Source organism: Pungitius pungitius, chromosome 8, assembly GCF_949316345.1.
Source record: "Pungitius pungitius chromosome 8, fPunPun2.1, whole genome shotgun sequence".
NCBI lineage: Eukaryota > Metazoa > Chordata > Actinopteri > Perciformes > Gasterosteidae > Pungitius > Pungitius pungitius.
In genome coordinates this window covers 2,948,841-3,176,318 of record NC_084907.1, presented here as the reverse complement: position 1 = coordinate 3,176,318, position 227,478 = coordinate 2,948,841, and the positions used below count along the sequence as shown (strand labels likewise).

At 45.7% G+C, this 227,478-nt stretch overlaps 25 protein-coding genes across 43 annotated transcripts; 16 read left to right on the top strand and 9 right to left on the bottom strand.

Moving 5' to 3' along the window:
• Positions 1-2,544: 2,544 nt before the first annotated feature.
• Positions 2,545-35,109, bottom strand: slmapa (sarcolemma associated protein a). Of its 9 annotated transcripts, XM_037489872.2 has the most exons (27): positions 34,667-35,109; positions 33,337-33,763; positions 23,573-23,720; positions 23,031-23,103; positions 18,219-18,255; positions 16,435-16,497; positions 16,075-16,170; positions 15,916-15,987; positions 15,693-15,833; positions 15,471-15,608; positions 14,694-14,862; positions 14,451-14,501; positions 13,378-13,512; positions 12,092-12,157; positions 11,019-11,078; positions 10,823-10,900; positions 10,626-10,706; positions 10,270-10,329; positions 9,978-10,103; positions 9,810-9,884; positions 9,615-9,715; positions 9,281-9,485; positions 9,072-9,189; positions 8,229-8,400; positions 7,942-8,076; positions 6,562-6,649; positions 2,545-4,216 (listed from the first exon to the last, which is right to left on the bottom strand). In XM_037489872.2, the coding sequence occupies exons 2-26, from the start codon at positions 33,532-33,534 to the stop codon at positions 6,566-6,568; spliced, it is 2,682 nt and encodes an 893-aa protein (XP_037345769.2). In that variant the 5' UTR covers positions 33,535-33,763; positions 34,667-35,109; the 3' UTR covers positions 2,545-4,216; positions 6,562-6,565. The 9 variants fall into 9 exon arrangements, with proteins under 9 accessions (XP_037345769.2, XP_037345767.2, XP_037345776.2 ...); XM_037489870.2 differs by lacking the exon at positions 6,562-6,649; XM_037489879.2 differs by lacking the exon at positions 13,378-13,512 and having other exon boundaries at positions 34,667-35,108.
• A 2,125-nt stretch (positions 35,110-37,234) lies between these two features.
• Positions 37,235-46,872, top strand: dennd6aa (DENN/MADD domain containing 6Aa). The gene is made up of 19 exons (XM_037489882.2): positions 37,235-37,691; positions 38,501-38,539; positions 38,758-38,800; positions 40,566-40,678; positions 40,813-40,893; positions 41,171-41,276; positions 41,444-41,523; positions 41,629-41,688; positions 41,769-41,824; positions 42,113-42,235; positions 42,488-42,583; positions 42,700-42,794; positions 43,060-43,125; positions 43,205-43,269; positions 43,392-43,481; positions 43,557-43,720; positions 43,827-43,929; positions 44,065-44,139; positions 44,635-46,872. The coding sequence occupies exons 1-19, from the start codon at positions 37,461-37,463 to the stop codon at positions 44,764-44,766; spliced, it is 1,818 nt and encodes a 605-aa protein (XP_037345779.1). The 5' UTR covers positions 37,235-37,460; the 3' UTR covers positions 44,767-46,872.
• Positions 46,873-47,011: 139 nt separating this feature from the next.
• Positions 47,012-53,542, bottom strand: LOC119229487 (uncharacterized). Of its 2 annotated transcripts, XM_037489885.2 has the most exons (7): positions 53,448-53,542; positions 52,877-53,118; positions 48,948-49,047; positions 48,430-48,506; positions 47,998-48,281; positions 47,477-47,610; positions 47,012-47,338 (listed from the first exon to the last, which is right to left on the bottom strand). In XM_037489885.2, coding segments are annotated over exons 1-7 (1,032 nt in total). In that variant the 5' UTR covers positions 53,450-53,542; the 3' UTR covers positions 47,012-47,145. The 2 variants fall into 2 exon arrangements, with proteins under 2 accessions (XP_037345782.2, XP_062419936.1); XM_062563952.1 differs by lacking the exon at positions 53,448-53,542 and having other exon boundaries at positions 52,877-53,119.
• Positions 53,543-54,809: 1,267 nt separating this feature from the next.
• Positions 54,810-56,760, top strand: LOC119229488 (ADP-ribosylation factor 4-like). The gene is made up of 6 exons (XM_037489886.2): positions 54,810-55,092; positions 55,235-55,315; positions 55,466-55,575; positions 55,677-55,748; positions 55,838-55,960; positions 56,278-56,760. The coding sequence occupies exons 1-6, from the start codon at positions 55,026-55,028 to the stop codon at positions 56,362-56,364; spliced, it is 540 nt and encodes a 179-aa protein (XP_037345783.1). The 5' UTR covers positions 54,810-55,025; the 3' UTR covers positions 56,365-56,760.
• Positions 56,761-57,286: 526 nt separating this feature from the next.
• Positions 57,287-65,876, bottom strand: appl1 (adaptor protein, phosphotyrosine interaction, PH domain and leucine zipper containing 1). Its single transcript, XM_037491280.2, has 22 exons — positions 65,715-65,876; positions 64,257-64,355; positions 64,104-64,163; positions 63,817-63,888; positions 63,583-63,670; positions 63,085-63,126; positions 62,927-62,985; positions 62,488-62,634; positions 62,239-62,321; positions 61,917-62,078; positions 61,607-61,795; positions 61,466-61,508; positions 61,309-61,365; positions 60,911-61,002; positions 60,634-60,810; positions 60,428-60,480; positions 59,993-60,167; positions 59,829-59,865; positions 59,568-59,708; positions 59,428-59,478; positions 59,249-59,338; positions 57,287-58,938 (listed from the first exon to the last, which is right to left on the bottom strand). Exons 1-22 carry the CDS (start codon positions 65,766-65,768, stop codon positions 58,786-58,788), a joined length of 2,124 nt encoding a protein of 707 aa, XP_037347177.2. The 5' UTR covers positions 65,769-65,876; the 3' UTR covers positions 57,287-58,785.
• A 408-nt stretch (positions 65,877-66,284) lies between these two features.
• On the bottom strand, positions 66,285-69,127 carry LOC119194119 (kelch-like protein 10). The gene is made up of 5 exons (XM_037448219.2): positions 68,883-69,127; positions 68,317-68,806; positions 67,306-67,917; positions 66,876-67,025; positions 66,285-66,651 (listed from the first exon to the last, which is right to left on the bottom strand). Exons 1-5 carry the CDS (start codon positions 69,077-69,079, stop codon positions 66,295-66,297), a joined length of 1,806 nt encoding a protein of 601 aa, XP_037304116.1. The 5' UTR covers positions 69,080-69,127; the 3' UTR covers positions 66,285-66,294.
• Positions 69,128-70,003: 876 nt separating this feature from the next.
• On the top strand, positions 70,004-86,348 carry il17rd (interleukin 17 receptor D). The gene is made up of 16 exons (XM_037448218.2): positions 70,004-70,201; positions 76,604-76,658; positions 78,885-79,007; positions 80,680-80,798; positions 80,883-81,003; positions 81,252-81,296; positions 81,785-81,936; positions 82,147-82,212; positions 82,343-82,397; positions 83,043-83,153; positions 83,334-83,518; positions 83,623-83,738; positions 83,899-84,153; positions 84,272-84,802; positions 84,903-85,168; positions 85,460-86,348. Exons 1-16 carry the CDS (start codon positions 70,082-70,084, stop codon positions 85,573-85,575), a joined length of 2,436 nt encoding a protein of 811 aa, XP_037304115.2. The 5' UTR covers positions 70,004-70,081; the 3' UTR covers positions 85,576-86,348.
• Positions 86,349-90,612: 4,264 nt separating this feature from the next.
• Positions 90,613-101,434, top strand: arhgef3 (Rho guanine nucleotide exchange factor (GEF) 3). 3 transcript variants are annotated; one of them, XM_037448224.2, is made up of 11 exons: positions 90,613-91,055; positions 92,571-92,630; positions 96,195-96,302; positions 96,750-97,034; positions 97,169-97,231; positions 97,318-97,414; positions 98,257-98,333; positions 98,441-98,698; positions 99,112-99,282; positions 99,393-99,582; positions 99,946-101,434. In XM_037448224.2, the coding sequence occupies exons 1-11, from the start codon at positions 91,023-91,025 to the stop codon at positions 100,581-100,583; spliced, it is 1,980 nt and encodes a 659-aa protein (XP_037304121.2). In that variant the 5' UTR covers positions 90,613-91,022; the 3' UTR covers positions 100,584-101,434. The 3 variants fall into 3 exon arrangements, with proteins under 3 accessions (XP_037304121.2, XP_037304118.2, XP_037304122.2); XM_037448221.2 differs by having other exon boundaries at positions 92,568-92,630; XM_037448225.2 differs by lacking the exons at positions 90,613-91,055; positions 92,571-92,630 and adding an exon at positions 93,872-94,434.
• Positions 101,435-102,288: 854 nt separating this feature from the next.
• Positions 102,289-123,218, top strand: tasora (transcription activation suppressor a). Of its 2 annotated transcripts, none has more exons than XM_037490611.2 (29): positions 102,289-102,755; positions 104,464-104,609; positions 105,392-105,484; positions 105,812-105,884; positions 106,012-106,103; positions 106,724-106,855; positions 107,173-107,303; positions 107,730-107,761; positions 107,859-107,964; positions 108,056-108,159; positions 108,419-108,522; positions 108,724-108,796; positions 108,947-109,021; positions 109,202-109,398; positions 109,485-109,763; positions 109,869-110,052; positions 110,305-110,433; positions 110,673-110,827; positions 110,986-111,178; positions 111,500-111,994; positions 112,385-113,706; positions 114,011-114,133; positions 114,564-114,723; positions 114,871-114,979; positions 115,269-115,447; positions 115,538-115,687; positions 115,883-116,678; positions 117,724-117,817; positions 121,648-123,218. In XM_037490611.2, exons 1-29 carry the CDS (start codon positions 102,467-102,469, stop codon positions 122,020-122,022), a joined length of 6,390 nt encoding a protein of 2,129 aa, XP_037346508.2. In that variant the 5' UTR covers positions 102,289-102,466; the 3' UTR covers positions 122,023-123,218. The 2 variants fall into 2 exon arrangements, with proteins under 2 accessions (XP_037346508.2, XP_037346507.2); XM_037490610.2 differs by having other exon boundaries at positions 120,670-121,780.
• A 1,285-nt stretch (positions 123,219-124,503) lies between these two features.
• ccdc66 (coiled-coil domain containing 66) lies at positions 124,504-132,437 on the bottom strand. The gene is made up of 21 exons (XM_062563893.1): positions 132,236-132,437; positions 131,462-131,520; positions 131,103-131,125; positions 130,741-130,962; positions 130,403-130,652; positions 130,164-130,290; positions 129,971-130,065; positions 129,802-129,851; positions 129,443-129,535; positions 129,003-129,140; positions 128,689-128,930; positions 128,282-128,366; positions 128,059-128,205; positions 127,896-127,971; positions 127,098-127,175; positions 126,688-126,955; positions 126,387-126,600; positions 126,226-126,278; positions 125,704-125,876; positions 125,436-125,560; positions 124,504-125,336 (listed from the first exon to the last, which is right to left on the bottom strand). Exons 1-21 carry the CDS (start codon positions 132,244-132,246, stop codon positions 125,256-125,258), a joined length of 2,610 nt encoding a protein of 869 aa, XP_062419877.1. The 5' UTR covers positions 132,247-132,437; the 3' UTR covers positions 124,504-125,255.
• Positions 132,438-133,277: 840 nt separating this feature from the next.
• ip6k1 (inositol hexakisphosphate kinase 1) lies at positions 133,278-148,104 on the top strand. The gene is made up of 9 exons (XM_037490130.2): positions 133,278-133,503; positions 140,308-140,541; positions 140,694-140,845; positions 140,966-141,092; positions 142,215-142,449; positions 142,602-142,783; positions 143,255-143,430; positions 143,551-143,784; positions 144,267-148,104. The coding sequence occupies exons 3-9, from the start codon at positions 140,723-140,725 to the stop codon at positions 144,825-144,827; spliced, it is 1,638 nt and encodes a 545-aa protein (XP_037346027.2). The 5' UTR covers positions 133,278-133,503; positions 140,308-140,541; positions 140,694-140,722; the 3' UTR covers positions 144,828-148,104.
• Positions 148,105-148,205: 101 nt separating this feature from the next.
• Positions 148,206-151,825, bottom strand: LOC119229603 (uncharacterized). Its single transcript, XM_062564010.1, has 5 exons — positions 151,044-151,825; positions 150,328-150,380; positions 150,128-150,262; positions 149,148-149,271; positions 148,206-149,052 (listed from the first exon to the last, which is right to left on the bottom strand). Exons 1-5 carry the CDS (start codon positions 151,283-151,285, stop codon positions 148,848-148,850), a joined length of 759 nt encoding a protein of 252 aa, XP_062419994.1. The 5' UTR covers positions 151,286-151,825; the 3' UTR covers positions 148,206-148,847.
• Positions 151,826-151,960: 135 nt separating this feature from the next.
• rps23 (ribosomal protein S23) lies at positions 151,961-154,009 on the bottom strand. The gene is made up of 4 exons (XM_037490768.2): positions 153,991-154,009; positions 152,747-152,906; positions 152,298-152,418; positions 151,961-152,145 (listed from the first exon to the last, which is right to left on the bottom strand). Exons 1-4 carry the CDS (start codon positions 153,992-153,994, stop codon positions 151,999-152,001), a joined length of 432 nt encoding a protein of 143 aa, XP_037346665.1. The 5' UTR covers positions 153,995-154,009; the 3' UTR covers positions 151,961-151,998.
• Positions 154,010-154,973: 964 nt separating this feature from the next.
• On the top strand, positions 154,974-160,225 carry atp6ap1la (ATPase H+ transporting accessory protein 1 like a). Its single transcript, XM_037490767.2, has 8 exons — positions 154,974-155,193; positions 157,422-157,444; positions 157,747-157,829; positions 158,135-158,203; positions 158,314-158,468; positions 158,715-158,765; positions 159,124-159,361; positions 159,591-160,225. The coding sequence occupies exons 1-8, from the start codon at positions 155,087-155,089 to the stop codon at positions 159,846-159,848; spliced, it is 984 nt and encodes a 327-aa protein (XP_037346664.1). The 5' UTR covers positions 154,974-155,086; the 3' UTR covers positions 159,849-160,225.
• Positions 160,226-160,370: 145 nt separating this feature from the next.
• On the top strand, positions 160,371-164,514 carry pde12 (phosphodiesterase 12). The gene is made up of 9 exons (XM_037490769.2): positions 160,371-160,484; positions 160,670-161,331; positions 161,525-161,952; positions 162,040-162,145; positions 162,264-162,408; positions 162,928-163,006; positions 163,105-163,227; positions 163,364-163,569; positions 163,875-164,514. Exons 2-9 carry the CDS (start codon positions 160,754-160,756, stop codon positions 163,992-163,994), a joined length of 1,785 nt encoding a protein of 594 aa, XP_037346666.2. The 5' UTR covers positions 160,371-160,484; positions 160,670-160,753; the 3' UTR covers positions 163,995-164,514.
• A 758-nt stretch (positions 164,515-165,272) lies between these two features.
• On the top strand, positions 165,273-170,044 carry gmppb (GDP-mannose pyrophosphorylase B). Its single transcript, XM_037491123.2, has 10 exons — positions 165,273-165,370; positions 166,381-166,560; positions 166,651-166,731; positions 166,838-166,886; positions 167,104-167,246; positions 167,333-167,491; positions 167,605-167,683; positions 168,218-168,345; positions 168,456-168,638; positions 169,199-170,044. The coding sequence occupies exons 2-10, from the start codon at positions 166,432-166,434 to the stop codon at positions 169,328-169,330; spliced, it is 1,083 nt and encodes a 360-aa protein (XP_037347020.2). The 5' UTR covers positions 165,273-165,370; positions 166,381-166,431; the 3' UTR covers positions 169,331-170,044.
• Positions 170,045-171,124: 1,080 nt separating this feature from the next.
• On the bottom strand, positions 171,125-173,719 carry LOC119230116 (nuclear factor 7, ovary-like). The gene is made up of 2 exons (XM_037491122.2): positions 173,643-173,719; positions 171,125-173,445 (listed from the first exon to the last, which is right to left on the bottom strand). Exon 2 carries the CDS (start codon positions 173,426-173,428, stop codon positions 172,025-172,027), a length of 1,404 nt encoding a protein of 467 aa, XP_037347019.2. The 5' UTR covers positions 173,429-173,445; positions 173,643-173,719; the 3' UTR covers positions 171,125-172,024.
• Positions 173,720-174,803: 1,084 nt separating this feature from the next.
• lmcd1 (LIM and cysteine-rich domains 1) lies at positions 174,804-184,033 on the top strand. Its single transcript, XM_037490745.2, has 8 exons — positions 174,804-175,158; positions 175,239-175,450; positions 179,584-179,669; positions 180,390-180,645; positions 181,416-181,565; positions 181,765-181,986; positions 182,558-182,776; positions 182,881-184,033. Exons 2-8 carry the CDS (start codon positions 175,442-175,444, stop codon positions 182,989-182,991), a joined length of 1,053 nt encoding a protein of 350 aa, XP_037346642.2. The 5' UTR covers positions 174,804-175,158; positions 175,239-175,441; the 3' UTR covers positions 182,992-184,033.
• Positions 184,034-185,237: 1,204 nt separating this feature from the next.
• LOC119229919 (monoacylglycerol lipase abhd6-A-like) lies at positions 185,238-190,705 on the top strand. Of its 2 annotated transcripts, none has more exons than XM_062564008.1 (9): positions 185,238-185,367; positions 186,220-186,335; positions 187,518-187,677; positions 187,797-187,910; positions 188,401-188,533; positions 188,659-188,816; positions 189,347-189,401; positions 189,851-189,951; positions 190,091-190,705. In XM_062564008.1, the coding sequence occupies exons 2-9, from the start codon at positions 186,232-186,234 to the stop codon at positions 190,268-190,270; spliced, it is 1,005 nt and encodes a 334-aa protein (XP_062419992.1). In that variant the 5' UTR covers positions 185,238-185,367; positions 186,220-186,231; the 3' UTR covers positions 190,271-190,705. The 2 variants fall into 2 exon arrangements, with proteins under 2 accessions (XP_062419992.1, XP_062419993.1); XM_062564009.1 differs by lacking the exon at positions 185,238-185,367 and adding an exon at positions 185,457-185,617.
• Positions 190,706-191,192: 487 nt separating this feature from the next.
• rpp14 (ribonuclease P/MRP 14 subunit) lies at positions 191,193-193,477 on the top strand. Its single transcript, XM_037491304.2, has 6 exons — positions 191,193-191,329; positions 192,176-192,321; positions 192,420-192,504; positions 192,834-192,910; positions 193,004-193,082; positions 193,340-193,477. The coding sequence occupies exons 2-6, from the start codon at positions 192,230-192,232 to the stop codon at positions 193,394-193,396; spliced, it is 390 nt and encodes a 129-aa protein (XP_037347201.1). The 5' UTR covers positions 191,193-191,329; positions 192,176-192,229; the 3' UTR covers positions 193,397-193,477.
• Positions 193,428-194,240, top strand: LOC119230215 (hydroxyacyl-thioester dehydratase type 2, mitochondrial-like). Its single transcript, XM_037491303.2, has one exon. It carries the CDS (start codon positions 193,428-193,430, stop codon positions 193,899-193,901), a length of 474 nt encoding a protein of 157 aa, XP_037347200.1. The 3' UTR covers positions 193,902-194,240.
• Positions 194,241-195,126: 886 nt separating this feature from the next.
• Positions 195,127-208,743, top strand: pxk (PX domain containing serine/threonine kinase). Of its 6 annotated transcripts, none has more exons than XM_062564002.1 (18): positions 195,127-195,399; positions 197,306-197,404; positions 198,249-198,435; positions 198,529-198,606; positions 198,810-198,883; positions 199,357-199,431; positions 199,677-199,781; positions 200,122-200,223; positions 200,315-200,476; positions 200,552-200,669; positions 200,772-200,850; positions 200,975-201,023; positions 201,143-201,220; positions 201,694-201,780; positions 201,882-201,945; positions 202,390-202,449; positions 203,163-203,191; positions 205,769-205,814. In XM_062564002.1, the coding sequence occupies exons 1-17, from the start codon at positions 195,298-195,300 to the stop codon at positions 203,177-203,179; spliced, it is 1,536 nt and encodes a 511-aa protein (XP_062419986.1). In that variant the 5' UTR covers positions 195,127-195,297; the 3' UTR covers positions 203,180-203,191; positions 205,769-205,814. The 6 variants fall into 6 exon arrangements, with proteins under 6 accessions (XP_062419986.1, XP_062419987.1, XP_037347192.2 ...); XM_062564003.1 differs by having other exon boundaries at positions 205,766-205,783; XM_037491295.2 differs by lacking the exon at positions 203,163-203,191 and having other exon boundaries at positions 201,885-201,945; positions 205,766-208,743.
• Positions 208,744-209,428: 685 nt separating this feature from the next.
• pdhb (pyruvate dehydrogenase E1 subunit beta) lies at positions 209,429-215,714 on the top strand. The gene is made up of 11 exons (XM_037491300.2): positions 209,429-209,547; positions 209,629-209,688; positions 212,382-212,489; positions 212,819-212,881; positions 212,958-212,993; positions 213,281-213,471; positions 213,623-213,717; positions 213,839-213,949; positions 214,195-214,286; positions 214,388-214,529; positions 214,818-215,714. The coding sequence occupies exons 1-11, from the start codon at positions 209,509-209,511 to the stop codon at positions 214,961-214,963; spliced, it is 1,083 nt and encodes a 360-aa protein (XP_037347197.2). The 5' UTR covers positions 209,429-209,508; the 3' UTR covers positions 214,964-215,714.
• Positions 215,715-215,873: 159 nt separating this feature from the next.
• LOC119230212 (uncharacterized) lies at positions 215,874-219,892 on the bottom strand. Its single transcript, XM_037491297.2, has 5 exons — positions 219,106-219,892; positions 218,787-218,957; positions 218,473-218,651; positions 218,138-218,378; positions 215,874-217,944 (listed from the first exon to the last, which is right to left on the bottom strand). Exons 1-5 carry the CDS (start codon positions 219,595-219,597, stop codon positions 217,447-217,449), a joined length of 1,581 nt encoding a protein of 526 aa, XP_037347194.2. The 5' UTR covers positions 219,598-219,892; the 3' UTR covers positions 215,874-217,446.
• A 446-nt stretch (positions 219,893-220,338) lies between these two features.
• On the top strand, positions 220,339-225,564 carry kctd6a (potassium channel tetramerization domain containing 6a). The gene is made up of 6 exons (XM_037491302.2): positions 220,339-220,520; positions 222,466-222,565; positions 223,012-223,181; positions 223,699-223,951; positions 224,474-224,632; positions 224,749-225,564. Exons 2-6 carry the CDS (start codon positions 222,563-222,565, stop codon positions 224,857-224,859), a joined length of 696 nt encoding a protein of 231 aa, XP_037347199.1. The 5' UTR covers positions 220,339-220,520; positions 222,466-222,562; the 3' UTR covers positions 224,860-225,564.
• Positions 225,565-227,478: the final 1,914 nt, after the last annotated feature.

Below are 227,478 nucleotides of genomic sequence, written 5' to 3'. Positions count from 1 at the left end.
TTATATAATATATATATATATAATGTGAGTTATATGTATATCAAGAAAGAGAAACATATATAAACCACAAGTATACTTTGATTAAATAATAAATTATCAATCATTGGATAGTTTCAACATCTTTTGAACTCAAAACTTCCACCGAGAGTCCTCAAACTAATCTTATAGTCTTCAGATTTCCGAGGGCGATGAATGCAGCATGAAGCCAACCTCACGAAGAAGAAGAGCAGATTCAACAAAACCAGGTTTATTATTGATCCTCCATAAATGCTCCCAGAAGGCTGGTTATCGACAGGCTCAGTGGACTCTGAGATCAATGTTGTTGTGAAGCAAGTTAATTTGGATAAGGTCATGAGATAAAGGCCCTAAAGGGAACCGGAATAACACCCTAATATGAAAGTAAAGCTAAATAAAGTGTGGGGATTAATGTTCGCCTAAGAGACCGTAACCAATAGTTACAATGTATTGGAAGTTGGCTCTTTTATCAAAGTACTCAACAAAACCTACGGTTGGGAACAAAAAAATAATAACAGAGGATAATAAAAGAGGAGCAAGGACCTCAAAAATAAAATAAAAGAGTAAGAATTTAAATTTGTGAATAAGTGTGTTTTCTCTTCGTGGAAAAGGAGTCGGAGTGAGGCATCTTCACATTCTGACATCTCCACTCTTGATTTAAACTCAGTGTTCAGAAGCTGCAGTCAAAATGTTTGTTTTTGATTTTTTGATGATTAATAATCAATGAACACTTTCATGTTTTCGGACTTCAACAGCGAACAAACTGAGATCGAGCTTTGCTTGCATTTCTCTATCTGCTGTTTAGACAGAACGACCGAGCCCTCCAGGACAAGCCTCAACACACACACACACACACACACACACACACACACACACACACACACACACACACACACACACACACACACACACACACACACACACACACACACACACACACACACACACACACTCCCGTGATGAATCAATAAAAGCGTCTGCAGGTAGAATCTGTGAACATTTCAGACTCAAGTATCTTCTGGTTTTTGAGTTTTTCCATGAATCATCGTTTGATGTTTGTGACTCAGATGTCTGCATCACTTTGAGAAACTTTAAATTTGTCATTTTTCCTTTGAACACTTTCAGGTTTGATTTCTGTTTAACAGCTCTTTTGTTCTGAGATTCAAAATATATATATATATATATATAAAATATATTTTAAACTGTTTAAGTGCAGTTTTTTTGTTGATTTATTCCCGTTGGGACATTTACACGTTATTCTTCTCATTGCTACTAATTACTCTCCATCTTAACGATTTAATCTTCATTGTCAAGTTAAAATATTCCAACAAAATCTGACCAAACAAAAAACTTGCCTGATGACTTTTCTAAAGTATATACATGTATATTTGCTGCAGATGTGTGTGCAGAGTTAATTCCCTCTATGTGTTGCAACCTTTGTCTCTATGATGACATCATGCTCCGGTTGAGTCATTGTCATGTGAACACACGTTCAGCTAATGTCAGTGTACACACACACACACGCATGTCCAGGCCTGTGATGTGTTCACTGAACTCACCGTATGACATCACACACTTAGTACATTTATTAAAGTGCTATAGTATAGTTTTGAGGTTATTGTACTTTCCTTGATAATTTCTACTTTGTACTTCTACTAAGTGTCCTCAGTTCTGTTTTGTGATGTCACTGTGACCTTTGACCCCGGTGCATCTTTGAGTCCAGGTGCCAAATTTAAACGAATTCCCTCCATGTGAGACACAACAACCCGAAAACATGGGCCGTCGCACACAAAGAAAGAAAAGTGGAATAAATGAAGTGGTTTTAATCTGGTGACCCTTTGGAGGGACGCCACCCTTAGGTTGAGAAACGTTGGACCAAACTACTAATGTTCACAAAGTAGCTCTTAAACATCAATGTATCAGTAGTCACACTTATGATATATCAGTACATACTGTGATGTACTACTACTTTGATTAGGATCAGCTTTGTTTTCAGTACTTCTACTGAAATCAATAAAATTAAGTCATTGAACGTCATTCTCCAAATCACCAAATACGATCGTTGAGTTCTCTCCAACTCTCTACTTTCCACAATACAAAATACTTTGATTGCACCGCTCTAACATTTTGAAGTTCATAGTACCTCTGCAAACGGTTAAAAAAAACTATAATTATATTTGATATATTACCATGTTCATAATAACGCAATCATTTTTATATTTAGGTATTTTGTACCCTGAAGAAGTACTTGTTTATAAATACGTGAATTTAAATTGAATGCGTAAATTCAGTCGAAACGTGGCATCAATCCTGATTTCAAAATAACAGCGTAGTGCTTTTCAAAATAATATCTAACGCATTTTTACATAGGTATGTTTTACCTGCTGGTCGACTTCTCACCTTTGTGTTAAGTAGTGAAAAAACAAATCTAAATGAATGAAACCCAAGCCTGAGGATGAAGATCAGTAGAACCTGGTTTTAAAAATCATTTATCAGCAGTTTGTGGATGAATGAAGGAGCCAGAAGGCGTTTTGGTGGGTCAGCTTGCTACAACTTTAATCCAAACATTGCTCTGCATATCCAACACATCATCATCATCCTCACCTCTACACAGCTCCCCCTCATACCTCTGAACAATTTTAACAAAATAAGTCTAGTAGCACATCATTCAATAACATTTTATTTTACAGTTCTCTCTGTGTAGTGTTTTTTTCATTCTCTTTAAACATCAGGAATATTTGTTCGTTGTCTTTATTTATTTATGTATCTTTAAACACGGAGACGAGACAAGAGTACACAAACGATGACAGACTGTTCAGAGTGTGTGCGCACACACACACACACACACGTGTGTGTTTCTAGATCTTCTGGAGAGAAGCTGATTCCTACTTCAGCCTCACTCTTTCACAATAAAAGAGCCGTAAAGAACATTAGAGACAAAAAGTCTTGAGGCCCAACAGACCGATGGAGCCTTAAAATGAGCCGATAGCAGACGGTGTTGGTGAAGCACCGATCATAAATTTGACATAATAATCTCAAACAAAAGGTCACTTACAGGTCCTGAGGTTTTGACCACCTTCTCCTTCAGCTGAGGACACGAGTAGAAAGATCAAAGCTCAGCAACAACTCACTGAGGATCACCATCAGCTTCTCTCCACTCCGAGGGACCTCCAAGTGTGTGTGTGTGTGTGTGTGTGTGTGTGTGTGCGTGCGGGTACACAAACACACACTGTGGTGTTTGTTAGTTACATCAGAGGCACTTTGAGCCTCTTTTTTGTGCCCTAAAAAGAACTAAAACGGAAAAAATCAGATTCATTTTGAATAATTTGGCTTCAAGTGTTGACCCCCCCCCACGAAAAACAATCAAACAGAAGAGCGCCGGTTAGCAGGACGTCCTGAACAGACGAACGGGACACTCTCCAGCAGACTGACGGATTCACTCTATACTTTACGTGGGTTCAGTTTTTAGTTTGAACTAAAACCCTCAACCATCACAGCTCTGACTGAGCGTCACTTCAAACTAATTCAATTTAATCTGACTTTGCCAAAATTTGCATCATCATCCAATTTATTTTTAATTGAAAGCTTCAGCCAACTAAAATCAAAAAGTGATTGAAGGTGACTATGCTTGTTGAGTGAAGGTAGAGCCGAGGCTGGAGACCGGCGTGCAGGCCGTGGACCATGTGACCGGGCCGAGGCTGCTGGAGAAGTGTTGCCTTCGCTGACCGTGGGGAAAAAGAGGCGCACGTGGCCTCCGGCGGGCGTTTTGTGTGGAAGCTCGTCCTGCTGGAGGACGCTTCGTTTAACCCACAAATCAGCAGGGAGACGGAAAACAAACTAAAATAAAAGCCCCCACCCCAGCTGAGAGAGCAGAGAAGAAAAAAACTCCCCAGGCCCACAGAGAAAAAAAACTCAACAAAAACAGAACGAACCAAGAAGCTTCTGAATCCTCTGTAGAAACCACAACCTTTATATTCCCTCTACAATTATGTACAATTCGACTTTATACAAGTAAAGCAGTGACGCTCTGCTCACAGCGCGCTCCGAGTGCACGCGTGTGCGTGCACGTGTGTGTGTGTGTGTGTGTGGGGGGGCTGTGTGGGTCCTAGGTGGAGCTGCTCTTTGAGAGGTTCGGGTAGAGGACGGCTGCCGTCACGGCGACCATCACTGCGATGACCGGCATCCAGGGGCTCCAACCGCTCTGGGGAGGGAGAGAGAGACGACAGCAGGTGAAACCACGTTAGTCTGCGGCATCTCGTCTGGACCTTCTGACACAAAGTGGATGAATAACAAGATTGAATCCAGAAGAGAGGAAAGAAGAATAAAAGAGGATGAAAGCCTCAAAAGATGATATTTCTCTCTTTCACTAATATAAAAGGTTCCTTTTACTGATTAGAGTAAAATAACTTTGTCCCCCCCCAGACAAAAAGATATATTTCTTACACCATCAGTCTAAAACTCATCATCTCCCCCCACTCACCAAAGACTGAACACTGATCACTACTGCACTCACTTTGGAATCTGTTTGCACTAAAAACTATGTAACATTTCACTAGTCTACGTTAGGCAGCTATTGTTTATTATGAAGCACTATTTAACGCTCACTCAATCTGTATTACCTAACTTATCATTGCCTTTTGTAAATTATGTTTATAGTTCCTGCTTATAGTCTACCTACATTTAAATGCACAAATCAACCTGTATAATATGTACACATTACCTCAACCAATCTGCATATCCCGTATTTATATACTACAGTTTGCCAACTTGTACCTATAAGATACTTATTATCTGTATATTTATACATACTACTATTGCACTTCTACGTGCTAAACTGCATTTTGTTGCTCTGTACTTGTACATGTGTAATGAAAAAAGTTTAATCTAAAAAACGGTCCCCCTTCTACTCCCTTCATAAAAAAAAAACAGTTTTTAGACCAGTTCTCTTTTAAAGTGGTGATATGCAGAGCTGCTGTTTATAGTAAACGATGTCTATAATAATAAAACGACATTGAATCACAGAAAATAAGTAAAAAATATTATCTTTTGGGGCTTCAGGAAAGAAGGAAATAAAAAATGGAAGCGTCAAAGTAATCAAGGCCGAGGAGCTTTACCTGAGTAGAAAAAATAAAACAGCAAAAAGTTAAACACGTTTCCCTTCACAGCAAAACGACTGGAAACACTGGAAAGAACCCAAAAATACAACAAGCAGCAAACACAACACGAAGGAGGTTGGAAAAAGGATGAAGAAACGGCAGTGAGTCCAGAGGACGACTTGAGCGGATGGACGAGTGAACAGATGGCACCTGAAGGCAGGTAAACAACAGTTTACAATGAGAACTGCGCTTGAGCAGCAGAAAACAAACAAATGATCCACGGACCAACTGGCAGGAGATGGAGGGACAAGATGCATCAAATAAAACGTTTTTAACCAAGTAGAGATGAATGAATGAAGGAGAACGATAAGCATCAAAGAGCCGATGGGACATGAAGGGGACACTCAGCTCTCTAAAGGGCAGACGCAGTTAGCTTCATGCTAAACGCTCACTTAGGCTTTTTAACTTTTTAACTTAATTGAGGTAAAAACCCCAAATCTAATTGGAATTGGAAGATTCTTCCCCCCCCCCCCCCCTCAGGAATCTAAATAAAACACTCTGCAGACCACTGATTGGTCCACTGGATCCAGGCTATTTTATCAAAAGGCAGCATTCAGTGTGTCGTTGGGGATGACTTTACGGCAGCTCCAAGCGACGTCGCTACGGCGACCAGCCAAGAACGCCAGCTTCATTGAGGCGGTACTACGAAGTGGAAACACCGCTCATGTAACTGGGCTGGATGTCTGAGCTTCCTCCTGAGCCGGGAATGAGGACTAATGCGTCCTGGAAGATAAAGAGACTTAAGAATGAGGCGTCCCTTTAAACGGAAGGCGTGTGTGTGTGTGTGTGTGTGTGTGTGTGTGCGCGTCCCTTTAGAAGAGCAGAGTTTAGAGTCAGCGCAGCAGAAGGACAGCGAGTGACGGCCATGCAGTTAGAGCGGCCCACACAGGAAGACAGACACAGATCACCGTGACAACGGCGATGATGATGATGATGATGCTGCTGCTCAGTCTTAAAGGGAAGTGTGGAAGGCGAAGAGAACGTCCCGCTGATCAGGATTCAGGGTTCGAAACGAACAGCAACGCAGCGTAATTAAACCCAACCCCACCCAGAAAAAGGATTTCCTTTCCTTTAAAAAATGTCAACTATACCTGCTATTGGTAAATAAACAAATATAAATATATTATATATAATAAAATAAAGATCACATTTAGTGTTTATTATGGGATTAGAATCTATTGTTTATTATTAATATTCTCATAATTTATTGATGATGTGATAAGTCAATATCTGGGTATGCGGGGAGATTTAAAAATAAATAAAATCAACACGAGCCCCTGAATTCATCACAGATGGACGTTGCTTTTCACCTCCGTCACCTTTCCTTCGACAGATAGACGCAAAATAAGAGACAGACGGAGAGACAGACGGGTGTCATGTCGGTGTGTACCTTTCTACCACAACTGGCCGAAACACCAGTACAGCAGAGCCAGGACAAGGCCAATGAATATGGCTTGGACAGGCTGCAGTATGGATGGCTAGAGGGAGGGGGGAGAGGGACAAGAAGATATCAAATCAAAAAAAAGATAGCAAATCAACCAAAACCAACATGGAGGATGGAGCTGCTACCGAAAGAGAGATGGTGGGGTGGGAAGGAGGGAGGGACAGAGAGAGAGAGAGAGAGAGAGAGAGAGGGGGGGGGGGGGGGGGCAGGTCTCTTATTGGCCGCTTCTACAAAGCAACACCGCCATTCAGCCGGCACATTCGCCACCACAGAAGAAGACGTCACATTTCCCCCGGTTGGATTCGTTAACTTTATACACCGGGACGTCTCAGCGGCACCCAGACGTTGACCCGTCAACCGGGGACACGGGTCAACGTTCAAAAAGCCGGGGGGGGGGGGGGCAATGTGAGGAAATAAGATATAAAAATGCTTCCTAAGCTCACACAAGCGCAGCGACAACAAAAAGCCAATTCATGTACTGCCTGGTGCAGATAAATAACGGACTTCAGGACTTAAAATGCACACAGCGTGCATTTTAAACACTGGATTTGTATAATATTCACAGCTGAAGCAGGAAGAAGGTCCATAAAAACCTAACAAAACATAAAACCCAAATAGATGAATCTAACCCGGGGGTTTGTTTTTCATGGAGTGAGCCGGAGGACCAATAGGAAGACAGAACCAGACGTCAATAAACAGGAACGACCCTTTTACACAACGTAGTCCTGGGAGCCTGAGGGACGAGGACTTTTAAACACCTTCTGCCCCGTCAACTAAAGACGGAAGAAGAGGAAGAGCTGAAGACGAGTAAAACCAGAGAAGAAGAGGATTTTTGTGTTTCTTGGAGTTTTCCCAGACTAACAGCTGCTATTGATCAGCTCAGGGTTGGAATGCAGAAGGGACAATGATGTGTTTATTGATCACTTCCATCATCCTGTTGGAGTTATTGACTCAACTCGGGTTTTTTTAAAGTTATGATGACTCAACGTCTCATTAAATCTTCATCGTTGGTGAGAGGGACTCATTAGTTTTGTCATTTTGTCCAGGATGAGCATGTGAGCGGCGAGGAGGGAGTGCTGGGCGGGTTAAAGCTAGAAAGTCCCACAATGCCACAGTGCCCACAAGCAGGTCTGGTGGCTTCTGCTGCATTAATCTCTACGCAAGAAAATAAATAAATCCAGAACTGTGGACAAAACAACATCATGAAAACATCTGGAGTTGAAGCTCATTAAACACTGGAATGAAGGCTACGACACAAGAAGTTCATGTGGTGTTGGGTAGTATTCAAAATAAGGAGTATGCGTGTGTGTGTGTGTGTGTACTCACAGAGCTGGTCTTGTCCTGCAGCAGCTTCAGGCTGCTCCTGCACTGCTCCAGCTCATGGTGGATGTTCAGCTTCTCCTTCTCTGTTCTCTCGTAGCGCTGACGGAGGTCCAACAGCTGGGACTGTGTGTCTTCATACTGCACAAGAACACACACACAAACACGGTTTCCCTTTGTGTAGATGTGTGTGTACCTCTCTATGAAGCGGGTGTGTGTACCTCTCTCTGCAGTGTGTGTGTGTGTGTACCTCTCTCTGCAGTGTGTGTGTGTGTGTGTGTGTGTGTGTGTACCTCTCTCTGCAGTGTGTGTGTGTGGGCCTGGGCCTGGTCCAGCTGGCTCTTCAGCTTGCTTGCATCCTGCAGGTGTTGATTCTCCAAAGACCCCAGTTTGTCCTGCAGAACCCCCTCCCTCTTCTCCAGAGACTGCAGACTGCAGCTGAGGACCAGACTCTGCTCCCTGGTGCTGCACACATATACACAAACACACATCTTACTGCAAATGTACAATATTCCTGTGGTTTATTTGATAATCTGACATCTGGGCAAATGGACTTTTTTTTTTTTTTGAGGAAGTTGCTATTACGACTGATACTAAGCAGTTTATTTAACAGCATGTGCAAGAATCAGGAGAGACTCCAACGTGCCTCATCTGCAGTTAATCATTTAAAGTAGTCGATGCTTTTTGGATGTTTGGAGAGAATCGCTGCCGGGGGCACTTTTGACTTTTTTGGAAACTAAAACACAGCTGCGGATGAAATCCTGCCGACAGCTCGGTCGGTCAGTCAGCTGTCGGCCTCTCGCCCCGTTCCGCTTCAATCAGCTGGACGCCACCTTCTTTTAGTGCCGAGTCTGAACTCTGTCATTTGCTGTCAGCTGTCCCAGGGTCAGGATTCGTCGACACAGATGTTTAGGTCACTTCTCAATTCTACATTTTCTGATGTGTATTTTATTGCCTTATAGAAAATATTTATTACAGGATAAAAGTTTTACAGCAGCTTTGAGATTCTGCCAGCAGGAGTTTAGCTTAGGAATCCATTCAGTCTTGATTCTCCTATTTTATGGGGCCTATTAGTTCTCCCTTCACTCTGGGTTTGTGTCAGAGACACGTTTCATGTAGCGTCTGGATGTGCATACCTGCTCAGCTCGTTCTCCAGGCGGTGCAGTTTGTCCGTCAGAGTTTCCCGCTCCCCTCTGAGGCCGTCACAGTCCTGCTGCAAACACACGCACCGCTGCTGCAACGTGGCGCACTCCGCTGGAGGAGAGGAGGAGGAGGCGCGGCCGCGGGTTAAAATCAGAGAGTCACGCGGGCCGCCGTGCACCTGCGTCCGGACGCGAGCGCTCACCCTGCAGCTGGTTGGCCGTGCTCCGCTGCTGCTGCTGCTGCGTGAAGGCCTCCTGCAGCCGGCTGATCTCCCGCTCGTACTTGGCGGCCGTGTCCCGCCAGCGCTCCAGCTCCGACCGCACGCCGCACAGGTCGGCCTGCAGGGCGGCGATCTCGCGATCGCGCTCAGCCGTGGCCGTCTCCATGGCGTGACGCAGGTTGAGGATCTGAGGGCGAGAAAAACGGAACCAATGACGTGGTGGGACTCCATGTGAACTGAAGCCGGTTCTTTAGAGGGGGGGTCAGTGAGGGGTCAGATGGTAACAGGCAGAAATAGAAATGACAGCGACTGGTACCTCCTCCTGGGCACTGTAGAGCTCCTCTCGGGTGGTGCAGATGGTGCTCTCCCTCTGCTCCCTCAGTGCCTCCATGTCAGCCTGCAGCTTCCCAAGTTGAGCTAAACACACACACACACACACACACACGTGTGAGACGGGAGTACGAGGATCCAGGGCTTGTGGTACACTGTGTGTTTGTGTGTATTCACTTACTCTGCAGGTACTGGATCTGTTTGGTCGACTCCTCAGTCTGCTGAGAGTTACTCCTCCTCTCCTCCTCCAGCAGAGCTGTCGTCACACACAATAAGCCATGTGGTGACACTAATTAAATGCCTAAGCCACATCACATCTGTTTGATCGGCATGATTTTGACCGGTTTACCTTGCAGCTCCAGACATCTCTGCTTGCCGGTGTTGGCTAAATCCTGGGCGTCCAGAAGCTCTCTGTGGAGGTGGTGGATGACCTGCTCCGTGTCTCCAGGCTCTAGACCGGCCCGATGCAACTCAGCTACACAGACACACACACAGTAATTCAACATGTATACAGTTTCTTAACAAAGAGCTCCCCCTAGTGGGCCGTGACGCAAACGACCATGTAGGTTAGATTTGTGTCGGCGGTCTGTTGGGGCAGCTCAGAGGGGAACTATGAAGCAGAGATGAGTTTCCATGGTTACCTTTGAGCAGAGCTACTCTGTTCTGGGGTTCGTTCAGCTCCTGGTCGTCCATGTTGCCGTCTGAAACATACAGATATTTATTCATGCCGTTTCCAATGCCAACTACATAAAAAAAATCTTTAAATTGTTTAAATTCCATTATTTTCTGGTCCTACAGAGATGACTTAACAATAACCATATTAGAAAAACAATTCCTTTGACTTTTTTGCTGTAAATTTAACAGATGTGGAAAACACACTATTTTAAACAGCAGGAACAGAAAGAGATACATTATCTTTAAAAACCTGAGGGGAAAAAACTCATAAACAGAAATACTTTTGATTCCGATGGGAGTCATTGTGTGTGTTTGTACCGACCTGACGTGTCGTCACTGCTGCGGTCTTTGCTGGGACTCAGAGTGTCTGACATGTCCGACTCTTTGGCATCCATCGGATTGCCTGAGGGAAAAATAATAATATAAAAAGATTCCCACAAGTGTGTTCATATTTGCACAAAAACATAAAATGTGTGTGGCTCCAGAATGTGCGTGTGTGTGGGTGTGTGTGCGTTCTACCTTTAAGGCGATCAGGGCTGGCCAAGATGTCGTCTTCTACTGCCGTCTGGTTGTTCTGTAGATGTGCGTCCATCACTTCTACAAAAATACACACACAGCAGTTTTGCAGCCTTTTGCTAATAAAATAATTGTTTTATTTGACGTCTGTTTGTTTGTTTCTTTGAGCTTTTAACTTGAAGTTCAGTTCAGCTCTTACCAGCGAAGTTGGCCAGTTGGTGGATAGAAGAACTCACGGTTTCTTTCAGCTGTTTGACCGCTGCAGGGAGGAGAAACAAAACAAAGAACATCAGCGATTAAACCGACTTTGATCGACGCGAAGCTGCCTCCAACTTCGTAGATGTCAAGTAGGTCAGCCGAAAACCTCGTCGGTACCGTGAATACAACGCGCAGCGATCACACACTCGTTTACACTCAGCAGCTGGACGAAGGCTCGGAAATGACGGAATGCTCGTTTTTAGACAATCTGCATCCGAAGAATCGGTTGCCGGTGGCAATAGCGGCTAAAAGACGGGAGGAGAAACAAAATAAGGAGACGACAGAAAAAAACACCAGAAGAAAAAGTGATCATCCGGAAAAAAAACACCAAAGCCCCAAAAGAAGAGTGACAAGTATCTTTAAGATCTTCTTGTTCACATTGAACACGTTTGAGTTTAAAAAGTGACGGATGGATACCAGGTGGCATGCTGGGAAAAATAAAAACCTAATTATGATAAAACATCGCGTGATTTACCTTTCCAAAGAAATTTTTTTTTACACTGTGTGCCAACAATAAGTTACTAACTTCAATTGGATGGAGTTCAAAATGAAAAGAAACACGGCATCAAGAGGTTAGGCCTGTAGATAGATGTTCTGTCACTGTGTCCTGGTAGTAATGTGTGACTCTCTTCTCGTCACATTTGGGAGATTCTCCCGGCACCGGTGAAAAACAACCAATCAGAGACTGCTCTTCTCTGATTGGTTGTCTGGTCTCTGCCTAATGAGGTACAGTCGGCATTTATTGACACTTTGATCAAACATGACCAAAGATACCAACTACTCTTAAGTCACATTGTCACAAGTACACGTTGGAAAATAGTCAAACATTTGATTTATCTCAAATGTATTGATCATTTTGTAGTGATAGTTGACTTAATATTTTTGTAGTTTTAATTTAGCATGTATTTTTTTCTTTTCTTTGCAGCAATGGGATCTTTGCTTCCATGTGACAGTGTGTGTGTGTGTGTGTGTGTGTGTGTGTCAGCAGCAGCAGGAATGTGCGATTGTACTCACGCGGACACTCAATCAACTGTTGCATTCTAGTCGAGTCTCCTCCGCTGTTGTTAACGTGACAGTTGTCTGATTGGAACACAGAGCGCTGACATTACTGAGACGACTATGAAGAGTGGAGCTCAGTATTCGTTCAGATTTAAATGATTCTGCTCATCAATGCCACAATGTGATTGAATAATATAATAATATTTCATAAGCTGGAATCGCCACTCTTTTATCACGTTAACAAGAGGAAATACTTGTTAAACTGAATTCATCCTTCCAAGAAAGTATTGGAGGTAAATGAGAAAATAAGACTCTGAGGTGTAACATGAATATAATAAGTGCAGAAGACCTCATTTTTTACTTTGTAGACTTAATGAGCAGAATAAAAAAAATCATCAAACCCAAATCTGTACAAAAGGAGGGTGCGGTGCAGCAAAAATCCAAAGACAGACGAGCGGGCAGAAAGTGAGGCGGAGCAAAGAGTAACAAAGAGGTCGAGGACTGCACAGTCGGATCGATGCTTCATCAAAATACAAAAACAGGCCGGGCAGAAAAATCAAAGACACCACAACAGCAGACAGGAAGTGGACATACAGGAAGTCTTGTGAAAGTGTAGAAGGGCTGAGAAAAGGATCATGGGAGTATATATGATGGCCATTCCAATGCTTAGAGGCCTGGGTTGACACTTTCGAGCACTTAAAATAAAAAAAAAACTTTAAAAATGCCGGGGATCCCTCCAATATATCACATTATGACACCCATGGAGGGACATGGTGAACAAAAGCCGTGGTGTGATTTGACATCCACAGCCTTTGAGCTTTAGGGATTTCTTCCGGTATGTTCCGTCCATCGGATGAAAAGAGCTCAGAGCTTCAAGAAAGCCTTTCATCCCCGTCCTTGTGCTTGTGGTTGGAACGTTTTACAAGGCTGTGATTTGATGTGAAAAGGTTACTATGGTAACGAACAACAACATGGAAAAAGATACAATTGGAGCCTCGGCTTACTCAGTCACACTCAACGTATTCAATTAAGGTTTGCTTGAGGTGAAAGGTCAACGGACCCCTAGAGTTGTATTGCAGTGATTCCGCTACCATTATAACAGGTGGGCGCTGCCCACCTCCCCAAAATGACCCCCCTGAAAAAGTGTGCAATAATTAATGTTATTTTTCCATGCACGTGCGTGGGAAAACACTCCATTAATTGATCTAGATTAGATTTTTTTCTGAACTGTGCGGAGATCTTGGACCCGCTGGAGTGAGATACACGAATCAAGACGTCCGCCACGGTCACAATCAAACTACCATCAACATCTTCATCTCCTCCAAAGGCACCGTCATCGGTGTCCGTGTCCTCGTCCTCCTCGTCCTCCTCGGGGCTCTCCTCTGGTTTGTCCTTCACAGGCTCCTCTAGCGGTCCATGGGAGACAGTGTCCTCATCTGTCGTGTGACCAGATCATATATATATATATATATATATATGTATATATACACATATGTATGTGTATGTCTACACGTACAGAATCAAACATGAATCCAAACGATAGCGAGTTCCTTCACCAAGCGGAGGAGTGAGCCAGCATATGTACTCCGTGTCCTCGTTCAACACCCAGGTAGTCAATCAGCGACCAGAAGCTTCGTTTCTTAACCCCCCCGCCCCGAGAAGAAAAACAAAACAAGCAGGGGACAATTTGGTAACCAGGGAAACGACCCAGATAATGCGAAAGCCCCCCCCCCCCCAGAGAGCGCTGCAGGTTCGACAGAGTTTCGCCGGGTCGGACCGATCCTTCTCTCACTCCTCGTTTAACACAACGGGACTTTGCTACTAAATCGTCTCGTTTGTAGACCGGAATGTTTGATTTCAATATTCTGGTTGTCAATCATCAAATGCAAATCACTAGCCACTATTGACGATTGGAATAGAATTGTATTTTGCATGCCAATAAAGCTCGTGATCCAACATCCAAAGTGATTTTTGGTGTTTTGAACGTTTGAATGTAGACGACTGATGATTCATTAACAGCGACCGACCGGCTGCAACAGTCAGCTGGGACGTGTTTGAGGTTCCTCAAATGTCCCGAGAGCTTCCGTGGACCGAACGTCAGAGAGACACCTCGACTTGAGACCTGGACACTGCGCGTCCCCCTCAACCACCAGAGGACACCCGAGAGTCAAGAGGCCACAACAGAAGGAGAAGAGTCCGGACTTCAGTGTGACGGACGAACAAAAAGAGCGACAGGAAGTCACATGGGCGGCATGCAGGTTAGTGTCATGCCTCATCGGTGCAGGAGGACCAAGGGAAGTTAGCGGCAGCAGACGGACAAACGGCGGCGGAGACAGCGAGCGTCCAGAGGCAGAGCGAAGACGTGTGCACTCACCCAGGCTGTTGTTTTCTTTTATGCTTTTCTCTTGTAGCTGTTCTAACCGCACTGTAAACAACAACAACAGCAGAGAGAAGCGTTGACTGACAGGAAGTCCCAGCTGAGCCCTGTGTAACCTGCTCACCCAGCAGTTGTTATGGTAACGCTTGTGTTAATGTTAAAGCGATTGGCGATTGATTGATGGTTTGCCAGGTGTCAGCATGTTAAATGAGTTAAGTGTGCGCGTGTGTGTGTGTGTACCCTGCAGGGCGGCCAGCCTCTCGTTGGTGAAGTCGTTGTCGGCCTGCAGAGCTTCGATGCTGGCCTGGAGAACCTGCTCCTTCTCCTCCATCTCCTCGATCCGCAGCTCCAACTCCCTCTTCTCCAACGCCCCCTGCTGGCTGAGCTCCTCCTGCCGGCCCTCTGCCGCCTGGAGGGGAGGTGATTAGGGAGGGAGAAGGCAAGGGAGGGAGAAAAAGTTGGGAAGAGGACAGGAATAAAAGAGTGGGTAGACAGAGAGGACAAAGTAATGACATCATTGAATTTACATAATTAAATCCAATATTAGGTCACAATTTTTTATTGGGAGCTTTAATAACTTAGTTAATTCAGCTTCAGTTTTTTTAATGTGACAATAAAAGAATGAATGATATTTCTCTTTTATAGCAATACTATGCCTTGATATATTTAGTGCCATGTCATTTGTTTGTGTAAAAAAAAAATATTTATATTCACCAAAACCGCAGAATTTAATTTATAATTAGAAACAGCCGTTAGACAATTATGAAATGTAAATATACCATATCAAGAGTTTCTAATGTTACATAAGTATTTGTAAACCTTTAACAAACAGTATGCAACACGTGATTAAACGCTACGAGTTAAGATTAACAAACATTATCAGATGCAACCTAACGGCCATCCAAATAACATGTATAAAAGATTTACACAACAATTATTAATCATTAGCAAAGTGCTACAAGTATCAGATCCATCTAAAGTTCACGGATAATAAAGTACTCATGAAATTATAGTAACCTTAATTTTGTCGGTGAGCTCTTTGATCTCGTTGACGGCGGCGTTGTACTTGTTGGCGAGCTCCCTCAGCTCCTCCTGGCCCCGCTCGGACATCTCCTTCAGGTGGGTGCACTCATCCTCCGTGTTACTGAGCGAGCGCTGAGGGCACCACACAAAGAGGGAGCAAATTAAACAATAATCCGGGGAAGGGACATTTAACGTGAGCTCGTGCTTGCGTCCTACCTCCACCTCCGACAGCTTCCTGACCACCTCGATCTTCTCCTGCAGGACCCTCCTCAGGGACTCCTTAGCCGTGGTCTCGTAGTTGTGTTTGTCCTCCTGCAGAGCCAGCAGCTCCTTACGGATCCCGTCCTCCGTCTGGGACTGTCAGAGAACACGCCCTTATTTCACGTCGATACGTTGAGTGAACAGTTATTCACCGGAGATACGCGGTTACCGTAGTTACCTTAGAGTGAGCCTGCAACTGACTGCCCATCACCTCCAGTCTGGAGAGCAGGCGGTCTTCGTCGATCAGAGCCTGGTGGAGGGGGCACGTTTTGTCCTTTAAGGCATGCAGCGATGAATACATGAATTCTCTTTATGGTATGATGGTGGTCTCTCCTACCTGCCAGCTGCTCTCGGAGGCCTCCTGAGTGTTGGCTAACAGACGCTGCAGGGTGGCCAGCTTCTGCTCCAACATCTGCTCCCTGTGTAAGGCCTCCTTGGTGGGAAAAGGAGAAGGAAGATCATCAACAACGATCAGTCATTAGCAGTGAAGCTAACAGGGTGATTAGTCTTAAATGAGTATTTATGGCAATTTTTTATATAATATAATGGGTAATGCTGGATGTTGTATAATGAGGTCAGTTGTCAATCAATGGAACAAAGACGCTCTGACACTACAACTGTGTTATTACATGAACGTTACTGCCTCATTATCAACAATGTGGTTCCACAGAATAACCAGTAGGTGTCAGTGTGTTACCTGCAGATACTGGGAGAGCTGGAACAGTTCCTGAGAATACATACTGGGAGTGTTGGCTGCAACCTGGAAAACACATAAACATATTGTTGTAAGCAGTACATTTCAGTGCTTGAATTGAAGACTAGAAGAAGCATTCCTGCACTCACGCATGCAAGTCAGAGGCTTAAAATACACTACAGGGTCCCATTTAAAAGCAACTGTCCAGCTGGTGGAGCAGTGAGCCAGGTGGATGAGGCAATCATGTGTCCATCTTAAAATAAGTCAACATACTAAAGATATCCCCAAAACTGGATTCTTTTCCCTTTACACCCAGAGGTGTCGGGATGTCTGGATGTCTTTGTTGTATGCTGCGCTGACCCAGACTCCATCTGTGTGCTGCACTCGAGAGTCAGACGACCCTCTGAACATTTAAGTGTAGTTCTCAAAAAATGTTGAACTGTGCAGGTGCAACATGACCCACTTGGGAGACAGCCACTGGTACACGTAGTCTAGTCCAAAAGAACCAGTCGCTCAATTTATTGAAGATGTTCCAACTCAAGTCTAAGTGATGCCTGTGTGAGTGTGTGTGTGAGAGAGTGAGTGAGAGATCCAGGAGGCACATGGATCCTGCTTTAACACTCTTAATTATGTTAGAGAAGTGGTACAAATCTAATCACAGCTCCTCCTGACACACACACACGTGTGTGTGTGTAACCATCAGCTTCAGCCTACATTCCTCAGACAGGTCACACTGAGAGGCCCCGTTGTTCTCACTGTTGCAGGGAAACGCAGAACGGGGCGAGGCGGCTAACAGAGAGCTAACATGCTACATGTGGGGAAGTAAAGTACGGGCTTTAATAAGGAGGCGGGCTCTGTGTCGTAGAGGTTTGTATAGCGGGGATTAATTGCAAATATCACAGTGTAGTGTGGCGCCATGTGTTTTGATGGACTGAATACGGGGCAGAAGCCGGCTCAGTCCGCTGCAGAATGATGATGTCATCTTTGTACAGTGAAAGCCGATTGGCTCACCTCACTAGATCATCATTTAAATAAAAACAACTGTATATTGACTGAATGAGGAAGTTACTTAACGTTGAGTTAGAACAATTTAGTAAAAACAAATACATTTTACATATATGTTTACATGCTGTTCAGCTAATTAGCTACACAGCCTGCAAACTGACGTTAAAGAGTCACTTTTCCTCGACGGAGGTTTCTTTGGTCACTGACGATACGCTGCAGCAGGAGACGTGTGGTCAGGGTGGGGGGAGATGAGAGGGAGGGGGAGGCTACAGAGTGTGTGACTCAGTAGTCTCCCTCTCTGCTACAGAACAATGACGTCACTGCTTTATGAGAGCCTCCACTGGCTGGGTAGTAATAAGGCATCCATCATTCTGATCAAATGAATGCAAAAATACTGAGCGCCATCGACACATTTTTAATCGTCTTAATTACATTAAGAGCAGATATGTAGTATATGTCACAGGCCAACAAAAAAGGGTATTTCATTGAACTACAAAGAAATAAGCGTGAACTGTGGGAAAAAGCAGAGGAATTACTTCCCTAGTGCAGCGGCTGACACCAGCAGCAATCCCTACATTCCTTCATCAGCTGACTACTCCCGAGTGTGTGTGTGTGTGTGTGTGTGCGTGTTTGTGCGCACTTGTGTGTGAAAACTACCCAACACACACATACTAACTTTGCTCAGTAATGGAGGAGCATGCACACGTTAAAATCACCAACAACTTGCACACAGGATAACAAAACACTCAGGCGCGCACACACGCGCACACACACTTTCTTACCTTGTCTACAGGAAGTGGTAACGGAGCCTGGATGACACTGAAAGAGAAGGAGAGAGGAGAAAACATGGTTGTCACCATAGAAACAGCCAGGAGAGAGGACACAGAGTAACCACGGCGACAGAGTGAGAAAAAAAAATAAGACTCTTAAAGGTCTTGTGACATTTGAAGCCCGTGTGCGATTGAAACCGTCATGGCAGCCCGTTGACGTGGTTACTCCACGTCACTCAGAAGGCTTCCCGCTTCCTTTGCTTAAAAATGATCAATTTGTTCTCATTCTGGATCCTTAATGCTTTGGAGGAGTGACAATGCCACTTTGTCATTGACTGGTCCGCCTTTTAAAATGGGTTTGTCCAACCTGTGAGTTAGGGCTGCGTTTTGTCAAGAAGTAACACGACCATAAGCCTAAACGCGCCTTTTGTGCTATATGAACACAGTTCTGCGATGAACCTTTGCATGTAATTAATCAAAAGGGTTTTTTGGATAAAAGATAGTGTCACAAAATCTAAATATGGTTAGCTCCCGTCTGTGTAAGATGAACGCGGGTCGGTCCAGCAGATGAACAACGCAGCGGCTCTCCACTCGCTGGATCCGCGTGGAAGCGTCTCCAACACCAAAACGCAGCCAGCCAAGCAGTGAGCTAAAAGTGCGACGGCAGAGCGGCATTAGGGTGTCACTCGCACAGAGCGGCACGAGGCCTCTGGTCAGCGCTGTGAATGACGTCAACAAACTTTAGATCCATCTTTAGATCACACACACGGAGCGGTAATTAACAAGACTGACATGAATCAGACAGACACATGAAGGGGAAACTACTCCACCGCAGTGTCACCCCTGCATGCACACACAACCCACTCAGCAGGACGAGGTCACACAGGTTTGCTTTAGTGTAAAAGATAATCCAGAAGTTCAGGAATCTCTGTTAATGTGTAACAAAGCAATCAGTAGGCGAGGTGGAAGCAGCTCCTCCAACATGCCACCGCCTTCTGTCATTTAAGTCCCAGTCATTTAAATGATGACTGATTCTACAGGAGGAAAGACAGCGAAACATGAAAAGACGGTCGCTTTAATATTTACACCACATTGTGCACCATTTATTGATGCTTGTTTGTACTTTCCCACACCGGACCACCTGGATAAAACCCAGAGTACACGACACAGGAAGCGTCCACGGTATTTAATCATGTTGTGTGTGTGGGAGGTCTTCTGCATGAGGACAAAAGGAAGATAAAAAAAATGTCATGGGAAAAAAGGGAACAAGTCAGCCGTCAAAAATATACAAAAAAATAAGGCAAAAAAAAATGTCGAAATATATTTAGAAAAGTCTCAATACAATATAAAAAATGTCATGCTCAAAAAAATGTGGTCAAAAAAAGTTTTTAAAAATTGTCAAAAACATACACTGGAAATAGTGGTTAGTTGAAAAATGTTTATAAAATATGGATTTAAAATATAAAAGGTGGATTTAAAAGTCAAAAATATAAAAGATCAAAAAAATGTCAAAACATGTTACGTCGAATAATGTAATGGAAAAAGAAGTTAAAAAATAGTCTGTCGAAAAATGTTTTTGAAAAAAACATGCACAAAAACGTTTGTATGTTATAAAATGTTTCGTTTTTTTAAACCGTAAAATATGTTACGTCAAAAAACTTTTTCAAAGAAGTCAAAGTATAAAGACACCAGATAAGCCATTTCTGTGATTATCTTTTCTTTTCAATAAGCGACTAAGCTCTTATGTCGCGCTCTTTCCTAAAGAGGACTCTTGTCAATGCATCCATTATACCGAGGCGTTTCAACAATTTATTTTTACCAAATTCATTCAATCACAGCGGACTGACTCGCTTTAATTTATCACCGTGGCAACCACTTTGCATAACGCTGACTTGTTCACCATGTCCGCCTGCAGCGGTTGTGTCACTCAAAAAGGTCCCCTCACAGCGAAGGTCACACGTTGGATATTTTCAACTTTGGTGATGATGTCACCTTTTATTTTTAACAGCATCCTTTTAATTTCACCAGCTCCGTTCATGAACGTCATTGTCGAGATTGTCAACCATTCTGATTATGAAGTGACATTTGTCTAAAATGTTCTTGTTCGGCGGGCGCCAGAACGACATTGTTAAGTTTAATTATGGCACCAAATTAAAATGTAAATCCAGATCTGTAATTTCCCTCCATCCATAGAGAAATCATCTAGTAGTTCAATTCAACGATATTGCCTCTTTTGTTTGTTTCAACGTCAGAATAAACAACCAGCAGAAGAATGGAGCGTTGCGCAGACATTGCATATTTTTGTTGGCAGAGGCCAAAGAGCCTCGGTTGTCCAGTTTGAGGTTTCACAATGCTTAAATATTCTTAAGAACTGGAAGTTCATTGCTTTTTAAAGATTGTGAAATTGCATAATTTTAACATTATATTAACATAAGCGACATACAATGGTCTTAAAATAACTATTATTTGAATAGTCTGACAGACTGTAGAAGGGAACTTGAGTTAAAGATTCCAGCATCAAACAAATTGGTTGTTTTGTCCGACTAAAGACCCGCCCCAAGATTTAAAGATGGTGAGATCTAAGAATAAAAACACAGACGGATTTCGTCTTGGAAGACTCCGTGGATCCTTTCTGACCTCTTTATAAAACAATGACTCCTTCAGGAGACCAAAGAAAAGGAGTAAAAGATGCTCTCGGCACAGCTGCTGCTGCTTCGGTCTCATGTTTACATCTGCAGACGGAACGCATGAACCCAACAGCCAACTGAGCACAACACACAAGCTGTGTGCGTCTGTGTGTGTGTGTGTGTGTGTGTGTTCCGGCCTTGTTACGATAGAACGCTCATCCCCCTTCTAATCCCAACAGCCTCGAGGCTCCATGACACCGAGTCTGTACGCTGATGCACGTCGCCGGAGCCTTAGAAGAGAAGAAGATCTCCCGGTGGAGGCCGTGGACCACGGAGACGTTACCTGTCAGCTCTTCTTCCTGTCTGCGTGTCAGGTGGTGATTTGTCACGGGACAAAGTTCACAGTTGGGCCCTCTCTGTCTCAGCTGCCCCTGTGAGAAAATGGATCCTTACTCCCCACTTAATTTTCCCTCAGAGTTTCAGACCCAGCGGCCGTTCTCGCTCTACTTTTCCACAGCGCGAGTGAAGTCGACCCATAACAAACTTTCTTTCCACCTCTAGCTCCTCCTCCGCAAAGCAGCTGATATTCTTTTAACTTGTAGCTCCACCCCCTCTGTGCTGCAGCTATGGTTCTTCCCCGTCTTCACGGTCCACGGGGACGCTGAAAGGGTGCGCTGGATAACTAACCTGGCGCTGCATGAGGGGGTGGGGTTATCAATCTACAAGCTGGCCTTCAAAAGCTCCAATCAGCACGGAGAGCAAAACGGTTCTGAGAGTGAAACACGGACTCTAAACCCTCGACTGTGTGTGTGTGTTTGTTTTTGAGGAAATATGTCAGGTGATAACAGGCTAACAAGGAAAACAAGAGAGAGCCATTGTCATGGACAAGGCAGGGATTGTAGATAAAAACATGCGGTTAAACCATGTTTTGCTTCTACATTTCAGTCACGTGTGTGGCTTCATGTTTCAGCAGATAGGAGAAGCTTGTTGTGGAGGAACTGGAAGAGTGAGACACATCATCCGAAGCACAGTTGTGATGTTTTAACTCAATTCTTTTTTTTTGTTGTGTTGTTCAGCATTAACAGCAATAATGTGACTCAACACGGGAGTCAGAGGCAGAAGGCTGCTGCTCGTCTCTGGCCACGCCCCATCTGTGATGTCACAGCAGGTGTTTCACAATAACTGGAATACACAACGCTATTTTAGACATAAAGTCTAAAGAAAAGGGAGGGCTAAAGGATGTATTTAAACTTATGAAAATATAATTATTGTACCAAATACTATTAAGTCACTAACTGGTCAAAACTATTATTTAGTTGAACATTTATTTTAATAACTTACTCTTATTGGCATTCTTGTCTATTTAGCAATAAAGTAAGTATTTTAGTTATTTCATTTTTAGTTATTTCATTGCTCATAAATATATTATTTTTTTATTGTATGTTGTGCTCATTCTTCTGTTGTAGTCTTTGAGCACACGTTCAGCAGCTGATGACACACGAGAACAACAAAGGCGTTTCTCAAACGTCTGAGCGGCGTTTAGGAAATCAAGGCCTGATTCTCCAGAGCTGACATCCGGGGCTTCACGCAGGTCAGCGTGCTCGTCCGTGTTTTCCAGACTAAAAGCAGGAGCCAGGCGGCAGATGGCAGCGCCCACCAACCAGCATCACATACACACACCGACACACCGACACACACACACACACACACACACACACCGATACATAGCACACACACACACACACACACACCCCCACACGGGACTCCCGAGTACAGTAGGAAGCTCCACGCTGGGTCAGCTGATGGTCTGCATACTTTTGTGGTACTACGTTTGTGAAAATAATGTCCTTCATTCTTCAACACTGGGCATGAAGTTGTGTAAACATCAAATGATGGTTTGAACTGACGGAAAAAAATATGTGGTGGATCACAAAGATAATAAAATGAACACACACAACATTTCCCCTAAACCTCATTAACCAAATGGCTGTCCTAATCAACAACTAGACTGACACTAATCACATCACTATGGGAGCAGAAGGCTGTGTGTGTGTGTGTGAGACAGCAGTAACAGCATTCTTGATAGCAACCAGAGATCCATTTTTACCAAAGAAAGCTCTTTCATTAAAGTTTTTTTTTGTGCCGAACCGCCAATCAAACCTTCAACACAAAGTATCAAACCAATGAGAATGCTTACTCGCTCCGTCGGCGTGCCTCCATCCCATCGGGTAGGAAGAGTTTGATTGTTGACACAATGCAGCCATGGGTGACTGGAAACACAAGACGCACAACCAGCACGTTAATGCACAGCGCGAAACCAGTACCGAGGCGGCATTACGTCATCGGATAAGGCTGAAATGGGTTTATTAAAAAGTGTAATTCTTGAATCGTACAAGGCGTAATGTTCGTACAAAGTAAACAATAAATCGAGAAATACAGTTGTATTAAAAGACTGTGCAGCAGGAATTTTAACTGATCCAGCCGCACATGGGTGGAGGTTAAATGCCCACTGGGACTGCAGAACGAATCATTAGTGGAGCTGAAGCGCTGACCCAGATGTCTGCTCTACGCAGTCTGTGACCTTAGCAAGCTGCGCCTTCAGGCCGCCTGAAAGGCTAGTCGGGTGCAATGATTTCAGGCTCGAATGTGAGCGTTTCACAGAGGCTGTTCCCCCTCATTCGGCATCTCTTAGCATACAACAAAAGGTCTCGGACAACAATTTGAATATTTTCTTTGTACCTTTGCGCGTGTTCTCAGTGACGTCGACGCCGAACTGAATGATGTCGCCGGAGAGGACCTCGCAGGGCGGACTCTCCTCCGAGCCGCGACTCAACCGCTGGCTGTTGATGAAGGTGCCGTTGCTGCTTTTAGTGTCCTGCAGGTAGAACTGACACACACGCAAACAAATCAATATCGTATTCAAGCAGTCTTCCAATCAGGAGAGAGAGAGAGAGACTATAAACAGTAATAATAATACCCTATTTTGGTGTAAGTAGAGGTTGTGTTCACTTGCATGGCGCATTCAAGCTCTATTACAAAGATGCAGATAAGGTTGTGATTGACAAGCTCAAATATTATCATGAAAGGTTTGGGGGTCAACGCAAATAAATGAACAAACACCAAGTACAGCAGAGGGTGATGGGAAGTTTCTTAGTTTTGAGGCTATTTGGTGGTCTACGGTTTTGATGGGACAGAGGTGGTCATCAAAGTGAGAGGTCTTCATCCTCTGTGAAGCATGGATATCCGGACCAGATGTCATCGACGTCCCTCTAACAGTTGTTGAGCATTTTATTCTTATTGACCGGAAACGACCGGCACCGACAGTTTGGGCCATGTACGTTGATATTATGTCTGGTACCGGGGGGGCTTTTATGACACATGATGCGCAAAAATATCCTCTACCCCCCCCTCGGGTTGTTTCCCTTACGCTGAGACAACGAGAGCAGAGCTTTTATCTGGGGAGGTTTTAGAAATAAAACATTCACAAACAAAATGCAGCATCAGCAAACAGATGTGAGAGTTCAGTTCACTATTTTATCCAGAGGCTCCACGGTAGTTCTACCACAAGGGAGTACGCAATAACACTGACAATAAAGCATTTTACATTTAAAAGCACTTCGACACATTAGTCACACAAAACCACAAAGACAACAAAAACATCAGAAAACCACAAGCAGCAAGAATCAACTCTTTCATTCACATATTCAGAAAAGTAACACTGAAATCAATTACATATTCACAGAAATTAGGTGTACACACACACACACACACACACAGACTAACACGATTACAAGGCAACAAGAATAAAAACAGAAACCTGAAGCATGAACACGCAGACACATTGAGGTATAAATGTCACTACAAACAAACACACAGTTTGCGATCTGATTGCCTGAGGCCTGTTTCTCAATCCACGAGGGTTCATCTTTCCCAAAACCAACATCGATCTACCAGAGAAAGAGAGTCAGACGAGACAGACTGAACACGGAGGAGAGAAAGGAGGGACTGAAAGACAAAGGAGATGAAGGAGAAGAAAGATGCCGAGACGGACTGTTGGACCGGTGTTCATCCAACTGCAGTGTGCAAAAAGGCACCGATTCATTCTCACTACCCCCCCTCCCCTCCCCCCTCTCGTGGTAACCTGGAGACAGGGAGGGACCTAACTATAGAGCTTTCCACCCAGCAACACACACAATATGCGTCATATACCTCAGATATGGCTCTCAAACCAGTCAGTCAGTCAGTCACACACGCACACACAGACACACACACCTGTGTGCAGCAGAGTGCTTGTTCAGTCCCTCGTCTGTATTCATTAAATCGTTTCACAGAGACGTGACACAGCTGATAAATCATATCCAAGAGACACGTGAGAACACTGAGGGCTTGTGCGCCTCGCTCAGTCCTCTGAATGCGACCGCTGTGTCAGCACAGCAGGGGTCTCCATGCAGAGGCTCCAGCTAAAAATCACACCAAAAAAAAAAAAAACTTCAGCCTGGACTCCGACAATACTTAAGCTGGCCACTATAAACAGGGCATTTATATGAAACTTAAGGTAAAAAAAACACAAAACAAAAGCATCATTCTTTCATAGTTTACAAAAGCCACATGTTTAATTCCTGCCAAGTTAATCCTACAACTTAATTCTTAAAAAGGAGTTTCCAGGTTCCCTCAGCTCATTGTTGTCTGCGTTGCCATGGCAGCCTGTAGGCCTGTGAAGGTTAGGGAAATCATCCCGGTTTCGTTTCGGTCAGATGAAATTAACAGCTGTAACGACGTTGCGAACCCGAGCGTCATTTCTCCACAGTTCATCACCTGCTTTAACACACCATCAGAAATAAAACTTCTATAGGGAACATGGCCGCGCTGAGGCTCTCTGCCCATGAGCTCAGTTTTTAAAAAGTGGCCCAACTTCACCTTCGAGGTTGTCAAACACTGAGAGCACTTCCTCCATTCATCAAAAGGAGCGGGAAACCAGTTGAAGCAGCTTCACTTGGTGCGTTGGACCAACAGGAGAAGGTCCACCTGTCTCCAAGCGTCCTTGAGTCTCATCCTGTTTAACTGCTACACCGTCCTTTCATTCACTTTCCCGTACTGCAGGGGACAAAAGAGCCTTTTTACCTTCCACTGAGCTCCGGAGAGGCTCTCGGTATCTTTCGGTCGGTTACAGCTGTGGTTTTATCTCAAACTAAGTATTTGAAGGGGAAAAAAAATACAAAAAAAAACACCAAAACTCTGCGCACGAATCGCTCAGGAAGTCCTGTTCGGTTTCCCCAAAACAAAAAAGGCAGATGAGGATATGAAGCAACCGTGATTCAGCACTACGCTGCAAAGTGACTGCTAACCGCTGCCTCAAACGCACGAGCGACGGTTCAAACGTTACTACCCAGGTGACTCCTGGTGTCCACACTGTGTGTGTGTGTGTGTGCGTCTGAGTGAGAGAGAGGTTTATCCGATCTCCCCCGATGAAACATAGACACAACAAAGCAGATCACAGACTGACTGACTGAGTGAGTGAGAGACTGACTCCCTCACAATGGATGACGGCTGAAATGCCAGTCATCCACTATGAGGGGGGGGGCCTGCCACATGCCAGCATCGCATCGCACCGCTAGCTACCGTCCCCAAAAAGAGGGGGACAACGCAGTCCTGTTTACTACACTTCAGTCGTCTTTTGTCCCTTAGCCAGGCAGCACTCAGCAACAGGAAGTACAGCAGGTCAAAGGTGAAGCAGGAAGTGGGTCAGTGAATTGTGACGGACGTTTACAACTATAAAACAACGTTTGACGCCGATCGTCTTTGTTTGAGTGGACTGTTTGGGTACGTTATTTATTCATGATAGAGGACCCCCCTCTGTTGCTCGCTTAGGATTCATCCTTTTCTTTCTCCTCATTAAGAGGGGGAGGGGGGGGGGATGTTCTTCCTGTTTCAATGACAGAACGACACGTGTACAGATAAGGCAAATTTGTGTCCGTCTCCATGTTTGACAGTTGGATGATTGAATTAAATAATGTATCCAGAGTCTGTCTGTCTGTGTGTGTTTCCACCTCCACAGTAATCCTGCAGCCATTAGTGATTAAGTTCAATCCCCACAAACAATTATGTAACAAGTGCAGTTCTCCTCCTGTACATTAGTGTATCCTAATGACTGATTGAAACAAAGTACTTCAACTTGCATTATCCTCTAAATGAAAATGTGCAATAACACATTAAAAAATTATAATTTTATCCTCTCAAAAAATTAATGGAAAGAAATCTGGATTAGGAGTGAATTCTTCTAAAGTGACGGATTTCCGACACCATTGACATTCCTGCATCACTTCCACCCACCAACAGCACATTTCTCTGGGAAACACTGCATCCCTTCATCTGAAAGCAGAGCAAACCATCAGCTGCACAGATAAACTTCACTTCATTTGACTGGTACTGTGAATATAATGACTTTACATTTTCATATAGCCACAACTAAATTAGGTAAGTTAGTCAACTTGGAAAGTTTGTCAAAAATAAAATCATGTTTACAAAAAGAAAAAAGCAAACAATGAGAGCAGGAATTGGGCAGTACTGTGAATGTAGAGCAATTGCTCAGACTGGAGGAACACCTGAAGTAGTAATGTAGTAAATTCAGTAATTTATTACTGAACAGACCAAAGAGCAACGGACCAACAAATCACAAGTCAAGAGTGGCGTTAATAATTAAATCAATGACAGCAGAAGTATGAGGCCGCTCCCTTTGTGAAGCTGGATGTCAAATGATTGGTCACAGCTGAGGCGTAAGATTCTCTCCATGTTTTGGTAAAATGATGATCAGTCACGCTGGAGGTAAGCTGGTCGTGACGGGAGCGATAAACCGGTTCCATTAACAAGGTTGTTAAGCAGACAAAAGCAAAGCAGAGGGAGGGGGGGAGAGAGCCAGAGAGTGAACTCCTTCCACACATGGAGCCTTTCAGGCAGCTTCTCTCTTCCATCTGTCTAAACGATGTATTTTTAGCATCCTGATCAGCAGCTCCATGTTGACTCTTCAAAGCAGGGATGTCCCGGGCCACATGCTTTCAAATAGAGAACCTGCTGACCGAGTCGGCTCCAATAATTCCATTTACCTACGTGTTAGTCAAACACTATTTCTGACATACTGAAATAACAGGGGGGGGGGCTCAGACCGGATGCAGGTAACAAACATCAGGGGGGCGGGGGCAGGCAGTGGGAGAGAAAGACAAATTAATTAGAGAGAGAAAGACCTTCCTTGAACGCAGGATAATTCAGCTGCAGTTGTGTTCATATTTTTAAAAGGTAAACAGAAACTCATGGACTCGCGTGCCTGGATTTGGCACCGCGTGTTCTGGTGGAGACGGAGGGCCGTTTGTGTCGACAGCGTCCTTCTTCCTGTCTGAGGAAGTGTTGAAAAGCTGAAGGCTCCGGAGGGGTTGCATCATCGGTGGGCAGACAAAATTCATCCCGGTCGACCGGTTCCTCTGACAAACTGCCTCCCGGCTGGATAATGTTCTCCATCCATCACACCTCGGTAGGTTCATCTTTCCTGAGCGTTGTCGCTCATTAGGCAGGAATGGAGCTCCACGTGATGGTTGGAGTGGAAGAGACACACGAGGTCAGAGTGAACAGGCCGACCCTCTGAAGCGCTTCCACCACGTCCTTCTGTGACCATAAGAACGCATCCGGAAGAAGGGAAAGGAAAGAAAAGCTTCTGCTGGAAGGAATATGTGAAACCCCTCCCTCTCGAGCAGTGACCTCTGACATCCTTGGTGACCTATTTCCACCTGTTCTAGTTGTACTTCTACTGCTGAAAAAAAACTGTCCAATCCTCCGCCAGCTACCGTAACGAGGCACACAAGGCTTGTGTATGGAAGTAGACATCGAAGCTTAGAGGGCATCACTGAATCCTACACAAAAGTAGGATGCTAATAACATTAGCCAACTTAACACAAGAGCGGTTTAATATTAGTTGTTATTCATTCATGGAATCCGTCACCAAGTCATATAGAGGGCTTTAAACAAATTGCAGAGCTGGGTAGTTTAGTTTATTAGATAATGAACTCTGTATGGTTTCATAAATAAACATTAACTTGACTGACATAACGCCCCCCGCAGTGTCTGGGTGCAGCGTTGCAATCACTGAACACACACGTGCACGATGGCAGAGCACAGTCGCCCCTCGTCCTGCCAACAGTGTCTTACTCCTTCGTCCCAGAGACATAAATAAACGTGCTGATCGCCTGATCGTGGATTGCCGTTCCTGCGCCGTGTCGGTATTCAGAATGACGCCATTATCATGTCGTGGAACACCGATGCCAGACAACACCCCCGTCCCCGTCCACAGGTACCGGCTAGATGTGTGTACTTTCAACCGTACCTACGCTGAGGTTGATTGTCTCATTTTGCTGCCAGTTAATGCAACATCGACCCGCCGTGTTTGACTAAATAAAGTAACGTCAGTAACGGTGGTCAGCGAGAATTTGTCAAAAAGTCCTGAGATGTCGTTAAGTGTTGGCGGCAAAACAAAAGAAAATGGATGCAAACCCTGGGATATCTGGCCTCACCTGAACAGTAATGTGATGACTCATCTGCTTAAGAGGGGGGGGTGTCGTAACAAGATGGCGACTGCCTGGTCTGACGGCAGCATGGATGCATTCAAGTCCTTGAGTATATTTACTTTGACTTTAAGTCAACACTGCCTCGTTATGAAGTCTGTTCCAACCTGGAGGAAATAACCACTAAATGAAAAAGGATTTATCCCCCAGGAATTCAAATGTTGACTAGATTTTATGTTATGAAACAGCAGGACAGAGCTGGAAAATGGGCCCACACTGATGGCTATGATGCTGGTTACTAATCTTCGTGATTATTATTGATGGCAAGCTCCTTTTTGTAAAATAATTGGTATCTGTCAGAGAAAACTTTGTTTTGCGGATAAAACTATTTCCAGATCATAAAATTAATATCCATTGCTTTGTGGCCATGCCCCCGGATCCCAGCTGCTAACCCCCCCCCCCCCCCCCCACACACACACACACACACACACACACACACACACATGTGCTGGCTGCTCCATACTAGATTTCAGCCAACGAGGCCTTCCACATATCAGAGTGACATTTTACACACTCCCACAGCAGTGCAAGACACAGCCTGTCGCTGCCATACAAGGAATGTTAAGGTGGGACGGATCATTGCAGATTTAATATTTACATTCTGCACCGACGTTCCAAAAGTACTTTGTTACGGTGCTTTTCTTATTTGCAACACATGCTTCTCTGTTCAGCTTCAATCTTGATGAAATATGTCAATAAATTATGAACCATACAAGTTCTTTGCACTAAAATTAGCATCAGAGTTGAATTAATATTTTAAGAGGATTGGTTTAAGCAAACAGCAGCTTATGTTGTCATTTAAAGGAACTGCTCAACTGTGCATAAATGAGCGTTATAAAAAAATATATTTAATAAACTAACACTACAATTATAAAATACCATGCTTTTACCATGATATTCCCTCCACACAGGTACCTACTTGCTGTACAGACCTTCGTAGACTTTGATTACAGTATGAATGACTAGTCCCCCGCCCCCTGCATTCTTCTCACTTTGTGATTCCTGGGCCGAGCTGCCGTGACGTCGGCCTGCGGAGCGATGCTTCAGACCCCGACGCATCGCGGGCCACAAGCAGGACGAGAGAAGACCGATTTAGCTGCGGCACCGATTCCTGCAGAGCTGCAACACTTCAGCTGAATGCGCGCTCACTAGCCGAGTATTTCACCTTTCAACTCTGAGCCAAGCTGCCGGTAGGAAACACACTCACCAGCCATTTGACAAGCGGCTTGGATTAATTGAGATTTTTATCATTTTTCTATAAAAGGATCTGTGTCTCGTAGTTTTCTTCACAACTACGTCCTCCAGAACATATAAATCTGTTCTGCTCACCTTCACAGAAAGTAATAATAACACAAATTATTGTTACTCAGTGTGGCCTACTGTGTTGGACCGTCTCAATGGTGTAGGATTTCCCTTCACTGTTCTCTCAGCTCCAGACCCACTGGGTCCTTCTCAATCGAACAATAATTAAAAATAAAAAGCTTGAAAGCTTTTTTTTTTTTTAAGCTCCGTAATTAGCCACTGCAGTTTATAGCAAACATTCCTCAAACATGAGCAAAGACAGCATGTGTTGGAGACTATTTTCAGGACCCTATTAAACCAAACAGGAGTTCTTTGCATCTAACGTCCAATAACAAGAAGGGGAAACAATTCCAATAACTAGCACTGTTATAGTGTTTGTCTTGTATTCAAGCAACATGAAAATACTTATTGTATTACAATCTGGGAACCATTTCTAAAAGTCAGGGAGAAAACTGGAAGTAAAATGACAAAGAACTGACATCTCATCCGTCCTCCGGTGGTTGAACTTTCTGATTGGCTGGATCTTTTGGTTTTCTAGCACGGTGGTTCCCTAACGGAGGTCCCAGGACTTCTAGGGTTCAGAGACAAGCGGCTGGGTCTGATCTAATTTTCCCATGATGGCTGCCGCTTGAACAAGAGCCTACTTCAGTATTTCCTCTTCGAGCCCTTCAGACTCATCCCAACCAGCTGTGCTGCTGTCAATTAGTTCATCCTTCCTTTGCGGTAGTCTGTGTCAAGGCAACGATCCCAGGGGGGAGGCTGCATGTAGTACATAGCATGTAGTTAATCAGTGTCGCAGGGCTCACTCCTAAGGAACATTTCAGTCTGGCAAAACAATAAAAACAGACCAAATATAAAAGCCATGATGTCATCATGTTGAGAATTTTTCCAGCAGCCTAAGTAGAGGCCGAGAAGTGAGCCTGTTCCAGCGATCTAAGAGACGGATCTTTGCGCACTTCTTCCCGTCTTAAGTAGACACGGTGGACTGTGCTCTGATGTACAGAAAGATAACATCAATAATAAAAGCAATGTGCCTAATCAATGAGCCGACACGTCGTTTCATTGGTCACACCCGTTTCTTTCCGCCACACACAGACATGACGGAGGTCAAACCTGCCGAATAAACGCCATCAGAAAGTGTCAACACCTGAAGTTAAACACGCGTTTCCATCAACATTTGACCTCATTCCACTTACTGGTATTCAGATCACAACGCGGAACGGTTCAGGTGAAAATAATGAGCTGGCGTTTCAATCCATCGGAGCAAAGTGAAACCGTACGCTGGTTTTTGACTTATCTTACAAACACAACAGCTGCTTCTACAAGAGGAACCTATGGTTTTGAAGTTTTGGTTAGTGTGTGCGTAAAAAGGGCAGAGGAAATTGCTCTTTTAAGCCATAAAAGCGTCAAACACGAATCAATGTTCAGAACCAGTTGATGGCTGAACTTCAAATGAGGCATTTCATAGTAAAAAGTATAAAAGCTTAGAGTCTGAAGAAGTTTACTAGCGGCTAAACTAATTTGTGTAAACAATCTTTCTCGTATCATCAGACTAGTTCTGGGTTATTTTATGGGCTCATTAGACAAAAGTACCAGCTCAGCCTTTATCTGAGCCATAAATTAAAAACTATTTATCCAGTTTGAATCCTTAGAGCTTGTCAATATACTGTATGTGCGTGTGCTTATATCACTTAAGCGAGGAAAGGATGATGCTACCGGTGTCATTATAAATAGCTTACGCTGTGTGTGTGTGTGTGTGTGTGTGTGTGTGTGTGGGGGGTATTTCAAGACATGCCACATAGTTGGTTAATCCCATAGTTGTTCAACCTGTTCCACAGAGAAACTGCAGACGCACTGAAGCTACACGAGGACAGATGCTACGTCGCACTGACCTGATCCATCTGATTTAATCTTAGTCCTGTGGAATTAAAAAGAAACAACAGTACGGCTTGTTAGCCGAGAGAAAGAAAGTGTAGTCCTGAACGGAGGACATTCCTCAGTAGATATGTGCAATTAATTTGTGTTTAAAACCAAGTCTCCCCCCCCCCCCATCAAGCTAATGAGCCAACAATCACAATGCAACAGGAATGAGGAAGAGTAGGGTGAGATTTTGGTTTGCTTTTTGAGCACTTAAGTAGCCGAAATGCGAAAAAGGATCTTTATAAAGATAATGATTTTGACCTTTCCCAGGAAAAAAACAACAACTTAAGTCTGATATTAAAACATGTTTTAGAAATTTTGGGCACAGAACAAAATGGGCCAATATTTGGAGAAAAAAATTAATCCAATAAACATTTTCTATACTTCTGTGAAAATGTATTGGGTCGCGAGTTGCTTCCGAGCGTTAAGATGTAAAACAGTACATGTGTGGCAGAGTCACTGGCAATTTAAATAACTTTTGGAGTTAATTTGAGGTGGTCCAACACGTTATCATAGAGGCTTGCTTACTTGCGACGCATGGGGAAAAATGTCTCAACTCTTCAATTATGACTTTTCGTCAGCGTAAAGCCTTAACCTCAATTCCTCTCAAACGCTAGAGAAAAAGAGCGGCCCTGTGAACAAAATGACAGGTTAATATCAATCATCTTCTCTTACCTTGCCGGTCTTGTGGTCAAACCACACCAGTGCATGATTTCTGGACAGCACCTTGCAGTCAAAGGTGGCGTTGTTCTGGGCTGGCCGGCACCGAGCCACCGACCTGCCGATCTTGACTGGCTCATCCAGGTACACATGGCGCTCCTGGAATGGGTGCGAGTTGGGTCGGCAGGCGAACACGGCCAGCGCCGAAGGCATTGACTTTGGCTTAAGAGTGTTACTCCAAGCGGACGCGAGGGGCAGGTTTTCTTGATCCAGAGTGGCAGTCTTGTGTTGCTAATCCCCAATGAATGAAGTAGAATATCCGTTGCCTGTGTGTATGCAGAGCTGTCAGTCCTTTAAGTTCTTAGGCACTAACTAATAAACATGGTCCACTGTGCACAGCCTGGGCTGCACCGCTTTCCCACCTCGATTCAACAAGACTCTCCTGTGTTTGAAACAAATCAAAATAAAAAACAAACCAACAGGTAGAAAAAAGACAAGACATTCCCCTCACTGACAGTGCACCAACACTACATAACACTAGTATATCGGACAGCAGACACTATGCACAGACCGGGGGGGGGGGGGGGGGGGGGGGGGGCATGTGTCCAGGACATGACTGAGTATAGCACTGACAGCCTGGAAAACAGCCTCCCACGTCCATCAAACTATTCCAGCATGTTTAACGTTAGTCCCCTTCCGGATGTCCAGGAGCTCACACAGGTGTGACTTCTAGTCGAACGGGTTATGAACCAGAAGAAACGATCCGTCGGGGGCAGTTAAGAATATCAATGCGCGCTTTCAGTGTTTAAGTCAGCAAGCTAAGGACGGACACACACACACACACACACGTTTATCACCGCGTCGTTTGTAATCTAATCGTCATTTACAGCCATAATCTGAGTGACGCTGTCGCCCCGGTACAGGGAGGGCGCGCGGCTAGCTACCTAGCCTCACCACTCCCTCTACAGAACACCTGTAAGGTCGCTAACGACACCTAGCAAGAGTCAACGCCGACCATAAAAACAAACATCCCCGAGTTGTTTAACGTCTGCGGCAAATGGGGACAACTAAAGCTGCTCGGTGTCCGCTACTCGTCTGAAATGTGTTAACGTTGGCGCAGACGCGACGGAACACTCAGCCGGGCTGAACGAGGGATTAGCAGGGCTTCTTGTGCAACTGAAATGCTAATTGGCTAGCTCGCTAACGAACGGGCAAAGCGCTAACTCTCGGCCAACGTTCTCTGGCGTTGAACCAGTAAGCTATGCTAGGCTAAGGAGTGCCGACAAAACTTATTAACCAGGTGCCCAAATGTGTTTTCCCCACCCGCCTCAACCAGTTCGCTTACCGGATGGAGGCGAAATGCCATCCCTGTCTCCTGGAGCGAATAAAAGCAGCAAGCTAGCCCGCCTTTTGGCTACATCGGAGTGTTAGCATGAAGAGGTGGTGAGCTACCGAGCAGCTAGCCGGCTAACTGACAGTCCGGGGCAGACGCGGAAAAATCAGGGGAGTTTCTTGAATGCGGGTCCTCCTGCATCACACAAGCTCCGGTTGTATTCCAGGAGGGGGGGGATACAAATTCTCCGTACAAGCCAAAGGTTGCGCGGTCGTCGTCCGTCGTGTATACCAAGACCGGCCGGGAGTTAGAGCCGCCGCCGCTTTCCTACAGTTTTGCGGGAAGAATCTATAAGAAGTTGTCCTCCTCCGCAAGTCCGAGCCGCCATACTGTAACTAAAGAGCAGACAGGCGCGGTGCGTTCAGGGACCGCGTTACATCAACTATGCGAACCGATGAGCTCATTTCATCGGTTGACTCGAGAAAAAAAATAGAAGAAATGAATAAATAAATAAATCAAAAACGTTGACTTTTCTGCCGCTCACGTTAATATAGTGAACTCCCTTTTGTGGTATGAAAAAAAGACACAAGAAGTTGACAATGATGAAGAAAAATACTCAACGTTAATGAGTCATAGAAATTTGAATTACTGAGTCAAGATCTCAAATGAAACAATTCCGTATACTGCATTAAAATGGATACAATACAATACTACAATATATGTACAATATAACATATAGTACATACGACCATGAACGTTTATTTAACCTATTTCTAAACATGTTTAGGTAATAGTTAATGTCCCAGGTTTTGTCAATGCATATAAAACAAAGTGGTTTGGAAAGTATTTTAATTGTGATGGTAAAAGATTAAATCATATGGAAGCCACGTCTTAATGAAAAATATGTCGCACAATATATATTGTAATAACTCCATTCACATCCACGTAATACAGAATGCACTGTTTAATCACAGACAGAAGGCCCAAGTCATGAACATATATGTTAACAAGTTAGATGTATGTTACAAATGTAAAAGCAATAGTTTAATATTACTGGAATATTTTTGTGATTTGTCAAAATGAACAAAAGTAAATTATACAGTTAAATTATCTTCTTCCAGCTGTGGTCACTAGATGGCAATAACACACAGCCTTTTGGAGGAGGGGCTGTTTTCTTGTGTGTTACATAAATTCATAATTACAAAGCCACGGTTTGTAGAGTTTAACTTTTTCCCATTTGAAAGTAAGTTTAAGTTATTATTATTATTTGGGAATTTGGGGCTCTGTGTTGCATCAAGAAAACACAGGAAGTGCACCTGTTATTACCTGTTGTAACCTTTTCCTATTTGTAATAGTATTACTTAAACCACCAAAAGAGAGGTTTGATCCGAGTGTCTTGATTTACAACCTGGGGCAGCAGGGTGGGGTGGCGTGACATGTCGGGAGATCAAATTCTGCTCATGGCTCTTGAAACATCCCCATGAACTGACAGCTGAGACCAAATCAATGCTGGATGAGACTGTGAGACATTTAAGTTTAGGAGGATAAAAACCCACACTGCTCATTTTGCTTCAATCCATTCACTTCTAACAAAGAGATAAAACCAATAATGAAGCGTTAATATTTCCAGTTTTGTGCTAAACAAGCTCTTCTCAAACGTTGTTATGCACAGATAAGCATAGTTCATACAGTGAGTTTCCTGTAGATTGATGGTTGCATTTGAAACAATTCCCACTCATATTGAAGTTGTTTAATAAAAGAGGAGTTTAGAAATGCAGATGGTTGCCTTAGTACCACCATTGAGAAAATATAGTTTCCACAATCTCTGCAGAGACCAGTACTATATACTAAGGGGTGAAATGGTGTTAACATCAATATAGGACATCATGGCAGCTGTGTGGGAGGCCGTGAGGGGTCACTGCAGGCTTCACTTTGGGATCAGCCTGATTATCAGTCTGTTCCAAATATACCAGAGCGAAGGACGAGCCAAGGGCTGAGCCACCAATACAGACTGGGAAGCTCAACCAGTGGTGTAATGTTAGACCATTCGGACTGTGCAGAATGCAGTTTGGCTGTAACGTGCAGGTCCTGGTTCTAGTATTGATCCTGGTCCTATTGTCCGTGCAGCCATGCTCAGCCCTCCTGCAGAGCGAGCCGAGGACCAGCTGTCAGCGCACCAACAGGATTTAACGCCATCCCACTGTGTTTAGCCTCTTTCACAGCGTCCAATTAAATAGGAAGCAGTTTGTTGGTAACAAGCTACTCACAGAAAGATCAACTCCATTATCACAACGATTTACAAATGTCTGTTTTATGTTTTGGAGTTTTTATGGTCTTGTTACTGTTGTTAAATGCTATATTTCAGTTTAACGGGAAACTCTTAGGACCTAAAAGGGATAATAGCAATGAGTTTTGGTGTTTGAAAAATAATCTCTAGATATATCACTGTGTGCTTTTATCAAACGTTATTATGATTCAGAAATCCGCAATTTGTACGTTGTGTAAAATTCTGATTGCAAACGTAGAACAGTGAACGTCTCATAACTTTAACCAAGGCTACTCCGAGTGGACGCGAACACAACTCAATTCCAGACGCGACCTTACGTGATGACGTTCATCTCTACGTCACACGTACGTTCGCTCCTCTGCTAAATGCTAGCTACTTTATGTAGCTCTGCTCGCCGTCTGTTGATGTAACCCGAGCGACTGACTCGAAATACCAGGCAACTTATTTAGGAGGACAAAAATAAAAAGAACCGGTAACATTCTCCGGAGTCTTCCGTGTGCGCGCGTCGGGCCCGCTGCCATGGCTCTTCAAGGCCCGGAGGAGCTCGGGGAGCAGGTCGAAGAGCCGGAGGATCTGGACGACCAGGACGCTAGCAGCATCTCCCCGGCCGAGGAGATAACTCTCCCCCCCGGGCCCGGTGGCGAGGACGAGCCGGAGGAGGCGCTCCTGCTGCCCTGGGACCGCTTCTCCACCTGGCTGCATTGCATCTGCGTGGTCGGCTTCGACCTGGAGCTGGGGCAGGCGGTGGAGGTGAGGCCGAACGATCCCGGATGGGGGGGGGCTGGAGAAGCGGGGTTAAATCCTCCACAGTGAAGCTAAAAAATGCTTAAGTTTGCAGTTATTGAAGGCTGCGGCTATTTCCTGGGCTGGATCACATATGGATCTCGATAAAGCCGTTTGTTTAGTTCCCCGTTTGTTTGTTGTTGTTTGGTCTAACACTGCTGACGTGTTTGTGTGTGTGTGTGTGTGTGTAGTCACACATGTGGAGGGTGTAGAAGAATATTCAAACTGTAGAACATCGATTTCATTACATTCCGATAGCTTATCAGCAGCGTTGTCTTTCCCTGGAGTTAGTCTGTACCAGCAGTATCAACTCAGCTGTTGCTTCCAATGGAGGAGGAACGTTACTGGAACTTGTCCAGACCCCAGTGACTTGAGCAAGGCATCTTGGATGAGGGGTGGAATCTGGGTTCAGTCTCCTGCAGGTCTTTGCCCCTTTCCGAGGATCAGAGCAACACGGAGACTTTAAAATGAAGTTTGTCCTCTTCACTTACTCAAGAGGTTAAAGTCGATTTTTTGAGATGCAAATAATCTACAATTTCGCTTGTAATTTCCTATATCTGATGAAAGAGTAAGATAACACAATAAACGTTATAGATCCGACCAGACATTAGAACCTTTTAGTAGTTTGAAGAACAAAATGTGGTAAATTGCAATTTTCATGTAACATCAAATTGCAATTTACCACATTTTGTTATGGACCGGTGGACAAAAAGGGCTTCTTTGTTTCACACAGTTTGTAGATGCGTGTTAATGGGCTTCGTTCATTTGTCTTCCAGGTTATTTATCCTCATCATTCCAAACTGTCCGAGAAAGAGGTAAGTCCCACCGACCACTTATACTGCGTTTTAATTTGACTGTTTATAACCTGCTGTTTGTGGTTAACGTCTTTATTTTGTTGATTATGATGATCATTTGTAACGTTTTCATGTTTGTTAACCCCTGATCTCCCACCGCTTCCCATGTGTCGGGTGAAAGAATCACTGAATCAACCTCAGACGACACAATAAACCAAACCCAATCTTCTCTCTTCCAGAAAACGAGCATCTGCTACCTCTCCTTCCCCGACTCCAACTCTGGTGAGTTCCTGTTTTTGGCCTTTTTTAAACAAATATTTTGCCTCTGATAAAACAACTGTCCATAGGCCGCGTCACGCTAGGAAGGAACAGCGTGTTCCTTCCACCGCTGTGCAGGGCAGCCGCGCACATTTTCAGACCATCTCTCCCTGAAGATGTTGGCAGGTCCAAACCTCGGGTGCCAAGCGGCCTCTTTAATGCTAAAACCATGACAGCAATACATGTTACTTGTGAAGGACTTCTCACTAGAGGAAATGCAACACAACGTAAAATACACCTTATGAAATATGATTATAAAAATAAGATTATACACATTTATAGCACGAGATGTAAAATAAAAGTTATAATAAAATATTTTAAAATTAGCATGCCAATTTGCATCATGGACATCAATAAACGCTGCAGCATCAAAATGTGTCCTTTCTCTTCTGAGCCGGTTTTATGATGGTCGATTACATTTCATTATTCCTTTTGCCTCCTGCGGTGTTGGAGGTTATAAATAAACCCCACAGAGCCCTGTCTTCATGCAGTCGGTCTACGGTTACCGATGACCTTTTAACCCTCGGCGGCCCGCGTCGTGTGTGATGTGTAGGGATTGTTTTGTACTCTATAGCTTAACGTAATATGTAAATCCTCAATGAGACGGCGTCCTTTGTGATCAAAGTCGTCGCTTTTTTAAAATTTAGTTCAGTTACAACTAATAGTCAATAGTTTTTGCGCGGTCGGGGACAATTTAAGGTCCTTATTGTGAGTGTCCGACTGAGAGTCTTAGGGATTAGTTCACACGCACACACACACACACACTTGTGTGGAATCTCTTGTGTGTTTTGCTGCAGGTGTGTGAGCCTCTGAGTCAGCAGGCAGTAGAGCGCTAAGCTCCTCTCAGGATGACAAAGGGATTGCTCACACGTCATTTTAGTTTGATTAATGAATTGAGCAAATAGCACTCAGAATGTCAAGAACCATTTAAAGTAAACACATTGTTTGAGTTACTTCATCCACACATCAAACACGTGAAAGTGAGGACGCAGCTCCTCCAAACTTCTTTTCCCTCCTGGGAGGACTAAGTACGTTCTGCATGTGTGTGTGTGTGTCCTATGAGGTGGAATGCTTGTGTGTGTGTGTGTGTGTGTGTGCTTTACTCTCATACAGGAGGTCACTCTGAGGTCAAAGGCCGGTCAATGACTCATCGCACCTTTCCTATTTCACGTTTTTTCTTATCTTGGTCCAGAAACCACGAAGACGGAGTCGAGTGCACATTTAAAAAACCAAACACAACTTTGACTTCATGAAATCCGTTCTGGTGAAATCAGCAACAGAACTTTAAGTGTTTAACGTAACACTACATGAATGATTATTCCGTTATTGTTTAAATGCTCTTCCCGTTTTATTACTGTCAATCGGCTTCATATATAACCCACAGATATTCTGCAGACTTGACCCACAATTCATAGCACCGTTACGTTAAACGTGCGCTTCCCAGTGGTTCTCGCAGCCGTTAAAGCCGCGCGTGTGTTCAGCCTGGTTCATTAAATCTACTCTGAAACAACTATGGATGGATGGATGGAAGGAAAGATTAAAACACAGCGACTTATTCGTCAGCCGTTTGATGTTTTGACAAAAACGAGTAAAACAGACGTTCAAATTCGGGAATAAAAACCCCATTCCGCAGAATGGTACGCGACAACAGATGCAGGTGCCTGAATAATGACGAGGCTTTTGTGTTTCCCATGGTAACAGCAGCTCATCACTCTGCTGTTGTTCACAGGTTGCCTTGGCGACACGCAGTTCTGCTTCCGCTTTCGTCAGGGCTCCAACAGGAAGTCGTCGCTCGGCTGCTTCCTGGAAACCACCGACAGGGATGCACCGCCGTGTCTGAAGGTTCGCGCACACACACACACACACACACACACACACACACACACACACACACACACACACACACACACACACACACACACACACACACACACTGTCTGGTTCAGTGATATAAAACTGAGTTGTGTGTGTTTCAGAGGGAACAGGGCCATTACTATGGTTACGTGTACTTCCGTCAGGTGAGGGACAAATCCCTGAAGAGAGGATACTTCCAGAAGGTCAGAACTTCAGCACACAAAACAAACACAACCCATTGATGTTGAACAAGACATTTTTCACTAGCATAGATAATATGATTATTTTATTATTGTTGTTAATGATGCCATTGTTCTTATCATTTTTATCTACGGTTTGTTTTGAGTTGACAGCATTCATTGAATAACAATTATAGTTTGAGTTTTGAGTGTACATTTTATTCACAAAATGGTTAATTGAATAATAATGATGATGATGATGATGGACGTGTGTACTGATAAACATCGTGTCTCTGTGTAGTCTCTGGTCCTCATCAGTAAGCGGCCCTACGTGACCTTCTTCCACTCGCTGCTGAAGATCATGGCTCCAGAATACTTTGAGAAACAGGAGCCCTGTCTGGAGGCCGGTCAGTGACGACCTCGATGACCTGTGTGTCTGTCCACCTGTCTGTCTGTCTGTCTGATGATGTCGAAGTGTAGCGAATAAACTGATCCTAGATCAACTCAGTGAAGCGCCACAGTTTTAATCCACACTCAGACTCTGATCGCTGTTATTTGTGTGTTTGATGGACAGCTTGTAATGACATAGACCGTTGGCCGGCGCCCCACCCTGGACGGATCCTGACGCTCCCCATTATGGGCGTGGTCATCAAGGTAAACGCGCGCGGCGTTTCTCTGTGGCTGCCAAAGGGCAGCGCCCTGCAGCCTCAGTGTTCTGAGATTTGAAAAGTGTGTGACTGTGCTGAACCTGCGCCACAGATCCGCATCCCGACCTGCTACGACAAACCCGGAACCTCCCAGCTGGTCCAGTCGGCCCAGGTGAGCACACGCACCGCCAGCGTTAATCCCACGCCACGTCGCGCATGTATTCACACGTGAGGGGCCTTTCTGCCTTCCAGAGTGACAGCCAGGTGTCCATCGTGCTCCCGACCATCCATGAAGTCGACCTCTTCAGGTGAGCCCAGCACCTTGTTTTTCCATCCACGAGGGTCTGCCACCCCCTGCTGCCCGCAGGCGATACTGCAGGACTTCTGTCCACTGCCCTTTCCATCTGCCTCGGACATCCTGTCGCATTTTAGTTCAAGCGGTCTGTCAGTACCTTTTATGGGGTGTGGCCTTCTTATGAATTGTATGTTTCAGGTCTTTTTCTAAACGCTAGTGAAAATCAACCAGCGACCCATAATGCCTTCTGGTAGTTAGGAGAACATATCCGCTCTAAACCTCCCTCCCTCCCTCCCTCCAGGTGTTTCTACCCGGTCTTCTTCCACATCCAGATGCTGTGGGAGCTGGTGCTGCTGGGGGAGGCACTGGTCGTCATGGCGCCCTCACCAGCAGAGTCGTCGGATACTGTGCTGGCGTTGGTCAGGTGAGTGGCAGGAGGGTTAGTGGGGGGCGGGTTAACGTCAAATTCAATGTGTCTTCAAGTCTCTCTCTCTCTCTCTCTCTCTCTCTCTCTCTCTCTCTCTCTCTCTCTCTCTCTCTCTCTCTCTCTCTCTCTCTCTCTCTCTCTCTCTCTCTCTCTCTCTCTCTCTCTCTCTCTCTCTCTCTCTCTCTCTCTCTCTCTCTCTCTCTCTCTCTCTCTCTCTCTCTCTCTCTCTCTCTCTCTTTCCCTGGGCAGCTGCATCTCCCCCCTGCGTTACTGCAGTGACTTCCGGCCGTACTTCACCATCCACGACAGCGAGTTTAAGGAGTACACCACCAGGACTCAGGCTCCGTGAGTAAACACGAGCATGTCGCCGCCTTTCGAAAGTCACCGCGTTTCATGCGTATTCCTGTATTTTGGCGGGAGTTGGTGACGGGCGTCGCCGTCTGTTCTCTGTGCTCCTCCAGGCCGTCGGTCATCCTGGGAGTGACCAATCCCTTCTTTGCTAAAACCCTGCAGCACTGGCCGCACATCATCCGCATCGGAGACATGAAGCAAGCAGGTGGGTGATCGCGTGGGACGTTGAGGAAAGTGTCCATTTATGTGTTTAGAAATGAAATAAACTTTAAAAAAAAAGCCTTTTTGGTTCAACGTCACAAAGTTAAAAAGACATCTGCATGAATGCAGAAACATCTGATGTAATAATACCACACTGGGAGGCATTTTAAGGCTTTTCCCTTTTTTACTGTTAAACTGATGTACAGATTCAGTTCAGCCACCAGGTGACCTATTGACCTTTTCCCTTTCCGTGTGTCTGCCCCTCTCAGGTGAAATGGCCAAGCAGATGAAAGTCAAGAAACTGAAAAACCTCAAAACCCTGGACTCTAAACCCGGTAAAGGCCTCACACGCTCTGTTCATGTGAAGCTCCTGCTGCACATCCTCCTGTTGACTGTTGATCTGTGTGCGTGCAGGTGTGTACACGGCATACAAGCCGTATCTCAACAAGGATGAAGAAATCATCAAACAGCTTCAGAAGGTCTCAATTAGTTTTATTGATTTTTCTGCTACAACATGTGGAAATGTGAAAGCAGTTTGATAATGGAGTTACACTTTTATATTATATATATATATATATTATTGCATTTGTTTGTTTTCCAGGGCGTCCAACAGAAGAGACCCTCTGCAGCCCAGAATGCAATTCTCCGACGCTACTTTCTAGAACTGACGCAGAGCTTCATGATCCCGCTGGTATGAACGGATGATTTCTATCTAGTTCTCTAGACACACACACATATCACTGATTTGTGTGTGTGTGTGTTACAGGAGCGCTACGTGGCCAGTCTGATGCCTCTGCAGAAGTCCATCAGTCCCTGGAAGAGTCCTCCCCAGCTGCGACCGTTCCTCCAGCAGGACTTCATGAAGACGCTGGAGAAGGCCGGACCTCAGCTCACGTCCAGACTGAAGGGGGACTGGATCGGACTCTACAGGTAAACGCACGCGGAACAAACCCGTCTGCAGACAAACGGAGGAAGAGAGCGGCACACTGACCGTCCTCCTCGTCTCTGTCTTTCTATTCTTCTCCGCGTCCGAAAGGCATTTCCTCAAGTCCGCCAACTTCGACGGCTGGTTCCGCAACAGGAGGAGAGAGATGACCCAGAAGCTGGAGGCGCTGCACCTGGAGGCGCTGTGTGAGGAGGTGAGGAGATGAACAATGAACAGCACTCGCTCACTTATAGAAGCCCAAATATCAAAGAGAAGTGTGCAGTTTAACCACGATCGATGTAGACGAGGGAAGTTGGTCTTCATCCAGGATCTTCCCCCGTCTCTGCAGGACCTGCAGGAGCGAGTCCAGCTGCACTCGGAGGTGGAGACGGTCGATCTGGTCCTGAAGCTCAAAGATAAACTGGTACAAACTTGTGTTTTTCTCTATACATTTTACTGCCATGTCAAACTATAGCAGCTCTTACAACTGCTGCTCCATGTAAAACTGTACTGGTACCAGAACCTATACTGGTAAGCAAAGTCCTCCTAGTAGTACTAAAGTATTCAATCACTTTAGAGAAATAATGCGCAGGAACTTCTTTTTCTCAAACTAAATTTGCACAATATAATGCCTTTTGATCTGGGGACTTATAGTACTAATATGCTACTACTTCCATCGATACTATATACTAAGCTGCTGCCAAGTTCCCATTTTTTTTTGCCTCTATCATTACTACTGAAAATACTGTTATACCTACTATTACTGCCACTAGTATTATAAGAGTTGATATCTGAGGTCATGTCAGAGTTAATATCTTTAGTATTATAAGAGTTGATATCTTTAGTATTATAAGAGTTGATATAAGTTAATATCTGCCATCATATCAGAGTTGATATGTGTTTATGTGCCGGGTTGCAGGCCCAGGCGGAGAGGGAGCAGCTGCCGGTGCGTCCAGGGACTGTGGTCAAACTGAGGGCCCACATCGAGGCCGTGATCCTGGCCTTACCGGAGGACCTGCAGGGCATCCTCCACAAGCCCTCCACTCCCTGACCTTTAACCCTCCCGCCCAGTCTGCAACTCTTACCCCAGTCAGAGCTTGTTTTAAAGTTTGGGGGGGTAGTGGGTCCCCTCCCAGTTTACTCCCAAGTGGAGGGACCTCCTCTGTTTGTTTTTTTCTCAGGCTGGACCCCGGTTTGAGGACCTCCTCCAGTCTGACATGGAAAGCACACAACGCATTTCCTTTCCCCCAAAAATTCATCCGACGTTTGATTTCTGACTGCAACGATGACTGTAGCAGCTCGTGGGATCCGGAGCCGACGCGTAGCTCTCTTCGATGGCGTTGAAACTCCTCTTACTTAGTTTTGGTTTTTTTTTTTTTGTTGTTATGAAGAAACGAAAGGAGCGCTTGGTTTGTCCCAGCTTTGCTCCTTCGCTGTAGATGAGCTTCCTCTGGACCTTTGTGCAAGAGAAGGATTTGTCATCGCAGGAAGATGAATCCCCGGCTGACCTTTGACCTTAAATATAATTATTTTTTTAGGGGGTTTTTATGGTTATTTTTAAAAGAAGTGCACTTCATCACTAACTGGACCATTGTGCCCTTGAAACAAACACACCCACACACACACCTTTATGCAAACACACTGAGCCGAGCAGAGCCAAGCAGTGCTTTATGATACATGTAAGTAGTACATAAAAACACACACAGCATTAAGCACCAGCACCCTGTAACAACTGTCCTGATGTGACCTCTCTGGTCCCTGGCGCTCCTCAGCCAATCGCATCGCTGCATTCATGTCACGAGGCCTCCGGTGTGAGGAAAGATCTCCTTAGAGAGTCCAAGGCGTTGAGCAAAAAATCAAAAGAATCGTGTCCTTTTTAAAAACAAAATTATAATTTAAGCAATGGGAAGACAATAATGTAACTGATCATTTATTTAAATTGTTAAAACTGTTTTAGGCCACACAAATTTTGGAGTTAAAACATTCCAAATAATTTGTTGAAAGTCAATTAATTGAGAATACATAAAACAATAAAACCATTAATAATTAAAGCAATAAGGTTTTTTAATTTATTTCAGTTATTTGTATTTTCAGGGTTTAAAGGACATTAACTTAGTTAATAAAGTAGTTTGTGATGACAAAGCGGCAGTTTTCTGTTAATTGGTCTCTTCAGACATAGGGATTGAGTGTTTCTCTTTTTCATTTAACACATGTTGTATAAATGCTTGTTGTAATAATTGTAAAGAAATATAACATAAATGTGTGCTGTTTGGATAAACCTCTGACATCTGGTTGTCGCAGGCAACTGAGTTTTATATTTTGTAAATCAACTTATTTTAACAATTTTACATTTTTTGTACATAAAGGAGTGAAGACAGACATGATGTACAATAATAGTTTTGCTACTGCAACTTATGTCTTTTGAATACAGAGCTGTAAATGACTCATAAAATGACGATTTACCTCTCTTAGAAAGTTAGTTGACAGTGTAAAAATAAGTTTTAGCATTGATGAAGACAATTACAATGTAATTAAGGGTCCTCGCGCATACTGTGGTAGCACAGAATTCAACAAAAGCATAAATTATGATGAAAAGGTTCAGCTGATGTCATGTAAGGAACGTCGTTTATGCCCAAACCCTGTGAAATGAGACAAACCCGAGATATTTGTGTTTTCTCTCTGCACAGATAGCAGTGTATAAATACTCGTGTTATGTATCAAAGTGTACTCAATGAAATAAAAGTAGGCATACGCAGAATGCCTCGGAAATATATATATTTTTTTCTTATTTTGGATCAAAATGGATGAATTCTATTTGAATTTTATTTTGAACATTTAATCTGAAGCAAACTGTTAAGATGTCATCTTTGCATTAAAATCATCAGACGCTACAAAGTCCGATAACACGAGGATGTTTTCATACAACCGTAACCACTGCGAAGCCCTGCGACCTGATGGCGGTTTTCTCCACAGTAACAGAAAATGATCAGCGTTATTAACTCTATTGTAACTTGTTTGCTTTGTTATTTTCGACAATAAACAGAAAGTGTAGATGTAAGTATCCTTGTTAGCACCAGTGGATCTGTGAGGGGGGGGGCGGGGTTAATATGTTGGTTGTATGACTGTTGTATTCAAAGTGCAACGTGTGTAACGCTCTCCATCACATCACGAGTCTTACATGAAACGTACAAGCAGCAACCAAAACGCCTCAGTCGTCTTTATTGTTTTATGATCAAATGCAGTGAATACATGTTAAAGGAGAACATCAGTTGAATTAAAGAAGCATCGTTGTGCTCCATTAATGAGCGAGTTCTTCATGATACATAATAATGCCACCACGCGCTTCAATGGGTAATTCATGATTAGTAGGCTAGTGATTAATATGAATTATTCATTATCCACCGAAGGAGGAAGCTCCTGGCGTGTTTCATTAAAGCGGTTCTCTCTCCCTCTCCCCCCCGTTGGAAAACCTCCCGGCCTTCCTCCCCCCCTTCGGGCGATGTTTACGAAGCAAGCTGCTGATTGGCCGCCTCGCCTGCAGCTCATAATTGTCCTCCAATAGGGTCCGTCCTCTGGGCGAGTAGCTGATGTAGGACCAGGAGAGGGCGGAGCCTCGGTAGGGCCTAAAAGAACACCATCATATCCTCAGTGACACCATGACAAGTCAATAAAGGAAACATGTCAGCTGGCTAGTGAGCGAGCATTGAATATGCGTTTCCATGGCGACACATACACACACACACACACACAGAAACACTTACAAGTAGATGCCGCCCATCATGTAGTTGAAGACTTCTTTGTAGCTGAGAGGATAATCCCAAACCTGGACGTCTGTCAACTGACCGTCAAAACCTGGGAAGTCAATCACAGGCTCACCGGACCAGACATAGTTTACCTGAAACGCATGCACACACACACACACACACACCATTAAGAATAAAGATGGGTGCAGACACAATCCAACAGTTGGTTTCTTTCATTGTTCTGTATGTTTAAGAGTCTTTTAATGTCCCTTTTTGCGGATATGACAGGATTGTTATGGATGAAGCAACGAGTTTGTCCCGTATGATTATTATGGTTGTTTTATAGATTTTTTGCTGAGACAAAGGTAATACTAAAAGAATCTCCTCCACGGTGGTTTGTGGAATAATAATAATTTCTTTTTTTTTGCAGTGAGACACATTTAAAACACAAACTTAAATTAAAACTTAATAAATAAATTCCACAAAGCGCCTCGTCGGCCTGGCTACGGAAGGGGCAGAAGGTGTCTCTTGGTTCTCACTTCTGCAGGCAGCATCTTCCTGATGCTGAAGTTGGAGCCACTGAACACCTGGGCCACTTGCAACCCGGAGTCCACGGTGAAGCAGACTCTGGTCCAGATGTCCGGGGCGGGGTTCGCCCAGAAAGGAATTTTAGGGCGGAGGTCCAGTGGGTTGTAACTGTATCTTGGAAAGGACATCCAATACACACTATCACTGCCGAAAAAGGTCAGAGGACTTCTGGATGGACTCAGAGTGAAGAGCAAGGAGGCGGAATCGGCCAGGTAGCGCAGACACACGGACACACCTGCAGGAGTCCCACGGTCAGGGTTCATCAATCATCCAGCAGTGGTTACAGACCAAAATAAATAGTGCACACAATAGAAGTAGAACGAGGTCCCTCACAAACAGGCGTGCAAATGAAATAATCAAAAAGCTTGTGTGAAGGAGCTCACCCCCGGTCACCGGGGCTGTGGTCCAGGCCCCGGTGCTGGTGTGGTAAGGGCGGCTGGTGGTGTGGTAAGGGCGGCTGGTGGTGTGGTAAGGGCGGCTGGTGGTGTGGTAAGGGCGACTGGTGGTGTGGTAAGGGCGACTGGTGGTGTGGTAAGGGCGGCTGGTGGTGTGGTAAGGGCGACTGGTGGTGTGGTAAGGGCGACTGGTGGTGTGGTAAGGGCGGCTGGTGGTGTGGTAAGGGCGACTGGTGGTGTGGTAAGGGCGGCTGGTGGTGTGGTAAGGGCGGCTGGTGGTGTGGTAAGGGCGGCTGGTGGTGTGGTAAGGGCGACTGGTGGTGTGGTAAGGGCGACTGGTGGTGTGGTAAGGGCGGCTGGTGGTGTGGTAAGGGCGACTGGTGGTGTGGTAAGGGCGACTGGTGGTGTGGTAAGGGCGGCTGGTGGTGTGGTAAGGGCGACTGGTGGTGTGGTAAGGGCGACTGGTGGTGTGGTAAGGGCGGCTGGTGGTGTGGTAAGGGCAGCTGCTGGTGGCGATGGGGGGATGATAATGAGGCAGAGAGAAGGATACTCCTCCATAATTAGACAAAGTCAACATCTTTCCGTTCAGATTGAGTCCAGGTGATTCTACGGGAAAAGAAACAACACAAAGAGCAGAATTCTATTAAAGCTCCTTTTTCACCGATTCAGTAAAGGATGCGTTATCTCAAGTTCCCGTTATTGCAGATGTTCTGGGGGGGTTGTGGCCGTCTCGCTGATGTTATTTTGCATGCATTTCTCCATCGGCATCATGTTTTAGTCCACATACAATGTATTTTCAAGGCAAAAACACTAAATATTGATTTACATGTATATAAAAGGTTCAGTACGCATCCAGGTCACTAAATAAATACAAACTGCTCATTCTATTCAAAAGAAAAAGAAAAGTGGTTATGGTTATTTTACAGGTACTTTGAACGAGTGTTTATGCTTTGGAAGTTCTTAAATAAGGTTGATATGTGTTTGGATGATGTTTTGCTTATGTTTTGTTGACATGTCTAGTGTTTTCGATTTCATATTTCGTTTTTTAGACTAATGCTAATTGTAAATTTTGGATATTGTTCAGCAGCTAGCTAAATACGTGTCTGAGAAAAAATTGAGAAATGATGACATTATTTGCATGCCTGTTGAAGATCGTCTTTCGGTTACATATACATACATAACTCAAGCTGCATAAAAACGCTGTGGGAACCCAATACCCACTCACCATATGAGCAAGTGACCGTGGTGTGAAGTTTTTAAGACGCACACTCAGACGAGAGCACCTGTGCTCAAGGGGAGGGTAAAGATCCCAACAGGAGGCATTCTGCAGCCGCCCTACCCCAGGTAGAATGGGCCCGGACAGCCGAAGTGTGGGCTGGTCGACCGATTCATACGCAAGTGTGATGGCCTCAACCATTCACTTGCTATGGCTCTGTTATTACACCTGGTCCGACGTCAGGAATGGAGGACAGGGTGCCACAAAGGAAGAGATAAGCCTAGACAGTAGACGGGGATAACCCTGTGGAAAAACGCAGTACTGAACCGACAAGGCAGTTGGCTGGGTCAGCAGTCGTTCCCACACCAAGTGGCACCATCTACCGGCATACGCCCTCCTAGTGGCGGGGGCTCTGGAGTGGAAGGTGGTCTCCACGACCTCGGTCGGGAGACCGGACCTTAAAGGGCGGGCCCCCTCAAGGGCCACGCCCATAGCTTCCAAAGCTCGGGGCGGGGGTGAACAATGGACCCCGACGCCTGAGACAGCAGGGCCGACTTGATGGGGATCTCCAACGAGGGACCTGCGAGGAGCGACATTAGGTCCGCAAACCATACTTGGGCCGGCCAGAACGGGGCGACTAATAGTAGGCTGACGCCGTCCTGACGGACCCTCTCCAGAATCCCTGGGAGCAGGGCAACCGGGGGGAAAGCGTACAGGCGCATGCTTCGTGGCCATGCCTGTACCATAGCATCCAACCCGAGAGGGGCGGGGTGCGTGAGGGAGAACCACCGAGGACAATGAGCTGTCTCTCTGGAGGCAAATAATTCCACTTCGGCACAGCCGAAGTGTCTCCAAAGGAACTCCACCGCCTCTGGCTGGAGTCTCCAGTCCCTGGGCCTCGGCCCCTGCCTTGACAGGGTGTCTGCCCCCTGGTTTAAGACACCCGGGATATAAGCCGCTCTTAACAAGCGGAGTTTTCCGACGGACCACAGGAGGATCTGGCGTGCTATCTTGCACAGCGGCCGTGAGCGCAGGCCCCCCGGATGGTTGATGTAAGAGACCACCGATGTGTTGTCTGACCGGACAAGCACATGCTGGTCCGTCAGGGCTGGACGGAAGTGTTTCAGAGCCTGAAAGACCGCCAGCGTCTCCAGCTGGTTTATGTGCCAGGACTGGGTATGATGCTGCCACAGCCCCGAGGCTGAGTGACCACTCATGATCGCACCCCAGCCCGTGAGGGAAGCGTCTGTCGTGAGAGTAACCCGACGACAGATCGCCCCTAAAACAGGCCCTTGGGCTAAGAACCAAGGGTCCCTCCATATGACCAGGGCCCTCAGGCAGCGCCGAGTGACTTTGATCAGACGGTGCTGGTTTCACCTCGAGAGAACCCCTTGGTCTTGAGCCACCACTGCAACGGTCTCAAGTGTAACAGGCTGCAAGGGATCACATTGGATGCTGCTGCTAGAAGACCTAGCAGTCTCTGAAACTGTTTCACAGTGAGTGGCTGGCCTAGCCTAGCCTGCTGAACTGCAGAGAGGATCGAAACTACTCGAGCGGGAGACAGGTGTGCACGCATCGTGATCGAATCTCAAATAACGCCCAGGAAGGTGGTCCTACGTGCTGGGGACAGCACGCTTTTCCTGGTGTTGAGTCTTAGCCCCAGACGGTTGATGTGAACGAGCACAACATATCAATGTTGGGCCGCCAGGCGTTTAGAGGGCGTTAAAATCAACCAGTGGTCTAAGTAGTTCAAAATACGGATGCCCTGGAGACGCAATGGCGCCAGAGCCGCATCCACGCATTTGGTGAACGTACGGGGTGAGAGGGCTAGGCCGAAAGGAAGGACCATGTATTGGTAAGCTTTATCCCCAAAAGCGAACCTCAGGTATTTCCTGTGTCGAGGGAGGAATGGGAATATCGAAGTAGGCGTCCTGGAGGTCCCCCGTAACACGACGAGGGGGTGCGCTCAGCGCGACGCTCTCCTGCTGCGCCAGGTGGTGCGAGCTCGTCGACGGCCGGGGCCGGACGTGGCGTCGTCGGGGAAGGAAGGAATTGAGCGCCTCCGCCTGCCACCTCTCCGCGTGGAGTTTATCCGCAACGGCCCCAATGGCACCTCCGAAGAGGGTTTCCGGGGAAAGAGGGGCATCCAGGAGGACGGATTTGTCCTTCTCCTTTAGGCTACAGTGGCTCAGTCAAAGGTGCCGCTTCGTAGCCACCATGGCTCCGGAGTTAGCTCCGTCCCCTCGGCCACGTCGACCAGCAGCTCTTCCTGATATGCCTGGATAAGCGCCATCATATGCAGGCAGGAAGCCGCTTGCCCCGCCGACGAGTAAGCCACCAGAGCCAAGGTAGTCCTCGAAGGCTTGGTGGGCAGCACCGGTGTCCTCAGCGACACGGCCGCAGGGGAAACATGGCCCGCCAGGGCCCCCTCCGTGGCCGGCATACTCCCGTAGCCATGTCGCCTAGCCTCACCTAAAGACGAGTACAATGCCGTACGCGGGTTGTACACGCGGGAGGACACCAGCCTACTCCAGGACGCCGACACCTCAGTGTGGACGTCTGGGAAGAACGGTAAGCACCAGCGCGGAGGAACTCTACGGGAAGGTAAAAACAACTCCTGCAGTCTACAGGGAGCAGACGGCTGCTGTTTCCCCGCCGGCCAGCTGATATGCAATCTGTCAGCGGCTCGGGTGAGGACCTCCAGCAGTTCTTTGGCGGCAGCGGGGGAATGAGTCGCCTCAGCGTCAGCCTCCGCTGCCTCTACGCTCACCACGTCCAGCTCCTCGGAGCCGGAAGAACGTGAGAGCAGCGTCTCGTCCGGGGTGAAGGAGGCCGCGGAGCGTGCCTCCGACGCCGGAAACAAGCGCCTGGGTCCCGTGGTGCTCCGCAGAAAGAGCACTTTTGGTTCTTTTAAAGGTATTTGGTCATATTGGTTGTTGTTGGTTGCATTTATATGTAGTTAGTATTTACAATTTGTTCCTAATAGATGTTGTTTTTATAATATATGTTGTTTCTATATCTGGAGTTTGTAACAAAAAAAAATCCCCCTGGGATTGTTGTATGTTATACTTTTGTATGCTTCCGTCATTGTATTCATCGTTTTATTGTTAATCAACAAACCACCTCCATCTCCCACACTTTTGAAAAGCTTGCCATGCCCCTGTGTGCAGGAGATGAATGCCGTAACATGAAATGTCCCCAAAAGTCATGAAAACCAACCTGTCGTCTGCCTCGTCGTTGGCCATGCCACTGCTGGCCACGTCACAACCGCTGTCACAAAGGTAAAGGAGAGCCACAGGAGCCTCATTGTCTTCATCCTGGTCCTGGCACTCGTGCTCGTCCGGAGTGTCTCGTGTGTCCTTTCTGGGTTTTGTCCCTCTGGACTGGAGCACGTTTCACTTCCTGCTGCGATAAGTTTCGTTTCTGCTGAAACTCTGGAGGGAGGAGCCTGTGAAAGAAACCTTCTCCCGACCAGGTGAGGTTCACAGGCTCAGTTACCACAGCGACTGACCCTGAGCTTTAGTTACCTCTCTCTCTGAAACAGACCACCCAGAGTTTCCCTCATCTCAGGGTGAACAAACTAAACCCCCTGAAGTGCCCACTTGTATTCTTCTTTAGCACTTTGAATCGTTGAAATGATCGTTGAAATGATCTACACACAATAAATAAAGTAAAGACATAACACTTTCATGTACTCTCTATCACTTTTTATACACTGTATAATATGACATTTGGATTACTTATTTTTTAAATGCAATTCTATTCTATTTTTTGACAGTAGGTGACTTACATTAAGACGTATCTCAGGTCTTCCTCATGACTGCTTTAGACTTGCTACAGAATAATATTGAATGGACTTTTGGGATTAAACCTCTGTCTGTGATACCCAAACACAAGTGGCAGCTTCTCCCTGCATGCTGAATAATGGTTTTATGACTTATATATGTCCCAGAGGCAAATATTATACTTTGTACTTTTGTACATATGTCTCTTTACAGATAAGAATAAACATGGTGAAATCTTGTGAAATCGCTGATCCACGTGGAGGAAACCAGTGTGACGGACCACGTGATGACGTCTCACTCTGTCGGGTTTCTTTGAACCACAAACACACGTGCGACAGACAGGTCATTTGTCCTTAGAATTTGTCCTCAGTACAACAATCTCAATGTATAATAAAACGCAACAATTCAGTGAAAAGGGGAAATGGAACCGAGAACAATCTTTTGTGTACTTCTCTTTTTGCTGACAGGAACAAAACACAATATGAAACCAGAACTACGATTGGACAGGATATTAACATCTTGCTGTGTCAATAAATCTCAGTTGCTTAAAAAGTCTGCTGGATTGGGGCATAAAGCGTGTGATAATAATGAGACATCATCATCACAACTGATTTCATGCTTATTGGGTTGTTATTTTATGAACCTTTGTCTGCTTGCTCTTTGCGTGTTGACTGTTTTAGGTTTGGCTGGAAGGGTCATGTGTGCAATTTATAATGTGGTTGATAAAGAAAGAAAAGAGGAAAAACACAGACACACCTTTTGAAAACAGGGTTGTCAGTTCTGCCAACATCAACAGGCGGAGGAGTCAGAGCAACACTTCCTGTTGGACTGCAGGAAGCACAGTCTTTCTTTCAAAATAAAACCTAAACTAAAGTTTGTTTCAGAACAAAACTAAGTTCAGTATTTAATTGGAAATAAACTGACTCTTTTACTTACATTACATCTATATTTAACATTTTTAACATTCATTATATATATATATATATATATATATATAATATATATTTTTAACATTCATTATATATATATATATATATATATATATATAATGAATGTTAAAAATGTTAAATATAGATATATATTATATTTAACATTTTTAACATTCATTATATATATATATATATATACCAGTCAAACAACTTATTTTGAAAAAAGGGGTAAACGTAAAAGTAAGAGGAGTTCATATTTATAAATATAACATAATATAGTGAAGATGAGCAGAGATTTCCTCAAATGTATTAGTTTAATTCTAATATTCTATAGTCTTTAATCACTTTTTAGACAACAATGGAGCTCTGTGGTAGAGAAGATTCAAAGTGCTTTATTTTGAAGGCTCGCCTGTCAGCGGAAGTGGGGTTTTCCGGTGCGTTGTCATGGCAGCCGTGTTGCATCCGTTGCTCACGACTGCGCTGCCACCGTGTACCGAGCTGACAGCAGCCGGGATGACATCGTGGAAAGCACGCGCGCACGCTCACACACGCACACACCGCTGCTCTATAAAAGCCAGACACAGACACACACATAAACACACTCAGCGACACACACGGGGACACGACCAGTTGTTGCTTAAATCTTTGTGAACAATGGGCGTCATCATCTCACGCATCTTCTCCAGGTTCATCTCCAAGACACCGGTCAGGATTTTAATGGGTGAGTTCATTCGTATTATTACTATTATTGTTAATGTTCATTCTATTATTATTATGAATTATATGAAAAAGTTTGGTGAGCATTTCCCATTATTTATTGCCATTGTGTGTGTGTGTGTGTGTGTGTGTGTGTGTCGCTGCAGTGGGTCTGGATGCAGCAGGTAAAACCACTCTGCTGTACAGACTGAAGCTCGCTGAGGTCGTCACCACCATCCCGACGCTCGGTCAGTGTTCACGTCCAAGAACGAGTTAAATGACGATACACAAAATAATACGACATGAAATCACTCAATAAAGTGTGTGTGTGCGTGTGCGTGTGTGTGTGTGTGTGTGTGTGTGTGTGTGTGTGCTTGTGTGCGTGTGTGTGTGTACAGGTTTTAATGTGGAGACAGTGGAGTACAAGAACATCAGTTTCACAGTTTGGGATGTCGGAGGTCAGACCATCATCAGACCTCTGTGGAGACACTACTTTACCAACACGCAGGTACTACTACTAGTACTACTACTACCACCACCACTACTGCTCTCATGACAAGTATTTTACTGAAGGGAGTGATTCTGTCCGACCTTCTGCTCCGTCTCCAGGGTCTGATTTTCGTGGTCGACAGCAACGACCCCGAGCGGATCAAAGAAGCCGCCGACGAGCTTCACCGGATGGTAAACTGCGACTGTGGCGGCAGTAGGAAATAATAATGACGTCAGAGCAGGACGTCACTGATTGGTTGATGTCTGGTCTCATGTGGCAGCTGGAGGAGGACGAGCTGAGGGGCGTGGCCATACTTGTGTTCGCCAACAAGCAGGATTTGCCCAGAGCCATGTCCGTGAGTGACGTCACGGAGGCTCTGCGCCTATCAGGAGTCTCGCAGCCGGTAGGTGTCCGCGCCGTGTGCTGGATGTGCAAATTTCCCACCATGCAACGCGGAAGTGTCCTAAAACGTGCGTTCGCTCTGGGTGACCAGCAGGGGGCGACTCCTCTGGTGCCATAGAAGTCTATGAGAAAGTGACTTGTCTCTTAGATTTATTTCCTCAGCAAACATTGTAAACATGGGCTTAGGTCTTCAATGCGCTCAGTTACCAACGTTTAAAGATCCCATTTTTAAGAAACCAGTCCCAGGGAAAAGATTACGGAATCTAAACTGTCTCTAGCTACAGGACAACTCACCTCGCTGTCTTTTGTCCCCCGCAGTGGTCGGTCCAGGCGTCCTGTGCCGTCAGCGGGACGGGTCTGGTCGAGGGTCTGGACTGGCTCTCGGACCGGATCCTGGCGCCGTGATCACTTCCTGTGGAGCCTGGAGAAGCCATGTGGGCCCCCCCCGGACTCGAGGTCGGACTCCTTCACCTGCTGCTCGGTCCTCCCACCTGGCTCCTCACAGCAGGAGTTAAATGTCATGACGGGGGAACCGGACCCGGAGAGCTCAGTGCACGGAACAAACGTCCCCACGATGTGTCGCTTATGAAATTATCTTTAAACTTAGATCCATAAAACGACGCTGCGGATTCATTTAGAGCTTTAAAAGGGAACAAAAATGTTTCTATTGAGTGGGAGAAATCTCTGGTGATGTTTGGAACAAGCATGTTTTCATTAGTTTAATCCTTATTTTACAGCAGATGTTTATATTCAGTTCATCTGTCTGCTGATTTTACACTTGCAATAAATGTATATATTTAAATAAACTGTATTTTTTATAAAACTTCACGTTTTCATGCTGATTTTTTACTTGTTGCTATTGCAAATTTAAAATTGATATGTTCACTTAATTTAGTTATTTTGTTTATATTTATTACAAAATATTATATTATTTAAATTTCGGATCGGACCGATCTGTACCAACCCTTCGTAACAATATTTTCCAAATTTCCCATCATCACAATGGCTAAAATGATCAGATTACCTCAGACAATGCCTCACAACACAAAGCATTCATATTTGATTATGTCGCAGCTTGGTGATATACAGTATGTATATAGTTTATAGGGTAAATAGAAATAAAAAGGCTGTGGTATTGGGGGCCTTTGTGTGGACTGTAAATGAATCTCAATGTGAAGAGAGGTTTGGGCTCCTTCTGAATGTCTCTGCTTAGAGATACAAGAAAACATTGTGAACTCACTTTTAATAGAAATACTGAAACATGCCGAGTCAGCTGGCTGTGAGTAACATGTAGGTTTGATTTAATCAGCAGACTGACTCGGGCGGGTGGAGTTAGTGCTTTTATTTATCACAGAAAAGATTTTTTTTATTTCCACTTATGACAAACAATTATCACTGCGTCAGTAAATTGTAGCTCCACTTCTCCCTAAAATACAAATTCATTATTAACCGTTGATGTATGCTTTAAGAAACATCCCCACAGGGGGCTGTGACCTCTGACCTTTAACATCCTGACCTCTTCTCCTATGTATAAAAGTCAGATTAATGGAAAAAGCTGTGAACTGAGGAACTGAGGCAGATGAGGATCAGATGATCAAAATTCATTATTAAAGTGAATTAATGTCAAATAATCAGAAAAGTTTTCAAAAATAAAGAGTCAACAAGGCCAAAGTGAAGAGATCATTGATCCGATTTGTGCTTTTGTTTATCGTAATGGACTAAGAAAGTATAGGATATAAAATATGATTATAGCTATTATTATCATTATTAATGAGCACTACTTGCATGCAGCTATTTATTTTGTAGGAGGGAGAAGTTGCAGATTTGTGGAACCTTCAAAATCAGATCTTTTTATTCTGGATTTTCCTTCCTGATATAACACACACACACACACACACACGCACAAACACAGACAGACAAACACACACAAACACACTTTGCATACAAATGGCATGAGACGCCGGACGGAGAACAAATGTCCGATAATTTCCCCAACAAATCTGCAACAAAGAAACGCTGGGGGGGGGGGATTTCAGAAGTTGACTTTTGTTTTGTACGCGAGGTCATTTCTGTGTTTATATCATTTTTTTCCATTAATACTTTCATACGAAGTATTTGATCATTTGGTTTGAAGAGTATTACCAACACATCCTAAAAAGATATACACACACATTTATATATTTAAACCGAATTCAGCCCATTTGTAACCTGCATATCATCCAGATGTAATTCATCCGCTTAGGTAAACGTCAATGAACCGTAATAATCAGCCGGCAGAGACCACAGAAAAAGAATGACATAACTCTGATGTAGTCATGACGACCGATCTCATCGTTTTACAGAATAAAGACTGAGGGAAAGATGATAAAGATCCGATGATGCATCCAGGAGGCTTGTTGTTTTTTTTTTTTAAATGATAAGAAACATCAGGAAGTACTTTTCAAAATTAGACTCCCTCTTCCTCTGTTGGTGCCTTCTGAATGTGGCTTTGTCTCCGTCAGATGTTCTTTATTCAGCACTCGCTGCTCTCCTCCCTCGTTGCCCGTAAGCTCTTTCTATAAAACAAAACATTAAAAACAAAACACAAACTTGCAGATTAAAACTATACCTCGGTCCTCTTCTGGAGGGACGGTATAAAAAGCAGCTTTTTTTTTTGTTTTCCCCAGGAAAGTCTGTGACGTTTCCACACTGCCCTCCTCCTCATATAGCGAGGGTGCGTTTAGTTTATCCTCCGCTCACAGAGTCCAGCCGGAGAGGGAGCGCATGTTTTTCAGCCCGGGCCTCCTCTGATTCCTGAGCAGGGACCAGCTGGGACTCGCCGGGCCGTCAGGCCTCAGACTCCCCCCTCTTCTTCCCCTCCTCGCCCGCATCGCTGTCCTCCGAATGGCTGTTGCTAAGCACCAGCACCTGTCCGTCGGCGGCGGGTTGGTTGCCGGGGCGACTCGAGGCGGCGATCAGGCGGCTCTGCTCCTCCAGATCCTCAAGACAAAAAAACAAATAAATAAAGTTTGTTTGAGTAGAAACTCTCTAGAACTCCTGCATTCAAACCCCAGTCAATGTCAATTAAAGATGATAATAATCAAGACTTTTGTGCAATAATGTGAATTTAATTGTTTTATTAATGATGCTTCTTGTCCTGTAACAAAAAGTATTTTTCTGAGACTTCATACAATCCGCCCCCTTGTGGTCACTGGGGAGAATGCCGGTTTAAGACACTTCCTCATTGGCTTCACTTGGACCCTGATTTCAGTAGCGTGACCAGGGAACGGCTAAAAGGGTCAAAGGTCACCTTCTCGATCTGCTTCTGTTTGCTCAGTTCCTCCTGCTGTTTCTCTTTAGCCTTGTCGTGCTCCTTCCTCTTCTCCACGGCCTTACGGTCCTACACAACAACGAGACGACACGGATCAACCCCCCCCCCCCACAGAGAGGACACCAGCTGTCAAAACGCTGTTAAAGTCACCGTCTCACCATCTTGGAGTGGAAGGCGATCTGCTTGGCCAGGCCGACGCTGTCGCAGATCTGAAGAAGACACACGCAGGGTGAGACAGAGGGACCCAGGCGGAGAGTTGGTGGACAAGTGGGACGGACGCAGGGACAGACGGACGCACCTTCTCTCCGTCGTTGTTGGACTCAAAGATGTAGCAGACGGCCCGGGCGTCGCCCTGCCCGCCCGCCGGCTGCAGGACGAAACCGAACAGCCTCCGGTTGTCCTGGTGGGACGAACACTGAGACACACAGGTGAGGGGGAACTGGTGGTCCGAGGGGGGGGTGGGGGGGAGGGGGCACAAGGGGAAGGAAAGATTAGGGTTAGAAACGTGTCAGAAGCTAAAACCTCGTGAGCAGAGGACTGCGAGCGGAGATCAACTCACCCGGAGTCGAGTGACTTGTGTTTGAGGATCAATGAGTCTGAAACGAAGCAACAAATCAGACTTTTAAAAATGACAATTTCAGTTTTAACAGTAACAGTCTTTTTTTGATAAAGAGAGCAGCGTCTAGAGGACTGAAAAGACTTCAGAGGACATCTGAATCCTACTTGAGGCAGTCGCAGGTGACCAGCAGGTGCGACTCGGTCATCCTGAAGATGTTGTGGATGGCTCTGGCTGCCAGGATCTGCCTCATGGTCTCAGGGATGACGTCTGTGGACTCGGCGGTCCTCACCTCCATGGAGCCCAGGAAGCGAACGATGAAGAGCTGGTGGAGGATCGAGTCTGGACGACACGTATGTGGATTCAAAACGTGTTTAAAACATCTCATCCTCTGGGTGGGAGACACGGATCATGAGACCCAGACCACCAGGTAGTTTGGTTCTTATGAAACAAAAAACTCGTTTTGACACCTGACAGATATGAATAATCACACTGCCCCCCTGTGGCTGCTGAGGGGAATAACACACACTTAAACGTTTTCATTCTTCAAAGAAAAGACAACTGTATGAAGTATTTAACGTGAGCCAGAAGGACGTCGGTACCTTCACTGTCTTCTGATGTGCTGTCTCCCGACTCTCCAAATGGATTACTCCTTCTGTGGACACACACACACACACACACCTTTCACAAAAGTCTAGTGTGTGTAAGAACAACAGTGTTTTTGTGCCGCATATTGTTTGTGTTTTCTATGACAAAAACAACAGCTTGAAAAGAACAAGGGGAGACATGAAGTAGCACACACACACACCTGCCGGACTGGGCCGTCTTGCTCTGTCCGGAGTTCTCCTCGCTGACGGGCGATATGATGTCAAACTGGATGGGCGTGTCCGGGGCAACCAGGGCATCCAATGAGAGCACAGACAGAGCCGGCGACGGCTCGGAGCCCACAGAGCTGATGCTGCTCGCTCGGCCCGCACGCCCTTTACTGGGAGGGGGGGGGGTTAGGCGGGGGGGTGTTACTGGTGGAGGTCCACTTGTCCCACAGACGTCTGATTGACCACCAAGACACACACACACACACACACCTGCTGGGCCTCATGCTCTCGTGTCTCTGCTGGAAGGACGGCGACGGCGTCACGGCCTCGAGAGCGGATTGGTTCACTCGGGCTGCGAGCTCCTGCCAACGGGACGACCAGCAGGAAACAATGTCACATGAACAACATTTTTTAGCGTGTAGCTATTATTTGATTGATCTCGGATGAATCTCCTCTCGTTGGCCATCCGCTCGCTGTGTGAATGCAGTTTGATCTCAAATGTTTAAACATATTCACTCGTTAAAGCCAGTTTTCACTGGTCGTTATGTTGTTCTTCAATCAAATCGACAGATCACCGGCGTGAGGCCAGGACGACGTCACATGACCACGACCCAGTGAATCGCAAAATTACAACGACTGAGTGCCAACGAGGGAGGCGGGACACGGACCTCTGCGTTCTCACTCAGGTAGATCCTTTTGGAGATGTTGTTGATGGTGGCGATCCACTGGAGGAGGGGGAAGCGGCAGAGGAGACGGCGTGAGGGGACCACAAAAGAGCAAGTCACATGACACAAAACCCCCCCACCACCTTTTGTCAGTTTTTACCTCCTCGCAGTCCTTCCTGCTCTCCGACTGCAGCGTCACCACTCTGCCCAGAACGCACAAGACGGGAGCAAAGATTTGAGTGAGGCGCCATTGACACTCGGGCGCCTGGGACCAAGAAACGTTTGAATAAAGCCGCCTCACTTCTTGCCGTCGAAGGACGTGACCTGGAAGCAGAAGCGCCGGTCGTCGCAGTCCACCGCCATGACGGAGCTGTTGTCCAGGTCGGTGACCAGGCCGCCCGCCACCTCGCCGCGGCCCTGCTGCATCAGGTTCCCGCCCTGCGTGAAGAAGTACTGGCGCTCCCAGGACGAGGACACCAGCCCCGTCTTACTGAGGGGACACCGGGGAGGGGACACCCAAGGAGAGACCAGATGAACGTAGAAGCCCTCGTTTTAATTAATGATTCAATGTTGAATTAATCACAGTGGCTTAAACGGTGCGGGTTTCCTACCTGCGGATGTGCAGGTAGCCCTGTTTCCTGGTCAGGTTGCGGGAGACCGGCGAGTGGGCGGGGTCAGGGTCACACGGCGCGTACAGTTGGTCACATGATCTCTCCATGTCCTGGATGGTCTCCTGCATCTGCCCGACCTCCTCTTCCATCTCCCGACGCACGCTACACACACACACACACACACAGACACACACACACACACACACGTGCCACACGGTCACCTTCCACGTGATGTTTGTATCCATTTGCAATTTAAACTGAGTAACAAAAAGAAAAAGAACAAATGGAGAGGTGGGGTTTGGGGGGGGGGCGGGGTTCTTACTTCTGGACACTGGTTCCCATGGTTCCCAGGAAGTCCTCCCACTGCTGGGTGAGGTTTTCTGAACCCAGCTTAAAGAAACTGATCTGCAGAGAAGAAGAAGAAGCATCAGCAGGTTTGAAAAGAACCCTGACGAGAAAAGTGTTAAGAAATAAAACTATTTATTTCTCTTGATTTATTTCTTTTTAATGTTGTCAGACACCGGCGTGAGGCTTAGCTTTAAGTGGACGTACATAGTGTGTGTGTGTGTACCTGCGCCTGCATATAGCCCAGCAGCGGCTCCAGCAGAGCCGTCTTCTTCTTGTACTGCAGCGTGTTCAGCGAGCAGAAGTAGTGCATCATGGTCTGGTGGTGTTTCTTGCGGGAGGTGTAAACGTCCTCCACGGCCTCCGCCCGCAACTGCAGCACACGACACTCTCTTCTTATGACCACATCACGCACGTCTAGTCGAGATAGTCGTACCGTGAATTGTTCACGTGACTGGTGGGTGCTATGAGGTGGTCAGCAATGAAGTTAAAAATATAAAAATACCTAAATCCTGCCAACCGTCCAAAAAATTAATGCCTGAATGCTCATGAGCAACCGTTGAAACCAAAAAAAAAACGGTTGCCAATGGTAACCGGGGAACCTTTACCGGCGAGCCCTGCTTTAGGAAACTTAAATGGATGTTTTAGTTGTTAGCGTTTCTGACCTTGTCGTTGTCCCTCTTCTTGGACAGGCGGCTGTATCGGTTGATGGCGACGTCGTGGTCTGCATACAACAAAGGGTCAGCATCTTTGTTTGTTACTTTTCAAAATGCTACATAAAACCCATTAACTCGCAACGGACGATCCCTGAGGAGAAACTTACCATCACTGGATATTTGGAAGACTTCTTTCAGAGTGAGGATCTCTGGAGAGAGACGAAAGAAGAACTGTAAGTAACCGTGCAAAACCCCCTTGAGACCAATTAAGGTCCATTTCATACTGAAGGCAACAGTGTGCAGTGCGGTTTGGCCACATCATGCTGTATTGAAAAAGACTTGAAACTAGAGATTGAGACCATAAACTCAGGTTTATAATGTTTACTGAGGTAATAAATCAAGAGAGAAGTAGAGTCACTTTCTCTTAATCTTGTATGGGACCAAAGAGTCGCCCCTTGGTGGGATTCATTCATGCCTCATTTAAACACAACGATGGTCGTGTGTGCAAAGCCAGGTCCATCAAAAAAGCATTTTCACAGTTTGGCATAGAGGAACTCCGACCTAAACTCCTTCCAACAACTGGAACGTTGACTACCAGACCGGATCCGACAACATCAGCTGGATACATGTGACAGATCATCAGTGCACTGCTTTGTGTTTCCTACCCTTCAGGTCTCTCTCTTTAAACTGAGTGATCGGAAACATCATGGCATCTGCAAGCTGGGTGGACAAGACGGCATGGCAGGAACTCAACTACGAGAGAGAGAGAGAGAGAGAGAGAGAGAGAGAGAGGTTGTGACGTCAAACATCCTGTCACCTGGTCTTCCTGTCATGGCACATCCAAAAGTAACAAAACAGCAGCAAACGGGGTCCTGCTGCGTTTTGTATTCTCGGCTCACCTCATCGATGACTTTTGCAAACTGCTGCAGGGTGGAGCTCATCACCTCGTCATCGCCCCCTAGAGGAAAACGCTGTGGAAGACAGCAACAGCACAAGCAGTAAATGAATGCTGGTAAATGTTGACCCGAGGTAATCGCTAGGGAATAGGGCTAGTGCCATAAGGCGGGTGGCTAGTGCCATAAGGCGGGTGGCTGGGGTTTAATAGCTCGTGGGAAGTACCGGGCAGGGCGTGTAGGGCTGGTGTCTAGTATCATGGGCTCGGTCGCTGGTTGTCGACTCGGCCTACCTGTTTGTCGTACTCTTTCAGCAGTCTGGAGGTCAGGTGTGTCGCAGCACTGAGCTCATTCTGACAGAGAAAACAGATACGACGCGTAAACGTCCTCCGTTAGTCCCGTCTGCAGCGAGTGGCCCTGCACCGGAGAATCGTGTGTCTTCTTACCTGTGCGTCATAAATCCTCTGCATGGCCTCATAGAGCTGTGTGCAGTAGTTGGACATCACTGTCGTGTCCTCCTCAAACACTCCCAGCAGAGAGCGCGTCTACAAAACAACGCTCAGCATCAATCCTCTGTGCGTTCCATAAAACCGCAGCGCCCAAATGATCCCAACCTCACACCTATATATGGAAATCCACACCTGCTGCAGAACCACACAGTGCAATACTGTTCCTCGGGTGGATCTCAACTGTACTACTAGCTGAGATCTGTTGAATGCTACATTGTTACGTTGTAACATGAAAACAAGAACATACAATTGTGATAATTAGGTCAATTCTAAACACATTAATGAACAAATAGTGAATAATCAAGGGTTGTGTTGGGAGATAAATAAGTAGACATATAGATACATAGCTACATTAATCAGAGGATTATTATTGGTGTTCAGTCATCCCACACCTCTCATATATCCCAACGCGCTTCCTGCACAAATGCTCTCCTCCTTCCTGCAGGCTCTCTCACGCCTCTCAAAGGAAGTCAGACTCATCAGACTGCCACGTTCACAAGTTAAGTTTTCTACAGTAGTATAGTCTAGTATAGTACAGTTCTCGGATGTATCGGCACTCATAGACTTCCGAGTGGCCACATTTACTGAGCATTTTCCCCAATAGATCCTGTGGCACAGGGACCTCGTTTCTGTCTCCTCTCATTTTATTACTTATTTTATTATTATCTGCACTTGCAAATGGCTTAGGAAGTTCTAGGGATCAATACAATCGTCATCCATAATAATATATCATATTTGTTGATAATATTTTATATTATTAAACTGCAAGTAACTAAAATGTATTAAATCTAAGTTGAAACAGTTGCTGAAATGTAGAAAGAAGGATGGAGAACAGACCAGTAACCACTGGATATCAAACAGAGAGACAGAGATTAAAAGTGGAACATTCTTTGTTTACACCGAAAAAACAACAACATCCAAACTCAGGTGCATCACCCTGGTGGTCACGCCCCCGACGTGTGACGCGCGGACGGGTCTCAGCCGCAGCTTTTTGCTTTTTTGTGTGAACGTCACACATCTGGGCGTGTGACGTTCACGGCGGGGGGGGGGGCGGGGGGGGCGGCTAGCTCAGAGGCTAAGGAAGTGGTCGGCTACCTATCAATTGCACGAGTGCATTCCTGTGTGAAGCCTCCACCTGACATTCTGCCCCCACCCCTCCAACCAGCTGATCGGTACAGCAGGCGAAGCACAGCTGGTCCGTTGAAGCCGTCCGCCTGTCCGCTTTGATTAGCGGGCCATTAGGGGGGTTAGCCGCCTGCTGGAACTTGTCATCTCCCCGCTGGTTGTTGGCAAACACCGCGGCGCCTCTATACAAAGACCGCGGCGCCTAGCCCTGCGAGTGGCTACCGTTAGCATGCTAGCTGAAGCCTCCGGGGGCAACGGAGGGCTCGTTACCTGAGGGCTGTCCTCCAGCGTCTCCTCTATCGGCAGCTTCTCTATTCCGGGCATGGCTTCGGTTGGTAATCGGTGCGAATGGACGGACAAAACGCACAACAAATCGCTCCCGACAACTCCCACTCAGGATTCCTTGGCTAAACGAATTCACAACACCCCGAAGACGGCTCCTCCCGGTTCAACGGGTACCGCCCTCCAGCTGGATTGTGATTGGATAGAAAGGAAATGTATCAATTTGGATTGGTTCATTGTTTAAAGGGGAAACGGCGCCATTTTGGCTCTGACCAGGATCGCCCATTCGCCATACCCGTGTACACCTTTGAGCCATAATGGCCTCGAGATGCTTAGTTTGTGTGAGAGGCTTGTACAGACTACCCATGCGACCAATTTTTTAATATTCATTCATTCATTGTTGGGTAAAATATTTTAGACATTAAAATATAAATAAATAGTGTATATATATATATATTGTTGTAATAATTGGATTTTATGTAATAAAAACATCTTGTGAAATGCAAATTAGATCCTTTTCAATTTATTTGACGATGAGCATCATGACATGTGTCCAGTCTCGGTTGGATTACGTGGATCCACCCGCTGCTTCCACCACAGTGGGCATCGTAGGGGAACCACAATGGAACAGGTCCTCCATCACGCCGTGGAGTCCGTGCAGCACGCAGCAGCTCTGGCCGCTGCGGGGCGTCTCCATGTCAGAGGCACGTAACCACATGCCAACATCGTCGTCATAGCGCTCCACGGTTAACATCGCGGCAGTGCCTCCAAATCCTCCAACCACAATGAGCTGCTCCTCCATCACCTCAAGCCCGAAGAAGCTGCGGGCACAGCACATGGACGGTGCGTTTCTCCACCGGTCGGTGTCAGGGTTGTAGGTCTCGACAGTGCGCAGATGGATGCTCCCGCTACTGGTGCCGCCTATCTGGAAGAGAAACAGGTGAACGAAGAGATGAGACAGGAAATAAAATATTCGTTAGAAGTACAGTTCGGTTTTGTCTGGGTGGAGCTCAATACGGTGGACGCTCGTCACATTAGGTTGAAGTAATAAAGAAACCAGTGCTAAGTAGAATACCAATATGGTTAAATATAAAATGAGTCAGTCTCCATTGTGCAACCAATAATAATGCACACATTGACCACACTCACCGCATAGATGAGGTCTTTGTAGGCAGCGATCCCCAGACCCCTCCGGGAGCTCCTCATGTTGGGGATCACGGTCCACTGGTTGGTGTTCGGGTCGTAGCGTTCGGCCAAGGTGAGGCTCCGAGTCCCGTTGTAACCTCCGCAAACGTACACCTGCACTGGCGAGTTTTAAGACACTTAATATGGATTCCGTTACAGATGGAAGCAGAAAAAATGCTTTTAAATGTGATCACCCACGTTCTATATTCTAATGGCCTATTAACTTAATGACATTCAACCTGCTTCCTTACACATTTGTATCGTTATTGGCAAACGTGGCAAAACGTTCTCACTCTCAACTCGTCAAGCATCGACGCTTGGTCAGCTTTAGACTATCGTTATGTTCCCCTCTACTGTCCGTCTCCACTCATTACTCCGTCTCTCCTTCACCCACCTTGCCCCTGAGAGTCGCGGCACTGGCGCTACTCCTCTTCGTATGCATTGGTGCCACCATGGTCCACTGGTCCGTTTCGGGTGTGTAGCGCTCAACGCTGTTGTGGTATAAGTCATCGCTAAAGCCTCCGAGGGCGTAAATGCACCCGTTCTGCACGGCGACGCAGACGTGGTCGCGGCAGCAGTTCATGGGCATCACCGGGTGCCACGTGCGGTTGACGAGGTCGAACTTCATCGCGGTGTTCAGTTGGATTCCTCTGTTTCTGCCGCCGATCACGTACATGAAGCCGCCGAGGAGGGCGGCGCCGTGGTGATTGCGGCGGATCTCCCCGGCTCTTATCGGGACCCAGCAGTCGGCCCGGGCGTCGTAGGCGTCCAGGCCGGTGGCGGCGTTTCGGGCGTTCTTGCCCCCTGTGACCAGTAAGATGGAGGAGGGCAGGCGTGGGCGGCTTAGCCGGTCACTGTAATCGGGTTTTGAGGATTTGCAACGAAGGTCCATGAACTTGGCCACTGCGGCGTCGATGATGGAAACGCATTTGGCGCTGTCCTTTATCAGAGCGTTCTCCTTCACAACGTCCTGGAGGTAGATGGCGGTCATCAAGCCAAGCCGCACCTTGACACATGCGAAGGGCAAGGAAGTTATATATCGGTCAGATATCGATCTTGCGTCTCACGTGCGATGCGAACGCAGTTGGACGATAACCCTGCACGAACGAGTGCTAAAAAACCCAGAAATGAGTGTGCATCTTTGCTCTTCTGGTTCAGAGCGAATGCCATTTACAAAAGAGAAAAGATGATGAAGCTTGGATACCTCTACGGTGGAGAAAACATGACGAGAACCTTGGTTTTAATGGGTTTGTGCTTGAATGACTGAAATAAGGTCTCTAACACAAGCTTAATAAATGTTTATTTCCCATTGGCTTTTTTTCGAGGGGAACCAGGTCAATGCTAACTTTCAGGTTGGTCTACAAAGGTCCACTACACCAACGGTTCGACGGGATCGTGTGGTTACCTCAGACAGTAGCTCAAAGATTTGACCCCTTCTTTGGTCTGGCTGGTGGGAGATCCAGTGCAGGATGGTCTCAAACACCGTGCTTTCTCGCCTCACATTGAGGTGGTCGTGTTCAATGATGGCCGACAGCTGCTGCACGGAGAGCTCCAAGATCTCCTGCGAGACAGCGATGATCTCATCAAAGTGTTGCAGGATGAAGAGGAAGACCTTGTGTGTCAGCCTGGGCAAGTGGTAGAAGTGCATCAGCCTCCAGATGCCAATGCAGTTCGACAAGCACAGCTGGTCCTCCAGGAAGAAGCAGCATCTCTGAACAATCCCAGAGACCAAGAACTGGTCTGCTGCTGCTAAAAGCTCCAACACGTTGTCCTCCGTCACATCAACATTTTGAGTGTAGGCGTAATCAATGATGAGGCGCATCATCGCGGGCGACACCCCGGGGATAATGTACGACTTCTTTTTTGGGTTGGCCCAGGCACCGGTGAAGAGAGCGCTGTGGGATCAGGACTTAGAGGGTTAGAGAAACACTACGTAACATTTGTACCTTTTAGACCTGACGTTGTACTCACCAGAAGTACTCGCTGCAGCTGCACAGGATGATCTTGTGCGCGTTGAACCTGTCGCCCTCGACCTTGATCACCACGTCGCACAGTTCCGTCCTTTGGAGGAGTTCATTCACAGCCGAGGAGGCCATCTTACGCACCATTTTCTCCGCTTTGTCTCTGTCAAAATTCGATTTGGCGGAAGATGTTCCTTCTTCGCCCATATCTTTCTTCTCTCTGCTTAACTGTGGGTACTCAGGAGCTTTCTGACAGGTTTGGTTCTCCTCAGACAGCTGTAAAGGGTCGGAGTTGCTCACGTCCACGTTCTAAATTCTTTTATTGTGACATCACAGAATCTGGAACTATGACACTGTTACACAAGCTCAGCTAATTTGCATAATACAATGACCTCACTTTTACACTCTACAAACAGGCAAGGAGTCCTGATAGCTACAGGAAGAGAAACTACTTATCAACCAAAAAGACACAAAAAACAGATTTATTTAGGAAGATGCGGCTAATCTGATCTTTATCACCACTTGTGAAAGTATTCTTCTTCCTTTGTTTGCTTCTGAAATGTTTGTCTGGTTTTATTATCGTTTATGGATGAGTTAAAGTACCACATTTGACTATGATATAGTATAAAGTTCAAGTAATGTGTCAAAAGTACAGTAACCAATAGTTGATGAACTGAGTTAGCCTAATTTCCTGCACAGCTGGACAGCGGTTTAAACTCTACTTGTGGTAAAAAGAAAATCTTCCAACGCTGATTTAGAAAGTCAACTTTCTAACTTTGACGATATGTTATTATTATTATTTTAAATTCTTTTTTGATCTGTATTTGCTTTTTTCCTATTGTGTATGAGCTTCCCTACTAAAACATATTCTACTTAAAAGCAATAACACAATGTAAAAAATACTCAATACTCAAGATCCAAGAATAAAAACTAAATTAAATCAAAGTTACAGGTACAGTGCTAATTAAGCCTTTTTACTAAATTACCTTCCGCCGGTTTAACCCTCAAACCCTCTCCGACGAAGTGAGGACCGGATCAAATATTACTCCACCAGGTCCTCACAAAGATGGATAACACACCACGCGCGTCCACCCGGCCACACACCCACCCACACAAACACACACACACACCCGTGCGCGCGCACACACCGGCGCGCCTCCCTGCGCCTCCTCTCGCTCCCTCTCAGAGTCGCGCAGCCTTGCGGGAGGAATGGCGGCGCCTCGGAGCTCCCTCACCACTCTCTGCGGGTTGTTCGCGCTGCTTTGCTCCTCTGCCGGATCCACGACCCCCGGCACCAGGAGGGCGAACCAGGAGCGGTGCGGCTACCAGGTAAAGAGGCCCAACTGCCGCTAGAAAGCGACTCGTTTGCGGAGTTGTTTCAGACGTTTGAGGCTCGTCGGCGCTTCGTCTCAACGGTCCAAGAAGAAGAAGAAGAAGAAGTTCGGAGCCGTTTTGCGTCTGGTTGTGTTTTCTTTCGCAGTTTGAGTGCGTTGCTTGCTGAGGTGTTTTGGAGGTGTAACTTGTTGAAACCATCGTGAGTCAAGAGGCTGTTTTTTGTTAAAGGCTGCGTCGGTTACCTTTCTCACCTGTGCGGTTCGTCCCAATTTGCGCGTGACGTCGCGGACCAAACTCCCTTCAGAAAGTGAGAATTTAAAAATCACTCGCTCATGTGTAAGATTCACAGATCGCAGAAAGTGGACTTGAAGCCTTTTTCAAAATGAGTGTGGTGTCCTGCCTGGTTCGGCATGCACGGTGTCTGCCGCAGAGGACTTGACTCTGCTAAACATTTAATAACTGGTTTGAACTCACGTTACGACCTGATCTTTAGTGCTGGATCTATGCTCAGTGGAAAAGTGACTCTCAAACCTCGTGTTTGTGTGTTTCATTGGCGTTTGGAAAGTCGACTTGTTTTAAGTAAGATAAGAAGTCAGAGAGAGACCTGCTATTCTCCTCTTCACTCCAAACTCTTATAAAGAAAATGCTCATTAGACATTTCCTGCTTAGTCTTGTTGCCATTTTCTGTGTTTGGTTACTTTCTTCATACAAGCCGTGTAAAAAAAAAATAATTGTTGGTTATTCTTGCAGGCCGACAAAATCAGAAAGCCAAGAGGAAAGTATTGTTGAACGGCTTCTTGGTGTTGAATTACAAATAGTTCACATGGATATAAAACCACAGCGGCAGAGTTTTGTGGCCCAGTTGAATCACAGGTCGTAAAGTTGATGTCCTTCCTTTTGTGTGTTCTGTTAGAAAACATCCTGAAAACAGGAATATGCGAGCTGATGCACCACAGGAGCTTTGTTCCTGGCGATGATTGCACCACGGTCAGCACATTTTACCACAGTTTACCACTATTTACCACCGTTTACCACCGTTCAGCCCTTGACTTGAACTCAAAATGTGTGCAGTTTGAAAACGAATGCAGACTGACCAAATCAATTGGTCAGATTTCTTACTGCTTTGTTGTTATTTTTGGTTAAAAATCTCCAAAACGTGAATTTTCCCCAAACTTCAGAGGCTCAGGATGATACATTTGATGTCGCTGCCAATAGCTAAAGTGACAGATTGCTGTGGTTACCCTTAAATATATTTTTCAAGCTGTGTTCTGAGCACATGTTGATTTCAGAATATTCATTGCCCAATTTGATTATTACCTTTTTGATAATACTAATTCATTAATTGGACACGCACCTATTTACCTGTTCATCAATATCAAATAGTCCATGTTCACCTTTGTTGATCGGCCCGAGTGGGCGATTGTTGATCTGCTCCTGGATCGACGTATCTTTTTAGAGATAAAGTGAAGTGGGAAAGAAATTTAAAGAAAGTGATATGGTTTCCCTCTTCATTTTAACGATGAGGAAAGTATCTGATATGTGCACGTGTTTTAATTTACCTGTGTTGATAGATGAACCCTACCTGTGTGTGTGTGTGTGTGTGTGTGTGTGATCCTGGTTTCCTCTCTTTGGCTTTGAAGTGTTTTTTTACAGGAAGCCTTCACACTGTTTACTCTGCTGAAACATTCCTTCTCACAGCCCCCAAACACACACACAAAACACCACACACGCACACCCCGTCTCTGTGTGCCCCCCCCACCCCCCCCCCGCTTCCCCTCTCTTTTTAGAAACGCACACATCAAAGGCTGCTGGAGGGGGGGGACCTGCTGTTCTACAGGTGTGATGTTATTAGATCTGTGTGTGTGTGTGTGTGTGTTAGAGACCCATAAAAGCTCTGCTAGTTTTATGTGTTCAGGTTTCAAAAAGGGCCCGGAGTGTGTACATGTATATATTTTATTTTAATTGACTTAAGAAAACAATGCCAAAAAGACCTTTTAGAGCAATGCATTTTACAAGGAACATTTTGAGGCCACTTATTTCCTTTTGTCAAATACTCAGAATATTTTTATTTTGTTCTCTGACCCAGTTTAGTTCATTAGTTTTAGCACATGGGTAAAAGCATACAGCAACACCCTCATTTAAGCCTTGACTTTAGGCCTTACAATGTAGCCCAATCCTGTAGAAATGAGTTTCCTTAACAAAATCACATATATAAAGCAAACACGTTTAAACAAATGCATTAAAATGAACAGATAACTTTCAGTCTATGGCAATTCACAAATATGTCGGGCCCTCCGGAGCCAACAAGCCGAACCAGGCTGAACTTTGACCTCATCAGGAGACTTCTGGCGGTTTGCTTTGGGACGTGAACATCGTATTTCCACTCCACTTTCTCTGTGATCCAGGTGCTCCAGGAGACGAGATGTTTGTTTGGCTCTTAGAACCCTCCCTGTTGATAATCTACCTGTCGTTGTTTTACCGTCTGATGAAGCTTCAAACTTCTGGATCTACGACTCAAACGTCAGCCAGAATTCCCTCAGAGCCCTGAATCCGGTCCTCCTTCTCCTTTTGGATCCGTAAATCAGGTTCCTGCTGAAGGCCGGAATCAGAGATGATTTAGGTCTCGGCCTAAACACATCTGCTGAAGCCATCACAGCTGTCTCAGCGGAGGAAGACGGACCGGCAAATCGTTCAGCCTTCCGTCCGCTCTGGATTCTTCATCTGCTGCTTTCTCTCTAAAAGGGGGTTTAACTCTGGGAGGAAGAATATTTAGATGCAGCCTGTTTGCCCCGACCCCAAAGAGGACAGATGTTTGGAGTCTCTCCGTGTTTCTGTCCACGTTTGTTGCTTTGAGGAATGCTTGGTGGTTCTGAGTGGTTTGTCCTTTTTTTGTCCTAAGTCAGGGTCACATGGGACACTTGCAAGCGTCAACTGCTGTGTCTTGTTTAGTGCGTTTTGGGCAACTAGTGCATGAAAAAGAGGTTTATTTGCAGGACAAAGTGCCTCTTAAACCTCAATACTTTTTAACACAAGCCTGAAATGTTTCTATCAAAACAGCTGATCAAGCTCATAACAGTTTCTAACTCAGGTCGTAATTTGTGCCAGACTTGTGCTGCTTTTGATCTAGACAAAGTTCCAGCTGAGGGAGCGTGTAACATTTGGGAATTGTTGCTTCTTTTGATCATTTGATTGAAGTTATGTTTCTCAAAGTGGAGTCAAAAGACTACCATAGTACTAAAATGACTGCAGTCATAGCAGAGACTCTTAATTAGCCCACTTTTCTTCGTTCTAAAATGTATGTTATGTAAATATCAGCAGCCTATTGGAGGCTGTAGCTGCGGGTCACATGACTACGTTCTCCGTATTTTTTTTTCTTCACATTCACGCTGCTTCCTCGGGACCAATGTGGGTTCGTGCCCGCTCAGAGACCGTCTGGATTTGTCCCGGTCCGGTCTGTGTGACGAGGCAGAGACTCCCCCAGCAGGAGAGGAGCAGCTCCTCCTGGGAGGAAGGGAGGGGCGAGGGGGTGGGGTGTCATTGAGGAGCAGTCATGCAGGAGGAGGAAGCTGCAGGTTTTGTTAATCTGGTGGGAAATCTCTGGTTGGCTGCCCCCAAACACACACACACACACACACACACAGAGTTTCCATTATAGCATCTAACTTTTGTTTCTAGCTTTCCCCCCCCCCCCTCGACTTGTTCCTTTGCTGGAGCTTCAGAGCCGAGATCACATGTGATTGTTATTCGATTTTATTTTTTGTTACGGACTCCCCATCTCTCTCTCTCTCTTGATGCGTGCGATTTAGAGACCTCCTTGGCGCAAAAGGGGCGGAGCTAATCTACAACGCTAGAGCGATGAGAACAAACCACCTGGTTGCAGCATAGCAGACACGAGTGAAACACACACACACACACACACACACCAATATATGCAGCCATGTTGTCCCATATGGTAGTGTTTGTAGCCATGTGTGTGTGTGTGTGTGACAGGAAGACATTAAGAGGTTGGGGTTTCTTTGCTCTGAGGTTTTTGCATGAACAAGACCCTCATCAACCACGCACACATGCTGCGTGACGGTTGTGTCCTTTATGGCGCTTTAACTGAATTTAAAAGGATGAAAAAAATGCTAGTTTGACCAAGAAGGTCTTCCTGTGAACGTCTTCATGTAATACTTGTAATGCAACGACATAACTAGTTTGTACCACCCGTCGTCCCTGAATAATGCCACTCTGACAGTAATTCAAAAGCGTCACCATGATACGACGTTCTGCTGATTCTTTGGAAATGGATTGGATAACGGGCTGATGTGACAAAGTTCGGCCCGATGCGATTCAATGATTCAGTTCAGGGGCCCACGATCAATGGGAGAAGACACCAAATGTCTGTTACGTTTACTCCAATTAGGATAGGAAGCATATTTGATTATTGAATCCATGGATCCATATTTTCACCTGTGATCCGCTTTGCACTCAGGTCCTTGCATAAAAAGGACGCTCAAAGCTCCTGGTTCCCTAAAACGAGTCCCTCTAGCCGTTTGTACCTCGCCTCATGAGCAGTTTGTTGATTAGAGGTTGTGTGTGTGTGTGTGTGTGAGAGTCCGTGTCCCCTGTTCCACATCTGGAACTGGTCCGGTCGCCCCAAACAAAACGAGGGCGAGGAGAAGTCTGCTACGTGAACCTTGAATGCTGTAATTGAAGAAGTTAATCAGATGCCTCCATCTCTTCCTCCTCACTTCCTTCCTCCTCTGCAGACCTCGCTGATTGCTGCTCCCATCATCCTTCACTTCCCCCTCTCCTAATCCTCGTTTTGCTGCATCCTTGCTTCTTTGAGGTCTCCCTTGTATCCTCTCCTTCTTCCCTGTTTCCTTGCCTCCAGCAATGTGATTAATCTCTGCTGATGTGCAGCTAGAAGAGCCTGCAATTAGCTGCCTGATTACCACAAGAACGTGTGTGTGTGTGTGTGGTTTCCCGAGGGAAATTCTGGCTTGAAGTTTTACTTGTGTTTCTGGTTTTTTAGATTACTTCAATTCTTTGTCTTTGTAGTTATTTTTTTTAAAGTCAACTAAGTTAGAAATTAATTTTCTGCTCTTTTCCTCCTTTCTTCCTCTGTTCGTGAACTCTTTATTTCTCATTTAAGTGTATGTGTGTGTGTGTGTGTGTGTGTGTGTGTGTGGGGGGGGGGGGGGGGGGGGGGGTGGTGTATAATTACCAGTCAGAAACACCTGGCGACAGGAAGAGAGCAAAGTGTCTTCCTCCGTCTGCCTGTTTGATGGATTGTCAGCTGAAGTTTGTGAGGGGACTAATCTACTAATCAAATTCACCAAACACCAAACACAGACCCTCAAGGAGACTTTCTTGTCAAAAGTTTGGTCAAACGCATCTTTTTGAGGGTTCTCCGTCTCATGAAGCCGCATGTTTCTTAAAACTGTACAAATGTCCACTTTTGTTTCAGAGATGAGCTGATTGGAATAAAGGGGATCAAAGGTCACTGGCAAGTTTTTGGTAATTACTGGAAGCATCCTGTAAATGAAACTACCTCGTTCCAACCTCTAATATTATCAAATGAAACCCCGGGGTTTCTCCGAGGCGTTAAGCCTACTTTTCACATTCAAATCCAGGAAGTTTCCTTTTTTTTCTCCTTTTTGTGGCGTCATTGAAAGGCTCTCCTTGATTTTAATTAGCCTCCCATTTCATGCTGCCAGCAGGACATCTGTGCACGCAGCAGCATGCAAACCTCCACAGGTCAAAGGTCAGCAGTGGAGGCACACTGGAGGCGGCGTACATAATGGAAACGACCGGGATTGGTTGGAACTGCGCGAGTGCCTTTCTGTCCCTCCGACGACATTTTTGAAAAGTGAAGACATTTTCCCCCGTCTTCAAAAGGCCGTCGGAGTTTAAGATCTGGTTTTAGGGTTCGGAATAATAAGTGTGCCGGATTCTCTGTAACACGCACTCAGCGGGGAGTCTGTCTGATTGGCTTCAGGTGTGTGTCTGTGGTCTTTGAGTGAGACCACAGTTTGACGCCTCTGTAATAAGGTACGTGTGTGTGTCTGTGTGTGTGTACGTGTGTACATGTGTGTCAGGGCAACATGAAAACAAGGTCAAAGCTGTAAAGCTGCTCAGCAGAAGCCCGTAGCCCGTGGGACTCCACGTTTTTGTGTGGGGGCACGGTGAAAGGGATTCTGGGTAACTGTAGCTCAAGCTTTATGTCAGTGTTCCTGTACCTGCTGTTCTTTGTATTAAACGTTGCTGGGTGGAGTTCACTGGAACCGAAGAGCTCCGTTAGTTATTTTTAATTCCAGAAAAACTGTAAAAAATGTGATGAAAGACAGAGTTTTTTTTTTTTAAATGACAAAAAGAAAAAAACGTCTCTTTTTGTCTCTGTGTGTCTCTCAGGATCAGTTTGCTGCAGATGGAAGTCGCAGGCCGGCCGTCACTTTCCGAGCTGACAGTGAGTTATTCTGTAAATCTGGACGATTCATTATTAGTTTTATTTTTTTACTACTTCAAGCAGACTTTTATTTGATCACCTCACACGACCAGCGCGTCGCTCTGAGGGTGAAGCAGAGCCTGCGATCATTTGTTTCTACTTTCCTTCATGTGACCCGGCAGCCGTTGCCTCCTCCTTCTCCTTCTCCCTCCTCCTCCTCCTCTTCTTTTGTTCTTTTCTCTCCAAAAGTCAAGTTTCTGAGCCGTGGCCGATCCCTGCCTCCTACCTTTGTCCATGGCCATGAGCGAGAAGCACTTTCAGATGACTCTTTGTGTGTGTGTGTGTGTGTGTGTGTGTGTGTGTGTGTGTGTGTGTGTGTGTGTGTGTGTGTGTGTGTGTGTGTGTGTGTGTGTGTGTGTGTGTGTGTGTGTGTGTGTGTGTGTGTGTGTGTGTGTGTGTGTGTGTGTGTGTGTGTGTGTGTACAGTTTTCAAGCCATCCCTCCATCAGACTTCTAGACTTCTTTCAAATAAGTTTTCCCTCCTTAAAAGAACGAAAGATCAGAACTAAATTAAGTTTTAAACATTAAAAATACCCTTATTAACTTTACGAAGCCCAGAGTAAAGATTTCAGATGTCTGCTATGTTCAAAAGAAATAAGATACTTATTGCTAATTTTCCAATTGATTGTTTTAGTTGCTGATCGTTTTCTCACGATTGAATTGCAGATTGACCAAAACAATTAGTCAAAGTTGATTGACAGGTTTGCAAAAAACAATTGTTGTACGCTATTATTCAAATTATGTTGAGATTGGAATAAAATCTATTTGTGGAATAATCGGTCACCAATAATCTGGAGGTCAGGGGTCACAAGGTCACGCGCGCATCCGGTTCTTAAGAGCCCGAAAAATTGTTGAAACCCGCAGACTCAAAGCGAAAGTAAAGCGCTAAGGTGGTTTACCATGACAATCACAAGTGTGTGTGTGTGTGTGTGTGTGTGTGCTTCCTTTCCTCTGACCTTCTAGCTTTTGGAGGATGAAGGAAAGTCAGAAGCTTCTTGTTCGCTCTCACTCTGTTTGCAGTGATGTCATAGAGAATATAAATCCGGGTGACCTTTGACCCCCAGGCGGTCACCACTGGAAGCTGATGTGATGGTGTTAATGCATACGTTTCACCTCCTTTTCCTCTTCTTTACTTCTTAAACTGGAATTAGTAAAAAAGGAGGAAGAGGGACGTGGAGATGAAGGGTTGAGCCTTCCTCTTCCTCTACTTCTTGTTCTTAATGCAAAGAAGAAGAGGAGGAAGAGGAGCGCCCAGCCGTGATCTTCTCCTTTAGCCCTGAACATGACCCGGCTTTGAGGAGGACGAGGAGAGGAAGAGGAGCAGTGACTCGTGTCGCGTCCCATGCTCTCTTAACCTCCTCCCAATGACTTCCATCCCTTTTTAAGCTCCTCTCTTCTGACCCCTCTTTCTCCTCCTCTTCCTCACCCCAATCCCCTCCGTCAATAGGTGGCTGGCAGGAGGAAAGGGGAGCAGTCAGTCGTGTCTGAGCTCCCGCCCCTTTTCTCTCTGCCGCCTAAGTCTGGCTTTTCTCCTCCGAACCTTCTCGGTTTTATGGCTGGCTGCTCTTCCTCTTCCTCCCCTTCCTCCTCTTCCTCCATTTTTGTCCTTCACGAGTTAAAACGAGACAAACGTCAAGAACAAGAGGAGGCCTATGGATGGTGGTCGCATTAATGTGGTTTATAAAAATATGATTGACAGGTCTATATATCCTATTTCCTGTCAAACTTAAGTGACCTAAAGTCACTTAGCATAACTAGCTGTGTTTATGCTAAATAATCTTAAGTTTTATTTTTATTTTTTACATTTAATCAAAGAAACAAATATTGTTGTTCATATTTTATATTGATGAAAATGATCTGACTCAATGCATCAACGCTGGAATGAACTAATAAACCATTATGTATATATCGAAGAGTATTTAAATTGATTGCAAAAGGCCTCGTCTTTAAGAGCGGGAAGACTAGTCTGGTTTCAAAGTATACTTTTTACACTTGATGACCTAAGTCACGTATCATTTAGCTGACGTAAAGGACATTTTCGATAATGAGTACTTTTACTTTTCCTCACTGATTCTTCTGAATGTGGTCATGTTTAACTGGGAACTTTTTCCACGGAGGAACACGAACAGGAAGTTTGCCACGCGTCAGAATCCGTAACGGCGGCGTGCGCTTGTCTCTCGCCCCGCAGATTGTTCGCTCAACTACCCGCTGGGGAAACACGTGATCCACGCCGTCTCCGACGTCTCCTTCAGCCATCTGGCGTGCGAGGACCAGGCCGCCGTGGTCGTCCACTGGGCCGCCAGTCCACTAGGTACCCGCCTCGTCCGCTGCGTCCGCGGTTTATCTTCAGGGGGGGGGTAGAAGGAGGAGGCGGAAGCAGAAAAGTAGAAAACTTCAAAGTGCTGAAATCCGTAAGACTGTGTGTGTGTGTGTGTGTGTGTGTGTGTGTGTGTGTGTGTGTGTGTGTGTGTGTGTGTGTGTGTGTGTGTGTGTGTGTGTGTGTGTGTGTGTGTGTGTGTGTGTGTGTGTGTGTGTGTGTGTGTGTGTGTGTGTGTGTCCCTCTCTCCCTCTGCTCGGGTCCAGAGAATAAGAGCGAGGATCACATCTCACACTACAATACCACGATTTGACCGTGAAGGAATGTCTGTTTGTGTGTGTGTGTGTGTGTGTGTGTGTGCGCGCTCGGTATAAGGCGAACCCCCCTCTCTCTCTCTTTGTGGGACAATGCAGGCGGTTGTTTTCCTCCACAGAGACAGAAATCTTCCATGTCACAGGCGCACGTGAGCGGCAGCCAGAATCAGAGCCCTGAGGAAAAGGAGCGGTATCAATGGTGTGATTTGGCGGCCTGGAGGTCGAGGAGGCTTCTTGTTTGTCGAGACATGTTCCACAGCCTGTTTTTATGTAAAGGAATATTCACAGTGTCGGGACGTCATCGCCGTCCTCTGCATGGGCGTCGTGCAGGACCTGATATCTGCTCCTGGGGTCGGGGGGGTCGGAGGGGTCACACCGTTCCTCATTGTGGAGGAGTGAAACTCGTATAGTTTAAAGATGGAATCAGTTATCATTCATAATTTTGGGGAAGAAGAACTAAACAAAACGAGCTGAGAGTTTCCAGGTGGAAACAAATGAGCAGAACGAGGGAAACGCACACAGCCGCCGTTAATATGCAAAACGTCCTCGTCTGTCTTTGACTGCAGGAGAGAGACGCTGAGAGAAGTTCAGGAATCTGCCTCAAGACAGAAAAACCTGTTCTACACCCCCCTCACCCCCCCTACCTCCCTCCCTCCCCACAGAGCTAATAGAAAAAACATGTCCTGTGGATGTTAAGGTGCAATTACAAGACAGACGTGTTTTCAAAGGGCAGAGGGGAGGAGGAGGAGGAAACGAGGGGAGGAGGAGATAAAGGGAGGCAAGAGAAGGAGAGGGGGTGGGAGGGGTGAAAGGAAACAAAGAGTGGAAGACGGTGGGGAGAAAAGAAAAGTTCATGTCTGGACACAATATTCAATCCACAATATATCATATTTCAATTGAATAAGAGGAAATGAGGAGAGAATAAAGGGAAGGATGCAAGCAAAGAAGGAAAGGCGATCAGGGGACAATGCTGAGAGCAAAGGACACGAGGTGGGGGAAAGAAAGAGGAGAACAGGGGAGAAAATGGGGGAAAAACAAGAAAAGGCGAGGAAACAAAGGGGGAGGAGGAAGCTGGACATAAGGAAAGGAGTACATGTGTGAAGAAGAGAGAATAATTAGAGAAGAAACATTTGAAACTGGACCAAACAAACAAATAAATGAGTGCTGGAGGGTAGGAGTGAAGGGAGGAAACCATGGAGAGGAGAGGAAGGGAAAGAGAGTGAAAGGGAGCATAGAGAAATTGTGGTGATGACAGGAAACAAGAAGGCACAGACTGGGGAAAAAGGTGAGGGATGGAGGGAAGGAAGCAAGTAGGGATGTGGAGGGCTGAACGTGTTGCTTTGTCCCCTCAGGAATCGAACACATTAAAGGCTTCAGGGTTTATCTGGAGGACAAAAACCCAGATGGGAAACAGTGTCAACATCTCATCCTCAAAGACCCTCGACAGCTCAACTACTCCTACAAGAACACGGTGGGACCCCAAACCACGCCGGAGGAAACCGACTGTTGTTTCCTGACTCCTTTCTATAACTTGTGGATTTTTTGACTCCTTCAGAAGCTGAGCAGCCAGCCGTTCAGCGGGTTGACCTTTGACACCGACTACATGGTTCGCGTGGTTCCTTTTCCGACTCTGATGAACGAGTCCTTCTTCCCGCCCGCCTTCCTCAGAACCAACTGTGAGTCAGCTGGTTAGCTTAGCTTAGCACAAACACTGGAGACGGGGGGGAAACTGCTAGCCGCGCTGAATGCATCCCTTATATGAGCGGAATCTCTCTCTATGATCCACCTGCTGTGTGTCATACTACTCCTGCTATCACTGTGTTAATAGCTTAATTGTTCACAATGTAGAACATGCAGACAGAAGCCGCTTAACGTTTCTACGTGTGTGTGTGTGTGTGTGTGTGTGTGTGTTTTCATTTCACAGCGTGCGAAGTCCTGCTGGGATCAGACAACCTGGTTTGCAAACCATGTAAGTTCCTCCGTGTCAACGTCATCACCGTAGCAACGTGTCAGTGGTTTAAATGTGGACGCCTCTTTCCACAAACTGTTCACAAAAGGAATTGAATCCAATCAGCACCACGGAGAAGCTCGGCTTTTGATGGATTCATTTGTAACGCGTGTTTCTGTTGCAGATGTTACACAATAAAAGCCATCTGTGAGTTTGAAGGCCTCTTAACACATCAATTAATTGCTGAGTACAGTATCTGTTTAATATGAGGAAGCTGAATTAGTGAATTTATCAAGACAACAGGTGAAAGTTTAATTAAAAGCAGATTTTAAAACCATATGAGATCAGAAACCAGATGGCAGCTTAAAATATAATCAAATTGAGATACTAAAACCATTCAAAATCTACAACTGACGGTAATAAAAAAAAATAATTTGTAATTTTGTGCTGCTGATGTCAATAAACATGTTCAGGACAGTGGAGGTTTATTGTTTTTGTTTCTGCTGCAGTCTGGAAGCCAAAGACCCTGAACGTGTCCCAGCTGGGATCGAACCTCCACGTGGCGTTCGACCAGGCGCCGGCCTCCTTCGGCTTCCACTTCTACTTCCTGTACTACAAACTGCGGCAGGACGGGCCCTTCAGACAGCAGCGCTGCAAACCAGTAAGTGCTGCCGGCCCGGTGGGGAAAGTCTCGCCCTTGTTTTTGAATGGAAATGGCCTTAAGTGGAATAACGTCCATAACACCGCCATCTTCAAGGGAAGTAGCGATAAACTCATTTAAATCTCACTTTTACTAATGTAGATCAGACTTCCACGACCCTTTCAGGCGTAGCTGAGTATTGAATAGTTTTTTTTCTGTCTATTCTTTCAGGATGTGAACCAGCACAGAACTACATGCATCCTCCAGAACGTCACTCCGGGGACCTACACCATCGAGGTACATAAGCCCCGCTTTATGTCTGAACCTTTTAGACATGATCTAAAACGCCAAGAATATCAACTTTGTATGGAGGTGTTTGGAGATTTCGTTCATAATTATGTTTCCTTTTTTTGCTTTTCTCCGTCAGCTGAGAGACGACGGTAACACGACGAGGAGGCAATCTCAGTACTACGTCAGCCAGGGTGAGACACACACACACACACAAGAGCACGTTAATCTCTATAAAGTGCTAAAACGGGTGATTATTTTCTGTACAGACTTCTTGAGCAGCAAGAACACATCGTTACTCATCGTTTTACAGCCACGGTCTTAACTGGTCTGAAGTAGAATAGACACGACTCATCCACCTCACTGACTCTCCTAAACATCTATTACTCTGCCACTGTCCCTTAAATGTTACTTAGTTGTCATATAGTTACATTATGTTGCTTTAAATAAATAAATCCTTTATGGCCCGTTTAGATCAAATCCTCTGCATACATCTTTAACAATATATGATAAATATATCCTCTTTCTTTATATTTTCCTCCTGTAAAACTAAATATTTTGTCTGCTTTCTTAAACTAGGGCCAACCAAATGTAAGCAAATATATAATATGACATCAGTTTGTCAATCAATCTGGAACTTTTAGCGATAAGTGGATGGTGCATGTGGAGCAACCTTTAAGCCCTCCCACTTCTTGGTCAACCAATCAGATTAGAAGGATTTGATTCAAGAACCTCTTTTTATTGCACACTTCTCAACTATTCAGTGAGACTTCCATTTCACGACTGGGGCGTTAATGGTGCTTTTGTCTCATGATGGGTGCGTTTGATTTCCCCTCTAGTCCACTCCACCTGGGCGGGGCCTATCCGGGCCATGGCCATCACGGTGCCTCTGGTCGTCATGTCGGCCTTCGCCACTCTCTTCACTGTTATGTGTCGCAAGAAACAGCAAGGTGAGTGCTATGTGGCTTCCTATGAATGGTGCAACGTAATGAACTCCTTTCACAGAAGTACCAGTTCATAAGGAAATGAAGTAAAGTGAAAGGCATTGATTTGATATTTAATTAAAATGACAGTTGCATTCAAAGTGGATGGATGTCTCTCGTCATTCTCACACATTTGTCTCGCCTTAGAGAACATCTACAGCCAGCTGGATGAGGAGAGCAGCGAGTCGTCCAATCACAGCGCGGCATTGAACGCAGAGCGGCCGTGGCCCCGCCCCAAAGTCTTCATCTGTTACTCCAACAGGGACTGCCCCAAACACCTCGCCGTCATCCAGAGCTTCGCCTACTTCCTGCAGGACTTCTGCAGCTGTGAGGTGAGACGGAGACCACGCAGCGCCTGTGTCACGGCGGAAAAGCGTGAGAAGGACATCTGTGCTGAAGGGTGCGCTTGTTTCATCCAATCTCCGCTGGCGTTCAGGTGGTGTTGGACCTGTGGGAGCATCTGGAGATGTGCAGAGAGGGTCAGATGTCGTGGCTCAGCAGACAGCTGGACGACGCTGACTTCATCATCACCGTCTGTTCCAAAGGACTACGGTACTCTTCTATTCATGTCTCTCAAAGCTGCAGTTCCTTCAGTGGCCTCTAGGTGCTGTAGGAAATATCCCAGGATCGTGTGTTTGGACTTATATTAAAAGTTTTGTTATTATTATTTAATTAAAATTGAAACTAAACCGGGTCTATTCTCTTCCTGCAGCTACTACATAGAGAAGAAGAGCCGCAGAGGAAAGACCCCAGTCAGTCGCCGCAGCAACGGCGGCAGCAGCACCTCTCCGAGCGGTGGGTCGGGCGGCGACCTGTTCATTGTGGGCGTGGCCATGATCGCGGAGAAGCTGAGGATGGCGAAGCAGAGCGAGGGGGGCGGAGCTCAGGAGCTGGACCGCTACATGGCGGTTTATTTTGACTACTCCACGGAGAACGACGTCCCCACCATGTTGAGTCTGGCCCCCAGGTGATCGCACGACCTTTGCAAAACCCCGGTTCACCTCGCGTAGCTTCTCTCCAGCGTCCTGTCACTAATTGAAGTATGACGTTAGTGGGTTTTTTGTTTTTTTATTCACCGTGCGCAGGTTCAAGCTGATGGACCAGCTGCCTCAACTCTTCAGCCGGCTTCACTCCAGTCAGTCCAGTCTGGCCGAGCGCGAGTCGCAGCCTCTCAACGTCTCCAGGAGGAACTACTTCAGGAGCCGATCGGGGCGCTCGCTGTACGTCGCCATCTGCAACATGCACCAGCACATCGGCCAGAACCCCGACTGGTTTGAGAAGCAGCTTTCGCCGCCGTCGGGCGGTCCCTCGGCCTCCGGCTCGGACCCTGCAGCGGCGCCCGCGGCCCCGGGCCCCGGCCCTCCCCCCGAGCCCGCCTGCCCCTCCTCCTGCTCCTCGTCTCGGCCCGAGCAGCAGAGGTTGGACTCGGGCCTGGTGCTAAACGAGGTGGTGGTGAACACGCCGCCGCCCCCGGAGGGAGCGCTGAGGAGGAACGTGCTCCTGCTGGCCCCCGGCTCCAGTCCCAGCCTGAACCTGGACCACAGTCCCAGTCCGGATCCCTGTCCCAGTCCAGGTCTGCCACACTGCTCTCTGTCCCTGCAGGGATCCACTTCAAGGTATAGCACAAAGTACAGGATTTAATTAACACGCGTCCCCCTCCTGACCTTCACTGCGACTGCATTGTCTCACGCTGGTGACCCCCCTCTGTTCCTTTAGGTCCACATCTGGATTATCTGGACTATTACCTGAAGGATCTTCCTCCTCCTCCCCCTCCATCCTCCAGGACGGGGTGTGCCCCCTCCACACCCAGGTGGAGGAAGGCCACCGTTCTCCTCCCGAGGTCCCGCCCCCTCGCGACTCGGGCATCTATGATTCGTCCGTCCCTTCGTTGGAGCTCTCCATTCCCCTGATGGATGGACTGTCACATGACCAGGCTGACTCCTCCTCTCTGGCAGACAGCGAATCATCTTCTTCGGGCCTGGGTGAGCTTTTTTTTTTCATGTTTCTGGTTTTTCAGACTGGATCCGGCTGAATAGAAGGGTTGTTAGTTTCATGTCCTTGTTTGTATAATAAATACAAAAGGACGTGAATAAGAAACAAGGGTCCGTGTGAAAAATAATAAACCATAGATTCATAAAAATTTATTTAAAATGGAGAAAGACAAATTAACTAAACATAATGAAGAGGTGGGATTTGAGGGGTGACGGGGTCAACGGCGGTTGCCGGGGTGACGGGGATAACGGTCCCTCACACCAGGTCTGCGTGTCTTTCAGGCGACGAGGAGCCGCCCTCCGTCACGTCGCTCCGCTGCGGCACCGCCACCGTCCGTAAGGCGGAGCTGCACCGCCACCACCTGGAGCACGGCGACGGGCCTGTGGCGTCGCAGTAGGAAGGACGCCTCCGGCCAATCGGAAGAGGTTCAGCCCAGTGATGTCATAGCAGGACCCCAGAAAATGTCGGACCTGAAACCTCCGTCATGCGACCGAAGGGGCTTTGTTCGCTTTGCCCGGAGGATTTTATTTTGAAGGACTGGATCTCCAGAAGCCGGCAGAGGGGACCGGCTCCAGCCAAACACTCTTGACCAACGGATAGATTGATTGACAGCTGACTCATGCGTGAGCAGATGCTGCGCCGGCACTTTTAGTTGCAGGAAGACGTCCGGACGCTCCTCGGCAACAACCTTGAAACGAGAGGAACGCGGCTTCAGAGTTGTTGTTTCTTTGTTGTTGTTTTAACCAAAAGCTGCTGGATGCAGAATGTGGCGTAACCAGAACCTATTTTTATATTATTCTCAACACGCACTAAATACTTTGAGGGGAAGAAACCACATATACATCAATGAAAACTGTCCTTTGTTCGATGTGCCTTTTTACTTTTTCATTTTGAAGAGGAATTCTCTTCAAACAAACATTCAGATGAACGTAACTTTTTCCTCTTCTCTGTTTTAACCGCATACCTTATTTAAAACGTCTCCAGGGTCACCATCGAATAACCAACTGTAAACCTACTCTCGACAATCTGTTAACTGAACGGAGCTGTCGAAAAAATCTACTAAAACCTGCTAATGTGACATAAAATAGTGGAAGAATATAATATTTAATATGTGATTTATTTCTCTGCAAGTTTGGGACATACAATTAAAGTTCATCGAGTTGGCGGTAACACTCTGAGTACTGGTGTTACATATTTTAAAGTATTAAATGTTAGATTCATAGATGCATTTCTTTCAAGCCTTTCCTAACATTGCTGCAGGAACGCTGACGAAGGCGTTGTGAAAATCACTAAACCACTTTTAAAGAGCCAACAAGGGAAATAAATCCCGTAAATGTTGTCAAAGGAAATCAGTCGAATTTTCTTATCGACTTTCGTGAGGTTCGAGAGGAGAAAAACGTTGATTTAATCAGCATGATTTATCATAGCTATGGCTCGATACTTCAAATCTTCTAATAATTGTGACAACGGATTTCATTTGAGAGCAGCATCTTGATAATTCAGCTGCCCAACACTTATTGATCCCATGAACAGATTTCATGTCTGATACACATCAGACTCACTGATTGGTTTTATTCTCTTCTGCATCGATGCGTTTAAAGTTTAACGTCTTGAGTTGCTGCTGAAGGCGGAGCGACGTCCTCTGGTTCATCTGCGGCTTTTATCTAATTGGAAGCGTTCTAATGTAATTAGTATTATGTTTTGTTATTTTCTTCCCTGGAAATGCGTGTTCTTCATCAATTTACTATATTTAGACCGTTGTATTACTATTCTACATTTTACGATAGTAATGTACTGTTTCATAGTACCTCAATGTAGGAAGTAGATGATGAATCCGTCCAATAAAATATTTTCGCTCATTGTTGGATTGCTTAGGGTTTGTGATAAAAGATACTACAATACTCCGGAATTAGTCGCACTGCTTCACGGTGGATAATTGTCTCCTGCTTGAAGCTGACGAACAAGTTTGAGGTTCTTATTACGCTGTGTGACGTGGAGGCCAGCAGACAGCTCCATAGTGTGTGAGCTGCCAGGCGTCAACGCTTAAAACAACAGCCTCTAAAACTCACTCAGCCAGCACAGGGCTGCCTTCAAAATAAGAGCCCGGGCCCCGGCGCTGCCTGTGGATATTCATACGTTTTTTGTGAAAAGTTCTGGAATGTTTATTTGTGAAAACCTCCAACCTTAGCAGCGGTTTGTGTTTGTAAATATTTATTTGAAAATTACAGTTAACTATAATTGAATGATGCAATATCTTAGTAGGCCTGCTAATCTCCAAAGTAGAATTTAAGTTATTTAAAATCTTCACCAAAACAACCAACTGCTTAAAGTGTTTGTGGCAAAAATAGAGGGATACACACTACATTACTATGAAACTAATTGGCGTAATAAGTTGCCTAATTTATGTTTAAGTGGGTTATAGTTTGGAAATAATATTTTTATGGTTTTTAGAATCAGAGTACCAGAAATAAGTTCAGATTCTTCTCAGGGCAGTATTACCATAAATAGTAAGTAAAAGTCCTGTCCTATCCTATCAAAGTAAAATAATTATTATGCAGAATGGACAATTTCAGAATAACATTTTATTGACCTTATCGATGCATCTGGTGAAGGTAGGTATTCACCACTTGATATATTAATCTATATTAATGCATCAACATGCATTTATTATATTGAGTATCAATAAACTTAATCTGCAAATTGTAAACCGTTTATATTCACATCGAAGTGGAGCAGCCGATTGAACGGCTCTTATTCTGAAGGCGCCAGCGGGAAAGCGACTCACCTCGCCTCGATGCGCGCGTGAGAGAATCTCCACCTCGACTCGCCGAGAAGACTCAGTCCACCGACTCAAGTCCGACTTTTAACCGGTTACAAAAAGTGGACAACGGTTAGTTTCTATCCCACCGGAAACAGTTTGTAGAGAAGAAGAAGAGCCGCCTTTCAGCGTGGATCCGCACGTGATCGTCGGGAGGAGAAGCGGCCCGATGCAGGCAGGTGATGGAGGTCAGCGGGGTCAAAGGTGAGGAGGTAGATGAGAAGGTGCAGACGATGGGATTAAAATGAGACGCTCTCTATTTGTGTAAGAGAAGAACTAAAGTGCTCAATGTATTTCCTCTAATATGTAACACCATTGATATAAAGGCTTTATATATATATATATATATATATATATTCTATTCTCATGTTGGCTTGCATACACTTTTGGACTTTTAACTTTATTTTACCACAAATGCTGTTGTGCTTTTACTTAACAATTTGAACTCACCCTCAGGATAAACGTTTACAGAAGCCAGACGGATGGATTGGTAATTACGATCAATAATGAATATAAATAAATTATGTTTAATCGCGTTATTGTTATAGGACAGAATCACACATTGGGTTTGTCAAATTAAGACGTGTGAAGCAGCCCAAAACGTTTTGAATCCACAAACAGAGAAGTCTCGTCATTTGAAGTCGAGATAAAAAGTCACAACAAGAGCCACCTGATCTCATCAGGAATGCGGTTCTGCTGCGTTCTTCTGTCGCTGTGACCTCCAGCATGCGGCCCTGCGGCTTCAGGGCGCCGCGCGTGTGTTACAGTGTGTGTGTTAATAGAAACGCGTAACCCGGGGCAACCGTGAGGCTCACCCAGGTGTTTTCTGATAGGTCTGCTAGGTCCATCTGAAGTCCAAACACACAGTTTGAGTCCCAAAACTGAGCGATTACACAAAGAATCAAGAGCCTGCAGCCAAACACACCTCCGATCTGGTGTGTGTGTGTGTGTGTGTGTGTGTGTGTGCGCATCCAGGGTGGGATGATTTGTGCTATTGGAAAAAGTACTGAAACTCCCAGGAATGAATGAGTCACACACTTAAACACACAAATATTAAAGCATGTTACAGACGCACGTATGCACACACACACAGGACACCTTGTCAGATACAAAATGAAAGTCACAATTTTAGGTCTTTAGGTCTTTTAGGTAAAATGTAGGTATTTTCCATCGCTCTCTCTCTCTCTCTCTCTCCATCTCCCTCTCTCTCTCTCTCTCTCTATCTCCCTCTCTCTCTCCGTTCAAGTAAAGAGGCGTTGCACCATGTGAATGTTCTCACTTCAGGGCGGGTCGTGTTCGTCGCTGGATGTGAGGACCAAACCTTCTCCATCTGCTCGTTAAAGTCACTGACTGAATGAAAGAAACGCTTCTTTCAGATGTGATGACGTCGCGCGTTACAGAACACATCGGTGAGGCAGAGAAGAGAATGAATGACTAGATGATCGTGAGGCCAGTGACTTTGTATCACATGGGAGACATGATAGTAAAAACAATCCCTTGAAATCGAAATTTGCTCGTGGTTTACATGCAGGGACCAACACACGCCACAAGGGGGAGCTCTGCACAAATCTCAACTGAATTCAAGATGTGTGGAACGATGCTGTTCTTCTATCTTGTAATACACGTGCACTGAGGATGTGTGTGTTGTGATTGGATTTATTCTTCCCTTCACAGCATTTAATTGAAAACAATTGTTTTTTATTTGAATATAGATGTTTGCGTGTGAGTGCAGTAACGTCTTCCCTCTGTAGAGTTTAGGAACAGGGAGCACTCAATCATCTTCTTCACTCCTTCCTTCCTTCCTTCCTTCCCTCATCGAATTATTTCCCTCCTTCAGGTCGAAGCTGCAGGAGAAAACTTCCTCCTTCTCTCTTCTCTCTCCTGACAGCTGGTCCCTCAAAGGGGTAAGAACATTTATTCTCAGCATTGCACTAAAAGTACTCTCAAGGTGACTCCATAATATCGTTTTTTATAGATAATTAAGGAGGATTATGCCTCCAATATCACATCAAAATGGAGAGCAAAATGTTTTTAAATATGTTTCTTTGATTTGTGTTTCCCAGTGGTGGAAGAAATCCTCAAAGTGTCATTTAAGTCCTTTAACCTAAATTAAATAAGACAAGTATTGCCATCAGAAAACTGAAGGGACTGTCGATTAGCTCCACGCACCTTGGCTTCAGTTTAACATTCAACCTACGTGTACCTGCACTGACCCCTGACCTCTGACCCCTGAGGTCAACCGTTACATCAGAGGTCCTCTCACCAAAGCATCTCGTGGAGAAAATGGATCCGTCCGGCAGTTATGAAACATTGACCTCTCTCTCTATGAATAATAAGTATATAAAGTAAAGAACATTTCTGGACTAAAGCCCAACATCAACGTCTCCTGCGGCTAAAACCTTTAAAAACATAATGTAAACAATTCTTCCTTTAACCAGCGTATTATTTCGCATCTTTCGCTGCATGATTTTTTTAAACCTGGAGTCCGTGTCCTTTGTCTGTCCCTGTTTCTGCCGGTGTCTCCGTGTCTCCTGTTGCTCCTAATTATAGCCGGCCTGTTTTCTCCCCCGACCAGCGTCACTTCCTGTTTGTCCGATGGGAACTGAGTGGACACACACACACACACACACACACATTGTGAGGGGTTCCTGTTCCTCAGGCTGTAGATCCACTCACAGGAGCTCAGCAGGTTCATATTGTGACTGAGGAGCCCGGAGGAGGAGAAGGGACAGAGGAGGTTTTCAAAGGTCTGACCTAGCAGGAGAAAAGAGAGAAGAAGAAGAAGAAGAAGAAGGAACGACTCCTGGAGTGACACACTGGAGGAGGAAGAGAGGAAGAAGTGTGAAGGTCAGGAAGAAAATAAAGAAAAGGAGAAGAGAGGCAAAAATGTGATTCCGAAGAAGATTGAAACGAGGAGAGAGCAGAATGGAAAGGAGGAGAAGCGATCTCTGAAGGACAAGAACAGATCGGAGGGAGAGAGACTTCATCGGCACTCGCGCTGTGTTTGAGGAGCAGATCCCTCCTTCATGATGGGCTGCTGCCTGTTTGTTTACTATCGGGTGAGTCTGTCTGAGGGACATGTATCCCAGCATGCCTTTCACTCGGCGGCGCGCTGTGAGGGATGGACGAGGCTTCGGGGCCAATCATGAACTTTTATTCACAGCATGAGAGCAAAGTTTTTTTTATTTCCAGTCTTCATGCTAAGCTAAGCTAGCTGTCCGCTGGTTGTCAACGGTAACATCTAACACACATTTAAATTTAAATTCTAGCCGTGTGAGACGTGTTTCAGCCAGTTGACAGGCACCGTGATGTTTAGAAGAATGACCTTATATGGACTGGAGGAACAGACTCCTCCCCTGTCCCTGGTTGCTATAGCGACAGTGAGTAAAAGGTACAGTCTGCCAGGTTATACAACGTCCGTCCAACAACAAAATCTCAACACAATAACGAACAAACAGCAGACTTCCTGCTATTGTTTCCCTCCGCTGAACTGATCCCAACATCCTCGTCTCCTCGTCACCTCGCCCCCTCTCCTTGGCACCTCCTTCTCCTCTCCTCGTCTCCTGTCCCTGTCACTTCCTCCTCTTGTCTCACCCCATCTCTTCTCATCTCATCACATTGTCACCTCATTCTCCTCCTATTGTCTCCTCTTCTTGTCATCTCTTCCATTTGCTCTTCTCTTTGTCTCCTCCCATTGTCTCCTCTTCTTCTTAACATGTCTCCTTACCTTGTCTCCCCTCTCAAGGTCTCCTCTTTTTCATTCTCCTCTTCTTCTCTGCTTGTCTTCTCCCCACCTCTCATCTCTCCCCTAATGTGTCCTCTCCTCTACTTGTCTCCTCTCCCCTCTTTACTTGTTACCTTCACTCATCCCTATAAAGGTACACAGTTATACTGTGTTTCGTTACTGTCTCCTCATTTCCCCTCCTCCTCCTCCTTGTCTGCCTCCTCCTCGTCCCTCCTCCTCCTCCTCCTTGTCTGCCTCCTCCTCGTCCCTCCTCCTCCTCCTCCTCCTAATCACTGAGCTGTTTGACCCCAGTCACTCTTTCACTCTTTCTCATTAAGTGTTTTTATGTCCTTCTTCCTGTTTTTGTTGTCATGGCGCCCGAAGGACCTGTTTTGTTTGGACCAGCAGGGGTTGCCATAGTTACCACAGAGGTCATCTGGTGTGACTGTTGTTTAAGTCATCAGGATGAAACTGTTATAGTCCCTATAGTCGTAGCACTTGAATCTCAGTCCAGGCAGTAATTGTGATACTGAAATGTAATAATTAATATTTAATAATGACCTTAAGGCTCTCTTACCTTTGCTGCCTGTGAAGGATTCATCAATGTCCTCCTGGTTTTGGTCCAGTCATTGTGTTTCCTTAAAGTATCCAGCGATCCACAATAAAGAAAATAGAAAACTTTTGTTTAAAAAACAAAACAAATTAACTATTTAAAAAGATTTAAAATAAAAAAAATTATACTTTTGCAAAAATGTTATAGTTTTGTCAAATATAAATATATTTTTTAATAATCTGATTTGCTCCAGATCCATGCTTCTCACTAACACAGCGCGTGTGTGTGTTGCAGAAGAAGAGGAAGCAGGCCAGCAGGGACGCAGACTCGCTCAGCCTCTGCAGTCTGGACATCAACGTAAGTTCAGCTCCTCCAAACTGACGGGGGGGGAACTTTAACGGCACTCCTTTCCTCTTGAGGCTTTGATCGTCTCTCCTCGTGAGACATTAGCTTTCTGCTAATCACGTGATCATATTTACAACTTCAATCTCATATTTTATTGGAAATATTTGATCACATGATAAAATAAGACGTTCTCGTACGCGTCACATGTAAATCTATTGATGATTATTGTGCATTCGGACCCTCGGGGGGGCCTCAACCCTCACCTTGGGCCCCGCCTCATGTAATTTTAGCCCTCTGCTGGCGGCCCGGGCGTCTCCTCTAACACAGGAAGTCCACCCCGCTCCAAGCCGGGTGACAAGCGCGCCGCCGTCCTGATAAATGGCCCGGGAGTAAAGGAGCGTATTGTTTTCTGTGTAAGGCCGTTACTCCCCGGTGAGTCACACGTTGTGCCCCTGCTTGAGCAGAGGTCAAAGGTCGCGACACAGGCTTCATGTTCCAGACTGGAGATGAATCACACCAAAGGGCAAGATGTATCACTCATTTCTAGAGAAATCACGAAAGGTTGTGGGGTAACAATTAAGTTAATGTACAAAATGTTGTGATACCTAATAACGTTATTATTTTTTAATTATTTAATTAATGATATTGTTATATTTCTGCTTATTACAATCTTAACAATGAACGTGTAACTGAGTACTGACAATTTTTACAATGTCAACAAAATGCGAACATGATAAATATTGAATGTTACATTTTAATGAATGTCTCCAGATAAACTCGTTTCCATTCGTTAATTAGAGTTTTTATTTAGATTCTTTGTCGGAAATGTTACAAAATCAATATGTCGACATCTCATAAAGATTAAAATCAACAAGTAAATATTATACTGAAACGTTAGGAAGGAAATCAGAAGTAGAATTAACCAAATTCTAGAAATAGACAAAATAATTTCCTTTCAAATGTCACTCAAACGAGAGGAAATAGTTCATTTGTTTAGGGACTATTTTCAGTGGCGTATGAATCCACATTTGCGGCACTAATGAGAATTGTGGCAGCAAGACAGTGTGTGCGTGTGTGTGTGTGTGTGTGTGTGTGTGTGTGTGCATGTGTCTGTGTGTGTGCATGTGTCTGTGTGCGTGTGTGTGTGTGTGTGTGTGTGTGTGTGTCTGTGTGTGTGTGTGTGTGTGTGTGTGTGCATGTGTTTGTGTGCATGTGTGTGTGTGTGTGTGTGTGTGTGTGTGTGTGTGCGCTCATGGGCATGAAGGAACATGTCACCTTGTCCAGCACTGATGTGTTTTCAATAGTTTCTGGATAACAAAGGAGCTCTTTGGCACAGAGGAAGAAGCTGTTTGTTTGATCTCCTCGGGGGATTTGTTTAAATGAAGTTAAAGAGAATCTTACCCTTAACTTTAGAAATGTGTCAGTAGGGAAGAGGGAGGAAAGGAAAGGAAAGGGAGGAAGTGAGTGTGTGAGAGAGGGAGGGAGGGCATTCATTTTCAGCAGGAGGGGCGTGAGTGAACATCACTGGAACATCTGTAGAGAAGTCAGACTACTGGACTTATCGGACCCCGAAGCCGCCTCGCGTTGATGCTCCTAGTGGACCTTCCACCAGAACCCGGCTCTCTCCTCCTGTTGCTGTCAGATAGTTACCAGCCTTAGAATCTGGGGGGGGGGTCCGGACCCTGAGCTGCGCTTTGCGGTGAGCGGTATGGTGCTGGGGCAAAGGTCCCTCTTCCTGCTGGTGCACCAGTTTAAGTCTGGATGCTCTGTGGAGGTCATCAAGGGGAACAGCAGCAACATGGGGAAACAGGTGGAGGTAAGATGGAGGAAATGTATATATCTGTAGTATCTAGGTTGGACTGTGTATTTCGTGCTGAACTTTTTTCGGAAAGTTTTTCTTTGATTTAATTAATTTTCGGAAGGGTTTCTAATTCTTTTTGGAAATTTGTTCCCTTTAATGCGCAAAGTCGGCCCCTAAACGTCTGCTTTCAAGCAAACACACATGAGGTAAACAGGTTGCTTATGTCCCTCATGAGAGGGCCTTCATAGAAGCTTATTTTATAAGGACACAAAGGACTTTGTGACAACAACATCTCGGATGTAAAAACAGATTCAGCCTCGGCTCAGTCTGACATTGTTCCCTCCGAGCGGTGAAGTGGCGTCCCGCTCGGCCCCGAGAGAGGACCTCGTCTCGATGGTCGTCATGTCAAGCTGTTGTTATGTCGCCCGTGTCCTCTCAGCTCTGGTCATCTCAAGCAGACCTGCACTAAGTGCTTCTCCAGCCATCTGTTTTTACAGCTACAAAAAAGCCCAAAATGCAAGGAAACACGCAGTTAGTGACGTGCGTGAAGCGTTTGACTAAAGCCTTCAGAGAAAGAAACATCCGATCGGTGAGGAGCGGTGAATGGATGATAGATGGATGAATGGATGGATAAATGGATAGATAGATGGATGAATGGATGAATGGATAGATAGATAGATAGATAGATAGATAGATAGATAGATAGATAGATAGATAGATAGATAGATGAACCGTACCTGTTACATGCTTTTCAAAATAAACGATAGTACGTTAGTTTAGGAGCAGTATTTATAGGACACACACACACACACACACCCTGTAGACCCTGGATCATCGGCCCACTGAATCGATCTCTGTCAGAAGCTCCGTCACACGCAGGAAGCCCATTAAACATGTCCAATGGAAACCAATCTGCTGTGAAGACACATTATTAATCATTTACCAAACAACAGTGTAAATCTTTAATAAACACAGCATCTGCCAAATGAGAGAAAACACACAGAATCTTAATGTAAATGTGGTTTTAATTAATACTATTACATTCTTTTACAGTCTCAACTTTAAATACGTCATTCTCGTCTTTACCGTTGATTCCAGGATACATTTTTATTGTCGTTGTCAGATGTGTGACGTGAACTTGGAGCTGAAAATCGACTCGGAAAAAACAAAAGCCAAGAGAGGCCGATTTATTCGCGGTCGACTGGTTCCTGGGTGGGTCGATGAAACAGAGTTTGATGGTTTATGTTATTCAGTAGGTCAGCTGACTACACACACACACACACACACACACACACACACATTGATTTATTCTCTTTATCCAGGACAATCAGCCTGGTGGCATTTTCCTGATCCCGTTTCCCATAAATAATACGTGTGTGTGTGTGTGTGTGTGTGTGTGGCACAGAGGGAAGGACCCTTGAGTCACGCTATTGTTTAACCTGCAGTACAATAATAATACTTCCCACACGGGCTGTTTAAAAATCTGAGAGTGGACACGTTGTTCCACGTTTTGTCGGTTGATCGATTCGTCCAGAAAACTGTTTAAATAACAAAATTTTAACATCCAAAGATCCAGATAATATTTCTAAAAGAGGTCAACATGTGACACGAAGCCATTCCAGACAAATACAATGAAAACGTGGACGGTTCTTGTCTCCGCCGTGCGTTTTGTGTTGATCCGAGCGCTGTGTGGTGAAATCAGAGCCACTTTCCCCACACAAGTCCATTCGCTGAGGACACCGTTCCGAGCTCTCGTCTCTCTTACTCCCTCCCAGGAGCCCGGCACCAAGCGCAGCAAGCTGGTCTCCAGGGTGACGTCACTGGCCAACCTGCTGCCGCCCGTCAAGGCCGCGCCGCTGAAGAGGATCGGCCAGACGCTGCAGGTGAGCCGCGGGGGAGGGTGGAATCTCAACAGGTGGCCGTCGTGACCTCTGGTCTCAGTGGTTCCCGCCTCACGTCCGATACTTGACGACACCCGTAGGCAACTGTTGCTATGGCGATAGAGGTGTGTTTGCCGGATTTGATTTTAGACCAGATTTCAGAGGGGTTTTGAGCCGCTGAAGGTGAAATCAAATGCCGTCAGTGGTGCATCATGGGAGTCGTAGTTAACCTCTCACCTGGAGGTTTTATCTCCACAGACACAGATATAGTCAAATGCACCGAGTTTCCTGAAAATCAAAGCTTTAGAATATTGTCCCTGGAAAAAAAAATACTTTTACATCTTTAACAACAAAGTATAAATGGTGGATTAATTAATTAAACCAAGAGATGGCTCTTTTATAATTTATCATAATGTATTGTATTATTTAGTCATTTCTTTGTCTCTGCAGCGCTCCATCACTTTCCGTAATGAGAGTCAGATGGAGAGAGAGGCACCTTCTCCTCCTCCTCCTCCTGCCTCCTCCTCCTCCTCCTCTTCCTCATCCACAATAAAGAGACGTGTTATCTCGGCGACTCTCTCCAACCCCTCCTCCTCCTCAATGAACGCGGCGCGGGTTGCCACGGCAACGGCCCCGGCCTCCAAGCGCCGGGACAGCAAGCTCTGGAGCGAGACGTTCGACGTCCGACTGGGAGCGACTCAGCCTCTGAGCCCCAAAGAGATAAAACGACAAGAGGTGTGGGGGGGGGGGGCACATTTAATTTGTTAAAGTTACAAAACAACCTGTTTTTAAGAAAACTAAAAACTAAAACGAGCAGAGATGTATTTCTCTCTCACTCAGCCGTCTCTTAACACTCTGTCTCCGTGCAGGCTATATTTGAGTTGGCTCAGGGCGAGCAGGACCTGGTGGAGGATCTCAAGTTGGCTAAAAAGGTAAATAAAAACCCTTACTTTACCCTGAGAAACTGCCTTCCTACTGTATTTCTTCTAAAGTGTGTGTGTGTGTGTGTGTGCTGCAGGCCTACCATGACCCGATGCTGAAGCTGTCAATCATGACGGAGCATGAGCTGAACCAGATCTTTGGTACCCTGGACTCGCTGATACCCCTGCATGAAGGTAAGACCTGACCTTTGACCTTTGTATTCATCTGGTGACAACTCCACATGTTGCTCTCACTTCTGATGTCAGAGTGATGTAAAATCTGCAGCAACACAACATGTACAACATGGAGGGATTAAACCCCCCCCCTCCCCCCGCAGTAAACTATAACTATAATTTTATATACAAAACAATTAACAATTGAGGAGGTTCAAGTCAAGTAATTGTATAAAAAATGTTCTACCCTTGAGCCCGCTGTGATAATGCAATCAGCATTGGATTCGCTGGGAGACGACCGTCCCTCATGCTCATTATGTTTGCCTCTACGGCAAATGAATATCCTCTAAATAAATCCAGGAGGAACATTAACTCAAAAGACACGCAATGATACATAGGCACTTTAACTTCAACAGAGGGAGGAAGCCAGCAATCGTGTGTTCCAGGTTTGAAATGGACTTAAAGCTGCAGTTCTTCTGACAGCCACCAGATGGCGACTAAGAATATGAAGAGACACAAGTTCACACCTTCTGACCTTTAACCTGAAAAATACTGAGCCTCCTCACGAAAGGAGAAACGGTCCATTCCCTGAGTTTTCTCCATGCCGGGACCTGCTGAGGTCTGCATCAAAAAGAATAGATGTTGTTATTTGGGGTTCAGGTGTCAGGAGTTGTCAGGTTGGAGCTCTCAGGTGTCAAGTGACATCAGATGTCTCCCCTGCTCATGCTGTGTTCAGACACAACATCTTTTTTTGTTTGTTATGGAACCGTCGGCTCTTGGGTCATCTCCATCGCTCCCTTGCCGTTGCGGGTCTTTTTTTTTTTTTACCTGTTACTGAGTTCAACAACCCCTCCTCCCCTCAGAACTGCTGAGTCGCCTGCGGGACGCCAGGAAGCCCGACGGCTCCACGGAACACGTGGGACGCATCCTGACCGGCTGGGTGAGTGTGTTTTCTCCGCGCCGCGCACCGAACGCCGCGAAGGCCTCGTTTTTTCTCCCGCGCGTGAAACCGGCTCTGTGTTGTTTTTTTTCCCGCGGGGCTTGCAGCTCCCCGGTCTCTCCCGCTACACCTCGTACTGCAGCAACCAGGTGAAGGCCAAGGCCCTGCTGGACCAGAAGAAGCAGGATCGGCGGGTGCAGGACTTCCTGCAGCGCTGCCTCCAGTCGCCCTTCAGCAGGAAGTTGGACCTGTGGAACTTCTTGGACATCCCCCGCAGCCGGCTGGTGAAATACCCGCTGCTGCTGCGGGAGATCCTGAAGCACACGGCCAACGAGCACCCGGACCGCCAGCACCTCGACGAGGCGGTGGGTGTTCAGGTCCTTCTTCTGACCCAAACGTCTGGTTGTGAAGAGTCAGAAATAACCTCAAAGCGTGTGGGACGTTGGGGGATGAGGTTCACAGCAGTATTTCAAATGTTGCACCAAGTCTGACTCACTTGATCTCAGATTACTTTGGATCTGCTGGTCCCATCAATCATATTCATCATCTGAGATGGTTCTGATGACTCACCTGGCTGAATTCTGATTATTAAATATCTAGCTCCCTTTTATGTAAAAGTCAGTTACTGAGCTGTGAACCTACAAAAAATACACTTTTGAATTTAAGAGTATTACTTTGTATCAAAGTTGATGACAACAAATTGAACGAATCCATTTAGAAGTTTCTTTCATTTGACTGTGTTCTCCGCTTTGTGCACACGTCCGTCCGTCCTCTGCAGATGTTGATGGTTCAGAGCGTGGTGGCGGACATCAACAGGCGGACGGGAGAGTCCGAGTGTCAGTACTACAAAGACCGCCTGCTGTACTCGGGGGATGGACAGAGGGACGAGCTCATCGCCCGGTCCAGGACCCTCACCTGCCACGGAGAACTGAAGAACAACAGAGGCCTCGTCAGTACATTTCTGCTCATTACTCCACCGCTCTTATCCTTGTAACGCATCCATCCTTTCATTTGACTCTAAGTCCCAGAATCAAAGAATCCCTCTCTCTGTATTTCCAGAAGCTGCACGTCTTCCTCTTCCAGGACGTCCTCGTCATCACCAGGTCCGCATCGCTGAACGACCAGCCGGCCGGCTACCAGCTGTGCCGCCTGCCGATCCCCATCCGGCAGCTGGACCTGGAGGACCTGTTGGACGGAGAGATGAGAGTGGGGGGGTCCATCCGAGGAGCCTTCAGCAACAACGAGCGCAGTCAGTAGACCTCAGAACCCTCGCAGACCAACATGCGTTAACGTTTCTTTTGCTGTGAACCAGTTTTACAGATATATACCGTATATATATATAGATTATGTTAGACAATAGTGAGCTTCAGTTTGAGAAGGATTTTGACCGGTCGGCGAAGAGTCTCGATATCAGGCCCGGACCTTTGGTGTGATGAGCCAAATGAAACCGGGTCTCTGAAAGCAGAGGGCTGGTAGAAGCGCACATTGAAACACGTTTTTTAAATCCTCTGCCGAAATGTCTCCAGCCAATCAATAGAAATCAGATTTTTATATTGATAGATTTGTCCCGCTCTGTAAATAAAGGAGAACCTCCTGTGTCTCCCTCTCGCAGCGAAGAACTTTTTCCGTGTTTCGGACCGGACGGGCGGCCCCCTGCAGAGCCACTGCTTCCAGGCCAGCGACGCCTTCAACAAGCAGCAGTGGATCAACTGCATCAGACAGGCCAAGGAGGCCGCGGCGCTGACCGGGGACCAGCCTCCGCCGACGGGAGCCTGTCCGGAGACGGGCCCGGCAGGACGGATCGGGCCGCTCGGCGAGACGGGCCGGAGCTCGTGCGGCGATCTGGGGCTCGAGGGCGAAAAGGGGACGCGGGGGGGGACGGAAACGGGCCCAGGTCCTCAAGGAGAGGCCGGAGACGGGGGCCTCGGCTCGGGGGGAGACGCCGGAGGGAGCTTGGCGTGTGCGGGTGTGGGGACGGAGGCTGAGACGAGGCCGGCGCTCCGTGAGACGGGTGGGACGGAGACGGGTTGGATGGAGACGGGTGGGACGGAGACGGGGCGGGACGGGGAGCGAGCAGCCGGCGAGACGGACGGAGGGGGGGGGGCTCTCGGCGGAGCTGCCCACGGCGATCCCGCCTCCCCTCTCTCCTCCGCCTCCCCCTGCCCAGAGGAGCCTGAGGGGGAGCCGACGGAGGAGGGGCGGAGCGGCGCCGACGAGGTTGTCATGGATACCATGGATGCCAGGTGCTGATGCAACTCGGGGACTCGATGACGACGTCAACAAGCACATTATTCTAAACCCAATCGACCCAATGACTCAGGTTCCAATAACGCAGAGGCTCCCGCGTTGCTGTAGTTACGTTGTTATGTGCGATCCGCTGGTCACGTGGTCACTGACATCACCTCACAGCCCAACTTGGTTCCTCTGGATTTGACCTGGTTTGAGCCCCGTGTTCATTGATTTATCATCACTATCATTTATTCATTTAGCTCACGTGTCTTTGTGTGCCATTTGAGGGGGTCTTCATTATTTAGGTGCAGTCAAAGGATTCTTTGCTCTCCAGCGATTGTCTTAACTTGTTCTGCCTCTGGAAGATCTTCAAGTTATTTCGAACAACTTTAAATAATGTCTTAAAATGTGTTGCTGTGTCAGAAAGCACTGGAGTAAACTGAGCTGTCCTGATGGATTCTCAACAAACGTCTACGTTCACAAGGATTCATACAACCAGCAAATGTGAATGTCTCCCAAACATCTCCTATTTAGAAACCTTCATAGTTTGGCATGGCTGAAACTTAGCATTCCAAATGCAACAAACGCATATTTGAGGAATTCTCTGTTGCAACTTGTAGTCGTTACTCTGAAGCTGCTTCAGTGTTTAGTCTGAGGAGGGGGAGGAGGAGCCTGTGGGGTATGTACTGTATGTAAAGAATGTATATTAACTTTATTTGTATATAAATGTAGGAACAAAGCCATGCATGTCTGTTTGTTAAACATGTGCTTGCACATTACACATGAAATATGACAATATTGGTTAGATATTAGGAAATGACCATGGTCAAGTGTTTTTATTTTCACAACCAAAACATCAATAAATTGTTACAAAAGAAGCCGGCGAGTGAACGAGTGGTTGCTGCTGTACAGAATATGTTGCCACGTTATAATAGAGGCTAAAGATTAGGCATTCATTTTTACATTTTAGAGCAAAAGCCTGGTTATGTTTTGTTCAATAACTGGGTATTGTGAAAGAAATGTGAAATCGTAACTCTAACTGCTCACAAAGAAGCTCACACAGGAAATAGAAACCGGATAGAACCTTCTCAACTATCGGCACAGGCCATCTGTGAAAAAAAGTATTATTTACTTTCCTGGGGAAATCACTTATTAAAGCCCTGATGAGTCTAGAAATACAAAATAAAGTGATAAAAATGTATTAGAGGAAATCATGCCTGTGAAAGCACAACTGAGAGTCTAACAGGATATGAGGGCTGAAGTTAAATAACACTGGCTTTTTTTTCCTTTTTCTTTGTGACACTTGGCCACATGGGCCCAGAACAGACGCCTCGTTCTTGTTATCAAACCTTCATTTCTATTAATCAAAGAGCCAGATAGCAGAGAAAGAAACAAAGACATTCAATGAAAGGGATGATCTTCAAGGGTACAATCTGATATCTCATTAAGGAACGTGGAAGGTGGGGTGGAGGGGGATTCAAGCAGCAAAGGTGCATTTACTATTACTGAGAGGAGGTAATATGTAGAAGAATAAGCGCATGCATCCTCGTATGATTTGTTACCTTTCATGTGCAAACATGTTTTTAAAGGATATGCCACCATCAGTCCATCACCATCACACGCCGCTTACTTTCTAAACCCCATAAATAATAAACACATGGAGGCTGACGGTGCTCACCGTGTCCACCAGGTGGCGGTAGAGCGACAGTTGATTCATCGTCCAGCTGCAGCGGGGATCTTAGTGAAGAAGACCTCCAGCTCCAGGAAGAGAATGGCGCGCGATCCCCTCGAAGCGTGTCGGTTCCTCTCCCTGCGCCGCAGGTTCGCGAGGTAACGGCGGCGACGACAAGAGACCCCGGTCGCTCTCTGCGGGAGGGGTGTTTTGGTTTGGATAAAAGACGAGAATGGATGACGGCCCGGCTCGGTGGGAGTCGTCCCGGCCTCCGAGGAGGTTGTCCGCCGCCGCCGCCGCCGCAGCCGCGGAGGTCGGAGGCGCTAGCGTTAGCCTGCAGGACGAGGACGACCTGTTCGAGGTCCACACGCCCGGGGACGCTCCGGTCGGACCCGACCGACTGAGCTCCGCCGCCGGGACGAGGAAGCGGAGCAACTCGGCCACGCAGTTGGTGTACGAGCGGTACATGCCCATGGGGCCGCTGAAGTTCCCCATACCGAGGAAACCCAAGGAGAAAAGAGGTGGGTTGGTCCGGGGCAATCACAACATGGGACACGGAGGCTGTGCGCGTGGGTTTCAAACGTTACTTGGGAATAAACTAACGTTAATTCGATTGCGTTTTACCACCGTTACCCTGCAGTCTCCATCTAACTGGTTGGAAACATCATACATGGATGTTGTTTGCTCTTTTATGTGTTGTTCACCGTCAACGTTGTTGTTTCTACAGCTCGGATGCAGAGAAAAGCATTAACTAACTTTAGTTAACCTACGATGTAACCATATGCCTATCGTAAATGTAACCGTGCAACGTCATACTTATTGTAATTAACCCAGTTAAAAACTATACTATACAATGATTTTGTACAAGCTTTGGTGTGTTTGAGGAAACGTTACTGGCTAAACGCAGGTCGGGGATGCTAGCTAGCCGTTAGCTCCCTAAGGCTAAACGACGTGCTGATTGACGTCTGTTTTTCAGTTGGCACCCAACCGTTGTTTTTATTTTGCAACTGTGTTTCGGGGTATTCGGCTACGGGTCCAAAGGTTTGATCTCTGCTTGGCCGACGTTACGAAGTGACGTCATTAGCTAAGCGACGGCAACTCTCCTGTTTACGGTTTTATTGAGTTGTGTCTTCTGACAAAGTGAAGAATGACTAACGATGCATTTAACTTGCGTGTCGGGATAGTTGTAGGTTGAGATGAAGTTTAGCTGCATACGTGTGCTGGAGGCAGGTTAAGCCTCTGGGAGACACACCTTTTTACTTGAGGTTTGTATGTAAACCAACAAACAAATCAGATTTCCACTGTGGTCAGTGTTTGTAACCAAGAGAGACTTAACTGGTGTTTTTGGAGAACTTAAATTCCCCCCCAAAACAGACAGCGGAGACAATTCATTGGTCCTTCCCTGTTGCCTGAGATGCGCCTTGTTTTGAAAAATCACCTTACATTTTTATCTATATTCACAAGTGGATCTGCACATCGACCCCACCCAACCTCTCTGTGTTTTCTGCTCCATCTGCATCCTCCTCCTCCACACAGGTTATTTTGTCTCCTGAGAGTTGAGCACCGAAAAGCTGCCATGGCCCCCGTTATAATCGAGGCAGGCTAACAGCTGCTGTGGTGGTCTCCCCAGATGCCCACACCTTCTGTTTGGCTGTTGCTGTAAATCTTCTCCATAGCCTCAGCAACTGTTTCCCTGATTTCGGTCACCTTTTCTTGTGATGAAGATGCATCTTAAAGAAATAGTTTTTGTGGTGGAAATTCTTGCAAACATAATGTCCTTGTGAGAATCCAAAGTATCTTGTTCAAAAAGCTTTCTACTGGCACAAAGAACTCCACGATTTGTTGATTTATAATATACTGGTTTTAAAAAGAAGGATCCCCGAGCTTTCACAGTCCAGTTTGCTCCAGCCCGAGGACATCAAACCAAGGGCTAACAAGTTTTATACATCTCAAAATGTAGGTGTAGTTGCCTCTCATTTTTTAAAACATGCTGACAGATTTAAACAGGGCCGTGAATCACATATAGCTGCAACGTTATGGGGTCAACATACTCTGTTTATGTTGTAGGCTCTTGATTTAGGCCTCTTGGTTGTAGGATCTAATGGGTTTCATAAAAGCGAACATGCTATGTAGGTTAGCAGGTGTGCCACCCGTAGTGAGAAAGTTCAGAACGATTATTGGTGTGTCCAGGGAATGTAAGCACATACTGACGTGCGTCTTTTCTCCCAGCTCTGTTCCAGTTTATCTCCACTGAGTCCAGGGAGTATGACGACATGATGACCATCCTGACGTCCAGCTACATTGACACCGGCTCTGCTGGCTGCTTCACTTACAGCAAACCTCGGCTCGTCCACAGCGAGCTGCTGGAGAAAGAGGTGAGAGGAGGCCTCCGTTCCGTATGTGTCGTATAGTTTTGGTTGATTTTGGGTATAACGTCCGTGTGGACAGCGAGGAGGAAGAGCGTATTTGTTGACATTTAATCTGGGAACCCTGAATGATTTCTCTGTGGTTGTAAAACAATCCGGTTCCACGTGTCAACTTTCTAATTTTCTGCCCAGAAAAGGAAGTTGTGCTTATATTAACATTATAGAAAACCTAGAAAGTGTTTGTTTGCTGTCATATACAGTCTTACAACGAAAGAGAATCGGCCAAAAATGTGCTCTCTGGGCCGGCCAGAAAAACTTGGAATCAGTGTCTCGCTACCTAATTAAATGAGATCACATAAGTGTTCTGTACACATTGTGTAGTGTAGATTAGAGTTTGGACACAAATCATCCATCAAGGCTATGTTTTGCTCTTCAGAGCTGAAATATATAGTTGTACGGTAACACACTGAAACAGGAGGGCCTTTGTGCACCACCAAGCCCCAGTAATTGGCCTTGGATACACACCATTGTGTTCTTTACGCCAAGTGATTCATCTTTGCCTCACAAAGTTACCAAGAAGTGATCTGGACATTTTAAGTGCAGACATCTTCTGTCAGCTGACCCGACGTACAGTTGTCTTTGTAAGAGGGTAAAAGCTCTGCTGACTGCAACATTATTGCAGTTTTTCCAACAAAAGCTAAATCTATTAATAGATGAATGATTTGCCTTCTGAGAAATGGAGACATGTTTTAAATGTTCACTATGTGACCCGCTTTGTTTGTGTGTGTCAGTTTGTGGAGAAGAGGAAGGAGATGAAGGCCGACGGGAGGACGGACAAAGAGCTGGAGCAGAGCTACTGTTTCCTGTTGGCTGATTCCGTAACGGTGAGATAGGCTGTTTAAAGGGACACGCAGAAGAGGAGACAAAGACGTCTCAGCTGGACGAGTAACTGCTTTATTTAGGCTTTTATAGTGTGCAGCGGGTAGTTTGTACCAGACAACCTGTGTGGCTTTCCTGGATCCAAAAAAATATATCAATGCATTTCATTTGCAAATGACTCAACGGCTGGACTTGGGTGCCGTGGAGTTAAAGGCATCATCACTTATGAAGAGAATCTGTATTATAGTGAGCGGTTAAGACTGGGATAATAATAACTGTCAAAGAATGATATTCCACTTGAGTTATAGTCTAATGTCTTGTTTCTGTTGTAGCTGCCTGTGCTCTGTGAGAAGGGGCTGCTTATGGGTCAGAGCCGTGTCACAGTGCTGGGAAACCCCATCAAAGGTATTTATGGTTTTTGACCTTTTCTATCCATATGTTGCTCATTCTGAGCTTTGTTCCTTCTCACTGGAAAGAGGATTTCCTCTGTTCTTTGTTTTGTCTTCTTCTTTGTGTGTGTGTGTGTCTCTAGGAGTGTACCTGTCCAGGTACTCTGACCTGATCCAGATCACCCCCCTGACTCCTGGAGTCACGGGGGACATCGTCATCTTCAAAGTGATGAAGGTAAATGAGTAGGCTGCTCATTCGTGTAACTTTTCCTGCTTTGCTGCAGTGCAACGCATCGTTCTCCTGCTTAGCCCAGCCATACCTTCACAAAACACGTTGTATATTACTGCCCAGCATTAACCGCACTTCAAGTCTTGAAACTTCTGAGAGATGATCTCATTCACTTCGTGTGACTGATCTTTTTTCTTCCTGCTGGGAGACTATTTTAACAACAACAACAACTAGAAAACGTATTTTAACCGTTAATAAAAAAAGAAACAGAGTTCAGGCTGATGGACAAGAGGAGTGCAGGGGACTCATAGGGAGGAAAAACACACATTGTTATTGTTATAATCCTGTTTAACTGTAGCTTGATCCATTCTGATTGTTATTGTGTGACTGGGGCTGTTTTATGTGTTCGTCGCGTTTCTTACCATAAAGCTCCCAGACTTCAGAGTGCATGGTTGTAGCATGTCACCATGTATTGTACCTTTTTTCATGGTGCATCGGTGGATAATGGCATTACTTTATATAGTTAGGCGGTAGTTGATTCTGAACACAGACACTCATCGTGGTGTTCCCTTTCAAATCCTTCGCTCTTTACTCTGATAAAATGTTAATCCGTTTTTGTATTTCAGGGTAAAGTGAAAAGCATTTATGAAAACATGAAGAACCTCCTGGATCCAACGCCTCGCTTCGACAGCCACACCGCCAAGAACGCCAGCAAAGTCACATCGCTGGCCTCCTACCGCGCCTTTGACCTCACACAGGTAAGGACCAACAGAAGCAATCAAATACTCCATGAATATGACATATGAGTTTATTATTATTTAAGCCCTCCTCTGCATTGTGGAGGTTGTTTTATGGCTTTTCGCTAGTTTTTAATACTAAATACTGAGAAACAGACTCATCTTCACTGAACATTATCAGTGGTTCAACAGATTTCATTTTTTGGAGGGTGAAAATCATTATTTAAACAGGTCCGTGGTCGATACTATGAAACAAACAAACATGTTGATGAATTTCTGTGATTTAAAGGGTGGTTTTCCCTCCAACAAGTATGCTGATGTTCCGTTGTGTATTTCAGCAATACTTCTACGAGTATTCCTTTGACGAGCTGCGGCCGCGGCCTCGGCAGGTCTGCCCGTACGCCGTCGTCTCGTTCCAGTTTAAAGGAAAAGACTCCTCACTTCCCAGCAAACCACTGGCCCCCATCAGGTATGGACTACTGGGTAAAGGCAGTATTGTTACGCTATGACATTTAAATGAACAATCTAGGTGGCACATTGAATAAATTTATCTGCAGTCATCCCTGATATTTTCATATTATCTATGTTTGTGTGTTCTGAGAATCATGCGCAAACCTCAGATGTCTGAGCAAGACACCCCACCCATAACTGCTCCGCATGTGGGTTAAAAGCAGAGAATAATTTCCCCAAGGGGATAAATAATCTTCTTTCTAAGATTACAAATAAATCTGTTTTCCAAATAAGAATTTACAATTTGTTCATGGGTTTATGCAACGTAATGATCGCTTTGTAACAATAAAGTTCTTTTGTGTATGTGATTTAAAGAAATGCTAGTTTGTTGGTTGGTTGCAGCTTACATACCTGAGTGGACATGTTCTCTCTGTTTGATTGACAGGTTGAACAGCCAGTCAGCAGACGGGAGCAAAGGTGAGCCCTTTAATCACACTGCACCTCAAATGTAGGACGTAATAGGCGTTCCTCTTTTACCTGCTAATGCTGCCAATCCACCGCCTCTCTCCTCCAGAGCGCACTCAGTTCACAGTGTGGACCGGGGACTTGGTGAAAGGAGACCGGCTTCTCTTCCAGGTCTCCCTGCGCTCCTTCTCCCCGCCCCTCCTGCCCCACAGACTGTGAGTACTGAACCGAACAAACAAATTCCTTCTGAGCTCCCAGTCTCACACGACGCCTTTACACGCTTTATTGTGTGTGTGTCTCCTTCAGACTGGAGAAGTTGGAAATCGGTTTGTTGATGAGACTTGACCAGGCGACCAAACTCCTGCCCGCTGACCTGTTCTGCTACGACCTCTACAGCAGCGGCCATGAAGGTGAAAGCCCTCCTAGTGACGGCCGCTTTGAGGACGCATGCATTCGCACCGAGTTACAGACGTTATTTTGTGTTGACATCCAATTCTTTCATTTTTCAAATCAACATTTCTGAAACTGCATTTACACCATTGACCAACGCCAAGCATCATGTGTGGGAAAGCTGAATATACTCTGTGTACACCGCTGGATTGTTTAAATGTTTGCGCCTGACACAATCAGATATTCAAAATAAGAGTGTGCTTTTTGTCGTGTGTGTAGTGGTGAAGAGCGGCTATTGTTGCAGCCTCCTGGAGATGACGGACAGGAGTCGCTCTGTGTCCAGCGTGACGAGCCTGCTGCGGGAACTGGAGATGAAAAAAGTGGTGGGTGTTTAATTCCTCCCCTTTTGTCTTTCAGATGGCCCTTCTACAACACGTTATTTCTTTGTATATTTGTAGATATCTTCCCCCACGTGATTATTTCCTCCAACTCCTATGTTAATGTTTGCTGTGATGACATAAGCAGAAGGAAAAGCCGAGGGGCACGATGTGAAGGAGTTTTGTTGAATGTCTTTTTCTCTTCAGGTTCTGATGATTCCACTCTCTGACCGAGGCGTTCTCCTCTTGCTGTCCAGTGTTCAGATGGCCACACCCTCTGGTATGAGTGCTGGTTAAATGGGTAGAGGATCGTGTTGGACATGCCATGTGGTTATTGTGGTAAAGCTTACCACGAGAACCTGGTGTGACTCGTGGAAGCATGTACTCCAGCGTACTACCAGGAACAGCTGTGATGTTTTTGTGTTCTCAGAGAGGGCGGAGAGCTGGAAGAGGTGTCTTCAGGCCTTGTTCGTCTTCCGAGAGTCGAGACATCTGGCCAAACCCAGTAAGTAGCTCAGGGACCTCCTGGGTGTGTGGTGAATAGTTTAGGTTTTACAAATCCTGTATCATCCAGGTTTTGATCAACTTTAATTTCTCCACTCAGGGAAGTGATCGCAGTTGCGTAGTTTTAGACAAACTGAAGCATTGAAAGAAATATCAACGTTGTCCTATTTCTTCCTGGTAGCGTTAAGGTGCGCCTCCTCGACTCACGACGCCACTGAGCCGGCGACGTCTGGTGTCGCCGTGATGCCGCGGCTGAGCCAGCTCATTCCGGCGCTGCATCATGCCCTGGTCAAGGCCCGGGCCAACCCCCCGCCCGAGCTGTCCGCCGGTGTGGAGCGCCAGGCACGGGATTACCTCACCGGCCTGAAGCAAGGCACGGTACGAGCGGTTTGAATTCTCAAATGCACAAATCTCCAGGGGTCGTGTTTGTCATCGGGGGGTCAAAGCACACTTTTCCTCTCCAGGTCCAACAGTACCCAATGGGCGAGTACGACTCGGCGCTGGACGAGTGCAGACAGCTGTTCCCGACTCCCAAACACCACCAGGTGAACATGGACGGCTACCTGCGCTCCTACCTGTACAGCCCGGCCCTCTACCAGCTGTCGGTGGCCCGGGCCAAGCAGATGGTGGAGGCGCACTGCGGCCCAGAGGAGACGCCGGAGGCAACGCTGAGGAAGGCCTCCGGAGGGCGGGCGGAGGAGAGGACCTGCAACGCTAGAAACAAACAGACCAAACATGAGAAGGTGAGTCCAGCACGCAAATCTCCTTTCACCGATTTGGAGTCTGCACGGTGTCGTGTGGATTTGGATTCCAACAGTGAGCGGCGATGTGTTTCCTGTGTCGCTCAGATGCAGCAGCTGGTGAACCTGGTTTTGACCTGTAAGAAGAACGCAGAGAATGAGGTGAAGAGGGAGGAAGGAGCAGGGGCAATGGTACCAGGGAGGAAGAGGAAACTGGAGCAGGTGACTGCAGAGAGAGCGCTGAAGTTCCTGAAGGCATCGCAGGAACCCGGGAGACTCTGCAAGATTCCCGGTGAGAAGGACAACCGCTTGGTTTCCCCTGCAGGAGGCCAAGCTTTTCACTTCTTAGAGATTCAACTACCGTCATATTGTTTTTGTGATGTAATCGTTGTTTATTTCCATGAAGGCACATGCAGATCGCAGCAGAGCTTTAACATATTTTTGTGCGGATCATCCTGCTTACACCTCTGCTCCTCTAGTTGTTGTGTTTAATGGGGAATGTGTTTGCTCACTGAAATGTTCTCCCTCTTCATTTGTCTCCTAGGTGAGGGAAGCCAGGCTCCTTATTCAACTACTTCTCTCCCTTCTGTGATTGGCTTGCTGGGTTTGAAGGACCTTGACCTGAGGGAAGATAGATCTGAAGCAGCAGTGAAACTGCTTAGTCTGCTAACAGGTGACTGAATGCTGGAACTTCTCTGCATGACAAAGGCAAAATAACTGCTACACCGCCAGCGTTCAATTGTCCAATTTGTCTTAAAAATAAAAACAAGCTGTTAAAATGACTTCAAATGAGTCCCCAGGGGATCAGCTGTTAGCCAGCGGGACAATAATGGAACCTTTTGTTTTTGGTGCATCTCAGGTTACAGTGTTTAGAAAATGCAGCTCGTTAAACGAACGTCTCTCCACTAACAGACCTCAACCAGGCTGCAGGAGGAACCACCAATCGGAGTGTTGGTGAGGTGCGAGAGGAGGCGCAGAGAGAATCCTCTCCTTTGGATAGGTTGGCGACAAAGCTGGGTCTGCCCACCAACTGTGACATTGACCTGAGGAAGCAGCAAGAGCTGGAGGTAACTGAGCGTCACATCATCGTGGTGTACAATAGACTGAGGCTGTTAATTAGTCCGTCATTCTTTCCGGCTTTTAAGCCTCAACACAACACAATGTTCTTTCAAATAATCAAGCTAAAGTAGCAATACAAAATAATTCTAAATGAATGTGTGTCTAGGAGCAGGCGGCGGGCAGCGTCAGTAGTTTGGAGGGATTCAGCCCGAGCTCCCACAGCGGGGAGATGAATCACCACGGAGGAGCAGCTAGAGAAGGAGGAGGAGGAGGAGGGCTCGAGCAGAGAGCAGGAGCATATGAAAAAGAAGAGGAACACATCCAGTGGGAGATCCCTTGGGTCCTAATCCCCATCACAGGTCTGCCTGCTCACTCAGGATAAACATCAATTAGTTGTCATTAGTTTTTACCTATTTTTTAATACATATTGGCAAACAAAGCATTCTCCCGTATTCAGTTAATACAAACATTAACACCAGCTTTTATCCATCCCATTTTCACATGAAGAAAACAAACTAGGCAAAATAGAGAAGTAAAGGAAAGCGTTTAAGCAAAAGGTGACCACATTGCTGCTTCTTTTCACAGGGAAACTATGTTACTTCCCCTCTTCGGACCCGATTGCAAATTCACAGAATTAACCCGAGTGGCGAATGAAAGTTGACTTAAACTCTTGTCTGCAGGTGTTTGTTCGCAGAGGTACACCCACAGAGACAGGAACATCCCTCAGGACCCCCGCTTCCAGCACCTCGCCACGGCAACGAGCATCGCCGCGACAACCAAACCTCGGAGGCAGAGCCCCACCCGGTCCCCTGAGCGAAGCTCTCCCCCCTCCCCCCTCAAGTTCCCATCTCCCGAGCCCAGCCCCCCGCACTCCCCCTACCAATGCCCGTCACCCGACCCCAGCCCCCCTCTGTCCCCCTCCCAGTGCCCGTCTCCAGAGCCCAGTCCACCGCCGTCCCCGTCTCAGTGCCCGTCCCCGGAGCCCAGCCCTCCCCCGTCTCCACGGCCCAACCACATCCCCTCCCCTTCCCGATGCCTGGCGCTGCCACTTGGCCGCCCCACCTTTCTACCGCGGGGCCAGTCCGCAGAGCCGATTGAGCTTGTCCCGTTTAATGAGGCCCACAGCGGTGCTAACGTGCAGCAGTTAGCACCCACAGCCTCTGGGGGGTTTGCAGGTAACCTCACTCTCCGGGATGCATGTCGCATCTGTTTAAGCTTTAAACTGTAAAGCTTTGACTGCCATGTCCGTGGTATTAGCCATTTATGAACTGATGCTTTACAAATTGGTGGAATTTAAGTCTGTGCTTGAGTATTTTTATAAAGAAATTAGTCAGTCATTTCAGATGTTCTGGGAGACCAGAGACAGTTTTTGGGGAATGGTCGTCCACAGCTGGCCCCTTGTCACCTGTGGACGTTTGCCTGAATTCCTCTCCACCCACAAAGATAATGGTTCATTTTAGGGTTTGAGCACCTGCACGATGAATGATGCCAGCAGTCAGGACTTAAGTTGTGATCTATTTTGTATTTACTCAGGATGCATCTGTTGTGTATTCACCCTCCTGCAGGACTGCCTAAAGGCGTGGAAGAGAGACCTTGGGGGAAAGAAAAGAGTGACGAGCCGTTTGTTCCTGTATCCATCCAGCCGTCATTTCCTCCGGCTCCAGAGAGGAGGCCGAGCCCCTCACCACCACCCACTGAGAGAGAGAAGGGAAATTCAGGGAGGGAAACAGTGGGGTTGAGGGAGGTACAAGCAGACATCGTAGTTCAGGAAAAAGAAACACTGCTGGTTCAGACCCTGCGAACCCGTGTGGGAGAAGAAGAGGAAGTGGAAATGACACCTGTGGTAGCTAGTGGTAAGGAGCAAAAAGCAGAAGAGAAGGAACCGGTAGGTGGTGCTTTGTTCTCTCCGTCCTTCTTACCTCCATCTCGCCTCGACTCTGTGGTCGACAAACAGCTGAGTGACTTCTACTCTGAGATTCAGCTCCTCCTGCAACAGCACAGTGTCCATTACAGCTTCCCGCCCCCGCACTCCACCTCAAACACGGAGACCTCCGCACTTCCACACACACTCCAACGCACATTTTCACAGTATGTGACCTTCTACAACCCCTGCCCCCCGGTGCAGGACTACGTTTGCTCGCTGCAGGACGGCATTAACGGCATGCTGACGGAGTTCGAGAACACCTCTCCGGCCCACAAAGCCGGCACTAGCGGGACCGACGTTGACTCCGCGCTGGCTAGCAGCGTTAGCCAGTTTGTGTCCAGTATCCGAGCGGGGAAGGATAAAACCGGCGGTGAGCCGACAGCTGCTGAGAGTCCCGCAACCTCCCGAGGAGGCGTGCCCTGGCAGCCGCACACGGTCACCAAACAGGTTCCTGATGCTGCTAACACGAACCCCCCGGTCTCTCATGTCACTTTATCAGTCACTACCTCAAAGTCTGGTTCTGGCTCCGGCTCCAAACCCACCAGCGCTTCCGTCCGCTCGCCGCCTCGGAACGAGTCATCACAATCAGCGCTGAAACCACAACAAGGTCACGCTTTGGAGATTTCAGTCGCTCACGGCAGACAAGACCCCAGCTCTGCACGTTGTCTCCCTGCTGCGGAAGTTGGGAGTGAGGTGACGTTTAAAGGTCTCTGCGGCATCTCCAAGCCCCTGGCCGAACCCCCCCACACCCCCGACCGGATCTCCGGTCTGGCCTCTGAGTTCCTCCACCTGCCCGCCGAAAACCCCGTCCCTCCGGCCGCCTCCCTGAGCTCCCTGATCAGCCGGCTGCAGCCGGAGGTGTTCAACAACCTGCTGAAGATTTTCAAAGACGTCAAGAGAAACTCCGCGCAGTTCTACCTCCACAGCGGCGAGGCGGGGGACCGGGTCCACGACGAGGTCAAGGTAACGTCATTAGCAGCGTGGAATGGATGAGCACTGACACACAAGCACACAAACGTACGTCCACATTCATTGCTTTTAAGCGATATTTTGTATCATTTAAGGCTTCTGTTATTGACATTCTTTTAGAGGACAGCCGGGCCCAGGCGCCTCTGATCTCGTCCCAGAAAGCAATCACACTCCAAATATGCATGAATTACATATTAGTTCACTTCTTCTTTCTTGGCTTTGATTGATTCTTGGCCATCTTAAAAAATGAGATGTAGCTGTTGGACCATGTTGAAGTAGGGTTATTTTTGTGTTGTAGGAATACCTGTTGAAGCAGGGCAAAACAGAGCAGAGTCCTGTGGACTTCCTGAATCAAGAAAATTCTGCAAACCGTCTGCTGGTCATCATTAAGAACAAAGACATAGCTGGACAGCTACACAAGGTACGTCTGAATAATATAGTGCAACCGCGACGCATGGAGTAGAGCGGTTGGTGTCTGGGATGGGTGGAATGCGGAGAATAAATTTCCCCAAGGGGATTAAATAAGGACACTTCATCCTTTTTATTTCTTTCACTAGCTGTCACGACTCCACTGACCAACAGTTTGTGTTTTTAGTTTTTTTTAGTTTGGTTGATATGTAGTGTGATGGGTAGATCTCACAGGACGTTGGAGATGAGCTCAAAGGACTCATTGTCTCGAGCTCATCTGGGACTCATATTTGTGCAGAAGCCTCCAGACACTCGGATTTGTCTTTGTTTGTGGTGTCAATGGCCAATAATGAGACAACGTGCTGTTGAAGGGTGGAAAAAAACATTAATTTGCGGCTCATTTGTGACGTGAGGCTGTGTTGATGTGTTTTTGTGCACATCAGATCCCGGGTCTGTTGTCTCTGAAGCGACACGCCTCTGTGGTGTTTGTGGGAATCAATGACCTGGACGACATCAGAAACAACTGCTGCGAAGAGCTTTTGGTCTCCGGAGGCTGCATCGTTTCGGACGAGTTTGTTCTTAATCCGGACTTCATCACTCGCGGTAAATCAGCGATTAGATGGCTAATACCAGTATTATAGTATAGACCAGTCTTTCGATAGAACAATTTCTATTGTCGTTTCAAAGAGGGGACTAATGCTTAGTAGGGAATCTACCTCGCTGACGTGTTGATGAGATGTTGTTCTGCAGATCAACTGGCCTCCCTGCTGGTGGTCCTGGAGCAGCACAGCTCCCCACACAGCGTCTGGAGGTGGAAGGTTCACTGGCAAACCCACAAGAAGTTAAAAGAGCAAGCCAGGTACTGATGCTGTGTTCTCACCGCAGAAAACTGGAGCGCAACACACACGTGATAAACACTCTTAACCTTTTAGCTACACCACATCTACATTTACAGTCTTCTTGTGTACATCACTTTATGCATAGTTCATGATTTATTTTGATTCATTTGATTTTGGGGAAAACAAGTGGTTATTCCCTTTTTTTTCTCAATATCACATTGATTCCAGATTTATCCCCTCTCACAAGGGGTGTGATTTCCTTTTTTAAATCCTACAAATGTGTTACGAGTGTTCTGACTCCGTTGTCAGGTTCCGGAGGGATGCAGCCGACCTACTGGAAGTCCTGTCGGCCTATCAGAAGCGGCAGATCGTTGAGCTCCTCCCATACCATAACTGCGACAAAACAAACCATCAGTCGCCTGACCTGGAGTGTCTGATGGAAATCCAGGCCCAACACACACAGTACCGACACACAGTCTTCCTGACATGTATGTGCAGTCACCTGAGATTTGAAAACTTCTTTCACCTGTTGATCTGTAACACTGATGTTCCTACTTTGTCTAATTCATTTTACTCAGTTCGTGGTATTGAGATGTATTCTGGCCACTCCAGAAGCGGCATCATCGTGGCAAGTATTAACGAAATTCTGCACAACTTCACCGGACTAGTTGGTTACCATGACATCAAGGACAGGCAGCCAATCATAGATGACATGCTGGGTCCCAAAGGTCAGTATGTCGAACATTTCATTTAAATTAGAACATCCAGTTCAAAGAAAGAGCTTGAAGTGGAGATTACATCTTATTAGACACAATGTCTATGCTGAAACAGCAGAACTTGTCTTTTTAAAACTTTATTCTCCTCTACGGTTCCTCCCTTTTTGTTCCCCTGGTGTTCTGCTCAATGCTCTCTTCTGCCCTCAGGTCTCGGGAGGCATCTGACCCGTAGCGCCTCTGTGTCGGGCTCTGAACGCTCTCCCTCTGTCTTCTCAGAACACATTCGTCCCTTCCCCTCCTACGACCAACCCCATCTTCCCCTGCAGTGCGGCTCCACCCCTCCTGCTTTCCCCCATTGGTCTGACCAGCTCGTCCCAGACGCCTCCTTTAAGGAGGTTTTGCCGCAACATTCAGACACAGACTTTGAGGTTCTCCGACTCGCCATCTCTCAGCTGCGGGCTGAGCGTAAGGCGCAGTTGCAGCAGCAGTTGGACGCTCGGGCGGAGTCGTACATCAACTCCTTTACAAACCTCCTTCCTAATGTCGGTGGTGGCAGCGGTCACTCCACACCCCTTTTAGCTCAAGGAGGCCCCACCGAGTCGGAGAAGGTCACTCAAGACAAGAACGCAGTGGCAGTGACTCTGGACATGATTCACTCAGCATTGCACCAGGAACAGATTGAGGATATGGGGACAAAGGGCGGAGCATTGACTCACGCCGTAGGACGACGATGTGGAGGAAGTGAAGGAGATGCTGGACATCCCTCAGATGGTTCTCCAGTAAGAGTGGGAAGAAACGGGGATCCAGGTTATGGTGAGACGACTCCTTCTTTGTCCAACCAAAGCACAGCGACAAGACCGAGTATCCAGACGGGCTCCACCAGCGACGGGAGGGAGAAGAATCCACCAGGAGTACCTGTCCTTCCCACAGCAGCTCAATATGCTGCAGCCTCCTACAGTACCACAGCTTGTCCTGTAGAGGGTCCCAGGACTAACGCATTGAGGTTAGTTAAAGATTACTGGCCTTCATCTAAAGTTTCATTTGTAGGGTTTTCTATTTTCATTTATGTAACATTCTAACGGGTCCCTTGTCATCCTGCTTTTCACTAGCTTTTGATGAACCTTCTTTTAAAGAAATATGTGACGATGACCCACACACTGTTTCCTTACTGTGATGTCATGTAAGGCACAAATGGTGGACCTTTTGGAAGAAGTAATTTCCCACGACCCTCCAGGGAGAGGAGGATAAAAGGATAACTATTTCCTCTCATCAAGTTGGCTGAATGTGGCTGATTTTGGACTTTTCATTATGAAGCAGCCTGCTTGTCTTATTTAGACGCCTTAACACTTGTTGGGCGAAGGCGTTGCTGTACATGGTGGAGGTTGTACAGCAAGTAAAAACAGAGTTTACCAATAAGCTGGAGAAGTCATTGAATTACCTAGAAATGGCTGATTGTACCTAGCAGGTACAATAGCTCCAATGTCCTCAAGCCACATGGCCGTTCCACTGGTACTCCTCCTAGTGAGGAGAACCACAGATGGTTCGTCACAAAAGGCAAATGTCCTTCCTCACTGCAGTCGGACCTGTGTCACGTTCGGGCAGTTTGCCCAAATTATAATTACGAGCGTAACCAAACCGAACAAACCAAACTGTTCGTTGCATACCGGGAGCACAAAACTAATCCATAGAAGAAGAAAAAAACACAACGAGCCTCTCGTCCGCGCATGCGTGGTGACCTGGCGTGATTATTTTTACCAATGGAAGGGATCTACCGGCACAGCGCTGGTGAACGACCTCGTCCCCCTCCGCCGATTGCACTTGACCTGACCTGTGCACGCTTTCAGTCTTGCCTTCCAGTTTTTCCATGAGAGGATGGATGTGCAGCCAAATCTCACATTTACAACTTGTGTCAGAACCAACTTTCTTGGGTACAGGATAGATTTTCGGGATGCTGCTCATCACGATGAAGCAGAGGAGGAAGAAGAGTCAATGTTTGCTTTGTCCGATTGTCATGTGCGGCTGAACCTCTTCTTGTTTCCTTCTATCAGAGAGACACAGTTGGGCCAAGAACAGCCGATAGGTGAAGAGGGAGCACCACCACCACCACCACCACCTGGCAACAGCACTGCCAGTGGCACCAAGGTAACAGGAAGTATCAGGAGTTTTAACAGACCATCAAAGCAACCGGTTCTGATGGAATCAGACATCTAGATCCAAGAATCTGACGGGGATATCAATGTGGGCATTAACAAGTACTGCAGTGTGGCTGCAGATCTATAAACTAGGCCTTCAACATAAACACGTTAATCTATGCAATTTAATGTGGCCGAGATTAAAATATATGAACGCGCTTAACGCCGGTCTAAGACCAGAAGTAAACCAAGTTGAACCCGGAAACGAAACGGCCAACAGCTGCAGTCAGTCACATCGGAGAAAGTAGGACGGTAGTTTTTTGTATTTGAAGTAAAACAAACAAGGGCGCGACATACAGAAGATAATTGTCCAGAAGAGTTCCTCCATATGTCAAACAGAAGGGGGGCGAGTGACATACGGACGCCTTCAAGCGTTGCTATGCTAAGCTAGCTGCTAGGCTACTTCCATCTCAACATCTAACGTTACCCTGCACGGCACACAGTCCGCAGAGGATCACCATTGTGTCCCTGAAAGACAGTAGAAAACGTCCTGGCCAAATGTGGGGGGGCGCTGTTGGCACGTCAAACACAGCCATCGAATGATGGAGAGCGGAGAGCAAAGTGGTCACGAGGACAGCAGGAAGATGTCAACATCACCCTGCTGTTAGTTAGTTCTTTCTCCAACATGGGCAATGACTGCTATAAATGCGTTGCCTCTTAATGAGACCTTGTTAGGAGCCTGAGGACAGATTGTGTTTCTAAGCAGTGCACATGTTGTCACAACTTCTTAACTATTAGTGGCGTCCAAACAGGGACACCACTAATAGTTATGGAGAGTAACCTGGTGTTGTAAATGTGGGCTCAAAGGGAAAATGTGCAACCGCATCTAGAAAGTATTCAAAGAGCACCCAGTAAATACCTGATAAAAGGACAAAAAGAGTTTTCTCTAAATCTGGAGGAACTGGGAAATCCATGACACATACTCATGGCTGTAAAGGGTCCTTCCCAGGCTACTGGGTATGCTGGAAAATCTCAGATTAGCTGTGGGAGAAAAGGGAGGGGATCCTCCAGGCAGCATGCGCTCACTGGCAAGGTTATGAGTGGAGGGGAAATCCCTGTGGGGAATACAGTCAAAGTCGACCCATGTTGTCCTCTTCACCTTTCCACTGAGCGGTACGGGTCTGGTCGGTACCCTTTTATTTGTGTCTCCACTGCCAAAAGTTGAGAAAAGTACTAAAAATCCAAACTGTACCACCTTTTGGGTACCCTTCCGTTGGGGTACCTGGCACAGTTGTTTGGTACTAAAGGGTGGAGCTAGACTCACTGCAGAACATTGATTGGTTGAAAGAGTGTCGTCATTTGCGCGTGCCGCAAGGGGAAAGGCAACACACGAGGCGCTATTTTTAAACTACAACACCGTCGCAACAATGTCGCCGCGCAGCATTTACTTTAACAGCCACATATCGAAAAGCAAGAACAGGATTGGCTGCATGTCTCCATTGTTGTTTGCGGTTAGCTTTCAGTTTTCGCGCGATCGAATGACGTCAATCTACTTTCCGTCCAATACCAGGCATATCAAGTGACGTTACCACTACTTTCTGGAATACACCACGCCTATAAAGTAAGGGTACTGTTGGCGGTGGAAACGCTCGCCAAATCATGGATAACAGACGTGCCATAAGACACAAACAAGGGCATCGACAAGTTCAATACTTTGGGTCTAAAATATATAAATGTCCAAATGAGTTCATTCAATCTTAGTTTGCAAAAATGTACCAAGGTTTAAGGACCCGAACATGGGAGCTGCTCAGCGCTTCACTGGCCCTCGCCTTCCACCGCTGGTATCAATAGGCCGATTCCCAGGAGAACACCTGGAAGATTTATCCTCAAACGGGAACCGTACCCATTCAGTTGGGAGCACCAGACAGAACTGACATAAAGGAGTCCACCTCAAGCATGTTTTACCCCTCTATCCATAGAGGAATAGCCTAGTTCAGACTCTTACTCAATTCAATCCTGGATGACCAGGTAAGAACTCCATGAGCATGAAGTTACCCATAATCTGTATTCTGGAGCTCAAACACAACCACTCTAAATGACACCCTGCAGAGAGCTCAGGGCACATATGACCAGAAGAGCCTGTTCCCAAGCTACCAACCCCCTGCTGGGAGACTGATTCTGTTCATGGTTGTCCATAAAGATGCCCATTTATTATAAACTGTCTCCAGCAGAGGTTCTGGATGTCCTTTTAGATATATTCAGACGGGTCTCTCAAATGCAACGAGGGGACACCATACAAGGTTTTCCAACAGGTGTTTTATTCCTTCAATGGCTTGTGATCCATTAGTGTGGTCAGCTCTGAGTGATGAATGAATGCTCCTCAAGGAGGTTTGTCTTTCCCAAAAGAAAAAGGAAAGCAATCTCCCAATGGAAAAGTTCCCTTTGGGTTGCGGTCCCTCAATTTCTCTTTAGCCCAATTGTTACCTGCATTCATGCATGGAAGAGCTCAGAGAGTAGCCAAAGACCAAGAACATAAGACAGGCGGTGAAACCTCCATTGCCTTCTTCCAAAGGCCCCAACTGCTCATGAGGGGATTTGAGAGTAGAGAGAACACCCGTCAAAAAGGGGCGGGATAAGTAGAGCAGGAGTAATGCAGTGTATCGTGGTGAAACTACTCCACTTCACAGTGGCTTATAAAACGGTATAACGCAGTAGTTTTACACTGATCTAATGTTCTACTTTGCAACTATACCTTTACCAGAGGGGGGCTTGAGAGGGGCAGATAATGACAGCCTCTTTCAGCGCCCTCATCTGTAAACATTGCACGGACAGAAAGGGACCCTCCATGATTATGTTCCACAGACCCAACTGGACCCGACTGCTCAGCGAGGCTCAGCCAACAGCTGCACACCGCGCCTGCAGCTGTACAACCGCAAGGGGCAGAAATTCCACTCTCAACATCTGTGGAATCCCAATGCCTGGAAGGATATTTCCTATGCCAGACCAGGATGGACCCCGGACCGGCTGCCTTTCCTCAAGCTTGGCAACCAGTATTTGGAAATCAAGGCCAACAGTACTGTTGTCTTCGTGGGCATGGCGCCGCCAAATGAAAGGGGTCCCAAGCGGGTGGCCTGTGGAGTTACCTGTTATAACCACAAGGAAGGGCCTTGGTGCGAGGTCCAGACGAAGAACGGGGCGAGGTTGTGCATCCTAACAACCGGCCAGACCTCCTCAGATGATACAAGGATCGCCGGGGCAGGATGCAAGAGATGAGACATGACCAGACGAGTCGAGAGGCTCTGTTCGACTGACGGAACAGAAGCCGAGCTGTGCTCCGAAATGAGGAAACTTGACATTGCTGGCGTATTTTCAGTTTTTAAACAATCCATTCTATAAATTGCCACGTATATATGTTTCGTTATTTGAAGCATATGTACAAAAAAAATACACCCTTCCCTTTAGTAAGGGTGGAAACCCATCAGCTCTCCTTGAACACAAAGAAGTAACAAAGAAAGACACGGACGACGGACTCTGAAACGGATCCAGCACTTGATAAAGGAAACCTGCTTCAATCAGGGAACAGCAGGCATATTGTTTGTGTTTGTATATTTTGTACCTGCTTTTTATTTTGGTAATTAAACCTAAATAGATTGCGTGGTCTATTGAAAGAAATGTCTCTTGTCTATTTGTGTCTCTACCATCCTCTCATCCAAAGTCCCCTGTTTTCTACAATCCTCCAAAATGTTAAAAATACTAACCCTTGCTTTCTCAAGAGGAAATGCCCTCAACCGTCAGTCGGCTTAATGCAACCCAAATCCTGCTCTGCCCCGTCTACAACAGATCCAGAACCCTCGACCTCTTCACCAACTGAACAGCCAGCCGACTCCGTCGCCCCGGCAACAACTGCCCAACAGCCAGCAGCAGCGAAGGGGCGCCGGCCTCCTGCAGACCCCCTACCCGCCTCGATTCCCCAACCGAGGCCCCCTGGCTCCCCTCGGAGGTGGACTCCTGGGGCCCATGCCTCGCTGGCCAGGGGGCCTGGGCCTGGGCCTGGGCCCGGGCCCCACAAGCGCCACGGCGCTGGTCTGGGGCCTCCAACAGGCCAGCGGGGACATGAGGGGTCCTCCACTGCTGGGCAGTTACTACAACCCTGCAGGTCAGGGTGTCAGAAGGTACAGAGGGGGGGCGAGTGGAGGAGGCTTCAATGGGATGTAGAAACATTCCTGAAACCATCTCGACCATCAGGTGACGAACAGCTGCTACGTTGTTGGAAGGAGGCACCAAACTGAAGCTCTTTATTTTGCTGTTAAACCAGGGTTTACGGCATGTGCCGCGCTTTCCTGGACACGTCAGTCTTGGTTCATGTATTCGGCTCCTAGAAAGAATGGCAAAAATATTTTGCTTTTATTATTTATTTGTTTGGCATTTCGGCCTCATGTAGAAAAGGGGGCTGGAGAATTGAGGGTATGCATCTACGGTCTCACGTGGGATCCGAACCTATGCGCTGTCACCGCTTTGCTCAAAGCTACAACGGAGAGGAATCGCTGTTTTTAAAATGTTTTTTTTATGAACCGACGTCAGTTAGGTGTGAAGTAATAGTCATTGTTCCATTAAAGTCGATACGCTTCCGGAGTCGTAGGATTTGTAACAACCCAATATTGCAAGTCTTTCGTCACCGTCTTGTTTTGGGAATACCGCCATTTGATTGGTCGATTACTTGATTGACTGAAACGACCGGCTGAGGAGTAAAGCCGAAACGGTGCGAAAAAGCACAATACAATTGAGCAATTTTCTCACAAAAGTTGATTGGTGCCCAACTGGAATAATTCTGTATTGAACAACTTGGATAAGAGAAGAGACAGAAGCTCCGTCCATGTCTCTAATTTGGAGCTGTTTTACTTTGTTTCCACTCTAATGGAAGAGTTCATTCTTAGTTCTAGATGGGGTTTTTTTCTCACTCGGACTTGGACTGACCTCTTGATATGTCACGGTGCTTTGAATTCTCTCCTCCCTGAACGGATGGTAAACTAAGTAGCAGTTGCTCTGAGAGCATTAACTAAATGTTTCGAAGCCACTCGATGGATTCAATTTCCGGCTTTTTCCTCCTTCAGTTTGACGGTTTTGGACTTTCTGGTTCTGCTTTCTCTAAAGGAACCTTTTGAGCCGATTATTTCTTAATTTTGCATCGTGGGAGGGACCAACGCGCACCCTGATTCTTGAAGTGGACTCCTGATGATATGAAAGAATTTTACAAAAACGAGTTGTAAAGGAATAGGAGAGAGTGACTGCCTTATACTTCTTCCAGTGAGCTTTTCATTTCTTTGTTTTCTTCTGAATGTTTTTGTCTGTCTTCCTGGGAGCTGTTTGTGTTTAGTTGCTGTTGTATGTACAGTAGGAAAGTGACCATGTAACACATTTGTTTTAACTTAAAAAAGAAAGGAAAAAAAAACATTTTCTACCCCACCATTTTTTGTATTAAAAGTTGCCTGTAAACCAGCAAACTTGCATCCAGATGTTGTTCCCCACGGATCGAACAGCTGCAGAACAGAGCTCATCCACTGGCCTCATTTGAAGGTGTTGCTATTTTCCAGCACGGCCAGGATTTCACCGTCTGAGAAGTCTTTGTTTTGAAATCTTTCTCTGCATCCACCTCATTGAAATCTGAAATGTGCTTTCTCAAATGTTTTTGATGACTCGAGCGTTCGGTTCTCCGACTTTCACCAAGGAACATAACAACAATAACAGTGTTTTAATCCTCCGGAGGGTTCCTTCCACAGCGATGTGAACACTGTTAGTTGTGAGGCGTGTCATTTATCTGAATATTAATATATATATAATGAAAACCTCAGATCTCAGTGTGAAAAATGATGATGATGACACCGATGTGGACGGGTCAATGTCTCAGGAACTAAACGATACCACAACTCATTTTAGAGACAGAAATGATGCAGCAGGCCAGTCCATTTTTCCATTCTGGACCTTCTGCACCAGCTTTCAAGGATCTCATCCTGATACCTGATGGCAGGTCTGTGGGTCCCTCCATGCACACGTCTCCACACACCACCACTGACCCATCAAACCTGTCCTACTGAACCATGTGGCAGGCCTTCCTCAGACCCTTTTACGTCCATCACAGGTGCTCCAGGGTGTTGGGCAGTGAGCACAGGACACGCCGTACGGAGAAAAGATTGTTCCTTTGATTTTTCTGAGCAGTGAGTCCTTACAGGTTGTTGTGTGGATCTCCGAGGCACATTTAAGTTAACATCTTCAACAGCAAGAGTTTGCTCATCTGAGAAAAAGAGGAGCGATCATCCAGGTCAGTGAATACATTTCAACAGTACGTTGATTCACCTGATGAGTTCATCAAAAAAGTACCAGCTAACTGACATCTGTCTACATCATTTTGATTGGCGTGAAGATGCTCAGATGGTCCATTTCCATCTGCTAGTCCTTGTCTAAATGTGACTCTTTACTGAGGCCTTTTGCACTCTCCCGAGCACACAACCATACGTGACATTTCCCCTGGAGGGCTCTGCTGGACGGTAACACCAGCTGCATCATCAGAGGAGACGTCAGATCTCTGGAGGTGTTTTATTTTAATACAAAATACAGTAAACTATAAGTTCCACCGTACGGAATAAAGATTCTAAAGTACACGTCACATTATTTAAAATAAAAACAGTAAAACCAGAAGCATAGAGGGACGTGGAGCTCCTCAGGCAGCAGGAAGCTGAAGAAACCAAAAACAAATTTAATAAATAAGGCTCGTGCTTGTCAGCAGGAATGATGCTTTAAAGAGAAAACGGTTCCACTGCACCTCTGTGATGCAGGACCCTTCTCACGCAAAGTGCATTCAGAACAGAACTCATGAGGTAGAACTGATGGAGCCGATTTTGAAGAGCTCAGTCGAGTTCTCGTGCTCAACCTGAAACCCTCACTTTACTGTCAAAAAGCCTGTGTGGAAAAACAGTGTTCAGACCGACGTCGTTACTATGACGATGGCTGTTCAGCAGTCCACGGTTCTAGTCAATAAAACCCAAACAGGCTCCGATGGCGGAGCTCACCGAAAACCTAAACGACCAACGTGAGATCAATGCCCAAATAACACTTCAGTCTGATCATTTTCTGCAGGTTAAATTGATTTGTGAAACAGTATTACAACAATAATTTACCTGTTTACCAACTGATTCAATGATTTCTTTTAAATAAAAATGAAATATTTGCCTAAAAAACAACACTATTGATAATAGCTATAAAAATGGATCTGTTTTATTTCTGCTCTGTAATGGGATGAAATAAATCCCTTTAGTCCTCTGAAATGACCAGATGAAGATTATCTGTCGACTGAGGACTCCCTTAATGTGAAAGACACATTGAACATTCGGTGTCAGAGCGAGTTTCTGCTTCTGTTGGATGTTCTCCCGCACACACCCAGCAGGGGTCACAGGTCACTTGCATTGCTCGTTGCCATGGCGCTTTGATGGAGGATTCAGTTCTGTCTCCAGCTCCCTCTGCTTCTGTAGTAAACCCTGAAAACACACACCCATAATCACACATCTACACCTGTACTCCTGCTGGAGGGTGGAGTTTGAAAGTTGTGTGTGTGTGTGTGTGTGTGTGTGCGTTACCTGCCGTAGCTGAGCCAGGCCTCTGAGGATCTCCTGCTGTCGGTGTGTGTGTGTTTTACGTGGTGGTTCAGTGTGGAGGAGTCGATGTGAGGGAGCAGGAGGAGACACTGGCCTCAGAGGAGCTTCTGACGGGGAGAGGAATGCTTGATTCATTTTCTCAATCGATGGCTTAATCCATTGAAGGATTTAGGAAAACAGCTACTTGTGGCAGTAGAAGAAGTACAGCTCCGTCGGAGTTTAAGTGTGTGTGTGTGTGTGTGTGTTCAACCTGAGTGCGCTGGCGGAGGGGGGGTGTCTGCAGGCTCCAGTGGATCCATTTTGAAGACTTCGTCGCTCCGGACGTAAGGAACAAACTCCAGGGGAAGAGGAGGAGAGGAGGAAGGTGCCTGCTGACTCTGATCTCCGTCTCTGGCGTGGGGAGACAAGGACACATCGCAGGAGCTCAGCGTGGATTCAGCTCCTCATCAGCTGAGCCGACAGGTTCTTGGTTCTTCATCACTGGAGTCACAGCTTGTTCTTAAACGTCGTTAAGGGCGACCTGACGCGACTTAAGCGTAACTCGAGACAGCTCAAAGAATGTAACGGTGTTTGATTTGCAACAAGGATCCACAGAGCCAAGATTCCACCATAGAAATAAATAGATCATGTGACTGACTTGGTTTCACTTTTTATTGTTACCTGGTAAACCAGGCTGGTCACTTTCAGGTGGAAAAGCTTCCTGTCCAATTTGGGTGTTGTGTTTTTCTTTTTAAGGGGATCTGGGGTTCAACAGGAAGTCCCTGCTGCTCACCTTTCAGCGTTGGTGGCTGATACGACGCTTTGTCCTCTGGAGACATTGTCCACCTGGAACGAGAGAACGGCCATTGGCAGAAAGTCTGAGGAGGACGTTTCAAGTTGTGAAGAAACGAAAGCAGGCAAATCAGAATTCAGTGTGAGAGGCCACAGTCCTACCCTCACGGGGGCACCGGTCCTGGTCTGTGGGGGGTTGGAGCAGAGACGGGGCTCCTGGGGAGGAGGAGGAGGATTTGGGGGGTCGGTCCGGGACAGACAAGCCCTCTCCTGCAGAGCGAGGAGCTCCGCCTGCCTCCTCTGACGACTCTCCTGTCGGTTCCTCTGTAGAGGAGGGGGGTAACGCTCCGAGGCCGGAACGAACCGGCGGCTGGGCCTGGAAGGGTCAGGGAAGGGGGTGTCAGAGTACATACTGCAAGAGGAACAGGGTACTGGGGGGTCAGAGAAATGTGTGTGTTTCTACCTCTGTGTGTTCCACTCCGGCCTCCTCTTATTACCCTCTGTCCTGGCAAAGCCTTCATATGAGCCTCCTCCTCCTCCTCCTCCTCCTCCTCCTCCTCCTGGCAAACAGATGTTCTCTTTCCCTGTTCTCACCGCTCGGTTCCTGACGTTTGGAGGAGCAGCAGAGAGAGGAGGAGGAGGAGGAGGAGGAGGAGGAGGAGGAGGAGGTGTCTGGTAATGTGCAGAGACATCAGGAGTCTGAACTCTGAGTGGTAGAGAGGGAGCCGCTTCTACACACACCCACACACACACACACACACACACACACACACACACACACGCATACGCACACATTCAGCAATCAAAATATTGTGTGTGTTTGTGACCTTTTGTTTACACGATGAACATCTTTTATGAAACACGTGGCGTTACCCGTCTGTACGCCGGTGTCTCTGCACGAGGACGATGAACTGTTGACCTCCTGCTCCGAGCTGTCGCTCTGCCTGGTAACTGTACACAAACACAACCTGTAGGTTTTTTAAACTCTCTTTAACACTTGCTTGGACAGCGATTAGAATTCCAAGAGGTGCGAAGTAAGTACATTTACGTCAGTTTTTTTCCATGTTATGTTTATTTTTCTGCCCCACGGATAATTTTCATGTTATTCGTTGCACGCTTTCTTAAAGGTGAAAGAAAACATTAGTGGCGCTTGGGAAATTTTTCAATAGGGACGAGGGCACGTGATTAGGAGAGAATCCGGTCAATTTTCGAAATAAACATTTTAATTTAACATTTAAGAAGATTTCTGTGGTGTGACCCGGGACCAAATGGCCCAGTGGTTTGGGACCTTTGCCCTCAAGCATCCCCCTGCTTCATGGTTTGTGACTCTAAATGGACCACCATTTACTAAATAAACATCATTCTGCACTGAAGGAGACTTGAAACTAGAGACGGGGACCATACATACATATTTACAATGTTTACTGAGGTAATAAATAAATAAATAAGAGAAGTAGAGTCATTTTCTCATAGACTTCTTTAGAATCGGAATTCTTTTTTTTTTGCGACCAGAGTCGCCGCCCCCTGCTGGTCAGTAGAGAGTATACATGTTTTAAGATAATTCTGTATTTGCTCATCTGTCGCCTGGGATGTGTTTGCAGTTTCATGGTGGTTTTTTATTTTTGGATTTGTACTGCGGTAACCACGGAGTGCTGCAGAATCTCTGCTCACCGCTGGTCTCCGGCGTCTTCTGCGGGCTCCCGCTGTCCTCGCGTTTGGTCTTTGGCTGCTGCGCCGGGATGCTCGACTGCAAATACACGCACAAGTCAGACAATGATACACCTGCAGCTACATTATCACAGCAGTTATGATGTGGATAAAACGGCTGAGGCACCTTCTGCGTGTCCAGCTTGAAGTGTCTCTCCAGCGCCTCCCTCTCCAGCACCACCCGCCTCTCTTCCCGCTCCAACTCTTCTCTCCTCCTCGCCTCCTCTCTCTCTCTCTGCACTTGACGCTCCTCCACCTGGGCCTCGATGGCTAGCTGGTGGGAGACGGCAGAGACGTTCAATTATTCAGGAAGTGATGAAACCTCACTGTACTCTTCCTCCTCCTCCCACCTGCTGCTCCAGCTGCTTTAGCCTCCTCCTCTCTCTCTCTTCGATCTGGGCAGGGTCCAGCAGGGCGGTCATGGACCTCAGATACCTGAAAGAGCACAGGAGAACAAAGATCACCAAACATGTACTTGTGTCGCCAGAATAATACCAAAGTTGGGACAAATGAGATTTTCTGCAAACCACAAGAAATCCAAATGTGACACAAGTTGACTTGAAGGTTGAGACCATAAACTCATCTTCACAAAGTTCACTGAGGGAATAAATCAAGTGAGAAGTTGATTCTATAAAATCAGACTTGAGGAGTCGCCCCCTGCTGGGTAGTAGAGAAAATGCAAGTTTAAGGCATTACAACATTGGCTTCACTTTAAGGACTTGTTGTTCATACACTCCTCATCCCCCCCCCCTCCTACCTGGCTCCGGATGGGTGTGCACTGGTTGTATCTACGCTGGCTCTTCCCACACTCTCTGCTCCACAGCTGCTGGTGGCCTCCCAGACCAGGGACAGGCTGGACGAGGGCTCCCACTGTCCCCGCTCAGAGACGGTGGACGGAGCTGGAGGTGGAGATGACGGAGATGACGGAGCGGGAGTCTGGGCTGGAGGTTGTCTCTTCAGAGAGTCAAAGTGTGCCGCCCAGAGCTCGTGGTCCTCCGTCTGCAGAGACACGTTCAAAAGACAGTGAGACACGATCTGTCTCTACTGTCCCTGTCCCCAGTCTGCTTGTACCTGTCTCTGCAGCAGCTTCTCTTGTCTCCTGCGTTGACTCGTCTCCTCCCTCTGCTGGTCCAGCTCCTCCAGCCAGCGCCTCCTCTGCTCCTGTCTCCTCTCAGCACTCTGCTGCTCCTCCTCCATCGGAGTGACCTCCTACAGAGACAACGCAATTGGTTTTGGAGGAACACGTAACCGGGGGCAACACTGCAGCTCATTGGTGCGTTTTTCTTGTTGAAAGAAAAAAACACCCATTCAAAACGCCAACAGCACATTTGTTTGTGAAATGAACGCGTTTACTTCCTTTAATTTAGTTTACGGTCCATCTCTCAAACAAATACTTGTGCATGTGAGAACATTTGTTTGTTAATTTCTCAAAATGGTTGCCAAAGACACCCAGGCGACCGGATGTGCTGCCCAGTGGGACGAAGGCTTTTAACTTCGCGGGTCCGATTTACCCCGAGTCGGAGGCTGGATCTGATGGCTGCAGGCTGATCTCTGTGGCTGATGGAGCTCTGAACTGAAATCACACTCTCTGTGTCCTCCTCAACCTGAAACACACACACACACAAACAAACACTGTGAAATACTTCATGAAACTCAATGGGTTTCTGGTTTTTCTGCATAAAGGATCTGGTCTTTTCTTTTCATGCTGGGTGCAAGGTTTCATGAACCACACAATGTGTCACTGATGTGCTTTTCAAGCATAGAATACAACAAACAAAACTTACAACACCCTTTTTACTTTCCCCACAGCGATGAAAACAACTCAAACAAAATGCAACCGGAGCTACAAGGTGAAAAGGCCGGAAGGTACCTGCAGTCTGCCAGGAGCCGAGCGCTGCTGCTTCAACGCCACCTGCTCATCTAAAACACACACACACACACACACACACACACACACACAGGGAAACGTTTTGTGCGATCACACATGTAGAAGAAGTTATGGGAGTGATGTTTAATATTATAAATAAATGTATAACTACCTAGTTCTCTCCTCCACAGAGCCTTCTTGGCGTCGACGGCCGCTCTGCTGTCTGAGTGTCGCTCCTCCAGCCAGCTGAACGCACACGCAGACGACCTAAACCACATTCAGTCATGTTTGACAGTTTGACTGTATTTATAATCATTTAAGTTGTCCTGTACATTTACTCTTATCGGCTAAATGTTGCTCCTCACCCGTCGTCTTTATCCAGTGATCTTCCACTTGTCTCAGTTCCTCCTCCTCTATCTTCCTCCTTCATCTCTCCTCCTCCTACTCCACTGTTCATTGAGGAGCCAGCTTCTTTTGGGTCTGATTGATTCACTGTAAAAGTAAAAGACAGGAAGTCGAACCCCATATTAAAGGAGGGACGCCCACGTGAGTGACTCCGTTGAGTTTCTTCATTCTGTGCTGTAGCAAGCACCACAACCAGTACCTCGAGTCCTGTGCTCCTCTGGCGGGTGTGGACCAACGCTGGAGGTCTGGACTGTGTGGAGGATCTTCTGTAGCTGCCCATTGGTCAGACACACCTTGCTGTCCTTTGGTCCCGCCCCCACGCTGGCCACGAAGTCCGTTACTCCCTCCTTTCCAGCGGCTGGTGTCCCGCCGTTCTGAGGTCGTCCCGTCTTCTCGTCCGCCCTCAGGGAGCCGACAGCAGTGTCGTGTTTGTGTCTGCCGGACTTCGCCTGCAGCGAAAAACACAAGAAAAGAAGTAAGTAAGTGCCTGCAAACACGCTGGCAAGATCAAAGCAAAAGAAACGGCACGACACTCACATTGGCCACAGCTTTAACGTTTGGTCCTCCGTGCTGCTCCTGAGTCTTTGACGATGTCACAGTGGTGCTCCTCCCCCCGCTCGGCGTTGAGGTGAAAGCCTTGGTTTCCCTGTGCCTCCCCGCCTGCTGCTGCCGGGCAGGACGCTCCTCTCCCTGCGCCTCCCCCACACATGACGGCTGACGGGAGCTCAGGACGTTGGCCTTTCTGGGCCTGAAGGACAGCTGCTCAGATCGGGTTCAGAGGAAACCACCAGACACATTTATTTTCATTCCAGCATTATTGTTGATTGCTTTGTTACGTTTTCAGACGTATAAAGACACCCAGGTGCTTAAATGTGTAAGACGGTAAGGATGATTCCTACCTTTGCTGGATTCTTCTCAACGCCTGCAGTGGAAGAAAGACGTGATAGTAAAGATCTTCAAATATTATATTAGAAGCACATCAGAAATTGCACACCAGCAACAAAAATACATTTTTACAATTGGAATGGTTAACAATTAATAAAACAATTATCAATGACCTGCATGGATTTTAGGGGTAAATGTTTTCATAATTCACTCAAGATTGTTAAAAATAAAAAAGCTCCTACACACAAAACACCCTACAGCCAAACATGTATGGATTAATTTAAAGATTAGTTCAATACTACAAGAAAAGCCAAGAATTGAGTGAGTTTGAGTGGAAAACGGTGTGTTAGTTGGACATAAGGAGAGTTCTCACCACGACTGAGTAAAATCAACCTGGGTTTTCCATTTTCAAGTTCGAACAGCAGGCCGTCTCTGTTCACAAACATATCAAATAAAATCAATTTAAAGCAAGAAACTTGCAAGCAAATTGTCAAAAAAAAAGGTTATTTTCAAATATAACACAATCAAAGACAGGTCCGTCAGTTAGTTAGCTTTTTGTCTTAACATTTGGAATATTTTGTTTATTTACAAAGTCAGTTTGTTAAACCGTTCTCAGATAAATGAGACAAATTAATCTAATAAATACTGACTAAGTGAGGCACTGTGTGGGAGTATTCTTCATTTTTTCCCCATCATGTCATATTGTACCTAGTTACCCATAGCAACGGGGATCCTCTCGAAGACGTCTTTTATTCATCATGTTATATTGATAAGCAAGTGTGTTACTTAGACATAGTTACTCCTCTTAACCTCTTCCAGGGACTGTTTTCAACGTCTTCAACGTCAAGGTTTACAATAAATGATTAGTATTTAAGTTTTTTTATTGCATAGTTTAACGTTAATGTCTTCTGTTGTCGACTAACGTTAAACTCTACGAACAGCAGAGCGGCACAGGGGATTAAATGCTGAACCTCGATAACGCCTTCATGTCGTTCGGGCAGCTTTGTCGGTGTGTTGCGTGCGTTCTTCCGCCGACGACGACATCGCGCGCACTTCACTGCGACACATCGGCGTTAAGTCGGTGAGTTAGCTTAGCTTGGCTGGCTAGCTAGCTAGCTTGCTAGCGTAACCCGGGAAAGACACTCACCCGAGATTCATGCCGACAGAATAGAGTTCACAGCGGAGGCGTCGGGTCCGCGGACATGCTCGCGAAGACGGAAACAGATGGTCAATAATTCAGGGTTTAATAAAACCGTTTGTGACCCCTCACTCGGTCACACGCCAGTTCCTGGTTTTTTAGATTGTGTATTTTGGTTGCTGACAACGACTAAGAACGACTTCGCCGATTGGCTTGTTTTTTTTCATTGTAAAATGAACAGCCAATCGAACGTCACTATTTAGACTTTTAAATGTGACAACGTTGCGATTAGGCACACTGGGGATTTATTAGAAAACTGAATATAACGACTAAGTACGTTACAATTTAATAATGTTACTACACCACAATAACTAAATTACGTATATACTGCATACAACACTTTATTACCATAGATCAGAAATATTAACAATATGGAAACAGTCCGCAACTGCCCGTATTCATCCTTAATTGAGATACATTGTAAAAAAGACCTTGTGGAACCACAGTATTTGTTTAGCATTTGAATCAATAATTTATTCTTTGAATAAAAAGAACAGGTGTCTGGATAAACTGCTATTTGAAATTGTCACACAATTTTGGCACATTGTGGCGGTTTCAACCTACGTTTTCCAAATAATGATAATTATATATTATTCACTTTTTTGTATTTAATAACTGTATTAATAACTTTTAGTATCTTTTTACAAGATTGCATGTACATGTATGCTGTATTTATATTACTTTTATAGTTGCATATAATAATGATTTCTGATTATTTTAAAGTAAATTTACATGATTTATTTTAAGAAATGTAAATACATTCCTGCAGTTGTGTGTTGGCACAATATATATTGCTACTTTTATTAATATTAATACTTATAAATAAGTATTAATAATGCAAATTACATATTGTAAAGTTCGATCTATTATAAAAGTAGTTCCACTATTGAGTGTGTGTTATTGCAGACTGCAATTTAGACATCAGAGCAGGAAGAGCACGATGAAGAGGAGGAAAAAGCGCAGGAGGAGTAGGGCGGCGGAACCAGCAGCAGCCTGTAGGTGGCGCCAAAGCGTCGCAGTCATGCAAATTAACTGTGAAAGCCAAACAGGCTGCGTTAGCTACACTGTAATGACGTTAGCCTCCTGGATGTTTTTTTCCGCCGTTAATGATTTCGGATACCGGGAGCACAGACATCCACGTATCTTTCCGGTTGCCTGAAGCACGGACACCGTGACCTCCGCGAAGTCAGCTCGGTGTCTCCCGGTCGATCCCGAAGGTACGTTTATTCTGACAGCTGCGTGCCTCTGAACCGGAGCGACTGCGTAACGTCAAAACCGCGATATTAGCCATTTCAGCTAGCGTTAGCATGCGAGGCTGCCTCAACGGCAGCCGGTGTCGAAGTAACGTCGTAGCTTTTTATCTGTGTCACAGCAGCGGCTTAAGAATAAAAGGTGGGGGCTTATAACGAGATGACACGAAGCGGTGTGAAGTTTTACATTCATTCAACGCTGATTAAAGACTAGTGTGGCGGACTTAGCTAGCTAGCGCGTTGTCAGGCTAAGGTCAAGGAGCTGGCCAGTCTGACAGCTAACCGCTAACGTTAACTACCGCGGTACCCGGGGTCTATAGTCGTGTCGTGCGGCAGCTCGCCACACCGCCACCTTACCAGTTAACAACCACGCTCGGGAGCGGGTCGACGTCGGGAGGCCGGCTGCCAACGTTATCGAGATTAAGAGGTGGGTTTTTTAAACTTTCATCAGCTGGATGTTAGCTATGTGTAAATACACAGATAAACGTTAGTCGGACTCGGGCGGGCTGTCCCGGGCTAATGTGTCGTGACAGGTTAACCTACAGCTAGTCTGTTATTGCCCGAGCACGGTGGCGGTTGGATTGCCTTCGTTAGGGGCTTAAATGATGCTGCCGGGTGTCCACAACAGGAGACGCGGCTCTACAAAGCGCCACCATGTTGGTAAACGAGCAGGCTGTTGTCGGTCAGTTGGTGCTCCTCTCTGGTCGCACTGATCGATTGACGTGTCTCGTTTCTTTGGCCGACACGCAGTGGTAAACGTCCCGGTGGAATCAAGCGGTCTCGCCCCTTGTCATCCACACCAGATCGATTGTGACTGTATCAAAGCATTGTCATAATATGAGAGAAGGAGAAAGCGAAACTTCCGTCCGCCTGCTCTCTATCGACGAGGAAAATGACACTATAACTTCGTCCTAATTTGGGCCTTTTTTCATGTTTATGGGGGTTACAAAAAATGCCTTGTTTAAAGAAAAATATAAATATTTGGTGTTTTAGGAAACATCTGACCAATACTCTAGATTTGTGGTCTGATGTTATGAGTTTGGTGAGTTGATATGAGTTCATATTCTGATGTCAATTTTATTTCTCATTCAAGGGACATACCCGGAGCACTCGTCATCTTTTTATTATCTCAACAAAGTGGAGGAGAACAAAGTCCTTTTCCAAACTCTCTTCTCTTTGCTCCTGCCTCCTGTCTTTCGCAGAACGTAAACAAACCTCATCTGGCAGCTTTGAGATCAGCGTGTTGTGCGCGGTTCCCAGACTGAAACAGACGTGTGACAAAGTCCTGTCGACTGGCTGGAGTACGGTTTAGACTTCAGTCTGTAATTTGATCATTAAGCTGTTTCCAGGCAAACATACAAAACACTTTCCCTTGGTCTGCACGGAGAACGACATGTCGGTCGGATGCCTTAAACTTAAAGCTTAAGTTTGGATTTGGATCCCTCAAAATGTCAAAGACGACTTTGTGAGTAAATGATTGTTACACAAAGAAAAGTCTGCGCTGGTTGTAGAGTTTACTAGTTACACATGTCTACTGTTCGTACCTTTTATACACGTACAATATGATCAATCCAAGAGCTTTGTTCTTACTTGTTATCAGCTTTATTATCATACACATACTGTCCTTTGCAGAGATTAAACGTCAGTTTGGAGATGTTAAATTAACCGCACGTATACTTCAGAGCTAGATATTCCTCCTAAAAAATAAAGACTGAGGAGAAAACGACAATATACCACTACTAAGGTTTTGATTGCACCATGATTTTTCATGTGCCTGGTTTCAGCTGACATGTGAGTTCAGATCGCCGCGGTAACGCCACCGCCAGCGGTGAGAAAGTGTGGTCCTGAAGGTTGTTTTGACGGATCTGAGCTCTTGTTTCACTACGATTTGTTGATAGGACGGATTGTTCTTGTGTGTCTGTGCGTGTGTCGCTCAGCAGCTGGCGATGTGTGTCAGGGGACACGGACAACAGCTGCATGTGTGCTTTTCTGTTTTTCCCAGTGGTGGTTTGGGACTTTTGGGACTAACAGATGTGTTTGGGGTTTCATGATCCAGAGAAGGAGACAGCTCTCTTTTCCGTCCCTACGTTGCCTCCTTGTGTAACCTTTGTTCCTTTGTCGTCATCAACTCCCTCGGCCTTTACTTCCCTCCTTTTTGTTTCCTGCGTCGTCACCTCCCATCGTGATTTGTTTTTTCTTTCCTTCACTTCTTACATCCCCAGTTCCATGACAACCTCTTACTTCACTACCTCCTCTCCCTCATTCCTTCATTCCTTCCTTCTCCGCCTCATTTCTTTCCATTTCGGTGTGTGTGTGTGTGTGTGTGCCTGCAGCCCTTATTTAGCATCAATTGTCCTGGTTATGCTACACTTCAGTAGTGCAACCACTCAGCAATATCTCACACACACACACACACAAGCTGCTGACTAAAGACATGCTGATGGGAATGACGATGAGGTCCCTCTCTTGCTCCTGACTGGGATTCGGCTCAAACATTTGTCCGTTAAGAAGAGCACGAAGTTGGAGCTTAGAACGAGAACACAAGCCACCTCAGATTGGAAGAAAACAACGTCCGTAAGTTGTGTACGATTTTTATGTCCTGCGTTAAAAGGTGGAAAGGCATAGCTGTTTTGTCATTTTTTGCAGCCGGTGTGTTTTTAACATGGCGACTGTAAGTAATAATTATTTCCTCATTTAATCGATGACAGAAGATAAACGCTTCCATTTTCACAGTTTCTGATAAAAACAGTACTTATATAACCAATATCTGATCTAGTAATAATTGCTCAGAAAATAATGTTGAGACGATAGACTACTCCGTTTTTGGAGCCCTAAATATATCTGGTTTTAACTGTACCGAGTTCAATGCGGTGCTCGTCCTTGTGAACCGGGACTTCTCAACCGGGATCCAGATTTTCGCCGCGGCTGAACGTGGATCTCGGTTTCTCACTCGGTCCACGAGGCTGCCGCTCCGGGCCCCTCTGATACACATTCTGTCAACTTGTGTTGATCTGGCTACGTGTTGACATACTGTTGTGTGTATTTCGATTGACGGTGAGGACAGGCGAGCGGACAGATCCTTGTTTCCTCATCATTCGGTGCTCAGCAGGGACGCAGTGATCAAATAGTTGTCACGTACCAAGAAGATTATAAAAACATTCTCAATCCAGATTGTTAATATATTAAGTGAGCGGCAACTCCTGTCTTTATCCGAATATTGACGTTTAAAACGAAAACATAATGAGATGCAGCTCTATTCAGCCTGTGATGTGTGTGGTGATCACTATTCAGTTGCTGTTGCTTCACCTCGATGTTAAGATTATAATCTGATTACCTCTGTGGATTTACATGCAGGTGGAAAGAACATCTTTGTTGATTGTTCGCAGGTCAACCGTGTGAGATAAGTGTTTGACAAGTGAGCGACACCTTGTTCCACCTGCTGGGTTGTGTTAAAACGGAGCAGATTAGTGCCGAAACGAGTTGAAATCATTACGTGATGAGGAGTGATGAAGGAATCTCTCGAGCTTTAGCTGGTCACAGGTCAGTCGTACTGTGCCTTTCATGGGACTGTTGCTCAGACTTGATGAAAAGTTTTCCCAGTGAATATTAGAAATGTATTCATCAGTGTGAAATATGGAATGTTGTTTTGGCTCAAAAAAGTAATTTCTGAGCACCTCAGGGTCTAGGACAGAAATATATGGTTTTACATTAAGATACACTGAAGATTCCCTAAAAGTCCTCTCATTATGATGCATTCTGAAAATAGTGGTTATTGTTGGGGTGAGATTATCATTCAATGAATTATGTAGTTCTTTTAGACTTACATTTGTTTCAACAACATGTTTAACTCTGAAGGTCCTAAGTCAAGTTATCCAAACACATGAAACGCCCTTTAAATCATTTCATCCTGAAAGGAAAAGGGCTTGGAGGTTAAAGGGAACCTCGGCTGGTTGCCGATAAAGGCAACAAACTGAGGTTGAGCTGCTCTGACTGATGAACGTACTGCAAAGCCTCAGTAACCCTTTAGATTCCCATCTACTCTTAGACGTGCCTGGAAGTTCCTAATTGGCTCTGTGACTTAGGAAAGAAGGGCTCCCTCTCACACACACACACACACACAGGGTCAGTCGGTCAGAAATAGCTGCATAATCAGTCTGTCGGTGTTGTCGAGCCGCACTGAGCCCGCGGCGCTGTGATGGCTGATGATGTAAGATGCGCGCGCTCAGATCCTCTAAGCCGATTGGCCGGGCGGCTCCGGCTGTTTACCACGCCGGGCGGGACCCACCTACGCGGCTTCTCCGGCTTCAGAGAACACCGCGGAGGGTGCGGGCTTCGACGATGCCAGCGAGACGAGCGAGCTCAACTCATCTCAGATTCCCTCGTGGCTCACAAAACCCCCGAAATAAGGGAGCTGCACACTCATGACACAAAGACAAAAGGCATTTGTAATATTTCTTTCCATCATTTATAGTTGGTTATGTTTCTGATTTTTGAGACTCTCGTCTCCCCCCCCCCCCCCCCCCCCTATTTTGATTCAGCTCAGTTGTGGACCAAACACACAGATGATTAATGATTTAATGGTTTAGTAGTTTTGAGGGTTTTTCCTGTTGTGTAGAGATCTTAATGAAATAAGCCGGTCATAAATGAAGGTAACAATGTATTGATTAGATTCACAGCTGCGGTCAAAATATTGTTTTCATCCCCTGGCCTCGTGAGGAAGAGCAATTGAAGGGAGGGGGGTTGTGGAAAGGGATGAAGGAGCCAGGAGGAGGAGGGTAGTTTGAATAGAAGGTAGGACGTCCTTGACTTTGTCCTCCAGCAGGACAAATGGGACACTGGAAACACACACCTGTTGTCCGTGTGCCAGGAATTCACTGGAGACGGATATAGACCCGCTAACCTAGACAAGACCACCGTATCCCCGGGTTACCAAACACCAGCTGTTCACTTAATACCCCTAGGACGAACCTCTGCACTGCTTTGAGCTAAATGCTAACCTCGGCGTGCTAATCATGAAACATTTTGAGCATGTGTTGTAGGTGCAGCACTAAGCTCTTGGGCTCAGCATGACTGAGGTCCAATTGCATTCTTTTGGTGACCGTATAACAATTTGTTAATTTGTTCGTTTTTAGCCTCCGTGCTCTCAGATTTGAGGTGAACTGCTCTTGAAAGTCAGCACGCCTGGATAATTGAAAGCTTACTCACAGTTCAGCTCATAAACGTGGCCTTCACCAGGAACTGCATGTGCAACCCCCAGCAGATATTACCCACTTTACTATAACTTATAAAATGATGGAGAACATTTAGAAACAACCTGAAGTTTGCCAAAGTGCTGTACGTCTTCTAAAACGACAACGAAAATGTAAAGTATTCATTAATATACTCTTTGCACATTGTGTGTGTGCGTGTGCGCGTGCGTGCGAGCGAGTGATGTGAAGAGAGTCGTGGGTCATCGGTGTGATTTCACAGATCCCAGAGCAGATGTGACCCGATGTTTCCGGTCTGCTCTAACTTTAGAATTCACAGCTCGTGGGAAGCACCATTTTGCTTTATGTGTGTGCGCGCATGCACGTGTGTTCATCATGTGTGTGTGTGCGCGCGCACGCACGTGTGTTCGACATGTGCACGCGTGTGCAAGCGCCTGCATCTGGGCCTCATGCTTGGATTGTGACCTGAGATCAGACGGCTAGATGTAGATTTTCCATCGTGGCTAAATGTGAGCGGCGTGCTGCGAGGAGTCGTGTTGTGGGTGTTTTGTTTTGTGGGGGGTTGGAAGCATTTCTTACCTTGGTGACATGGTTTCTCTGTCTGCGGCTCACGCGTCCAATCAATGAGAGGATTGAGGGTTCAATTATAAACAGTTGGTTGCTGACTTAATCAATCATAGCCTCTCGGTGGATCACAAAGTCTTGTTTTTGTCCTTTCATGAAGCAGCATCCCGTTGTTCTCTGATGTAATATACAGTATTTACGTGGTATGATTACCTCTGGGTTGTGTATATATACACAATAGAAGTATACAGTGTAAATCGTATATAGTTTTCCTTCTCCACACAAGATCTGCAGCCAATAATTGGCTTACATGAACTCTGCCAATGCCAGAGCATATCTAATACATTGCTTTTGAGTTGTATTGTTGTCTGATGAAACAACGTGCAATGATTCAGAATGCAACTTTTAACGATGTGAATTTCAAGAAAAAAATACTATTTGATAACCTCTGAACTATTCGATCAGTTTCAAAGATCCCCGTCCAAACCTTTTTAAGAGTAGTTAGTTAACGTGTGCCGAGTGTAAGACGAGTGTAAACAAGCGCTGCAGCATCTCTGTCGACGACAAACCACTCAATAGTTGTGATGTCACTGGATTAGTAGAAGGGGGTGTGGTCTAACACATGCACAGAGACGGACTAGATGGCTGCCGTGCGCACCGTTGCGACTAATTAAAATCCGTGTGAAGTGGCAAATTGAAGGCAGCTCTACGCTTTTAGTTTGGATCTGTTTTTCCTCATGTGAGCCAAAGCGGTTTCTGATTACAAGATTACTTCGAGAAAACCGCTCGTTTCACCGCAGCAGGGTTCTTCCCGAGCCTCCCGGCCCGCCAGAGTCTGAAGGAGTTCTTGCTGAACAACCTGCATGACATCATCTTATTCTACGGATGGACGTCCTAACGAGACGTCCGTATTAGATGAGACGGTTTCATAACCAGTTAAACGTTCCACAGTAACTTTAAATAAACATCAAACTCAAAATGGTTTCTCTTCTCTCCACAGGAAGTGGTGACCCTACCTTTCTGACCCCCACCCCCAGCAGCCCTCCGATCCACTGTCCTGATCGGGTCGTGGTGCTGCCGGCGGTGGATTGGAGCACTCTGATTGGAGGCTTCGCAAGGTGGTTTTTCGGTCTGGCGCCGCCTCCCCCCGGGGCCGGCGTGCGCTCCCAGCAGCCCGTGGTGCCCTGCGCCCCCCCCTCCCCGTCACCACTGCACACCAGAGCCCATGCCCAAGGTAGGACCAGGCGTTACAGTGCAGAGCCCAGTTTCTTGAATGGAATGCTCTACAATGACTTTTTTTTCTGAGGGCAAATCACTTTAAAATAAGTGTTCTGACTGAGTGTGAAGACGGACCTACTCTTTAATAACTCCTTTTGTCCTCGGCAGGAGGAGGCGCGGTGCGTCCGCCAGGAGCCATGTGCCTCCCTCACACCAACATCATGGACAACAAGTTACAGGGGGTGGGGGTGGGGCAGGCGGGTGGGGCTACACTTCGATCGCGTGCAGGAGGCGTCCCGCTGGAGCCCTTCGTGCACCAGGTGCGTAGCAACGGCGGCAACGGTGCAGCTTGGCGTTGAGGACGTGGCGGATGTTTACGTTTTTACACAGATTGTTTTCATTGTGTGTGTGTGCGTGCGCGTGTGTGTGTGTGCTCGCAGGTGGGAGGTCACACCAGCATGATGCGCTATGATGACCACACGGTGTGCAAGCCCCTGATCAGCAGAGAGCAGCGCTTCTATGAGTCTCTGCCTCCGGACATGAGGGAGTTCACTCCGGAGTATAAAGGTGAGCCTCCACTCACTGTGTTTATGGTCTGGATTCCATGTACACAGAACCTTTTACGTCTGACGCATGTGTTCCTATCAAGCTCAATATTTTGCCTACGTCCATATCTGTTGGTATTTAACCTTTAAAAAATCTGTCATTGAAGTGAACAAAGCGAATTGTTTTGACTTAAACGTTTGAAATATGAAGAAAGACGCCGAGGGAGACGGCAGTACGGATGTTTATTGGCGATGAAGTGCTTTAGCTGCTCTGCTCTTCGTCACACGGCACATACTGTGACCATAACACACTGACGGCCAGCACGCACACACACACACACACACGCACACACACACACACCTCTCGTACAGGTATGGGACCTTTTTACCGTTTAAACAAACTATGTAAGTTTGTTAACTGGCAGTAGATCAGATGGTTGATTTTTGAGATATGACCACTTGCCATCAAATTTATGGTAGTGACTCTAAATGTGATCTAGAAAATAAGTGGAAAATATGAGAAACCAAACGGATGCATCCAAGCTGTCTTCTTCTGACCTACAGCATCCAGTTTGTCTGTATTCCCAGTTTCCATCAGTTCTTTGCTTTCCATCAGTTCTTTGGTTTTGTGGGTGCCATTGCCATGACAACAGTGGTCCATGAAGATGCTATTTTAGGCCCTGGATCTGTGCCCACTACCATTGTCCTGATGATTAAACAACGCAGAGAGGGGCAGATAGGAGACACAGACAGCTGACCGGGGATGACTTTTTAGCCACAAAGTGCTTAATGATGTCAGATGATGTCATTCTTCTTCTTTTTTTCATTTAGCTAACTATAAAGTTAGATATGGAGGAGGATCAGTGTCTTACTTAGCAAGTATGAGATGATGTAATCTGTTCTCAAAAGCTACAAATAACTTAATGGTGATTTGGAGAGATGCATTTTGACCCCTGCTGTGTTGTGCTGTGGAGCCACCGAGATGAGGTGACCCACTCGGGTATTAATAGACATGTTTACACACTGACCTGTGGTGATTAGAACCGGATATAGACCCGGATATAGACCCGGCCCTGGACCCCGACGACTAGGAGCCGAAGAGGAGTCTCACGCCTCCCTTTGTCCTTTCGCTCCGTCCCGGCAGGCGTGGTGCTGGTGTGTTTCGAGGGCGACTCGGACGGCTACATCAACCTGGTGGCGTACCCCTACGTGGAGAGCAACACGGAGGGGGGGGCGGCGGAGCACGAGGAGCGCGACCCCCCCGACAGGGAGCAGCCCAGGAGGAAGCATTCGCGCCGCAGCCTCCACCGCTCCTCCTCAGAGCACAAGGAGGAGCGCCCCGACAGGAGGGAGACGCACGACTCCGAAGCTTCTGATAAGTAAGATCGTAATGCGGGAGATTAAATGTTCCTTAGTTATTGAAATGTATTATTTCAAATGACACAAAACCTTTACAACCATCGTAGGAACAGTTTTGAACACATTCTCACCGACGGTTTGTTTGCATCTCCGTCAACCCTCGTCCCTGCAGCCTCGCAGAGCTGAAGAGTCCCAGGATCGACCCGAAGATCCACTCGGACGTGCCCTTCCAGATGTTGGACTGGAACAGCGGGTTGAGTTCAGAGCAGATCAGCCACAACCCCTGGAGCCTCCGATGCCACAAGCAGCAGCTGAGTCGCATGAGGTCCGAGTCCAAGGACCGCAAACTCTTCAGTATCCTTCCTCAACCAGCCAGACCCACAAAAATCTAAATAAACAAAGGGTGCACATACATTTTCTCCACATCTTTTAAACTAAAAATGACCGACAGAGAGACTGTGGGACAGGGTGGGGGCTCGCTGGGGTCATCGGGGCAAAGGTTGTGTTTTGATCCTCAGCTTCAAAGAGAACAGCTGCCTGGAAAACACAACACACTTTGTCCTCAACCCGGTCTGTCTGTGTACAGTTGAACACATCAGGGAGGCTTCTCTCTTCTCGTGTGTCTGCACCCAATTAAACGCTTTGTTTAATAAATTTCTCACGACTACAATTCATATTTTTATTTTTCCCCACTTGGTGCAGATGTAAATGTGAAACCTTTTACAGGATGTGTTGACTTTACTTGAAAATAGCTAAACATGGCAACTCAAGCCTGCGCCTCAAGAAACGCAGCATTTTGCTCCTTAACTGCATCGTTTGAACCAGAGTTCCTGTTGCTGGAGAACGTGGTTCACCACTTCTCGTACCCCTGCATCCTGGACCTGAAGATGGGCACCAGGCAGCACGGCGACGACGCCTCCGAGGAGAAGGCAGCCAGGCAGATGAAGAAATGCGAACAGAGCACTTCAGCCTCGCTGGGGGTCAGAGTGTGTGGCATGCAGGTAAGACACCCCCCCCCACACACACACACACACTATGGCTCCGACAGCCTCATCGAGTACAGACAACATCCAACGGGGAGGGACTTCAACCCCTGACCTCCTGTCCCGATGCCCCCGCAGGTGTACCAGCTGAACACCGGCCACTACCTCTGCAGGAACAAGTACTACGGCCGCGGCCTGTCGAGCGAAGGCTTCCGCCAGGCCCTTCAGCAGTACATGCACAACGGGAAGGGCCTGAGGCGGGACCTCTTCGAGCCAATCCTGAGTAAGCTGCGCAGCCTGAAGGCGGTGCTGGAGCGGCAGGCGTCCTACCGCTTCTACTCGTCCTCGCTGCTCATCATCTACGAGGGGAAGGTGAGCCGGATGCGCACTCGGTGACGCAGCTCTGTGGGGTCATGTGCTCGCTTCTTTTTTTTTTTTTTTTATCGTCGGATAAGCCGGCGTGTCTTTTTGTCTTCGTAGCTGTCAAAACAAAAGCGGTGGAAAGAGGTCAATTCCAGATTAGGTTTGTTTACGTTTTACAAAAGTAACTGCGGCCAAGACGGAATTACCGACCAGACCTTTAAAAATGATACAAATAAGAATTTCATTTGTGAACAAACTAACTTTAGGGCCCTGCGCCGCATGTTTGCTTTTTAAAGTAGATAACAGGGAACCTGCCAGCAAACAGTTGCTTATTTACATACTTTATTTATATTGTGGTGTTTGTTCACCTTTATGAGTCGCTCGGGGCGAAGGCCTGACCTGAGGACAGAAGCTGCAGTTTCCTGATTAAACAAAGGTTTAATGATGCTGATGTTTTGATTTTAAATCCCCACCGTGACTCTTGTCCGTAGGAACCCGGGGGCCCTTCGGTCCATGGCTCTGGGCAGCGTGCAGCCTCGCACCAGAAGACCCCCGTAGAGCCCCGCCGCGGCCCCGCCCCCCACGCTCCTCCGGCCCCAGACGCTCCCTGTGAAACGGACATGAGCCAGGAGTCAGACCCGGGTCCTCTGGCGCCTCAGGGACCCGGACCGATGGCTAAGCCCTCCCCTTCCCCTCGACCTCCCCCGCAGGCCCCGCCCTCAAAGTCAGACTGCCACTCCTTCCACCCATCCCTCCCCTCGCCTCACCCACGTCCGGACTCCTCCTCCCCGGCTCCCGGCTCGATTTCGATCCCCCCGGCCGCTCCTCCTCCTGCTGCACGTCAGCCCCAGCAGCCCCAGCAGCCCCAGCAGCCCCAGCAGCCCCAGCAGCCCCCCATGGTGGACGTGCGTATGATCGACTTCGCCCACTCCACCTTCAAGGGTTTCCGCGGCGACACCGCCGTGCACGACGGACCGGACCGGGGCTACGTGTTCGGACTGGAAAGCCTGGTCCAGATCTTGGAGAGTCTGCAGGACGACAACTTGCCGTAGCTCCACACACACACACACACACACACACACACACACACACAAAGAGCTTGTTGTTAGATTCAGGTCATCCTTGAGCACTACGGACGCTTCGCTGTAAATCCGGGAAGAAGGCTCTTCGGGATGTCACCATGGCAACATGGTTATTCTACAGCCAGGTAGTTACTCTGGCAACATCCAGAAGGTTGAACCAATGTCTGACACTTCAGGCTGAAGTGAACTTCAGTCTTGTCCGATGCTCTACAAAACACACACACACAATTGTACTCCCATATTTGTGAGGACCTGCATTTCAAAGCCCCTTACCATTAAAGTCCCCGCCTCTCCCAAGTGTATTTACCTTGTTTTTACTTTACCTAGATGTTTGAGCTTTTCTGTGCAGAATGTTTGTGCTGAGTTTCACACGAGGACGTTTTTACATTTGTCTGCTGAAGCGTCTCTGATCTGAGTTCCAGACCTCAATATACGAGCACGTCGGCTTGTTCAGATGCCATATTTTGTCAAATACAAAGACATTGGGACCAGTAGTAGATGGAATTCAGAGCATTTTAATGGGGCACTTTTTTTCCCGTAGTGAACTCGCTTCCAAAGCAGGCCATTTTAGTCTTAAGTGTCTTCACACTCAGGGTTTAAGGGTGAAGCTCAAACATCCTGGTGAAATAACATGAGAATGAGTGGAGGCAGCGTTTCATCAACCAACTGAGACTTTGAAGGATGTGAGGACCAGCAAAACATGTCGTCACGCTCAAGGTCCCCAAACACAAATGTATCCTCCACACGACAAGAGCGCACACACACACACACACACACACACATCCTGGGAACCGTTGTCTGTTGAGCTGTTGGACACCGGGACACAGTGTCCTCTCTGAAATGGAGTCCCAGGGGCCTCCCACTGAACACTCACTCCCAACTCCCCCGTCCCCCACCTCCTCCTCCTCCTTCACTCCTCTTCCTCCAAAGAAAACCAAACCTGAACAGGTGAACGTGACTCTTGGAGCGTTACCTTGGCAACACGGTCAGAAAACCCATCCAAGCGTCTGTTAAAGCAATAGTAGGTGACCTTTTTTCTTTTTTCCGGCGGGTCAGAGGGCGGCTCCGCCCCCACACGGAGAAGGCCTATGAAGTGCAGCGTAGAAGTAGGCTCTGAGGAGGAGGTGTAGATGAATTACCGACACATCGCTGTGTGTGCGTTTCGGAGGTTTATTTCAAAAACCTTAGTAGTCTGTGTCCTGTAAAAGCTTCCTCTGGGTTGTTGTGTAAAGCTCAAGTGTCCCAAATCTGGGCCCTCTTTATTATTGTCAACAAATCCCATTTAAAAAAAACAGAGCGCTCAATCCAATACTGTTAACAAGTAATATCTGTGTATCCAGAGCCTGATATTTCTTCTTCCTTCGTGCCATAGAGCGCCATCAGTGTCCAGAAGTATTAAAAACACATCAATGTGTTGCCTTGGGTGACATGTTCTGTCATTACTCACTCACACACACACACACACACACACCCCGTCCTGCTGCCACAAATACTCAGCAGAGCGTAGTCTTGAACAAATGCACTATTTCCTCCGGTTTGATTAAAAACAGCGAAGAGCTGCTTTATGGAGACTATTGAGAATTTTAGAGGTGAGATTTGATATTTTTATATAGAAAATTATTTAATGGTTGTTTTTCCTTTGATTCGGGGACGTAAAACCGGCTGTCATGACGCCCCGGATGATTTAGTCTTGACTTTGGAAAAAGCAGTTGACAAAATAATCCGGACTATCTTCTTAAGGGAACGGAGTAGTTCAGTTGGGTTTGCTTTATTTATTTATTTATTTTTTTACGTTAAAAAGCTCTAGAACGGCTATATTTACTACTTGCTGTTGCTGCTTTTTTGTGAATGATATTTTAATTCCAGTTTTCTAGCCAATATGGGCGAGAAGTCCTTTTAAAGGTCTTTTAAAAAGGATAAATGGAGCGTGCGTGGGTTTATGACCCGTTTTAAATGAACTGCAGATGTATTAAGAACAAAAGGAGACAGGAAGTCGGATCGTGTTAACGGTTTTGGTCTTTTCATGGGATTTGATGACAATGAGAAAGAAATGTAGATTGATACCAGCATTTGTCTTTAAGTTAGAGCTGTGTGATATGGTTGAGGATATTTAATAAGATAAATATTTTTCTTAATCTGTGTGTGATAAAATCACAGTACGCAATCTGCAAAATTTTACAAAATAGGATTTAATGTTCTGTGCTTCGAACGTTTATTTTTATTTTAAATAATTTGCCTCAATCGTTCATTTGGATAATATCCTTTTTATATTCATGACATTTCAGTGTAAATATTGCATTATTGTTCGGTCTCAAAGGTGAACCAAGGACACACAAAAGCAGTTCGTGGTCCTGTAACCGTCAACCGAATTGGTCAGAAATCATTTAAAGACGTCACCGCTTGTCTCATCTGATTGGTCCTGATGAGAGGAGTGTTGCCCAATAACATCGTCCATTTATGCTTCTTTAACAAGTTCCGGGGGGCGCTGCAGCGCCCCCTGCTGCACAAAACCGGGAGGTCCACCCCAGGAGCTAGAATATGAGAGAGGGAGTATGAATACATTTATTTTTTTGGTTTATCAAGGTGATAATTTATTTTTTTTATTGTACCTTTATCCACGTGTGTGTGTGTGTGTGTGTGTGGGTAAATTTCTTGTCTTATACATGACCCCCCCCCCCTTCTCCCCACACCTAAATGTATAAAATGTAAAGAAATTCTGAGACACTGTGTGAGATGTTAGGAGAAATACACAGTATTATTATCAGAAAACAGATGGTCTTTTATCCAGACTTCAGCGAGCCCAACACTTCTGCCTGTTGTGGAGTTGTTGCTCTGGTGGGAAGTTTGATTGATTGTGTGTGTGTGTGTGTGTGTGTGTGTGTGTGTGTGTGTGTGTGTGTGTGTGTGTGTGTGTGTGTGTGTGTGTGCGTGTGCAGGTAGACGCCATCTTTAATCTCTGGTCTGTTTCACTTCACATTTTTAAGGAGTTGGTGAAAAACTGCATGCACATTAATGTCCTGCTGTTTTTTTGGGGTCAGCTTCCAGCACCGCGTCAAACATTCTTGTTACAGTCATCACATGGTCTACAGCAGCGACCGCCCACGTGTCCCCTCAGATTGTGATACCTCATCATGGATATTAGCCTCAATGATTGATCAGTTATTTTAGCAGCATTTTCTGCATCTGACATCACTCTGACTGTTTGTTAGAACAGTGAAAGTAAATGAGATTAAATCTTTCCAGAAGCTCTGGGGCTCTTGTCATTTCTTACTCAAACAGACGCGTCCAGCTCTGCCACTGAAGATGAAACCTGCTGAAGAAGAAGAGAAAGCAGCAGCCTGAAGGTCATCAGACACTGGCACTTCTCACCGATCACTTTGAATATCATGTAAAACATGTGCAGCAGCTGCCTCATGGACACAGATTTAAGGCAATTCACCGCCAGAACACCAGGTGGAGTAACGTTTTTTGTTGAAGACCTAGAGAGTGACGTGTGTGTGTGCGTCAATTCAATTTATTTTGCTGTGTATAGCTTTTATTGAAAGGCTTTGACAGTCTGTACACATGCGACATCCTCTCCTCCTCCTCCTCCTCACCCGGGATGGATAGACCACAAAGGATGTCATGTGAATAAAAACATCAACTCTAAATCAGATTAAAAACTGGCCTGGTCAGATTGGTCGAATCCTCAAAGAGGAAAACGAGCAGCCGGGTAATAATCATTTCTTTACTTTCAGTACAATCACATTGGGATAAAGTAAACATAACAACTTAATGCGGGAATGTATCAATGTACAAATGAATCAAACAAATGTGCAACGATTTCTGTTGTTGGCATCCTTTTATTATTTTCTATTTAATGGAAATAAAAATTTTAATTCTTGGTTCACAGTAGTTTTATCCTCCCAATCTCTATTTTAATTGTATTTATGTTTTACAGGCTACACAATCACAGACTGAAAGGGAAATGCTTTGAATTGGTATTTTATTTTATATAATAATTATGGTAGTGGTCTCCTCCTGCATCACCTCTGTGCCTGCCGGCCGTACAGGTCGTGCTCCCGGTACATGACGTAATCCTTCAGTCGCCCCGGCAACGGCAGGAAGCTCATGAAGACGGGCGATCGCAGGCGGAGGCGACCGAGACAACGACGGATCCGCAGACGACAGAGATGCTGCAGGGGGCGAGCGTTCTCTGGGGGGGAGGAGGAGGAAACATTAACCACCAAATGGGTGCATGTCTGCGAGGGAGGTGGGGGGGGGGGGAAATAAAGTATGATTTAATTCAACCTTGCAGCCTGCAGATGTCGGGCCACTGCCGCTGCTCCATCACGGCCGCCTTCAGCTTGGAGCACAGGGTCACGTGGTCCAGGTAGTCCAGCATGACGCGGACCAGCGTCCTTGCGTCCATGTACTTTACATGTCATTTAGACATATAAGTACATATAAGTGCATTTCAACCATAAGGATACTAACAAGAAAATGCATTTTCATCCAATAAGCCAATTTACAACTTGCTATTAATAAGCCATTATCAGTACAGTTTAAGTGCTACAATTTGTTAGTGTTTTTAGTCGAGGTGTACTCTTGAAGAGGTGTGTCTTTAGTTTGAAGATGTGAAGGCTCTCTGTGGTCCTGATGTCATCAGAGAGCTCGTTCCACCATTTAGGAGCCAGGACAGAAAGGAGTCGTGATCTAGTGTTAGATTAAAAAAGAGAAGGAGGAGCGAAACAAACGCATCGAAGGAACGTGTTCAACAATGTGAAGCCCGGATGGGAGCGTCTGGAAGAATTCAGCCAAACAACTTCTCTCGTTCTGGGAGATTTATTTGTCAGGTCAAGTATCAGCGCTGCGTTTGCAAAGGCAGGAGCGGTTCTGTCGGCCCGCGGGCCGGAAGAACAACTGACCAACATCAGGAAGAACATCATGTTTTATAACCCTTGTAAGACAGAAAAAGGAAAGATTTCTATTGGCCTTAAACTGGTGTTGAAGGGGAGCAGGTTCTTCCCCCACCACACAAGACCCGGTCACATACGATTTAAGGGTCTTCTAATCGTAATGTAAACAAAACGACCAAAGTGTGTGTGTTGTATGGTGCTTGGTGTGTCCCTAACTCCCTTCCTGACTCTCCCTGATTTTCTAAGCACTAAGAAAAAGCTTTTGATGATCACTAGTCGAGTGTTTTTCTCTCAGAGAGGGAGGAACCAGCAGCTTGATGCAGAGCGGAGCGGAGCGTTGGTGCACGAGCCGGGCCGAGCCGGTATACGAACCTTCGAGCGTGAGCTCCAGAACCTTCTGGTTGGTCTGAGCCGCCGCCTCGTGGAGAGGAGTCCAGCCCCGGCTGTCCGCCCGGGAAAACTCCTCCCTCCGTCGGACCAGGAGATCCTTCAAGAGCTTCTCGTCACCTGGAGTTAAATGTTTCAGACCTCTCAATGTGCAGTTTAATGCGTGTTCTTTGCGCGTCCTTTACCGTGTCTTATGGCGGCGGAGACCGGGCTGCTGTCTGCACTCTGAGGCCCGGAGCTGTGAGCCACAAAAAAACAACAGAGTTCTGTGGAGCTCATCAGAAGAAGTCTTCCGATCTGAAGAGCTTCACCTGGTGGGAATAATATTGGTCCAAAAGGGTAACTGGCTGACATGTAAGATGGACATTTTAGATCCAAACGTCCTGGACTCTTACAGATTAAAGATGTATTTTACCAATGGAAAGCTGTTCCCTTCATTAAAGTAGGCTGTCTGTGCAGCAAAAAGACTAATGTTATAAATTACTGGTATATAACAAGAGAAAAAGGGCTGTGTTTATTCCATTTAGAGTGAAAGGTGGAACGCCTACAACACCCAGAATGCACTGGGCTTGTTGCAGCCACTGACTGGACATAAGGTGCTTTCAAAATCACACACTTACGAAATGAAACATGAATTAAAAAAATAAACGTGTGTAATAAAATTGTGCAAAAAAGGATGACGAAAATAAATGTTTTTAGCAACTAATTTGACCTTGAATGGAAACAAGTTTTACACTTCTTACAAAACATTAAATTGTTTTGCTTCTTACCACATTCATTTCATGTAATTGTTACTTCTAGCATTTTTCAATCTTTCTTTATACTGCTGACACTGAGGCAGCTTTCAGAATATATGAACAAGGAAACAGGACAGTGAAGGAAGGAGAGAAATGTTCATGACCTCGGTTTCTGAGCCTCCTTCCGCTTGTTGCTCTCTAGAAGACTCTGTTCAATCATGTACTGAGTCGCTGGGTCCTCGTCTTCATCCTCTTCGTCCTCCTGAAGCTCAAAACACACCGACTCCATGATGAACACGGCTGTCCTCTTCAAAACTCCTTGTTGTAAGGGGGGGGGGGGGGGGGCCTGACCAGTCACTGAAACCAGAGCTTCATACGTCTGCGAAAGTTCATTTAATGAATCCATGTTTTAATGGTAGCTTCCTGACATGGAAGTCACACTCCAGATAGACTTTACTCAAATCCCAAAGTCTTAAGTGTTGATATTTGTCTTGCAAAGACAAGAGTTTATTCCACGTTTCAGCTGCTTGGCTGCAGCACTCTGGCTGAGAGGGGAAAGATGATCTGATACCAGTGACTATATTTACCTCCTGAGAAGTCTATAAAGTGAAGAGATCAACAGATAGTCAGGGTGACACTGCAGGACCGAATTACCGAGGGAATCTGATTTATTTGACAACTTCTCAGCAAAATATCACCATTTTGCAGATGGAATTGACTTTTTCATAAATTGTAAATGACCTTTAAAGTATACCAAGAGATCTTCAAACTTTATTCTGAAAGACATCCACTACAAAAAAAACTAAAAAACCTGGGGTAGCATCAGGCGCACTGATCCCAGCCCATCTACACGTTTGAAAGGGTCTTCGGTACAATTTGTTTTAATGTGCACGTGATGCAAGTTGTAAAAACATTCCTTTTGAATTAAAGACCAAAATGTTTTCAGGAAACACTTCCAACAAGTTTCAGCCTTCAGGACGGATTAACAGGATTCTTATATATAATAAAATTAATATAAATTCTAAAAAGCAAACTAGATTGTAGGTGACCAATAATGAAATGACAACCAAAACAACCTGACTAATTGAAAATGTGTTTATTTAATTTTCTGTGAGCAGTCTATGACCTTGGTCTCTCCTTCTTGCCTTTGTACAGAGCCAGAAGGGACACGTTGGCCACCTTCACCACCTTAAAACGAACTCCGGGAATATCACCAACGGCGTGACCTTTACGTCCGAATCCTGCCACCAGAACCTCATCGTTCTCCTGCAGGGGAGGAAGAAAGAGGGCGGTTAGTAAAATACAAACTCACTATGTAGATTAGTGGGAAAATTCCACAGATTAGTTGAACCCGGAATCAAATAAGCACTTGCTTCACTTGGTTCAGGTTTTTGGCTGCAGATTCTGCACAAATTTACCTCGATGAAGTTGAGACAACCGTCGTTGGGGACGAAGGCGGTGATCTTCTTGCCGTTCTTGATGAGCTGAACTCTCACACACTTTCTGATGGCAGAGTTGGGCTGCTTAGCCTCAACACCACTGGAGATGGAGAAAAAAGTGCTCTTTAACAAACTTAAACTTATTAGGAACATTGATTGGGTAAAATGCAATATTTGAAATTAACTATGACTTTCCAGTAGCAGTGATGGAGGGAAACGCTGATGTTTTACTACATCAGCAACAGAACAACTGTCAGCGTCCAGTTTCAAACCGCCAATGTGACGTTTTGAATGAACTGTTCACATCTAGACATTTTTAAGGAGACTAGAGTTATTGACTTTGTGTGGCAAACATCTAAAATGACTAGTTGTCCATATCGTCGGCCACCACTCGATTCTCAGGTATTTACAGTCCTACGAGTACTCACACTTTCTCAAGAACGATGCCCTTGGCGTGGGAGGCTCCACCGAAGGGATTGGCCTTCAGGGCTGTGCCCAGATGGGCCTTCTTGTACTGTTTATCGTGCCATTTCTGCTCACGGCGGTGATTTCTGAGCTTTCTGGCTGTGCGCAGACCACGACACTTTCCTGAGAGACAAAAGGCCGGCGAAAAACAATGTTAGTACCATGTAGGAGTTATACGATTCACGTTGAATTCAACAAAGCACTCTAATCATATACTTTAAATGTCTCTAAAAACTCCAAACTAATACCCTAAATTACAGAATGTGTTTAACGGTTAAAACGTCAAGAATGAACAAATTCTGACTTTGTAAAAAAGGTATTTTATTAAGTGGCATCCTGTCAAGTTAACTTTAATCTGATTTCCTACATTTAATTTCAAGATTCGATTTGATTAAAACTCTGAACTCTGTCTTTGACTCTCAGACACCGGGTATGCCTGTTTCCACACTAATTAAAACAATATAAGGCAGCTTAGTGGTAATTAAAACAGTTCACTTCCTTACTAGGGACACTTTAGCTTGGTACATACGCTTTTATACACAAAGAAATGCTCAAATGTATGATTCGCTTAGTGTTACAAATAAGCACCTGGGACGAATGAAACTACGTGTTCCACTTGTAAGTCATAAGCCGCCAATGCGATATTTACTGTGTGGGATTAATTTATCTGCAGGAAATTTAAACGTCACTGCCATTTAAGAAGTTTACTTTACGGTTCATTAATATTGAACTAACATGAACACAAACGCTCTTAATCGCTGCATTTTCTCGAAATTCGCCACAATTGAGACGACCGTACTTTAATGGACACATTAAGGAAACCTCTTGCCATCAGCTAAGAACGTCGTTGGCACGGGGCTAAACGGCGTAACGCGTTAAACGTAATCGTTTAGGATAATACGTTATTATCGCATTCCGCTGTTTAGCTAACTTACAAACGTTGTAGTACCAACACTGTAACGTTATGATACAAACGGGACGTATGCTATGCTAACCATGCTAACTAGCAGCTCAAATGCGTTATGGCCGCTCCACGTTGCGGGAAGAGAGAACCGTAAAAACGGTCCGTTTTTAATTCATTCAATGAGTTTTTTCCACCACAAATGCCTCGAAAAGAGTTTATAAGATATTCATATACGATATAGGCGTCAAAAATCCCAGTAGAAAACAGAGTAATTGAACATTTTGAGTAAAGTCAAAGCCGTACCCATGATTGCAGATGCGAGCCTGGGAAGGAAAGGAAGGTCCCAAGATGCACCGCGGCAATGTCTAGTCTGAGGACCCTGACGGGAGTGACCACAAGATGCCTGACTGAAATTATCGCTCAAGGTGAAGATAACGTACCGTCATATTCTCTCTTATGCATCCACGGCTAAATTTATTGTATGCTTTATTTTTTCAAATTGAACACATCATTTTAATACTTTTGTTACCATACTGTAGCATATGAGGACTTTAACATATGGTTTCAGCTTTTTTCTGTGCATTTAGATTTGTAGATTATTTTACACTTTACAGGTTAGTTATTTATCGTAGATGCACAATCTGTTGTTTGAAAGTTGTGTTTTTTAACCAGTAGTCTATTTGAGAGATTCAATTTTCTGATAAAGAAATATCAGTGTTTATGTAGCCTCACAACAGTATTCAAATACAGTTGTGTTCTCTGAGGTCAAACTATGTATTTCTAAATGTTCAGCCTCACACAAATCATGATGTAGACTTAAAGTTATATTACTTATTATTAGATTTAAAATCTACAAAAAAATAGACAAAACTTCCTCATTATGCTGAGTAGCTCGTTTCAGACATGTGTTATGTGATAATGTGTTCATGACTTGTACTTCACTTAGTTGTTTAGGTGGAGCTGTTTTAATTACTTTATTTAATCCTTTGTTGACTGTCATACAGCTGCATTGAACCAAAACATACAATATTTACGTTTTAAAAACGCAGCTCTAATAAAGTATAAGTAGTTAAAATTCTAATTAATCACAGCGTTTAGTAGATATACATAGTTATATTCCACCATCGGTCCAAGTCTTGTTTCCCTGCAGCAGAGATGGACCACAGTAACATTCAGGCCAGCCATCTTTCCCTATCATATCGGAGCTGAAAATGAGAAACCAGGGGCGGGGCCGCCTCAACCCCTCTGCGCCTGCGCTCCGTCCTGATTGGCTGATTCATCCGCCTTTTGCAGGGGAGGGTGGGCTTAAAGACGGTGGTGCTGATTAAAGTAGATTACCGGAGGGAGAGACGGGGGAGAGTGTGTGCTGGCATCCCACTCTTCCTGGTTAACCACAGAGATGTCTTCACCATGGAAACAATGCTGCACCCTCCTCCTCCTCTTCCTCTCTCTCCTTCTCCTCCATCTCAAACCATCCTCGTGCCTCGACCAGCCGGCTGCCGACAGGTCAGTAGAAACAGAGCAGGAGATTATCTTTTACCTTGATGCTCGTTGATGGTGACGCTCTAATCTTTGAGTCATGGACCCAGTCGGCTCAAAGCTTACTGAATGCTTTGCACTGCGAGGCCATAGAGATCATTACTTCTATCTCCTTCAAGTTGCATTTTTATTTGGGGACAGAGGAGCAATATGAAAACTCAACAATCTGACATTTTATGAAGTGATTATGGCAAACAATTACTTTCTTATCCAGCAGACGTGATCATCACGCTGGAGTTCTCTCCCTGATGAATCTAAATAATCCACTTTCCTTTTTTTAGTTCTGTTTTTTGCTGTCTGTAAACTCCCGTCATGAATAGAATTAGCTGCTAAATACTCCATTGTGTCCACAATCTCTACCTTTGTGCGTCTGCTGTTGTGAGCAGATGGAGAACAGAAGGGTCATCTGACGACGCCTGTTTAAGGCTGAACTCAACTATGAACATGGCTAAAAAAAACCTTCTACTTTCATGCAGGTGTTTGTGTTTTCTGTCACAAACCTGAATCCCATTTGGAATTTTTGTGTTAAAGTTACCTTCTAATAAATTGATCAACCACTTATTCACCAGAGGTATATTTCCAAAAACCATGACTTCAGAGCCGAAAACCAGTATCTTACCAACGTGGACCCTAAATAATATCTGTAGGATTAAGGCTTTTGCAGAATTGTTCAGTAAACATTCTGTTTAAGGGAAACACAGATGAGTCTCTTTGTCTGAAGGCATCTGTCTGCTATTTATTAAAGTGGGTTACAGTGCTGATTGTAAAAGGAGGGAGAAACGGCAAAATCTCCCTTTGGCCAAAAGCCACCCCATCCTTTATTTGTGTGTGTTTGTGTGTGTGTGTGTGTGTGTGTGCTTGATTACATAATCCGTGCAATCCCACAATCCACCGTCCCGCTCTGAGTAAACAGGAGCTAAACCTTTTTTTTTGGCTGCGAGTGAGTCGGCGGGATTTGTCTTCTTTATCTGCCTCTTGTTCTGAACAAAGCACCTTTCTGCATCCCTCACATCCCGGTGTCTGATGTGGCCACCTTGCTATCATCAGGCTTCCCGACTGGTGCGTCTTAATACACAAACTGTGGCGACAAAAAGGATACAGAATTTGGGTTTAAATGTATTGTGAAGTCGACCTGCTGCAGCAGGCACTTTTTGTTGTGAAACATAACATCGACCCGATTACCTTTTCTATTAAAGCTGCCAAAAATCGACATCAACATTCTCTTTGTTAACATGGCAACGCTTGTCGCTATTTATCAATAGTTTAACGAATGCTTGCTATTATTTAGATTCATTTTATTTTTTATTACAGCATTTTAACAAATATGTGCCTATGGAGGTTGAGGGAGAGGGTCTGTAACCATATAACAGCCGTGGGTTATTTACACAAGATCATCACATGTATATCATCAACATCATGTCAATCTATTGCATTCATCGTTTTAAAAGTTAAAGTGATAATAAATCGTTGTTCTACTTTTCGTGTCCCTGTAATCCGAGGGAGAGCGAGTCCTCTCAGCATCTCTGTCCCAGGATAAATAGTCTGGTATTTTAACCACTAATCCACCAGGTAGATAACTGGGTCACTCGAACAACAAGATGCATTCTGGGTAGTCAAAACCTCACAGGTTTGTCTGGTGATCATCTTTTCTCTCTCCTTTGTTCCTAAACTGCATGATATATTAGGGTGATTTTACAAATTGCTGTTAAATTAATTCTAGTTTTAACATCTTTATGGGGTGGAAGGTTCTTTTTAAAATGGCAATGTTGTTTAGGTTTTGAGATGGGAACATATCGACATATTTGGATAGCCATGTTTTTTGTCACATTGGCCAAGTGTCAAATAATGACACAGAATGAGATGTGAATTGTGTGACTGTGGTTTCTTCAAAGAATGTTTACCCCATTTCTTTAAGACTGATAAAAATGGAAATAAATATAATCACACTATGGAAAAAATATTAGTAAAAAAAATAATTAAACCACTTAATTAAATTAAAAGAATACACATTAGAAAATATGTATATATAAACAATATTTCACACACACCATCTGAACCAACATTTTGTGGCGGATACGATCATTTTAAAATATGAGACAGAGCATCAAGCAATTAAAACAGGACGCTGGGTTAAATTAAACACGGGAACAGTAAACTAAATGATGAACATTATTTTATGCTGCTTTTGTTCACAGTGCTGCTGTCTCTCCACACCGTGGTGAGTATCATTTATCCATCTTCTTTCAGTAATGTTACACAGTTGAGTCCTAAACAATAAATAAAACACACATTTGCCCAACTGCTAAATTAACCTTCATCATTATAAACAACTACAGAAGCCTAAAGAAAAGAAATCAGCAGGAGAGCAGAAAAAATAAATCCTGTGTGGTTTCCAAAAATCAATGTATTCATGAATATGAGTGGCTGCTTTGGGCTGCTGCTGTCACTGCTGTTGTCAGGGGCAACCCGCTGTCTCCAAAGCATCAACTGTGTTTGTTCACCCCGTCCTTGTCCCTGCAGACGAAGAGACGACACACGCTGATGGACGGAAGTGGACGGCGGAGCGTTTGACGTCCGAAGACCAAGCGTTGAGACAACTGCAGGTAAACTGAGAGGAGGAGAGGACGGCGTCTCTCTCAAGTGGAAATATTGGTACTTTGTCTCTCAACCCTGTCGGAGAGGAGACGGAACGAACGGGGGGCGGGGGGGGGTGAGGAAGAAAAACACCATGTGGCCTCAGAGGTTATTGTGGGGTGCAGGTTTTTACTATATTGTACAAATAAAATCAGATTGGAAGTGTGAGGTCTCCGTCAGTCAGCGTCTCATGAAGTGTCCTTTTCAGAAACACAGTGCAGGACAACCTGACTTTAAGGTGTTCTTCCTCTTCTTCTCTCCTCCTCCTCCTCAGTCGCCCGATGTGTCCCAGAGGAAGTTGCTTCAGACGTCGGGAGTCGCCGTTCCCTTCCCCCCCCTCAAGGTGACGCTGTACCAGCTAAACGCCGCAGAGACACTATGAGGGTATATACACAGTCAACACATTTAGTTTAGGCGTTGTCCCGTGACACTGTCGTCTCCGCCCCCCCCCAGGTGTTGTCTGACGGGAAGCCGTGCGTCCTGTTCCAGGCCAGGAAGCTGTCTCTGCGCTACGAGAAGCAGAAGCAGCTGGACCTGACGGAGAGAGCCTTCTCTCCTCAGCAACCTGTGGACACCAGCCAGTCAGTCTGCCTCCGGGACAAGGCCACGTAGGTGTCCCCCCCTCCCCGTCTGTCCCATCCACACACACCTGGAAAATCATCAGAAAACACGTTCCTGCACTTTAAATATTCAAATGTCCAACAGAAAGATTATAGTCCAATTCAGGGGGAGTAAAACACCCGAAGGGAGTAGTCAGTTGATTCTTATGTCGTTCAAAGAAGGACAAGAACTTATCCTCAACTGTTTCATCACTACTGCTCCTGACTGTCTGTCGGTCTGTCTTTCTTCACCAGGCTGATCATGAGGTTTGGAGACGTGGAGGATTTGAGAGCCCTGTCTATCGGGTCAGTCATCTGCACTCAACTCAACATCGTGTAAACGACGCAATGAGACCAATGAGACCGTTCTTCTTAATGTCCACGTGAAAAAACTTTTTAAACAAACAAATGTCTACGTTAAGGGTTTCCTTTTTGGAGACCTCCATTGTTTGCATTTGTGTTCTTCGCCTCGGATTCTTCTTCTTTGTTGACTCACTGTTTGCATTTCTCAGTGCATCTCCACCTCATGTGGGTCAGCGGAACAATATGACGCCATTGGCACAAAGAAAAAAAGGGGATGGTGCTCATAACTAATCTGCTCCTAGAGAGCAAAACGTCCTCCTTTCAGACCTCTGAAGGCCTCCTGTCGTGCTCCTGTCCCCAGGCTGCAGCTGTCCAACACCTTCTACGAGTCTTCGGGTCAGTGGTGGTTCTCGGTGGACAGCGTGTCCCTGCGCTACAACACCTCCGAGGAGGCTGTGTTCAACGCCAGCGACGTGTACGCCCCCGCCTCCTCCTCCTACCACTGCCTGCACGTCAGCAGCCTGCAGCGCTACAGCGCGCTGCTGCTGCCCAGCAGCGACCACGCCCGCCGCTGGACCGTCACCTTCACCAACTTCCAGGTACCCGTCCTGGTTGACACACCGACCTTCTCAGCACCATGCAGCAAAGGGACAGAGGCCGGACATAATAAAATAGACAGGATGTTTACCTCTGGAGTTGTAAAGAGAGCGAATATTGGATTAGATTTAGATTTATTTTTCACTGTATTCTGACGATTAACTCCTGAACCGTCACACGATGGAACGTATCGTCTTAACGATCTCGAATACGTCCCTGTTCCCTCTTCAGATTCAGGCGTTCAACGTCACCGCCGGCAAGTTTTCCCCCGCGAGCGTCTGCGCCACCTTCATGACGCCGGCCATCCTGATGGGCCTGGTCACTTCCCTCATCCTGCTGCTGGTCCTGGCCTACGCCCTGCACATGGTGGTGCACCTGAAACACATCGAGCATGAGGACGAGCACAAGGCCGACGTCTACTACCCGCAGAGCCCCCAACAGCCCGAACACTGCTGCGTGGAAAACGGAGCGGAGAAGAACGTGCTGTAGAGCGGCCACGGGCGTAATGAAACACTTCAACAAGAGACGCAGCTGATTGGATGCTGACAACTGACAACAAACCTTTGGTGGGATTATAGAGTTTAACCTCAGGATTAGATTTTTTAAAAATACATATATATTTTTAGTGTTTTTTTTAACGATCCGATTAGTAAAATTATGCATTTGTCTTGATAACACATTTTATAAAATATATAAATAAAATTCATGTTTCTTTTGTTCAATTTCCATCTATATTTGTATATTTTTTATTGTTGGAATTTGGTACTCTGACAATGAGGTACAAGAGAAACTCTCACTGTACACAAAAAACGATTTTGAATTACAAGAGTTTGTAACATACACTCCGATGGCAATCTGCTCTCACTTGAAATATATGTTACATTGAGTTAGTTAGAGCCTATATTATATTATATCATGACCGACTGGTGTAATTCTCATGACGTCATGTAGAGGGCGCTGATACGCGAAGAAGCGTGTTTAAGGCATCCGGCAGGTGGCGGTACTGCACATACTGCGCACCTAAACTAGTCAACCGACAACACCAAAGAAGAAAATGTTCCACAGAAGAAGAAGCCTCGTACTGTTGATGGACTGTTCGCAGTTAACGGACCGACTTTAGTTAATGTAAAAATCACACGTTATTTAAATCGGTTGTTTATTTCTCTATCTTGTTTAGTTTTAGAAATAGGGCGCTCGAGGGTTGATTAAACTCTCTACTTTGCCCTTTTCCTCTTCGGGTTAGCTTTGTTGATTAGCATGTTGGCTAACAGGTGTAGTTAACGTTAGCTAACTGCAGTTCCCCCAAACAGGTGACGCGACTGTCATTGACGTTAAACGGCTGGAGCTCCTGTGGGGTTTTGCCGTAAAGTGTCCTCACCCGCCGGGAGGGCTTCATGTTCAACCACCTCTCCGCTGTCCACGCTCTGCTCCGACCCGCCCGCCTGCTGCTCGCCTCCTCACCGCGGTCCTTGACCGCAGCCCGCCGCCTCATCCTCGGCGCGATGGAGCCCGTCGCGGTGAGGTGTCTCCCCGGCGAGCCCAAACTCACCATCTCCTTCCGCCTAGACGGGACCAATAAGCAGATGCTGCGGGACCAGGACGAGGCGCTGGGCAAAGTCCTGGCCCGGATCACCAACGGCATCGCGAAAAGCCAGGGGAAGGCGAAGAAGTCGAAGAAGAACAACAAGGGGCCGCCGCGGCAGAGCCCGGAGCCCGCCGCGGTGAAGCTGTACTACGAGGGGCAGGAGGTGTCCGACGCGGTGCCCAACTCGGAGGCGTGGCAGGACGGAGCCGTGCTGCAGGTGGGAGACGTTAAATACGCAATACGGAGGAACGCTCCCACGTTCACCGCCGCGGAGCTCCCGGTGTCCCTGTTGGCCGAGTTCCCGGTTTGTCCCAATCTGGAGATCGAGTTTGGAAATCTGCAGGACTGCGAGTTCATCTGGTTTAGAGAAAATCCCCCTAACGCAAGGTAATTTGAAAGAAAGATGTTAATCCAAACTATATCCGTCTCCACGTGTGTGATTGTCTAAAACTCTCAAACAAAGCTCGACATATAAAAAAGCAATACATGCAGAAGTAAAGAGCATCCATCACACAAAGACACGGCTCGGTGCTCTGGGCTGCGTGAGGAGATGAAGTTGTGTTTCTCTTTGACGTTGCAGCCCTGAAGCTTCTGGAGAACCGCCACACGGGGACGGCGGTTGGACGGAGGTCGGCCGTGGCAGAGTCCATGTGCCTTCGAACCAGGACATCGGCCACCGGCTCAAACTGCACTGCATCCCCAAAGACGGCACACGCGACGGCCCGGTCGAGGAGCTGGTCTCAGCGGGGGCCGTGGAGGCCGGACCGGGCGTGTGCACGTTTGACAACCGGCACGCGTACACCCTCAAAGAGGCGGAGTGGCCGGCGGTGCGGGTGGTGACGTACAACGTCCTGGCCGACGTCTACGCTCAGACGGAGCTCTCCAAGACGGTGCTGTACCCGTACTGCGCCCCCTACGCCCTGCAGCTGGACTACCGGCAGAACCTGATCAAGAAGGAGCTCGCCGGGTACAACGCGGACATCGTCTGTCTGCAGGAGGTGGATAAGGGTAATTACAAAAACAAATATGTCTCCGTGTTGCCTGTGAGGGGGTTGTACAGGGCTGCTCTCTTGACTTCCTTCATGTCGTCTGTAGCCGTGTTTTCAGACAGTCTGACTCCAGCTTTGGACGCCTTCGGCCTGGACGGTGTTTTTCGGATCAAGGAGAAGCAGCATGAAGGACTGGCAATGTTCTACCGCAGGTCAGGTCCGCCCCGCCAGCATTCAGCATCTGAAGATATTACAGCAGCCACGAGCAGCAAAAATCCAGGTTTGAATCAGGGAAATGTAAAATAATTTTAACTTTTTTTTTTTTTTTAGATCAAAGTTCCAGCTGCTGAGCCGTCATGACATCGTGCTGAGGGAGGCTCTGACCTCTGACCCCATCCACTCTGTGCTGCTGGAGAGGGTTTCAGCTAACAGCGCTTTGATGGGAAAGGTACTGCAGAGGGCCACCGTCCTGCAGGTACATTCTGACATTTTAATGGGCTATTAAGGTACAAAAAAAAAATTAGACAGAAGAATCAACAACAAAAACAATCAGGATATTCATTGTTTTTTTTTAACCATTTAAGCAAACTAATATGTTAAAGAACTTTAATAAACTGAAAACACCCTGCGAAAGGATCCAAGACAAAAACACTGTCAACCGTCTGTCAATCTCAATAGTCCTGCCCTGCTTTATGATCTCTTTGACTCTAAATGGACCATCATTCACTAATTAAATATGCTGTATTGAAAAATGCTTAAAACTATAAATTTAAACCATAAACTCATGTTTGCAATGTTTACTGAGGGAATAAATCAGGAGAGAAGTAGTCATTTTTGTTTGGACTTCTCTAGAATCTGACTTTGTTTAAAGTTTAAAGTTCACACATTGGCGTCACCTGTCAGACTTGGAAGTTATTGCCTGCATTTTCTTCTCAGGGGACACTTAATTTGGCTTTCTAAGTTTTTGCTGTGACGCGTTGTTGTTTCTCTGCAGGTCAGTGTGCTCGAGGACCTGAACAAACCAAGCAGGAAGGTCTGCGTGGCCAACACTCACCTGTACTGGCACCCAAAAGGTAGACGGACTCATGGAGCAGGCGGAAGACTTTCACATATTAATCAAAGCAAAAAGACACATTTCTAAACGACTGGATTAATCTCCCCTTTTTTGAAGGAGGGAATGTTCGTTTGGTCCAGATGGGTGTAGCTCTGCAACACCTGAGTCATGTGATCAACGAGAACGCACCTGGAGCCCCTCTACTCTTTTGCGGAGACTTTAACTCCTCCCCTAACTCAGGTAACCCAAAGTATCACCAAGCCCGCCTCCCCGACTGTCTTCACTTTGCCTTTCCTTGTCTTCACTTAAATATCCTCATACGTTCTGAGCCTTAAAGCGGCGTTCAATTGGCGGTTCGTCCTCCTGCTGTCCGCAGGTGTGTTCCAGCTGCTCAGAGAGACAGCGGTTCCTCTGCAACACGAAGACTGGAGGAGCTCCGGTCCGGAGGAGTCCATCAGCATGGAGCTGCTCTCTGCTTTCCCCCCCCTGCTGAGCGCATGCGGCCAGCCAGCCTACACAAACTACGTGGGAGGATTTCACGGCTGCCTGGACTACATCTTCATCCAGCCGGACAGCATGCAGGTACGGCCAACAAACAAATCCTGATTGTTGCGGCATCACCTACTCTGATAAAAATCTATATATATATATATTACAGTATATTAGGCAGGTATTGGACCATGTGTAGTCACATATAGCACTTTTGGTCTAATATGCATCTTCATGTGTGCCGTGAATACATGAAGCCTTCAATGTCCCCCAGTTAAACCTTTCTACTAAACTATATTTGCATATTGATCGATTTATAGAAAGCATTATTGTCGACACTGAAATGAAAAGCTGAAATGGTGTATCTATAAGTGTGTGTGTGTGCACGCGCCCCGCAGGTGGAGCAGGTGATTCCTCTGCCCAGCCACCAGGAGGTCACCACCTACGAGGCCCTGCCCAGCGTCGCTCATCCCTCTGACCACATCGCTCTGATCTGTGACCTGCGCTGGAACCCCTGACCTTTTAACCTTTTAACTTCAAACTACCTGGACAAAAAAAACGTGTCACGAGTTGTTCCTTCAAATACATCCCGAATTTTCTTTGAATATGGATGAAGTGTCAGCCTTAAAAGACCTGCACGTTAACTTAATAAAATATTTTTTAAATTACAACATTTAACTTTAGTTGACTGTTGTGATGGAGTCCGTATTGTATATTTAACAGTCTAATCATGAAAGAATTCTAATTACTGATATTCAGTGTTGGGGTTGTTAATGGAGAAAGTGATGCATTGCAAATTATTATTTTTCTTGAAAGTTATTATTTGTGTGATACTCTCAACGGGAAATGTAGTGCATCATTTTAGGTAAATACTTATTAATTGCGGTTCATATTAACCAACAGAGGTAATTTGACTCCTGTTGGTTCTTCCTCACTCTACAACAGATATTTAGAACACCATTTAGTTCACATGGACTTGTATTTGCTCAAATACTTGACAGGATAATAAATGCATAAGATTTGACTTATTTGTGGATAGTCAATTTTGTTTCTTCTATAAATCAAGTTTTAATTGTTGTAGACTAAAACAACGAAAACACCCCTTTTTAATACAGCTGTCCAGGACAAAGGTCCTTGAGGAGGTAAACAAGCTGTCAAATGTCAACCCGCTGCTTCGAATGCGATGAATCCTCCTTCCAGCGCCACGCTGTTTTTCTCTGATTGGCCAAAGGTTGTGAAGAGGCGGGACCGGAGTGTTTGGGACAAACCATTGGGTCGTAGGGGCGCGGAGAAACAGCTAAATTAAGATTATGGAAAAGGTGGTATCGCCATGGCGTTGTGTTTTTACATTATAAAATAGTGATATAAAAACAAAACAGGTCTATCCTTAATTTTGTATCGTATAGGAAGATTTGCAATCGGTTAATGCCCCCCCCCCGCCCCTCGTGTAAGTGACAGCGCCGAGCGGCAAAACATCAAATTTGCCAAAGCTAACTAGACTGACAGGAAACCAGGGCAGTTGGCCTTTAAATAAAAGCTTAATTGTTCAATTCCCCCCTCCCCCCCACGTTTTCTTTACCTTGTACAGTTTGATCGAAGTGAGAAATTGCTGCATTTGCTTTTTTTGTAATTGTGGACTAACTTCCAGATGTTTTGTCCAATGGTGCATGAATAAAAGCAGTGCCAAACATAGTTAAACAAGACGATCCAAACCGCGTGCTTTTATTTTGGAAAGCATTAACCGGATCTCCAACGAAACCCTTTATCCCACTTGATGCTGAACCACTTGACCGGAAGCGAAACCAGGAATCCGGATTTGAACGATCCTACGTGTCATTCCCACAGTTTCAGTCATTCACAAAACACCTGGATACTTTTGCCGAACAAGAATCCCGTGAGTAACATTTCAGCCTCTTTATTCACTTGCACACAGACGGAGGACAGCGGCTCGCTGCTAACGATGTGCTGTTAAAAGCTATCGATCCTGTAAATGAGTTAACATTAGCTAGAACTAAGCTAACAGGGTTTAGCTACAATCTCAGTAAATTCACTTGAAACATGAGCACAGTTAACACTTCGTCTCTTTGGTCTTACGTTGCTCAACGTTTACCTTCATATTTACCCTGACGTGCGGAAAATAATAGCTACATTAGCTGCTTTAATCCGTTTTATCTCCCCTCGTTGTTGTTGTTGTCACTATACTACAAATATAAGGAGGTGAGAGAAACTTAAAGTGTGAATGAATTAAGAGCTTGTGATGTGGTTTCTCTCTGTCAACTTAACCATAGTCAGACTACACTTCTTATTTTATGTTTTATTTGGCTTCATCTGTAAATGTGTGATCTTATGGGGTTTTGACAGCATCAAAACTCAATGACAACGTCAGTTCCAATAAACGGGGATGAATATTTGTATTAATTATATTATAAATGATATAATTGTTACAATTACAATTCAAATCTAAAGTGTAAATTGTTTTACCATAATAATAATTTTCAGATGAACCAAGAACGCAGACAGTTGAAATCTGGCCGGACAAGTTTTACAACTTTCCAAATCTCTCATGAGGAAATAAAAACGCCGTCTGACAAGTTTTCAGATAATCTCACCAGCGCCCCGCTCAGGCCACAATATGAACTCTTTCTTTCAATATTACATTGGTGTCACAGAGCGCAGCGTCACATTGAATCACTCATGATTAAATATAAATACATGTTTAACAAACTGTAAGGCTGTTTTTAAAGATCTTCTTCCAATACCATCAGGGTGGAAAAACAAAATAAAGAATATTCAAAGTGTCTCTACTGCAAAGTGAACATGTTATCTTTTGTATAAAAAATCGTATATAGGCAGCGTCACGCTGGCTGTCCTGTTATCACTGTGACTCTCCTCTCTCCTGTTCAGGCTTGTCGACGCGCAGTGGTCACCCTGGTAACAGTCGCTAACGCCACAAGGATGAAGGCTTTGATCCTCGTCGGGGGTTACGGGACCCGGCTGCGACCGCTGACGCTGAGCGTCCCCAAACCGCTGGTGGAGTTCTGCAACAAACCCATCCTGCTGCACCAGGTGGAGGCACTGGTGAAGGTACGTGAGCTCGACCCCCCTCGGGAGATTCTATAATGCAGCAAACCATTCAACTTTATTGCTGAGGTTCATTGTATTCTCCCCTTTCAGGCCGGGGTGGACCATGTGATTCTGGCGGTGAGCTACATGTCGGATCTGCTGGAGCGAGAGATGAGAGTCCAGGAGGAGAGAGTACGTAGCACAAACCAGCTCGCTCCGTTTGGCTCTGGCACTTTGGATTAATGATTTATGAACAGTGTTCTGACGTTTCCTGTATGTTTCCCTGTTTTCTCTTCAGCTTGGGATTCGTATCTCTCTGTCACACGAGAAGGAGCCTCTGGGAACCGGTGAGTTTCTCCTCAACACAACAGAGTCCATCTGAAAGTATCCAGGGATTAAACTAGCGAGATTCTGTGTAGTATAGTGTTACGAATCCTGCAGAACATCAATCTCTGCAATTAATATATATTAAAACTCGTTTGGAGCAAGCTTTTTGTTCAATAAATAACGGTATTTGATCACATTGTAACAAAAATGTGTGTGTGTGTGTGTGTGTGTGTACAGCGGGCCCTCTGGCGTTGGCTCGAGAGCTGCTGAACGTCGACAACGAGCCGTTCTTCGTCCTCAACTCGGACGTCATCTGCGATTTTCCGTTCAAAGATCTGCTGCAGTTTCACCGCAACCACGGCAAAGAGGGGACCATCGTGGTGAGCCTTTAGAATGGGTTTCACACATTCTCGTAGGGAAATGAAGTTAGACTGCACTCAAACAACCAACCCATCCGTGTGTGAAGGTAACGCGGGTGGAGGAGCCCTCTAAGTACGGCGTGGTGGTGTTTGAGGCAGACAGCGGCAGGATTCAGCGCTTCGTCGAGAAGCCGCAGGTCTTCGTCTCCAACAAGATCAACGCCGGCATTTACATCTTCAATCCCAGCATGCTCAGCAGGATCCAGGTAACTTACACACACATTATTTGAGATCCAGGAGGTAAATGTGTAAGAATCCTCGTGTTGATATACGCTGTACTGTTGTGTGTGTGTGTGTGTGTGTGTGTGTGTGCGCGCAGCTGAGACCAACATCCATAGAGAAAGAGATATTTCCTGTGATGGCAGAGCAGGGACAGCTGTACACCATGGAGCTCCAGGGTAAGAATACCACCACACACACACACACACACACATCAATAATACACACTTCTTTCATTCACTTTTGTCAAAGTGGGTGCTCTGTCTCACTGCTGTACATAAACGGTGCCATGATGATGAATGTGTGAGTGAGGAGTTTCCCTTTGTGCTCGCTCCGGTCTCACAGCTCACAGCGCCTCCAGACGTAAGTGTTTGGCCTTTTCTTCACTACATTTAGTAGGGAAGCACCGAGCCCCCCCCAAAAAAAAACCCCACACTGAAAGATGATGAAGACTTTTTGTCATATTGAAGATATCTACTCGCAAGCTGGACTCGGTGCATCTCTAGATCCTCGTCCCTCACTGAGCAATGAGATGAAGCAGTGGAGACATCTAGCAGCCCCCCCCCCACCCCACCCCACCACGCTCCCTCCAGTAAAGACCTTTGTAACGGCTTACGCTTCGGCCTCCCCCCCCGTCGCTGATCACAAGGACGCTCCTCCTTATGGGTTATTTGTTTCCACGGCAACCAACTACTCTCTCTGTCCGTCTGCAGGATTCTGGATGGACATCGGTCAGCCCAAAGACTTCCTGACCGGGATGTGCATGTACCTCCAGTCGCTGCGGCAGCAAGCCCCCGAGAGGCTGCACACCGGGCCCGGTTTCCTAGGCAACGTTCTGGTGGTGAGTGCACCCCGTTCCGCGCCGCCGGAGGCCCTCCCCCCCCCCCCCCACACAGACGTGCCTGGTGATAATGTCCCCCATCCCTTGCTTCCCTTGCTTCCCCTCTGCAGGACCCGACGGCGCAGATCGGGGAGAACTGCACCATCGGGCCGAACGTCACCATCGGAGCCGGCGTGGTGGTGGAGGACGGCGTGAGGATAAAGCGCTGCACGGTGCTGAAGGGCGCGCAGGTTCGATCCCACTCCTGGCTGGAGAGCTGCATCGTGGGCTGGAGCTCCTCTGTGGGCCAGTGGGTGAGTAGGAAGCCCGCAGGGCGACGGATGGAGGTCGCCCCCCCCCTCAGAGTTGTCCGGTCTTTAAAGGAAGATAACAAAAAGTTCTTTTAGTCCTTTTAACAAAAGAATGACTTTTCAACAAAACTAATAGCTGAGTCTTAAAGCATGCATTCTCTCTGCCGATCCAGCAGTAGGCTTGATTCATTAAATCCGTAACCATTAGAAACATACACAACAGTTTATGGTCTCAATCTGTAGTTTACATTATTATTCAATGAAACAATTTACATTATTTAGTCAATCAGGTTATCACCAAATCACCATTTGCAAAAATACAGAAGGGTTCTCAACTAAATGCTTCAAATCCACAAACCAAGAGGTGTCGTCATGACAACCGGGTCCACTTCCTAAATACTGCCTGTTGTTCTTCAGACCAAAGCTCTGGAAAAATTGCCCGACTGGATCCTTTTTTGCGGATCAGTTGGGTTTTTTTCTCACACTGGATGATGGTGGAGATCGTTTTTTAATAATTGCTGTCGTGTGTGATGATGATTATCCGGGTGGTTCTGGGTCCTCAGGTCCGCATGGAGAACGTAACGGTTCTGGGCGAGGACGTGATCGTGAACGACGAGCTCTACCTGAACGGCGCCAACGTCTTGCCTCACAAGTCCATCAACGAGTCGGTGCCGGAGCCACGGATCATCATGTAGCAGCGGGCCAGAAGAGGGGAAAGCGCCTTTTCACATACGGACCCGACTGAATACCCAAACTGTGCCGGAGGGGAGAGAGGCGATGAACAATCGGGTGAAGGGGGGGAAAAAAAGAGAATTAGAGAAGGCCCTTTTCTTTTCTTTTTAAAAAATAATAATAATTTGGACTTGTTTACAGCCCTGTTTAGCTGCATCGTCCATCAAAGAGAAACAAAGATTGAACCCGGCCCGGCCCGGTTTATGTTGGATTAAATGTCCAGAACGGGGTGGTAAATATGAACACTGTTCCAATAGAGGCACAGTCCAGTCGACCACCATCGGGCCTCATTAAGAACCTGTACCACAGAGACTCATAATTATTGAGTAAGGTCATCTTGAACTAATGAAGAGCACCAGGATGTTCTCTCACAGGGACCCGCCACATAAAGAAGATTGATGAAACGCGTCGTGTCAGATAAAGAGCTGGGTCGGCTCGCGGCGTTGGTGACGTGCATTCTGGGAGACGGGGCTTCACACAGAAGACTTTCTCAACGAGCACATTTATCTTTGAAACTGACAAACGCAAATCATGTGTAATTCTTGGAACAATTAGATCGGGATAAAAACAATATTTGTCTCATCGCGTACTAATCAGAGTTTTTAAAATAGAATAGATATATGGCTGCATGGGGGACACCGTTGGGGGCGGGACTTAGCCTCTCCGTAGAGGGAGGGAGGGGGGTTTGTTTGATGGTGGTGGAACTAACATGAAGCGGGCGATGGAGAGCAATACGAACACTGCTCATGGTGCACTGTGCATTCACATTTCATGGATGGAATCCTCTGACTTCTTTCTACTAAATGCAGGATTAGTTACAGCTGGTTGACGGTTTAATGGATAATTCAACATCTCACATTTGATCACGTCATTTAATATTATTTTGCGCTGTTACGGACATGAATGTAATAAGATCCTTTTCTAGTTGTAGATATTGATTACCGAGCAGGTGTCTCGTTGCCTTTCTGAACATTGTTTTGTTTCTGTTCTTTGGATCAGGATTTAATGGCGATCTGGTAGCTGCTCTTTAAAAAAGGACAGAATGAAGTCAGCCTTTTTGAATAACTAATTGCAGTTTATCCAGTTTATTCACAGATATTTAACTCGCGCTGCATCTGTGATGTTCTACTTTGACACGTGTTTTTGTTTATGTTTGAGTGCTTCTTTTAGTACTGCAACACAAATCTGTGCTGGGACATTTCATCAGTCTAATCTGTTCAACCGATTAACACTAACATGCTGATATTTCGATTTAGCTTGTTAGCATGCTAACATACTTCTATTGTTGATCTTAATGTGTTTCTCCACGTTGTTACAGCTTGTGCTGGAGCTCTTTATTTGGGGGGGGGGGGGTCATCAGGATTAAACCGATGGTTACAGACTGACATCCGGCTTTTTGATTTTGGACTCCTTGCACTGAAAGCGATGGAATAGATGAAGCTTCTCCAAGAAGACATTTTAATGCTCCACAGTACCCGATAGACACCTGATGAATGGATCGTCAACCCTCTGCGGGTGGAGCTCTCTGAATCGCGTCACTGAGGGTGTCCTTGTTTTAGTCGCCTCAGCAGCTCAGATGTGTCACTTTGACCTGTGATGACACTCAACTGACCTCGGATCACAGCGGTGCGTCCTTGTTAAGCAGTTATTGTTAAACAGTATTTAGCAATGTTAATACGTAATAATAATTCTTGTAATGGCGCCTTTTTTAAAAATGAGTACAATACAATCTACTAAACACATTCACTCGTCTCCTCTTTTGAAGTGTCTTTTTCCTTCATCATTCAAATTAGGATCCAGTTTCCGGTTGTGATCACATCAGCCTGTGAAAATGTTTGTGATGTCATCGCTGATGATGTCATTGTGTGGGAATTTTCAGTCAGGGAGGTTGGAGACGAGGTGTGAATGTTCACAAGGCAAAGCGGGTCAAATCAAATGCTAGAGTGTTGCATCATGGGAAAATGCAGGATCCAATCTTATCAGTTTTATATTTGGGATTTCTAGTCAGCATATCTGGTGCCTTAAATACTCCACTTATTTTTGTCTGTTATGAAATTAATCAAAATGTAGAGACAAGAACTAATTTATTTGTTCTGTTCTGTGTGCTGCCGCTCATTTTTTATATGTGATTGTTGCACAAAAGAATTCTCGACAATTTTTGACCAAAACCTTTTTCTTTATTATTTTTTAAAATCACACGTTTGAGGCAATATTACAACAACATTTGTAACCCCGGCGCCAGAGAGAATAAAACCTCTTCCGTCTAATTCGTAACTTTACGCAACATTGAATCTTTACGTCTCGACACATTTGACAGCAGTAGCAGTCAGGCTGATGCAATAACTGTCAGTGCAGGATTTCTAGCTATTAAAGTCAAAGTATGAAAGTAGAAGTAAAAATAAATGTTTCTATTCGGTATACATGTACAAAAAGATATATGCTTTAATATTCTACATTTATATATTTATTTTAGGAGATTTTTGACAAAATAAATGCTCAGATTGTTACGCGAACACAGTTCCTATGTTTCTGAAACTATACACTTATATAATCAGATACTTGTTTTTTTTTCTGTTTTACTCCTTGAACTTGTTGAGTATCACTGATGTGTCACATGATGCATGATACTTCTGAGCATTTGCTAGCACCAAGCTTTCTCAGCCGAAGCATTTAGGAATCTCGCTGGTTGACACAAAGACCTCGTTTGGAAGTATCTTCAGTGGGAGCTCATTCAAGGTTTCAAAGTGTGGAAACAGTGTGTCAGCGAATACCTGTGTGAAGGTGAATATGTGTGTGTCAGTATCGGGATCACAGAATGACAGTTCTCCTTCGTCACAGTCCAGATGAACTCTGATCCTCCGGAGCTTCTCCTTCACCGGCAGGACTTCATTGGACAGAGGCGGGGAGACCGCTACGTACTTCCCATCCATGAAGCACAATTCCCAGTATCCAGTCGAGACTTTCCCCTTCTTTTGAACGGAGCGCTGTGACACGCCTAAGCTCCAGGATTTATGATCTCTAACCTTACAATCCCAGCTGTGAGTCCCTGAGTGGAAACCCTCAGAGCCCCAAACAACGCGGTACCGATCAAACCTCTCTGGATTTTCAGGAAGCTCCCGGGGTTCTCCAAACCTCACACTGGTCAGATCTTCCGAAAGGAGGAGTTCGGGATGAGCAGTGTTTGGGTCCAGAACCACAGGACTGTAGGAGACCACGTCCATCATCTTGATCCAGATGTTGTAGGTCAGGTTGCCCAGGTGTTTGGCCTGGTCTATCAGAGCTCCTGATGGCAGCTGTGGGTCCTCCAGCAGGGGGCGCTGCTGGACTCTTTCCAGTGCAGCCTTGTAGTGGTTCAGGAAGGAGACGTCTTCTGCTCTCAGCTGCTCCACTGTGGCTCTGACTGTGTCTGAAAGAGCTGCTATCTCTCTGCTCAGTGCCTCCATCTTCTTCTCCATCATCTGACTCTTCTGCTCCTCTTCCTCCCTCAGAGCAGAGATCCTGGCCTCCTCTTCCTCCTCTAGAAACTGGTGAAGCTTCTTGAACTGGTCCTTAATCATCTTCTCTGTGTGTCGGGCCTGGACCTTCATGTGTGCTGCTGTTTGATCACAGTTTCCTTTTACCTCTTCAAAAAGCTTCAGCTTTTCCTTCAAGGGCTTCAGGTACTTCTGGATCTCGTCTTTGAGATCCTCTGCAGCCTCGTCGATGGGTCTGAACCTGTGACCAGTGTGTATTTTAGAATCTCTGCAGACAAGACACACTGGCTGCTGATGGTCCAGGCAGAAGAGTCTGAGCTTCTCAGAATGCAGCTTGCAGACCTTCTCTGGACCGTTCTGATCTCTCTTCAGTAAAAAGGCCTCACACAGGTTCTTCAAGGCCAAGTTACAAGGAGGCTCACTCTTTGATCTTTTCCTACAAACTGGACATTCTTTTATTTTTTTCTCCGACCACCAGTTCTTCACACAGTCTCTACAGAAGCTGTGACTACACGGCAGGACAACGGGATTTTCAAAGATCTCACAGCAGACAGGACAGCAGAGATCCTCGTCTGACCGTGAAGCCATTTTGTCTCAGAGTGAAGCTGGAAAAACACAGAAAGAACTTTTACTTTCACTTTGACAGCGAGGCTCCACTTCCTCAGTCTCCAGCATAAAGACGTGTGTGTGTGTGTGTGTGTGCGCGCGTGTGTGTGCGCGCGTGCGCGCTTGTGTTTGAAATCAGCAGCAGATCACAGAAGCAGTAACGTTATTTAAATCCTTCAGAGTTGCCCAGTGTTACCTGTTGTGTTTCCCGTGGTTTCTGCTTCCTTCTGACTTCTCTCCGTGGACTTGGATCTTCTCAGCTTACGGGTTGACTCCGCCCACATTGAAACGTCACACTGCATCAACAAATTATTTATGGGCACCGCAGACATAGAGAACACATAACACTATACAAGAGTCAGGGGTCAGTCTTATATTTTTATTTTACGTGGCACAAACTTGCTTTCACAAAAGTCTAATGGTTGCACTTCAAACATAATATATAAATATATATAAATTGTAGCGGCTCTCGCTAATGAAGCTCTGGACAACGTGCTCTTCTTAAGACTTTATTCTCAAAACACAAGAACTCCCGCAACGCTCCCGCGTTCCGTTACTTAACCCACAAACATCACCACAACACACACTCATCGGTGGCACTAGGATGATTGACATAAAACGTTAACGTGTAACACCAGCCAATCCAATGACGGGGTTTGCAACCAATTAGATGTAGTGATACACTGGCGACTGGCTCCGCCCCCTTTATGTCAAAAAAAGAACAACAGCGAGGGCGCAGAAAACACCTTTGAGCGCGTGTGTTTATTTGAACGACGACATGTTAAGATAGTGGTTTGGAACACACGTTGTTTATGTTTACTGAGAGAACGTTTACTTAAGAGAATGAATGAAGAGAGAAGTAGATCCATTCTCTCACAAGCAGAGGTGCTGCCCCCAGCTGGCCATTAGAGGGAATGCATTTTTAAGACACTTCAGCAGTGGCTTCACTTTTTCCTCATTAAAGGCCCTCCCCGACTATCGGGTCAATTAGTGCCTGTTCTCGCTGCTTTGACTGACCCTGAGAGTCCTGTTTGACTCCACTTAGAAGGATCTTTTGGGGCTTTGGCTCTTAATCCCTGTTGGCTCTCCGGCTCTGCTTGGATCAATTTATTCCTCTTTTAGACCTTTGTGAAGTCCCAAATGAGCCAGCCAGCTTGATTTAACCTCTACGGACTGCCCGGCTGTGCGGGACATCGCTCTGGTGTCCCACACTTTGGCCCTACTCAAATTTGTTGTCCACACTCATCTGAGCTCCACTGAGGAGGTGGAGGAATCCCTGACGTTCCTATTGGCCAACCACTCTTCTCAGTCTCACTCTTGATTGGCTGGCCGAGTCTGAGCAGGGAATCCCTCTGGGCTCCCTCCGGTCTTTGTCTCGGATCAAGAACACAAACCGTCCAGTCAGACCTCGCTGCACCAGGTAGCGGCCAATCTGCTGAGGACAAGGACTGAGTTCACAGCCTGGTCTGCTGCAGAAAGCCATCTGTTTTAAAGAAACGTAAATGTGCCTAATTATTGCCAGCCTGCTGCAACATGGTCCACAGCTGTAGCAGAGGAGGAACCCAATATTTAGCAAAGCAGAGTCAGAAAGAGAAACAGAGGTGAGCTGTTCAGTGTTTGATCAAAACCAAGAGATTAAGAAACCTGTTGGCAACAAGACAGAACAAAACTACAGCTGAGAAGAAAAGAGGGCAGAGCCGAGGAAGAGAAAGGTGAGTTATTGCTGAAATTCTATGAAGAAAAAGTTTGAAATTGGGAATTCAAGTTGTAAAAGAGAAACATGACTTTGCAGCGAGAGTGAAAAGAAGCCAGCGGAGGTTTCTGTGCAGCGGTGAGCCGAAGGTCCAGACAGTTTGGATCGCAGCGGGCCGTGCAGAGCGGCGGCCGCGGCGCCTGTGGGCGGGGAGGAGGGAGGAAGTGTGGTCGACGGGGGAGGAATTCAAGCCCCATTGTTCCGGACCAGCGGCGGCACAGCGGGCCGAGGAGCCGGACAACATGGACGAGGTAGGACGGAGACCTTTTCCTCTGCTCGGATGAAATGGGTCTCAAATACTTCCAGATTATGAACAGCATAATGGAGGAGGTCAAAGGTCAGAGGGTCAGTCAGTCTGGTGTGATCTTCGTCGTTTGGAGGAAGCTCTTCTCGCTTTAATATAAATTGCTTGCTGAGCCCATAAACCAGATGAATAAATGTAGAGGAACATAATCCCATCTTCTACACTCTGAATGGTGGATTGTTTTTTTTTTATTTGTGGAAAGAGGCATCGATGAGTTTGAATCCGTGAGGCCGCTCCTCAGAGGTCTCCCCACAGATCCCACCTGTCAATCATCCGCCGGTTGCTCGTCCGGAGGTCGCATCATTCTGGGGCAGATCGGACGGATCAGTGTCACCTGTCGGGGGTTTGATCCCCCGACCAAACCCGTCTTTATATACAAGAGCTGGAAAAACTGCCATCACCAGGCTGAAAATAACCTCTAACACACACACACACACACACACACACACACACAAATAGAGGGAGTTATCTCTGTAAGCAAAATGCAAAATAACTGTCAGACAAGAAAAAAAATGAACAGAATTGAAACAATTGCTTTTCTTCATCGGTTCAATTACTTTCTTGATTAAACAATAAATCATTTTGGCTCTTGAGTACCAGAGAAAAATGTGTTTCAAATTGCCTGTTACCATTTCTTGAGAGCCAAAGGTGATCAGTTTGTTTGACCAACAGTCCAAATTATTTAAAAAATAATATTGAATTCACTCAAGAGGAAAAGAAGCAAATCCTCACAAATAAAAGGTTCAGCCGGGAAATGTTTGACTTTCCTTCCTTTAAAAGTAACGTTGTAATAATTCACTATCCTTAACAGTTCCGTATAAATATTATAACGAGGTGTCTTTATTTGAAGTGAATTGTATTTGTGACAAAGAACATTAAACAAGGAGCGATGTAGTGAGGCAGGTAGAATTAAACCGTTCTGAGAGGACGTTTTAATATAAGGAGAAAGCTTTAAACCGGGTCTATTTCTTTGTTTCTGTTGGGAGATCAGATTTCTTTACGGTCTACTTTCTTTTGAAAATGTCTTTCGTGTCACATGTTTCAATAGCGATCGAATTCCTAGATTAGTATTAAATAGGGACCAACAGGAAATATGCAGGATGCCGTGGGACGGAGTTTGGGCTGTTTAAGAAGCTCTTTGACCCCCTGCTTCTTATCTATCTGTGATTTCCTGCAGTTTAACCGTCACATAGCCGACATGTTTAGAATTACTCCGCTCGCCTTATCTGACTCCCTAAATATAGAGAACTGCCACACGAGGAAAATGTGTTTCATTTGGCAGATGTTTTTATTCAAGTATTGGTTGTTTAGGTGACTCCATCTGTCCCGGGGAAGTGAAAGATAAGCCGAGAGGCTCTAAATCATTCATTTATTCACATCTCTGTCCACTGAAGATGAAGCTCGGCGTCTGTATTCACAGCAGCTCAGAGATCCGACATTGAACAAACACAACATCGGCTGAAAATGGTTTCACCAAAAGTTAAGACAGTTAAGTCAATAACGATTCAGCGATTATACCCTTTTTTTAAATGTTGTTGTTCCACTCTGTGTGTTTTTGAAATTTCTCTCAGCTGTTTTGTTGCCACTTTTAATAATTCTCAATGGTTTTTAGAATATTTTGCTAGATTTATTTTAAGCACCAATCACAAAACCTCACTGAGATGCGTTTTAATTGATAATGACCCTTTTTGCAAAGTCTATCTACAAAGCCAATCGATTTCAGAGAACTGCAAGATTTCATTGCATCAGCACTGTGGGTTTATCTTTGTTTTTAAGCAACTAAAGAAAGTGAATGTTTTCTCCCGTCGCTCTCAGTTCACTTTGGCTTTATTGGTACAAAAAGTACAAAAATAAAAATGTAGCCAAACCACCAGATGTCAAGATGTTGTTTTAAACATTATGTATTTATAACATAAATCACATCATTATTATATGATTTTTATTATTTATACAAAGATACACTATAATATATTTTTCTCTTATATACATAAATAAAATATATTAATTAAGATGTTTCGCTAATACAAATTGTAACTCTGTTACCTGGGTAACCAACGGGTTCATTTCTTGCGTATTTGGAGGAATGTTTGAGTTCCGTCTGCTCTCACGGTGACCAGAACACCGTGAAACACACCGTGAAACACACCGTGAAACACACCGTGAAACACACCGGTCCCAGATTGGACTTAAAGGAGCATGTCTGTCTTTTTTGCAGGAAGTGTAAAATCACAAAGCACTCAAACCTGAGCCAAAAGGTGTCAAGCTCATCACCAACACCAGATGTTTAGTGGAGTTTTTTTAGTGGGATGTCTGTGTGTGTCTGTGTGTACAATATGACGTCACTGAGCTGACACCTACACACACACACACACATTCTGTCAGCCAGTGTGTTGCAGAGGGATGTAACGAGGTCTTGTTCCCCCCTCAGCTGCTTCTGTCGCTGTGACCTTTTCAGCGCGTGTCAATCATCGGCCTCTCACACACACACTCGCTCTCTCTCCACTCGCTCATCTGGGCTCTCCAGCGAGCGGCTGCATCCGATCCTCCGAGGTGTTCAAGTCTCGGAGGAATGTGCTCACACAACGTTGGGCTGCTATCTTATCGATGAGTTACTTGACGTTTTTTTTTTGTTGTGAATTTTCCTGCGAAAGTTCAGCAACTCGAGTCACATTCCACCCGATATAAACGTACAGGCTTTGGAATAAACTGCAACAAAGCAACTCAGGCAGGGGGAAAGATCTTTGTTTGGGTTAAAATAACTTCTGATGTGAGAACATCCCAATCCAGGAGTTATAACAATGACTCTTGACATACACATTTATATATATATATATACACAAGGAGAATGTGTGTCACTTGAATGTCCTGCTGAGCTTGTTAATACCTGCTGACAGTCAGCAGCAGGTTGTTTCAGCACAACAGCTGTCAGGTTTCCAGCCAAAGGCTTTCAAAAACATTTCATTATTCTATAGTTATTGTGAGGACACACACACACACACACACACAGGGAGCATCTGACAATCCTCATCAGTTTGCCCGGTTGTCATCATCTGACTGCTGGTCCAATGACAATCAAACAAGGGATGGTTGAAAGCTCAGGAAGAAAATGTATTTAATGCAATTTAATAAATATTATGACAAATACTAACTTACTGTACAGTGTGAAGCAAGCGGAGGATTGTGGGTATTTTTTTTCTTTTCTGATATAATAGTAAAAATGAGAAAGGAATGGAGACAAAGAAGAGGAGCTCAACCACAGTGGGACAGAAAAGCTTTAAACAGAGGAGGAGGAGGAGGAGGAGGTGGAATACAGGCCGATAAGAATTTGTCAGAACTGAGATGATGTCACTGGGTGGGCCGATGACATCATGCGTCCTGCATGTATGTCTGTGTGTGTGTGTGTGGTTCACTCCCTTCTCTTCCCTCCACACTCACTGAGAAATGTACAAAAACAACATCTCTACCTCCTCATCCAACACTTGCTGTCAAATCTGACAGAAAGCTAACGCTAATTACGCTGATAGCATTACAGCTCAAACAGGCCCATCACGTTTGGCGGCGGAGTATAATTAGCCTTTTGTTTTTGACATCTGATTGTTATTATCCATGCGTGAAGAAAATGTGTTCCCTCTCTGCCAAGAGCATAGTTGGCAGAACAATGAGTAGAGAGAAAAATAAAAATAAGACAGCGAGTCGAAGTTCTCGAGGTTCATTCCTTGAGGATTCATGCGAACAATTTATGACAGAGAGAAACTTCGGGATTTAATACGTTGTGATTCTGACAATCTATATGAATGTGCTTCAGTTTAATTTGCCAATAAATTCCCTGTAGTTGCGTGTGGTTAAGTTTTACTTCATCAAATCAGTTCTTCTCAACATTTGAAGCTGTAGAAGTCTTCAGATACAGAGGAATCCAACACACCGGTGTTTGTGGCACAGAGATCTCTTCATTTTGACCAAATGTTTCACTGTTTTGGGCCTCTGATCTCTGCAGATCTCCCCGTCCGTCGGTCCCTTGATGGCCTATAAACCATGAGAACGGCATGGTCGTGTTCACGCTGTGTTTTCGTCTCCTCTCAGGTGTCCGTGAAGCCGAGGGCTGGAGGTGCGGCGGCGTGTCGCGTTTGTGAGGAGAACTGCTCTGGATTCCAGCCGCATTCTTGGAGGTACAAACCTTTTCCATCACATTCTTTTTTCTCCCTGCATGAAAAAAACCAAAAGGGCTGAAAGTCCTCGTGGTTTGGTTCTTCGCCCTCCCTCCTCTCAACCATTCTCTGCTTTTAAAGGAACTTGTAAGTGGGTTGGGGGGGGGGGGGGGGTTGCATATTTTTAAGAAGTATACTGAAGAGGTGGGAGTCAGTTGTCAAGCTCAAACCAAACGGAAGAAACAAATATGGAATTTGGTTGTTTTTGCATCAAAAAGGTCACGTGTGAGTTTCCACAGACTGTTAGGGACGTCACGCTGATTATTCGCGCTATTAATAGCGGTGCTGCACCACAGTTGACTCTAATGATCCTCTGTATTACAGACGTGATGGATGACCGAATCACTGGTGTTCAACCGAGTGGATAAATGTTTCCCAAAGCCCAAACATACCTTTCTGAGAAGGCAGAGGTTTATTTTGAAAGGACTCTGTGCCCATAACAAGTCGATTATTGAAACCTAACACCAGCAGGGGGGGAATCTGTGGAGCACCGATGACGACGGCAACGTAGAAAACGTGTCACAACGGCGTGGTCACAATAGTGACAATTTGTCTTTTGGATAACGTAAAATGAAATGCTAACGTAAAATGAAATGCATGCTGGTCCATGCCGAGCTCCTCATAGCACAACGCGCCGCAAAGAGTCCCTCAAGTCACAAACAAACTTCCCCACCCGTGCAGGAAAGCGTGCGTCTCCTGCGGCTGCAGCGCGGCCGACCACCCCCCGGGGGGGGGCGACGAGGACGACCAGCGGATGGGACGCCTGCTGGCGGACTCGCCCTGCGCCCATCTGACGGCCAAGGTCAAAGGGGGCGGCGGCCTCCGCGTCTACAAGAGGAACCGCATGATCGTGACCAACCCGGTGGTGTCCCGCAAAGACCCCACCTTCAACACCACCACGTACGAGTGGGCGCCGGCCGGCCTGGCCCAGACGCTGGTGAGGGCCCCGCGTGGGGTTGACGGAGGTTCTGGTGTGACGCTGCAGCAGCTTGTGAAGAATCATCGAGTCCGTTATTTACGTGCAGATAAAACTTTTTGAATTGGTGACGATCTTGTTTGTATTCACACAGAAATAAACAGAACACGACGCAGCAGGAGCTTGTGGGTGATGTGGCCAATCGGCAACTGGTACCAGTAAGCCGTGAGTCACTGTGATGTTTGAGCTCACAGTGACTCCCTGCAATACGATGCAGCTGTGGATTATACTTTCAACCACATGAGAAAACGAAATGTATTCGCGTCATCAAAGCTCTGCAGTGGGATTCACCACTTTATTCATCACTTCATTTCAGTTTAGTTTCTGCAGGCCCCCTCTGCGTGTCTCGACCTCCTGGTTCCCATTAAAAACAAGCAGAGGTTTCGGGTTCCACAACCTATAATCAGGAGGGTGACAGTGATTAGCGAGGGCTGCGGTGCCCCGGGAGAACGTTCCCGTGGTCCAACTTGTGGAGACGGATCCAGGTCCGCCTCGAAAGAAACTTCAGCGTGCTTTTAAATGTTGATGCGGCTTCACCATATTTATTTTATTAAACCAGGGGTCTGAACTGCTGCTGTACTGAACCAAATGTCTGACGGTGAATCTGCCGCCTGATGAATACAAAATTGAGGAATGAATTCATCAGTTCATAACGTTGGTTAACATCCCAACAAAACCATTGCTGTAAAAACAGAAGGCTCCAATTGAAATGCCCCCTGATTCCTCCCTAGGCCATGCAGTACATGGAGCTGATCCCGCAGGCACAACGTCCCGTCTCTGGGACGGGTGGAGCGCTGGAGCGACGGAGGCAACTCTTTGGTCAGCTCCCTGCCTACGATCAGGACCCCATGAAGTGCCAGAGCCTGGCCAGCGAGGAGGAGGTACGGTGCCCTGCCAGGTCCAAACTCTATTCATCACTTACAGCTACCAAGAGGCTTCTGCTTGTGTTGATTATGGCGGCCCCTGTGGGTCGGTGGTGGTAGTGTTTCCCAATAACGTTAAAAATGGAAAATTCCTGTTGTCTTCAGAAAACAACGCGAACAAGGTCTATTTCCTTTAATATCACTTGTCCTCCTGCAGATTGCCTCCATGCTGCTGTTTGTGAAGAGCTACAAACAGGAGGTGCTTGGAGTCGGGGAGGTGGCCTTACCCGGGGAGGGCCGAGCTCTGAGCGAAGCGGCCTCCCAGAGGACGGCGAAGGACGCCAAGGACGGAGGCGACGGCGACGGGAAGGATGCTCCGAGGCAGCAGGACTCCTCCGCTGCCGCCTCCACTAACGGAACCGAGGACGGGAACGGACATGTGAGCGAAAAACAAGTTATCTGACATGTGCTTTAAATCCTGGGAATGTTGGAAGGTTTCAAAACACCAGCGTTTCAGCTCAATGTCGGTAAATATTTGCGGCCTCCTTGTTGCACTCATCAATGGACCGAAAACAACTTACAACTTTTGGTTTTTGAAACAAAATGTACTTTACTGATGAAATGTGGATTCAAAGTAACTGTCAGTTCTACATGGAGGATTTTTATCCATATGTTAATATGTAAATTGTTTCTTAAATGTTTTATACTTTAATCTGTAAGAATGGATCATTTTAACAATTACATGTTTGTAGGTCCAGCATGTGACATTTACAGGGAAGTATTGGAATTAAATTCATCCAAAGTGGAATATAGTATCCAGGGAACGATTAATAATCTATGGAATCCCATTTCCGCCACCAAAAAAGAAGGGTTAGAAAGTTGAAATTGTGACTTAATATATGCGCATGCGCATGCTCCTTTCAGCTGGTCGCTGAAATCACTACGGTCCCAGAGAGATAATTTAGACTTTTTAAATTTTGAAAATTAGTGGCTCTCATTCCATCCTCTAGCGCTGCACCGGTTGCCACGGTGAGGTTGCCAAGGAGACTCCGGCTGTCTACGCCGAGCGCGCGGGTTACCACGGCGCCCTGTGGCATCCCGCCTGCTTCGCGTGCTCAGAGTGCGGCCAGGCTCTGGTGGACCTGGTCTACTTCTGGTCCGGTCAGAAGCTGTTCTGCGGACGACACTTCTGTCAGACCGTCTGGCCGCGGTGCTCCGGCTGCGACGAGGTGAGCCCGACGTCCCGCGGACGCCATCAAAAACGCCGTAGTACAGGGCGATGATGTTACTCAGCCACGTCTATGTACCGCTGTTTGATCATCTCCTCCCTCAGCTGATCTTCTGTCAGTCCTTCCGCACGGCGAAGGACGGCCGCACCTGGCATCACCAACACTACTGCTGCTGGCGGTGTGGGCGGAGCCTGGACACGCCCTGTCAGCACTGAGGCCAGCCGGAGGGGGGGGAAAGCACATCCGATGTCGTGTGTCGTTGGTTTGCTCGTTTTGAATCAAGTAGAGAAATAAGTGTAGCTTCAAATCTTTGGACGCGTGTGCAGCGATGGAGTCGACGATGGCGTCAGGGGTTCTCCTGGTTCTCCTGGTTCTCCTGGTTCTTTCGTGTTTTGGCCTTCGAGCCTCCTTAAGGCCGTGGAAACACACAATAAAAAAAACGTTATACCAGACAAATGAGGCTGAAAGTTTAATGCAGATGTGACATTAACAACTTAAAACGCGTTAAACCAGAAGTCCAGTTGATATTTGGATGTTCATATTAATTAATACTAAAGACATCTAGTGGACGTTGAAGTGTTTTAAGACTTACTGGTGCTTGAGGTACTCAAGCAAATGTTAACTTGACAGAAGAGTGTGTAAAGTACTTAAACAAACATTGGTTAATTATAAAAGATCTTCCCTTGATGGATTCAGATCCAACCAGCAGACAAAGGACCGAGCAGCTCTGGGTGGGTTTTGGGGAACTTGAATTTCCGACTTTGTCGCTCTTTTTAAATCTTGGTTCACAAATACGTGGATTACGTACAAGTTGCTTCATTTGTGTTATATAGTTAATTTAGGGTATAGGTATATTATGGGTATAGATAGAGAAGCGAGATGCTAACCGCTAGCCTAGCTTAGCTCAGTCAATCATTAAATAGCACGCGATTAATCTGGTTTAAATAAGAAACAAGTTTATGCTTTTGGAGAATAAATTAAATAGTTTAATACTATGTTCAGAGATGTCATAACTCACAGATAACAACAAGCATCCCAGCCAAAGACTGAGGGGTTTTGTCAGTAATCCTGGACACAGTGATTTGATGCTCTATATGTGAGTTATTTTATTACATTGTGGGATAAAACACATATCGGATAACTGCGTTCCACAGTGAACAGTTAAATGAAATCGTACGGTTTTAATTCACAAGTGATGTTGTTAAAGAGATTTCTTTGCTTCTCGTGTTTTGACAGCTGATAGAATAAAAGTCACTTCTGATTAATCTCTGTCTCGTCTCATCTTTTTGGAGAAAATGTGTAAATACATATTTTCAATACCTTCTGTTGAACGTATGTGTGAGTGTGTGTGTGTGGCGTACTTTTTCTCTGCCAGTGTTCCTTTACAATTACGTCAGACAGCTGACTGCCCGACACGCAATGAAAAATCCCCTAAAAAGGGTATTTTTAGTCTCAAACTTGAACACTTTATTTGTGCAGCAGAGTTTAGCAGCCGGTGCAACCGGGGCGAGGTCACAGAGGATCTGTCACGCTTCCTCATCACTTCCTCCGATTTCCTCTGTTGTTCACACAGACCGTTTTAAGTCAAGCTTCAGGGGGGAGAAACGTTCACAAGTTCAAACCATAACACGTCATCTTGGAATGAAAAGTATTTAATAAAGGAGAAGGTGTTGTGCTGAAAAGAACCTCTCAGCTGAGGAGCCGCTGGTCTCAGTTTCAAAATTACAGTGGTTATTATATTATATTAATAATATTCTCATTACTTTAGGGATTACATAGTTCCAGAATCATGTCTGTCTTCTGGTGTACACTAAATGCATTTTATTAATAGTTAATTTATGAACCGGGTTGTCAGTTTATTTCTAATATTCTACAGCACCAAAGAATGTAGACACACAGCATCAAAACAAGGTGTGTGTCTCTCTGTTTTAGATTATAACGTTGATTGAAAACATTCCATCTTATGTATTTCTCCTTCAGAAAACCCTAAATCATTCTTGTGTAATATTTATTTTCGTTCAATATCATGTTGCACTGACAGGCCACTAGATGTCGACACGTCTGCACAACTTCATTCATGAATGTCAAAGAGTAGATCGTTAATGTGATGAGGCACCGCTCCACAGGAGGAAGAGGCCCAGCTTCTAGTGTGTCAGTTATAACTGTTTTAAGTGTTTAAAAGCTTTGTGGCGTTTCTAACTTTTCATCTCATGACTCTCACGTTCTATTTTGTCTATTTAAACCACTGAATGTTTCTGTCATAAATGTAACTATGTTTTTTAATTGAAAACCACGCGAAGGTCTTCCTCGTATTTGGAGGTCAAAGGTCAACCAGAGGACGACCAATCGAACAGCCGAGGCAAAGGCATTCTGAAACCCATTCGATCGATCTGCATCTCCGTTGCCACGGCAACGCGCAGCTTGCGGTTGGCCTCGGGTGTCCTCTCCCTTTAAGCGCAGATGAAGGGCTGTTGTGTAATGCGGGTGAAAGAGTAGGAGGAAGAAGGAGGAGGAGGAGGAGCAGGAGGAGGAGGAGGAGGAGACTGAATGGAGGACAGATTGCAGAGACACATTGAAGAGGAGTCCGACAGGTACAGTGCGTTTTTCTCTGTGCAGCTCATTACGTAAACATGACGTTATAGTCAAGCTGTGTGTGTCTCCATGTGCAGCTCGCTGCGTTTGTTCTTAACGTGTCGGGTGTCGCGTTTCATGTGTTTCACGTGTTTCACATGTGAGGCCCTTCATCGGGGTTCACATGTCTCACATGTTGTGTTTTCATCCGCCGGCTCACACGGTTGATTTAACTTCTTCTGTTGCACCTTCAGTGAAAAAAGATTTAAAGTAAGAGGAAACAAGCTGGAGGTTCTGTTTTCGGCTACTTTACTTTTACACAACTGACCACTTCATTTCGAAACTGATAGTTTTATGTAACTTTTATGTAATATTTTTTTAATAACAAGGGCAACTCAAGGTCTACTTTCTTTCTCACATTGTATTCATCAACAATTTGGCAAAATTGTTTAAATATATGTTTATACTTTGGATTTTATAGGAGGAAAGAACTTTGGACACACAGACCATCGTCATTTTTTGAAGCAATTCAAATAACACTGATATTTCAAATAGAAGTGCTTTGTGATACACAACGTTTTTTGTCAGTTATATAAGAACAAATGTGTGAAAAAAAATGATTTAAAACAATACCAAACTGACCTCATTAGCTGTTGTTATTCTGGAGGAACACATTGATGCTCCATAATTAAAAAAAAACAGCCTTATGTTTTTGAATATTAAACTCCAAAGTGAGGAGTCACTTACTGGTCTTACTGGACTCTTAGCATCCCGCTGGTCCCATGGGTCCGTCGCAGAGGAGGCTGATGGGACGTTGTGTCAGCAACGACTATTCAGCAAATGACAATGTCTGACTTTGTTTTATTTTGAAGGGCCGTGCAAAGATGGAGCTGATAGTGCTATCAGGAGGTATTTTGGTTCTTCCGGTCTTCGTCTTCATCACCTCCTTCCTCTTCTGGCCTGGATTCCTCCTCAAGGCGTACAACTGGTAAACATATACGTATGATAACGTTCTGACAGGTCAACACGAGTTGTAACACATGTTCATATCGTTAAAAAAATCAGAGTGCATTTGGTGATGTATCTACTTACCTGTTCCTCTAAATGGACAAATCTACTTTAGCTGGCGAATTGTTCATTAAAGTTATTTCCCTTCCTTTTTATTAAATAGAATTACTTTTAATAGTAACTGTCTAAGTATCTATTAACTATCTATCCTTAACTTCCAAAGCCATAAGTTCTAATATTAGTCAATTATCGTTTCCTCTCAGGTAACCGGAAAAGGTCCTTACACTAATATTTGTTGTACATTGTTCATCAAATCAACCTTTGATAGAACATGGAACAAACTGACGTAACTGAGACCTCCCACAATACCCTTTGTTCCTAACGTAAGATTGTGACCTTTTGCCCAAATGTCTACCAAGTCGAAATGATGATGTAAGCGATGATGAATCAGAGGAACAGATCCGACAACTGAATGTTATCTCAGTAATCAGGAGTCTTTTACAGCCTTCGTAACGCCACTGCCTCTGAAATGGGCTTTTATTGTGAAGGAGCGGGGCCTCTAGTGTGACCTGGCCCACTGGACTTTATTCTAAACTGTAAAAAAACTGCATGTTAGCTTCAGGGAAGGTTATCTCTCCCTCTCTCTCTCTCTCTCTCTCTCTCTCTCTCTCACACACACACACAAACACACACACACACAGAGTGTTGAGTCACAGTAATGTAACGGTGGTTTAGTTTATGGTTTATGATTTGCGTGAAATGTCAAGCTGGAGACCACGGAGACGTTGCATGAAATACGATTGTTAAATAATAAGTAATAATACTAATGAAACCCTGCGGCGGAAAGGCTGTGTTCCCAAGCGGGAAAAACACCAATAACAGAAAAATAATCAAGTGGAATCAAGCAGAGATCGCGTTCCTGTTGTGGCTGAACTAATACATTAATAACGGTTCATCATTATGAAATACAGCTCAGGTCAACATTCACTGATCCGCTCTGTTCTTCCTTACATCCCAGAGTCAGTGGGACGAATATGTTGCACACACAAGACCCTTAAAATCAAGAATGTATTGAGTTTTTACAAAAAATACACACACAGTAAAAAAGAAGAAAAGGTGCTCAGTTGACCCTCAATCCCACGCTGCTCAACTCCTTCCGCAGGTTCTGGCGTCGGAGGCTCGGCCTGCAGGTCCGCTACTCGCGCCGCGGAAACTACCGCTTCTGTTACAGCAGCCGCGGGACGCCGCGGGGCGCCACGCCGTCGCTGCTGCTGCTGCACGGCTTCTCCGCCAGCAAGGACATGTGGCTGCCCGTCGTCAACGTAAAGCACTCGCCCCGTTGACCACTGTGAACTACTGCCGCGTGTGTGTGGTTCAACCCGGTTTGTTACAATGAGTCTCTGGGTTTGTGTGTGTGTGTGTGTGTTTTTTTTCCCTCCAGCACCTCCCGAGAGACCAGCACGTGGTGTGTGTGGACATGCCGGGACACGAGGGGACGAGTCGCACCGGCGCCGAGGACTACAGCATTCAGGGTCAGGTGACCCGTGTCCACCAGGTGTGTGTGTATGTGTGTGTGTGTTAAATGCATCACACTGAGAGTTGGAGGCTATGTGTATTTCTACGAAGTTGCCCATTGGTGCGCAAAGAAATAGGTGAGACTTTCACACAAGTCTCCCACATTTCTGGTCTCACGGAGCAAGTGCGCTGTCATTTCATTTTGACTCCGCCTCCCGGCCTTAACCCCCCCCCCAGCCTCTTCTAACATTCATATGGTCGGAGAAATGAAAACAGCGATGATAAAGGATAATCCTGAGGTTGTTGTGGAAAGTTGAATGACCTCAAACCATCTGAGATCAGGACGTCTCGCACCAAACGTAAACCACAAAAGAAGAAGGCTTTGGGGCCTCCGGCATCATGGGACGGCCTGGTTCATCTCGATTTCATCGTTCCCTGTTCTTTGAAGTCACGCTCTGTTCGCTCGTCTCAGTTAAAACTCCTGACCGGGTCTGACACACGCCGCCCCTGTCTCTGTGTCTGTCTCTCAGTTCGTGCAGAGCATCGGCCTGGACAAACGCCCCTTCCACCTGGTGGGGACGTCGATGGGCGGGAACGTGGCCGGCGTCTACGCCGCCTGCTTCCCGGCTCAGCTCTCCGGCGTCACACTGGTGTGTCCGGCAGGTAAAGCGCGTGGTGGTTCGGTGGCCTCCGTGCAGGTGTTCAAACCTTAGACGATGGAGAGTAACGGACACGCCCTCCTCCTCTCCCTCCTCCTCCTCCTCCTTCTCCTCCTCCTCCTTCTCCAGGTCTCGTTTATCCGACGGAAACCGAGTTCATCCGTCGTCTGAGGGAGCTGGAGAAAGCTCCGCAGCCGGAGTCCATCCCTCTGATCCCCTCCACTCCTCAGGAGCTGGAGGACATGTTGAAGCTCTGCTGCTACACTCCCCTCAAACTCCACCGACAGGTACAGGGATGCGCTACCTGCTCCTAGAATCCAGATTCAGACCCTTTTATAAAAGGGGAAGTTGTGCCTTTGGTGACAAGCAGATCTCAATTGGGGGCCAAACAAGCCAGAACCAGTACCATAATATTGATTACATTTTTTTAAGTAGTAACATTTAAACTGATTGTCACACATTATGGCACTTACAGGGGTTCCCCTTTACCCCCACAAATAGAAATTGTACAAATAGACAAAGTAGTTACTGAGTTATTACACCTTTTATCATGGGTGTATAGTCTATAAAGTCTGTAAAAATCAATCTGTTGTCTTCTCTCAACGCCAAGTCGATACCTCCAAAATCCACCAAAACGCTTTGGATTGATAAACAGCACCAAAGGGACGAGGATAAATATTAATTGGTGTTTTTGGGTTGATCTGTCCCCTCAAGGCTTTCTCAACAGCTTATCAAATCATCAGTGCAACTACTGTGTACCATACAACCTCCCCTTGACGTGTCTGTGTGTGTGTGTGTGTGTGTGTGTGTTTGCCAGGTCATGCAGGGTCTCCTCGACAACAGGATCCCTAACAATGATTTCTACAAAGAAGGTCAGTCAGTCTGTTGTTTATCTCTCTAAGGGAGCAACATGGAACTTTAATGAGGGAGCCAATAGCTAATAAGTATGTAAAAATAAATACAAGTAATGTTTGAGCTGGAATGAAGTCTGTGTGTTGTCCCGGGTTTGGCCTTGCTTTCTTGCCTTAGCCTCGTCCCTCTCTGCTCGACAGTGTTTGTTTTGTCAGAACCTTTGGTGTAGTTTGCCCTGTTAGTGCTAGTGGCGCTACATTAGCTGACGCGTCGCCATGTTGAGAGCCATCAAGAGGCAATGAAAATGCTCCCAATATCTGGCATCTTTCATAACTGTTGCTGCACATGCTTGTGAAGGGCTCCTTTGATTTATTGTGTGTTTGTGTGTGTGTGTGTGTGTGTGTGTGTGTGTGTTTGTGTGTGTGTGTGTGTGTGTGTGTGTGTGTGTGTGTGTGTGTGTGTTGTTCAGTGTTCATGGAGATCGTCGGTGAAAAGTCTCGTCACTCGCTGCAGGACAACCTGCACCTGATCACCTCGCCCGTGCAGGTCGTCTGGGGGACGGAGGATCAGGTACAGAAGAACCACAGCGACGTTCCTACGGCGTGATGTTCTTTAGCCTGTCTACACGCGGGTGCAACATTTACATTTATACGCTGCAGCTTTTAAACACCGACTTTGGCTTTGGCCAACCCCCGTCTTTCTCTCTCAGGTGGTGGACGTCTCGGGGGCGGCGGTGCTGGAGGCCCGGCTGCCAAACTGCCAGGTGACGCTGCTGGAACAGTGCGGCCACTCGGTGGCGTTGGAGCGGCCCAGGAAAACCGCCACGCTGATCATGGACTTCCTGTCTGCGCAGGAAGGCGGCTGTGAAAACACTAAGAAACTTTCCTGAAGGAAAACAAAACAAAACGTACAACCTTGATATCTGGTGATGATGCTGTTTTTTTTAGTTTGATAGAAATGTTTTTTTTTTACATCTGTGAACATCAGATGAATGCCTAAAAGTGTGACGGACAGTCGATTGTACCTGAAGAAAGGAGGCTGTAGTTTAATACGTTGAATGAAAACTTTCCAGGTTGAGATTTTGCACATTTCTTTCTCAGATAAACTGTATTTAAACGTCCATGTGTGTGTCATGTGTAGGACAGTTGTTTGTTTGGGTGTGAAGTCTCCTGCTGTGAAACAACTGCACTTATACGTTATGGAAACACATTGAGAAGGAAAAATATACTGCTGGGGATTAACGGTTGATAGATTAGATTATTCAGAATTGTTTACAGTACAAAGAGTATTTGAAGCCTACCCAAATAAATCTCTTACTGATTGATTGCAAACTTGTGCAGTGTTTTGTCTTTGCATGAAGTAGTATAACAAGAGACATCTGCGAGGCGACACATCGAGAATATATATACATTATCAAGAATATATATATTAATTCATTCATTCATTTTAAGAATTACCACTCCAAGGCATGAACTTCTCCACCGCCCCTAGAAAGGCTTTTTCTATGAAAATGATAAAAACAATACTAACTCATCTGAAATTTTCCCCTTCTGATTGAAATATAAATATCTTCAAAAATGTAAAATGTTGTACCACGTTTTGTTTTGACTCATGTTGTTGACAGAAGCTGTCTTCATCTAATTTCATATACCTCTAATTATATATATATATATATATATATATATATATATATAGTTTTGTCTCAGTCTATTCATCTCTCGCCGTTTATGTCTTCGTGCCGGTGACCTTATATTCCCTTTATCTTCCCTTATCGTGGTCTATGATTATTGGATTTCCGACGTCTGGACAGAGTGATACATCCCTTTTTTTTATTCCACCACCTCTTTGACGCATCCTGATGTCGTGACTGCGCATGCGCAGCTTCTGGTCAACGGTGCATGGAGCTCACTGCGCGCAGTTGTTTCTCAACGTTGACGTGACTTAGTTGGTGAGTCAATTAATTGCTGTGAGACGTCTAACATGTTTATTTGGTTAGTTTTTGGATAATTAATGAGCGTTCGCTTACGGTTATTGTCGGAACCGTGTAGCAGTTGCCAGTGTAGCAGCTAGCTAGCGGCTAGCTTAGCTAATGTCAGCTAGCTCGGGTAACTGGTGTTTGAAGTCACGTTAGCGACCTTTAAGAGTTTATATTAATGTCATAACTTAAGTCTTACTGTTGTAAGTCAATGTTGTGGGTGTTAAAACGACGAATACATCAAGGTGATGTTACAAAGCGTTGCAGCAGGTTATTTTGTTTGCTCATTAAAAACAAATTGAACGTTCCATTAAAGTTTGTATTTATATATTTTATTTAATGAATCGTTTTTAAAAGGTGTTTGTGTTGTACTTCAGTACCATTTCTTCATGCCATTTTATACATTACTCTCCTACAATACAGAGTATTGTACTGATTTAATCCATCTTTTACAGCTTTAGTTTCTCAGCAGCAAGAAATTAAATTATAAATTAAATTAAATATATAAAAAATATAAATTATTTTTTTCAAAAAATTATTTTGCTTTTTGTATATTTTTAAAGAGATCGTTAGAAGCTCTAAATCCTGATCTTATAAATATTTTAAAATTTTGCAAACTTTTTTTTAAAACGAGCTCAGTGGCTCATTGTAGATTTTAGAGAATATTACTCAAAAATAAGGTGCATTTGTTGTGGAATGTCTTCACCGGAGGATCCGCATTTATTGACATGTGGTGCTTTCAGTGATGCAGGACGTGAACACGGGCCGGGGCCTCCTCCACGAGGTCCGTTTAACCTTCAGTGTTTTTGTTATTTTTAGTCTTGAGGTCAGCCGAGGCACCTGTTTGCAGCCAGTGTCTGATGCTTTGACGGAATGAGCGGCGCCGACACGGAGAAGAAACCTGCGGTTTACCGACGGGTCGTGTTGAAGAACGCCTCCCCGTACCACTACATGAAGGTCCGCCTGTAAGTCACCGCCACTCTGGTCCTCCATGGCCACTCGGCGCCTACACAGAGGTGTGTATTGATGTGTTTGTACCTTTTTTCTTTTTCTTTTTCTTCAGCGTTTTGGAGGATGAGTCTACCAAACTGAGTGCAGTGGAGCTGAAGCAGTTCATCATCACGGGTCTGAACAGCCTTTATGGAGAGGTGAGGTAGTTAACGCGTCGGCGGTTCGATTCCGGCAGTGTCGTGCTCTTACTCCGTGGTGACCTTCTGAAATGATTCTGATCCAGAGTGATTCATTCTTGGTTGAATTGAAAAAGTACCTGAAATTCAACTGTGAGGTTTTCCAGATTTTCTTTGCTTTTGATTTGATTTTTAGTTTTTCTTTAGCACCTCTCCTAGTTGTTTTGATGTATGCATTTGTACAGTGGTGGAAGTAGTACTATATGGATTACTTGACTTGACAAAAAAAGTACATTACTTCATGTACTTTCATGGTTTCATTCCACCGCTCTATTTTTTTTGTGTTCCAGGCGGGAGCAGCGCTGACCTTTGACCTGTTGAAGTACGATGAAGACACCCTCACTTCCCTTCTGCGTGTTTACAGCAGGTGAATTCAGCGGCAGGGCGAGAAGAAAAGTTCATTTCTGCCTGAGATGTTTTTTCTTTTAAATTAATTTAAATGTAATTATTGTGTCGTCAGGGGTTTGGTGAAGCTGTGGAGCTCTCTGACTCTGCTGGGCTTCTACCAGAACCGGGCCTGTGCCTTCAGGGTGCTGCAGGTCAGCCGACTTCACTTTTATGTTGTGCGTTTTGTGCGTGTGAGCCGCAGAGAGAAAGCCAAACGCTGCTTCAGTCTCCCATCCGTTCGGAGGCTTTTTCGGAGTCCCTTCACTTCTAGATTTATTAAATTTGGCTCATGGAACGTTTGGGTCACTAATATTTGTTAATCAGTAAAACCAAAAAAACAATTGTTGTATTAAGGGAATATTGTTCTCTTAAGACAATAACACCCGTTTCTCCTCCTCTCGAACTTCAGGTGTCTCCGTTCCTTCTTGCATTGACTGGAAACAGTCGAGAGCTGCACCTGGACTGAAAGAGGAGCAGCAGCAGCATCGTTCTTCAGGATGACGTCCCTGTGGAGGATCGTCCTCAACAAACCGCGGCCGCGCCTCTCTCATCCTGCGTCCTGCCGGCGGCTCCACGTGGGCCAGCGAGCCTCCCTCACCAAAGCGTTCTCCGCCCGCGACGTGCAGCTGTTCGCCGAGCTGACGGGCGACAACAACCCCGTCCACCTGGACCCGGCCTACGCCAGCACCACCTCCTTCGAGGCGCCCATCGTCCACGGCGTCCTCATCAACGGCCTGATCTCGGCCGTGCTCGGCACCAGGATGCCCGGCCGCGGCTGCGTCTTCCTCTACCAGGAGATCCGCTTCCCGGCGCCGCTCTACATCGGCGAGGAGGTGCTGGCCGAAGCAGAGGTCCGCAAGATCAAGATGGCGTTCGCCTTCATTGCGGTGACGTGCTCCGTCAGGGACAAAGTGGTGATGGAGGGGGAGGTGATGGTGATGATGCCCGATAAGCAGCATAAGAAGGAGTGATTTCAAGATGGCGCCGCAGCAGACAACCGTGGTCACTCAAGATAATCTGTATGTTTATGATGACGTTTGACTGAAACAGGTGCTGCTGGACGAAAAAAGGTCTAGCAGAGAGACTCTGATGATTTATTTAAATGTTTCATTTATTAGTTCTGCTTTGTAGTTTCTTTAATGTGTTGAATACAATAAAATATCTTCTCAATCTTAAATTCAGCAGTTTTCAGGTCAATGTTTTGATAGTTTTGGGACGTTTGGCTCCATAAACTAAGGAAATTTGGATGCTCTCAGACCCTGATATCCGATGAAAGGGAAAAGTGAAAACTGTCAGTTTACAATCTATTATATTTTTAATATAATAATATTTTAATAATATATATATAATATTTTTTAAGATGAATATCCCTTCAAATTTAGCACATGGTCCACGTTTTCTCACGGTTGAACTTGGCATTGAAATGGTCTGGTGGACTTTACTAATATAACCTTTTTGGAAGTAACTCAAGGAAAAGAAATGTCAAGCAGCAATTCTAATTTTTCTGTCCCTGTTACACTGAAAAAGATCACTAGTTCATTATCACCAGCCTTGTTAAATTCTCCCCACTTTATTCCCGACAGTAAGACAGTAAATATATGTATTTCACTGCCATGGACTCGGGCGTCAGATCCAACATATTTAAGAGAATGTCCTTTTTTGCCACCCACTGTTAATCCAATGTATACAATCAAGGGCGCCTTTGGAATCTTGTGGCATTAACTCTCAACAATCTAACCCTTTACCATAATGTTTTGTTGTAAATATTTTATATATGAAGTGGTTGGTAATCATCCAACCAAATTTTCCCCATCGTGGCTACTGTTAACCCTGTTAATTGTAAAATTTGTATTTATTCCAGGAGGAAACGTAATGTTTGATGATGAAAAAGAACATGAACTGCAGTCAAAAGCTTTTGAAACAGGAGCTTTTTGTATTTTGTCTAATTTATTTCGCTGGGTTTTTTTCTCTGCTTATTTTTATTTTTCAATATTTGAATGATCTGATTCATCCCATCTTCTTCCACAGGGGGCGCTGTAACACATTCAGTACCTGGTTCCTACCAACAGGGGGCCCTGTAAACCCATCAGTACCTAGATCCTACCAGCAGGGGGCGCTGTAGCACATTCAGTACCTGGTTCATTCCAACAGGGGGCGTGGTGGCGCCTTTACTATCTGATCCGCCGTATCCTGGTTACGGTAAAGCTAAGCTAACAGCCGAGCGGGTAAGTTCGCTTCTCCAGCGGGCTGTTGGTGTTCCTCCTCCTCGGTTCAGCGGGGCTCCGCCTCGGCGTGTTTCCCGGTGGTTTCAGTGGGAGAGACGGACGGACCCTTGAGATCGGACTCTCGCCTGTCGGTCCTCCGGGGATGTCTTTCCGGGAGAAGCCGACCCCCGGCCGGCTGCTGCTGGACGACACCGTGCCTCTGACGGCGGTGATCGAAGCCAGCCAGAACCTCCAGTCCCACACGGTGAGTGCCTGCTGGTGGCAGAAGAACAATTAGCTAACGCCGTATTTCGTAACGTAAGCGAAAAACAAACTGGACGACGGTTACGTTACGAAATACGGCGTTAGCTAGTTTTTAGCTACGTTTTCATTTTTTAAGGGGGCGTTTTGGGTTATCGCTGCGTCACCGTTTCCATTATCGGACCGGTACAGAAGCTTCACTCTGGCTCGTTGGTTGTGGAGGTTTCCGTTAACCACAAACCGCCTCTTTCCACCCGAGTCACCGCAGCCGATCGCTTTCACCCGCTGCGTCGGCTCACAGTCTCACACCCGCGTAGTGTCTCTATTATCGGACAGGTAGGCAGGTGACCCGGGCTCTCGCTCGCCAGCTAGCCGCCGCCGATTAAGCAATTTCCTGGAAGCTGTTTTGCAAAAAGCAAAACCGCTGATCTTAAGGGAATCGGACCCGAGCGTCGAGGGCGACGGACCGCGGAGCCACCGGAGCGGGTCCCGTGAAGCCCCCGAGAACCGCTGCTGTCATTCAAGCGAAGAATCGGAAATCAATGCGTCTCATTGATATCCTCTTCATGCTGTCAGACCGATACGTTGTCCTAAAAAGTATTGTCGTCTTGAATCTTTAACGGTCTTCTGTAACATGTGGCATACACCCCCCCCCCCCGTAACAAAATACGCATTGTTATTGTTATTTGCTCCCATTGACAGCTCTGCTAACAGCGTCCTGTTATCAACTTTGAGATCTAATTCAAACATTTGATTTTTTTTCTCTACGTCATATAATCACGAAGTGAATATCTAATGGAAATATCTGTTTAGGTATAACAGTCTTGTCACAAATCAAACGTGTTGATTTTCTAGCGAGGTTCGGCGTGGACTCCTCTCCGGACGTTGGACCTCCTGAATCTTACGTTCAGCATTTATTTGCATTTAAACGTGCACTTTGAGCTCGTGCGGGAGGAAATGACGCGTAAGCAACGTGACCCGTGGGCGGTCAGATTACGTGACGGGAATAATAAAGTGTGTTTATTACAACAAGTGTTGTCTGTCCGATAATGGACGCACACGCAGTGGGTTTGTTGACAGTCCGGCTGGGCTCAGCTGAGCTAGCCTGTTAGCATGCTAATGCTAATGTCAGGCACCATCGTTGGTGGTGTTGCACCTATAAGCATAATACTCACGGGTATAAAACATTTAATTTTTTTCTGTTGATAGCTTTTACACATAAGTTGTTTTGTACAAATGTTTTTGTTGTACTCATTGCGTGGAACTTATTGGGATGATTTTCATAACATTAGGCCGGGAATTGGCTGTAAGGGCTTTAAAAAAGTGGTGACTGGATGAATGCAGCCGGAACACTAAATACAACGAAAGTGACTCAGCGTGGATCACCGATCTACTCGAGGTGGTCGCTGCTGATCCGTTTGTTTTCCTTTGTTGCAGATCAAAGGTCAGCAGCTTTATGACTCACTCAGGCAGACTGTGTTTACTCGTGTAGTCGTGTTCAAATGAAAACCTTTTACTCGCGGATCCTCCTCGCTGAACAGCCGGTGTTCCAAACCTTTTATGTGGAAGAGAAACTGAAACAAAACTCCACTGAAATATGAACCCGTTTAACCGCTTTCAGTGAGAACTTTCCATCCATTTGTATGAATATTACCACGCCTCTTCTATAATTCAAACCTTTGTGTAAATTATGACTTATTTCCCCATAAAAAAAGTTCTTTGTTGTTTTCTACATAATCATGAACCTACTTATTATAACATGTGACTGTATAGATTTACATTTAATTGCATTATTTGTGAAATATTAAAACGTCTCTAAAAAAAAAAATGTAAATCTATACTCCCGTGTCAAGTTCTTAAGAAGAGCGGCATATTGACGTTGTGATGGCTGTGACCTCTCTCTCTCTCAGGAGTACATCGTGCGAGTCCAGAGGGGCGTGGCTTCAGAGAACAGCTGGCAGGTGATCCGGCGCTACAGTGACTTCGACGTTCTCAACAGCAGCCTGATGGTGAGTTTCTCTGAGACTCTTCAGCAGGAGCAGAGAAGTGACGTTTTCGGGGTCCTCGATGTCTGACGTGAACTCAAGCCGCTGCTGAAGTGAGACTCACACAGCAGCACCGTTTAAGTTTACTGTCGAATAGTTGCTGCTGTCGTGGATCTCGGCCGGCGCCGTCAGAGGCCAAGTCAGTGTCACAAGACCTCGCTGTGCTCTGCTGCACTGGATGAGCTTCAGGTGGTTGCCTTTAAATGAGAACTCAATGGTTTGCACACGTCTCCTGACTTAATGGTTGGAGGCTGGAGGGCCGCAGGAGTCCATAAAACCCTGGAAATGAGTCGTGTTTATGGTTATGAGGCTGAAATAAGTTCTCTGGTGAACCCGATTTCGAAAAGATCTTCAATTTTTGTCTTCAACAAAGTTATCGATGTCATTTTGAAGCTTTAAATGTTTGTTAATAAGTGGCTAAATGAGAATACAGATGTTGTCGCGGACATTTAAAAGATTAAACTGGTGCTTTTCCAAAATGCTTATAACACGGTAATTTTACATCAAAATCCTTTGATCCTCAGAATTTTTTCAGGTAAAAATCGGCGTCATATTGATCTTTTGGTAAATCTATAATCAATGGAGCAGATCTGACCTCTTGTCTTGTGTTCAGGTCAAATCATTCCTGGATAACAGGAAGTTGGCAGCTTTTCTGCTGAGGTTTTTCGCCTGCTCATTTCCTTTTGGGGGGGGTCGCCTTCCGACCCCGACCTCCAGTAAACTTGTTTGTCCGTATCTGGGAGAACGTTACTGAACATTTAATACATCTGCTCCCTCTCTCTCCCCCTCTCTCCCTCCATCCCTGCAGGTTTGCGGCATCAGCCTCCCGCTTCCTCCCAAGAAGCTGATAGGAAACATGGACAGGGAGTTCATAGCAGAGAGGCAGAGAGGTCTGCAGGCCTTTCTGGACTCAATTACCCAGCATCCCTTGCTTTCCAGCTCGCTGATTGTCAAGAAGTTCCTCGACCCAAACAACTACTCCGCCAACTACACAGGTGTGTTCCTTTGCCAGTATTGCCCTAAATCGTGTCTTTCTATGACACATTACACCCCTACTTTCGAAGCTAATTGGATGTCGTCCCTCTCAGAGATCGCCCTGCAGCAGGTCTCCATGTTCTTCAGGTCGGACCTTAAGTGGGAGGTCCTGGAGCCTCTCAGAGACAACGGTAGGACTCTGAACCTCACCTTGCTGTTTGCAGCGCTAATGCTAACGGCTAACACCACATGCCGCTGCTTACTTCAGCGTCGTTGTACCCGAATGCCCGTTAAAGCTGCAATAATATCTATTTTTTGTGTTGGATTTATATTATCGGCTGTATATCAAATAGTCAATATAGTGACATGCTTTTTTTAAATTTATTTTTTTAAGGCTGGCGGATCAGGAAGAAATATTTTCTGATCAAAAACAAAGAGCAGCCCAAGGAGAGGTTTCTGCTGAGCTGGGTGAGTTTATAGAAATTCAACAGGTTGAGAAAAACCCCCCAAATACACGTGGAAATATTTCCTCGATGACTCTTTGAACGACGATACATTTTACACTCTTACATAAGAGAGGAAAGAACGGTGTTCCTCTTTCATTTCCTTTCCAGGGATGTCTCAGACTCTGAAACATTTCCCACAGTGGAGACTAAATTTAGCTGCTGTTTGATTAAATTAAATTAAATGCAATTAAATGAAATTCACTGACGCCAAATTAACCTCCAGACAGAAAAAAAAGAACGTGGTCGAAAAAGAATAAAGTCTGTAAACTCTTGATTTTGTCTTTCTGCTCAGCTGACTGAATATTAACATTTCATGTGGTCCATTCCAATGAAACGCACCTGAGGTTAAAGCCACAAAGTATCTGCAGAAGTGTCATCTGTGAAACTTAAACTAAACCTAATGGGTGTGTGTGTGTGTGTGTGTGTGTTTTGTAGGTCGACCTGGGTCCTGATAAATTCCTCTCCGACAAAGACCTGCAGTCAGCAATGAAGCTGCTAACCAGCCTGTCTGTACGTGCCGTGTGTTTGTGTAACTTCCACCGAGTCGCAGACACTCAACATTTGTTCAACCGTGGAACCAGAATCTCACCTTTTTTAGAATTTGTTTGAACATTTCAAATGTTACGTACAGAATATGCAGCAAAACGCACCTTTTTTCATACGAGAATAATAGAAGACATACAGACGGATGCCCAGCAACGCAGGAAGCCTTCATTCTAACTGGTGTAAATAATGAAACTCTTCTTCTTCCTCAGACTCCTTACCTCTGTCCGCTGTTGTTCTCCAGCACCAGCGAGTCTTCGGCTCTGCTCATCCGGCCGTTCAGCGAGAGGGGCTCTCTGAGGGACCACATCTGCAAGGTACACTGTGTGTGTGTGTGTGTGTGTGTGTGGTGAAGGCATTACTGGGCTTCAACTGAAGTACTTTTGGGCTGAACTTGTCATTTTCCAGATTTTGAGACGCTCGTGTCTGATTCAATGAAGAGCCTTTGCTTAAGTATTCAAAGTAAAAGTACTCATTCAGCAGGAAGGTTCACTTCATAAACATCTACATCATTAGTAGAGAAGTATAACGTGCCATGAGTAAAATACAAATGCCTCATGAATCTATGCTTTGCTCCAGCAACCGTTCTTAGTTTCACCTCGTTGTTGTTTGGTGGAACAACCAAAGTTTCCAGTAAAAACCGACTTTCTCCTGCAGGTGAAACCCAGAGAGAGTTACCTGAAGAAGTACTGCAACCCCAAGAAGAGCCAGGGCCTCGAACTGCAGCACATCAAACTGTACGGCCGCCAGATCCTGGAGGTACACGCACGCACACACGCACGCACGCACGCACACACACACTGTTTCTTTTCTTTTTACAAGAAGCGTCTGTGTGTGTGTGCGCATGCAGGGCCTAAGGCTTCTCCACGATGGCGGCCTGTTCTTCGGTCACCTTCACGCCTCCAACGTCATCGTGGATGACGGCGTGTGCCGACTGGCCGACGTGGAGAACGGCATCCTGGGAGTCCCGTCGGCGCTGCGTCCGGCCTTCACGCAGCTCCGCAAGATCAACGTATGTGAGGACGTCCGACGATGAAGGTTCGTTATTCACAGTCCGATTCTGAAAGGGTCCCTCGTCCATCCGCAGACCACAGAGAGCATCGACGTCTTCTGCTTCGGACATTTACTCTACGAGATGATGTACGGCCGGCCGCCGGACGGCGTCCCCGTCGACCAGTACCCCGACGACCCCCCCGCCGCTGTGGGTCAGTTCACGTCTACGCGCACTGATGATGTCACGATGACGGTCTGACCTCTGCATCAAGTTCTGATTTATTGTGTGTGTGTGTGTGTGTGTGTGTGTTCAGTGTCGGTGCTGCAGTCCACCTTGTCCACAGAAGCCTGTAAGAGCGGGATGCCGAGCGTGTCGCAGCTCATCCGGACGCCGTGAGTTTCCCAGACCCCCCCCCCCGCTCTGTTGGTTTAATGTCAGGGATCCACCGTGCGACGTGGAACCAGAATTCCCCTCTCTCTGCAGCTGCTGAGTCCTGTTCTTGTGTGTGTTTCGCAGGCTGTTCGCCGACGTCCCGCTCCGACACTCGGAGAAGCTCCAGATCAAGGTGAGACGCCTCGAGACGCGGCGCTTCCGCTCAAAGGCGCAAAGCTCATCGTCGCGATGAGTAGCAAAATGAAACGGCACAGCAGCGTCAGACGTGTGAGCCTCCGTCCTCTCCTGCAGGTTCCCAGCAGGCTCAGGGAGGCGCTGAGGGCGGCCAAGGAGGGTCTGGAGAGGAGGCTGCAGGAGGAGCAGAGGATGGTGAGGGCCTCCTCCTTCTGTTTTCTCTTCCTCAAGGCTCCATCAACAAATATCCTGTGAAATGCCGGGACCAGGGGGGAGGAGGGCAAAGGTCAACCCTGGCAGCGTACAACACTGTGGAAAAACCTCACGGTTTCATTTCCCACGACCTTCTCATGCTGCGAACACGTCAATCAGCGGAGGACCACACTTTGGTTTCTAGAAACAGAAAAGTTGAATTACGCAAAAAAAGGCTTATTGAACATGAGGTTTTGTCATAATTGAATAAATAAAAAAAAGTATTCGGGGATATTCACCACTTAATTGACACGTTTGCTGAAATAGAAATGAGGAGAAGACATTTATTGAATGTGTTCTTGTGTCTTGATGAACTTAATGGGGACAACAATGTTCTCTCTACTGATTTGTGTCTGTTTTTGTTTGTTAAATTGAGGGATTTGTGATGCATTTCGTTCCGTTATTGCGACCCGCAGATCCACCAGCACAGGAGGCTGACCCGAGCGCAGTCCCACCACGGCTCAGAGGGGGAGAGGAAGAAGAGGAAGAGCCTGGCGAGGAAGGTGAGCCACAAACGACACCTGAGCCCGGAGACCCTCCGTGGCTCCGACTCCCCCAGCGCGTCGTTTCAATGAAATCTAAAGAGCGGCTTCCGTCCCTGCAGAAGTCCAGACAGTCGGCCTACGAGAATGAAGAAGACGTCTCCGTGAGAAACAACAACAACTCCGGTGGGTCCAAGTCGAACTGAAGCCTCCCTCGTCTCTACAGGCGGATTCATGAGCTCGTCATGCTGCTGCTGCTGGTTCTGAACCGTTTCATCAGATATTCACACGCTCGTTTACACCAGTTGGTGCTCAGTCCTCGTCTCTTTTATTGTCTCGGTCAAAAAGTCAAAATGTACTTTAAAAAAAACATGTCATGATTTCCAAAAATGTCCCCCGGGAAACATTTCTGTTTCCGTCCTTATTTGTTCTTTAACGCGCACAAAGGGAAGCAGGAACCATTGATTGTAACACAATCCCATTTCCCCAAACACGTCATTCACGAATGGAAGGAAAAGACCTTTTTTGTATTTTTATTGCGTGATGTTTACTAATCGTCTTTCTAATCTTACTAATTGTTCTGTGAGGCCACGTTTTAATCTTCTTTTCTGTTTTTCTGCCCATCTTCAGGTTCTGGAGCCAGTTCACCTCCCACATGCCCCTCCTCCCCCACACCCCCATCCACCACAGGTAGGCCCTGTCTCTCTGTCTGTCCCTCTGTCTGTCCCCCCTCCCGCCCATGGTGGTTCTGTGTTGTGGAACGTATCGGACCGACTGTGTTGGGAACCTGCCGGCGTTCTGGTGTGCGAGGTCTCACCTGGATCCATAACAGCATCTTAACCGTTAGCCCTGAACTTCTTCTCTGTTTCCATCTGAGACAGTCTGTCCCTCTGTCCCTCTTCTCTTGCCATGTGACGACCTGTTTGACTTCGTTGGGTCTCTGGCTAACTGGACCCAGGAAACACGGATGTTGTATTATTTTAAAGTAATAATAGTAATCTGTCAGTTAACATTCATTAACGCGTCTCTCTCAGCCTTCTACTGAAGATGTGAATCTGTCAAAAAGCTCATTATTTCATTTTGTGTTTCTATTCTCCGCTCTGTTACTAGTGGTGGAATCTTAACAAAGTACATTTACTCTCTTGGAGTTTGTTAAATACAGAATATTACCAAACGTTCACATCATGCTGTAACAAATGCTCTGAACGTTCCTGTCTGTATATTTGTGTCCTTCTTGTTTCCTCTTTTCCTCTTATTTCCTGTCCTGCCTGACCTTTTCATTTCCTCTCTTCCCCTCCTATTTGTCCTGGAGATACTGTGTAAATCCTGATTGGTGCACTGAACAGATAACTCTCATCCTATCTCTCTCTCTCTCTCTCTCTCCTGTGCCGTCTCCACCGTAGAGCATGCTCCATTCTGACCGTGTCGTTGGGTAACGTAAACGATTAATAATGTTCGGTGATGATGATGATGATAAAGGTCACTAGTGTTTTTTTTTAAAGCTGTCGTGCACCCTGATTTCCCGGCAATCTCCCGCTCAGAGTTCTGCCTCATCCTTTAGTGAAGAATGCGTGGACTTAAAATGGATTGGGTGCGATCACGAGCCTCCGTGCGTCAGCTGCATGTCGGACACGTTGAGATAAGAGCATCCTGTGGACCGACGTGATGGACTCAGACGTCCAGGGTCCCGTGTTGCAACTTGTGCTTCAATGAAAAGGACCTTTTTATCTTCCCAATATGGCGTAACCGTAATCCTACTGATACTGATGTTTATATTTAAGGAATATATCAGCCAATTGTACTTTCTTTTATTCCGTGCTTGCATAGCTGTCAAACACAAGGTAGCCCCGCCCTAAAGCATACCTGACTTATGGTCTTCACTCTAAATGGACCTTAATTTACAAAATGAACATCATGCTGCATTGAAAATGACTTGAAACTAGAGATTGAGGCCACAAACTCATGTTTACAATGTTTACTGAGGGAATAAATCAAGAGAGACTTCTAAGGTACCAGAGGAGTCGCCCCCTGGTGGTCACTGCAGAGAATGCAGCTTTAACACACTTCCTCATTGCAGGACGTGGCTGTATTAGATGTTTTGGCACAAACCCTATATATATATATATATTACTTCTCACATGCATCTAACAGGATAAAATGAGGGAGATATTTTGCTAAGAAATGGTGGTAAATTAAAACAAGGAGGTGCTGATTCCAGTTTAGATTCTGGGCCCAATTCTACTTCCCCTCTCAACCTGAATAAAGTGAGTTTGGCAGGAGACGACGCCGGAGGCCTAAAAGTGGGAATCGGTCTCATCAGAATCATCCAGCATCGACGGGTCTGTTTGCCTGGAGGAGGGTGCTCGCACAGCTTAAATAAAAACCTCACAATCTGCAATGCTCTCCAGATGGCGTTGGAGATTGTGATCGGCTCCGCTGCAGCATGTGCGCCTGTTTTGTGTTGTGTGCTCGTGTGTCGCGGTGAAGGCCGCGTCAGATGGACCTTTTCCTTCAGGGACGCACCGAGCTGACGCCTGTGATCCGACGCTTTTACGCTCTTCTAAAGCTGCTCTGCAGACCCTTCAGAAAATCTTTTACAAGGATTTGTTTGATATTCAGATAAAACTTTTTCCATTGACGTTGTGAAAGAACCAGAAGCACATTTTTTATTTTCATTAACGCCCATTTTGAATTATTTATTTGGTTCCCGGCCCGTATTTATCAATTCAGTCCGAAGGGGGGGGCGGGGGGTCATTTAATGAACGTTTCTAAAGAAGAAAATAATGAATCTTTGCTCTTTACCTTTCAAACAGTAGAGATTTTAATTCATTTTTTCTTCAGTAATAGATCAAGCTTTGATGGTTTTTACAGTAAAATTATACACAGAATCAATCATACAAAAACAATTTTTCATCAATCTATACAAACCTTTTTAAAAATTGGCAATGGAGGCCATTTCAGGTGTATGTTCATATATTTTTGTAGCACATTTCATTATTGTCTAATCGTTAAAGATGTATTCATTTCCTTTGGCGTTATAGCCTTGCGTGTATAAATAATATAACTAAAATGACCTGGTAAATTCTTTGCCAAAACCCAAAACAAGGCGCTGATGAGGATGATGAAAGATCCACTTCCTGCTCCGAGTATCTTAGTTCAGGTCAAACCTCGAGCACGACGTCTAGGAGGGATTTTCTTGATAAATACGGGACCAGACCATTTTTTGGGGGGGGGGATCGATTTCCTTCCCTGCGGCCTGCCGTGGGTTCAAATCATTCCGATCACGAGGGGAACCTGCAGGTAATTGATCGCTCGTCATATTAGTCCTCGTGTTGGTGGCCAGTGGCACAGACTTCACGCGTGGACCTGACTGAAGAGTCATCTGAATATTGTGTTTTCATTCAAGTCCCCCGAGGCTGCCAGATGTAATGAAAGTGCTTCTGTCCCACAGCCGTCCTGGAGACAATCAGCCCTGCCTTCAAATAATCACAAAGTCACTCGAATCTATCTTCACGTGTGTTTGGTGTTTCTGCCCAACGAGGAAATCGCCTTCAAACCGGCCAGCGCTGGTTTCCAGGTGTGGTTGCCAAACGACGGCTGTGCTTTCATTACGTCGCCTCGATGCTGAAACCGCGTCTAGTTGAACAGGAGTCTCTGCTTCTGCTTTTACTGCGTCGTGGGAAAAAAAAACACAAGGGCACCAGGCCCCGCGGTTCAATTCACCATCAGTTCGCCCCGCCGTCGACCCAACGCACCCCCAACAGGCGCGGAGGTGGCGTGAAAGCGGCGTTGGTTTACGAGACGTCAGACACAACTGCAAGTCCCAGAAGCCACTGCTGTGAGAAGCGGCGCGATGGGCTCTGTGTGAATCTATTTAGGGGATTTAGTCCAGCAGCCGCTAGCCGGGTGGAGCTGATGGTGGATCGAGTTCAGCCTGGACTCTGATCTGTTGGTGCTGGTTTTTTCTGTAGTTTTCTCACACTTTTTGTTCTCTCCTTTCACCCAGAAGCCCCGACTGCTGCTCCTCCTCCTCCTCCTCCCCCTCCCCCTCCTCCCCCTGCCGCCATGCTGGACTCGTCCTCCCGTCCTCCTCTGGCCTCGTCTGACGCAGCGGGAGGAGGTCGCAGCGCCTTGCTGAGCTCCATCCAGGCCTTCAGTAAGGGCAAACTGAAGAAGGCTGTCATGTGACCCCGCCACCCGTCTTCCACCAGGACACCGTCGCCACGGTGACACGGCCCCGACCCGCCGGTACGGCACCGCGGGCGGGGGGCCGCTCCGCCTCCTCGCTCCGTGAGATGTGAAAAAGAATCGCTAACGAAACAACAACAAAAAGTCACCGTTTTACTTTTTTATTGCTACTTCTGCTTTTTGCTGCTTTTTAACTTTTTTTAAAGCCTGTTGCTGCAGTGTGAGATGGTGGAGGAGGCTCTCTGGGACGTCTTCTCTGTCACAAGGAGACGGACCCGCAGCCGCCCGGCTCCTCTTCGGCTCCCCGTCAAGCCGCCGGTTGAGTCGTTGGAGTTTTATGTTTGGCAGCCGCTGTGGATGCTGAAGTTAAGTTTAATAAGCAGTGATCTGACGCACCGCTCAAATCAATAAGTCATTTTTGTCTACAATTATGTCCCCAAAACACACTTTTCTATAAACAATTGAAAAGAAATCTGAATGTTGCCACATATATTTCCCTATTAATGCCTTTTGGAACCAGAAGTCAGGTCGACGTTATTGGACTCAAGAAAAAGAGACAAATAAGCTGAAGGTTCATTTTAAGCCAATTCCAGCTGGAAATGTTAAAATGTTTATTTGCTGTTGGTTTTGTTAATTTAATTCCGTCACGTCGGGAGCCATGAGCTCATCGGTTAAACTTGGTCGGAGAGGACGGATGTGGATCCCTCACGTGTCAACGAATGTCCCGATTGGTCCGTTGACGATTCATTCTGAACAACACTAACAAGACGTTTCCACCCGCCTGCTCCTTTTTGATCACGTTCAACATATGTATCGTGTGCATTAAAAGGTGAAATGAAGGCGGCAGATATGATGCTGGAGTTTAAATAGAAAATTGAAATAACATACATGACATACATGAGGCCCGTGAAGAAAACCTTCACCAAAGAGACAGAATGAATCTGATCTGTGCAAAGTGAGGAGCGTAAAAACCTTCTCATTAAGGCACAAAACAAAATGTCACATTTACATTTTGTTCCCACGTGTTTTTGCACTTTTCTTTTGCCGTCTTCTGGATTTGGGTTAATATTTGCTCTGCTTGGGTGCAATCTGGACCAAACCAGTGTGTGCAATCCCCACTTAACGCTCACTATCGGGCCCGTGTGACGGAGTTGTCCGGTCGGGTCGCGATGGTTCTGTTTCCGTGGCGACGAGCCGCTCATCTGTTTTCATTTGGGGTCTGAAATTCATTTGTGATTTTTTTTTTCATGATTTTTTTGCTTCTTTGTTCCACGGTGATTCCTCTTTGTTCCACTTATGTGAGCCGTGATGCTGCTTTTGTCACTTTTAGTTTGGGCCCATTAACTGCTGCTCACTTTCCACCTGAATCATGTTTGGATTTTCTCCTTTTGTAGCTGACTGGTCATTTCTCGCACGGACTGGAAACTTGCTACGGAGAGAAAATCCACCGGTCACCTTTGTTTTGACTTAATTCTAGTTGTGTGTCGTTTTAAAGTTGCTTCCAGGGATTTTGTTTGTACGATTAAATTAAATGTGCATCAGAGATTAGACACGGAGATTTAAACAAAATCACCTTTTCACATCCTTCTTGCTGCTTCTGGGTTTGAGTTTGTCATAAAGTTCTCTCAGCTTTTGTAAACTTCATCTTTTCAGACGCACAGTTTAACCCCGAGTGGGCGTTGTTGTGTAACCGGTTTAAGGCCTTGTGTGATCTTGTGTTTGTTCATGACTCGTGGTAAAATGCTGAAAAAAACACTCATAACAATGTTGAGTACTTTTTAAAACTGAAATAGCTGTTGATTAGGAAAAAAAGTGAAAAACCGAATAAAACACAGCTTGATATTGAACTTATTTATGCCACTTGGTGGTTTAGATTTTAGACGAGCTTGACTTTAATCAGATTAAATGTGTCCAAACCAATAAATGCATCACCAAGGCACGAATTAAAGCCCATGAATGGATCTCTCTGTTGCAAGTTTCACACAGTTAACCTTCGTCAGAGGTCTGTTGGGGGATAATTTCAAACATTTACTGTGTCGATTCCTGTTACTTTTGCTTTTTTTCATTCTGATGTATTTTAGTGTCAATTTTCATAGAGCTGAAATTATTTTTATTTTTAATGTGCCTGGTGCCCATGGACAACAGAATGTTTTTGTTTTTTTTTAAATATTGTATGTGTTACAATCCATACCAGATCATCTCTATGTAGAACACAATGTTGGTATTGGTATCGCAGTCTGGGCTGAATAAGCAGCTATTGATTACTTTTTGATATTGATTTATTTTTTTATTCAAGCTAAGTGGCCTCTGGCTGTGTAGCTTTTTATTTCGGTGGTAAATACCTCTTCATCTCAGCTCTTGAAGCAAAGTGTTGACCTTGGTAGGTTCCTGCCACCTGAAGACCTCCTACAATCAAAGTTCCTTTCGCTCTGTGCTGAAATCATCATTTCTCTTGTCATTCTGTGCGATCCGGTCCGATGGTCTTTGTCTCGTCTTTCTTGTGTTTCTCTGCAGCATTTTACCACCGAGCGATGGAGGACAAGTCCAGTTAAATTCAGAGTCACAGCTGAATAAGTAAATTGTTATAATGAATAAAAATACTCTTCAATCTGCGGGTCTCTTACTGTCAGCTCACACGAGATGCATCGAATGTTTCGTCCCGATTGTCGCTTTCAGATTTAATGTAGCTGCAAATCCTCATTTATGCGCATGTAAAATAATTCAAAATATCTGAGCCTGCTGTGATATAATAACTATCAACCGAATGAACATTTGATTAAAAATTGTTCAGGAAAATCAAGAATAAGTTGTGTTTATTTGGTGGTATTGCATTTTAGGACTTTTTGGTGATTAAATACTGTACTTTGTTTTTGCACAGTTCATTTGGCGCGCCTGGCCCAGGGACACAATCCAGGTTACTGGAAGGGTGAAGGTAGTCTTGCACGAGGAAAGGACAGGGCAAGAAAGTGAAAATATCATGCCACCAGAAAAAAACCTAATGAAATATACAAAATGAAAGAAACTGAACAAGTTGGTTATTTACAGACAAACATTTAGCCTAACGATACGGGTGATAGAAACAAATATTCAGTAAATGTCCAGATGAACTATTTTTATCCACTATGTTGGACATTGTTCATCAAGTAGTTGTTCATCAAGTAGTTGAACGAGAAATAAATGCATGAAGCAAGAATTATAATCCTTAAAAATATTTAATTGTATGAAAATATTTACCATCTCCTGTTGTCACACTGTATCTGATTTATTTAATGTCCCACATTCATTTGTTTTGTCCTGTGACTTTCACATTTTTTGTTTACCCAATTTGATTTATTATTAATCCTGCATCTTTGGTCTTCCATACTTAATGACAGAGAGGTGTCCTTGGATTCTTTTTTTCACTCTCGGTGTTCCTCCCGCCTCCATCTCAGCTGAATCGTTGTGATTGGCTCATTCTTTATGACAGATTCCGCTCGACTTCCGAACTGCATATCTGATTGGTTGAAACGTCCTGACCTACGTACAGTCCCCGCCTTCTCTCTGCCAGAGGACAGATTGAACATGGCGGCCTCCGTAAGATGCTTTCTCCGCTCAGGAAAGGTATGACATTATTCGTAAACGTTTACTCTGAGTTTATAGACTAATAGCATCAGTAATGGTGTCTCTCTGTCTTCTCTACAGAATGCCGTTTCCACTCTGGGGCAGCGAGGATTTCATAAGAGTGCCCCGGCTTCTGCGCAGGTCAGTGCTAACAGCTAAGTTAGCATGCTAGCTTTAGCTTCTGCTAACACTCTTGCTGTCTCTTGGTTTTATGCCGTTTTATTGACAACATTTAGGTGACAGTTGTTATTGTCAGTAGTTTCAGAGTTTCACCTCCTCTATCTTTATGCTTAATGGTATCACCGTCACCGAGCCAAGATGTCACATCATTATCTGTAACTTTGCTGCCTTTCTGCCCTTGTGCTGCTCTGACATACGAATTGGTGTAGTTAAAGTTAAATTCTCTTAAAACAGAATTGGCATCCTAATTACTCTTTTATTAACATTAAGATTTAGAAAGTTGTAAAGGTTTATTCAGTATGGTTGAACTTCACATTTTTGGTATGGAAGTAAATCTGTGCCATCGGGGGTTGAAATAAAAAGTTGATTGAATTTCTAGCACTGAATATTTATGCATTGAAATTATGTACCTGAATGTTTTTCAACATTAAAACACCGCAAAAAAATTCAACCTAAAAAAAAAAAATGTTGAAATATTCGAAATGGAGGCTACAATATTCAACCGCAAAAAATTCAACCTTGGCACACCAATATGCGGAGGCTACAATATTCAACCCAAATAAATTCAACCTTGGCACACCAACATCCGGGACACTAAGGAGGAGCAATCGATTCTAGATTCAAGATCAGTAGCGTGCGTCAAGCTAAAGGAGCGAGCACCCAAAACACCTTCGGCTTCGGATTGTATCCATGTCCAATAATAACGGGACTTTAACTCTTCTTCATGTCATCAGTGTGGTTTGTGTCTGTAAGATTCCGTAATAGACAGCTGACATTTGTACATTAACAGACTGTGTTGGACATGAACTAAGCGGAAGTTAAACGAGAGCGTACAGCCGCTCACAATACGCCTCTTCTTCTAGTTTTGAATTCATTTAATGATGCTGAGATCCTTCGACAAGCTGTTAGGAGTGATTGGCGGAGTTTTGAAAACCAGGAACGCGCTTGAAGAGGCAGATGAGCCGCTGTATCGTAGTGGGGGGGGGGGGGGGGGGGGCAGCGGCAGCGGCTTTAACGGAGCGCGCAGACGCATAAACCCGACAGGACATGCAGGAATAACCGCAGTAGCGTCGGTGGAAGGATCCTTTTTCACAGCGGCACAAGCCGATCTCAGTTGGGTATTAAGCGACATTCAAAGTCCACGTAACGTTAAATGAGTCTTCATGACCATGGGTAAACTTTATTGAGGATCTGGCACAACACAGCGACCTGCAAGTAGCGCAGAGTCTTACATAAAGGGATGTACGTCTTAATGCGAGGCTTTAGAATTTATCTCAAAGGGATCCTGTATTTGCTCGTAAAGTCTGAAACGAGAACCCATTTTTCAGTGACGGTGTTACGTGCCTACTGGTTTTTGAACTACTGGTTTGGCTACGGGTGCGTGTTTGTTTTCCCCCGGTGTTACGTGCCTACTGGTTTTTGAACCTAATGGTTTGGCTACGGGTGCGTGTTTGTTTCCCCCCGGCAGGCAGGTGTTGTCTGCCTCCGTCACTTGAGTCGTCACACATTTGCAAACATATTGTTCTGAAAATGTTCAAAAATGCATCCCATATCCATTGCAGCGATTACGATTGTATAAGTGAGCACTACGTCACTGCCACGTATGAAGAAATACATAAAAGAACATTTATTAAAAGTCCGCCACAACCGGGATTCGAACCGTGTCGCGCAAAATAACGTAGTGCCACAGAGCGGCTGTGCTACCCACTCGGCCAACCGAGCTTAATCGATTTCAGTTGATTTGTATAATTTAATAGAGTTGTATATCGTCAGTGGCAAGCAAACGTTTTGGTTTAGGGTGAACATTATATGTTCTTTTATGTATTTCTTCATACGTTGCCACACTGATGGCATGAAGAAGAGTTAAAGTCCCGTTATTATTGGACATGGATACAATCCGAAGCCGAAGGTGTTTTGGGTGCTCGCTCCTTCAGCTTGACGCACGCTACTGATCTTGAATCTAGAATCGATTGCTCCTCCTTAGTGTCCCGGATGTTGGTGTGCCAAGGTTGAATTTATTTGGGTTGAATATTGTAGCCTCCGCATATTGGTGTGCCAAGGTTGAATTTTTTGCGGTTGAATATTGTAGCCTCCATTTCGAATATTTCAACATTTTTTTTTTTTTAGGTTGAATTTTTTTGCGGTGTTTTAATGTTGAAAAACATTCAGGTACATAATTTCAATGCATAAATATTCAGTGCTAGAAATTCAATCAACTTTTTATTTCAACCCCCGATGGCACAGATTTACTTCCATATTTTGGAGTCAGTAGTTTGTGATGTTGAATTGTAATGACGTTTTCCAAATTAAACACACTGCAAAAAATAAACAAACATTCCACACGTTATTAACAAAGAGATGAAAGCTGATGCTGTGCAATCAAAACCCCCCAAATTATTCAGTTTACAGCCATATGAGCAAATCCAAACTTTGAAATCAAAAGTGATCTTTTGATGCAATAACAATCATTATTATTACTAATACTGTCAGAGCGCCCTTAATTGATCTACCAATACTGTACATAATGTAGAAATGAATGTTCAATAATAATAATAATCAATTCTGTAGAAAGCCGAATTAACTCGTAAACGGACCATAATCATCAGGATGGGTGATTCTTTACCGTCGGTACTGACCGCTGTGCTGGTTGTTAGATGATGGTCCGGGACGCCTTGAACCAGGCCATGGACGAGGAGCTGGAGAGGGACGAGCGGGTGTTCCTGTTGGGCGAGGAGGTGGCTCAGTACGACGGAGCCTACAAGGTGAGGGGCGGAGAGCGCGGGCGAGGGTTCATGGAGACGGTTCGGTGTTCTATCGAAACATCGCACTCGCCCGTCTAATCGTGTGGCTTGTTGTGGTCACTTCTCTGCTTCACGCCGAGGCTGTGACACACATATAGGGACGGTCTGCATTTAGGAGAAAAGTGTGATGAATAAACGTAGTGTTTTAAGGAAGCGTTTTGCACTCGGTGTCTGTCATTTTAGCCTGTTTGCTGAAAAACTACTAAGAAAACTACTGTTTATTTATGTCCATAATTTCGTTCATTAATAACAAATAAATAAATAAGAAAGTCAATCCTCCCTCTGTGCAGGTGAGCAGGGGTCTGTGGAAGAAGTACGGAGACAAACGCATCATCGACACTCCGATCACCGAGGTGAGACTCTCGACTCTGTGAATCAGCTTCATGACCCAAACAGCCGGTTAACGTCTCCTCTCCCTCTCTGGTGCAGATGGGCTTCACCGGCATCGCAGTGGGAGCCGCCATGGTGAGTCTGTGTCCGTTCCCATGGTAACACATCGACAGAACACACGTGAATCTGTAGCAGTAAAACAGCATTATCACGCGACATGCCAGCTGCTCATCAGATTGTGTTCTAATCGGTCTCACACTACGATGGCAGAGCCAGACATCTTGCCTGGTGTTGATGTGGGACAGGGTGGATCCGGAAGTCTCTGGGGAAGGATCCATGTCTCCTCTGTGGACTACGTTTCTATTTGTTTAAACCCCCCCCCAGCGGCTCTCGCTCACATTAAACGTCCTGTCCCCCTGCAGGCCGGCCTGAGACCCATCTGCGAGTTCATGACCTTTAACTTCTCCATGCAAGCCATCGACCAGGTCATCAACTCTGCTGCTAAGACCTGCTACATGTCGGCCGGCCGGCAGTCGGTGCCCATCGTCTTCAGGGGACCCAACGGAGCGTCGGCGGGCGTCGGCGCTCAGCACTCTCAGTGCTTCGCCGCGTGGTGCGTTCACTTTCACTTTCACCCTGTCCTTTCTGTCACTGTCTTCATAACGGACTTTTGTGCTTTTAATAAAACAAGTTAACAGCTGAGATGAAGGCAAGCAGTCAAAGTGCGTGGTGGCGGTTTCAGTGTGAATTCTTTCTGTCTGCAGGTACGCTCACTGTCCAGGTCTGAAAGTTGTGAGTCCCTGGAGCGCAGAAGATGCTAAAGGTCTCCTGAAATCCGCCATCAGAGACGACAACCCCGGTGAGACGAGCCGCCTCAGGGCGGCGCTTTGAACTCATCCCGCGGCGTGGGATGCGGTACGATTTTTGTTGTGCGTGGCAAGAAGTCAGTTTGCAGCTTCTCATAATTGTGTGTGTTGCAGTGGTGTTCCTGGAGAACGAGCTGATGTACGGCGTTCCCTTCGAGATGTCTGAGGAGTCGCAGTCCAAAGACTTCACGATTCCCATCGGCAAAGCCAAGGTCGAGAGGCAAGGTGAGACTCGCGATGTGATGAATGTGGCTTAGCTGCGGAAAATGCAATTGGAGGAAAAATCACTGGCGAAGTCAGGGGTTGACGTCGTTCGCGGTCACGTGACGGGCGCTTTACGTTTAACTTTCATAAATCAGATCCTACGAGGAGCAAAGGTTCCATTTGTTGATGAAATACAAAACAGAGCATGAAGATGTTTGAAGGAACTGCTTCTTCTAATTCTCTTCCTCCTCTCCCCCGCGTTTCAGGCACTCACGTCACGGTGGTCACTCACTCTCGGTACGTCAGTCACTGCCTCGACGCCGCCGCCGTCCTCGCCAAGGAGGGGGTCGAGTGCGAGGTAGAGGAAGGAACGCGCCTGTTCAAATCCCACACGGATGACTTAAGAAGAGTGGACAGCCGGTTAACTTCTTCCTGTGTGTGTGTGTGTGTGTGTGTCAGGTGATCAACCTGCGCACCATCCGCCCTCTGGACGTGGAGACCATCGAGGCCAGCGTGATGAAGACCAGCCACCTGGTGACGGTGGAGGGCGGCTGGCCTCAGTTTGGTGTCGGAGCGGAGATCTGCGCCATGGTCATGGAAGGTGAGAGTACGAGGCCTTCAGGGTCATTCTTTTGACCTGGGAAAGTCAAGGCTTCTCTTTTTCATCATTGAGACGTTCTGTGACGCAACTAAACTTTTGATTAAAATAAAAACCAATGTACATATGTAAAAGTTTGGTGCGTTGAATTATACTGGTATTTATTTGGCACACAAATCCAGTTTGAGTTTTTTTTAAACAATTTCAATGACTTAAATGATTATTCTTGATAATTCTAAACATAAACTTCCACTGAAATAGAACGCTTAACCTCCTGTTTGCGTTTTTCAGGTCCAGCCTTCAACTTCCTGGACGCTCCGGCCACCAGGGTGACGGGCGTCGACATCCCGATGCCGTACGCTAAGATCCTGGAGGACAACAGCCTGCCGCAGATCAAAGACATCATCGCCTCCATCAAGAAGACCCTCAACGTCTGAAACACACACACACAAACACGCACACACAGACGGTGGAAGCATTGTGCGGTAAAACATATGAACCAAGTGTAAATACAGCCAAACGGTTCCTTTAAGAAAAAAAGAACTCCTTATTGTAACGGTTTTTGCCAGATGTTGGTTCAATGAAGCGCACAACTTTATTTCAGCGTCTCTTGGTTAAATTTAATCTTTATCTAACAAGGAGAAGAAAAAAAAGAACTCCTTATTGTAACGGTTTTTGCCAGATGTTGGTTCAATGAAGCGCACAGCTGTGTATTGGCCGCCAGAGCGGGGGACACGCAGGGTTCAGTGGAGTCGCTGCCTCCATTAGTCCCGAAGACGGGGTGAACTCTGTGTGCGACGCTCTGGCTGCTCTGTCTCCTTTTTCTCCCCTTCAAAATAAAAGTGGCTGTATTCCTGTAGGCTTTTTTTCTGTTAATCCGGAGAGGTTTGGTAACAACAAAACCCCTTTGAGTTTGTTCCTGCGTGTTCTTGTATTTAGACTTGCAGGAGGATTCAAATGTGGTTTTTTTTAAAAATTCCGAGTAGTTTTGTTGTTAATAAACCCCCCTGTATATTTCTAACCACCAAAGGACACTGTACTGGGTGAGTGAAGTCCTCGCTGGGGAGGAGCGAGGCGGCCTGAGGGCTGGAGGTGCATCGCGGTTGGGGAATATTTATTGTAGCTGCAGCAGCTTTCCTTTGTTTTTGTAAGTTACTCTGTTACAGAAATAAAAACCTTTCACTGCTTCGCGCTGCTTTGTTCTTATATCTTAAATCCTGGAGTGAATTCTCCCAGTTAAGCCCTACACTGAAAAAACATTTCTCCCGATGCAGGAATTTTGTTCTAAGTCTGGATTCATTCTAAAAGCAAGCAAGCAAACAAACAAATCACCTAAAAGGAGGCAGGTAAAGCCGTAAACGTTTATTAACTATTAACAATCTTCATCAGACTTGTCTGTCCTCAACCCAAAACATTTAAAAAATAACTATTACAGCGTCTCTTGATTAAATTTCATCAAAAAAGTCAGAAGTCAGAAATCTGCAGTTTTACAATGAATGGAATTATTCAGTGAAGAAATGAAGAACAGGATTTTAAAGCACTTTTTATTTTAATGGAAAGAAACGATGTATCTGGTAGTAACTACGTTGCGCTCCATAAATCTGGAGACAAACTTCTTGAGCTGCTGCTGAGCTGTGACTAAAAGATTCTGCCACACAATCTATATTTTCTATATAACCACTGCCGGATTATGAAGTTCTTCCAATTAAATTATTAGTAAATGATGGACCATTAAAAATATCTTTAAAAATACATTCATGGTGTTCGAGATCAAAAAAAAGATTAATTTATCTATTGAATAATTTGCTTTTCTTAACATTGCTCTCATGCTGCGTTCATGTCCTGCTGGAGTTACCAGTTGTCGCCATGGTTACCGTTGTTACCAGTTGTCAGACTTGTAAATAGCAGTCAACTGTAAAAACAAAAGAAATACATGACTGGACCCTTTCAGAAGTAAGAATTCTTTGTTTCTGAAAGCGAGACATTTGGAAGCCTGTTTTAAAGGTTATTCTTTATAGTTTGTGTGATATATGTGCAATATTTTTAACCATAAGCCCAACGGGATTTCTGTAAAAAAAACAAAAACATTTACAAAATGCAGCTTCCTTCCAGTCAGGAACTCAAACCACGCTGTGTTCCTGTGACGTCATAAAGCTGATGAACTCTGACCTCTGAGAGCTGCAGATGTTACAAACAGAGCGGCCTCCTGCTGCTAATCTGTCACATATTTAAACGTCTAGCGGCGTAACACGTTGGCGACGTCTGTTTGGGGGTCTGCTCCTGGAGCCAAATATTTGGCTTCTTCTCCCCCTCGTACAACATTTCACCCTAAAAGGGTTGTGTTTATTTCAGTTGAATACCACAAGCATTTTGTACATTAGGAAGACAGTCAACCTCTTTCTGGAAAGATCAAATCATCGCTGTGAAAATCTTGCAAGAATTTCCACTTTACCCTATTTTTTCCCCTTTTATCTTAAATTAAATGAAGTGGTTATATATTTGCAGCAAATGTGGGATTTATTTCAGTAGTCACTCGTGTCTGAAATATTTGTACCAAACTGCGCAATAGCTGTTACCATCATGTGTGGAACAAAGGAGGAAGTTTGCGAATTTTGCGACTCAACCAACACAAGAGACTAATTTATCGGGGTCAAAAAACGATGCCGACCAATCAGCTATCAGCGTTGTCTCAGGGCACATGTTTGTGTTTCTTCATGTTTGTGAGGCTTTTCTGGAATCAAATGCACTCACTTCTACCTCAAAATGAAGCTTTTTTTTATTTGATGACAAAATATAAATTTAAAGTAAGTTTTCCTCCAGTTATTGTTCTCCAACTATTCCTAGAATCCTGTTCAGCATCAGATGACAGGACCTGTATCCTTCTCTGATTGGACGCGGGGCCCGTTGGGTCTATGCAGTCTCATGGAGCCGACAGGTCGGATCGACCAACCTCCGAGTGGCCCTTGAGAAGGCCGAGCCTCACCACCACCACGCGCCTCTTCTTCTGCTGCTGATCAAGCCCTCCATCCTCTTCCTCCTTCACCTTCACCATCCCTCTCTCCTTCCTCTTCCTCCCCCTCTTCTCCTCAACTGCTTGAACCTCCTCTGCCTCCTCCAGCATTTCGTCCTGCACTTCCTCCTCTTCCACCTCTTCCATATTGCCGTCGTCTTCCTCCTGATCCACCTCCTTCTCCCCTTCCTCGTCTTCCCCCTCCTCCTCCTCGTCCTCGTCCCCCTCCTTGTCATCGTCGTCTTCTTCTCCCTCTTCCTGATCCTCCTCTTCTTCTTCTTCCTCCTCCTCCTCCTCCTCCTCAACCACCACTTCCTCCTCCTCCTCAATATTGCCTTCGTCCACATACATCATATGTTCTTCCTTTATCTGCTCGAATAGAATCCTCTGTCGTCCGTTCAGTGTTTGCTGTTGGGAGCAAATCAAAGTTGGAACTACTTTTTCTCTCTCTACTATATTTACCAAAGTCTTGATGCTATTATATTTTGCACTATGTAAGTGTAACATAGTACTCACTACTTTATTGATAATAGATGTATATCATCGTTCTTTATACAATTTTGAACCATGCAGACACATGAAAAGCGCTTCTGATACTCACTGTCTTCTTGCCATTTTGGAGCTTGAACAGCACCGACCTGACGGTGTCTCTGGTCTGACACAGTCCCATGGTGTTGAGGATGTCCAGGGCGGGGCAGGAGCACCCCTGCATGCGGAGCTCTGCCCCAAGAGCGGCCTGCAGGAAGTTGTTCTTCCAGATGTTCCTGGTGAAGAGCGGGATGGAGAGCGCCAACACGACCCGGCGCGTCACAAGCGTCTCGGCCATCTCCTCCGACATCTGGCTGCCACACAAACAAACGGACGCTCATCATCGCCCGGCACACACGTGGTTACATTTGAACCCCAGAGGAGGTCATCAGCAGGACGCAGACTTACTGGCTGCTCTTGAAGAGAGAGTTAATGTCGGGGAACAGGGAGGTGAGGCAGGAGGTCACGAGGGGAGCTTTGTCCTGGGCCCAGCTCAGGCAGCGCCGCCAGGGGAAGGACGACAGCGGGTTCATGCTCGACACCTTCTGTTTGAAGGGACTGTCCGTGTGTCGAGTCAACGCCTTCATCTGCACCACCGCCGCCGGGGGGAGGAGGAGGGAGACAACGCATGCCAGGATTACACACCAGATTAAAAGACGCACCTGCCCTGAGATGTGTTCGTCCTGATTGACTCTTCAACCAGGAGGAGCTTCTGTCCTCACCTCTTGTTTCAATTGTTTGGTCCAGAACTCCATCATGTTCTTCCGGGCGCCTTTGCTGGACCACAGCATTTTGAAAGCTGCCTTGTAGCTGGACTTGCTCACCAGCATCGCTGCTTTGCTCTTCTTGCCCATGGTTCTCTTTTTCTTCTTCTTCTTGTCTTTCCCCTCCGGCTGTGCGAGGATCACCAACGTTAAAACCCGCCAACGCACTTAAAGCGACGCCACCGTATCGGCGTCGGACATGATGCGTTAACTGGTATATCATTAGTGCAACTTTCTGAATAGGACACCGTCACCGGTGTCACCGCGTGCCACTCACCTGTTGCACCGGCTTCAGCCAAACAGTGCGCTTGCTGCACTGCTTGCGTTTGCCGGTGTTCCTGATGACCTGGGCGCACGTCTCGCACAGGAAGGACCTGTCCTGCGCCGCGCTGTCCGGGAAAACCCAGTGCACCGTCTCCGGGTTGGTGAAGGTGAACACCGCCCTGCGGTTGAAGCCGCGGCCGCGCCGCTCGAACGCGACCTTGCAGGTGCAGCAGGTTGTGTCCTCCGGCTGCTTGTGACGCCGGGGGCCGCGTCGTCTCGCGGGGCTCTTGCGGGTGTCCCCTTCGGTCCGCGGCGGGACAGACGCCCCCGCGTCCGCCGTTGGGCTTTCTCGCGGGATGACTCCGCCGTCGGTAGCCGGGGTAACGGAGGGGGACGTCGCCTCGGTGGATGTCGAGTTATTGGCCGCGGCGTGGGCATAGTCGTGCTCCGCCGGACTAGTTTCATCAACTGCCCCCATGTTGGTGTCGGTGTCTTCGCTCGTCATGACAAACCAAGAGCCTCCGTCTTTCAGGCGAATTACGAAGAGAAGAGAAAAACTCTGGCAGCGGGCATCGCTGTTTCACGGAGGAGCAGGATAACGGGCTCAAGCTAACAGCGCCAGAATGCAAATTAATAAACAGGACTTCCGGCTTGATCTTTCGGGGTAAAACTAGAAGCTTTACGCCGAAAGTTAAGTAAAGTTTGATGAATAATATAACGCAAAGGAGACCGTTTTCGCCCAGGTGTAACCCAACCGGATGCGGCCACCATTAAACAAGGAAGTATCCGTGTTTATGGCAGGCGACAGGCTGATGGCGCCCCTGGTGGCCGGAGGTAAGTATTACATCTCTCTACTGTTCATTGAAAGGACCGGTGGTCTTCACCTGCTCAAATTATTATTTGGTTACGTCTGATATATCTTTTAGACTTTCATGTTCAGGAATCTATATTTTTGTGAAAACAATTGTTGTGTTTCAATATATACGAAAACTACCAGTAAGTTACGCCACAACACATATATTTAGGAAGACGTGGTATTTCTAAGAACCAGATTATTGGTAGAAATATGTACTTAATGAAATTAGTCAGCCCATATTGGAATCGTGTAAATTATAGATTTGTATTTTGTATTAATACTCTAGTACATTTAAATGTAATTTAATTTACTTGAATACATGTGATTCAATGAATGATTAGTATATGTGTATTAAATCACATGTATTCAAGTTGTGTGGCTGTGTATTGACAATAACGACTCTTATTTCACGAGCACTTATTTTGACAGGCCCCGCCGGAAGTCTACTAGTATTCGTTGGATGCGACACAGAACTATAACTGATGGATGAAATTATTTAGTTTAATTTAGCTAGTTAGGATTTTATCACTCTACCCGTGGGTCGTGTTGAAGCAGTGATTCAGCAGTTACCGGTAAGACCGCATAGATTCCACAGTCTTTTCTTTAGACCGATGTGACGTCTTTAACAGCCATCATGCTAACTAGCTAACAAGGTAACCGACGCTACACGGCAGCTAACGTTGAGACAGCAAGTGCCCATTCAATCCAACAATATTTAGCAAAAAATAGTTTAAAAACACCAGATTTAAATCACTGAATATGATCAGTGGAAAAGGAAACTCACTCTTATTTTTGATTTGGGTAAAAGCGCCAATAAAACAATGTAGAAATTAACAATAATAAGTCCTGTATTCAAAGATAATACATAAACATATATGCACTTTTTAAGAGATTACCAAAAGTAAAATGCTCCTCATTATGCAGTAATATATTAATATGAATCATTCTATTATTACCATTATTATTGTTGCCTCTGTGGATTTAATGTGAACTGCGTATCTAACAACAACGTAGTAACTTATTCAATAGTAATAACAAGGAATTCCTCGATCATATTTTGTATTAGGATTGTGAATCAGCAAATAAATCAGTGTTATTATCATTTAGTGTTGTGAAAAGTAACTATGTTTCCTCAGACATGTAGTGAAGCAAAAGTTCAAAGACGAAAAAATAGAAATAAAAGTGCCTTTGTTTATCGTGACCAGTGGAAGTATATTACCTATCTGTCGATCAATCAATCAATCAGCTGGCAAACTTTCTCTGCATCCATTACTGATGAGGGCCGCAGTAAAAATAAACCTTTATCGTGCAGATTTTAGTGTTTTCAACTTGGCGTCTTTCTGGATCAAGTGCTGTTTGCTACTCTCATTGGAAAAGAGTTGGCAATGTTTGGGCTGGGTTTTTGGTTTGGATAATTGCTAAATTGTAGCATACTCTTGCTAGTTTCTTAAGTTATCCACACCTAGCTTTATATTGGGTTGGTTCGACAAGTTCACGTTGTCTGCAATGTGTTCAATGACCCCAATGGGAGCAAACTGAGATGTAAATGTGAGTTACATTTTAAGTCAATCGGAGTTGAAAGTGTGAAAGACAATGTTTTTCCATGAATTGTTTTTTTGGGGCATTAATTACAGCTTCCCTATGTGTCGATTCAGAGATGTACCTCTTGAGAAGCACCTATTATAGCTTGTTTGATGAAAGCAACTTCTGCTGGAAACAATGTGGAAAAGTTGCAGGCTGGACCCAGAAGCTAAAAAACGTGACAGCACACGCACAGCTTTACTCGTCTTTATGGTAGTGGCTTAAAGCACATACCAATTGCAGTCAAGTTAAACCATCCCACATGACACCACTCGACCAATCAAGTCTTTGCATTCCAGGCGATGATATCGTCTCAATACTTGCAGACACACGAGAGAGATAGCGGCAAATTACAAATAAAAAGATGTTAGGGAGAAAAGAAAGATAGCAAAATTAGAGAAAAAAACGAGTGCGACGGAGCAAGCGAGAGAAAGAGAGGGTGAGAAAAATAAGGAAGAAATGGACAGCGACAGTAGAGCATTTCATCCAGAGTGGACGGACTCGTTTCTGTTCATACTTCCCACTGCAGCACTAAACCAGTGTCTCAGAACCCGTTGAAACGCCATCATGAAGCGCAATGAGCTGCTCCATGTGAGGAGAACGGCTCTGATGCATACATGCAGAAATGTTCACATTTCATTTAATTATTTTTTTAAATTGCAGCCCTACTTTAGTTAATTGATATTAATTAACATTAACATTATTTATATTTGCAGTCACACATATATGTTCAGTTTTGTTACGTTATTGTCAACGGAGTAGAATCGTACTGAGTTCCTTTGATTTTTTTAGTCGTGTATTGATTACATGCAGATGTTGATACAACTCTATTCCTCTATTTATTCACACTAGTAGTCACATACAGAAATTTTCTCTAACTGAACCGCTTCACATTTTAGTTGATCTCCGCGGCAACCATCTCACCTCTTGTTGCAGGTGTTGGAATAAACATTCTCAACAGTCTGACCCTGAAGAGGAACAACACATTCAGCCAGTCGAGGGGCTGCATATAAAGAATGGAGACCTGGGTCACATGGTATGTGGGTGTTACCGCTGTTACCTCTGTTAGCACAGTCTTGTTTCTTGGACTTTCAAATATCAGACGCAGTCCCCCAGGTTTCTCCTCAAAAGGGTCTTCTCTTTGCTTTAGCTCCGCGACGGGTCTAGTGGTTGTAGTTAGAAATGTGTAATGTCATTAAGACATGTAGTACCTTTAATGTGGATGGGTCACATCACAAACAAGTCTGCACAATTAAGTCAGTTTCTGTCCAAATAATTCTACATATCCTACATATAATTACATTATATAATTTTTTGTCATGAAATCTACATTTTATATTTCAATGTGGTCCATTTGGAAAAACAAACGGGCTGCATTATGTGTGATGTCATCACTTCTGTCACCCCTGCTGGACTCCAGAAATCCACCGTCCAAGTTCAAATCCACAGATGTGTCCTCACTGCTGTTCCTACCTTGTCCAGATGGGGGAGCTGGTGACTCTGAATGTGGGCGGCTGTGTGTACAGCACGTCTCTGTCCACGCTGCTGCGTTACCCTGACTCCATGCTGGGTGCCATGATCGGAGGAGACCTCCCCACGGCCAGGGACGCTCACGGAAACTACTTCATCGACCGCGACGGCCCGCTGTTCCGGTGAGCGAGCAGCTGATCAAACGGATTCACCCTTTTGCATAATTTCCATGACATCATCAGGTAGTGACAGGCGGGTTTTGCTCCTAATAGCCGGCTAACATTCTCTTTTATTTTTTGAGAGAGATTGAGACCATAAACCCATGTTTACAAAGGGAAAAAATCAAAAGAGAAGTTGAGTAATTTTGTCATAGACAGCCAGTGGAGTCGCCCCCCGGTGGTCAGTAGAGAGAATGCAAGTTTAAGAAACTTTGGCATTGGCTTCGTTTTCTGAAAAGTTGTTGCAGTAGTATTCAGAGATGATTTAGGTGTTTTTGTTTGATTCGCAGATAATATGAAAAATCGAAGACAAACAAAAAAGCCTTGTCCCCCCCCCCCCAATAAAGGGAGGAGGGTGATCAAATGTTGAGAACAAAGATGGAAGTTGGGCGTCAGAAAAACTGAAACAAACCTTACAGAATTCCATACAGAAAGCTCAGCTCAGTCGTGACTCATCCGGTCTTCTTTTCTGCTGCTTCAGCTACATCCTCAACTTCCTGCGGACGGCTGAGCTGACGCTGCCGTGCGACTTCAAGGAGGCCGAGCTGCTCAGGAAGGAGGCCGACTTTTATCAGATTGAGCCCCTGATTCAGTGTCTGGGAGACCCCAAACCCCTGCTGCCCTACCCCACTGATAGCTACGAGGAGGTGGTGGAGCTGTCCAGCACCAGGAAGCTGTCCAAGTACTCCAACCCCGTCGCAGTCATCATCACCCAGCTCACTATCACCACTAAGGTCTGTGTAGTAAATACAGCAAGTGCAGGAAGCGGCCAGGCTATTGACTGATGACCCTGAATGGTTGGACGTTAAGAGAGTTAAAGTTAATAATTATTTAATGTATGCACTGGTCAGGTTTAGGCATTGACCTTGAATGGTTAAATTAAGGCATTATCCTATGATGGTTAAGGTCAGGCATTATAATCTTAATGGTTCATTTTAAGAATTTTCCTGGGACATTTAAGTTTATGCATTGACCTTGAGCAGTTATGTTTAGGCACTGACCTTGAATGTTTAAATGTATCCAGTGGACTCTGTGGAAGAGAACTAAAGAATCACAAAAATCACCATTTCACTAATTAAAACATAGTAAAACAAATATAATATTCCATTCTTGCCAATAAATAAAACCCCTTAAATGTTACACACGGTTCCTTTGAGGTCAGGCATGGTCCTTAAATGCTCAAGGTCAGGATAGGATGCCGTTTTTAAGGTTCCATCTAGTAACAACCGGCAGTCACGTGACTCTTCTTTTTTTAGGTCCCTGCAGTGTTGGAGTCCATTTCCAGCAGTTTCACAAAGTGGAATAAACACATGATGGACACCAGAGACTTCCAGGTGTCCTTCACCTTCGGACCATGTGACCACCAACAGGAAGTCAGCCTGCGCGTCCATCTGCTGGACTTCATCTCCAAAGCTGTTTGTGTTTTTTTTTGCTTATACTTTTCACCACCGAAATAACAATAAAATGTAAATTCAAATATTCAAATAATGAGTATAATAACACTCAGTTTTGCCTCCATTTTTTTCCCTAGGGGTTCACGATACGCAACACACGTGTCCACCACATGAGCGAGCGGGCCAATGAGAACACGGTGGAACATCAGTGGACGTTCTGCCGACGGACACACAAAGCCAAGGAGTGACAGACGAAGACACGGAGGCTTGTTCCTCGTGGAAGTTTTATTTTTTAATCAAAAGGAGGTCCTTTTTTGGGGGATCGGGAGGTTTTTATCCTCAGAAAAACTTGAGCTTTTTGGATTAGTAAGCCAATAAGCCACATCAACTATCAAATATAGCAGCAATTTTCTGTTAAAAGATGTATCCAGAATTACATGAATGTCTACAACAGCTACACGTCGAGTGGCGGTGGCAAGCTTCTTAATGATTGAGAGCAACGCAGATATATTTATACATTGACAGGGTTAACACCTTGTTTTTGTTATGCTAAATGCTGGAGACAGGCAAAGAGGTCCTAGACCTGAGGGAAAAGTCAAGGCACTAACAATAGACGTCGGATTAGATTTAGGACTCGGCCGGAGGAATTCACACCTTCTGTCATACAAAGACAAATGGGATCAAAGAGAAGAGGTGCTCTGAGATTCTTTTGCTCCGATACTTCCCACACAGCTGGTTTTGTGGAACTTTCTCAGAATTAAAGTCATGATTAGCTTTAGACATTAATCTAATAAAACATCATGGAATCATTATATTTTACCATTACAGTATAGTACGTACGCATGTACTTACAGTCAGTTGTATGGTAGCTACATACTGTTTATCTGCCATATCAGCTGTATCACAAATCTTTTTAAAAATATTATTTTCAAATTAAACAATCTGGAACGTTATTATGTCTTTTTTTTCGCCCTCATTTCAACCACCATTCTCCCACCTGTTGGTTCCTTCTGCACAATGTTGGTGACAGAGACCAAATCCATAATTAAACATATGTACAATCATGTCTTCAAAAGTCTGAAGCGGAAATCAAGCTAATGAGATTAGTGGGTGGTTTTGAAGTTAAGTGTGTGTCTTCTGTTTTAATCATTCTCGCAAGTAATGTTTTTTTCAGTGGTAAGATTTTGGGAGAATTATGATTTATTTGGAAAGTGAAGCCATTTATTTAGTGTTTGATGTCATTTTTGCAACAATTAGATTTGTGTAAAATTAACTTTTAGAGAATCAAGAAATCCTTTGGAAAGTGAAGACTTTTCAGTAAGGAGCTGAGATTTAAAAAATAAAAAAAACCATGAAGGGGAATTATACAATTAATGTATTGCACAGTGCAGACATCAAAAGTCATGGAATTAAGACAATTTTGAATAGTGAAAAACATGTAAAAGCGTGCACGGCAGTCTTACGAACCATCCGACTGGTGCTCTGCGTGCCGTCTTTATGCTCCGTCTCGGCAAACAACACGCCTTTGAAAGATTTCCAAAGCTCTTTTCTGCTTTATGACTCGCAGCAAGACAGGATGTTCCAGCCACGTGTCCCCAGCGGTGTCTCTGTCTTTACAACCCAGGCTCTCACGTTGGTTGCGTGTCATGCGTGCAAGCAGAACAAATTGGGTAGGGAAATGAAGGTAGCATGTAATGCGCAGTATGTGTCTCTAATACGCAGCTGTACACCTAGACCCCTGAGAATCTGAGCTTGCTCAAGTCACCAGTGACCCATTCATAAATATTAATACACAGATAGCTGCTGCCATGCAAGGTGCCTCCTGCCCAAAAGAGCCTTAAAAGAAATTATTTACTCACACACTGCTGGCACAGCTTTGGGGAGCAATTTGGGGGTTCCGTATTTTGCCAAAAGACAAAAAGAAACTTCAACTGGAGAAGCTGGAGGGTTGTGCTTCCCGAGCAGAACGGACTTTGCGCTTCCCCTGTGAGCCACGGCCACCAGGCAAATCTGGTTACTTCAGTTTCCTGGTTGCAAAAACATTTAGGCTTCAAACCCACAACCCAATGGATGACAATGTCTATTTCTTCTGAAAAATGTGGGGAGGGGGGATTAGGCCATGCTCACTCCAGAAGTGAGCAACTTTTGCTGCTGCCATTGCACATGGTGTAGAGGATGTTGACATTCTTATTCAATTAGTCCTAAACAGTCAAGTCTATCTCAGAATTGGTTTTAAAACTGTGAGAGTGTTACAAGTGTATACAAATTGTGCTTAAACTCAGTGGCAGATATATATATATATATATATACAATATTCAGAATATGATATAACTACCATATCATAACTATTATAAATAACCAATATAAATGTCATATAATAAATATATTAAAGGATAAATATATTACAAAATAAATACGGCAGTTGGAACCTACGCGGCTCAGACCAAAGTTGGATGTGTGGCGAGAGTGTGTAACTACAGACTGAAATGAGAGGCCTAAACTCAAAAGCCATGTTATGTTGTTAACCGGTGCGTCGGAGACTCGCCCTGACAAGAGCGCAGCATAGGGCGGCCAAGTGCAAGCCCAAATCTCAATATATTTTAGGATGCTAAAATTATAATGTCACATATTAACTTTATCAGTGATTGGCTAACTGCTTCTTAGACCAGCGGCTTTTGGACACGGCACGAAGTCCAGCCGAGACATGACAAGCGGAGAGGAAAAGCATATATTTTGCGCAAATATCTTAATTTACAAATATTACCGGGTATATAATCCATATTTCAAAAACACAAATACTGACTATTTGTAAAATATAATATATTTAATATAATAAACAACAAAAAAATATATTTCCTGTCGCTTAT

Excerpts from the sequence above, each read along its gene's own strand:
- slmapa (XM_037489870.2), bottom strand. The coding sequence starts at position 33,534 with ATGCCTTCGGCGCTGGCCGTGTTCGCCTGCCGACCCAACTCGCACCCA. Across the intron at positions 15,834-15,915 it reads AGTTGCAGGCTCACTCTAAG|TCCCAGACGGAGGACGGGAT; the intron begins GTAACTACGGTA and ends GTTCTCTGACAG. Across the intron at positions 9,190-9,280 it reads CACGGCCAACCAGCTGCAGG|CGGAGTGCGCCACGTTGCAG; the intron begins GTGAGCGCTCGC and ends CCTCTCCTCCAG.
- dennd6aa (XM_037489882.2), top strand. The coding sequence starts at position 37,461 with ATGGCTCTTCAAGGCCCGGAGGAGCTCGGGGAGCAGGTCGAAGAGCCG. Across the intron at positions 43,126-43,204 it reads AACCCTGGACTCTAAACCCG|GTGTGTACACGGCATACAAG; the intron begins GTAAAGGCCTCA and ends GTGTGCGTGCAG. Across the intron at positions 43,721-43,826 it reads GACTGGATCGGACTCTACAG|GCATTTCCTCAAGTCCGCCA; the intron begins GTAAACGCACGC and ends CGCGTCCGAAAG.
- LOC119229487 (XM_037489885.2), bottom strand. Across the intron at positions 48,282-48,429 it reads CACAGCCCCGGTGACCGGGG|GTGTGTCCGTGTGTCTGCGC; the intron begins GTGAGCTCCTTC and ends GGACTCCTGCAG. Across the intron at positions 47,611-47,997 it reads GGAAGATGCTGCCTGCAGAA|GTAAACTATGTCTGGTCCGG; the intron begins GTGAGAACCAAG and ends CATGCGTTTCAG.
- LOC119229488 (XM_037489886.2), top strand. The coding sequence starts at position 55,026 with ATGGGCGTCATCATCTCACGCATCTTCTCCAGGTTCATCTCCAAGACA. Across the intron at positions 55,316-55,465 it reads CACCACCATCCCGACGCTCG|GTTTTAATGTGGAGACAGTG; the intron begins GTCAGTGTTCAC and ends GTGTGTGTACAG. Across the intron at positions 55,961-56,277 it reads TATCAGGAGTCTCGCAGCCG|TGGTCGGTCCAGGCGTCCTG; the intron begins GTAGGTGTCCGC and ends TGTCCCCCGCAG.
- appl1 (XM_037491280.2), bottom strand. The coding sequence starts at position 65,768 with ATGCCCGGAATAGAGAAGCTGCCGATAGAGGAGACGCTGGAGGACAGC. Across the intron at positions 61,796-61,916 it reads GGCTACCTGCACATCCGCAG|TAAGACGGGGCTGGTGTCCT; the intron begins GTAGGAAACCCG and ends GTGTCCCCTCAG. Across the intron at positions 61,509-61,606 it reads ACGTCCTTCGACGGCAAGAA|AGTGGTGACGCTGCAGTCGG; the intron begins GTGAGGCGGCTT and ends CGTTCTGGGCAG.
- LOC119194119 (XM_037448219.2), bottom strand. The coding sequence starts at position 69,079 with ATGGGCGAAGAAGGAACATCTTCCGCCAAATCGAATTTTGACAGAGAC. Across the intron at positions 68,807-68,882 it reads AGCTGCAGCGAGTACTTCTG|CGCTCTCTTCACCGGTGCCT; the intron begins GTGAGTACAACG and ends CTGATCCCACAG. Across the intron at positions 67,918-68,316 it reads TCTTTGAGCTACTGTCTGAG|GTGCGGCTTGGCTTGATGAC; the intron begins GTAACCACACGA and ends GCATGTGTCAAG.
- il17rd (XM_037448218.2), top strand. The coding sequence starts at position 70,082 with ATGGCGGCGCCTCGGAGCTCCCTCACCACTCTCTGCGGGTTGTTCGCG. Across the intron at positions 76,659-78,884 it reads CGTCACTTTCCGAGCTGACA|ATTGTTCGCTCAACTACCCG; the intron begins GTGAGTTATTCT and ends CTCGCCCCGCAG. Across the intron at positions 79,008-80,679 it reads CTGGGCCGCCAGTCCACTAG|GAATCGAACACATTAAAGGC; the intron begins GTACCCGCCTCG and ends TTGTCCCCTCAG.
- arhgef3 (XM_037448225.2), top strand. The coding sequence starts at position 94,327 with ATGGTGCTGGGGCAAAGGTCCCTCTTCCTGCTGGTGCACCAGTTTAAG. Across the intron at positions 97,232-97,317 it reads ATCTCAAGTTGGCTAAAAAG|GCCTACCATGACCCGATGCT; the intron begins GTAAATAAAAAC and ends TGTGTGCTGCAG. Across the intron at positions 99,283-99,392 it reads TGAAGAACAACAGAGGCCTC|AAGCTGCACGTCTTCCTCTT; the intron begins GTCAGTACATTT and ends CTGTATTTCCAG.
- tasora (XM_037490610.2), top strand. The coding sequence starts at position 102,467 with ATGGATGACGGCCCGGCTCGGTGGGAGTCGTCCCGGCCTCCGAGGAGG. Across the intron at positions 108,160-108,418 it reads CTACAGCAGCGGCCATGAAG|TGGTGAAGAGCGGCTATTGT; the intron begins GTGAAAGCCCTC and ends TCGTGTGTGTAG. Across the intron at positions 109,764-109,868 it reads AACAGACCAAACATGAGAAG|ATGCAGCAGCTGGTGAACCT; the intron begins GTGAGTCCAGCA and ends TGTGTCGCTCAG.
- ccdc66 (XM_062563893.1), bottom strand. Across the intron at positions 128,206-128,281 it reads TAAAGCAGCTGGAGCAGCAG|CTAGCCATCGAGGCCCAGGT; the intron begins GTGGGAGGAGGA and ends GTCTCCCACCAG. Across the intron at positions 126,956-127,097 it reads AGACACCGGCGTACAGACGG|AAGCGGCTCCCTCTCTACCA; the intron begins GTAACGCCACGT and ends GGGTGTGTGTAG.
- ip6k1 (XM_037490130.2), top strand. The coding sequence starts at position 140,723 with ATGTGCCTCCCTCACACCAACATCATGGACAACAAGTTACAGGGGGTG. Across the intron at positions 141,093-142,214 it reads GTTCACTCCGGAGTATAAAG|GCGTGGTGCTGGTGTGTTTC; the intron begins GTGAGCCTCCAC and ends CCGTCCCGGCAG. Across the intron at positions 143,785-144,266 it reads TCATCATCTACGAGGGGAAG|GAACCCGGGGGCCCTTCGGT; the intron begins GTGAGCCGGATG and ends TCTTGTCCGTAG.
- LOC119229603 (XM_062564010.1), bottom strand. The coding sequence starts at position 151,285 with ATGGATTCATTAAATGAACTTTCGCAGACGTATGAAGCTCTGGTTTCA. Across the intron at positions 150,381-151,043 it reads AAGGAGGCTCAGAAACCGAG|CTCCGGGCCTCAGAGTGCAG; the intron begins GTCATGAACATT and ends TGTGGCTCACAG. Across the intron at positions 149,053-149,147 it reads CGACATCTGCAGGCTGCAAG|AGAACGCTCGCCCCCTGCAG; the intron begins GTTGAATTAAAT and ends CCTCCCCCCCAG.
- rps23 (XM_037490768.2), bottom strand. Across the intron at positions 152,419-152,746 it reads GGCATCGTTCTTGAGAAAGT|TGGTGTTGAGGCTAAGCAGC; the intron begins GTGAGTACTCGT and ends CTCCATCTCCAG. Across the intron at positions 152,146-152,297 it reads GTTGTCTCAACTTCATCGAG|GAGAACGATGAGGTTCTGGT; the intron begins GTAAATTTGTGC and ends CCTCCCCTGCAG.
- atp6ap1la (XM_037490767.2), top strand. The coding sequence starts at position 155,087 with ATGTCTTCACCATGGAAACAATGCTGCACCCTCCTCCTCCTCTTCCTC. Across the intron at positions 158,469-158,714 it reads TGCCTCCGGGACAAGGCCAC|GCTGATCATGAGGTTTGGAG; the intron begins GTAGGTGTCCCC and ends TTTCTTCACCAG. Across the intron at positions 158,766-159,123 it reads TTGAGAGCCCTGTCTATCGG|GCTGCAGCTGTCCAACACCT; the intron begins GTCAGTCATCTG and ends TCCTGTCCCCAG.
- pde12 (XM_037490769.2), top strand. The coding sequence starts at position 160,754 with ATGTTCAACCACCTCTCCGCTGTCCACGCTCTGCTCCGACCCGCCCGC. Across the intron at positions 162,409-162,927 it reads AGAGGGCCACCGTCCTGCAG|GTCAGTGTGCTCGAGGACCT; the intron begins GTACATTCTGAC and ends GTTTCTCTGCAG. Across the intron at positions 163,570-163,874 it reads TCCAGCCGGACAGCATGCAG|GTGGAGCAGGTGATTCCTCT; the intron begins GTACGGCCAACA and ends CGCGCCCCGCAG.
- gmppb (XM_037491123.2), top strand. The coding sequence starts at position 166,432 with ATGAAGGCTTTGATCCTCGTCGGGGGTTACGGGACCCGGCTGCGACCG. Across the intron at positions 166,732-166,837 it reads TGAGAGTCCAGGAGGAGAGA|CTTGGGATTCGTATCTCTCT; the intron begins GTACGTAGCACA and ends TTTTCTCTTCAG. Across the intron at positions 168,346-168,455 it reads TCCTAGGCAACGTTCTGGTG|GACCCGACGGCGCAGATCGG; the intron begins GTGAGTGCACCC and ends TCCCCTCTGCAG.
- LOC119230116 (XM_037491122.2), bottom strand. The coding sequence starts at position 173,428 with ATGGCTTCACGGTCAGACGAGGATCTCTGCTGTCCTGTCTGCTGTGAG.
- lmcd1 (XM_037490745.2), top strand. Across the intron at positions 179,670-180,389 it reads TTCCAGCCGCATTCTTGGAG|GAAAGCGTGCGTCTCCTGCG; the intron begins GTACAAACCTTT and ends CCACCCGTGCAG. Across the intron at positions 180,646-181,415 it reads CCGGCCTGGCCCAGACGCTG|GCCATGCAGTACATGGAGCT; the intron begins GTGAGGGCCCCG and ends ATTCCTCCCTAG.
- LOC119229919 (XM_062564008.1), top strand. The coding sequence starts at position 186,232 with ATGGAGCTGATAGTGCTATCAGGAGGTATTTTGGTTCTTCCGGTCTTC. Across the intron at positions 187,678-187,796 it reads TGTGGCTGCCCGTCGTCAAC|CACCTCCCGAGAGACCAGCA; the intron begins GTAAAGCACTCG and ends TTTTCCCTCCAG. Across the intron at positions 189,952-190,090 it reads TCTGGGGGACGGAGGATCAG|GTGGTGGACGTCTCGGGGGC; the intron begins GTACAGAAGAAC and ends TTTCTCTCTCAG.
- rpp14 (XM_037491304.2), top strand. The coding sequence starts at position 192,230 with ATGAGCGGCGCCGACACGGAGAAGAAACCTGCGGTTTACCGACGGGTC. Across the intron at positions 192,322-192,419 it reads CACTACATGAAGGTCCGCCT|CGTTTTGGAGGATGAGTCTA; the intron begins GTAAGTCACCGC and ends CTTTTTCTTCAG. Across the intron at positions 193,083-193,339 it reads GTGCCTTCAGGGTGCTGCAG|GTGTCTCCGTTCCTTCTTGC; the intron begins GTCAGCCGACTT and ends CTCGAACTTCAG.
- LOC119230215 (XM_037491303.2), top strand. The coding sequence starts at position 193,428 with ATGACGTCCCTGTGGAGGATCGTCCTCAACAAACCGCGGCCGCGCCTC.
- pxk (XM_037491293.2), top strand. The coding sequence starts at position 195,298 with ATGTCTTTCCGGGAGAAGCCGACCCCCGGCCGGCTGCTGCTGGACGAC. Across the intron at positions 200,477-200,551 it reads CGCAGCTCCGCAAGATCAAC|ACCACAGAGAGCATCGACGT; the intron begins GTATGTGAGGAC and ends GTCCATCCGCAG. Across the intron at positions 201,946-202,389 it reads GAGAAACAACAACAACTCCG|GTTCTGGAGCCAGTTCACCT; the intron begins GTGGGTCCAAGT and ends GCCCATCTTCAG.
- pdhb (XM_037491300.2), top strand. The coding sequence starts at position 209,509 with ATGGCGGCCTCCGTAAGATGCTTTCTCCGCTCAGGAAAG. Across the intron at positions 213,472-213,622 it reads TCTCAGTGCTTCGCCGCGTG|GTACGCTCACTGTCCAGGTC; the intron begins GTGCGTTCACTT and ends TTCTGTCTGCAG. Across the intron at positions 214,287-214,387 it reads AGGAGGGGGTCGAGTGCGAG|GTGATCAACCTGCGCACCAT; the intron begins GTAGAGGAAGGA and ends TGTGTGTGTCAG.
- LOC119230212 (XM_037491297.2), bottom strand. The coding sequence starts at position 219,597 with ATGACGAGCGAAGACACCGACACCAACATGGGGGCAGTTGATGAAACT. Across the intron at positions 218,652-218,786 it reads CCAAACAATTGAAACAAGAG|ATGAAGGCGTTGACTCGACA; the intron begins GTGAGGACAGAA and ends GCGGTGGTGCAG. Across the intron at positions 217,945-218,137 it reads TCCAAAATGGCAAGAAGACA|CAAACACTGAACGGACGACA; the intron begins GTGAGTATCAGA and ends TGCTCCCAACAG.
- kctd6a (XM_037491302.2), top strand. Across the intron at positions 223,182-223,698 it reads CGCGACGGCCCGCTGTTCCG|CTACATCCTCAACTTCCTGC; the intron begins GTGAGCGAGCAG and ends CTGCTGCTTCAG. Across the intron at positions 224,633-224,748 it reads TGGACTTCATCTCCAAAGCT|GGGTTCACGATACGCAACAC; the intron begins GTTTGTGTTTTT and ends TTTTTTCCCTAG.